Raw genomic sequence first — 288,358 nt, 5'->3', positions numbered from 1 at the left:
TGTCACACTTACCTCCTACCCCAGGGAGAGGGAATGTAACAGAAACTCATTTCCATCTTAGAACTGAAAAGTACTTATGTACACACCTGACCACTTTCTCTCTTTCCTCCCTTCTGCTGTGTCTTTCGCTGCTTGTGAGCCCAGAGAAGTGCTCACCTAACCTCCAGCTGGTCATACCTCCAGTTTAGCAGGAGGTAGAAGGAGAGTGGAAGTCAGTGGGACGGTCAATGAGGTGCAAACAAATGTTCATATGCTATTTTCATACATGTATGCATTTTTACACATGCGTTGCCATAGTATACTCATTTTTTGTAAAGGGTAAAAAGGAGATATGCATTATTTGGCTGGAGAACTGTGTCGCAGAATTCAGAGAAGTGCGAATTTCAAAGGATAGTTAAATTTCAGTTCGTGTGTTGTTTTGGAAAGTTGCCTTTCAGTGCAAACTGAACCCACTTTCTCCCTTCATCCTTCCTCACACAGTATGTAGCCTCTTTGAAATATGGCCTCACATAAGTTTCCTAATGGCGCTGGGGGGACTGAAGATTCCTTAAATTTATGGACGAAGCAATCGAAAACACACAGGGGGACTTCCGCCAAACCCGCTTCACACCTCCAACGACAGTGTGAGGGGGCAGTGGGAATGCTGCCTGACTGGCATTAATGCAGGGACAATAAACATTTTCCAGCCTGAGGGCCACATTCCCTTCTGGGCAATTTTCTGAGGGCCACATGCCAGTGGTAGGCGGGGCCAGACGCAAAAGCAGGTCGTGGAAGAAATAGAATTTTCTCCTTTGCACAGGAGGCAAGTTTCTACACATGTTCACAGACACCTCTCCAGCCTTCCACCAGACAGGCAAGAGGGACAACGACACCTTCTAGCCAAGCAAAAGCGCTCTGGGTCTGAAGCGGCTGCAGTGAGGGGTGTGGCCTGATGTGACTTCCAAGAGCACAGAGGCCTGGAGGGCCACATCCAGTCCCCGGCCCTGAAGTTGCCTACCCCTGCATTAGTGACCAAAGGGCCTTCTGGGCATAGGGCCCCTTTTTCTCTAACACCAAATGTGCAGCCACTAGGAGTCATGAGTGGTGTGGGAGGGTCAAGGCTGGCAGGTGAGTTCTTGCCACCCCTTCATATGTTGCAATGAGGTGGAGGGGTTGTTTAAACACCACCATCCCATCTACTGTGAGCACAGAACCTGATACTACAAATGTATTTTTTATTAAGGGCACAGATTTGAAATAAAGTTTCTGTTGGCATTGCTGCTTTTCCAAGAAGTGAGGAATGAGAAATTCTTGTTTGCTCTTCAGCATTTCTTAATTGATGCAAATTTAGGCTAGATAAACTAGCCATCTCTCATACTGACAGAGCTCACAAGGCAAGCTTGGGGGTGGTGTAGGAAAGGCTCCTTCGTAACTGACCAGGTGCCTGCTCTAGTTATCAATTAATTAATTAGCTTTCACATTTGATCATAGCTGCCAAGTTATCCCTTTTTTACAGGGATTTTCCCTTATGCTGAATAGGCTTCCTCGCGAGAAAAGGGAAAACTTGGCAGCTATGCATTTGATTAGTTAACCTCCAAATGCTATATGAATTTGTTCCCAGGTACATCGCGGTATGCGCCATGAGCTTCCGTTTTCGAAACACTTTAAAAAACCCATCCATTCTGAAACGATCCGTGCAGCCTCAGTGCTTTTTAACTTCTCACATTTGTCAGTCATCAGCACCTGGGTGGCATAGCGAGGTAGTTACAAAGTTTGAAGCAAAACTCTTAGGCAAGGTGATTATTCATCTCAGGGTCTGTAGTTTTGCCATGGGTTTCTCCTGTGGAATTCCTCACAGGGGAGCCTGCCTATGTAAGATGATTAGGAAAAGTTAGATCTCAGGAGCGAATGGTCTTTATGGCTAAGGAAACTTGGCAGGCATCTGAGGGCAAGTATTGCTAGAGCTGAAGGGGAAGGTGGATTTCCCTTTGTTGGTATAGGCTCTATTTGCTGCCTCAGGGGCAGCAGAAGACAAGGGAAGCCAGGCCATGCACAGTCTTTCTCAACCTGGTGCCTCCAGATGTTGCCAGACTACACTTCTCACCAGTCCTGACCATGCTGGCTGGGGCTGATGGGAGTTGTGAATCATACAACATTTGGAGGATTTGGGGGAAGCAAATTTGAGGGACCCAGGTGGCGCTGTGAGTTAAACCACAGAGTCTAGGGCTTGCTGATCAGAAGGTCGGTGGTTCGAATCCCTGCAATGGGGTGAGCTCCCGTTGCTCGGTCCCAGCTCCTGCCCACCTAGCAGTTTGAAAGCACGTCAAAGTGCAAGTAGAAGGTAAACAGCGTTTCCGTGCGCTGCTCTGGTTTGCCAGAAGCAGCTTTGTCATGCTGGCCACATGACCCGGAAGCTGTCTGCGGACAAACGCTGGCTCCCTCGGCCTATAGAGCAAGATGAGCGCCACAACCCCAGAGTCGGACACGACTGGACCTGTTGGTCAGGGGCCCCTTTACCCTTTTAGTTTTGTGCTTGGAGGGCCAAACTAAATGTGATGCCGGTGATCTGTGAATCAGATTTTCTGTAGCTTTTTTAAATTTAAAAATCAGCCAGGCCCGACACAGCTTGTTGCCTGAGGTGGAGCAACAACTCACTCACTCACTCATTCACTAACACACACACACACACACACAAGGTAAGTACCCCAAAACAGTGAAGTTACTTTGACACCTGAGATAGAAAATCCCATAGCACTTCTCTCCCATTGTGGGCAGTAAAACTACAGCAATAACAAGTTAAATGATGAACAATTTGCTGCCCATTCATAACACCTAAAATCAGCTGTCTGAGACAGTCACCTCATATAGGGACCATGGTGCTAGAGGAGAGACTCTTCTTTCCACATGCATGCACACAAGGGTGTACATGCACATTGCATTCCTGATTGAAATTGCCTCCCTCAGAAGCTGCTGACATGTGAGCATACATGTCAGGCTCCCATCCCCCAAACACAACACCACAGCTCTTACACGAGGCTAAGAAAGAAACCTTTCTTCAGGCTATTAGTGGTACAAGCTCAGCAGTAAACACAAGGTCCAGAAGTCGAGGTTCCAAGGTACATGAGCAAGGCAAGCGGTTCATAACCCAACCAAAGCTATGAAGTTGTCCCAACAGTTGACATGCCCCTCTCACCAAGCTTTTAAATATGAGGTGGGACGAGCTCATTCATGAGACTCTTTCGCCAGGCGCACACATGCACACTCCATCTGGATGGATGTGTCTGATCCCACCTACATGGGTGGTGCCCGGTTCTCAGGAATAAGATTCATCGGCTCCAGTGAACATGGCAAATGGTCAGGGATGGTGGGAGTTGAATTCCAACATTTGGAAGGTTGCAGGTTTCCTATCGATGGCTTAAAGTGGTTCTGACATTCCCTTGTGTTGGTAGATTATAGTTTAAGCATAAACCACAAAAAACGCAACCTGCTGAGAAAATTACATACAATGTCTAACTTATCTCCACATAGGGGTAAACAACGTAGTAAATGTAAGTCCAAATAAAGTATTACAACAAATGTTCAAAAAGGACCCAATATATGTGGATCCTATGAAGTGCGAAGTCCATAAGTAGATTATAGTTTGTCATATGAGAACATCCTTTTAAAAGGATTGTTTTTAAAGAATGGTACCGTATGTGTGTGTGACAAACCAAGTTGTTCATGTGCCCTTCTTCTTCTTCTTTTAAACTCAGCTTGCCTAGCTGTGAATTCTGAATGCTTTTTTCCAGAACATCATCTGCAATTAGAAACAGTTCCACTGGGAGAGAGGGGCAGGCTGCATTCAGAGATACTCCTCTCTGCTGTTGAAAATAAACAGAGGCTTTGAGAATATTTCCCCTGCCAAAACAATTTAAGCATTTCACTGTCACACAGCAGGTGATCGGGGGGGGGGAGGGAGAGAATACATTGAAAGGGGTAGCCCAGAGGGACCCCAGAGTCTCCCCCCCTTCCGCCCCCTGCCAGTGCGCCAGGCAATTAATTCATTTCCTTTTGTGGTGGTATAAAATGTAGTTCAAGGTATTACATTTTCATAAGTGCGATTTTTATTTATTATAAATGAGCTTATCCCTTTGCAGCTATGTAGTAATTAGATTGCCTGTGGTGCTGATGAACGGCCAAGATAGATTCACTGGAGGTGTGCAAAAGCAAAGGACGTGGCATATACAGGGCTGTGTGCTACAATCCAAAGAGGGGAGGCTTTTCCTGCTTACGGTATAAAAGCAAGGAGGGAGTAAAGCTCTATCATCTGGGGAGCAGTAATTGAAAGCAGGAAGAGCCTCACATGTAATGCTGCAGCTGGTTACCAAACCCAGCACAGCTAATTGATTTAAAAACAAAGGGAGCCTGCCCAGGTCTATGGCCAATTACTAGCTTGACACCCTTAAGAGGCAAGGGTTCCACTGGCTACATTGTGAAAGATAGGGAATTGTCCTGCAAGCTCAAACACCAAAAACGAATTTCAAATACAGTATTCCAGTTCAAACTGTGTTGAAGGACTCATCTGTTTCAGCACAGGTTTGTGCTAGTATTAGCAGTGACTTGGAACACTTTCATCATGCTGGACCTAACCCACCATAACTTCTATGGGAGCGCAAGTCACATTTGGACAGGACTCTGTAAAGAAGCTGTCACTTTATAGTCATTAGGGGTTGGCCTGGGACTAGGGACACCCAGGTTCAGCCCCCCCCCCCCCGCCATGGAGCTGACTGGGGCACCTTGGGCAAGTCACTAGCTCTCAGTCTGATCTACCTCACAGGGCTGTTGTGAGGATAACAGTAGGTGCAGGGAGAGCAATGGATGCTGCCTTGGTGTTATTGGAGGAGAGCTGGGATGAAAATGCAGTAAAGCAATCAATGGCTACAAACTGGTACACACTAAGCTAGGACTAAGTCTCAGCAAACTTGTTAGGGCAAACTTCTGAATTGGCACAAACCGTAGTGACTGGCAGGGCCCCCCCATCTGCTGAGCTCTCCACTGCCTTGCCCCACCCCTCCCACCAGGGGGGCCCCACAATTTTTGACGGGTGCAAATGCAGGTGCCCCCACTGCAGCCCAGCATAGTGGTCCTCTCCACCTGCCAAGGGCCATGTCGGCTAGCTGGACTCACTCTTGTGTGGGCAGGCAGGCAGCTCACCACGGCCCTGCTTTGCTCCAGTGGAAGTGAGGTCACTCCAGTGGCATCAGTGGCGAGGGCCGAAATGGTGCCCTGCCACCCAGTGTACACGCATGCCCCGGACACCGGCAACCAATGCTACGCTGCTGCCTCCTACTCCTGGCAATTGGCAGTGATGTGCTGAACTCCCACAGGCAGTCCCTCCCTCTTTTGATAAGCAGCAGTTGGGAATGCACATGGCACAGAGCAACACACAGCCCTAGCTAGGCTGTCCTGCCAGTCGCTACGGGCCATGTGTACTACTGCAGCCTAAAGAGAAAGAGAAATCAGCTGATACAACCTAGCACTTGCATAACCTAAAGCAATATCCTTTGAATCTTGAAGGAAAGATCATGACCAACTTTCAGACAGGATTAAGGAAATGCTGCAGCTCGCATGTTTTAAAATGTGGGAGGAGGGGGGCACTTTGTATGCCAAAACTGAATTGGGCGAGTCTTTGTCAGCACCCTCGTGCACAGGCACATGCAGGCACCAGCTCAATGCCCACTGCTTATCACCGCCAAGCAACTACTGTAGCTTTCAACACTCCCGTATGTGGAAAAGCACATTGCAAAACAGGCAAGGCCTCAGAGGCAGCTGGAGCTTTGTGCTGCCAGCCCGATTAGCATTTTCTATTGCAGCTTCCTCCCCGCTCCGCCCTCCCAGCACAGCAGGCCCTGGAAGCAGAAGAAAGGAAGATTAAAAGGATGACTCGGCAACCTGGCTCCATGCTGCTTCCCGCTGCAGGAGAAGGCATTGTGTTTGAGTCAGCACGGAGAGGGCCGCAGTATGCTGGGGACTTAAGGACGTCTCTGTTTTTATTCCACGTTGCCTGTGTTTTTGCAAGAGAGAAGGGAAAGGGGAGGGCAGGCTAGATCCTTTAGAATTATTTGCTGGCATAATCCCCAGAGAATGCAACTCGGTTCATTCCACGAAGGCAATCTAGGCACTCGTTGGTGCGGAGATGTTTAATTTCAGCACATATCTTAAATAAGCAAGTTTGAAAGAACAAAACAGCTTGGGAAGCAGAGGCTGGGGATGAAGGAGAACTCTCTGACGATGGCTGCTCCAGAGCAGCTGGAGAGGGAAAGGGAAACGGTTTAGGGCTGCCTCTGGAGCAAGGCTCATTTGGCAGCTGATATGCTATAGCTTTGTACATCAATGTAGGAATCGCTTGTGCCAAACTGGATTGCTGCTTTTATTTCCCCCCAATGTTGAATAAGAATGCTGTAATTGGGCACGGGCTTGGGTTTGGGGTTCATCTGCTCTTGGAAAAAGAAAAGTACTAATTGTTTGGGGCAGTTTTTCAAAGAGAGCTTTTAAAATATAGTGGGGGTGGGGGTGAGGAATGACATTCCCGGGGTCTAAATAAGATGCACGGCACACAAAGAAGGACCTCAGATGATGATCGCAGAGTCCTGAACAGTTTATATGTGGAGAGGGGAGTCCTTGAGGTGTTGCAGTCCTGAGTCGTTGCAGGCATGGCCAAACTTGGCCCTCCAGCTGTTTTGGGACTACAATTCCCATCATCCCTGACCACTGGTCCTGTTAGCTAGGGATGATGGGAGTTGTAGTCCCAAAACAGCTGGAGGGCCAAGTTTGGCCATGCCTGGCTAAAGCTTTATATAAAACCAGTACTTTGAATTGGACCCGGAAACTAATCAGCAGCCAGTGCAGGAAAAGATCAGTGTATTATAATCAAACGTCTTGCCCCGGTGAGCAACCTGGACACCAAATTCTGCACCAGCTGAAGTTTCTGAACCGTCTTCGGAGGCAGCCCTACATATAACGTGCTGCAGTAGACAATAGGAGTTAGGCTATCCCTACCAAGATAGGGCTTGTAGCTGGACCACCAGCCAAAGCTGATGGCAGGCATTCCGCACCACCGAGGCCACTCTTGGTGATTTGTCTCTTTTTCGACAGCTGGTGAACTCAGGAGCCAGCAAAGTTTAGCCATGGGGTCTCTAGTTGTCGATCCCTATTGTGTTTTGGGGTGCAGTCCTAACCACCCTTGACTGAGAGGGATTCACTGGGACTTACTTCTGAGTAGACATGGTTAGGCTTGCAGCTGTTGTTGTATTTGTTAGTTGTCTCATATCATAGTTTTCTAGGAGTCACACGGTACTAATTTTAAGCAAAATTAAAACACAAGATTTAAACACTGACACAACAAATAAAACAAACGCTAACTACAGAAAGTTATTCAGCCACATGACAGAAGCTAAAACAACCTCATAAAGCTAAAACCAACCACCCATAAAGACCCATATAGTCAATCCTTAATATTCAAGATAAGATGTTAAATCATATTAACTATAATTAACACTTGAATGGTTATTTTTTTTCTCAGCAGCCACTTCTGTATACAGTGGTACCTCTGGTTAAGAACTTCATTCGTTCTGGAGGTCCGTTCTTAACCTGAAACTGTTCTTAACCTGAAGCACCACTTTAGCTAATGGGGCCTCCTGCTGCCGCCCATAGCTGTCAAGTTCTCCCTTTTTTAAAGAGAAATTCCCTTATGCTGAATAGGCTTCCTCGCGAGAAAAGGGAAAACTCGAAAGCTATGCTGCCGCCGCGCCGCAAAAACAAGGTTTCTGTTCTCATCCTGAAGCAAAGTTCCTAACCTGAGGTACTATTTCTGGATTAGCGGAGTTTGTAACCTGAAGCGTTTGTAACCCGAGGTATCACTGTACTTGAACTTCTGTGAACACCTTCACATGGTGCTCTTGCAGCATATCTGTTATTCTGCATGTTCTCTCATTTCTAAACTGCATTCAGAAAAACATGGTAAAGTATTTGCTTGTTTGATTCCTTATTTATTTGCAGGTGTGGGGTGTGTTACTTCACGAAGTCATGAAGTAATGTACCCCACACCTGCAAATAAGCATGGAATCAAACAAGTGAAGACTTCGCCATGTTTTTTTGAATGCAGTTTTGAATTGTGTTCTGTAGTGAATATTGCATTTACCCCCTTTTTGTTCAGGCCTACACTGCACTCTGGGAAGGTCATTCCTCAACTGGGGGCAACCACTGAAAAGGCCCGTTCCGGTGTTGCATCCTCTGGACCTCCTATGGACAGGACACACAATGAAGGGCCTCAGATTATGGCCACAGAGCCCGGGTCAGTTCATGTGGTGAGAGGTGGTCCTTGAGTCCTGAGCTGCATATGGTTTAATAGGTCAAAACCAGCAGTTTTAGATGATGTATCAAAGCAAGTGTTATCCCACACTTCAAGTGCATTTTCCTATCACTCCTTATCACAAACATTCTGATCTTTTGGGGAAGCAGGTTTGTTGCACGAGACATCTAAATTAACTATATTTGCACAGCCTGAATATGATCAAATCCCAGCTGAAAATAGCAATTGTCTGGCAGTACCCAAAATCCAAAACCACGGTGGAGGTATATAGTCTTTGGAGAAGGTTTTGGGTAATAGATGATGGGACTTTGACTGTCAGGTCCCCTATCAATAATGGCAATTTGTTTTTATTGTACTGTCACAAGAAATGGCATCCTCTTGTGCAAGGCCTGTTTTAGGAAAACCACCCCTTCTCTCAAAACATTTATGATTTAAGTAGGAAATCAGAGTTATATCAGACAAGGCTAGGCAAAACAGCACAAGGAAATGAGGAGGCCTGGGTGAGCGGATGATGTAAGGCATTAATATTTCCGAATCAGCATTGGCCAATTCTGCACACCTGCTTAAGTTGCCAGATCCATTTCTTTGCGTTTCTCTCAGCGCCTTGTTTCTGTAAGCATTGTGTGTGTGAGTGTAAACTGAGGTGCGGTGCATGTCCACTTCAGAGCAAACATGCCAGTCCTTGAGTGCACAACCAGGGCCGGCTCTAGGGGTAGTGTGGGTGGTGCAGGGAGCGGCCCGGGAGAGGGGCGCCGCGCGGCACGTCGCGTCTGCCCACCAGCCGCGGCAAGAAACGGAGTGGGCCGGGGGCACCGGAGTGATCTCTGCGCCAGGGCGCCCGACGTGCATGAGACGGCCCTGTGCACAACATTGGGATGGGTGGGTGGGTGTATGTGCAATCAGTACAAGTGTGGTTGTGATCATTATCATGATGAAAACAATGAGATAGATATGCCTGCAGACCTTGCCTTAGCGTGCTCTACTTTGCAACCTCCTGACACTGAACAACACAGGGAAACACCCACATGCAGACAAGGCAGGAGCCAGCAAGTGTGGAGAGGAGTGAAAACGAGGAGGAGGAGTAGCGAGGAGGAGTAACAAGGAGGAGGGAAAGGGCAGGTATGTCTGTGGACCATGAAAACAGGAGAATTGATCTTCCTCCTTATCCAGCCCACGCCTTCCCATATGTTAGCTACAATTTGGTGTAAATGAAGATATGGGACCTGTCTTTAGATAGTTAAGATCCAATGACATGACAAGGAGCTTTATTGGTTTGTTTGTTTGAAAAAATTATAGCCTGTCCCATCATCATAAATCAACTGAGGGTGGGGTACAATTAAATTCCATTTAACAACACAGCAATTCAATAAGCATAATTGAGAGAACAGCTAACTATTGCTTCAGTCCAGTCTTGAATTATAGAGGCAACCTATTCAACCTGAGGAAACAACCCTGCATTAACTGGGTACTAAAGCAAAAACCAAGTCAGAGCCAACTGGTCCTTAGAGCGGAGGGCACTTCACAATGGGGCACCATTATGGATGAATTTTATTTTTGTTACAGCGGTACTTTTTGCAGTCCCAATAGAGAGGGCCTTTTCTGTGGTAGCGCCCTGAGTTTAGAATGGCCTCTCCATAGAGACATTTCTGACACAGATGCTACAATTCTTTCAGTGTCAAATTAAGACACACACCCCTATTCGTCCAGGCATTTTTGATTATTTTAAATCAGAACTGCCTTCTTTGCTTTTAAGTTTTTTATTTGTAGTTGGAAAGAACTATAGCTCAGTGCTAGAGCATCTGCTTTGCCTCTACAGGTAGCACTGGGAATGTCCCTTACACCCTGAGACAGTTGGTATGGATACCAGTTGGCTTAGGGAGCGGGGTATGTTTAGCCTGGAGAAGAGAAGGTTAAGGGGTGAGATGATAGCCATGTTCAAATATATAAAAGGATGTCATATAGAGGAAGGAGAAAGGTTGTTTTTGTGCTGCTCCAGAGAAGTGGACACGAAGCAATGGATTCAAACTACAAGAAAGAAGATTCCACCTAAACATTAGGAAGAACTTCCTGACAGTAAGAGCTGTTCAGCAGTGAAATTTGCTGCCAAGGAGTGTGGTGGAGTCTCCTTCTTTGGAGGACTTTAAGCAGAGGCTTGACAGCCATATGTCAAGAATGCTTTGATGGTGTTTCCTGCTTGGCAGGGGGTTGGACTGGATGGCCCTTGTGGTCTCTTCCAACTCTATGATTCTACCATCCTGGATTCCCCTAATGAAAGGCAACTGATTACTATTTTGAATGAATGAATGAATGAATGAATGAATGAATGAATGAATATTACGCTGCATAACTTGTTAGCCATTTGTCAGAGGTGACAGTGAAAAGCACTGTGTTTTTTTTGCATAGGAGTGAGTTACACTGAAATGAATGAAATATGCACCAGCATAATAGAGTTAAGGTGTTTTTTGGGGGGGAGGGGGTTGCTCTTAACTTGCAGCATCTACTTATTGCATTGCCCCAGTGCAAATGGCACAATGCATACTTTTATGGAGCCCCCCCTTCCTTAATCGGATCGCTTCAAGGTGACGGAAGGACTCCTCAAGGATGCAAATTTCTCCAGGCTGCTTGGTTGCTGATGACACTCAAGTGCTATTTCAGACTCATTGAGGGTGGGGGACTTAGGGGAAGAGGCTCTTCTGTCAGGCTGCCAAGGCTGACAGATTGCAGGCTGTGTGTGGTTGTGTTTTTTTTTATCACCCTGAAATGAAAAGAACAGGGCAATAAAACTTTGGACTAGAGCTGCCAGGTAAGAATGGATGATGAAATTTAATTGGCATGCATATTAGTAACCAAATCTTACTGCTGAGATTGCTTGTTTGCATGTGCTTCAAGATGCCGCCTCCAGGATTTGTCTGACAAGCAGCGCTGCATGACTGCTCCAACCCGATAAGGGAAGTGTTCACGCAGCTTCCTTCCTGACCAGTCTGTCAATCTCGTCCCATTATTTCAGTCCCTGGGCTGGCTTTCTCACTTAATTCTGTATCAAAGTGCAAGGTTCCACTTGTCAGTTTTAAAACCACAGCTCCATAAGGTTGTCAGGAAGGGAGCCGGCATAATGAGACAGCTGCCTGCTGTGATGCTCCCCAGTTGGTTGGCAAATGACAGAGTTTCCAACCCCAAGAGGTTAAACGTCAAACGAAAAACTAAAGGAGGCTCATGGAGCCAAACCCGGAAGTCTTTTAAATGGGAGTGAAATTTGCGCATCACCCATAAGTGAACGAGAATAAAGCAATAAGCGTGTGGTGGCAAAAGTAATTTCACCCTTTGGCATTCTCTGGGTCAGGCCTAGATTAACAGGCTAAGTAGCCCATAGTGCAGAAGATGCCGGCCTATTAGGGGTGCATTTTGTAGAATATTTATTTAAAAGCACCTCATTATGGAGAGCTGGCCCAGCCTATTTCCTGTGGCATACTCCATTTTATTCCTCCATAGCTTAGAAAGTGATGCCCATTTCTGTACGGTTTCCGGAGGATTCTCTCTGCGATCCCAGCAAGTGCTGTGTAATGATAACGGTTGCAGGCTGCTCCATCCCATGTTTTGTATTGGTCTAAAAGACAGTGATCGTTCAGGTAAGGAGAGCACAATCTGTTTGGACTTGACTTGAAACCTAGCATTCTTTCCACTCCGGTTCAGCTTTCATAATATGTAGCCACAGCCTCTCTTTTGCCCATCAGACCCCCAGTACACACAACAATGGAGTTGTGCTTTTGTTCCTAGATGTGGAGAAGCAGCAGGATGATTATGTATCCTATACCCGAGTGTGGGGTGGGGTGGGTGAAATACGACAGGATACAGATAAACAACACTACTCAGTAGCTTTGTGGCAGCCAGGTAGATGTGGGTGGAGTGCAATGGTGGCTGGTCCCCATTGAGGCTGGTAGCATGGTAGGCAGAGAGGCCAATAGAATCATGGGCGTAGCCAGGGGGGGCAGGGGGCAGCTCCCCTCCCAAATCAAGTTAAACAATAGAAATAATTAACTGACCAATCCCGTCGGTCCTGCCCTCCCTAACAAACTCCTGCCCCTCCCCCACAAAAATCCTGGCTATGCCCATGAATAGTAGGCCAAATGACAGTCAGAGCCAACTAATTCTATTCTAATCCTAAGGCTCTTCTAACTCTTCTATCAACAGAAGTATAATGTCCAAATCAAGGGAAGTAATAGTACCACTCTGTTCTGCCTTGGTCAGACCACACCTGGAATACTGTGTCCAGTTCTGGGCACCACAATTTAAGAAGGATGTTGACAAGCTGGAACATGTGCAGAGGAGGGTGAGCAAGATGATCAGGGATCTGGAAACTAAGCCTTATGAGGTTTAGTTGAAGGAGCTGTGCATGTCTGACCTGGATAAAAGGAGATGGAGAGGAGATATGATAGCTATCTTCAAATATCTCAAGGGCTGTCACATGGAAGATGGAACAAGCTTGCTATCTCATGCTCTGGAGGGTAGGACCCGAACCAGTGGATTCAAGTTGCAAGAAAGGAGATTTGAACTAAATATCAGGAAGAACTTTCTGATGGCAAAAGCTGCCTGGCAGTGGAATATACTCTCTTGAAAGGTGGTGGACTCTCCTTCCTTGGATGTTTTTTAAGCAGAGGTTGGATGGCCATCTGTCATGGATGCTTTAGTTGAGATTCCTGCATTGTAGGGGGTTGGACTAGATGACCCTTGGGGTACCTTCCAACTCTACAATTCTATAATATTATGATTCTGTGAGTCGATATCACCTCCATCCTCCTCCCTACTGAGTTACTGAGTTCTATAATGGCAATATTGAAGAGGTAGAAGCTAATAGGCAATGCCACCTCTTGGCTGGTTGTACATAAGAAGGCAAGCAGGTGGGAGGGGGCTGGCTAAGGGTAGTCTGAGATTGGGGGCAGTGCCCCATTCATCCTGTTCAACCACCCTTCACTGGGCTTTGAGTATGAAATTTGAGGTGGGAGGTCCTCAATTCAAATAATGACCAACCATGCCAAGGTAATGTCAACCACATAAATGAATGGATGAATGAATGTAAAATTTGAAGGTTGGTTGTGTTGTAGTTTTGGAAAGTGAAAATTGGATAAATTCAGCTTTTAAATGTGAACTCAACCAAATCTTCCCTCCATCCCTAATCCTGAGAGTCAACTCGAGAGCCCTGGGGGGCCACATTTGTTCCCTGGGCCTTAAGTTCTCTGCATCTGCAAGATGCAGGTACTTAACTGAATACCATTATTTTCTGCGACCATTGCTCCTTTTGTCTCCTGAGGATGTATGTCCTATTATAGAATTTAGACATAGACAGATATGGATATGTGTAAGGCCTTAAGGGCTTAGAGAAAAGGGTACCCTTCGCAGAGCATTGCCCTGCCCATAAGGGCATCAATCAGGCATGACGCATTCATGGCAACTAACAAGGTTTGTAAATAGACCACATCTAGGAAGTCACTGGTGGCAGATGCTTCTTTCTCCATCACTGCACACAAATCCTGCCAGCAACAATCGCCTTTCAGCAGAGCTAAAGAACAATGTTTTTTTAAAAAAGAAAAAAAAGATGCAGCCTCATAAAGCATGGAATCTTGAATGCAGCTGGCTCCTTTTTGGAAACAGAATACTAGCCTATGAACGAAAAACATCCAAAATTGCCTCGTTGCTTTTGATGATACAAATGAGAAGCTCCCAGTAAGTTGTTCAAAATGGAAATGCATCTGGATTAGAATCTATTTTTAAAGTCTGGTTTATTTCCCGGAATCTTAAAGGAGAATTGCTACTCTTGCAGATAGTTAGAAAAGAGGAAATGCAGCACAAAAAGAGGACAAAAAAGGACATAGATTTGCATAAAAATTGCATATGCTAATGCATATGTATGGATGCAGATTTAATTTCTATCGTTTAAGCAGAGAATATATCCCACCATAATGGGGAAGACTCAGTCTGCTGTCCAAGTGCTGACAGTTGATGGACAACTTCAAGACTCCCCTGCTCTCCCTTCTTAGGATTCCATATCTTTAAACTGGACTTGGATCAGACAGTCCTTCAAAGAGAGGTTACCTGCAAATACCATCCTCTGTAAAGCAGCACCTGGCCGCCCTATCTTAAAGGCATGCAATAGATATATTTGCTTTAAAGAATGCAGTAAGGTTCTTGTTTGGTTTATTAGAAATCACTGTTTTCAAAGGTAGGCAACAGATAAATGAAAGTTGCAGGTTACTTCCGTATCATATAGATTCTATGGCAGTAATATTCAGGTGACTGTATGCATGATAACATCTTTTCTGTAAACAAAACTATTCATCAGCTGCAATCTGAAGTGTTTGGCTAGTCTAAAGGACTGTCTTTCCATGTGGTCATTGAGAAATGGTCTGTGACTCTTGCAACACTTTGATGTGCAGTGTTTCATGGGTTCTTCTCTAACCACAGTAAAATGAATCATATCTGGCAGAGGTAACCAAGAAGGTGCCTACCAGATGTTGCCTGACACCCACTTCCATCAGCCAATGATCAGAGATGATGTGAGTAATCCATCAACATAAGCACCTCCTCCCATGTGAATCTGTCCATGTTCTTTTTTATATCTTAATATTTTATAGAAAGTGTTATGGAGGGAAGGGAAGGGGAGAAGTGGGGGGGGGGACAAATACTGTATGTGTATAAGAATATACTCCCATACATTCTTATATAAATTGATATGATGTTATTATCCTAATACATATGTAAATATTAATAGTCTACTGCCTTATGTATAAACTTCTTCCAAATGTTGTCATATTTATCCAAAGTCTACACCCGTAAGCAGTCCGTTCATAAGTTGCGAGTGTTGCCATACTGTCGATCCATTGATTAAAGGGTATCATATCTTTATTCTTCCAATCCATCAGTATCAGTCTCTTGGCCACAATTAGGGCACGTGGAGCATTTCTCTGCCCATGTTCTATCTGAGAGGGGCTTCTGCCACATCCACCACCATCAGAAGTGAGGCAGGTGACAAACAGAGACAGTTTCCTTTCTGTTGGTGCTCCAGCTTTTAAACTCTCTCCCCAGAGAGGTGTGTCAGAGATCAGGTTCACTGCCTTTTGGATGCCAGGTTTACCTAAGGCTTTTCGTTCTTTGTTTTAAACTTGGATTTTATCTGGTTAAGCCGGTAGCAGACAGTGCTCAGGGGCAGTGCTGCTCACCTGATATCCAATTATTCATGTCGCTACTGCTTACTGGGAGGTAAGAGGGAGAGGCAGCAGAAAGGTTGACACTATGCAAACACACCGGCAGGAGTGCCAGATTGGCACTGCCAGTGTGCACTGCGCCGACCTTTCTGCTGCCTTGCCCTTCCCCCTCTGCCTTTCAGTAAGAAGCAGCAATGCAATTGACGGGAGATCAAGTGAGTGTCACCAGCCAATAGCACCATCTGCTATTGGGTTAGGCCAGGCATCCCCAAACTTCGGGCCTCCAGATGTTTTGGACTACAATTCCCATCTTCCCCGACCACTGGTCCTCTTAGCTAGGGATCATGGGAGTTGTAGGCCAAAACATCTGGAGGGCCACAGTTTGGGGATGCCTGGGTTAGGCTATTCTTGTTTTGCTATAGTTTTTGTTATTTTTCTCTAGGGGACTTGTGTTGAAGAGCAGAGTATTAGATGCTTTAATAAATATACAAAATGGGGGGGGGGAATAAAACTGAAAGAAGCCAATTCAAGGCCCCATGCTCAAGCTACTGAACACTTATGCATCTGGGTATATCCAGCCAATGCTCAACTGAGGTAATCTCATTTGGAACCCAACAGCCCAACCAGAATAAAGTTTACCACTGATGGGGCTTCACATGGTCTACTTCAAATAGTTCAGGGGGAAAAAACCCACATTCCAGACATTTCATAATTTAAATTAAAGTTATCATGGGCTGAGACACTCTAGCTCTTGTTCAGGTCATATATCACAAATTTAGCAATAGGATTCATCAGAAGCTCTTTTCGCATTAATCCTGCTTCTCTACTTCAAACTGAAGTGCTGTTGATCTTCTCTGTGTCTGTCCATAATAATTACCTACAGGTACTTTTGCTCTTTCTTCTACCTTGTCAAAATGCATGCGGGAAACTAGTCTTTTAGCTTACAGTTTGTCAAGCCCTTTCTCAAGATCCACAGAACTCTCTTACTGCATTATAATCTGATGCACAAAGCATCAAGTGTCAACTCACAATTGCACAGAAAGGCTCTGAAATCACTCGAGCGATCCACAAAAACAAGGCATGTCCCAGGAGTCCAAGCACTGATGGCAAATTATAACTGAAGAAAAACCAAACTTAGGAATTATCATGCTAGTGTCTGTTGTTGTTGTTGTTGTTTAGTCATTTAGTCGTGTCCGACTCTTCGTGACCCCATGGACCATAGCACGCCAGGCACTCCTGTCTTCCACTGCCTCCCGCAGTTTGGTCAGACTCATGTTGGTAGCTTTGAGAACACTGTCCAACCATCTTGTCCTCTGACGTCCCCTTCTCCTAGTGCCCTCAATCTTTCCCAACATCAGGGTCTTTTCCAAGGATTCTTCTCTTCTCATGAGGTGGCCAAAGTATTGGAGCCTCAGCTTCACGATCTGTCCTTCCAGTGAGCACTCAGGGCTGATTTCCTTAAGAATGGATAGGTTTGATCTTCTTGCAGTCCATGGGACTCTCAAGAGTCTCCTCCAGCACCATAATTCAAAAGCATCAATTCTTCGGCGATATACTAATACTAATGTATACTAATTAACTGTTTGGTTCAAGGCTACTTAGGCCCTACTGTGACATCAGAGCACTGAAGCCAACCCAAAGGCCAGAATCTATTTGCACAAAACTATACTGGGATGTTAAGGCTGTTCAAAAACAATAGCATCAAGAGAGAGAGGGCAAGACAGGAAAAAGATAATGAGGACAAGCTTGCAAGAGTAAAGAGCTTGCAATGTGATTAGAAGGAAATTTTATGAAAGCACAAACTAGACCCATTATTATCCAGGTTTATTTGTTTGTTTCAGCAATAAGGCGTAACAAGGTTACACAAAACACTTGATACATATACAATTAAAAGGTAAAACAGCCACAACAAATTCCTCATCAGGGATCAACAACTATATATATATATATATATATATATTCAGTAATAAGCAGCATGTAAACATTGTGAACAGAATGAGAGTATAGTATGGGTTATCTCTGCATTTTCTAAAGTTGCTTATACCACTCAGTGTGAGAGAGTGAACCAATTCAGAATAAGGGAGAGATGGGGGCAGGTGGTTATTCTGCTGTTTGTAATTGTGTATTGTTCTAAATAGAGATGGGTGAGTGACCCAGCAATCCCGGTGATTAAGCCATAACCACATACTTTATAGTGTTTTATGTGCTTCCTTTCAGGACAGAAGTCATTAAATGTTAGGAAATCTCTTTTGCTAATTGTGGGTTTCTGGCACTGGCCATTACCCAACAAGAATCACATTTCCCCACATGTACTTTTTTCTTGTCTATTTGCACACTTATAATTCTACCACTGCCCACTCACCATCCCACTACTAAAAAGTAGGGCATTTGTAATGTCCTTCTTACGGGGCATATGCAATGCTTAATCTTTGGGTGGTTCTGGAAGATAAGGTTTACTGTTCAACACCTCCATGTGACCGCAAGAAGTGTTTGCATTGCTTCAGGTACGTAGATCTGACAGTCTGACAGGCTACAGGGCAAGCTCACATAACCAAGTTGCCACTCTGAGAATATAAGCTGAATGAATAAGTGCATGGAATTCAGTTAGAAACAAAAGTTGGCATGTGATTGATTCACCACTTCACCCAGGTCAGCCAACGTTTACCTCACAAAAGTGCTCAACTCACTTCTGTTCACTTTCTGGTGGAATGGTAAATGTGAGTAAATGCAGTGTGAGCCAGTAGTATGAACCCAAGAAACCTTGAAATAACATTTTAAAATATATATCTGTAGATGGAAATAAATAACCAGCGGCTATTCTCAACAACAGCTTTCTGTTCAGAGATTCTTACAAGTGACCATAGTTCATACGTTATCATACTCCTGGTCACTGAGCAATAGCAGCCCTTTTTGTGAGTCCCTTGCTCATTATATTTATGACAATAATAGAACAGACTTCATAGACTGAATATAATGTATAAGGAGAGGTGACCTCCCCATTTGTGTGTGTGTGTGTGTCCGTCCTGCTCCTTTTCAACCTTTCATTGTTTTCTTCCTACTCCTTTTGTTGTTCTTTTCAAAAGATGTACCACATATACAGAGACCTTTTCAAATTTGCACAAGTCACTGAAGACTACATTCCAATAGATTGCAGCACGGAAGCTGCTCTGCTGGACACGGCACCCTGGTCCAGAATTATTTACTGGTAGCTCCAGGTTGGCTACAAAACAGTGTGCCCTTTGGAGAAGCCAAGCACCTCACTCTTTAAGTCAGGTTGATTGGATTGTTTGCTTTGCCATACTCCCAGCAACTGATATCCTGACACAGGGCCAGATTTAGGTTTGATGAGACCCTAGCTACTGAAGGTAATGGGGCCCTTTATATGTCCAGCTGTCCTTTGTCAACAACAAATTGTTGCTGTTTTTTGTGTTGAATATGTGCTATTTTGTGTTGAATATGTGCAGTTTGAAAGCACGTCAAAGTGCAAGTAGATAAATAGGTACCGCTCTGGCGGGAAGGTAAACGGCATTTCCGTGTGCTGCTCTGGTTCGCCAGAAGCGGCTTAGTCATGCTGGCCTCAGGACCTGGAAGCTATACGCCGGCTCCCTCGGCCAATAAAGTGAGATGAGCGCCGCAACCCCAGTGTCGTCCGCAACTGGACCTAATGTGCTATATATAATTTATGGACCTAATAGGTATCAAAAGCTATTTGCACATGTTGCCATGCAACCATTCCATGCAGAATGTAGGCACCCTATCTATAGAAATGAGCAATATTTTAGGGAGCAGGCTAGCAGGTGGGGCCCATTACTTACATCAAAGGAGCCTACACAACACAAAACATGGTTGCTGTATGTAGGTTTTATTTTATTTGTTTTTTATCTTATACAGTATTTTGGAAATGTACATCCAGGTTTTATTCCTTTAATTTTTTGGGGTGCCCCCAAAACAGTGGGGCCCTAAGCTATAGCTTGTTTAGCTTATACGTAAATCCAGCACTGTCCTGAAATCATGACTAGTAGCCACTTCTAGTTTTACAGAGCAGCAGGATTTAAGCTTTCCTGATGGTGCATTCTGCCCATTTAGTTTCTCCCAAAAGATTAGCTCGTTTTAAATTGACATGCTTTAGATTTACTACTGTGCTGCCCCACACCACATCAAAAAGGACAACTGCACCAATGTCCTCAGAGGGAAAAACATACTAGCAACGCATCATTGCAATTAAGGAGGGGAATATGGCATTCAGAGGTGAGGTGTGGGCTTGAAGCTATGCTTCCATGGTGATTCAGCTCTTACCTTCCATGCTGATGCAAATATATTGTTGTTTGTATGCACCCATAAGGGTTGTTTTGTGAATGCTCTCAGGTTCCAAGAGCTTGCAGTTTGGGTTCCCATGATTAACACTCAAACAAAATCTTGTGTTTCTACATCTTAATTCCAGCTGTCAGCACAGGAGTCTCACAGGAAATTGTATTTTGGTCCCTCTCTATAATGCCTCTAGTTAGGATTGAACAGTGAAACTGCTGGATGATGTACTTGGAGAATAGACCTATTTTCAGTTATAGAGCATTAGCTGTATAGCATCTTGAGGTCTGTCCAGAGTTCATACCCTGGTTGTTTACTTCCTATGGCACTTGGACGGCTGCTGTTGGAAAGAGAATGCTGGATGAGATAAATGTTGGTTTGTTCCCACCAGCCAAATCTAATTTCTTACACTCCGTGTCTTTCAGCACACACATGAAAAGTTTCAGAAGTAGATGCATTCACTTTCACACAGAGAAAATTGCTCTAATAAATCATACCTATCTGGTATCACTCATTGTCTAGGACCTACATGACCACAGTATTACAAGTGGCTTGTCATTTCTGCTGGGAGTGGCAAATGGGCTGGCTAAATGAATGAGATGTAACAAATGCACTTTGGAATTGTACTCCTGCTTTTTGAAATACTGCTCACCACATTTCTAGCTTTGCACCAAAAGAGAAACATGAGAAGTTCGCTTGGACATCTGAAGGCAGTCTTGTCTAGGGAAGTTTTTAATCTCTTATGTTCCACTGTGTTTTTATATTCTCTTTGAAGCTACCCAGAGTGACTGGGGCAAGCCAGTCAGATGGGTGGGGTGGTGATGACGATGATGATGACGACGACAACAACAACAACAACAACAGCAACAACAACAACATTCTTCCAGTAGCACCTTAGAGACCAATTAAGTTTGTTATTAGTATGAGCTTTCGTGTGCATGCACACTTCTTCAGATACACCTGTAACAACAATAATGAATTTCCCACATTCAAGAGACTGGGGCGGGTTAGCCACTTGATGCTGCACTCATTTGCAAATGATCAAAATGATTTTTGAATCAGCATACAAAGAATGCTTGTTCTTGCATGTTGCAGTTACTGCACATTATCTGTGAGCCACGGCACTCTGACGCTCATAGGAATATCAAGTAGTTCTTGTGAATTCACCGGTTGTTAAAAGCTGCCCACACTATTTAACTGTTCCACTAACAATGGGGTGGGATGTAGAAGGGAAAGCCATTCATGTTGCTCAGTTTTTAATACATGGATCATGGGTTGTGCTATGCACCCTGATGCCTAAACCTTTTCCCACTGTGGATGATGGTGAAACAATTAAAGACACAGTGAATCCTTGAATACAAAATGCCTTTGTGAGCATGAACAGATTGCCCTGACATTTTCTGAGCATTCCCGTCAGCAGAACGTTCACTAAGGCAATGAAGTGCAGATTTAAAAGTGACAAGTTAAACAGCAGGTTGAAATTAGAACATTAGACCTGCAACCATCATGTCACCTAAGATGATGCACTTAAAGTTCTTTAATAGCATTACAGTCTTTAGGACTAAAATAGCTTAAGCACAAATAGGCCAATGGGTTCTGAATCACAGCAGTTAGGAAAGCACAGTGTTAACGCAGTTGGAAATCAATGGCACTGTCTTCACCGAATGTTACAGGGTGAGTTTTATACTTTTAGCCACTAATATCCAATAAATTCTTCTAACCCTATAGGCTCATTCCAGCAAAGGAACAAAGTCCTAAGAATTAATGAATTGCCAGATTGACTCATTACTTTGCTGTTTCACATTAATATGAAAGCTATGAAGAACACAACCATCTGAATGCTTGTTGTTATCCTAAAGGATATCGAAAATACATATGATGAGCTCCTGACACAATGTATTTTAATGACCCTTGGAGAAATAAATAAATAAATAAATTCTAATTAATTTCTAACTGATTAAGATCCCTTAAGGCCCACCAGTTTAAGTTCATTAAATTATGGCCCTGGTAAAGCAGCTGATAGGTCAGCCATGAAGCAAAAGAACTTTGCAGTTCACTTTTTGTTGGGTATTTTTTATTTTCCATGCAGAAACCAGGTAATATACTCAACCTCTGATACCTGGATGGTGGACACTAGCTATATATAGCAATAAACCTGTCCACCAGTTTTTCCATTGGTACTGCCAGCAGTTAGGCTAACTTCTTTATTTATCTATCACATTTGTTTCTCACCCATCTCCCGTGGATCTCAGTGTGTCTTCAATCTATTCTCAAAATGACCCCAACGTGGTAAGCTAGTCTGCAAGAAGATTGTTAGCCCAAGGTTCATCAATAAGCTTCATAGTCAAGTGGTGCTTTTGATCATTCCCACATCTAAACCTAATGTTCTAGCCACCATACCATTATCAAAACATATTTCAAATAGGCCAGGTAGGATTAGAAGCCAATCATCTCAAATCACTTAATAAATGAGAATTGATCTGTTCTGGCAAAAAAAGAGGTCTGTACCTTTTTAAATTCAAATTGCCTTGATAAAAATGCCATGTATATTTTAACCCTTTGTGATTTTGTATCAAGGCTTTCCCCCTTTTTGATAGCGGATCTTTTCATTTAGTATAAACAGTTATGATAGGTTTGGAGAAGGCTCATAATTCACTAAAGCAAATGGGGCAGTGTAAAGGTTTGTCATAATTTGCAGATCTCACACCCCAGAAGTTCAAATCCAGCCTCCTTTTACTGGCAAAAATATACTCTATGAGGAATCTACCTCCCTGAAGCTCAGCACTGGCACCCCACAGGGATGTGTGCCAAGTCCCTACCTTACTCGTTGTATACATATGACTGTATTTCATCTGATCCATCCAATGTAATTATTAAGTTTGCAGATGATACTACCATAATGGGTCTAATTACACGTGGAGATGAATTAGCATAAAGGGGGGAGGTTCCAAAAGTATCAACATGGTGCTTAGAGAATAGCTTGCACCTGGGACCCAGGTGGCGCTGTGGTTAAACCACTGAGCCTAGGGCTTGCTGATCAGAAGGTTGGTGGTTCGAATCCCTGTGACGGGGTGAGCTCCCGTTGCTTGGTCCCAGCTCCTGCCAACCTAGCAGTTCGAAAGCACGTCAAAATGCAAGTAGATAAATAGGAACCGCTACAGCGGGAAGGTAAACGGCGTTTCCATGTGCTGCTCTGGTTTGCCAGAAGCGGCTTTGTCATGCTGGCCACATGACCTGGAAGCTATACGCCGGCTCCCTCGGCCAATAATGCGAGATGTGCGCGCAACCCCAGAGTCGGTCACGACTGGACCTAATGGTCAGGGGTCCCTTTACCTTTACCTTAAATATTAGCAAAACAAAGAAGATGGTGTTGGACTTTAGGAGGAAGAGAGGGGAATTAGCCCCGTTGTATATTGGTGTGTGTGTGTGTGTGTGTGTGTGTGTGTGTGTGTAGAGAGAGAGAGAGAGAGAGAGTCTCTGCCTTTAAATTTTGGGGAGTTAACCTTAGTGAAGACCTTACTTTGAAAAACAATATAACTCAGGTGGTTAGGAAGGCCCAACAGAGACTCCATTTTCTCAGGGTCTTGTGAAAGAACAATGTTAAACAACAATTGATAACCTCCTTCTACCGGTCCACAATATAAAGTGTCCTCTCATATTGTATCACAGTGTGGTACATTGGCTTGATAGCCAAGGACAGAAATATTTTACAGAGGGTGGTGAACACATCACATGATATCATGGGCTGTCCCCTGAGCCCGCTAAATGACATCGCAAGGGATCGTTGCCTTAGGAGAGCGAGAAAAATTCTCAGGGACGATTCACACCCCGACCAGCACCTCTTTAATCTTCTACCCTCGGGCAGGAGATATAGAAGTATAATCAGTCATACCAACAGGCTAAAAACAGTTTCTATCTGTGGGCTGTTAGGCTGCTGAACAGAAAATAATATAGTGCAACTGACTTCCGGGGTTGGTGTGTTGTGCAACAAACACACAGAGAGCAATGAAATTGAAATTGAGTGTTTGTGGGGGGGGAGGCTCGGTTAATTTCATTGTACACAGGTTGTATGTTGACAATAAAGCCATGATGATGATGATGATGATGATGATGATGATGATGATGATGATGTCTGATGATGACAAAAGGCTTTGGCATCCAAAACCTTAACTTGGTGTTTTTTGCAACAGTGGGTAGACACCGAAGGTGATTTTCCCTCTACAGAAGATACCTTCCACTCACACAGGGTTAGCATGCCACATGAGAAAAATGGAACCAAATCCAGTGATGTTCTTCCGCTTCTGCAAGAGCAGAAGGAGAGAACTTATATACGGTAGATCCCAACTACTTCAGCAGGTCATGAACTCTGAGCATTGGAAGCTGCTTTACACTGAGCCAGACCACTGGTCCATCAGTCTTGTTTACACTGACTGGAAATGCTAGGGATTGAACCTAGGGCCTTGTGCATACAAAGCAGATGTTCTAACCACTAAGCTACAACCCTTCAACACCAGCAGCTATTCCCCTCCCCACAGTTCTTTGGATCTAAGACCAGGTACTGCATACTGTATGTTCTTAATTGAGTGATTCACATGCCAGTCATTTCTTATGTATGTGGTCAGTAGCCAATGCTCCTGTTCTGCCAGCAGAACAGATCTCCCCACCCACCCCCATCCCTCTCTTCATTTCCTTGCATACCTTCAGAATCAGCTGTTGAAAATTGGGGGACCCTCCAGATATTTTGGGGGCACACAGCAGCAGGAGCAGAGGAATCAGAAGGGTCACTCTGCTGCTTTGGATTCAACCTTGCATACTTTATTTGCTTGTTCACTGTGGATGGTTACAAAGGAATTCGCTTTTAAGGAGCGCTACGCTATACTTCCATGTGTACACATGAACATCACAAGCCACCAGCACTCCATGGCTCCTGTCATTCCACTTATTTCAGTAAAGTCTACTGCCCTGAGCACACTGATTACGACAGAAACCATCCCCACACTGGTTGCTGGCAGCCTTGCATGGCCTTGCTGCCTCTCTCCCTTCTTAGGGTGACTGTAGAAACTGGCTATATTTAATCCCAGCAGACTTCCTGTCACTTGATATTCCTGTGTTGCTGGAACAAATTCCTGAACTTGACCTGAGTTACTGGGCCATTTGGGGGTGGGCCCAGTGACATGTTGATTTAGTATCACAATAACCTTACATGCAGCAGCTTCCAGTTCCCTACAGGTCTGGAATGCGGCTGAAATCTATTTCCAGGACCCTGGGGAAGCCAAGTTCCAAAGACCGTCTTGAGGAGGTCAAATTTAAGCCTTGCTTATAAGTGTGTTGGAAGCAAAACTTGTCTATATATCTCTTCTTCTCCCATATGACCCCGTTGTGAACCAAGTGTTTATATTTAATTCATACGGAGCATTGGACAACTCATTTAGCACAAGATGAATGTCACCCAATCATCTACATTCCATGGGCTCTCACTTGCTAATAACATTCCCTGGGTGTGATAAGTACTCATATCTTAAAGTTTAGCACATCAACAATTTAACCATGTTTTCAGGAAAGGATTGTCATAGGTCCTGAGACAGCTCGGGGAAATCCACATGCTTAGTTCACTCAGAGATGCCATGTGGTGATTCATTTCATTCACAAGCAGGACTAGGGGAACAGAACCAACTTCTCATGTTAATTTAAGCCTTACCTACCATTCATGGAACCCACCCACCCACCAAGACACATTAGAGATGCTTTGAACATTCAGAATGGTAAAGGCTTTAATTTTAAAACGACCCATTTAAACGTACTTTTACCGTAATATAAGTAAGGTTGATTTATGAAGCAGACTATCAACTTCAGCTTGTTGGGAAGAAAACATAAAAGTTAATTCTACCCAATGAACATGTTGAACGCTGTTGTCAATACCATAAACTTAACTTTAAAAAGTCAGCACAGAATTGCATGCATGAAAGCATTTCTCTGTCTTTTGGGTGACAAAAGCAATAAACAGAACAGAAACTTGGTCAATAAACATGGGGAAATGATTTTCTGTCCTTGTTAAAAAAAATATTATTTACCAGTTTTCACTTGCAAGGATTTACATCAACATGGGTGATAGTTGTATTACATTTTAATGATGTAATATTTATACCCATTAGTGGATTTTCTCAAAGTGTTATATAACTCAGTCCAAACATTCAGTGTAAGAAGCAGTAAGCTCCTACATAAATAAAGCACTCCTTCGAAGCAACCAATTCTTTTGTCGGTTTCTTGGTCAAAACCATCAAAATTCTAGGCTACATTGTCACTTTGTCGTCACTTGCTACAAACAAACCTAAAAACACTGTCTGTTACATTTGTACTTTGCTGCAGTTGTGACCCTTCAGCATTCAAGTGCCACAGAGTTCTTGAAATCTCCGCCAGTTTACTGATCCAAACCTGACATAGGTAGATGCTAATCAGATTGGCCCATGAACTTGCATTGGAGCTTGCTCAGCAGAGAGCATTTATTTCAGACTCTTGCTGCTTATCTCTCTTGCATTGCACAACTGGTGAGTGACATGCTGTATTGCATTTACTGCAATACCTGTATTTCCTTCCCTCTTATATCCAAAAGAGGGAAGTAATAAGAAGTGCAAAGCTATAATCTCTCTGTAACTCAACAGAGCAATATTTATTTCGCAACAGATCTGCTGAAAGACAACCTTCTCAAACAGGTGGAGCAGAAGCCATCGGAGAAGGTGAGCAAATGATAGGGCTGAGAGAAGTTCCACTTTATCCCAGTATCCAGAGAACCAGTATCCTTTTCTAAACATTTGGAAACTGTCTCAAAAATTATGCATGGTGGGGAGAAAGTGCAGAAAGAACAGCTTTTCTACCTCTCTCATAATACTAAACCAGGAGACATCCAATGAAACTGAAAGCTGGAGGATGCAGGTCCAGCAAAACGAAGTACTGTAGTTCTTCACACATAGTTAAAACTATGGAATTTGCTCCCAGAAGAGGCAGTGGTAACCCCCAACATGGGTGGCTTTGAAAAAAGATTTGACAAGTTCATGGAGGATCAGACTATCAGTGGCTTATAGACAAGATGTCTATGTTCAACCTTCAGTGCTAAGCTGTGTACTCAAACATTAGCACCTGGTTGGGCACCATGAGAACACAAGGCTGGACCAGATGGGCCTTTCGCCTGATCCAGCTCAGCTCTTCTTGTGTCCTCACAAGGTGTAATAAATTATAGCCTTCATTAATTATTTGCCAAACAGCAAAGGAACAGGGATTCTTGAAATGCAAGCCTTAAGGAAATATGACGTTTGACTCATTCAGCAGGGGTAACTCATCTCAGTAAGACATATATTTGCACCGGAGTATTAAAAAGGACTGTCTTTTACTGTTATGAATATTTAAAGCTTTTGTGTATACCATGAGGTTCCTTACTCAGGGAACTAATGAGGTGCCCTAAAGCACACAACTTTCCGGTACAAGGCTGTCTTTGCCCAGGGTGCATGGGGTGCTGGGCACCCAGACACTGATTTCTAGGGGGCGCCAAATGTATACCTACTGTATACTGGTCCCTCTCAATCGGTGGCAGTTGAAAGCAATGGAGCGAAAGTCCCCCCCCCACTCTGTTACTCCGTAGCGTCAAATATTCCCAATGAGAGCCATTGTTGTTACAGGTTGGCGATTTCCCCTCCCCCCAAAAATCTCAACAACTTTGAGTTTGCCTCCCCCCAAAAGGTCAAAAACTTTGGCTTCCCCCCTCCCAAAAAAGCTCAATTAAAGTTAATTTGGGGGGGCTAAACTAAATTTGGGGGTGCTGGGTGGATCTTTGCACCCCGGCGGCACATATGCTAAAGACAGTCCTCTTACTGTAACAACCTATTGAGAAAATAAAGCACACCTTGCTTATCTGAGAAGTAACTACACATAATGTAGTACTCACATTGTGTGTATTCAAAAAATTAAACCCTCCTCAAGACAAGGGAGTCCCGAGTGCTCCCAAGATCGCAGCATGCAGGGAGGAGAGGGTTATGCTTTCGGCAGCAATTTCCATGAAATTTGCCTCCCACAACTGCCTCAGCATTAGTTTTTTTTGGGGGGGGGGAATCCCATTGGCACCAATGGGAACTTTCCCCCCTAATGCCAACTGCTGTACAAGGGGCCAGATTTCATGAAGATTTCTGCTGGGGTCATCTTATGTCTCTCCATGTAGTGCAATCTTGATAACAAACTCCCACCCATGCTTATTATTTAAAAACGCAATACATAATTGCTAATGATGCTGTGAACATCATGTGTAGTTAGCTACACCCTCAGTGTTATAACCCTGAACAATAGTTGTGGGCGGGGAGGGGGAGCGGAGAGGGATCGGACCCAGCAGCTTACTCCTCAAGACAAGGTGGCTCAAATTGGTTGGTTAGTTCAATAGTTTCATTGGTGGAGCATGGCATTATCAAGAATCAATTCCAGTGTCACTGAGGTAACTGCTATGGCTTGCTAAGGAAGAACCATCTAAATTTCCAGCTAATAAAATCATGCCTTCCACAACAAAAACCCTCTCTTGTTTTTTGTTCTCCCCCCCCCCCTTTTGTTTTGTTTTCTTCCTCAGTATCCCCATTTGTTGCCGGTGCTGTGTTCAGAGACATGGTATTCTTAGGAATAAAAACCTGAACTCAGATTCTGCTTACTTGATAACTGGTTTATTTTGCTGCTCCTTCCTTGCTTAAAGCTACAGGCAGACTCAAGCTCTTCCTTTCCAGAATTCCCTTTCCCCCTGTCGGCCTCCTGTAAATCCTGGGATGGATTCATCTATGCTTAGCCATGAGCATTCTGGAATCTAGGTCAGGATCAAGGAATGGATCTGCCATACACATTAGACAGATGCTGAACAATTCTATCACACCATATATTGCAATTGACATCTGTTATTCATGTTTAAATGGACTAATAAAAACAAATCATCTGCTTTTATGGGACATTATTTAATATATTGGTGAAATGGCCATTTTTAAAATTTGCAGACCAAATACTCATTTTCAAGGATGAATCCTTGAATTTTGATTACAATCATGTGACGTGTATTTCAATCATCAGTCGGTGGAACTGAAGTGCATTATATAGGCGTGATCCACTCTGTGTTATAATCAGTAAGACTGCCTTTTTATGCAGATTTCTCCTAATATATGCATTTTTCCATACATGTTTAAATTTGGAAACTGCACTGGAAAAAGTGTGGATTTCAAAGGAGAGATGCATTTCTGTTCCTGTTTCAGGAAGTGCAAATTATGTAAGTTTACATAAAATGAAAACCGAATTGAATTTCTCCTCCATCCCTAGTAGAACATTAGATAAATACGCATGCAGCCATAAGGAGTCGTAAAAATACAGTAGCAGCCACTTGCATGTGCCGTCTTGAACCAAAGAGCCAGTGGCGAGGCTGCATGCTCCGGCACCAGGGATGGAGTGCAGGCAGGGGTGTGGCTGGCTCATGTCCCGGGGGCATGGCACTTCGCCCGCGGGAGCATGGGGTGCGTCTGGGGTGTGTGGCTCACCACCCGTGGGGGTATGGCACCTGGCGCAGTGAAGGTGTGCGAAGTGCGTGTCAGAGGGCAGCCGCAATGGTACCCCCCCCCCGATGGTGTTGGGGGCGATGCGCTCCCCCCACCCCCGTTCCTCCACCAGTGCAAAGAGCCTGCAGACCAGGATGCTGCATTTAATACCATGTTATAGATGCTGCTGGACTAGATGAATCCCAAGCCGGAATTAAGATTGCCGGAAGAAATATCAACAACCTCAGATATGCAGATGACACAACCTTGATGGCAGAAAGTGAGGAGGAATTAAAGAACCTTTTAATGAGGGTGAAAGAGGAGAGCGCAAAATATGGTCTGAAGCTCAACATCAAAAAAACCAAGATCATGGCCACTGGTCCCATCACCTCCTGGCAAATAGAAGGGGAAGAAATGGAGGCAGTGAGAGATTTTACTTTCTTGGGCTCCTTGATCACTGCAGATGGTGACAGCAGTCACGAAATTAAAAGACGCCTGCTTCTTGGGAGAAAAGCAATGACAAACCTAGACAGCATCTTAAAAAGCAGAGACACCACCTTGCCTACAAAGGTCCGTATAGTTAAAGCTATGGTTTTCCCAGTAGTGATGTATGGAAGTGAGAGCTGGACCATAAAGAAGGCTGATCGCCGAAGAATTGATGCTTTTGAATTATGGTGCTGGAGGAGACTCTTGAGAGTCCCATGGACTGCAAGAAGATCAAACCTATCCATTCTTAAGGAAATCAGCCCTGAGTGCTCCCTGGAAGGACAGATCGTGAAGCTGAGGCTCCAATACTTTGGCCACCTCATGAGAAGAGAAGAATCCTTGGAAAAGACCCTGATGTTGGGAAAGATTGAGGGCACTAGGAGAAGGGGACGACAGAGGACAAGATGGTTGGACAGTGTTCTCGAAGCTACGAACATGAGTTTGACCAAACTGCGGGAGGCAGTGGAAGACAGGAGTGCCTGGTGTGCTCTGGTCCATGGGGTCACGAAGAGTCGGACACGACTAAACGACTAAACAACAACAATAGATGCTGCATTTTTTAAAAAAAAGAATTAAAAAGCCATTTTTAGTTTTCACACTAGCTCTGAGTAGTTCTTTAATTTGAAAAATCTGGAGAATCCATGTTACCATATGAACCAGTATGTTCTCAGTACTGCACATTCTGTCTCCTATTGCTATCTTTGGGCACTTCTAGATGACTTGTATATTGAGCATTCATCCAGATTTGTTTGCAGAGAGATTAGGCAACCCTGGCTAGTTAATGAGCATTCATTAAGATTTGTTTGTGTGGAGGTTACATGACATTACATCAAACCAATGCATTTTCCCCTTCACTTTCCTTACTGCAAAAGTCTAGTCTTTGGGAAAGTGAGATTGTTGTGCAAGACCTCCCAATCGACTATAATTGTACAGCCGGAATTTGCCAGTACATAATCAAATCCAGCACCAAAATGGTACCCTTTATCAGAGAGAAACAAGATATCCCTGGGTTGGGCAGTTTTTTTACTCTTTCTTGTACATGCTCCATGATAAGCCTAAAATCTTACCTGTACAGTACTTAAAACTGTGGCAGCATAACTTACATGAGTAATAGTATGCCCATCTATTAAAAAATAAATCCCATTGAGTTCATGGAGTTTACTCCTAAGTAAGCATACATAGGATGCAGCATCAATCACCACAGCCACTCTTCATTTATAGCTCATTCTTCTCCAGTGGCTAGCAAAAGTGTGCTGGAAAATAGCATTTGAACATTTTGCCTGAGGTTGTCATCTTTGTTATATACTATATGAGCCTGGTACTCACTTTTAGGCGGGCTTAATATGACTCGTGAATTCTTTGCCCAGAAAGTAACAGGGGTTCATATGCAATAAAGAGTTCTCATCTTTATTAAAACAAAAAACAAAAACCAACAGCATTTTAATAAGTCCTGAAATCAAGAGACATCCAGATCAGACAAGGGAACTTTGCCTCCTCTGGCAAAGTAGGAGTGTGTGAACTTTGAAGGACCCAGTCTGATAAGTGGTGCATGAGGGCAAAATTGCAGCCTCACAGCCCATCTTGCACAATCTCATGTTACCTGTAGACAGGGCAGGGAGGCGAGCGATGGCTCTTATTTTGTGCAGGTAGGTGGGGTCAACAGGTCAGACACAGTCTGACTGGAATCGCAAAGCCATAAATAAGGTTGAGTAACACATTACGGAGCTTATCTCAGACAAATGGAAACTGCAAATAGACACATAAGAGATGTTGTACGGCCTTGCAGATATGATTGCTATTCAGTCAAAGAAGAAAGTTGCAAGTCTTTCCCATTCCTTTTTCTCTCCTTGGTTCTATCGCAAATTTCTTTTGCACCCTAAATTATTCATGGCCCCTTTTCACATTGATCATTACCTGCTCCGTTTATTCCCATATATCTTTTGTTTGCTTACTTGCTTGTCCATTTTTCAATCTCCCCCTTTCTTGCTTTTGCTCTTTCACTGTCATTTTGTCCTCTGTCTTTCTCATGACCTTCCCTTAAACGCAGTCTAGCAGTTAAGAGCATGAGCCGCAGATCACATCTCCACTCAGTTATGAACTCCATTGCTGGTGTAAGGAGAGCTTCAGGCTGGTTAGTGTTGATAAAGCTAAGCTAGAGGGGCCAGTGACCTGAATTGGTATAAAGTATTTTTTAAAAAATAATTGCATATTGTTGTAGCCCACCCTGGGACTTTATGGTGAGGGGCAGGTAAGAAATTTGATAAACATATGAAATAAACGTGTTAGTGCGTTCTTGAAGTAACTGCAGGTTTGGGAATGGGGGGGTGTTGGGTTCAGATTCCCCCTTTCCACCTCTTCATAGTCTTGTTTATTCATCTCTTCACCTTACATTTCTCCTTTCTCTTCTGATCCTGCGTAATCTTCAGCCTTTGTTTCTGTCAAATCTTAGAAGCAGTTCACACATGCAAACTAGTTCCCTTTTCCCCTGTGTGTGACCAGTCCTGTAAAAAACAAAAGTCCTCCTCAGCATGAATCAAACCATAGCTGGGGAAAGAGAGGCAATAGCCACTTTGCACAAATGCAGCAAAAAACAAACAAACCAAATATTGATTTATCATTTCCGAGAGCTATGAGAAAGACAGGACAGTGAAGTGGTTAGAATGTCAGAAGAAGATTGGAGGGACTGTTCAGTCATGATCTCTCAGCCTAACCTACCTCGCAAGGGTGTTGTAAGGCTACAAGAGAGGGGAGAATAACCATGAGGCCAGCCTTAGCTCCTTGGGGGAAAGGTGCATTGAAATGTAATAACACACGAATAATTACAGCGATGGCAGGTGGCCATTGGGACTGTAGAGTGGAAGGCAGGAAGACCAACAGAAGATGAAGCTAGAGCCAGTGACCGGCAGAGCTAAGTCCTTCTAGTTTTGTTCCCCAATAAGCAACTATTTTACTTTTAGAAGACAACTGAAGGCGGCCCTGTTTAGGGAAGGTTTTTAATGTTTGATGCTGTACTGTTTTTAATATTTGGTTGGAAGCAGCCCAGAGTGGCTGGGGATGGGCGGGGTATAAATAATAAATTATTATTATTATTATTATTATTAATTATTATTATTATTATTATAATACACAAGAGCAACACTGAGATGGAGAAGGAGGAAGCTGACAGGCAATGTCAGCCTATGGATTGGCTGTAAGTAAGCCCCACTGAATCAACTTCTAAGAAGAGGGGAGCCTATGTCTTTAATTTATTAAACCACACCCAGTTATCTCATGTCACACTCACTCTGTTCTGTAGGTCAGACTCAGACTGGCTCATTTGCTCAGGTCTAGCCAGTGAATGTGATGGTGTCTGAGCCTTGGCTTAGAACAGCCAAACCCAACGTCCTTGCCACTGCTCCGCAGAGACTAAACATTGCCCAGGATTCCGCCCTGAAAAGTTACATCATTCCCCTCCCAGAATTAGAGTGTAGCTGTGCATTCTAATGTGAAGAATGTGAAGCCCTCCTCTTTTGGTATCAGGCAATTCATCATCAGTGCAGAAAAGGCTTTTGTGTCTAAAGCACCACGGTCATCTTTTTTCCCCTGGCAGAGCCGTCCCTTCCAAAGAGAGCAGCTGAAGTTCAGCCAAACATCTGCACACAGAGAGCTCTTGAGAGGTCAGGAGGGGCAGCCACCCCAGCAACAAGGAATGCTTGAATGGCCTCTAATACGGTAGTCATTATTATGATTTTGCACCAAGTATAATTACATTTTCATTTCAATATGTGTTAATTCATACCTGAGGCGTGCTTTTCATTGTTGACCCTTTAGAAGCACCTAAGCAAGTTTCTCCATCTAAGATTTTTGATGGGGAAAGAAAAAATATTTGAAATTTTGTTGATTTACTATATGGTGGGGGGGGGAGAAACTAATTTATATTTGTAAATCCTGAGCACATCCATCACTTCTGGAGCTTCACCAAGACCAATACACTTTGAAAATTTATTAACTGAAACAAATATTCAAAAGTGGTTCTCAAATCACAGCTTCCTATCTAGCTGGGGGCATTGTAGCAAATATCTTGCCAGATTTGAGTGGATTAACATTTTTAGTAACAGGAAGCTGGGTATGCAGTAGATGTCAAAGAACTAAAGGGCTTAGAATTACACCTCTATTTTCATTATTTACAGGACAAAAATACTGAGCAAATTGTCATTTCCATTGCCTTTAGAACATATGTGTTACCAGCACATTTTCTACACATCATCCCATATAGTGCCAGTAGGATAGTTTTATTAACCTGGCTAGTGTTTATGTGTAAAATAACAAACAACAAGCTCAAAGTGGTTTACAAAAGCTTTGCTATTTTGGTTTGCCCTAATTCACATATCAGAAATCACAGAACCCTAGAATTGTAGAGTTGGAAGGGACCCCAGAGGCTTGTTCCCCATCCAATGTGAAACCAAACCAGATCCTGCTTAGCTTTGCAAATGTGCTAGCAGTTTTAGTGCATGAAAGTGGACCAGTGGTAACCCAGCTGGTGTTCTCTGAATGTTATGGGTTGACAGTTGGCTGGCTGGGGTCCAACAACAACTGGAGGGCACCACGTTGGATACCCCTGAAGGTGACAATCACGTTGCTGTAATTCCGCCTTCTCATTTAATACTGCTCATAGCTACCAACCTCAATCTGAGCATGAATTCCAAAGACTCCCACAAAGTCGGGCTTCCTGAATGCTGCTTCCTTTACCATTTCAAACAGAATTCTCAACCCAGGGCCACTAAGCCTGTAGAATTTCCCATGTAATGACCATTGAATTGAGATCCACGAGCTGTTTTCCTTACCATACCACTGCAGATATGAACTCCCTTTTTGTATAAGTTGCCTTTATTCTCTGGCATGCTTTCTTTGGTGGCAGGCAAGTGCTGTACCACACAAAAAGAAAGAAACCAGTTGTGTTACTGAATGAGGGCTGGGGCTTGGATCTGTGACATGGAAACCCTGATTTTAGCAAAGCGTTCTCAGTCGCAGAGCAGCATTCCTTATTTATTTGCCAAGTCCATCCTCTCTGGGCATCATGCTGGCCTCTGCTTCTTGTTAACTCTTTGGCAACATGCCAGGCCCCAGCTGGCAACTGTTAATTGCAATCAGCAGGTGAGAAACCAGCACCACAGAAAAGGAATTACCTTCAACTCTGAAAGACAATTCTGGGGGAAGTCGAGATTCTGGGAGGAGGTATTTAAAGTTAAACGTGTATGGAAAGAATCAAAGGAGCAGGTTAAATACATTTTTTTTAAAGCCACATGACCAAGCATAGTCTTTCAAGTGTAATCACAAGGAAGAAATTAAATATTTTCCCAAGGAGTGGATGCATCTGAGTGGGTGCTCATTCATGGCTGCAGACCTCTCCCTCGCCTTTGGAAGGTGACACCCTCAGTTAGGAGGAAGAGCTGGGAAATGGTGGCAGTGTACTTTCCAATGAAAACTGGGAATTTAAACCACGTGGGGTTGAATACAAAGTGGCTGAATACTGAAGCATGACTGCTAGCGTTGCCTTAATATCTTCAATTGTTGGCTTTTTCAGTGTAAATAAATAGCAGCAGAGCAGGTGGCGGTGGGGAGCTTGATCCAGAATGGGATCCTAGCAGGAAAAGTAGGGGGTGTTACACTTTTGGCCCTGGCTGCAGTCCTAATTCAGAGCTCGCTGGCTCGCTTTCTCTCTCTCATCCCCCCCCCCCCCCGTCCTGCAATTTGCATTGGAAAGAAGGCAGTTTTCCCCACTTGCAAATACCAGGCATGGTGGGTGAAAACTGGTCCACAGCAGTTAGCAAAGGGTGAAAACTCCCTTACCTCTTCTGCCAGGGTATCAATCTGGATTGTACCCCTCTCCCCACAATTTATTTTTAAAAGGTCAATTGTGTGAATGACGTTGTCTCTGGTTCTAAGATGGTTTACGATCCCTGGTGGGCAATTGGACATGTTAGGAGTATATCAGTGACCCGAATAGAGAGTCTTTCCTCTGAGTTAAAATGCAACTCTCATCTGTGTTTTCTGACAGCTATCTAATTGTCTAGTAAGTTAAGCATCTTAGGCCATTTCCTAGCCAATAGGTTTCCTGACATTAGCAAGGAATCTGTGGATGGATGGGAAAGGGTTGTATCAGTTACCAAAGACCTTACAGGTGAAGGCTGAACCAGGTAAACTCATGAAGCCTGCAGAGCCACAACTCAAGATAAGGTGGGTGTGTTGATTAATTTGAGGAGGTTTTCAAAGGTCCAAACATTACATCTTATGTCAGATGCTTAGCCATCAAATTAATAAGCATGGGTGTAAAACAACAACAACAACACCTGGCAGATAGAGATTATGGACACAGAATGATAGTTCACCAAAAATTACAGTGAATCTTGAGCTTCAGTTTTGATGGAGGAGCCATTGTGACAATTAAGTAATTGACACTTGTTTCTTAGGGCTCAGTCCCAAAAAAAACCAGTGCAATATAATGAATTTAAATGTGTTTAGAGATGCTAAATAAATTGCAACATTCTATCACTTCTGTGAAGGCATCACCATGAAATCCACAAGCAGGTCATCCTATATAACAGTTGTGCTTATGGATTTTTCATGTCAAGTACACTTGGGTGGCACTGTCGTTAAACCCTGAGCCTAGGGCTTGCTGATCAGAAGGTCGGCAGTTCGAATCCCTGTGACAGGGTGAGCTCCCGTTGCTTGGTCCCAGCTCCTGCCAACCTAGCAGTTCGAAAGCACGTCAAAATGCAAGTAGATAAATAGGAACCGCTACAGCGGGAAGGTAAACGGCGTTTCCATGTGCTGCTCTGGTTTGCCAGAAGCAGCTTTGTCATGCTGGCCACATGACCTGGAAGCTATACGCCGGCTCCCTCGGCCAATAATGCGATATGAGCGCGCAACCCCAGAGTCGGTCACGACTGGACCTAATGGTCAGGGGTCCCTTTACCTTTACAGTAAGTCAAGGTACAGTGCAGTGAAAATCAACATGGGGGGGCTGGTGAGGCATGGCCCCATAGCCCCCTTCTGTGTGAATTTATTCACTTTCACATGATGCACAAGTGAAGGGAACTGAGATCGGACGTAGGACCAGCATAGCTGCCCACCAGCAGGAACAGCATCAGCATGTGGTGGTGCTCATATGGCATGCAATGAATGGGGTGGTCCTTTTTTACCTGGAGATGGAATCCGATACCTGGATAGATATAGACTTAGTTCTACCAAAATTAATGAGCACCACCAAGTCTCAAGGTTACTATGGTTCGAACTAGATTGGCTGGTTTCATTTCATTGTTGGAGAAGAGAGATTGTAAGACATTACAATATATCTGAACTCCACAGTGGCCGAATCTCGCTGAGAAGTTCACGTGGAAGAAAGGAAAGTGGAGCCTGAAAATGAACGGCTGCATCCTCAGGAATAATAGAACCATGAGACATTGAGTTACATAATGGCCTATTAGCCAAGGCTCTTTTATTCCTTAGCCAGCAACCTTTTTCCTGACTGTCACCTAGACAACCACATTTCTATGAACACTTATTGGAAACAAGGACTGAGGATGTCCTTATAGGAGACAGGCTGCCAAATATGTCAGCTTCTCTAATACAGGGAACAATCTCTTGCTTCTTGGTGGTGGGGCCGATGATATAATGCATTTGTCTGTTGTCTATTCATCTTTCCCATCTATCATTGCCACATGTAACCTTGAAATCCTACCCTGCCTTTCCCTAACTTGCAATTGGCTCCTCATCCTCTCCTAAAGGCAGATATCAAATGGCTGTAATGTGGTGAAGTGGGGAGGAGGAGGAGGAGGAAGAGGAAGTACCAATCCATTTTCCAGAAAGAACCGGGAGGGAAATGAGCTTTCCAATTTGTAGGCACTGACACAATTTTCTGAGGCAGCCGAATAGATTCCTTTGCTCCCAGCCTTATCACGTACTCCGTTGGAGACAGGTTTTAATAGCAGTGATGAATGTCGATGAGGTGAAAGCCACCTGGCCAGGTTCAAAATCTCAGTTTATCCCTAAACTCACTAGGAACCCTGAACAGAGCCCCAGTCTCTTTGCCTCAGCCACCCTCTGCATTATGGAACCAGTCTGGCCTGCCTAATAGGTCTGTTGTGAGGGGTACTGAGATAATGTACGTGAAGTGCTTTGAGGACTTTGGGCAGTATAGCTCAATCCCAAATAAGCAGGAATGGGACTGTACTCCAAGTATTATCAGTAAATGATGTTTATAATACTACTGAAGGACATCAGATGTATGAGAATAAGGTCATAGGAATCAATTCTACGCAAACACTCTTAGTTCTATTTCTCTCTGTACACCTTGGCCATTATGACTGTAATTTTTACTCCTGAAGAGGGAAATATTGCAATATGTTTATGTCTCAAGAGAACATAATAAAGAGAAATCTACCACTCTTCAAGTTGAAAGAAACTGCTGAATTAACTCTAGTGAGTGGCAGTGCCATTATAATTTATTCTATAGTTTGGTCTTTGCCTTTCACTTTCACTTTTCACGTGCCATAAATAGTCTTGTATTATCTGGAACCAATTAGGATGTTATATTTAATGAGCCCATGCAGTACTTGAAAGCTTTTTTAAAAAAATTATTGTCACAGGTATAGATTCTTTAAATGCTTTGGAATCCAAACAATTTTCTCCTCCACTCAGGTAGTTTCAAAACAGTAAAGGACTGCACTGCTTGGATACACACCCAAATCAGCTGTCAGCATTTTGCTTTGTTACAGAGGGGTCATCATCCTGTGATCCTCCTACAGCAGGTTTCACTATAAGGTTTACACTTCTGATCAAAGGAATGAACACATCACAAAAGAACTGGAACTCCTACATTATTGCCTACAGGAACTACAAAGTCATTTCCTACTTTAAAATGCAATAGCAGTAAAGCAGATGTGTCTTATGCCTAACCCATAGAGCTGGCCCTACTGTTAGGCAGAGTGAGGTGGCTGCCTCAGGCAGCAAGTGCAGGAGGGCAGAGAGTGGCAGTGAGGTTTCAGACAGCAGAGCTGGGTGCCTTATGGCTTGCCTTGCAACCCCCAGAGCCTGTGTTCTTCAACTTTGGGCCTCCAGAGGTTGTTGGACTACAACTCCCATCACCCCCAGTCAGTTTAGCCAACAGTCAGGAATGATGGGAGCTGTAATCCAACAACATTTAGGTACTTAAGATTGAAGAACACTGCAAAGCTAACCTGCTGTCCTCAGGATCAGTAGAAGACATTAAAGTAAGATTCATCTTCTAGTTGGGTTACTTCCTATATGTGGAGATAGGAGTGGGAAATGGCATATTTTCCTTTTGCTTCAGGCAGCAAAATGACTTAGGCCAGCTCTGAGCCTGTGTTCGTAGTCATAGGCTCATATGGCTATATGGAAAGGCATGGTGCAAAAGGACCATTGGCTCATTCCAGATAAACCTTTGTATTTTTTGTCCTATTGACTTCAAATAGGAGCCTAAGCACCCATTTGTAAGGATGTGTTCATATGTCTAAACAATTTTAAGCAAAGGAAGAACAGTTGAGCTATAATGGGCCATAACTGGATTCATCTCCTACTCCTGCTCTTTGTTTCTTCCCATATTCTAGGATGGCTTTTTACAGCTTGGCATTCCTTAGTGACAAATGTAGTGACATATTTGTACTGACATTTGACAAGGATTCTTGCAGCAAGCACTGGACTCCCTGCCTCTAAAGGATTTTTCCACAGTAGCTCCAGGGCATGATAGGGATACTTCTTGTAGTAATCTCCACCGCCATCCGCAGTAAAGATGGGTATCTGAAATACACCCAAGTATAGAACTCTCTGTTTTAATTAGCAATTTACACCCATATTTAATTGACAGGTATGCACCATAAACATCATTCGCTCTGCATGAACAAACATCGTTTATAAGGAATGAGAGCAGGCGTATGACTGTGAGGACAGGCACGGCTTTGCAATTTAGTTATGGAAGTTTGCTTTAGGAAATGGATACAAATATTCAAGCACAATCCCTCATTATATAGTCTTCTACCATGTCAAAAGAATCATCAACTTTCCTTACAAGGAAATCTAAAAGCCCTTTGAAGCCTGGTGTACAGGGGCGTAGCTAGCTGCTCCGGCACCCGGAGCAGCAAGGCAGGGCGACCCGCCCAGTGGGGCAGCATGGCGAGCTGCCCACGGAGTCCGCCTGGCAGACGCAAGCCCCCCACTGTTTTGGGCAGCGGGGGGCCCAAGCCACTGTGTCACTCCCAGGAAAGACACATGGCTCGGGCATGCTGCCCCCCCCCCGGCGGTGTGGCATTTTGTCACCCCCTCAGAGATGACACCCGGGGCGGGCCGCAACCCCCACCCCTTCCTATGCCCCTGCTGGTGTTAATCTTAATGGAAACCAAAGTCACACTGAGTAGTAGAATGGCCAAGTGCCGAACTTGCAGTTTAGATGAGTGGAGCCAAATGCCATCATGTTCAAGGTTACTCCAGGTACTATGAACAAGGCAACATATGCCAAGAAGTGGTTCTAGCTGAGCAGCACCAAAGAAGATTATGTGAAGCCCCAAGGTGTTTTGTCCAGCTTGAAAATCTTGATGCCCATAAGGCAGAGAAGGGCAACCTGTTGGCCTCATTTAATGTGGTCCGATATGCCTCCTGTAGCTGCTTCATTTCCCCATCCCATCAAAGTTCCTTCTTCCCTCCTTCCTTCTAAGATGAGTGAGTTGGATCACTCATTACAGGTAGGTAGCCGTGTTGGTCTGACGTAGTGGAAACAAACAATTCCCAGTTATAGCATGTCAACAGCAAACCATGGCAAGCTCTTTCAGGAAATTTCAAAGATGATGTTCACATTTTTGCTCTGAATCAAGATCCTCCAGCTGCTAAACTTCTCTGACATATTTCTCCATGGACTGGAATCTTATTCATAGAACTGGAAGAGACAGGGTGAGTTTTTAATTGAATTTTTATTGTTTATACCAGCTTAGATATATTGTAAAGCTATTTTGTAAAGGCTTCTTGCCTCGAAAAGCGAGGTATAAGTATCTTGCTTATTTTTATAGACATTCCTTAATCTGAATGAAACTGTGACTAAAGCAATTGTTTCTTTAAGTGGCATCCCAGGAAATTATATATATATATATATATATATATATATATATATATATATATATATATATATATATATATATGGAATTAGCACATAAGGCAGAGGTGGGCAACCTGTTGGCCACCAACACTTTAGCCACTTTAGCCACACATGCTACAATTAGGTGTGACTCTGTTGCACCAATTAAGTAATAAATAGCTCAGGGGCATTTCCTGTTTATGTGGCAGAGCCTCTGACTAGCAGGAGAAGATTTGGGGAAACCAATTAGTCAAGAGTATAGACTTTCTATTACTTATAGGGGACATCATCTCTGTTTATGGTAAGAGCTAGAAAAGGGCAACCAAAATGATCAAGGGAGTGGAGGAATTCCCTTGTGAGGAAAATTTACATTTGGTGTTGTTGGTTTTTAGTTTAGAGAAAAAGAGAGTAAAAGGATACATGACAGAGGCGCATAAAATATTGCATGGTGTAGAAAAAGAGGAAAATCTCATGACACTAGAACTCAGGGACAGTCAATGATGTTGAAAGTTTATGGGGAAACAAAAGCAAGCAGTTCTCCACACAGCACATTCTTGAATGATGTAATTTGCTCCTGGAAGAAGTAGTGATAGCCACCAACTTAGATGGCTTTAAAAAAGCATTAGACAAATTCATGGAGGTTGAGTCTATCAGTGGCTACTGCTAATCTTGATAGCAATAGCAATACCTCCACTGTTGAAAGCAGAACATGTCTGAATTTCAGTTGCTGGGAATCACAAGCAGGGATAATGCTGTTATGGCTCATGTCCTGCTTTTGGGCTTCCCATAGGCGTCTGATTGGCCACTGTGAGAACAAGATGGGCCATTGCCCTATCCAGCGGGCTCTTCTTATGCTCTTATGAATATCTGATATACTTTTAAATATACTTTTCCTATCATTGACACATGAGGAGTAATAAAAGGAAGGGAACATATGCCAGGAAAGGTAGTGTTTAAAAAAGAACAAGTTGCCTCACACTTATTGTTAGGAGCCCACTCTGAAAACCAACCTCAAAGTATCATGATCAGTGTCAGTGGTTAGGAATTTGTTCCACTGAACAAACTTGGATGAAGAGGCAAAGGCCACAAAGCCTTTTCTGTGTTTGAAGAGTAAAGTATACAGTCTCTGCAGGATAAGCTCTTGAAAAGTACCCATGCTTTTGGATCAAATGATGACACTTCATGTACAGTGGTACCTCGCAAGATGAAATTAATTCGTTCTACGAGTCATTTCGTGTTGCAATAATTTCGTCTTGCGAAGCGCGGTTTCCCATAGGAATGCATTGAAATTTAATTACAGTGGTACCTCTACTTACGAATAACTCTACTTACGAATGTTTCTACTTACGAACGGAGCTCCGTCCGCCGTCTTGGATGCTGTTTAGATAGGATTTTTTCTACTTACGAATTTTTAGATAGGGTGGCTTCGACTTACGAATTTTTTCTCCCAATGCATTCCTATGGGATTCGACTTACAATTTTTTCCGACTTACGAATGTGCGTTCGGAACGCATTAAATTAGTAAGTAGAGGTACCACTGTAATGCGTTCCTATGGGCAAAAAAAGGCACTGACTCACCCGCCATGGCCGCTCTGGAAGTTTTTAAGGAGGCTCCCTTCCTCCTTCCCCAGCAGCTGGACCCTCACGCCCAACCAGACAGACAGCCCGTTCACGTGCAGGCAGGCTGGCTGTCTGGTTGGCCTCTCCCGTTCGCGCTCTCCCATTCTCGTTCTCCCGTTTGCGCGCAGCTCTCCCCCGCCAATCGCCATGTCCCTGCGGAAGCTGGGTGATGGCGGAGGAAGTGCGAGGCGGGCGGGCTCCCCGGAGTAGGCTCGGTCTCCTTGATGGGCCATCCCTGGACTTTCTCCTCCTCGCGGCGCCCCTGCCCTGCTTTGTCTTGCAAAGATTTCTATGGCACGGCCATAGAAATCTTCGTCTTTCTTGCAAGTCTGCAAAAAAAATAGCAAAACGTTTTTTGTTGCGTGAGGCGTTCATCTAGCGAGGTACTGCTGTACTTGTTAAAGTTGACCATAGTCCACAAAAGCTTATGCCATAACAAATGTGCTAGTCTTCATAGCTGCCAAGTTATCCCTTTTTTAAAGGGATTTTCCCTTATGCTGAATAGGCTTCCTCGCGAGAAAAGGGAAAACTTGGCAGCTATGCTAGTCTTTAAGGAGCTGCAAGACCCTTTCTTCTTTTTCTGCTAAAGACTATCACATTTCCCCTTCTGAGAATAATATTGTGACACCTTAAAAATTAACCGCATCCCACAAAGGATTATGCCACTGTAAATGTGTTAGTTTTTAAACTAACAAGACAGATTTTTTTTTTTTGCAGATTAAGAGAACTAATCATAAGGCCAGTGATGTGTTTATGGGAGGGCAAACAGGGCAGTTGCTCAGGATGGCAAATTTGAAGAGATGTTGCATCACAGTTGGGGAGACAGGAGAGACCTTGGGTTGGGGGCAGCCTTTACATGTCCTCGCCCCATCCCCAACAGCTGCAACACCATTGACACCCCACCAGCCTTCTGCAGGAAAAGAAAAGAAGGAGGGCATAAGAGCCTCCCTCCTCCCTTAGAGACTAGCTGCAGAACAGCTCATTCTGCTTGAAAGGTGCCAGAAGTAGCTGGAGATGACAGTGAGGGCATTGTGCAGAGGGCAACACTTGCAGGGTGAGCGAGGTCCTCTCCTCAGAGGGAGGTGAGAAGAAGGGCAGAAGAGCCTCCACCCATCTAGAGATACCAGCTGTGTGCTGCCCCTAAGGTGGCTCTTACTCTTGCAAGGAAGCCCACTGCTGCACTGAGAGGGGCTCTGTCATCTTGGGCACACAAAAAATCTTTTCTGCCCAGGGCAGCAAACACAATAAATACATCACTACATAAGACCAGTATGAACTCTATCCATCATACTAATAACTACAATGCATATGCTTATATCTAACACAAATAACATACACACACCCAAATGCCAGTCTGAGACTGGGCTCATATCTCATGTGCAAAGCCATAAAAATGAAGGATGCAAACTGCCCATGTCTGCATGCTCATTCATTGTAGTGACAGGGGATATGACTCAGTTGTGATGCTAGGGATTGATAAACTTGACCACAGTGGATGACAATTCAGAAAGTGGTGGCTCTGGGAGAAGACGTGCAAATTATGCACCTCAGCTACACTAGCAATGTTTGAGAAATTGCCTAATACTTCCAAATGATGAGAGCAGTTGTATTGTGATGTAATCATTGTTCTCTGTTTTTCATTCATTCCTGCCCAATAAGTAGAAGAAAGAAAGGCAGGTTAGATTCTGTTTGGAGATCTAGAATGCACAAGAAATGAATGAAATGTGCATGTATTGTCAAAATGCAACACACTGAATTGGTGGACACAGCAGAATTTGGCTGCAAATGCCAGTCAACATGTAGGTGTTGAGCCATAGTAATTGTGCCACAGGAGAGGCAAACTACAGGAAGTTGCTGAAATGCTGCACTGGATTCAGTTGAGAGCCAATGAAAATGCTTTGTTCACACCGCCAGAATTTATCTTCAGGGTACTATACTGTTCATGAGACTCATCATGTGATGGAAAAGTCTGGGGTGTCAATTGAAACTTTGGGGGGATTTTCAGCCAAATGACATTCAGATCATGGCCCAACGTGATAAATTATCGATAAACTCGATTAACTCTTTGCCAAGTATTGCTTTGAGACTATAACAATATTCAATTCTGCAAGTGTTGCTCCACATCCTGAGCACATCTCCATTGCTCACAGAATATAGACAACAAACTCTCTCCACCTAAACTCAATATGTAGATTGTCACATAAAGTAACTGCCCATATCTTGGAAACTATGACATATGGATTCTTTAACTCTTACCTGCTTTGCAGTTTTACTTTCCGGTTCTTGTTTTGAGTCTCAGTTCAGTATAATGAAGCTTACCAGGCCAAAGAAATTTTGCTGCCTGAGGTAAAGGACAAGATGGTGCTCCCTCTCATTCCATGTACAGAAGCTGACTGGCCTGGCCGTTGAAATGAATTTTGATATGGGTGATGGGACACCATCCTCCACTTAAGTGGGTGTAGGGCTATGTGGCATGCAGAGATCTGTCCTCCAACGCCTCACTCCTATTTCCTGCCCACTGTGACGGATTGGGCTGGCTTGAGTAGAACTCCAGGGTGTTAAATGTTAAACCCAGCCTCTTAGTTGATTGACGGCATTCCATTCCATGAGGAAGGTTCTTAGTCATAAAGAATGAAGAACACACGAAAAAATATGCAACCAAGCCGAACCAGCCCTGACTGACTCCAGCCATGGGTTTAAAGAGGATGGGTAGCCGTTAAATCAGGAGAGAGGGTTTGGGGAGCGGGAGCGTGTGGGAGGTAGTGGAGTAGGTTACTAGAGCAGGTGTAGATGAGGAATTGGTTAGGTTTGTAATTATATAATTAATAAGAACAGTTCCATTGAAACCACATGCTTGTACACATGAAACTTGAACGCAACCGTTAAGATTTTAAGACAATAAATGTTAAGTTAAAGTGCCATTTAAAATACCGTCGGTGTGATCTTTCCAGCAGAGGTATCTATTGCTCATCTGGTGGGGATACTCATTAAAAGGACAAAACCCCTATCTAAGGCAGAAAGGATAGATTGTTGTCCCTTGAGTGCACCGAGAGGGGGAGGAAGAGGGAGACTGGTTTAAGGGTGACACAAAGTTTCCTCAGGAGGGAGGAAAGCTTCACAGTGGGGAAAGCTCAAGTGAGGAGAATCCCTTACTGGTGTGTACACTAAGAATAGTCTCATATTCACCCCAGAGCTTAAGAAGATACCGGGCCACGTTTGGGCTGGAAAAGTACTCTCATTTTATTTGTAAAACCCACAAGGGATAGGGGGATTACAATAAGGCTATAGGGAAGAGTGGAGAGGTTTAGTGTTGCCTCAGAAATCCCTATTAGTGCTTTTATAATTTGAGAGGTTTGGAAACAAAAGGCGTAAGGTGGGGACCTCTTACGTCGCACCCACCCTGGCATCTCTCAGCTAAAGCAGCCACCTCAATAATGGGAGGGCCGGCCCTCAAGCAAGCCATGACTATTGGGCTCCTGTGAATTACTTGAAGGTGACATTCATTATAGAAACTGCAGCCAATCAGGGCTTCCTTTCTTGCCACACAGAGTTTATGGTTTTACAAAGTGGATGCATTTCCCATGCAGGAGCAATGTAGTATGTAAAACAGGTCAGACATGGTATTGTATCAGCGGCATAGCATCCATTTAGTCTTTTTGTTTTCTACCACTTCTATATTTTATTTGTGTGAGCAGTGATTTCACATTATCATGTCTGAGGTAAAAATCCTTCAGATTTAAACCTTTAAAAGAGGTTCACACTGCTGTCAACGGGCTTTGAGTTCTCTTGTTAATGCATGTGTGGCAATAGCATATCAGCAAATCAAACACTGGAATCTCTGGAAACACCGGAATCAAACCCAATGGTTTTCAAGGCAACTCCTCTCCCTTTGTCGTTCATGGAATGAAAACCCCCCACAGCTGGTTGGGACTGAAATACAAGGAAGCTGTGTTGCTCTCACACAATGTTACAGTAGTACCTCGGGTTAAGAACTTAATTCGTTCCGGAGGTCCGTTCTTAACCTGCAACTGTTCTTAACCTGAAGCACCACTTTAGCTAATGGGGCCTCCCGCTGCCGCCCCGCTGCCGCCACACGATTTCTGTTCTTATTCTGAAGCAAAGTTCTTAACCCAAGGTACTATTTCTGGGTTAGCGGAGTCTGTAACCTGAAGCGTCTGTAACCTGAAGCGTCTGTAACCCGGGGTACCACTGTATTAGCAGCAGGAGGAAGAGGTGGCTGTGATGGTGAGGGGGGAAAGCAAGCAAACAGGGAGAGAAAGCAGCCATCTGCCTGGTGACCTATTCCTCGAAACGTTCACCAGCCTCCTTACTTCTGATTAAGAATGGGTGGATCTGTCAAATTCGGTTTCTTTCAGTTCCTCATTTTTTCAATCTCAAGTTCAGTTCTCCACATTTCAACATCAGCTTGTGAATTCTTCTTTAAAATGTCATCATGAAAGTGACCAGCATTTTAGTGTGAATTTCTCCTGATACGCTCATTTTTACAAAGTGTATTTCCCTCAATAGCTCTCCTAATATAATACATTTTATACACAGTTTTGGGTTAATATGTGCATTTTTGTACACATTACTGGGCCTGAGAACTGCATGGCAAAAATCAAGGAAGTGCAAATTTCAAAGGATGGCTGTGTTTCGGGCTCACATAGTGTTTGGAAAGGGCCGATTAGGAAGATTCGCCTTTATATTTGAACTGAATCAAATTCCTCCTCCATCCCTGTTTCTGATGCTGCTTCCTCTTTCTGTTATTGCCACTTTGTGGGGTGTGGGGGTGGGGTGTGTGGAGGTCAGCCTTATAATTAAGTGCCTCAAATGGAAGCAGCCCATCTCTCACAATTGGCTGCAGAGCTTGTTGTTCACCAACAGGAGCAAAGAGAAGTGTAGGTGGCAGCAATAGGGCTGTCAGTCTGTGCCTTTAGCATGTGCCGCCGGGTTCTGATTTACTGCTTAGCTACAACCACAGATGCATTCAAAAGAAAGTTCAAAGTGCATTCGCAGGTTTCTGAGGTTCTTATTAATATTCATCTTGGCTGTGAGCCCTGGAAGACCAGCTCCCTGCCTTGCAGGCTTTTCCCACTTGGCCTGGAAGGGCAGAGCCCTGACTGACTCCAGCTAGCAAAGCAGAGGCTGCTGAACAGACTCTGGGACCAGGGCATAGCTGCTGTTGGGTTTTTTGGTTTTTTTTTTTTTTTTTTTGGTATCTTTATTTTAGATCTTGTTGCGATTTACGTGGGAATTGTTTGGCTTGGTTGCATATTTTTTCGTGTGTTCTTCATTCTTTATGACTACTTTTGTTATGTTGTTGTTACGTATTTTATCATGTTGTGAGCCACCTTGAGCAACAAAATGTTTTGTAGCATTTTTATAGTGTTTTCAAGTGTTCACAGCTCTTCACGTGCATTATCTAATTGTAATCCTTATGACAACCCAGTAAAGCACATGGGCAAGATGTGGCTTGCAGGGACTCTCCATCCATTCTGCATCCTACTCTCTTACTGTTATTTATTATTATTATTTATTAAATTTGTATACCACTCTATACCTATAGATCTTGTTTCACCCCACCCCCACCCATCCAATTTGTCTTGGAACCAGCCTCCCATTGGAGCCAACTGAAAATGTGCATTTTTTGCGAGGCCTTTAATGGACAAAAAGCCTGGTCCACAAATTGCATCTATTAGGCTTGGGGAGTGGGGAACCTGAAATGCTTTCCCCAATAAACCTAATTGCTGTGTGTATGCATGTGTGAAAAAGGCAGGGAGGATTAGGTGTATGGGGGAGTGGGGGTGTTATGTGTGTGTATATGTCACAATGTGTGTGCATGGAGATGGACGTGTATTTGAGAGACAACCACTTTTCCCCTTGGCCCCGTAGACTGCTGTCACATGGGTCAAAGGAGGTTAGCCAGAAGGAATGTAGCTCGGGCTAAAATTGGTTCCCTACCGCAGAGGTAAAAGGTAAAGGACCCCTGACAGTTAAGTCCAGTTGCGAATGACTCTGGGGTTGTGGCGCTCATCTCCCTTTACAGGCCGAGGGAGCTGGCGTTTGTCTGCAGACAGTTTTTTCGGGTCATGTGGCCAGCATGACTAAGCCGCTTCTGGCGAAACCAGAGCAGCACACAGAAACGCCGTTTACCTTCCCACTGTAGCGGTACCTATTTATCTACTTGCACTTTGACGTGCTTTCGAACTGCTAGGTTGGCAGGAGCAGGAACCGAGCAACGGGAGCTCACCCTGTCGTGGGGATTCGAACCGCCGACCTTCTGATTGGCAAGCCCTAGGCTCTGTGGTTTAGACCACAGCGCCACCTGCATCCCACTGCAGAGATAGTATCCCCATATTGCAGATGGTAGCATTGAGGATATGATACCATGACTTACCTGAGGTCACCTGGAGAGTTCGTGTCAGAGGTGAAGGCTCCATGATTATTAGTTCACTCTGTTACACGGTTCGGTCTTATGCATGTCTACTCACACGTAAACCATGTTGAGTTCCGTGGGCTTACTTCCAGGAAAGCAGACTATTGCACCATTAGCCACTGAACTACTCAGCATCAGCTCTTTTATGTGCATCCATCTCTCTGTCTTTATTTCTGTCTCTCTCATGCACACATGCCAATCAACAGTGTTGTTGATGATTACTATTAGTATATTTTTATTTCTTTTATGAATTGCTTCCTAGGAAAACTCTGCAAGTAAAGCTACGTAAAGCAATTGCATATACAAAAACAGTTTGCTTATTCTTTTTTTTTTAAGTACATATATAAAAAACAATTAAAACATGCATTTTAAAAAAAATTCATATCCAATCCAGATATTGTCTGGAATAATAATAATTCAAAAATCTCCAGTTAGGAGGCTTGTTGAAAAAAGGAAAGATCATAAACCGCAACTGGAATTTACTTTCAGTGCCTTAAAAATAGGCTGCATATTAAATTATAAATTGCTACTAATGATTATTTATGATGAGCCTCCAGAGCATCCTCACAGCAGTTCAGAGCAATTAAGTTTGCGCTCTGAGGAATTTGCTGTCTTCAGGCTTGTTCCCACTAGAACATACTCCAGTGGAATGACTGGGGAGGGTGGGAGCTCGATTTTTATCCCCCTCCCCCTTTTTTTAAACTCAAGTGAGTTCTGATGAGGATTCTGAATAATTCTGAAGAAAACAAGCTGAAGTCAACCACAATTACTATGCATTAAACTAGAACCAGTTTCTGTTCCTCATCTGCATGGCTTATTTCTCTTTAACAAATAACTGGTGTAGGGAGATGGTGGGGCTGAGCAGGATCAAGACCACAGTGTTACCACACACAACCCACTGCCACAGTCCTAATCAGAATCAGCTCCTTGAATTTTAATTGGATTTACATTTCCTGGGGAAACCCATTTTTTTAAAAAAGTTGTCAACAACCCATTCAAGATATCCTAGTCTAAAAACACTCTAAATGTGGCCTCATATAACTAACATGCTTAAGTCTACTTAATGCATGAAGGAGTTAAGACCATAGAGTAAACTGTCCCACCAGGCTTAGTGAGGTCACTTCCCCTTACCTTCGGAGGAAATGGGTAGTCCTCTAGTCTACCTGAGATTCTCTCTGTGTAAATAGTTTTCAGCTGGTTGCTCCAGCTGAGACTGCACAGCTCACAAGCCATGCTTGAGTTCCTCTAGCACAGGCATGTCAAACATGCGGCCCTCCAGATGTTTTGGACTACAATTCCCATCTCCCCCAACCACTGGTCCTGCTAGCTAGGGATCATGGGAGTTGTAGGCCAAAACATCTGGAGGGCCGCAGGTTTGACATGCCTGCAGTCTAGCAATAATTTAAGAACTTTCACCAATTTGTAACTAAGCCAAGTTTTACTGCCTGTGCAACTTTTTTCCAACTGATGCATGGAAAAGCACATTAACCTGACCTTTGAAGATTTGGTAAGTAAACCATTTTTTAAAAAAATTGCCACATGTGTAGTCTTTTCCTATGTTGGGGAAAGAGGGAAGTTTTGGAACTCACAGGGGCATATTTTAAAGGTCTAACAACCCATATTTCCACACTTTACTTTGCTGCTGAGGTTCTCTCTCCAAAGAGTACTTACCCCAAACTTGGATCTTGGCATCCAGGGAATTACCCTTTCTATATATATTTCCTCTCCTACACCAACACTAAACATCAGTTGTCATGTAATGGTTTATCCCGTGCATGACTTTGTTGGTCAAATGTTTGCAATACAACCCTTCCCTTTCGGGAAGTTTTGAGAACTAAGCCTCATGAACAAAGCTCCATATAGACCCAGCTGTTTATTTTAAGCCTTGCAACAGAGGTCAAATTTTAAGATGTCTGGACTAAAAGTATTTGATCTGTAATCTCTGCTTAGCCTTTGCACTTGGGTGATTACGTGGGCATGATCTTACAGAGTGAGATGCAAAGCACAATTTTAGAAACAAACCCATTCCACTGACTCTCTGGCCTTCATAAAGCTTAATGCACAGCTGAGCCTCTCAAAGAAAACCCAGAGAAGACTTTTGCTGGCAATACTTATTTTTTCACTGAGTAGACCAAAATTATTATTTTTTTCTTTAGTAGAGCTTAATAGGTCAGTAAAATTCACAAGTAGGATCCTCAAATCATTGCTTATGCTATAATCTCATTATTGGGTGATATCCAACTAGATTATAGAATAGACACTGATTTTAATGGGTCTACTCTGAGTATGACTAACACTGGATATTACCTGTTGTTGTTATTTAACAGCATCAGCCTACATAATGCTTTATAGAACAACAAAGCAAAATATAAGTCCCGTCCCTAAAGAGATGATAATTGAACTACAGTGGTGCCTCGACTTACGAATTTAATTAGTTCCGAAGGCACCTTCGTAGGTCGAAAAATTCGTAAGTCGAAAAGCGCCATTGAAAACGCGATTTCCCATAGGAATGCATTGGAAATGGAAAAATTTGTAAGTCGAAGCAACCCCATCTAAAAATTCGTAAGTCGAAAAAACCCTATCTAAAACTGCCACGGTTTCCGTTCGGATGTCGGGAAATTCGTAAGCGTGCGGCCATTTGCCCCATTCATAAGTCAAAAAATTAGGTTGTCGAGTCGTTCGTAAGTCGAGGTACCACTGTATGTGGAGGGAGTTAAGAAAGAGAGGTAGATGGAAGGGGAGGAAAAAGGCAAGGCTAACAAGGGATGGATGAAAGCAAACACTTTTACAGTGACACTATACAGGAAACATTCTCTTTGAATCAGCCTTAAATGCCATAGCCTGCAGTTATCTCCAGACATAATTAGGGGAAAGGCTGTGGTTTTGCGTAAACCCACAAAGAATCCCTGATATCTCCAGGTTGGGCAGGAAAATATCCCTGCCTGAGACAGTGGAGAGCTGCTGCAAGTCAGTGTACACGGGGGTAGCCAACCTGTGTCCCTCCATATGTTGCTGAACTATAACTCCCATCAGCCCAGACCATTTCCCATGCAGGCAATTCTGGAAGTAAAGCACTGGCTGCACAGGTGGCGTCATCAGGAAAGGTTTGGTTTCTTGGACTGTGGTCTCAGCTTCCTTCAGGAGGGATTTCTGGCATCCTGGGGAGAAAGTGACAAGTGGTATGCCACAGGGTTTTGTCCTGGGCCTGTTGTTAACAAACGTCTTTGTAAATGGTTTGGATGAAGGAATTGAAGGGATGCTCATTACATTTTCAGATGACACCGAACTGGTGTCAGAAGACAGAATCGGGAGGAGGGCGACCAAGATGATCAAGGGTTATGAGGAATTGGCTGAGGGAGCTAGGAGACTGAGAGCAGATATGATAACCACCTTCAAATATCTGAAGGGCATGGAAGATGGAGCAAGCGTGTTTTCTGCTGCTCTGGAGGGTAGGACCTCAACCAATGGCTTCAAGTTACAAGAAAGCAGATTCCAGCTCAACATCAGGAAGAACTTTCTGACAGGAAGAGTTGTCTGACAGTGGAATCATAGAATCATAGAGTTGGAAGAGACCACAAGGGCCATCCAGTCCAACCCCCTGCCAAGCAGGAAACACCATCAAAGCATTCTTGACATATGCCTGTCAAGCCTCTGCTTAAAGACCTCCAGAGAAGGAGACTCCACCACACTCCTTGGTAGCAAATTCCACTGCTGAACAGCTCTTACTGTCAGGAAGTTCTTCCTAATGTTTAGGTGGAATCTTCTTTCTTGAATTTTGAATCCATTGCTCCGTGTCCGCTTCTCTGGAGCAGCAGAAAACAGTCTTTCTCCCTCCTCCATATGACATCCTTTCATATATTTGAACATGGCTATCATATCACCCCTTAACCTTCTCTTCTCCAGGCTAAACATACCCAGCTCCCTAAGCCGTTCCTCATAAGGCATCGTTTCCAGGCCTTTGACCATTTTAGTTGCCCTCTTCTGGACATGGTCCAGCTTGTCAGTATCCTTCTTGAACTGTGGTGCCCAGAACTGGACACAATACTCCAGGTGAGGTCTGACCAGAGCCGAATACAGTGGTACTATTACTTCCCTAGATCTAGATGCTATACTCCTATTGATGCAGCCCAGAATTGCATTGGCTTTTTTAGCTGCTGCATCACACTGCTGACTCATGTCAAGTTTGTGGTCTACCAAGACTCCTAGATCCTTTTCACACGTACTGCTCTCAAGCCAGGAACAGACTCCTTCAGAAGATAGCGGACTCTCCTTGATTGGAGGTTGTGAAGCAAAGGTTGGATGGTCATATGTCATATATGCTTTATTTGAGGTCCTTGCATTGCAGGGGGTTGTACTAGATGACCCTCAGGCTCCCTTCCAAATTGACAATTCTATGATTCTATGATTTTGTGAACCACGTGTGCCAATGGTCTGACTTGGTACCGGTATAAGGCACCTTCCTATTTACATGGAATAAAACAGTGGGGCATACAATTGTTTAAGATAGAGCACTTTCCATCTGTTTTCCCACTGGAATCAGTATGTCTTCTTTGAAAGAAAGAAAGAAAGAAAGAAAGAAAGAAAGAAAGAAAGAAAGAAAGAAAGAAAGAAAGAAAGAAAGCTCAGCAGAAAAGGGGAAAAGAGCACAAGAGGGGATGTGAGACCCACTGCCCAGGTACTGGCATTTCCTAGAACTCATAAAGTGACACTCCAAAGAGAACAACAAAGAAATGTGAAAACCAAACATTTTCTTTGCACTTGGCCACAATGCTCAAGCTGTGTTCAGAGTACACAATGAATGTTTGGCCTCAGATATCTGCATGAGTGCAGAGTAACGATGCAAGTGGCTTTGGAAAACCCTTTTATTGTGTGCTGAGGGCACTCTCATCTCAAATAAGTGTTTCATTCAAAGGGCTTGATGTCGTTTGCTTAAGCAGTCGCCTAAAGATTACCCTGGGGGAAGAGAATGGCTTCCTGAAGCTATCTGAAACAAAATAGATGTTATACAAAGGATTATTAAAATGGGTATTCCCCTTTGCAGAGATGGGTCAACGATGATATCAGCTTACTGTTGAAAATTGAATTTATGATGAGAATGAGAATAGCCAGTACAGTAGAACAATATTGCCCACTATATCAACAAAATGCTCTCCACATCACAATTACCATAGTTTTCCATGTATAAGACGATATTTTATTATTATAAATTAATGATAAAAATTGAGGGTCATCTTATACACGGATAGTGCAGGGGGGAACAGGCGATTGGTTGCAGCCATGAGCAGGAGATTGTCAGTGGCGATTAGTTGGGTGATTGGTGGCTGTGGCAATGCCTGTTGTTGATTGGTTGCTGCTGTAGCAATTGGGCGGGCATTTGGCGGCTGCTGGCAGTGAGCGGGCAGCATCGGTCAGGTGGGTGACCGATTTTCAACAATCTGGGCAATCCCCCCCCCAAAAAAGCTCAGTGATTCTGGGCAATCCCCCCCTACTTTCTTAATTTGGAGTCCCCAAAAATGGTCGTCTTATACACGGGAACATGTTATACACAGAAAATTACAGTAAATACTGATCACACAAAGTAGCATTTGGAATTTTGAGACTTGCTACAACCAACTGCACTTCAGCAATCATCACCCGGGGGAATTCGCTTGGGAGGAATACTTTGCACATCACCTGTACGCTTGACTAGGGATGTCGGAGAATTCCAACAGAAATAGAAAAAGGAGTGAGAATTGCCAGAGTTTGCTTTTTTCATCCCATGTCCAGAAGAGTTGATATATTCTGCTGTTGTTGCTTTCAGTCCACAAATGATATATGATTTATTACAACACCCACCCAAACACCCACCCACACCCAGTTGCATTGTGTTTCATTTGCACTGAGACGAGCAGAATAAAATAACATAATGACAACATAATTTGTATAATTAATTATGTCTGTTACACAGGTGATCTAATTCTACCACAGCAGACGGTGAGACAAATAACAGAAAGAGTGCTGCATGCAATTCAGAATAAAAAAAGGACGCCTATGCTTTGTCCTTTGTGGCTGCTCGCATCAAGCATGCAGAGATGGGTTAGCTAGGTCAGGAAAGTGGCATTAAATAGTAAGTAAATATTTTTTTGTGAGAGGAGGCCAATTCTAGCCACCCTAAAGGGCACAGTTGTGTGGCAGCTCCTTGTCCAGCACTTAACTGGACATGGAAATCAGTTTAAAACAAACAAACAAACAAACCAAAACTTTAAAAGTCCCACCCATTGAGGGGGCAACATCTGACTGACACCACCAGATAGTTTTCTCTCCTCTAAGTTCTGCTTTGGACCAGAGATTCAGCAGCAGAATGGCAGCTGAAGTATCTGAGACCTAGAGTGGGGCAATTTGTAAACACTGTTGTCCCTCCCTAGTATTGTATTGCATTTCAAACATATCACATGCTGCTTCAGTTTATTGGTGGGATAAAAATTCTCCAGACAAACAGCTTCCTGGCGTAGGTGCTCCAGCGAGTTGATGTTCACCAGTACAAGATGGTGCTGAGATTCACCTTCAAAACCCTAGATGGCTTAAGACCAGGATACCTGAAATACAATCTGCCTGTATATTATCCTGCGTGTACTTTGCCGTTTCTGACTGGCCAGTAGCAGCTTGGGCAGATATAGAACACAGACATCAGCAACCAAAGCAAGGTGTGGCTAGACCAGTCTTTCGTAACCTGATGCTCTCCAGATGTTTTGAACTACAACTCCCATCAGCCCCAGCAAACACAGTTGTGGTGACTGGTGCTGATGGGAGTTATAGTCCAAAACTGGATTGGGGAAGGCTATGCTAGATGGTCAAAAAACAAGCACTGATCCAGATGTTCCACTTCCTCATAAGGTCTCTTCAGTCCCTGGTTTTGTGGAATAGACTCTTCCTGGCTTCTTTGCACTCGACAGCCACCAATTATTACCTCTTTTCTAACTTCTCTTAGCCAAGCTGAGATCATTTTTGCTTGCTCACTTCACGATCCATTATTTACCTTTCTCACTAGTTTCTCTGGCACTGGGCCAGCAGAAGGGAGTGCTGATTAAGAACCACAATCGTAGACTCATATTAAATGGGTCTTCAAACCTGAAGAGGCCTCAGCCACAGGCTTCACCTTGTCTTGGGCTTGTGCCAGCCATGTGCCCTGTGATGAAAGACCACATGTGCTCTCCTCTTCCTAGAGTGGTAGGGCAAGCTGAGAGACAGCTGCCTCCAACACGTTAGACACTCCAGCTATGGCCACATGGAAACCCAGATGTGCGATATTTGGTGGGAGAAGGGACAGATCTTAGCAAGATCCCTTAAACTTAGCTTAGACCGAAAGCAGTAAAGAACATGGGCAGGGCTGGCTCGCCCATTGGCTCTAGTGGCGTGGGGCACCACGGCGCCTGGGTGCTCAGGGGGTGCTGAGGGGTGCCCCAGCAAGTGGGGGAGCTGCGCGGTGGACTCCCTTTTCCCCTCTGCCAGCCGCGCCGCTCAGGGGAGAGCAGGGAGGTAAGCGAGTGGAGCAGGGGCTCTAGGACCCTGTTCCGCTCTGCAGCACCAGGGTAATCCCTCACCCCGGCGCTGCGTTTCATTGGTAGAGGCGATGCCACATGGCAGCAGCTCTACCAATGAAACGCTGCACCAGGCGGGAAGGCTGTCAAACTTCCGAGGCCAGGAGCCGCGCGGCCTCTGAGGCACCTCGGCTGCTCCTTCCCTCAGTGCCGCCTCATCCTGCAAAGAAGGCCACTTCCTCGCTCCGGGCTGATCCTGGCGCCCCCTCGCCCCTGCCGATCGCGGAGGGGGAGGAGGGAGTCGGAGCAGCCCGATTTCGGGCTGATCCTGGCGCCCCCTTGCCCCTGCCGATCGCGAAGGGGGAGGAGGGAGTCGGAGCAGCCCGATTTCGGGCTGATCCTGGCGCCCCCTTGCCCCTGCCGATCGCGAAGGGGGAGGAGGGAGTCGGAGCAGCCCGATTTCGGGCTGATCCTGGCGCCCCCTCGCCCCTGCCGATCGCGAAGGGGGAGGAGGGAGTCGGAGCAGCCCGATTTCGGGCTGATCCTGGCGCCCCCTCGCACTTGCCGTTCGAGGAGGGGGAGGAGGGGGTCGGAGCAGCCCAAAATCGAGCTGCTCCGATCCCCTCCTCCCCCTCCGCGATCGCCAGGGCGGGTGGAGGGAAAGCTGGCAAGGGAGAAGGGAGCTTTCCTTGCCCCGCTGTGGCCCCTCCTCCCGCCCCTTGGTCCCGCCCCTTGCCCCCCCTAATTTTCATCCTGGCTACGCCCCTGCCACAGCTTTGCCTTCCATGGATTAGCTCGAGCATATATACATCATGCTTTCCTTGCTTCTCTGTCATGAAGAAGAGATCCTTTTAGGAGAGAGATGGGCATTATCAAAAGGACCAGAGAACTGGAGCTCAGATGTTTATCATAGGTTCAAACAATAATTTTTTTAAAAAGATCCATGCAAGGTCTAGACCTAGATATTCGTGGACATAAAGGAAGGTACCCTATGCAATTAGTTACCACAGAGTGATTGCCATAAGTGTAAAGAAAAAGAAAAAAGAAGCCAATTGTTTCTATATTATCACATGTGTTCCTAGGTTCCTACTATCACCAGGGTTCCTAGGGCTGCTCATGTGGGCAATTAGAAAATGTGATGAACTAGCCTGATGAACAACAGCTTTCTTATTGCCGGTATTATATTGGTACTCCATTTTTCTTCAAGTTTCTGTCTCATTGCCCCATTATACCAATTAACCTCTTGCCAGACTGGCAACACTACTAATTAGAGTCCTCCTTAACCGCTATCTTTTACCTGAAGATCTCAGGCTACATTGTCATTTTCCATTTCAGTCAACAGAATTGCAACACAAATTGAGTCAAGTTATGCATTCCCACCCCGGGAGACGAACCACTTACTCTGAACCCTTTTTTCACAGTGGAGGCACATGAGACTTCACGTTTCAGTCTTCTGGATTCAAAGCAGTGAGTAAGCACTTACTATGGTGTGAGTTTCCATGACTGTCCCACGTCACAAGGCTGATTCAGTAGCAGAACCAGACACAGGATACAGAGCCCCTTCTCACCTTTTGCAATCTCATACCTCATTTGTTATTATGATTAGCAGGATTATCTGCAACTGATGTCCTGGGGCCTTCACTCATTTTAGCAATCAGTTATTGACTCCTAGTTACTTCACTGAATAAGAATTTTTGCAATGTGATTCTGAAAGGGCTGCTGTCCTTCCCTAAGTGCCATCATTGGATTTAAGTTTTAGGTGCCTTACGTCTGATTTGGTGTCCACTGCTCAGCTCTCATTTCTCAAACACACAGTTCTGACTTCAAACTAATGTATGCAAATGACATAAGTGAAAATTGCATCTGTTTGTAGCTGTACATTTTCAGAACACTATTGTATTTTAATATTTTGTTGGAAGCCACACAGAGCGGCTGGGGAAACCCAGCCAGATGGGCGGGGTATAAATATATTATTATTATTATTATTATTATTATTATTATTATTATTATTATTATTATTATTGAAGGCCTGCTAATCAAGTGATTCGTGTGGTCCTGGCTTCCTGTTCTCAAAATGTGCAACTTCACAGCAGCTTCCAATATTCTCTCACCAGCAACACAGCAATGGTTGGGGAAGAAGAAAGATGTTTATGTTTTTAAAATAAAGCTGCCCAAAGTTCACTTGTAAAAGTAAGTATTCACATCAGGTTTCTTGTCATTTTAGCCTCTAATTAGAAAATGTTTAGATTATTATCAACTTAATTATATGATGAACTATAGGAGATGATTAAATGTGCCTGCACCAGCGTAATGTGGCTACTCAGTCAAAACCTTGCTAAGGAAGCCCCAGTTTTGCATCTTAGACAGGATCTGAGGATGCATCTGCAACATCAAATGCTCTTCTACAGTAGGCTACAGGGGTCAGCAAACTTTTTTCAGCAGGGAGGTGGTCCACTGTCCCTCAGACCTTGTGGGGGGCCGGACTATATTTTGAAGGGGGGGGGAGGAAATGAAGGAATTCCTATGCCCCACAAATAACCCAGAGATGCATTTTAAATAAAAGGGCACATTCTACTCATGTAAAAACATGCTGATTCCCGGATCATCCATCCGGGGGCCAGATTTAGAAGGTGATTGGGCCGCATCCGGCCCCCGGGCCTTAGTTTGGGAACCCCTGTTCTACACACTCATGCATCCCTCTTTATCTTTCACCCAGGCAAGTAAAATGAGTTGGCGGTGCTAAGGCATACATTCCAGACAGGAGAACACCTCTTGAGTTTTACGCAGGGGCAGTATGGGGTGAGACATGGAGAGAGGGCGCATTGCCTTGGGCAGAATTCTGCTGGTCTGGTCATAAAGAGAGGCCTGAAAGCCACATTTGCCACCCCCCAGGCCCAAGGTTCCCCACCCCTGAAGTTGTGTAATGTTGACAATGTCCAAAATTGAGCAGGATGGCACCATTAGTTGTAAGGAGATGCTATGGATTCTAGGAAGGATTGACCCCAGTTCCCCCACTGAACGTTTTCTTTTATTCTTTTCTTTTTTAAAATCATTTTGCTATGGACATGCTTACTGATGATACTGATACAATGCAATCAAAAAGAACTGGTGCGTGTTAATATAATAACATGAAGCCAGCAGCGGTAGTAAAAGACAAAACACAGGTCTATGCAGACTTTGCAAAGTGTAGTGCTTCTCTTCTAGAAAAAATGGTGCCAGTACTGCGTACCCTTGGAAAAAGCACTGGGCGTTAGACCTTTAGATGTCCCAGTCTTAAGCACTTGCAGTTCTCCCCGCCTCTACTCCTCTTGGAGTGAATAGACCACAAACCTTAGAAAGTTTAAATGCCTGACTTACAGTAATTACAGGTCTCACTCATGCCTCATTCAATGCTACAGCAGAAAGAACACTGGCAAGGTATTCTTGGTTGCAAAATACAAAACTTAGCCTCTGACACACAGTCGGAGTCTGAAGCACTAGCCGCAGACATGTTTAGCTTACATGGTTTGAAAACAGAGAGAGAGAAAGGAACAGGAAGCAACCCTTATTCCTTCCCTTGCATTATGTTTGGTTCCATAAACCTCCCACAGTTTTATGCTCCAAGTTCACAGATATGCAGCCTGGATGGAGAGGATCCTGGCCAATCAGCATCCCCCCATCCATGGAGAAACACTGTGCTTGTATATGAGCCTACATGGCCCCACATCCCTCCCCAGGCATTCCTTGAATGCATTGGGAGGCCACCTAAACCCTGCCTCATGTCCTTGTTAGGAGCCTCTTTCACTTAAGGTGCAACTCTGAGGACACTTACTTGGGAGCCAGTCCCTTTCAACTCAAGAGGAGTGAACCAATGCACCACTGAGGCATAGGATCAGGTTGTGAGACCTTGCAAAGTAAATGTACCAACAGAAAGTCTTGTTCCAAAATTACATTCACACAAACTGTTCAAGAAAAACAAAGCGGTCCATAGGGCACCATCTCAAGCTTCCAGCAGCAGACTTGACACAATTATGCTAATTTCATCTGGAGCATGAAAGCCACCCCTTGACCTGCTTTTCATTCCTCAGGTGGCCTTCAAAAAACAATATTGATATTTTATGTCATTTTCTGATCATAAAACCGCAGGGGCACACCAACTCCAAATCTCTGCATCCTCCTGAGATAAGGATGCTGAAAAACCAAACAGAACCTGACCTGGATTATTTCAATGTCACCGAGCTCTTTCTTTCAGTCAAGTATTATACCATACCCACGGTCATGAGATTGTAGAATGGTGTAGGGAGGGAAATGGAATCTTGTTGTTTTAAAAGACTCCAGACATTCCCCACCACCACCACCACCTTAACCAGAGAGCCAATGCAGAGTAATGGCTATAGTGCTGGACTACAACCTGGGAGAGCAGGTTCAAATCCCCACACAGCCATGATGCCCACTGGGTCAGTTTGGGCTACTCTCTCTCGGCCTAACCTACCTTGCAGAGTTGTTGTGAGGATAAAATGGAGAGGAGAATTGTGTGTGCCACCTTGAGCTAATGGAATAAAAGGTGGGAAATGAATGCAACAACAACAACAACCTTCCCAAAAGATACAATCTGAGGCTTGTCAATGCAGGGCAACCGACTGCCAAAGCGAATAAAATCCATGTACCCTTTTAAATAACATAAATAGCAGTTGGGAGGGAATTTCCATTGGGACAGTGGCAGAAAGCGAAAGGGGTAATCGTACCACCAGCAGCAGCTGTTTCACTACAAAGCACTTGTGCAAGAACCGCATGCATACAATTAACTCATCTTGTCTTTGGACTGATGTAATGACTATCCCTGGAACTGAGTCTGGAGAGATCCACAGCAGGTCTTGATCTAGTCACAAATAAGAAGCAGTTTTGTACTGCATGAGACAATTGGTCTCTCTAGCTCAGTACTGACACCACTGACTGGCAGCAGCTCTCCAGAGTTTCAGAGAGGAACCTTTCCCAGCCCTGCCTGGGATGCCAAGCATCACACTTCAGACCTTCTGCCTGCAAGGTAAATGCTGTCCCATGGAGCTACAGCCCTTCTGGTGTGTATGCAGAAGGCTGTTTATAATAATAATTAATATTATTGTTATTATTATTATTATTTGTGCCCTGCCCATCTGACTGGGTTGCCCCAGCCACTCTGGGCAGCTTCCAGTATATACAAAACTGGGGTAAGGAAACTTGGGTGGGGTTAGGGTGAAGGGTGAAAGGCAGTGAGAGAACCATCTTCTTTGCTTTCTTATTCCTCTTCTTCACCCTTCATCATCCTCGCTTAAATTTAAAATCCAAAATATTTGCTTTTTCAATTCATGGCTGAAGAATAAGAGGTAACATTAAAAGTTAGGAGCAAAATACAAAAATAATCAATTTTTGATTTACATTCCCCAAGAAATCCTTTTTATGGGCCAAGAAAGCTTTGTCTTTGGAGCTTAAAGTGAGGTGGGGAAAGATGGCAAATGCTGACAGTCTAATAACACTGATTTGAGCTTAATGCTAACTAAGCCTGACAAACTGGCACCCCCCAGTTATTGGTTCCCACTCATTCTTAAACTGAGGTTATTGCCAATCTGTATCAAGCCATCCTGTCACATGACACTTATCTAAACTTATCTCAGCCATCCATCCATTGGTGGCCCAGCTCCATTTATCCGAGTAATCTTGCTATACCTGTCATTCAGGCAATATCTTGTCTTCCTGGATTTCTTGAAGCCTTCTTTTTGAAGCACAGGATTAGTATATAAAAATGACAGATCCAAATATGTATATTTTTTTGCATTGCCTCGCATGCCAAGGCAGTCTACCAAGCTGACAAAATGGGGAAGGAAAGGAAGCAGATGTACATGGTGCTGCTGTGAATTTGAGCAAAGGAGTGGTGATCTCTGCCAATTTCTCATGTCACACCTTGAAAATGGGCCTGCAAGATTGTCCCATTCTTAGCAAAAATCACACTGTTGCTTTTGTAAGTCTGCATGTTAATGCCCATGATGGGCCTTCCATTGGATGGGTGTACACATCTTCTCTGTCTTGATAACCTGTAACAACCCTGGAAACTTTAGCATTAGTGAAAATGTTTTGGAACTGGACTATCACATCTAAGTGAGCTGAAAAGATCTCACTGCACACCAAAATCCTGCTTCTGAATGGCTTCAGGGAGCCAAAACCCAAGTAGTCTGATTGTTGTATCTTTGTTTTAATGGTTGCTGTTTTTAATATTGCAGTTTTGAATTTTGTTAAAAATAAATAACTATGGCTCCAAGCTATAACAAAAGCATGCCGCATAGGGTTCCCCACCATGTTGAGAAAAACTCCTGTGCATACAGTTGCATGTGCAAGGCCTTTCCCTCTGATGGATGCAGGCTAAGGCACCTTCATTGCCGATGGGGAAGTCTAGAAATTGAGGATAAATACATAGGCAGATCAGTAAATAAAGATAGCATGTCCTCTTCCATTCTTCACAGCTCTGCCCTGTATTCCATCATCTAACCCTGAAATCTTGCCATTCATTGAGCAATCCCGCATTCTCGTCACATTTCCTTTCCTCTAATTTCTCTCATATTTCTCCTACCACCACCTCCTCCTCCTCCTGATCCAACTGCGTGATCTGAAATTCCCATCTGCTCCTCCAGCCTATTTTGCAAGCACTAAAGGCAAATAATGAATTGCACTTTTAACGATGGCCAAGTCTTAAATCAATCGATTACCCTTGCCATTTCAGGGAAGTCTTACTAGCTCCTTTCCTGGCCTCTGGTTCCATGCATATTTGAAGCATCTCCAATCTTAATAACCTTATGAGCCATATATCTTCCCCCTTTTTTTATCTCTTCCTGATTATTCTTAGCTTTCTTTGGCACCGTCGCACAATCTCCCTCTGTCGTTCCTACACCTGACATTTTACACTTTTCATATGCCTCTTTCTTATCCTTGATCACGTTCTGCAGTTCCACATTCATCTTATTTCCTTCCATTTTTTTTTTAAAAAGGCCTTGTGTATTTATTGCTGGGTGGCGCATATAACTCTCAATGAGACAGCAATTTGCATATCAGCATTTTCTATCCTCTCTCAACTTACTTGATGCCCTTTTCTCCCTCTTTCCTTATAGTGTTTCCTGTTCTGTTCTTCTAATACATAGTATTCAATATGCAGACTGCAGTCCACATTTTAATTTTACTTTATTTATCTGTACTAGCTGCCCTAGCCAAGAGCATTGGCTTATATTATTTCCATATTGTTATTTTTCACCAGTCACGAGCATTTGAAATTATTATTACAGTGGTACCTCGGGTTATAGATGCTTCAGGTTACAAACTCCGCTAACCAGGAAGTGGTTGCCCCAGGATAAGAATGGAAATCGTGCACCAGCGGCAGCAGGAGGCCCCATTAGCAAAAGGTTAAGAACCATTTCAGGTTAAGAACGGACCTCTGGAACGAGGTCCTTAACCTGAGGTACCACTGTATTAACATTTGTTTACATAGCACCATCAATGTACAGTGGTGCCTTGCTAGACGAATTTAATTCGTTCCACGGGTCTTTTCTTATAACAAAAAATTCATCTAGCGAATCCCATAGGAACGCATTGAATTTTTTTGATTTTTTTTTTTTTTTGCCCATAGGAACGCATTAATTGAATTTCAATGCATTCCTATGGGAAACCGCGATTGGCTAGACAATTTTTTCATAAAACGAATTTGTCTAGCAAGGCAACCTCTGCTCGAAAAATCCTTTCGTTAAGCGGAAATTTCGTTAAGCAGGGCATTCGTTAAGCGAGGCACCACTGTACATGGTTCAGTACACGATTTTTTTAAAATGCCCCAAAGAGCATACAATTAAAAAATTTAGACTGTATACAGCTGTCTTCATAATCCATCTCAGTAATCATTACAATAGCCCTGCAAGATAGACCAGGTGGGGACTGGACCACTGGAGCCACACGACACTTGGCTCCACGCTTCACCTCTGCACTTTTTGGATGTTGGGGGGGTCCAGCCACCACCCCAAAAATATTTGGAGCTCCAAAAGGGATCGGCCCCCAGGAGCTGGCACTCCTGGTACTTAGTATTCTTTGGGAGAAGTCATGGTTGTTTAAAGTGGAGTGGCATTTCTTTAAATGCCTGGTGCAGAGGTGGGGCCCTAGTACCTCTAGAAGGGGGGCTTCTCTCTGAACAACTTGATCTGCGCCCCCCCCTAGGCAGATGAAAGGCTTTTCTCCCTATTCCCTTGAGTGCATGATCTTGAGATCTCCAACTTTTCTATTTTTTATAGGCTTCCCTTCTTGGTTTTAGAAGTATTTTGCCCTCAGCTGCTTCGTGCCTCTGTCCTCAGAGGCTTAATGAGGGTCTGTCATGTGCTCCTGCGGTCTCATCAGCTTCCGTCCTGTGTAATTCCTCTGGCTTCAGTAGAATCACACAGGCTTAAACCTGGGATTTCGGAGTGAAGAATCAAAACCTTTGCCTAATTGCCACATGCAGCTGCCGCCGATATCAAGTGATGCTGCAAAGTAGGCTCATGCACCGAATATAAAAGCAGGATCCACCACCAGCGTCTGAGGGCCAGGCCCTGCTGCTAATTTGAATCATCAGGATTCAAGCCCACATGTAATTCTTTTGAAGTCTCTTATCTCAATTACTATCTAAACGTTCAGATGCCTCCTGCACAAAATGGCAATTACTCTTCTTCCTCCTGTCTGATCTCTTCTGAAGAGCCTCTGTCCCACGGCGTTCGCTAAATTGGTTTGTGCTTCCTAGGACTTAAGAGTGTTACTGTGCTTTTAAATATTGGATGAATTACAAATATTTATATTGCAACTTATATCTGATCCAAGTGTATCTTCTACTGGCTGACTGCGCACTTGCCTCATAAAGACACTTTTAAGATATCTTCATTAAAATAAAAAGTGGCTTAGCCCAAGAATTGTGGATTGTATTGAATTGCTATAGATTTGTTCATTTAAAAAACAAACAAACCTAAACACAGAATATTATTGTTCTCTCTCCTTTAAGACGCTGAGGGTGATTTGTTTTAGTTTTATATTTTTAACAAGCAGTCTTCATACCCCAGAGGACAGGATCACACTTCAAAATGACCTTAACAGATTAGACAACTGGGCCAAATCAAACAAGATGAATTTTAACAAGGAGAAATGTAAGGTACTACACTTGGGCAAAAAAAATGAAAGGCACAAATACAGGATGGGTGACACCTGGCTTGAGAGCAGTACATGTGAAAAGGCTCTAGGAGTCTTGGTAGACCACAAACTTGACATGAGTCAGCAGTGTGATGCAGCAGCTAAAAAAGCCAATGCAATTCTGGGCTGCATCAATAGGAGTATAGCATCTAGATCAAGGGAAGTAATAGTACCACTGTATTCTGCTCTGGTCAGACCTCACCTGGAGTACTGTGTCCAGTTCTGGGCACCGCAGTTCAAGAAGGATACTGACAAGCTGGAACGTGTCCAGAAGAGGGCAACCAAAATGGTCAAAGGCCTGGAAACGATGCCTTATGAGGAACGGCTTAGGGAGCTGGGTATGTTTAGCCTGGAGAAGAGAAGGTTAAGGGGTGATATGATAGCCATGTTCAAATATATGAAAGGATGTCATATGGAGGAGGGAGAAAGATTGTTTTCTGCTGCTCCAGAGAAGCGGACACGGAGCAATGGATTCAAATTTCAAGGAAGAAGATTCTACCTAAACATTAGGAAGAACTTCCTGACAGTAAGAGCTGTTCGGCAGTGGAATTTGCTACCAAGGAGTGTGGTGGAGTCTCCTTCTCTGGAGGTCTTTAAGCAGAGGCTTGACAGGCATATGTCAAGAATGCTTTGATGGTGTTTCCTGCTTGGCTGGGGGTTGGACTGGATGGCCCTTATGGTCTCTTCCAACTCTATGATCCTATGATTCAATGCTGTCCCTGTTTTGCAGGCTCACCAATAGATTCATGCTCCTTATTCACAGCAGCAGGCTGTTATTTTTGCATAGTATTCAACACAGTGTTACAGCTAAGGTTCCATCAGTGCAAGGATTTCATCTTGTGAAATATAATGCTCTCCCTCTCTCCCACACCTCCGTGCTCCCTAAATCTGTTCTGGGTGTTCCCCCAACCCTCCAGAGATTTTTTTTGGGGGGTGGAGGGGCTGTGCAGGAGGTGTGAGGAGAAATATCAACTATTTCACTGAATTGTTGTGTAAGAAATAAGGGAGGGAGACGAAAGAGTCTTGGTATGTTCACCAACCCAATGGGACTATGGCAAGCTGCCTTACACCAAGGCAAAACATGGATTCAGGCTGCTTCGCATTGGCTATGTTGACTGGCAGCACCTTTCCAAGGTTTGCAGACAGAGGTCATTGCCAGTCCTACATGGATATGTCAAGGCCTGAAATGGGATCTTGTGCGTGCAAATAATGTGTTCTGCCACTGAGCTGTATCCTCCACCCGACTCAAAGGTCTGTTTTTGAGCCTTCAGAAGTAAAGCGCTACTGGAAATAACCCATACTGCTTAATAAATGCAGGCGTATTCGTTACTGGGGTCTGTACTCAGGGACTGCTATATTCTGTAGTTCTGAGATCATCTCACATAGATTAAGGGGGGGAATGTACTAGACATAGAATTCAACATTCTGAAAATCTCGGCAAAAAAGGGGTATGTTTTTAGCCCCTAAGCCCTAAACAAAATGGGCCACCTGGTGTCAATGATGTCAGATGATTCACAGGTGGAGCCCCAGGTGGGCTACCTTTCAAAATCTCCAGTACCAATAACAGATAATACAGGCTTTACCACAGAGTGAGAATTATACACACAGAGTGCATAATCAAGAATATATGAGATGTGTGCTGTTCTCTATGCATGCATTCATCACATTCTCTAAAGAGAAGCGATATTCAGTTCTTGTCAAAGGGTGCATGTCAAAATGTATTGCTCAGCCCAAGAGTACCATTCTATTTGTTTTGAAAGAAATTATTAAGGACTGGATAGCATGGGGATTTGGTAATGGAAGATGAAACCTTTCATCTCTGGGTCAAGCATTCAGTTGTGACCCAGATTATTAGGCACTGAAAGTCATTATCATATGATGGCTATTTGGTGTACTGCCTTTGGTAAAATAAGACGCAGACTCCCATATTCTCTGTGCATTTTTCCTCCTTCCTCTTTCCTTTGCTCTTTCTCTCTCTCTCTTCAGGTGCAGAGAGGTAACCGTAGGGGAAAAAACTCTACAGATTTCACACTACTAGAAATCTTGGCAACGATTGCATCCCAGGCCTTTCTGTATTTGATATGAGTTTTTCACTGCCATCTTGCTTCAGTTAGGCAGATCAAAATGGGCTGTGGTGGCTTTCCTGAATAATGCACTCATACCTTACAAACAGCACGGGTGGCGCTGTGGGTTAAACACTGACAATTGTAATTATGATTATAATTATGCTGCACTATCCCTGGAAGAGGGACGCAAGTGGCGCTGTGGGTTAAACCACAGAGCCTAGGGCTTGCCAATCAGAAGGTCGGCGGTTCGAATCCCGTTGCTCGGTCCCTGCTCCTGCCAACCTAGCAGTTCGAAAGCACGTCAAAGTGCAAGTAGATAAATAGGTACCGCTACAGCGGGAAGGTAAACGGCGTTTCCGTGTGCTGCTCTGGTTCGCCAGAAGCGGCTTTGTCATGCTGGCCACATGACCCGGAAGCTGTACGCCGGCTCCCTCAGCCAATAAAGCGAGATGAGCGCTGCAACCCCAGAGTCGGTCATGACTGGACCTAATGGCCAGGGGTCCCTTTACCTTTACCTTACCTTACAAACAATCTGGTGGAGAAAATAGATATTTATACAACTCACACCTCCTCCCCCCCCCCCAGCCCATCCTGTTTCCTCAAAGGAGCTCAGTATGACATATATGGAATTCCCCCATTTTGTTCATACAACAACTTTGCAAAGGGGGATAAAGTCAAGGGGAAAAGGAAGTGCGCCCTCTTTGAACTCTGTAGTTTTACATATGAAGACATTCCTTTGCAGGTCTTAAAATTATGTAAATACAACCACAGATGAACAACAACACATGACATATTACACAGCACCATGGTTTATTTAACAGAAATAAAGCCAAAATGGAAAAGCCATGTGTGAAAAACTAAGTACCCTTATGATTCAATAGCTTAAAGAAGCACCTTTAGCAGCAATAACATGAAGTAATTGTTTTCTGTAGGATTTTATCCATCTCTTACAACGTTGTGGAGGAATTTTGGCCCATTCTTCTTTACGTTGCTTCAGTTCATTGAAGTTTGCTGGCATTTGTTTATGCACAGCTCTCTTAAGGTCCCACACAGCATTTCAGTTGGGTTGAGGTCTGGGTTTTGACTGGGCCATTGACTCAGTTCTTTTTCAGTCATTCTGTTGTAGATTTACTGGTGTGTTTGGGATCCTTGTCCTGTTGCATGACCCAAGCTTCAGCTGTTGGGCAGATGGCCACACATTTGACTGTTCAATACTGATGAATATTGATGTGTCCAGAGTCAAGCTGTGAACTTAATGCCAGACGAGAAATTTGAACTCAGGTTTCTCCAAGGCCAAGTATAATATTTTGTCTGCTATAATAAAATCTCTTTGAGCAAATACATTTATTCAAATAAACCACGCCATTCATAATTTTTGGAGGGGTTTTTCTGCATTCATGTGCTCATCCTTGTAAGTAACTTACCAGATGAGAAGATTGTGCTGTACCAAAGTTAGCTTTCTTTAGCGCACAGATTTACTCTGGGCCAAAAGCTTCACATGCCAAGAATCCCAATACAATCATGTTCCAGAATGAACGATGTTGAAGTAAATTGCTGATGCTTTGACTTTTGCTCCCAAGGCAGCTGTGATGAATTCTGACATTACAGCATAGTTTAGCATCTCAGCACAGGAGAAAGAATGATGTACTTCCATTCAGTGTGTTTGTGAATGATGACATAGCAAAGGCCATGCAATATACATCTTCCCCCTGGTACACTACTACCATGACATAAGAAGCAGGCCTGAAAGGCCATTAATTGCATGGTGAAGATATATTTGTCACTCATCTCTTGCCATGAGTTCTCAAGCTATGAGAACAAACAATGATGTCATATACAGAATCACAACACAAACATGTCTCAAACACCGCAAGGAAGAGAAACAGCTTAGGGGAGGGGGGTTAAGCACACAAACACACACTCTGCTTCTGAGTTTGATTCCTGCCTTCCAAAGCTGATTTTCACCCACAGAAGCAGCCATCGGGATTTCAATACATTCATTTCTATGTATCATGTAATTTAGCCCTTAGCTGGTGGTTGGTTGTTGTCATGAGACATACATTATAAATCTTACCCTAAAAGATCTTAATTTTTCCAACATGTCCACCACATGTGGAACATATTGCCATTAGTCCTTCCACATCTCCAGCATACATTCGCCACCTCTTTAAACATTTTCGATATTCTGGAGGGGGTTAAATACCACCGATGTACCATTTTAAGTATATTCTCTCTAATATTATAATTTGCTGTAAATTTCAGTGTTATCTTCCACAAATTTTCCCATTCTACCATCATGATAGGATGTCCAATATCTTGTGCCCATCTTATCATAGAGGCCTTTACTTCTTCATCCATTACCTCATAATCTAAAAGAAGTCTATACATACTCGATATAATTTTTGTTTTCATATTTAATGACTCTTTCTCCAATTTCGATGTATCATTATCAAATCTGCTTTGTTTATCTTATTTATACGTTTCAAACAGTTGATGATAATCTAACCATCCAGAATGATGCTTTTTATATCTTTTTTATATTTTTATATTTTTTGTATTTTTTTAAGTTTTAATTGACTATTTTCTTCTATTAATAAATCTTTATATGTTACCCATTTCGTTGTCATATTTTTCTTTTTAATTGCGAGTGCCTCTAATGGTGATACCCATTTTGGGGGGTTTGGCTCTAGATATTTTTTGTATTTGTCCCACACTTCATAGAGAGCATTTCTTATGATATGATTGGGAAAGGTCCTATGCACCTTGGTTTTACCATAATTAAGATAAGCATGCCACCCGAACCTTGCGTTGTATCCTTCCAGATCCAAGACCTCTGAGTTTTTCAACAAACACCAGTCCTTCAACCATAGCAGGCATGTGGCCTCATAATACAGTTTCAAATCTGGGAGACCATATCCCCCTCTTTCTGTAGTATCTATCAAACTCTTATGTTTTACTCTTGGCCATTTACCCATCCATATAAACTTTGAGATTTCTTTCTGCCACTTTTCTATACATCAGGGTTTACCTATAATTGGCATGGTTTGAAATAAAAAGAGTATCTTGGACAATACTTTCATTTTGATAACCGATATATGGCCTAAAAAGGATAATTTCAATCTACTCCATATCTCCAATTGTCTTTTAATTTCTTCCCAACATTTTACATAATTGTTTTCGTTTAAATCTATATTTTTTGTCATTAGCCATATCCCTAAATATTTAATTTTATGATGTACTGTATATATCGTCTCTCTCAGTCTGTTGTATATTTTTAATTAATAATTTTGTCTTATTAAGATTTAGTTTTAATCCTGAAGGATTGCCAAATTCCTGTATTATTTCCAGTGCCTTACAAAGACTTTATTTCAGTTGTTCTGTAGTTATGATTAGGTCATCGGCAAATGCTCCCAGTTTGTAACTTCTACTTCCCAATCTTATCCCATTTATACCTTCCTCTTCCTACATAAGATTTCCAGTATCAGGATAAATATTAGTGGGGAGAGAGGGCATCCCTGCCTGACCCCTTTGTTAATTTCACAGCCAGGTGTTGTTTTTCCATTTATTATTATTTTAGCTTTTTGTTTCATCTATCCCTTTCCTATAATGTTCTCCAAAATCTATTTTTATTAGAAGACTCTTCATACATTTCCATGATACCCTATCAAAGGCCTTTTCAGCATCTATCACCATCAAGGCAGCCGGCTTGTCTATTCTTAGATCTAAATACTCTAATATATTTATAATATTCCTTGTATTACTTTGGATATGCCTTCCAGGTAAAAAACCTGCTTGCTCACTAAGAATGATTTTCTGTAGTATTTTTAAAAATCTTTCTGCCATTATATACGCATACAGTTTGTAATCACTGTTTAGAAGTGATATAGGCCTATAATTAGTTATTAACTGATGGTCCACTCCTTGTTTGGGTAGTAACATAATTAAACAGTCTTTCCACGAATCTGGCATATGGCCTTCATTCAAGATATTATTCATGATGTTCTTAAGTGGTTTGGACAGAATGTTTTCAAATTGTTTATAATATATAGCTGGGAGGCCATCTGGCCCTGGGGTTTTTCCTATCATCGCATTCTTAATAGCCCTTTGTATTTCATAGGTCGTTATAGGACCATTCAGCACCTCTTTTTGATCTTTAGTAAGTTTTAGGAGGTTGTTTCATTCTAAATGCTCTTGAACCTCTTCTGTTGTTTCTTTTCCTTCCTAAAAAGGTCACTAAAAAATTCCACAAATCCTTTTTCTATTTCTTCAGGATTATTTATAATCTTTCCCCCAATTTTAATTCTATTAATCGTCCTCTCCACCACGCTCTTTTTAAATTGCCAACTAATAGCCTTCCTGGTTTATTAGAGTGTTTGAAGGATTTTTGTTTCATTAATTTCATTTTCCATTCAATTTCTACATTTGTCAACATTGAGTATTGGGATTGTTGAAGAGCAACCAGACATAATTGTATCCAATATGTATCCAAAAGAAGGGAAATTTCTTGTACTTCAAAGTTGCTAAATAGTCTCCATTAGCTGCTACTACTGTGCTCTGCTCCCATTCACAAAAAGCCCCCTTGCAGAGCCTGTCCATAGAAAAAGGAAGCTGACTTCATTTTTCGCTTCCGTTTTGCCAAATCAATTAATTTAAGACTAATTTCTTCTTTAAAAACTTTATTTGGTCTTTACCTCTGATTGGAAAGTCCACTGCTTATGGTGACAACATGTGGCTTCGGCTGTAGGCTGCGATGGAGCCGTGAGCAGACTCTTCCCTTTCCCCCCTCGCAAAAATGGCAGCAGGGAGATTGGGGTTCCGGTGAGTTCTCTGATGCTCTGCTGGACCCCTGGGGTCCCCAATAGTCCAAGGGGTTTGGGGGTACACCTAGCCCTGGGGCTCGCCCTGGAGCCCTATCAGCCAGAACCGTGTCGTCCTTTTCTCGGACGACATGGAGTGTGCCGCCATTCCCTCTGCAGCAGACCAGAAGTCCCTTTTTTAAAAAACCTTTAACCAATGTTATGAAAGATAAATTTAAGAATTTGCATTCTACTGTCTGTGTTTTGATGTCTTCTTCATCCTCTTAGATATATTGTATAAGCACAACACAGAAGTTTGTAACAGGAGGAATTACTGGAGACCATTTGGACAAACTTGAAGAGAACCATTACCTTTTTACCTTAAAATGGGACAAACATGAACTGGAATTATTTGTTTCTTTTTTGACATCTTGAATTTGAACTAGTTCATTTTTAATAAATGAATGTTCCAAGGTCTCAGAACATGTCACCTAGAGAAGAGCCATAGTTTGGTGGTTGAGCAGGTGCTTTGCATTTTGAGGAGCCTAGGTTAAATTCCAGTTAAAAGGATCAGGTAGCAGGTGGAGGTGAAATAGGTCTACTTGAGACCCCGGGAAACCAATGCAAATGAGGGAAACAGTTCTGAGGCAGGTGAACAAATATTCTGACCCATTGTAAGGCAGCTTCCTCTGTTCCTGCCATGTGAACTAGTCCCAAGGGCTCAATACTGCTGGATAAGAAACTATGAGGCGTCGTTGCTTATTTTTACAAAGAGATAAATAGATAACTCTGTGGCGTTGCAACACTGGCTACTTCTGCAGCACAGGCTACAGGGCTACTTGTAAAATGTTTCATATAACAGACGCCCTCAGTGCCTGACAGCTTTAGCCTTGACACAATACAGTGACTATGTCCTTAATGACATTTCAACACGTTGGGTCTTGCTCAACATTTGGTAAACCCAAGGGCGGGGTCTTTCCTCTAGAGAAAGAGATTTCTACTATAATTTACCAACTTATTGTGTTCAATGGTTGCTACATTAATCAGAACACTGAAAAGAATAAAAGGGGTTCTCAGCCACCAGGTAAAAGATATGTGCACCCACTGATTATCAGCACCAGTTGCCATGGTTCACCAATTATCACAGTGTATTCATTGGTTGTACTCACCAGCTTCCTGATTATATGAGATGGTTGCATCATGCTTTGATATGAAGGTGTAGGGGCTTAGGATATGTTCTTGTGACACAATAATTAGGAGGCATTCATTTGTGCCTATTTCTGAAACACCCATTAAGACATTTGAGCAGTGATACAGTTTCCTCGATGCATGATGCCGTTTCCTTTAGCCAATTAAAACAATGACATCAAGGCCAAGCCTTTTAGTAAACAATGAACAATGCAGAATAGGACTTGGATATGGTAGCCTTCTAGTTGTTACATTTAAGCAGCATTGATCATGGCTGAGCCAAGAGAACAAAAGAAAAGCAGACGTGGAATCCACTGTCTTGCGATTCTGGATGTAGTGAGCAAATGGATGACCTTGATGAAACATTTTAACTGTGTTCATATACCATTTGCTCCAGCTCTGGTGCACTCCCATCGCTGGTGTTTGAAACCAAGCACATGTGATGTTCACCAACATCCATATGTATCCTGTGGTTTCTGGAGAAATACTACTGTTTGGTGCATTTTGCCTCAGACCAGCTTTCATCTGATTTGAAAATGTAAACTGTGGTTAGGCTGAGGTGCATTCATTTCAGACAGCCATTGTGCCAGTGCAAATGACAGGAGTTTGAGAGGTTGCAGGTATGGGGAAACAAAGCACATGATAAGCATTAGGTGAAGACATCCCCACCTACTCTCTGGTGTGCACAGCAACCACAAAAATGTGGCTTGAAACACAGCAAGGGAAAACAACCTCACTGTGTTTTAAGCCACTAATGTGTACACAGCCTAAGAAAGAACACCAGACCAAAAGATAATGCCAGTCTTTAACTGGATTCACAGGAAGAAAGGAACGCAGCATTAGCTATTTCTGCATGATTAATACAATGCACATACCCTAATTCAGTACTGTTTATAACCTTTTTCAGTCTTGTTATTTATTTAGGCATTCATACACTGGAAAAGACCCTGATGTTGGGAAAGATTGAGGGCACAAGGAGAAGGGGACAACAGAGGACGAGGTGGTTGGACAGTGTTTTCGAAGCTACGAACATGAGTTTGACCAAACTGCGGGAGGCAGTGCAAGACAGGAGTGCCTGGCGTGCTCTGGTCCATGGGGTCACGAAGAGTCGGACATGACTAAATGACTAAACAAAACAACAACAACAACAACAACAACAACAACACTTCCTTTCAAGGGAAAATATCTCCCCAAGGCAACTTACAATGTAGCTAAGCTAAGTATGAATTTTAGCTAAGCAATGTAGCTAAGTACAAAATTTAAACAATTTTTAAAAATCAGTCAAAACAAACAATGCCCTTTGTCTCTTACAGTTCTATGTCACAGATTCCTGTATTATGTCGTTTCTGTACTAGAATCTGTATCATATCAGCAAAAACCCCTGTGAGGTAGGGGTTGAGAGACATTGACAGACCCAGGTCATCCACTGTGCTTCATGATTAAGTGGGGATTTGAATCCTTGTCTCCTGGGTCCTTGTACAACAACTACATCCAATGTGAGACTCAGTTGACCGCAGCCTCCCCCAACCTGATGCACTCCGGATGTTTAAGCCTATAGGCTATGGCCTACAGGGCTTTTTCAGCAGGAACTCACTGGAACTCAGTTCCAGCACCTCTCAGGAGGGCGGCATTGCTATTACAAGAGAAAAATAGCACAGGCTACCTACAAACCCTAACCATTGTCATACCCCTCACCTGTTCTAGTAAAACTGAGACATTGTGAGCTCCGGAGAAAATATAAAATTACAGTCTGACTTAATATAATTCTAATAGTAACCACAAGATGTAACTGTTTGGAGCAGGAGAGAAAATGTTCATTGTTAAATGTCATCCCTGAGGAATGAAACAACAGTAAAATACAAAGTATAGTTTCCTAAATGCCATTATGCAAGATGACCTCTTTCATTTCCAAAGGGAAGGAGCAGGAACCACAATGTACATTGTTACTGTGATTGTACTTTCGCTAAAATCATCCTGACTACAATTTTGTGGAGTTTTCTAGCTGCTTCATATCTTGCTACCCTGTCATTTAACATATCTTAAGGTGGTAGAACCAAAAAGTTGAATATCTCTCTCTCTCTCTCTCTCTCTCTCTCTCTCTCTCTCTCTCTCTCTCTCTCTCTCTCTCTCTCTCAGAAGTGGTCAGTGGTGGAAAGTTGGAAAGTGCCCATTGGGACTGGTGGGGCAGAAAGCGGGGAGCCCAATAGGAGGCGGAGCCAGAGTCAACAACAGGAGGAGCCTTCTAATTGAAGTTTCATCCCCATCCTCCTCTCAGTTGACTTCTACAAGAGCAACACTGAGATTAAGAAGGAGGAAGCTGGCAGGCAGTGTCTCGCCCCCTGGACTGGTTGCAAGTAAGAAGGGAGGCAGGTGAGGGCTGGCTGAGGGGCAGATTGTGTTTGCCCAAATAGGCCAGCCTCTGCTAGATGTGATGCAGGTAAAAGACTTCCTGCTGGTGCTGTGTGGTAGCTACTGGCTAGTCCTAACAATGCCAGCCAAAATGTACCCTGGAAGTACAAACCTCACCTGAACCACACAATGATGACCATCTTTTGGCAAGCCACTATCAACCTCTCATTAGTAACATAGAGATAGTAATACTCATCCTTTTGTCAAGATTGCTCATATTATGCTTATCTGCCTTTGCTAAACTGGTGCCCTCTAGAAGTTTTTGGTTACAACTCACATTGGTCTCAACCAGCATAGGCTGATGGGAGTTGTAGTCCAAAACTTCTGGAGGGCATCAGCTTAGCAAAGGCAGAGGCACATGAAATAATTTTAAATCTTAAAATGTGCTGCATTTGTGCTGTTTCTGCACCTTCCTCTTAGTGTTAGTAATGGTACCTGTAATCATCTCTTTCCTAAGAAGCTTTAAGCTCTCCCATGGGATCTGTTAGCCTAAAACATAAATACAAAGTGATACAGTACATGGATAAGGAATGTGGCAAGCCAGGAATGAAGCCAGTGCAGAACTGGGCAGATTATGAGCACTGTGTGGCAGACTCTGTGCAAAGCCAGAACCTGTGGAGTTTATTGGCTTTTCAGACCCAAAACTGATCACCTGACAAAATACATTAGTCTTTGGCAGTATGCTATTTGTGTGATACTCCTACACATCTCTACTCAAAGGCAATAGGGTAATATTATTAACATCAAATAGAAAATGCAGAGGAGGAAGAATAGCCATTGCACAGAAGTGGCCACACTGTCTTTCTTTTAAAAGAAACATTCCAAGCCCCATGTGCAGTCCACTACTAACAGAGGGTGCACGCAATCTCCTAAGAGTATTAAAAAATGGTACCTGCAGCAAAAGTTGCAGGATACTCCATTCCATTACCCGTCCCACCTGGTTTTCTGTTTGTTTATACTCCAAATTGTTGGTGTGATTTACCTACCCATAGGCAAGTATTTAAATCCTGGACTCATGCAGTTTTGCAAATTCCACTCATAGTGAATTCGGTGTGGCCAGTGCAAACAACCCCATCATTAACTTTTACAACCAGACACATATTATTGAACTAGCTCTGCATGATACATTATAAGCCCCTGGCAAAGTCTTTTGTCTGCCTCTTCTTATACACATCAGCTCCCTCGTCACATATGGCGCTAAACCTGTTTTGTCTGCTGTGCCTAGTGGTATGAGGAAGAAATCACCTAGTACCCAGATGTTCCTTTTTAAATATCTAATTGTCCCTCTTTTAAAGACAAAGAAAATCTTCAAAGAGCGTGTTACAGGTAGGTAGCCGTGTTGGTGTGACGTAGTCGAAACAAGAAATAAAAAAAATTCCTTCCAGTAGCACCTTAGAGAGTGCTTGCCTTCTCCACTCAATCATGAGCTAAGCACTTTCAGTGGCACAGGTTATAAACCTGGGCCACAAAACAAGATTTGCCCATGCATCCACAACACTGGATGTAACCTTAGTTAAGATTTTTATGCTCCCCCTTGGAATCAGTTGCTTGCTTTTAAAGGGGCAATGTGGAGTTGCATGGTCCAAACAAGACTGTCATTGGAACAAGGCAGCACCTAAATAAATAATAAATATAAATATAAATATAAAAATGCAAACATGTATATTACATCCTGTTAGAAAGCAGCAAAAATAGATACTTCCCCTAGCATAAGGGACGTCCCTGTAAAAAGAGACACTTGGAAATGTTACAGTTGGTACTATTGCTGACCTTAACTAGGCCTGTACTTTCTCATATTACAAGACCAATTGACTTGACTATCTGCACACGCGACAGTACCACAATCAGGGTCTTTGTATGAAGGTATGAACATGGAGCACTAACATTTGCACATCATTCAGCCAAGTCATTGGACTGAAATGCAAATGGGTGGCAAAAGGGAAATGTTATATCAACATTGCTTATCTGTTAAAGAAGACTGCTTTTGTGCAATCATATTTGCTTTTGCTTTGGAGTCAGTGATGGCTTTAGGGCACTGCCTTCTCGATGTTTTCTTCCCCTGGGCACTTCCCCCCATTCCATTGCCTTTAATGAACCAGGGTTCCCTGTAATCCTTCAGGCAATAAAGACCTTGTGGCCAGTGCCAGCTACACTTTAGGACAGCTTAACTGTGAGTACGCTGCCTATGAGAGTGCATGATTAATCCTCACCCAGGACTAAGTACATTTCCGGTTCTGATGCCAGGTCTACCATAAGGCGGTCTACTCACCAAGAGATTGGATCTAGCAGGGCAGTAAGCACTCTCTCCTCTGCAGTGCTCCAGCTCTCTGGTGATGCGCTCCAAGACCAAATCAATTCTGGGCAAAGCTTGCCATGCACTAATGACCTGCCAGAACAGTCAAAGATGCAGCCATAGTTCAGCTCTCTCAATGTACACTGAAATCCTTTACTTAAACTGACAACTGCTGAGACTTCTTGTTCACTCCAGCTGGGATTTAGTTATTAACACAAATATCATAAGCAGATGCTAATGTTCAGCAGTGCAATTTCAATGCCTTGGACACACAGTTGAAAGACAAGATACGAAGGGTTCATGATGTTGAATCAGGACCTCCTACACCCATCTGACAGGCATGCTAGCTGGGGATTCCACTGCAGAAACAACCCTCTTTCTTGGTCCTCCCTCACACTTCAAAGGAGCTGCCTGCTCTTTTTGCATATAGATTTATTCAATTAAATGCACATTCACAGACACAGAAACCTTTTCAGTGCAGCATCAGTTTCATCGCATGGTGAAGCATTACAAATCATAAAATGCAGCAGAAAAACACATGCAATTAAAAGTAATACAATTATTGCCTGCCCTTGACCTTACAGCATTAAAACAATAATGAAGACAATTTAAAAATTGCAACCCCCCAAAATCAGTAAATAACAACCAGGTGGTCAAAAACTATTTAAAGTTCTGCAGTGACAGACATCAATAGCCAGGAAAAGCGAAAGAGAACTGAAATGCTTCTAGCATGCGCTGGAATGCTGGCACATGCCAATGCTGAAACTCCTCTTCAGGGAGGAAGGAGGGAAAGTACTCTTTCTGGCCAATCGGCCCATTCTAGATGTCGGTGATTAGTTAATATATGCTGTGGCATTAGTTGATGGGTAGAACACAGCCAAAGAATCAAGGAACTATGGATGCGAAGGGCAGGATTCAATTCACCTACCGGTACCTAATTCACACTTTCTGAAACCGTGCACAAGCTGAAAATTTTGTGTCTCTTTTGTGGGAAATGTATCATTTTTGTGCATTCTGCAATTTCCACCCTACAAAATTTGCACTCTTCCAGATTTTTCAAGGCCGTTCTCCAGCCAAGTAACATGTACAAAAATGTATGCACTGGAGTGAAGCGTGCACGCATACAAAAATCATGTATTAGTGAAAATAGCATACAAAAAATGCATTGTAGTAGGGGAAACTGCTCTGCAAAAAAGTATATCTTAGGCAAGAGTATATACAAACATATGAAAAATTGCTGAGGAATTTTCACGAGGACTTAAAAAAAAATAACAAACTGATGTGGATATGTGGAGAACTGAACTTCAGACTGGAAAAATGAGAAACTGGGAGAAACTGAAATTGACAGATTTTCCCATCCCTCTCTGGAAGCAAGCCCAGTCTCTGCAACATTCTGTCAGCAGGATTGTCTCAGGATAGACCTGGAAAAGGTGTATTTACATTTGTTTACTTTTTCTACAGCAGATTGACACAGCTTTTGCCAGTATGGCTCAGGTAGTAATACTGCCTTTGAAACAGTTTCCTGCCAGTTGTAATGGGATGCGATCAGAAGGGAAGTCTGGCATAGCTGGGGAGGCTCTGGCATGAGATAAGCAGAGGCAGATGGAAGACGGGTCATATGCCAGATGAATGGGGCACATTAGCTGTGAGACCCACGCTCAGCCTAGTCGCTCTTCCAAGTTCTTTCGCTTTGCAAATTGGTTGGGACTGTAGAGATGCAGAGAAGATATTTCAATAATAATGATTATGGTGATCAGCATCATTTTAAAGCACCAACGGCAGGGATCAGCAAACTTTTCCAGCAGGGGGCCAGTCCACTGTCCCTCAGACCTTGTGGGGGGCCGGATTATATTTTGAAAAAAAATAATGAACGAATTCCTATGCCCCACAAATAACCCAGAGATGCATTTTAAATAAAAGGACACATTCTATTCATGTAAAAACACCAGGCAGGCCCCACAAATAACCCAGAGATGCATTTTAAATAAAAGGACACATTCTATTAATGTAAAAACATGCTGATTCCTGGACTGTCCGCGGGCCGGATTTAGAAGGTGATTGGGCCGCATCCGGCCCCCGGGCTTTAGTTTGGAGACCCCTGACCTACGGTAACATTGTCCTTGCCACTAGCTTACAGTTTAACAAAACAAAACACAAAAGGGGTAATGAACCAGGAAGAAAGGATTAATCAGACAATAATAATTAATTGTCTAAAGATTTGGCCCACTAGGAAACTTGAAATGTGTGGGTCCCTTTACTAGACTAGAACATCCATGATTAGCCTGCTCTCGTTGCATCTTAAGTGCACACAATTGCAGGATGATCACAAACTATCTCATTCAATGTCATTGATTTGTATAGATATCCTAAGTATGATAATGTTTGCTCTGCACTTATAAGAAATTGTGATTCATATCCTTTAAGTTTTTTCTAGTCTTTTTTAAAAAAAATAAACAACAACAACAATGAGTCTTCTTAACTAGAAGGTGTTTTGTTTACAAGGCCCACATTCTTGTTAATGTGTATTTAAAAGCCCTTCCCACATTTCTGATGCCCAAGGTAGCTTACAACCTCCACTAACAGCTCACGGTCAAATCCAAAATACTGATAGTTTGGAGGCAACCTGCATATTGATATATGTCACCTTGAGAGGGTGACATATATTAACCTAGAAGCTGGCATGTACATTTTTGAAAGAAATAAGAGAAATACCGGTATATAAGAAACTCAATAAAACTGGAAAGACATTGAAAAGTCAGATGTGCTTGAAACCCAAAGTCAAGGGATCTTAAAGAAGAAGCTAAGGACTCTCCACAGTTATAAATGAAAGTCAAAACAAGGGCTTGCAAACCTGTCACATTGATCCCAAACATTTTTGCTACAAGCTCCACTGCAACAACTTTGACGTTCTGACTCCAGTTCATATTTGATGATACTTCACTAGGCTTTTATCATGAGCCAACAAGTTTCATGTCTAGGATTAACATCAGTAAATGATTATTCTTCTGAGAATGTGTTCTTTTAAAAAAAACCTTTGTTAGAAATTGCCATGATTTTCATTAGTAAACCTTAAAAGTGTTGGAGGAAAAGCTTAAGTGCTGCAATAGGATGCTAGGCAAATAAAGAGCCTGGGCTGTTTTTCCAATTAACTTTTTTTGGAGGCAGTGGGAGAAAAAATTGGGAGGGTGACGCTGATGCAACCTCTTGTCAAACACCAAAACTAGAAGCACAGGCATACATGATTGCACTTGTTCACTTCACAAAAAGCATCAACCTTTCACCCACACCTAACAAAACATGACCCCAAAAGAGACAAGCCAGGGCAAACTATTCTCTATCTGAGAAATGCACACAGTTTTTATTTGACAACAGGTGCAATGACCAGACCTCAAATATTTTTGCAGTGCTGCTGTTCAAGGCTGGTTATATTATTAGAAGCAGTGACACTCTGACCTTACTCATAAAAACAAGGAAAGCTTATTCGGCTGACTTTGTTCTTCTTCTTCTCCTCTTTGTTTGGTTATGACTTTGTTAATTTATATTCTATCCCTGAGTTATGGCCATTTGTATCCCTCATACTGACGGAATGGAGAACGGGGAGAGAGGCTGCTTTCTTAGATTCTCCCTTTCCGCACATCACCCCGCCTCCCATTCCAAAGCCCCTCTGCCCCCAACCCTCTGGAGCAAAACCCAGAAACCTTTCCTGGACTTTCTTCTGAGAAACTCTGTAAGATCTCATGTGCTCTGCAAGATTGCACACAGTTTTGGAAGCGGTTTCAGCCTCTTCGGTGCCAATGGTGGAGGCGGCAGGGCAGGCAGGGTACCTATGGCATGACTGCCTTGCAGACAGTGGCGGAGCTTCATGCTCCTCCCCCGGGGGCGGAGAGCAGGCGCTCAGCCCCCAGGTGCGCAGGGGCAGGGGGCGCGTTTTGGGGGTGGGGCATGCTGTCTGTGGGGGCGGGGCACCCTGCGCAGGCGGAGGCAGCCGTGATGGCGCCCCTGGGATCGCACTGCCCGGGACAGCGTGCCCTCACCGCCATCTTCCTACGCTACTGCTTGCAGACCCTCCAAGTGTCCCTATTTTACAGGGATGCCCCTGATTTAGAGAAGCCATCCCAGTTTCTGATTTGATCCTGGAATGTCCCTATTTTCATTGGAGAAATGTTGGAGAGTATGGAATTATCTGTCCCCCACAGCCAGCTGAAGGCAATCCTGTAGAAGGGAAGTTTTTTAAAATGTTTAATGTTGTATTATGTTTTTATATAAATTGGAAACCGCCCAGAGTGGCTGTGACACCCCTATTTTCATTGGAGAAATGTTGGAGGGTATGGGCCTTGGGGGTTTCAGGCACCTCAGTCCACCTAATAGCCGAGCCGGTTCTGATGCCTAAGGTTCTTCTGCAAGTTTGTTGACGTTAATTGTTAAACAGAGTAAACAAATGATTTGAATACATGAGAGTACTACAGTAGGGTGGTACAGCCATGACTCAGACTATTTTAATACCTGTTGCCACATTAATAAATGGCAACATACTATGTTTGCAATGGAAATATTATTCAAGGCTTTGTCATCCACAGCTAATGCCTATTTTAACTAAATGTCTTCCATTATATCCGGTCAGCTAAACAATTGTCTAAATGTTCTGGCCTTGAAGGCCAATTCAATTTACTTGTTTATTTGTTTATTTAGAGAGAGAGAGAGAGAGAGAGAGAGAGAGAGAGAGAGAGAGAGAGAGAGAGAGAGAGAGAGAACTTTTCCCATTGATTCCATTGTGTGGAGTTACTTAGGAAATCAATTTTTATTTTTTTTAATATTCAGGCTTTTAGTAGGAATAAAATGGTTTAAAGTGCAGCTGCCCCCTGGCTTGAGCAATCGCGCAGATGGGGCCTGAATGTTGGAAGATTTTGAGGACAGACAAAAAGAAGCACTTCTTCACACAGTGCACAGTTTAACTATGGAATTTGCTAGCAAAATATGTGGTGGTAACCTCCAACTTGGGACAGCCTTAAAAGGAGATTAGTCAAATTCATGGAGGTTAATGGCTAACACTGGCTACGGGGAATGATGGCAGCATGCAACCTCCAAGATCAGAGACACCATGCCTCTGAATGCCAGTCTCTGGGGAGCATCAGTGGGAGAAGGCTGTAGTACTCATGCCCTACTTGTGGGCTACCCACTGGCTTCTGTTTGGCAGCAGGAAACAATAAGCTGTACTTGATAGGCCTTAGGTCTGCCCCAGTGAGGTCTGGCTTCTGTTTGGCAGCAGGAAACAATAAGCTGTACTTGATAGGCCTTAGGTCTGCCCCAGTGAGGTCTCTTATTATGTTATTAGCTGGGGGTGGGGAATACCCCCTACTGGCAGCTGCTGCCTTTCCCAGAATGCAACAGAATGAAGCAATGCCCAGGGCGTTCTGGGAAAATAGTATGGCTGCCAAGAGAATTTCAAGCCCCTAAGCCTGAATGAGTGTTGAATTCAATGGGCAGACCTGGGTTAATCAATTTGTACTCATTTGTTTCTTATGACACTTGTCCCTAAATTAACATGCACTTCTCCCTTAAATGTTTATTGCTCTGAAGTACCTGATCAGTAGATTGATCCCAGCATCTCAAGTGCAGAAAGCATGTCTAAGTTATGCAGACTACATTCCAGATATAGAAGTTTATAACTGTCAGCGTTCTGGATAAAAAAGGACTAAATTGGATTGTGATTCATTAAAAGCGTTGCAATGAGGTCAATATTTAGCACCCTGAGACTCTCAAAGGGTGACCATTTTCCCAATAAAGGTTAGCCATCTGTTCTGAAGGACTGAGAGGACAGTTCTCTCTTCGAAGGTGCCCTCCATTTGAGGAACTGTAACAAGGGAGAGCCTTGAAGCTCCCCATCAATACCTAGCAACATCTGGTCAGCAGACTGAGAAGGCGCACGTCTACTGATACCTTCCCCCTCCATGGTGAGAAGTGTTATATTTCTATTTAAATTATAATAATTATTTCCAAATTAGCATCTATACATTTGAAGTAGCATGTGCCAATTTTATGCCAATTGTCTGCGACATAATGTTTTGGAGCGGCATAATATTTTGGAGCGACATAATGCAAATCCTCTCTTCTAGTGATGCATAACTGGTCACCCTAGACCAGGCATCCCCAAACTGCGGCCCTCCAGATGTTTTGGCCTACAACTCCCATGATCCCTAGCTAACAGGACCAGTGGTTGGGGAAGATGGGAATTGTAGTCCAAAACATCTGGAAGGCCGAAGTTTGGGGATGCCTGCCCTAGACTCTCAGCTTCAATTTTTTTTAAAAATCAAATAGCTGAAGAAACCTTGATTGTATTTATAGTATCTATTTAAAATTCCACAGTGATGTAGAAAAGTGTAAATTAAAAACTATTTCACAACAATATATACACCTGAAAGGGCATGGGCATGGGTGAAAGCTGGTACAATATTCCACCAGAACCTTCAGCTGCAGAAGGAGGTGTGGCAGAAATGTACCACACAACCCAGAATAGTTGACCCCCCCAGTTATCCCCTTTCAGTCCCCTATGCTGTAACAGAGGCGGCCAGTGTAGTGCCCTTCAGACACAAGCTCCCACCTTCCCTGATTACTGAACATGGTCCCTGGGAGCTGGAGTCAATCACATTGGCTACCCCAGACAGATCGTGAAGCTGAGGCTCCAATACTTTGGCCACCTCATGAGAAGAGAAGAATCCTTGGAAAAGACCTTGATGTTGGGAAAGATGGAGGGCACTAGGAGAAGGGGACGACAGAGGATGAGATGGTTGGACAGTGTTCTCGAAGCTACGAACATGAGTTTGACCAAACTGCGGGAGGCAGTGGAAGACAGGAGTGCCTGGCGTGCTATGGTCCATGGGGTCACGAAGAGTCGGACACGACTAAACGACTAAACAACAACAACCCCTGTCATACAACTTAACTAGCAGCAAAATGTGCCATCTTCACCATGATTATTCCTCCTCCAAACTCTCCTGCTGTAAATATTGCTGCTAGTATGGGGAGCTGAGACTCTCCAATCTTTTGGTTAATGTAATACCCACAGTCAGAGCTCAATGATGAATCCCAAGAGTTTGATCTTCACACTGGCATTGTGTTTAAAAATACTCTCCAAAGAATGAATTCTTTTCATGACTTTATTCAGGTAAATACAGAAACTTGCAAGTAACATGCTAAGCACACAAACTACAATTCAGTGTGTCAGCTCCCACAGCTCCCAGGGTGCTTCCAAAGAGGGGGTTAATGTCACAAATGGGTCCTGCAGATATTACAGCTGACCACAGGTGGGTTTTCTTTTTAACTTAATGGATTTTCAGAAAGTTTAAATCCAGATTAAAGTGGAGAGGATACAGAACTGGTATTTTGATGCTGATGATGTCGTGTTGTCAGGGACCATGCTGAGGAGGGCTACAATGAGGAGGCATGGTGGGAGCCTCCTCCTCCCCCTGACCCTGAATCTCCCCAGCAGCAGGAAGAAAGTGTAGATTTAGAACAGTGGTTTGCAGAGCAGTATAGTTCAGAAGGGAAAGGCTGGGAAGAAGAAGACTCCTTTCACTTTGCTCTGCTTTTCTACTGCCAAGGAGGGAGGAAGACATTTCCCTGAAGCCTGACATGTGTTGATATCGCAGAAAACTTGCAGGGATGAGCAATGCTGATGTGGAAACACTTTTAAGATGGAATGAATGATGCCACACTGAGTCACAGCTGGTGCTTGCAATGAACCAACTGGTTTCATATGCAATGCCAGGCATGGGGGCAGGTAGGGACACGACTGCCAAGACACAATCAAGAGCCTGTGCTTCCAACTGTGGATTTGCAAGGGGAAGCAGGCTTTGAGCCTCTTTCCCATCAGTCGATGGGCAAGAGAGCCAAGGCTGGCTCTCTGCTGCTTTTCACAGGGGTTCTGAAGTGCCTGACACCCACCTGACTGTGGGTGAGAACTGCTGTGCCAAGCGCTGCACCAAGCTTCCTAAGAGAGCATAGGGCTGGCAAAACCTTTTATGCTGGGGTTCCCAAGCGTCTGACAGTCAGTTGTCTGTCAGATGCTTGGGAAGTGCTCAGAATATTTTGACAGGCAGGCAAGACAACCCACACACCAGTCATCTGGCACCATCATAATGCCATGTGATTGACAGATAGGTTGTTCCACCGATTTTCAAGGTTGGTGCTAAGGATCTGACCTGCAGAGCTCAAATGGTTTCCCTCACATCTGATGTAAATAAAAATAAAAAAAGATTAGGAAGAAGGAGGTAAAAAGCAAATATTGTATATTGGTAACATTTAACGAGCAAGCAAACAAGTACTTCTACTTGAATTCACTAGTCACATTCAGTTCAACTGGGCTTGTCTCCAAGTTCAGTGTGCTTAAGGCGATAACTCTTTATAGAAAATGAAGGCTTTATGATAGGTTTACCCCAGCAAGATTTAATCACACAAGCAAACACTGAACTGTCCTTTACTCTTGCACTGCAGGCAGGGAAGTTCCATAGGAAATGCTCTGGCTCACAGAGGATACAGTTGCACACAGCCTCAATCTCTGAGCGGTGCAAGATTCCAGGGGGTCCAGGCACTTACCCAGAGTTCAGTTTCCTTGGAATGAGGAACAGTGGAGACTGTGATGGTGATGTCTATAGTATACAGTATATGGTTAATTTACAGATATAGACAACCTGAGCTTGTGATGGAGGGGCTTACAGCATTAACATTCAATAAAGTTTTGCTTCTCTCACAGCCTTAGATTCAAGCAGAATTCAAGCATGTCTCTCCCTCTTGGGCTTCTGCCTGCAGCCTGCTTCTAGCCTAGCTCTCACACACCTCTGGCCCTTGTCCTTCTCACCGACAGCCAGGAGAGGGAGGGGGACCCACTTCTTTACCCTCTGGCACAAAGTCACTTCCTATATTACCCTAATAACCCATACTTAGGGGGGGGCATTAGCTCACCAAGACACTGGCTTGGCTATTCCAACAACTGAATCCTCCATTAGATTTTAACTCTTGCTGGATCCAGGAAATAGAAGGGGCTCAGGCATACAGCCTAATCCCACACCAAACTCACAGCATTGCATTTCAGTGTTCCTGATTTGTCTTTTGGGAACTGTGGTACTTTCAAGATGTCCTTACTGTTCAACCTCTATTCCTTGATTTCATTTCCACTGGGGTTCTAAATGAGTTCAGATCAATTTTGTCTTATACACAAGCCAGATAGTTTGGGTCATACAAAATATAGTTGCCTGTATGATCAATATGGATCACAATAGTTTTGCAAAATCCAACACAGTTTTGCTGTGTTGGTACTCCACAAAAATCTAATTAAAGCAATCCAACAGATCCAAGCAGAACTGACTGAGCAGGGAGAAAACAGGGGCGAGTCCTCGGCTGTGGGCAGTTTAAATAGCCCATGCAACACCCCCGGACCGTCCGGATTGGGCGGCCTAAGGTTGACGTGACCGAGGACCATCCAATGGCGCAGGGGCTATCCTGCCCCGTGCACATGGGGAGGGCTTGCTCCCAGCCCGCAACGTCATCTCCCTGGAAATGGGAAATGGCTTAAGCAGGAGATCTGATTTGTGCACAGAGCATCCATGGGAGCCACCCCTCTTTAATCTCTCTTAAGTACTCGTCTTCAGTTCCAGGAATTTTCAGAGTGACATACGCAATAATGAAGATAATCACAACAATACCAAAAAAGAAATGAAACTGTACAAGAAACAAAATAACAAGTCAGAGTTGAAACGTTAAATTTAAAAGGCCTGGAGAAATAAAAGTGGCGTTCCAAGGGCTGAAAAGATGTTGATGCCACACAAATCTCCTTGGAAAAGAAATTGCAAAACCAGGGTGCCACCACTAAAAGGGCCCTATCTTTAGTCACCTCCTGTTTGGGGTGTGTGTCAAGGAAGGGCCTTCAAGGCTGATTGTAGTGCACAACTCTCCTACAAATTAAGAGTTGTTGTGCACGTAGCTATGGATTAGTCCCTAATTGGAGAACTGAAGCTGCTATGTGAAACTGGGTAATAAATTCATTCCCAAATCAAATACAGCAGACATACATGAGATGCCTGTTTCAGGAGATGCTGGTTATAATTAGAAGCTGCAGTGCATGCTAGAATGTATCACGAGTTTTGTTTTTATTCTGCTTATATATGTTGCTTTCTTTAGATTGCACTGATTTGCTGCTCATGACATATAAAGTAAAAAATAACCCCAAGAAAACCATTCTTAATTCAGCACTTAATGTACTAATAAGGCCCAGTATAATATTAAGCCATTACACTTAGGGAAGGAAATGTCTTGTGGAAAATTCTCCAGGTACTGTTTTCTTCCATGCCACAAAATTCAAAATTGAATGGCAATCTTGTTTCGTGGAGTCTTCATTCCACAAAGTGCATACTTAGGATGCAAATTTCAGTATTTTCCACGGAAATTTAGAGTAGTTTAGTTGATTCCGCATAGCCACATTGTCATACAGCTTATAGATTTTGTGACCAAAATCTCAAATCGGTTAATGATTAGCCTTGCTGGGGAGGAAAGAGGTAATAATATAAAGAACAGAGTGTCACTAATAAAATCTGGTCTAGCAGGTCTGCCCAACCCCAGAGTTAATTTAAGTAAGTCCCTAGAGATTTTGTTAAATAGATAAACTAAAAATAAAACTTTAATTCCCTCCCTCATTTCTTCTAGTTTATTTAAGTTCCCCCCCCCATGTATAATGTATGGATTATTTAAATTTTCTTTAAACCTCTTATCACACCAGGATTTGTATAATTAACTGCTTTTGTGAGAAGTGGAGGGCAGGAAAGAAAGAAAGGAGGGATTGACAAAGTATGGGGAATTGTATGGTGGTAACAAATAGAAATCTGAAAATCTAAAATAAACTATTAATAAGAAAACAGGAAAAAAATAAAGGGAAACTAGTTAAATAAATAACACTAGAAAGAAATGGTGAGTCAGGATATGAACATAAGAAAAGCCCTTTGGATCTGGCCGATGGACCACTAGTTGAGCATCCTGTTTTCACAGCGGCCACCCAGATGCCCATAGGGAACCCACAAGCAGAACCTGAGCACAATAATTCTTTTCCCTCCTTTGGTTTCCAGCAACTATTATTCAGAAGTATTGCTGTCTCCAGCTGTGGAGCCAGAGCATAGCCATCATGGCTACTAGCCATTGATAGCTTTATCCTCCGTGCATTTGTTCCATCTTCTTTTAAAGCCATCCAAGGATCTGCTAGTAGGCACTCGTGCCTCAATTTCTTTCTCAGTTGTCTCTGCTATGACAAATTTTCAGTTGTACGCCTCTTGGACAGGGAGCTTTCCTCTTGTATTTTATAGGGGAAAACAACAACAGCTCATTGTCTGGAAACAATGGGTCACAATGGTCTGCATCTTCTGATGGCCAGGTGGCGGGACCAACAGAAAAATCATCAACAAAGACAGCCATTATACTTGTCGATTCCTTAGCAAAGAGTCAGAAGAACACCAGCTGGGAAAACTCTCGTGTGAAGAGGCAAAGTCTTTACAGGGTATTCCATTTTAATATCTAATTTCCTTACTTTACAGAGTTTTGTTGGATTTTAACAAACGTCACTAGAAATACATTAGAAGCGGCTACCTCTCTCAAATGAGGATTTAATTTAGGCACAATCAGATAAGAATGATATTTTCATTAATCCTCAGAACCTTAAAGGCATTGCCCAGTATGCTAGGAGTGAAGGTACAGATACCTTTGATGAAACCATTAAGTTCAAAATGATAGTTAGGATATGCTTAATGAGTTTTAGCTGGCTCACACAACAGACAGATTATAAGTGATGTAGATAATTCATAAAACTTAATTTAAAATGAGAGAGCATTTTTTTAAAGGAAACATTCAATCATCTTTTTTAAAAGAAGGAGGGAATCTATCAGTAATGCAATAAAGGAACAAAGGTAAGAAGATTCAGAAAATGCCTTGATGTCCTCTTCTACAATCCATTATTGATGTGTGTGTTGGTGTGTGTAATGTGCAATTCACATTGCAACTCAGAGCATGGAAAGCTTTTTTTAAAAAAACCAACCACCTTGGGTATCACCACATTTAGAGCAGGGGCTGGAAAGAAAGAAACAAATCATTGGAATAATTTGCCAGGAACACAAACCACAATGATGCACATCTTCCAAATGGGTGTATTCAGAATATCCATTATGGAGAAAACCGAGCTCTATTCTGTATATCAATCTGTATGTGTCTCTTGGCTCAAGTGTCTTCTGTTTTGGTCAATTGGAACAACAACAACAACAACAACAACAACAACTCGGGAGTCAATGGAGGAGTGTGCCTTTGGGGTTGAAGTCAAGCTAATGGAAGGTCGCAGCGCCAGTTGTGGCTGTAGAGACCGATGCAGGGGAGACATGTTTGTTGCAGTAGGGGCAGATGAAGGCTTCCAGTTGTGCTGCTGCAGATGCACCATGGCGTTTCTTCTCTCTGCGCTCCTCCCAGAGGTCGTTTCTCCTCTGGTCACTGCTGTGGATACACGACTTGATAACAACACTCACCATTGTAATTATGATTATAATTATACTGCACTATCCCTGGTAGAGGGACACAGGTGGCGCTGTGGGTTAAGCCACAGAGCCTAGGGCTTGCCGATCAGAAGGTCGGCGGTTTGAATCCCCACGACAGGGTGAGCTCCCATTGCTTGGTCCCAGCTCCTGCCCACCTAGCAGTTCGAAAGCACATCAAAGTGCAAGTCGATAAATAGGTACCGCTTCAGCGGGAAGGTAAACGGCATTTCCGTGTGCTGCTCTGGTTCACCAGAAGCGGCTTTGTCATGCTGGCCACATGACCTGGAAGCTATACGCCGGCTCCCTTGGCCAATAAAGCGAGATGAGCACCGCAACCCCAGAGTCAATCACGACTGGACCTAATGGTCAGGGGTCCCTTTACCTTATCCCTGGAAGAATGAAAGGACAGATTCCTGCCTCTGTAGGAGTTTCTGCAATACATTTAGCAGGATGTGGGCTTGTTTGATTTTGAGATTTTGCAAGGAATGGTTGGTTAGCTGATCTTTTCCAGGATGCTTTAGGGGAACTTGTAGCCTCTTGGATCTCCCTGCACATTGGCCAGTTCCCCACCCTAGCTTCATGGCCATTGCCTATAGTTACTTATTTTCTGAATCTGGCGCACTTGTGCCCAGGATTACAGGAAGAAACATCATTGTTATCTACAGAGACATCCCACAACAGCCACCAGCCACTTCCACATTCAGAGCAACTCTACTGCCCCCACCCAAAGCTGCTGTGCTAACGAAAAACTGATTAGTCATGGAATCTCTTCCAACAATAGATTTCTATCATTCTAACATTCTTTGTCAAAACATATTTTGCCTTTCACTGTTTTTTGTTTCTTTTATATATATAAAATAAAAGTTCGTAACAATGTAAGTATTAAAGGAAAATGTCATGCCTCTCAATAACTTCCATTGTTGCAACTGTGGGAATGTAGATGGCTATGATATCATCACTGGGAACAATTTTTTAATTCCCATGGGGGGGGGAGAGTCTATCCTGAACAGAACCATCTCTGTTCCATGGGCCCAACAGAATTTAAATTGGGAACTCAACCTCCGCAAGACCTCCTCCCTGCCAAAAGTGATGGAATTTGCAAGGTACAAAGAGGAATATCCCTTAGCTTCTGGGTAAACAAATTGCCATATATCCAAAATGTTGACTCATAAGAAAAATATTCAGGGTTGCACTTCCCTGAAATAGAGGTTTTTATGCTGACAAATAGTTAAAAGGTCTGCTCACTCATGCATCTTTCTCTAAGTACCCCCATCTTTTCTTTTCCTTTAACTTTGGCCCCATTTTCAGGTAGCATTAAGAATAAAATTAACGAGGGAATAACATGCACAAGTGCTTTGCTTCTCCCCACCTTCTGATGGTTGTAAAAGATGGGGAACACAAACAGAAACAAGCCACATAAAGCACAAGCAGTAAGGACAGAATTTGGCATCTTTCCCTCCATACAGCACAGTCATGGGCTGGAGAGAAGCAAAGACTTGTGTACATAAACACATCCAAGCAAGCAAGAGGCAAAGGCACTTGATGAGGGCAGAGAACAGGTGGAGTGAGTGGGCTGGTCTTGGGAGAGTCTTGAGGGCCATATAGAAAGTCCTGGATTGACACATTGGGCCCCCAGGCCTGAGGTTTCTTATCCCTATCGCCTGTCCTGCGATTACAATTATAGTGAATGGCAAAAGAGAGGGAGATACTTGGCATCCACTTATTTTGTGATTCTGGCACCAGGAAAAAACTTTTTTTATTTTCCAAGGCATTTAAAGTTGTGTTTTATATTCAGTTTTTTAACTATTATATCTACCATATGTTATTTTATATTTAATAAGTCTTTTCTATTTCTTCTTAATATTATTGTTTACATTATTGGTTTTTTACTGTATTTTGCAGATGCCATCCTGGGAAACCCTTCCTTGTTTTTGTCTTGAAAATAAGTCAAGTCCCATTGTGGCATTAGTTGCAGCTGTCTTTTGCCAAACGTGTGTGTGTGTGTGTCCACTTTTTTATGCACATGATTTTTTCATTTGCATGAGCAAAGTAATATGTGAGTTGATAGATGAATAAGTCTCAGCCATGCCATTTTTCATGATTTCCATATAGTATCCAAAATCACAGACTTTACTGTGTCTGAAACTCATGAGCTGTGAGCTCTTACTTCACAACTCACAAGAATGGAGAGCTCTCGCAAATTAAAAGGTGACACCCCACTGAGTTGAACACATGAACCAGTCCTTTGCGAGAAGAGCCAGAAAATCTAGGAGAGATGCAGCGAGTTACAGCATCTGGGCTCTGGACTGTTTGTTCCTTATTTAAACAGGAACTTCTGTAAGTAGAAAGTTCAACGGAAGGAGCAATAAAGTGAGCAGATATAATCCAGATTATGTATTATGAGTAAATATGGCAGTGAAACACAATATCTTAGCTTCGTTAATGAGCACAAGTGCACTTGACTAAAGGTAAGATATGACTGGTGGGCATTTGCCCAGGCTTTGAACTTTTCTGCAGTCAAAGGATGTGCCTACCATTTTTGTGAGGACATGGTACTGTCACTACAGCGGAAAGCTTCTTCAGCGAAAAGCTTCTTCAGCGAGAAAGCTGGCGATGATCAGTGCATCTACGTGAAATGTCCTTTTTATTCTGCATTTGTGATGATTTATGCACATGATGTTATCAGGTTGGTGGTATATATGTGACCTTGATTTCAACACTGTTCATGCAAAGGTTTGGGGGCAAACATAGTGCTAAGTTCTAATCAGTGCATGTCGTGTGGTTTGTGTGTGTGTGTGTGTGTGTCCCACTTTTGTTGCACTATAGTCCAAGAGTGCCTCTCCAGCGGACGATAATGCAGTATTGTTAGAGAAGCAGCACAGAACAAAGCAGAATGATGTATGGACAGGTCACACCCCTACTGCAGACATTTTGTGATTGATGAAAAATATGAAATATGCCCACAGGTTCAAAAATGTTGTTGTTTAGTCGTGTCCGACTCTTCGTGACCCCATGGACCATCCCATGGATGGCAACTCCTAATTAGAGTGCCAGACAAGACCTGGGGAGATCCATTCTCAAATATACACTCATTCATAAAATTCACCAGTCCCCAACCTTAACTCTAACCTACAGGGGATAACTATGTATGCTGCCTTGAGCTTGTTGGAGGAAAAGCAGGACATAAATAAAGCATATAAGTAAACAATAAATAACAGACCTGGAACTTAGGAGTCTCAGGGTATTACATTAATTTTTCCATCATTCATCTTCCACCTTCCCACAATTTCTTGTAAGCCCCCAAATGGTAATGATTTTCCTTTAAAAAAAAATATATTGTGAGCTTCTTCACCTTAGTGATGTGATACCAAACAGAGGACGATCTAAAGGTCTGGGTTGTAATAATAGATTCTGTTTCCATAAGCTGGGTTTTTGAGCAGGTTTTCTCAAAACTTCCTCACCTTCAGCTCACAATGAAGATGTGAAAGCAAGTAAAATTCACCTCTTACTAAAATCAACAGGAAACCCTCATGCTTCTGGGAACAGAGGATGTGGTATATTATTCACGCTCAAGTAGAACTCTGCATGCTACCTGATTGCTTCTTTCATATGAAATATCAGCCATAAAGTACTTGTGGAGAGCAAGGCATTCTTCCGAAAGAATTTTTCCATGGGGTTCTGGAGAAAAAGGGAGAGGAAGGAATTCGCCCCTGCCTTCACCTCTGCTCTGGAATGCTGCTGGTCCTGGGGAGATTCCAGAAATTGTCAGAAGTCATAATTATTGACTGAGAAGCCACATGTGCAATCAACTCCCTGCTAAACAACCAGTTCCTTCAGGCTTAAATTAGCCTTAAAGGCAAGGTAATTTGTTCCTGTGGTCAGACTTCACTTAACACAAGCCTCGTATGCTATTGAATATACATGGAATAAGCAGAGAGCTAGAGCACAAACACCTGGCAGAGATGGCCCAAGGCATTTCTGTGCCCGTGGCATATTATTTAAATGGCACCCCTCCTAGTGGTAAAAATAATGGACAGAACAACGCTCCAGAGCCATGTCAGTCATGCGCTGGCCAGGACAGGAGGTGGGAGGGGATTGCCTCTTGACACACCCTGCTTACACTCATTTTATCTCCTTACAACCACTGGAGCACTTGTCTCTGTGGAAAGGGAGGACCCCCCCCCCAATATCCTATGCCTCCCGGGTCACCTTCCAAGGACCAATGTTTGCACCCTAAACTGTACTAGTTACATTATTTCTTTTTTGACCTTTAAATAACACCTTGTAATCTGCATCTGAGTTGGACCACAGCTGTGAGAATGGACATTATTTCTTCAGACATTATTTATTTGATTTATATCATCCCCCCCACCCCCCAAGGAGTTCAAGATGGCATGCATATCTGTTTTCCCCCTCCCCGTTTTATTCTCACAACAACACTGAGTGTTAGGTTAGGCTAAGAGACAGTGACTGGCTCAAGGTGACACAGTGACCTTCATGGCTGTATGGGGATTTAAACCCTGGTCTCACAGCCCAACATTAGCCACTACACCACACAGACTCAAATCATAGCACTGAGTAATATACAAAGAGGAGCCACACTCCCACTCGGCTTGGGAGCTGCAAGATTCAGTGTAGCGGTGGTTAGTGCTGCAATATTAGGCCAGTTTTATTTGGTGTATTATCCAAGATTCCAGGGTGCTGCACATATGGAATTCAACTATGGCACAGAATTTATTTGACAAGGTAGGAGTAAATACCGCAGCCTTTCTTACCACCTTTCACATCTGACAGACCACCTGCTTTTATGCTCTGGGAAATTGCATGGGATATTTTGACAGCTGAAAGTGATTTTTGTGTCTGACACAGTCGTTCAGGTTCTAAAATATTAACAAGCAATCTCGTGCTCTCGTTGCTTCTCTCAGGGTTTAGATTACAGAATTTTGCAAAGTGCAGTGAAAAGGATACGTTCTTGTTCCTCTTTTTCAGGGATGAGCAACCTCAGTCCTGGGGCCTGCGTGTAGCCCCTCAGGTCTCTCTGCCAGACTCCTCCTCACACACGCCTCTCCCCAGGTCACACCCTCCCATGCCCTTCTCAAATGCTTCTTCCTGGTGGAAATGGGTCCGCAAAGCAATAGTGTCTTCTGCTTACCTAGATGCAGTGTGGAGAGTGCAGTGTATTGGCTCTCCTGGCCTGCTGTACGAGGAGCTGCCTGAGTTAACTCTCAGGCACGGTGTTTTTAGTTTCTGTTCTGCTTGCGCAGCCTGCTGTGTGGTTTTTAAGTTGATCTTGTCTATGCTTCCTCAGTGCAGCTTCAGAGGGTTGTGTTTGTGAGTGTGGGTGAAGAAAATATGGGTTTTCCATGGCTGAATGTTGCCTACTACACCAAAGTTGGAGCAACATCCATTGCTCCTCCCCCATTTGCCTCCGGCCATATCCTAGCTGCCTCTGGTCCTATTCACCACCGCTAGAATGTGGCCCCTGGGAAGTTGCCCATGAGGGAATGTGGCCTTCAGGCTGGGGGGGGGAGCTCCCCACACCTGCTCTATGCCTATACAGTGGCACCTTGGTTTTCAAACTTAATCCGTTCCGGGAGTCTGTACAACTTCCGAAACCATTCAAAAACCAAGGCGTGGCTTCCGATTGGCTGCAGGAGTTTACTGCACTCAATCGGAAGCCACAGAAGCCACACCGGACATTCGGCTTCCAAAAAACGTTTGCAAACCGGAACACTTATGTCAGAGGGTCGTCGTGGCTACTCTAGAGTAACTCCGCCTGAGTCCAGTTTGTCTTCAAAGAAGTTTATTGTGCTATCTATTTACAGTGTAGAGAGCTTAAAACATGACCTCTCATCCCGAATCAGAATCCGGCAATGGCGTATGTCTGTTCCTACGCCAGCAATGTAGTCTGGGCACCCCAAAATACCACCCCCTTGACCTGCGTTGCGGTGCTCTCCTCATTTCTGGCGCCCGGAAGGAGCGATGCCCTTTCAGTTTCCTCCCTCAGCAGTCAGTTCCCTGGCTCTGCAGTATCCCCAAGCATCTGCCTGCATCCCTCCACCTCCGAGCTTTTCCATTGTTCCTCACTCTGTTTTCTCTCCCCCTCCGAGTCTCTTCCTCCCCCTCTGGCTGCTTCAGAACCACTGGTGCTCTCTGTACTTGATGAGGTGGACGTTAGGATAATGGGGGCTGGCTCCCTGTAGGGAGTCCCCCTTACATCCTACTTCTGGGTTTGCAGCATTCGGGAGCCAATTTGTTTGACAACTAAGCTGTTCAGGAACCAAGGTACCACTGTAGTTATATTTTTCTGATTTCCCATTTTACCCCATGCTTAGGTTATTTTGGAAAGCGTAACAGCACCCTCCAGAAGTGAGCTGCCACAATGTGAGGAACAGAAGTTCGAATGCATTGGGAGAAGGGGGAGCAGGTACAACTTATTGGGCTGCTGGGAAGGGGAAGGGGGGTCAAGCCAGGCTGCAGGTTCAGTGGAGCTAGATCCTGCATCAGGATACTTATGCAATTTGACCTTCCACAAGAGTTCCTCAAAAGCATTTCCGGTGACATTAATATTTACCAACAACCTTGACCTAAATCTAGGAAACACTCGCAGGACTAGCACACAGAAAGGAGGGATATAAAATAATTTCATCATTGTTTTTCCTGCTTGGTCTCTTAAAAGAGTAAGAAGATAAACGAGACCTGCAGGAACTTATAAGGCAAACATGGTGACTTGTGGAAAGAACTGCCCTGTACAGATAAGAACAGAATTAAAGTCTTTTGATATACAACTGCACTTGATTTATTTTAAGACATAAGGTTCATTTGGAAACAAAACATGAGTATTTTAAAATCCCAGCAGTATTTGTGAACCTCTTCTTTATTTATCTTTATTCATTTTTATACTTAAAATCTGTGTTTCTGGGTGTGGGAGAATTCAGTATTGGGTTCCTTTCCCATAACAGCTGTGTGTACTAGGAGGATATACTTACAATCCCCTCACCGTCTCCATAACACAAGAGCCAGTTTCCCTCATGGAAACTAACTTCCCAGAAACAGAGGGTACAACTGATACAGGCCCTCTCATCCTGGAAAGAAGAGATATCCCAGTGTTTTGTTGTAGTTAATAACTGCAAGGTGTTTTGCGTGTATTGCAAATATAAAAGAAAAAAAGATGAAGAGTGGGGTGTGTGGAATAAATTTGGCTAGCATCTAAGCAAGGCTTATAGATTACAAAAATAATTTATTTGGCTACATAGAAACTGAGCAGATAAAGAATCAAGCGGTAGAAGAAGCACATACTTAGAAAGGCTGGGGAAAGGACACAGGAACTAGATAAAGAGTGAGTCAGCATGAAGCTATGCTCAAGAAATGAAAAATGAACACTTGGGAAATGAGACCAGTGGAAATTTGGTTAGGTCCGTAGGCATGAATCAGCAAAGAGATACTGAAATACTATCCATGCACCATGCTCCCATCCATGAGAATGGATCAGGAGCTTCCTATCAAAAATTAAGGGCCATTGACCTTTTATATTTGTATACATACAAAATACACACGAATAGTATGCTGGACATTAAGACCTTGAACACACAGGAGTGGCAATATCTTGCCTCTTGTGTGTATTTTAAAGTGAAATGTGATCTCTAAACATGCACTTCAATATTTCACAAGTCACATGAGCATTTTGTATTAGGGATCTGTGGCAATTTTTTTAAAAAAACAAAATGTCAAGAAGCAGACATAATGGATCTATAGGTGATCGGCAGAGTTTATGAGGCAGAGGGCCTGTCTGGGTGGTGTTTGCGGCATGTAGTTTAACAGGAAAGGCTGGGCCCGTGGAAGTCCAGCTATGCCAACCTATGCCAAGGATGTTTACATCTGGTGTCACAGACTCATTTCAGTGCAGATTAACATTTGGCATGCAGTATGAATGATCATGTGTGGCAGTGGAGTATCAAGAGCTGACCCAGGCTAAATTCTGCACATGGGTTCAGTTTTTCATAGCCACCCACCATGCACAGTAGCGATAATGAGAACAGGGCAAATGCGGAATGCCTGTACTATCTGCTGTTGCACCATCATATTATAGAAAGCACTTGAGAAGATCCAGGAGACACTTCCCTTTTATCAGAGGGTTGCATTTTATTTACCTACAATTTTATTTTATTTTTATTTTCTTACCTGTGTTTACAGCATTTCACAGCCTGCAAGTCATAGCACCCTATCTTTATGTGGTGAAATTTTGTATCACACAGAAAACAAAATGTTCTGCAGATGTAGTCATTTAGGCCTTACATCAATTTCATTGCGAAACTGGGACGCTGCAGATTAACTCCTTGTTCTAGAAAAGAATTTCCTTTGGTTTCCGCATCTAATCATTTCTGCGCGGTCAGTTCGAAAACAAGATTTCAGCTAGGACAGGCAAGGCTATGCCTTGGTTCACTGTGCTCCTCTTTCTAATCCTGTTGTAAGTGACTAATGAAGTTAAAGACCTGTATGGACGATCCAATTTTTTCTGGGCTATGGGGGTGGCTTTTCTCTTAATGCCACAGTGACATTAATCCTACAACAGAGTACTCCTTGTGCTAACACAGTAGAGGAGGGAAAGGAGCCGAAAATGGGGGGTGGGGGGAACGTATCCTTTCGTTGTTACTCGTCGTTACACCATGGAGATGTGTATGCCAGTTCAGGAAAGTAAGTGTGCAAATTGTTCCAAGAAAATGCCGGTTTTTAAAATATTGAAATAACTGGATTCTTTTCCAGAATAATTTTTCCTTTTAAAAAGTATACATTTGAATTAATTAAAAGATTATAAAATCCATTTTCCCCCTCAGAGAACTGAGATCCCCTCCTCAGTGAATCTCCTTCATTATTCTACACTGGAAAGCTTAGGCCAGAGTAAATTTGGTTTTTTAAGTGCAAATACGGTTATTTATTTAAAACATCTGGGAACCACACTATTGAGGAATATGAGTTTGGTACTGTGCAGAAAAGCCCTGCTCTCTTACCCCTCCATTTTGCTCAAGTGAGGCAAACGCATACTCCAACCAGCTCCTGAATCCAGAGCCCAGACTAGGTGCAGTGGGCTTCCATTTCCACCAGAGCTAAACATTATTTGCCTGCCCGCAGGGGACTATCTACATCTTCCCATCTCCCAGCAAGGTGTCACATGAGTTATCCGCCAAGCGTGGCCTGTGGTCTGATTGGCCGTAAAATGCCAACTGTCAATTCAGTCCAGGATGGGGGAGAGAGCCCTTAAAATGGGCTGCGGTATGCAGCCAGGGTCCACCAGTCCCTCACCTCAGGACCCGTCACCCATCATCAGAAAACCCTGCAAGAGACCACCTACACTTTTACTTATCAGGAGACCAAAAGCCTGTTAGTAACTAGGTCAGCATCGGTCGATTTGGGCTAAAGAGTTTTTATTTTCCAGTCTATTTTGTCCCTCTCCAAAGACTCCTGGAACCGTACAGTAGATTGTTTGGGGTGCTGGGAATTGTAGTTCTCAGAGTAGTTCTTCTGGGAACTACTGTTCCCAGAATTATTGTGGGGTGGGGGAGAATGTGCTTTAAACATTTGGTGCGTATGCAGTTACAGTTTCCCTCACTATGTTTTTGTCTTGCTCTCTGCTATTTGTCTCCTGACTATCTCATCCTCACAATGCCCATCCTGCGTATGTCCCTTACACCGATTCATCATATTTCTGTCTGACTCCATTCAGGAAAGCAAAAGTGTAGCCAATCCTAGAGCGAGTTTTTGAGTGTCATGAAAGGCTAGCGACAACTTGAACATTTATTTATTTTATTCTTGTTGTATTTTTACTCCCAGGAAGAGGCATGTGTGGGATTTTCTGTCTTAAGGTGCCAAAAGGTGCCAGCTTTAGGTACGCTCCACCTTGACTTAGGGAGGGGCGCCATTGCTGTGCCTCCTCAGGCAGCACAAGCCACAGTGCAGGGCGGGGAGCTAGCGGGGACACACTAGAAAAGCAGATGAATTAGGATAACAATGAATTAATGAATTAAGACTAAGTGGGAAACAAGTTCCAAGATTTAAAGAAAACTGTTAGGAAAACAGTGATGAAATTGGAGGGTGCCGAACAGTGGGAAAGATGCAGTGTCTGAATGAAGTGTTTGAAAATGTTGCGAGTTCAAGAAAGGCAATCAATGGACAGAATGGGGAGCAGGCAGAATTGGTGTGTTCACCCTAGCGGGCAAATAAGTAGAGGTAGAGCTTGAAGTTTGGAAGCACTCCCAGGTTCAGTAAGAAACGCCCATGTATCACTGGTGAAACCAGTTGACACATTTTCAAGCACTAAAACTGATTTCTAAGAAAGGTCATGCAAGTACACAGAAAGGTACATCTATGTTGAGGAAGAAAGATACGCATTCACTCTGCACATATCTGTGTATGTGTCTGCACAGCCTTCCTGGTCTCCCACCTATCTTTCCTCGGCACTTGTAGTTTTTCTTGGTCTGCCTCTTTCCTTTTGGCCTGCCTGCATCTCTCTCAGCTGCTAATCTATTTGTATGTCACATGTAGCTAAAACAGTCTTGACTTAAGTGTTTTTATGTCCTGGCCTAGACAGAAGGTAGCTTAGGGAGATGTTTTAGGTTTTAAAATGTGAATTCCTAAGTTCACAAGTCAAACACCTAATTCATAGCTGTATGCCATGAGCTTCTAATGAACCTTTCCGGACACAGACCAGTTGATAAGCAGTACAGTACTGCAGTGTTTCTCAACCTTTTTTGGGCCACGGCACACTTGTTCCGTGAAAAAAATCACGAGGCACACCACCATTAAAAAGGTTAAAAAAATTAACTCTGTGCCGCCCTATATTATAATTATGACTGTAAGAAACACTTGCCAAATATTGCTTTCCGGCGGGTTAGCGTTGTGTATTGGCGGCTGCCAGGCTCGTTTGCACTGAGCTTTGGGAAAGAGGAGGAGAAATATTGCTTTCCGGCGGGTTGGTGGTGTTTATTGGCGGCCGCCAGGCACGTGACAATGCAAATCGCCCTTCTCGTCGCCGCACGTCGCGGCACACCAGCCAGCGTCTCGCGGCACACTAGTGTGCCACGGAACAGCGGTTGAGAAACGCTGCAGTACTGTATAGCTTTTCCCTGAAAAGGAACAGAAGACACTTGCCTCTTCTAGGATGTGAACTTGGCATTTACAGAAACAAATCCACTATCAGATCCACTATTGTGTATATTGTCAGGCTTAATTTGAACATCACAAAACAAAACTGATGTTAAAATCAGGTGCAAAAATACCTTTTAAATTATTTGGGGGGGGGGGTGTCTTTAAAAATAATAATTACTGCCACTTTAAATAGCTGCAGAAGGAAAAGGAACTGACTCAGGCACCACCCCTGAAGTTCTACAGCTAGCCAAGTATTTGCAGTGTTCTCTCAGTCACTAAATAAATATACAATCGGTTAGTCACAAAACAAAATAGAGGCGTGTTATGCAGAAGCAGGGTTTTCTTAAGCTCCTTTTTCCGGCCTTAGCTAGATGTTACAGTTACACGTGAATGTAAGTTAAGAAAATCTGGATTGTCTTTTACTTGTTTTTAAGAGAAAAGTCTGTTTTGAGTGAAGGGATTTGAAGCCACAGGGAGTGCTCACCCCTTTTTTCAACTGTTGTCCCAAAGTAGCTTTTCCCTCTGCAAAATGCATGCTTTCCGTCAGAGGTGGGGGTAGGGAGTGGAAGAATTCCTGTGAATTATGGTACTGTACTACCAGCTTGACTCAGAAGCCTAGATAGAAACTTGGCAAGCAGTCTTACTGTATCATGACCATATAAAGAAAATGTCAGTCCCGGCCTAGAGGATTACGGATATCAGGCTTTAGTTTTGAAGGCCTCTGACTTTCCATTTCTTTCTCAACCTTTTTCTCTTAAACTTGTTAAACAGGGCTGACTACGTCACTGAGACCAGCATTATTGGAAGCAGTTTTTCTTGCCAAGAGTTTGTTGAACAAGAAGAGAGAGCTCAGGGCTTTGGCAACCGTGCAGAGATTGTGTCAGCTGATGCATACGTATGGAGGACGGGCAGGAGGAACGAGACGGTTCCTAGGATATCCTTGGCCTGAACAGAGTTTTGTCATCACTTTCTGCACAGTAATTTTTCTTCAGAACCTGAAGCAAAAAAATGAGCATTGTGACATACCCAGGGGTCCTTATGAAAGAGTCCTTGCCCTTCTCTGTACGTCTAGGGTCAGAAGGAAGTCCAATGCAGCTGGGCATCTAAGGGCAATAGTTAAGGAAACAGTAGCACAATGACTTTCAGCTGTGCAGTGTAAATTGCTTGCCCTTTCCTCCCCACCCCCCCACCCCGTACCCTCCAATCTGGTCTGGGTTTCCCCCTGCCCCCAACCCTCCAAAACAAGTTAAGGAACTTGTGGGGAAAGGGGAGGGCAGGGAAGTTGCACTGCACAGCTAAAAGTCATTGTGGTGGTGTAGCTGTCCGCTGTGATTCACCTTTGTCACAGGAATTAAATCCACAAACGATAGGCATATGATGGAATAGCTTGGCAGATAACAACAAATGACTGGTGCAACCCTTAGCCACTAAAACTGGTGAAAGAGTTGTGAGCTAGTGTAGGCTGAAAGACTGTGCAGAGAACCTTATTCCTGGTTCAAAGCATATCTCTGCCCTGACCTCACTAGACAGCTTTAGGTAAGACATTATTTCTCAGCCTCAGCTCCCCATCTGCAATATGTAGACAAAACTTTTGGCCTGCCCTTTACAGGGATGTTTTGTAAAACAAATTGCTGCAATAATGTGCATGAAGTGTTTTGAACACTCTGAGAAACAACATATATGACAAATAACAAATGAGAACTCAAGCAAGTGGTATAATCAACAGCCACTAAAATTGTCAATTATCACTGGATAAAGAGAAGTTGCTGAATTGCAACTCATTACCAAGCTTAAAACCATGGAGACACCTGATATGAACAGAAACATAGGATTCTTATCTCATTATACATGATCAAGCTTTCTTTAGCACCTCAGCCCTTGCTTTTTCCCCTTTCAGAATATGGTACTTAAGATACTCACAAATGTATGAAAATGTAACCTGCAAATAGCTAAACAAAACATGTTTAATTCCCCACTTTTTAAAAGGTTACCAAATATGTGTTGGGGGAGTTCAATAAACACTCACGTGGCATTTTGCAATATAATTTCCCACATATCCTCCAGACTCTTCCTGCTATGCATCATGAGATTTTTGATTTGCAGATATCTAAGTGGCTCAAAATGTTGAAAGGATTTAATCACAAGTTTGTTCACATGACAGTCACAGTTTGTTCACATGCTAAGCAACACTGAGGACTCAACATCCCAGTTCCTAGGTAATCCATCCAACATTATCATTTTAGCTATGGGAATAACTTGCAGGTATCCTCCCTGGAATACATTATACAGTATATTGTAATAATTTCTAGCTGAAATCTGCCCCCCCCCTTTACGATTCCAGTCTGGCTTCAAGGCTGGTCTTGGCTGCCCTGATTTCCCTTGTTGAAGACATTTGGGAGAGAGATGGTGGTAATGTGACACTGCTTTTAACACTGTTGACTCCGTGTCCTTCTGGAGCATCTCAGAGAGGTTGGGGTTGCGGGCACTGTGCTTCTGTGGTTCTGCTCTTACCTCCAGGGCTGTTTCCAGAAAGCAGTCATGGGAGTTGTCCTGTAGTGTCCCACAGGGTTCTATCTTGTCCTCCATGCTATTTAACATCTATGTGAAGCCACTGAGAGCAGTCAACAGGAGATCTGGAGTGAAGTGCCATCAGTATGCAGATGACATCCAGCTCTATCTCCCTATTCCATGTCAACTGGGAGACGCTTGAGGTGTTAGACCTGTGCTTGAGGGATAGAGGGATGGATGTGGGGGGGGGCAGTAAACTGAAGCTGAATCATGAAAAGAAAGAGGTGTTGTTATGTCTCCCAAGCTCTCACGTTTGGAAAGTGAGAAGAAGGCCTGCCCTGGATGGGATTGCACTCCCCTGGAAGGAACAGGTCCACGGCTGTTCAGCACTGTCACTGGAGGCTCAGGTGGCCTTCAGGGCTAGGAGTGCCTGTTTCCAGCTGTGGCTGGTTCACTGGCTTACTACTGCTTTTGGACAGAAATGACTTGGCCACTGTACTCAATGCTTTGCTAACTTCCAGATTGGATTATTGCAATGTACTCTACATGGGGCTGTCCTTGAAGACAACTCAGAAACTTCAACTGGTCCAAAATGCAGCGGCCAGATTACTGGCTGGAGCATACCTGCCAAGTTGCTGTCAAAGAAATAAGGGACCGGGCCAGAAATAGCAGACTGGAAGTAGCGCTGCCGCCATTTTGGAACTGGGCGGAGCATGCTCAGAAGTGACTTTTGATGCTGCTTTGCCCAGTTCCAAAATGGCCACCACGCCAGAAGTCGCACTGCAGCCATTTTGGAACTGGGCAGAGCAGCATCAAGTCGCTTCTGAGCATGCTCCGCCCAGTTCCAAAATGGCCGCCGTGACAGAATAAACCGGGGGGGAACAAAAAAATCCATTTTTTTCAGCTAGGAACAGCTGGAAAAACGAGGATTTCCCGGGGGAAACGGGAGACTTGGCAGCTATGGGCTGGAGATCCATTAAAATCTCACATTAAAATCCCTGCTTAAGGTGCTCATGTTACTGTTCAAAGACCTAAACAACTCAGACCCCAAATGATTGAGAGACTGCCTCCTTCCCCACAGATCCCCTCAGATGGTAAGATCAGCAGATGGGGCCCTATTGATTGTTCCACTGCCCTCAGAAGCTCAGGGGCGTGGGGGTGGCAAAAGGACATTTTCTGGGGCAGCTCCTAAGTTGTAGAACTCTCTGCCCACACTCTACCGAAGTACGTCTGGCATCTTCATTGTACAGCTTTTGGTGAATGCTGAAGACATACCATTTTACCCTGGCTTTTGACTCTGCTAAAACTCCCATTCAGCCACAAGGCATAACCCTACATCAGAATTGTTGTGAAGATGCCGCCCAGAGCTCTTTCAAGGAAAGATGTGTTAATGTAATAAATAAACACATATCTATATACCTATTCTGTCATTTCAGCTCTCTGAATTATCAGTGCACGCTGGAAATTCTTCTACTCATCCTGCGGCTCATTCTTCACTCAAAGCTATAATCCTCTCCTTGTGATATGATAATCTTTTCAATGACACTATTATATTGCCACAACTAAGGATGAGGATTTGAAGGACAAGCAAACCTGTTGCTCAAGGTTGCTTTCATATCTTGCTAACACTTCAAAAGCCACTAGAACTGTGGTTCCCAAAATGTTTCTCCCATGGACCACTTGAAAATTGCTGCTGGTCTTGGCAGACCACTTAATGATTCTTTTACAGCAATTGTTATGTTTTGTGGTAGATACTGTATGTTTTTAATGGTATTTTATTGCCTGCTTTATTTTATTGTATTCCATAGAATTGTAGTGATAATATAATAAAATACATACAAGGAATTAAAAAAATCAATTAAAAGTAAATATGAATATTGAAATCGGACAGACCATCTGAATGGACCACAGCTTGAGGACCTTTGCACTGGAATGCACTTTTGCCAGAAGGTTCATAATCATCTTCTACACATTGACAAATTGTTATTATTATGCATCTACATCATAAATAGGGTAATAGTGAACTCAGCTGCCTTAAGGTCTGCAGCAACAGGCTTGAGGGAAACCAAAGGTTTACAGAATTACAAAAACCCTAAGAAAAAATCCAAACAGGAGGAATGCAAAAAAAGGCACCTTCGCTGTTCTATTTTCAGTTCCTGCTTGAATTTTTTGTTTAATCAAGCCTATTAAGCTATGTAGCTGTTGTTTTAATCTTTTTTACTGTTAGTTTTAATTATTTTAAAATGTTTCTAATTATTTTAAACATTTTTTATTGATGATTTGAATATTTCTTGTAAACTACTGTAACAGTGAAGGCTCGCAAATGCAAATATCTTTAATTGGGAACTAGGCTTTAAGAGTGCACATCACCAGATCCTCAAATCACTGGGCAATGCATTTGAATTTGAAATGATTTCTGAATTTTAAAAAATTACCCTACCTAATCAAATGTGTGATTTATTGCAGCTGCATTGACCTTCTCAGTTGCAATGGTATGATGAGGCCCAAATGCAACTAGAGCCAGATAAATGTTTTGCAACCTATTTGTTTTCACTTGACTTGCAGCGTATTTGTCATTTGCCACATTGTCTCTGAAGACCTTAAAACAGAGCTTTCCAAACTTTTCAAGTTGTTGACACACTTTTTGGACATAGGAATTCAGTTTTGTATCATTTTTGCGACACAGTAATTCATTTTTGCCAGCAAACTAGTGGTTAAAACTGACCCTTTCCAGCCCCAGGAGCAGCACGGGGAGTGTTTGTGCAACACACCTGCACACTGCAGTTGACACACTAATGTGTTGTGACACACAGTTTGGAAAGCTCTGCCTTAAAGAAACTTGAGCCTCCAGCAATTTCTCTGGGCAAGGCCTAACCATGTATAATCAGTTTGCATTCCCCTACTACAAGAGCAGCTAGCCACCAATTTGAACATGCACCAAAATCCCTTTTAATGTCCTCAACACAGGTGTGTAAATAACACGGGGAACCGCATGCGTATCATTCAGTTGGCATTGTGTTCTCCCATGTAATGAGCAAATCAAATCAGGAAGGTCACGTGAGCAGCTACAAGTAGCTGGTGACAGTGTCCTTTGTTGTCATTCTCAGTTTCAGAAAGCGTAAGTCATCTACAGTACATAATGCCATTTTCCTCACAAGTCAAGCATTTTGAAGAACACACAAACTCACTATGGGAAAATGCACCTGGAAGAGCAGGTTTTATAAAAGGATACTATGCTGGTGAATCATTAATCTGCAATAGTAAGCTGATACCTCGGCTCAGTTATCCATTGGCTCTGGATGCTGGAAGTCTAACAGACTGGGGAAGGAGGGAACTTAGGAAGAAGATGTAACAAGATAGCTTGCACCTATGATACCTCTCTACAATACCAGAAACCTGGCTGAGCTTCATAGGGTGTCAAAGATGTGACTGACATCATCCAGATTGCTAGACTGGCTAACCTTGCCTATCCAGCTCCTATTAACACAGCCCATATTTATGGTGTGGAAAATAAGGATAGAATTTTTTTCTCCCGCTTTCATAATACTAGGACCCGAGGCCATCTAGCCGAGTGTTGTAAGATTCAAGGCAGACAAAATTTATTACTCCTTCATGCAGCTCTTGGATAAACTAAGGAACTCGCTCCTACAGGAGCCACTGGTCACAAACATGGATGGCTCTAAAAGAGGATCAGACACATCCACACCATATATTTAAAGCACTTGGCTTCCCCCAAAGACTCTTGGGAAATTTAGTTCACTCCTACACAAAACTACAACTCCCAGCCCCCTTAGCAAGCTACAGTTCCCAGGATTCTTTCAGGGAAGCTATGTGCTTTAAGTGCATGGTGCAGATGTGACATTTCATAGAGGATAAGGGTATCAATGTCTACCCAACATAATGGCTTTGTGCTGTCACAGGCAGTATGCCTCTGAATACCACTTGGTGGGAATCACAAGTGGCCAGTGCCATCACACTTGGGTCTTGCTATCTTGCTTGTGTGTTTCCTATAACCATCTGGCTGGCCACTCTGAGGTGTTGGGACTAGATGGGGCTTTTGTTTGATCCGGCAGAGCTTACATTTTTTATACTCCATTTCAAATAGCCAAGTTTACAGACTGGCTAACCCTACTTGGGAAGCGTGTAGAGTTCATTTTCCAGTCACATACTTGGGAAGATCAAGATGTGGAATGTCTGTCTGTCTGCCTTCGTATTTCCCTTCACGCATGCTAGACATTTGTGGCCTGGAAGACCAACATTGTCCTGCATCAATTGGCTCTTTAAAAAAAAACAACCCACATTTTAACATCCCTTTTGAAGTCTTGTCAGCATTCATTGTTCCAACTTGGCTGAGATATGGATGCCTTTTGCCAATAGTTACTGACTTCCTCTATAAAATGGAAGTGTGAAAACTCTCCCAGAAAGTTCCATTCACTCTTTCACTAGTCAGATCTGCTTCCTGATGCCTGGATGAAGCATGTGGTTTGTCTGAAGCTGCCCAGTTTCATTGAGTCTTTGCAATAGGTTGAAACAAAAAGAACACTATGGGTCTGTGGGACCCTGCCTGTTATTTCATCTTCTCCAGGCAACGTAGCAAAGCATTTGGCAACATATTGCAGTTATATCTTTTTTTAATGCTATTCCTAATTGCATCTTCTCTATAGCAAACCTCTCATTTAATCCGAAGCTTGATTAAATGGGTTATTTGTTTATACCCATATTCTTATGAATCGAACTTACCAAGAGCATTTGCTTAGGAACTTTCTTTAAAAAGGGTAACCAACACACCAGGTATTTTTCCCTAACAGAACAAGCCTAACTATGTCTATTCAGAAGTATTTGCTGTTGACTTCAATTGGACTTTTTCCCAAGTAATGGATTAGGATTGCAACTATACAATGTAGTAACATGTTCCATCAGTGCAATGATTTCTGCTTGCACAATGGAGATTTCCCTCTCTCCTTCATCCCCTAAATCTGTTATTGGGTTTCCTACAGAGCAGATTTGGGGAGGTCCAAAACATATGTGAATGGGGGAGGGGGTTCCATTGCACAAGCAGAAATCCTTGCACTGACAGAATGCGTTAGTTGGAAACTGCCCTAAGTGTATTAAATTCTGGCTTTTGAAGCATAAGACTACAGTGGCAGCAAATGTTGATCATTATTGCCAGTAGTCTAAACCACTGGGCAAGATAAGGTAGGTTTTTACTCTCAAGTACAGGCAACAGGAAATTAAAAAGCAAATAACTAAATCATCAGAAGGCCGGGGGGGGGGGGATTGATTTGATTTGCACAGGGTGTAGCAAGCAGCAAGCTGAGTAGCCAGCAGGGAGGCCTGTTACGACTGAAGGCAGCTTAGCAAAATGTAAATGTGGAAACTCCTGATCAAGTATCTCCTGTTTCATCACTAGCCAGTGTTGGAATGTTTCATGAGCTCTAACTTCAGTGAGAAACATCTACTATGCTATTAGTGATGCAATTACTAGTTGAACTCATTAATAATACTGTTTAGCAGAAAAGTATCTTAATGAACTAACAGCACTTTCTTTGACTTCTTAAAATGATTCAGGTAGAAAATAATGCAATGGCATCATGGCTGACATTGTGCAGTTGCCTCAAACTACACAGCTCATATATCTAGCTTAGGGAGAGGGTCAACAGCTTGGTGGTAAACATGGTCTACATACAGGAGGTATCCCAGCGAATGGGAAAGACCTCTGCTTTTGACCCAGGAGAGCATTGCCTGTCAGAGTAGACAATGCTGAACAAAATGGAGAAAGTCTAGCCTGACAAGAAGCAGCTCCCCCTGTTCCTATGATATTTTCCTCACGATGCATTCCCATCCATGTCTACTCCCAGGTAAATCTAATTGAGTTCAGAGGACTTACTGCTTGAAAACTGTAGAAAGTTGAAGACTAAGAATTCCCAGGAACTGAACTAACTCCAGATTTGGGGGTGCTCTCAACAAAGTGCCCTCTGAGGCCAGTGTTACTTGAGACCAGTGGCGGATGACTACAACCTACCATTTCTAATTTCCCACAATGCCCTGGAACTTCTAAAGTAACTGTGTCAGGGCATTGTGGGAAATATAAATAGGTTGTCCTTAAAACTTCCCACAGTGCTCTAATGCATGGTGGGAAATTTTAAATAGCCTGCTGACCACCCTAACTGCCCAAGGTTGCCGAGGGTAGTGTAGTAAAAAACAACAACCAAGAACAAGTCTGCATTGTTGCTGACAGGATTATTAGATTTAAAGTACATGTTGACTTTAAAAAAGCAAAGTTGAAGACATATTAAAATAAAAATGAATTCCATAAAAACTGTTAAAATCTTGGTTTGACTACAATATTAATTAAAAACTTTTTTAAAACATATGAATTTTAAAAAGAGGAAGGCCATCCATTCCACCTCTGGTGGCTGCCATCAGATCTAAAAGGTTTAATAGTGACATTTTTTCCAGTTATAAAGTCATTTTTAAAAAGAAACAAATTCTGTACTTGTCTACTCAGAATTAAGCACCATTGATTGTATTGGGATAAATTCTGGACGAGGAGACCTTAAAATAAGATTTCAGTTTAAGCCATTTTATTATAAAAGAGACACAATTTTTTAAAAAACCATTTTAAGAGCAATTATATCATCATTTTTACTCATGTAAGAGTGCTTAGCTTCAGCACGATTAGGTACCTTTTATATTTCCCACTTCCCTCAAAGTTATAGCTCAGAATAGCCAGAAATGCTTTTGTATTAGCATATATTTTCAAAAAGTTGAAACAAAGCACAAAGGAATTTTCAGATCTGAATCTATAAAATGCACCTGCATCTTTAAAGGGTTTACACCATTATATGGCATCTTTTGTTTTAAAAACTTTAAATGGTATTGCTGAAATGACCAAACAACTACTCGGTTGTTAAAAGTAGGTTTAAAAGGACTCCAGATTAGGCTGGGTGCATATTAATATACGGTAACCACAATGCACTGTATGTATATGTTCTGAAAAAATAAGAAAACATTGGTTCAGACTCCAAGAGAGCATACCTGGATTTAAACTAGAAAATACCACGGAATGAAGCTGTTGATTCCAAGAACAGCCTAGAAGCATCCATGTCACAACAGAAATGACTTGCACAGTTAAGTAACTTAAATCTGATTAGTAGTTACCAAGTCTTAAGGTACATAAATAACTAGGTTTAAAAGATTGACCTGCATCCATGTAAATATTCTGCACTCACTGTAGGTGTTGAATTGTAAAGGCACCTTGAAGAAGAGCTAAAGGAACATGGTCTCCACTTGTTGAGGTTCTTTTAAATTAAGTATATGTTGCTTTGAAAGGCAGCTCCCTGAGATGGATAGTGCAATCTACCTCTCCCTGAAGTCCATGAGAAAACTGTCACTGGTTTAAAAAGGGCTCAATTCAATATACAGTGGGCACAGTGCCCATGCATAGCAGGGCATAATGGAGCTCTGAGTTCATACCTCTTGAGTGAGGGGATGGCCTGGAAGCAAAGCAGGTCTGGATGTGGTTACTGAATGGATGGTAGAGATCCTAAGAACACCCTTATGACATTTGTGTTCCAGGATATAAATGTACAAAGTATGGGCCTGTCCCTGTGCACCACAGGGAGAGTGGGGAATACAGCCTGTCATCCCTGTAATGAACTAGATCAAGCCTACCACCACCCCTCCAAAAAGATGTCAATAATCGCTTCATATACAGTTTGTGTGTTGCAAAATAGATGTTAGCATTAAATTCTAGTAGAGGCACAACATAAAAACCAGTTAAGTCCATCTTAGTCAATATATTTGCTTATTTATTTTAGAATATACTCTACATCTGAATAAAAAAAGTTTTAAATAAATCTTCAATGCATGTACAACAATGAGACCCTTTTATCTTTCCATTGAAATAGGGGTGCACATTAGTTAACTGGTTCCATCCTCTGCAACTGAGTATAAATAGTTCTTAAGTAGCACAATTGCAGCCTCATATAGACCAGTTCAATGTAATATGGAAAGGTAAGTAACTTTACTTAAAGGAGAACAATAACTGTTCACCTTGCTTGTAAAAAAAAAAAGTTTAATTAATAGTAATGAATGTACATCCTTGTGCGTTGGTAAAAAATAAGACGCCTGCAGATCTAGGAGCATGCAAAGAGAATTCTTAAGACTTTATATACATATATATTAACGTTACAAAAGTAGTGCAAAACATGAAAGAAGTGATGCAATCGCCACTACTATTGCCGCCACCACACATGTGCGTGCACACACAGTTTCCCAGTGATTACAAACACACTCTTTCAGTAACTGGCCTGGGCCACTGTACATCATTCAGAGTCCTCAGAATCTGGAAATATTATACTCAACTACCTGGTTATGCCTGCTACACCAGGCAGAGATTCATCACCCCGCCTCCACGGATGTTCAGCGTTGCCAACAGTAAAACCCCACTAGGACATGCCTAGCAAGAAAGCCAGTCCCTTCCGCCCTCACATTCTTCTCTCCTAGACACATACATTTTACATCTGCTGTTATGCTCGCCACTGGCCCCGAGATGCTCCTTCTCTGCTTCAATTACAAAGCCACATAAGAGCATTTGCTTCTCTCACACTCCACACACACACACGCACGTTCTTCCCTAGCCCTTTACATACTCAAACGTCCTCTGACTTTCTCACCCAGGCAGGCAGGCTGGCTGGCCGCGTCCTCCCCCTCCCTGGCTCAGTGTCCCCAGTTATTGACTCCGATCTCCTGCTTGTACCGGTTGGTGAGCACGTTGGCCTTGCGAGTCAGTTTGGAAAGCACCGTGTGCAGTCCGCTCAAGTGGTAGTGAAACTGCTTCTCCAGGTCCTCCTCCACCTCCTCGTCCTCGGGGATCCCTCGGCTAATGTCCACGGCGCCGGGGGCCCCGTTCAGTTTGTCCTTCTTCCGGCTCGCGGCCTCCTCGCTCGCCTGCTGCAGAACCCCCCACTCGATGTCGTTGCGGATGGACTTGAGCAGCACGTAGTGGCTGTACATGTCTCTGCAGGAGCAGTAGGCGCCGCCGTTGGGGTTCAGCGAGGCCTCCCGCTCCCCGCAGCCGCCGCCGCCGCCCGCGTCCAGCTCCTCCAGCAAGAGAGGCACGTCCCGCAGCAGGCTGGGCACCATCACCGTCTGGTCCATGTTGTTGACGGCCCCGATGAAGCGGTTCATGGCGTTGAAGAGAGAGTGCTTTTGGCTGTACGACTCGCAGATCTGCATCATCCTGGCGGCTGGCGGGGGCGCGGCAGAACAAGGCGGGCGGGCTGCTGGGCTGCTGCTGTCGCAGGAGGAAGAGGGCTCCGAGCAAGGCTTCGGGGAGCAGGAGCAGCTGCTCTGATGGGATCAATGCGAGGCCCGAACTAAAAAAAGGCGCCAAGCTGATGAAAAGTTGCTGCTTTCCTTTCCCGCCTTTGGTTTCCTTTCTCAGAGAAGAAAGAAAGCGAGCGTGCCGGCTCTTTCTCCCCCTGGAGCAAGGTATCTCTTTCCCAAGGACTAAGCCGTCTTTCAGCACAGCTTCCCTTGTCCAGTAAGTAGTTGCCGGCTGTAAGCAAGAAAGCCTCTGCTGCAAGGAGTGGCTGCGAAAGAGAACAAAAGATGGCGATTAGGACCAGCCCCGTGCCTTGCCCCAAACCATCTCAGCAGCAGCAAGCCTCCCCCCGCTTCCCGCCCAGCTCCAAGCCTTTCTTTATGCCTCAGCCTCTTCTGACCCCAAGCTTTCTTTGTGTTCCGTCCCTCACCTTCTTAACGTTTAGAGCTGCGTTAAAACCCAGATCTTATTCCATCCAGGAGAGAAAATGGGATGTGGGCGAGGAAACCACTTGAATAAGCGTCTCCCTGCCCCCACCCACCCGCCAGATCCCATCAGTGCAATTACTTCCGCGGCTCTAGATCGCCATTCTGAAAACCTGAGCTAATGGAAAGTGCTTTTGAGCAGAAGCAAAGCGCCTGAAAAACTGCCACCTGCCCTTGGTAGAGTTGGCAATAGGCTCCCATCCACAGAAGCTGGAAACTCGGCATCCCCTTCCCTCATTTGTTTCCGTTGCAGACCCCTTTCCCGCCAGACCCACCCCAGCCGCTTGCATACCGATACAGGCGAGCCTGCTTGGCTGCGCCCAAAGCAAGAGGAAGCCGACCTCCGCTCCTTTCGGGTTTCCTCCCGACGAAAGGGAACTGCCTTCCAGTCCCCCCCGGCACTCAGTGAAAAGAAAAAAGACTTGAGCTGGATTGAGGAAGCTCTGCTCGTCAGCCGTGACCGAGCCCCCTTCCCCGCCCCGTCGACCTGACCCAGCCCCAGAAACAAGGCACCCAACAAGGCACAGCTGTTCGCCTGCAAGCCGGCGAATGAATAAAGCCTAGCCGAGCTGCGTAGAGCAGCGCGCCGCCGCCTTCCCCACTCACTCACCGTGCTCGGAGCGGCGACTCACACTGGCTGCGTCTGGCCGGATCTGTGAGCGTCTTGGTGTCTTGCTTCTAGCTCTGCTCCCATGCTCTGATCGAGTCGTATTTATAGCGTGTATGTTAAAACAAGGTGTTTCCAAGGGCCACCCCCTTGCAGTGAAGCGGGGCGAAGGAGGCGTCTCAGTCCGAGTGACCACATGTAACACCGGGGACGAGGCGGCGGCGGCTCCGCCTCTCTCCAGGCACCCAAGGAGGGAGGGAGCAGGGAGGGCGCTGCGCGTACACGGCGACTGCAGCCTGGGGATGGGAAATGGTCGAGCATAGCCCCACACCCCACGAGGAGACCAAAGGAAAAGAAGGCAGCTCCTAGAGGCCCAGCTCTTATTTGTGGGGAAGGGGGCTCCTCCGCCAGTAGTGGAGAAGCGGTGCTAGGCATCGGCGCCGATTTGGGGCGAGATCATGCACGAAGTCAGCGACAGATCTCAGCCGAAATGGGCGCCGATGCCAGCACCACTTCTCCAATGCTGATGGATGCTACATAGGAGTGCCAACTTGAATAAAATATGGGGGGAAGTAAGCCCCACCCCATATTTGGGGGGCAAAGGGACCTCAGGCCCTAGGAATTGGCTCCTATGATGCAGCAGATCATACTGTGCAGGTGGTGGCAGGAGTGGCAGGGTGGTACTTCTTTTGCCTCAAGTGGTGAAACAGGAAGTGCCCCGCCACATATCCACCCCTGGCAGAGAAACATGCCACCAACTCTATGGGGGGCATATGTGAGGACAGGGCTGAGTGCCCCCCATCTTGAGGGGTCAGGCCGTGGCAGCAGCGAGTCTCATTGGGCTTCCCTGTGGTGGCAGAGGGGAGAAGTTTGTTGGCAAAACAAAACAGAGGTGGCTTCTACGGGTTTGACCATGTCCTCTTCAGTCTCTGCTTCCTCTTAAGGCAGTATGGCTGGTGCTGGCATGAAAGCAAAGGGTAGCTGGTGGGTAAGGAAATTCATGTCAGTGCTGGATTAAACCCTGTGGAGGCCCCTAGGCAGTCAAAATCTCAGGGGGCCCTCATGCATGAATTCTAGTAGGATAAAATTGAACTAAGAAAGCTTGATTGTAATTTTATTTCAAGATCAAATCAATATTATTTAGATCCATTGTCATGGGGCGTGGGGCTCATAGGCCGGTGCCTACTCTGCCCATTCGGTAATCCGGCACTGATTCATATACAAACTCTCAACCCAGCCAGCTATTGACTCAGGTGGCAAATGTCCCCAATATGCACATGATTTTGAGTGAGAACTCACCTCAAATGAGTGCTGGTGGCAGTGCTGCTTCTCTGCCATGAGTGGGTATGTGGCAGGGCGTACTGTGTGGGTGGCAGTGGCAGCAGCAGGTATGGTGGCACTGGTGGTGGTGGCAACCGCAGCAGCAGCAGGGTGGCACTCATAGCTGGGTCTGCCCTGGTGGAGCATGCCATTAAGCCCAGCAGAGTGAAGATGACTTTGGAGTAGTGAGAGGCAGTTACTGTACCAGAATGAGCCCCAAACACCTCTCATTTTAGAAGTAAAGATGTCCTTTAATTCCAGACGAAAGGCTGGAATTGTGTTCCTCCACAATTTCCTATCGCAGAAAAGGAGTCTCCAGAAACAGAATTTAGTTTATTTTTCTTTCCTAGGGTCAATCCAGATAAGAGGGGGGGGGGGATGCTGAGCAGTCTGTGGGCGGTTTTGTTTGTTTTGTTTCATTCTTGATGGAAATGTGGAGACAGCGCTTGGGAGCCACTTAACCGTTTCTAGGCCGGAGCAATGCGGGGAGGGGGGCAGCTGGCTGGGGCCCTCGCTAGAGACCAGCTGCTTTTTTGTTTGAGTTTCTAAATTTAGTCTAACAAGACTCTCTCTCTCCCCCACCCCGGCCTCAGGCAAGCTCTGACCCTTTCCCATTGAGCCATTTGCTGGATCAAAACAATCCCCAGCTGCTTCTATCTCCCAGAGGAAAGATTTGGGGTGACAGAGTGCAAAATGCACCAACACTGACTTTTCATCCTCACCTTATCCCAGACAAGAAAATATGAAAGAAGTGTGTGGTTGCTTCCAGGCAGGGCTTTCTTTTATCTTTTACCTGTTCTTCAGCATAAGGTCACAGGGTGGCTTACAATAGAAAAACAAAAACAAATTAAATGCAAATTCCACCATATTCTTATAGTCCAGGGATGGGGAATGGGAGCCCCCACTCTTGTTTTTGGAGTTAGCTTAACTAATAGCCTGGGATGATGGGAGTTGTAGTCCAGCAGCATCTGAACGGCCACAACTTCCCCATCCCAGTTTTGTTCCTTGCAGGTCCAGCAACTTTAAATTCCCCCATCAACCCTGATATAGACTTATGCAGATTGTAGGGAGAAGAGAATTTTTATTAAACGCAGACTATGCAGGTTTTCCATGGCAAGAAATATCGGTTGCAGTCAGTTAGCAGACAGTAGGGGTGTGGAGAGAGATGTACATTTTCTCATATATCCATATTTACTTGGAAGCAAGCCCCACTTAACTCAGTGGGACTTACTGCTCTTTGGGAAACGTACATGAGTGCAAAGTTACTTCTGGAGCCCAGATGGAAGAAACGGTACAATACAAACACCCCGGGGTGTTTTTTGTTTTTTTGTTTTGGTCGTCATTTTTCTCCCTATAAAAGGAAGGTTGTTTGTAACGTCCCCGCCCCAATTTGAAAAAAAAGGCGAGCAAATTTTGTCCGATCCCTTTCTCACCCACGGCTGGGGGTTGAAATTGTGCTTTTAGTTTCTATTTGTATCTTACTGGCAGCCTATCTTGGCTTCTTATTTCACATTTGGCAGGGCTGCAAGTACATCTGCCTCGACTTTCTACGAAGGGAAGATCCCAGCAAGCCTGAATCATGTACAACTGGGCGTGCACTCGGTGGTTTTCCACGCCTCGGCTGCGTGAACACCACCCTCGGCCAAACTGGACACGCCGGTACCGCGTGCTCCCCAGCGCAGCAGCAAAGACAAGGTGCACACACGCGGGCGCGCCGTCTGGAAGCCCCGTCGGAAGGACAAAAAAGGAGACGGCAGCAGTACGAAGCTGACACGGATCGGCGCGCGACGCCGCGAGGGGTAAAGGAGGACACTCGAGCACGAGCGCGCGCCCCCGCGCCCTATAGCCGCGCGCGCGGCCTACCGGAGCCGACTCCCGCTCAAGTCCGAGAGCTAGCGGCCTGCCGGGATCACCCCACAGCCTCACCTCCAGCCTCAGCCAATCGGCTCTCGTCCTGCCTGTCATACTCCGTCCTCATATGCTAATAAGCAAGGCTCGCCGAGGCCCAATCAGAAACAACGCTCGCATTCTCTTTCTGCTCCAGCGCCCGTGGCAACAAAGGAGTGGCAGCTGAAAGAGCAGCATGAGGGTCTCGTGGCGGGGAGGGGAAGGGAATGGTAGCTGAGTGTGTTGCCCTGGCAACCTATAAACCACAATAAGCCAAGGCACCGGGACATAATGGGCCCTTATTTCCCGCACACTCTTACCGCGCTGCCTCTGTAAGAAAGGAACGGGAATAAACCTCTTGTATTACTTACAGCCTTGTATTACTTACAGCCTCCTAGACTCATTTCATCATTATACACCCTCACATAAATCAATACCACAAAAATACAACTGGCATAAATGCTGGCTTACGTTATCTAAAGCAGAGCCAATGCATCTGCAAATGTAAACGGTTATGGTGGGAACAGTTGCAGTAGTTCTCCTGCGCAAGCCCCATTGAAATAAATGGGAACTGCTCATATGTTCGTGCATTGTATTATAAGTCCCTTCCAGGGCTGATTTTATTAGTTCATTCATAGGCATTTATAACTTGGCCTTCACCATGGTGTCCCAGGGTGGGTTACACACAGCTCAATACAATTAAACCATGTAATGCATATATATTAAATGGCATTATTACTGCTATTATTTCATTATAACAGGGCTTGAGTAAAGAAACTTCCCAATGCAGTATGCCCTTTTATTTGTGCCCATTTTGTTCCAGGAGGGGGGTATTGTAGATTTTGTGTAGTAAGTCTAATAGAAAAAATAATAAACTGGAAAAGGCAGGGAAAGAATTCAATGGTAAATCACAAGTAATTCAGTTGGTAGTATGAATACTCCTGGAATTGTGCAATGACACACAGTTGAGAGTAAACAATACATCTTTAGCAGCAAATTGCCAGAAGTTGTAGGAAATCTTTCAACACATGAAAAATGTTAGGTCATACTACCGGCACAGAAGAGGGAACATCATATTCTGGCTGTGTTTTCTTCTATGTAATGACTGTTTAAGAATTACTATACGTGTGTGTGTGTGTGTGTGTGTGTGTGTGTTTATCGTCCTAGCTGCCTACTAGACACCCACCCACACATACTCATGGAGTTTTCTTAACCCAATATATATATATATCTACATATATATATATATATATATATATATATATATATATATATATATATACATACATATATATATATATACATACATATACATATATATATATATCTTTTTATTTATAGTTTGCATCAAATGTAGAAAAATAGGTACAGGTGTAATATATAGCTTTGTTATATGTATGCGATGGTTTGTGAAAATCAACATAGAGGCTTAGAGAGGGAAACAGTCAGGACTTTATTTTGTCTAATTCCTTATATTCTGTTTATTCCCCCCCCTAAGCAGCACATAGCTTAAATCTGCACATCATCATCAAAAGGGACTTGAATTTGGTTAGTTTCCTAATTCTAAAAAAGAACAAAAGTTGCAAACATGTTTCTGATTTGAAAATCAGTGCGTACAAAGATTTTGTGGAGGCTCTGATGCCTGCTTGCTCCCTTCCTATAGTTGTGCAAAGAATAATCTGTGTCCCAGTGTCAACATTCTTTACCATTCATTTATCTTTTAACAGCAGTTCTTTGGGGAAAGCAGTGAGGAAGTTCACGTATTCATTGCCAGATGAAGCGTGGCATTCCCCAGAGATTGTTTTTAGAGGGAATACTTTGAAGTGTGATGTTTTGTTAATGACTAAAGGGGAGGTACGGTACTGAAGGATATACTGAAGGCCTGTCTGCAAAGGAACTTCCTGCACAAACACCCCATGGGATATATAGGGTACCTAAGAAACTAGTAGAGTTATCCAAGTGTTAACCCATATGTCAAAAAGAAGAGTGCCCTTTACGGCTCAGGGCACACTCTCTTCTGCAGTCAGCTGACAACACCTGTTTGCAATATCCTAAAAGGAACTAGCCCACACAGCTTCATTGTGTAGGTTCCTCTTCAGAGGTACTAAAGGATTGCAGCCAACCCATAGTATTGCACAAGGGGATGGAGGCAATTCCCTGTAAGGATCTAAACAGCTCTCAGAGAGTGTTGTGGCTTCATATGCCTAGAACAGGGGTCCCCAAACTAAGGCCCAGAGGCCAGATGCGGCCCAATCGCCTTCTCAATCCGGCCCGCGGATGGTCCAGGAATCAGCATGTTTTTACATGAGTAGAATGTGTCCTTTTATTTAAAATGCATCTCTGGGCTATTTGTGGGGCATAGGAATTCGTTCATATTTTTTCCCCAAAATATAGTCTGGCCCTCCACAAGGTCTGAGGGACAGGGGACCGGCCCCCTGCTGAAAAAGTTTGCTGACCCCTGGCCTAGAATGTTCCACTGGAATGAGTACCTCAGGAACCTCCCTGAGGTAACAAACCCACGAGTCTTAAAATGTGTGAGTTAGACTTGTGGCCCAGCTACTGTGGGTCCCCACAGCAGCCAGCTACCATATAAACCTTTGGTAAAATGTTAAGAAACGTCCACAAAGGCATGTATGGGCTACAGGTGGGTCTCGGACCTAAAAAAAACCCCCTGAATATAGTGCTAAGAAACAGTGCTGTATTAGGGGCTGTGATCTGAAGGGATCAGTAGCTTCTCTGCTTTTCAGGTTCACGGCCGCTGACTCTATAATGCTGTTCACACAAGTATTCTGTTATTGTTGAATCAGATGGGGGGAAATAGATTCAGGGTGGATTAATAAAGAAATAATTTGTAATAAATGAGGAACTGAAATAGTCAGAATAGTGTAGGCACAGTCTATTAAGCAATGGTCAGGTATCAACCTATTAGCCTTTGACAGCAAATAGACACTTTATAAAAGGCAGGTTATATTATAATTTGCCTATGGGGTCTATGGGGTCACGAAGAGTCGGACACGACTAAACAACAAAACAGCAACAACAAGCTAGAACCTACCGGTATGTCTTTCCTCATTCTAAACATAATTTGTTAGGAAGAAGCTACCTATTTTGTCAATTGCCGCCCTGCACTCCCTTTCTTTTCCTGACACCCTTTATTCTTGCTCCTTATCACTACCACCGCCCAAAAAACTGGGAGAGGAATGTGTACATTTCAGCAAAGCTTTATCATCAAAAGCTTAGATAGCAATGCCTGCCAGTGCCACTTTGAAATTAAAGGTAGTTATAGAGATATTTTTTTCTTTCCTTTTAAAAAGCTTTCCCTCACATACTATGGCAGTGACACCTGCAAGGAAAAAAATGAGCCCTCAAGTAAAGAAAACACAGTTTTTTTTCTGGAAATGTGACACAAGGCCCAAAGAAGCCTGAAAAGAAGGCCAAGAAACCCAGATTGATTTTTCCGAACGGTGCCGTCTTCCCTGTTGAGAAGCAGTGGTCATTAAGTGTAACTTTCTTCACTTATCTATATTTTACGGACTTGTAAATCTGCAGAGTGTGAGAAGAACAGAAACTAAATGTGAACCTCCTTCTTTTCTCTCAGACTTCTATTTCTGTTATCTATGTAGGAGCCTCCAAAAGTAGCCTTTTGTTTAGTTCACTCCCTTCCCTTTTTTAAGGTTTGCAATGTACTCTTATCCCTTCCTCTTTTTGCAAACCACTCACCACTGTTAGCATTATCCTCACTTGACGTTCTTGACTTTTTCTGTTCTCTAAAAGCAGATTGCTATACATGTCTACTCAGAAGTAAGTCTTGTTGAGTTCAGCTGGACCTATACCCAGGGAAGTGTATATAGGTTTGCAGCCTAAAACTGTGCATTATAGAATCTTTTTCTTCCACCTTTGGCACCAGGTGTTGTAGGACTACAACTTCCATCATCCCTTACCATTGGCAGTGCTGGCTGGGGCTAATGGGAGTTGTAGTCTAACAACATCTTGAGGACTTTATGTTGGATACCCCGGCACTAGTACCTTTAAGCTTGCCATATGGTTGCCCATGTTAGGGGTTGCTGATTGTGTTTCCTGGTGACTGTTAACAACACGTATCTGCATTGCAGACTTCAACTGGTTTAATAGTCACTGTGTCCATGTGCGTAGCCAGGATTTTTGTTGGGGGGGGACAGGCCTTTTGTTGGGGGGGGCAGAACGTCAGTTTGCTATGTATTTTTATTGATTTAGAGGGGACAGCTGCCCCTCCATGCCCCCCCTTTGGCTATGCCCATGACTGTGTCTCTTCGCAGAACCCTGAGCACTATAGCCTAGTCTTGTGAGGGTGCTGAAACAGAATGTTCAGCCTCTTGAGCAAGCTACACTTCCAAGCATTCTTTTAGACTTCGAGGATGTCTTGCAAGTTAAACTTGATTAAATTGATACAAGTCATTTTGGGAAGCTCACAATGAATCAGACGAGGCATCAAAGGTCCTTGGAGTGAAATAGGATGCCCCTGAAACAACTTGTCCCTTCCTCCCACTCAGGAACCTTGTGGAAACAGAGACTGGCTTTGTTTCTTTCATGTAATTGGTGGGATGGCATCAGCGCCACTGCAGGGGTGTGTTAAGTTTGTAAAACTGATAAGGCAGTGGGAGGGCCTGGGGAAGGGAATGTGTTAACTCCCCAGCTGCTGGACTTGTTGTTTCTCAGGAGAAAGGTTCCTTCTGCTTTCCGAGCCTGTGGTGTTCAAGTTCCTTGTAATACCATTGACCAAGTCAGCTCTTTGTCCTTTGTCACACAGCCCTTACACTCTCCACTTAGAGGAACAAATTTATGCATTTAAGTTTGAGGTGTTGTAGTCTACGCTGTGATTCCACCACCTCACTTTCATGGAAGAATGCTTTTGTCTAAAGTTGTTTTTGTTTAGTCGTTTAGTTGTGTTTGACTCTTCGTGACCCCATGGACCATAGCACGCCAGGCACTCCTGTCTTCCACTGCCTTCTGCAGCTTGGTCAAACTCATGTTCGTAGCTTCGAGAACACTGTCCAACCATCTCGTCCTCTGTCGTCCCCTTCTCCCTTTTTGTCTAAAGTAGTCCCTGTAATAAAATCCCTGGTATTGTTATGATCATAGCTGTCAAGTTCTCCCTTTTCTTAAGGGAAATTCCCTTATGCTGAATAGGCTTCCTTGCAAGAAAAGGGAAAACTTGACAGCTATGGTTATGATATAGGAACTGCCTCAAAAATACTGTTTTCCCTGATGGTGTTGCTATTTTGTATAAGTGCCTTATCACATGAAAATAAAGATGGAAATGTTCATATGCTGGATTTGCCACCTCCCAAGAAAATGTGCCTGTGTCTTTAATTTATTTTTCTTTTGCAAGCCTCAGTGCTAGTCAGGTATATATGCAGGCCACATCTAAGGTGGTTTCATTTTGCCCAGAGATGCAGATTTTCTGGGAAACGTATAATCCAACAAGTGACCATGCAGGCCAGCCCTACAAGGGCAATCTATATGCAGAAGCCGCATTCAAGATACAGATCGCCTTGATGGATGCACACACAAAAAAAGAGATGTGTGGTACTGGGTAGAAAATAAATCCTGCACCCATTACACAGAATTGCACACACGGTATCTTCAGAGCAATGTCAACAAACTGCTTGGGAGACAGAGGCATTCAATCCAGTCTTCCTTACTATCCCCAAGAGCTGCCATATGTTTAGTGGTAAGCAATGGTGTAAGCATTTGTGGATTGAAGCTATGGGGATTAAAACAAATAAGTGGGAAACGTGTATAAATCATTTTTGCTCAGTTAATACACAGATACTAAGCAGTTTTAGACAGAGCAGTTTTAGACTGCAATCCTACACCCACTTACCTGAGAGTAAGCACCATTCAATTCAATGGGATTTACTTATGAGTACAATATGTTAGATTAAACTGTTTTTGAACAGATTAAATTTTCTTTTGCCCTTTCACAATAAAACAACCAGCTGTCTGGTGTGTGGAAGGCAGCCTCTCAGAAACAGCAGGCATTTGGGAAGGTTGCAGAATGCAGATCTCTGGAGAGATGACTTCAAGAATGAAATAAAGGCACTCACAAAACCATTTAGCCACCCCAAAGCTAAAGTACTTATAGCAATAGCCACCCTAACCCAATGAGAATTTCACTGACTGACACTTTCTCCTCCTTTAATCACTTTCTAATGCAGTTTAGGTTAAGGTCCTTTACCTTACATTTTACCTTTTAATGCAGTTTCTTCTCTCATTAACAGGGAAAAAAACCAACACAGAAGAATTTTTTGCACAGCACTATAGTGAGTAAAATTATGCTACTTTTGTTTTTGGCTTTTGATTTCTGGTTTGGAACCTTTATGAATTCTGAGTTAGTAGGAGGGGATTTGTGTAAATATTTTAAAGGAAGAGGTTTCCTCTGTCTCTTCCTATTGGATAACTTGTGAATTGGTAAAGGAGCTGGTGGTAGAGGACTAAATGATCCTGAGTAATTTGTCTAGGTTAGAAATAACGATTCACTACCTCTAATACCATGTCATCCTGAGTGCTAGCATGATCTTCACATTCTTGCCTTCTATTTCCTGATTATGACTGAGTGCCTTAGTCCAGGAGGAGAATTGCCTCATGCAGCGTGTAGCAAGAGAGCCTCCTCCTGGGCAAATATGGAGAAACATTTAGCACTGTAGTTTTATTATGCCAATCCAGTGTGATTTAGTTTCTGCTCTTTAACAGTACTTATTGAAACTGGAAAGTGTTCCATCTTATACCACCATAATTTGTAAGCCTCTTTGTGGATGTGGCATTGCCACATTCTAAAGTGTATTGATTTGAACAGAAGCAAATTTCTCTCTCTGCCTTAGTAGTTCATAGAAATCACGCAAACATATGGTAGAGCAACTCTTTGTCCCTTCTCTTGGCCTGGCTTATTGGTGTTGTGTTTATTTGGTTGCTTACACTTTGCAGGATTGTATAACCCTGAGAATTTTATACATGAAGCTCAATAGTCTCTACACATGTTGTTGAGTAATCATTTGTTTAAGTACAGATGAGATTGTGATATGCAATTCCACAATGCTTAGAAGATTAAAGAAAACCAAGCAGACTCACATCTCTTTAGATAAAAACCTACTGCACTTGCAACACCTTAAAACATAGCGCTCTGTTAATATGGGAGCACCAGAAATAGCAGATTATCATACGCAATGCACAGCTACACCAGACTAGACAAAAAGCAAGGGAATGATGGAATGGCACACTGCCTCTTTCTCCAGGCTTTCTGCAGGATGAGGTTTAAAGGTGATTGGAATAACTTGCTTTATTTGTTCACCTGCTGCCATGTAGAGTCTTATTGATGTTTTAGCCCCTCCCTGGGGGAGGGGACCCGAGACTCTCCAGAGGTTGGACTCCAACTCCCGGCAGACCCAGCAGCTCAGGATGAGGATGATGGGAGTTGTAGTCCAACAACACCTGGGTTCCCCATTCCTGTTACTTAGCCTTTAGAAAAAATATTAATGGTTGTTTTGAAGTTCTTGCCCTGGAATCATTTGAAAAAGGATCAGTTATAGACATGCTAAATCAATAAACCAGCCCCAGGTTTGTAAATAAATGGAAATAAATATCATTTGGAAGCTTCAGGCCTCGCTTTGTCATTGTACTTCATTGTAGTGGAGCAACTGTCCACCTACAGAACATACCGTAGTTTGTTTCAAAGTGGCCACACACAAAAAGTCTATTTGAGGGCTTTAGCCTTTACATTTTTCCAAGAGGCAGACTATGGGCCATCTGATGACACCTTCTTCAGGTCAGCTCCTGGATTGGTTCTTTCAAAACAATTATCAACTTTTGATAAAGAGCATTTTCTAGTGTGTCCCTGCAGTACATGCCTTTGCTGGATGCTGCCGAATGTAAACAGTAAGGTTCATTAGATGCAGGCAGCATTCAGTTAATCTTGCCATTATGACACATGCTCATCTGGATTTTTAACAGAAGACATGTTTTAACTCAGAGAAAAGATGTACTTTTAAGGTGATAAGAGACTTTATTGTCATAACAAAATAATCCTCAATAAACCTGGGTATTTTCATATCTCTCTTTAATATGCAGAGATCCATACTCCTGGCATGATGATGCAAATTACTGAAAGATGATATAGTAAATTCTGATGTATACATTAAAATGCAATACCTGTGACTCCAGAAGAGCCTTTAAGCTCTTTCCAGTCTCTAGTATGCATTCTAAAATACTTTATAAATCCACATTAAACTGACAAGCCAAAGAGATTTTACATTGATGTGTGTTTTTTTCTTTATTGGAATTATTCAAGCTACTGTGTTTTGAAAATAGGAGTAGCTTGATACATGTCAATAAATGGGACAATTTATTGTTCCTCACCTCCCAATGCTAAACAGAGGGACCACAATGAAGGATTGACTTGAATCTTGAATCAGAATATTTTATGCCTGTCATTTCCCCCCAAACTTACACCTACAGTGTTGAGCTTTGTGGGGCTGGGGCTTGTACCCTTCATTATGTCAGATAAGGTAATAATCTGAGCATTATCTAAATATAGGGGTTTGTCTTTAATCATCTCACCAGCTCAACTGTTTTATCTGAATCTCCCTTCTGAACAGATAAATCTAAATTGCACATTTTCTAAACCGCTTAGCTTAAGGGCAAATCTTGCAGGTATCCTCAAATGACTGTCTTGAATCTTTTGCACCTGTCTAGCACCATCTACTGTAACTTATTATATTGTCTTCAGTTTCTGTGGCAGCATGCTTATGATTGTTTCAAGATGCCACATAGTGTTGCTAACACTTCGTAAAAAGTGTGAAGTTTGTATTTGCTCACACAAGGGTAAAAGAAAAGCTAAATGGCAAGTGTGTTCATCTTTTAGAAAAGGCAGTATGCATTCTGTATACTGTGGGCTGCTGTAGATTTGAGGCACCTTAATCTTCAGCGTTGCCTCATCTGCAGACCTCTGGAAATCTGTAGGCTATATACCATTGTCCGTATAAGAATTTATTTCCCTCTTCGTCTTCAACCCAATTCACATGCTTAGTCCTCACATGGGACATTATTACTGCAGATTTTCTGAAATGTGACATTTGAAATTAGCTGACACATGAACATTGCTGAAGACACCATGGGCCAAGAGACTTTCACATAGGGGCAGTATCAGACATAGCTTTCTGTGAGCACTGACAAGCAGCTGATTCTGTAGAGAGCTGTGCAGGGCACTTTGAGGCCCCAACAGTCACCTGGCAATTGGTGCTTGCAGAGAGCTGTAGGAAGAGCTTTGAAGCCCCAGCAATCAGCTGATTGTAGGGGCTTCCAAGTGCCACATACAACACAGGGCTTTGCAAGTGTTGTCAACCAGCCAATAGGCAGTGCCTGCAACTCCCTTTTTGGGACAACCATATATTTACCTGCCCCACACCTGACATCATATATGGCATCAGGTGGAGGGCATGTGGCTTGGCCAAAACAGCCTTATGGGCCAAATGGGGGTGCCTGGTGGGCCTAATCAGATTTAAGTTGTATTGAATTGAAAGGGGCTTGCTTCCAGGTAAATAGGGTTAGGATTGGAGCCTTATTTGGTTACTACCGGTAAATCACAGATAAGTACGGTAGCTGGTTTGTCCATTAACATGGAAGCAGGAAAGCCGACCAAGATGCTTCATTAGGTCATAATGCAAACTTCAAGGACCCTAATGAAGGAGTAAATATTATTTTCAAAAGGATCAAATGGATTCATGGAAGATAGCTATTAGCCATGATCTGTTGCCTTCATGCTCCGACATATGTCTAGCCATTGTTGTGTATAGAATGCTGAACTAGATGGTGCAGTCCAGCAAAAGCACACTAATGTTCTTTTTGACTTTTTCATTGCCCATTCTGCTATAGCAAAACATATGCAAGGCTGATCAGCATGCAGTGAGAGAGTGGGAGGTTGTGATTTTGAAATGTAATATTGTATATTTGGGCAGGTTCATATCCTCTACTTTCTATCATCTTCTGGCTAGGTAGGTTCCTCTTCTCTTGGAGAGATGCAGGATGAATTTGCTTAGATTATATCAGGACAAGCTACTAGTTTTGATGTGATGCTTTTAATCCAGAGGCACGATTTCAAAAAGTATAGAGGAAGAAATAAGCATTTGCACTTCTCACTATGACTGACATAGATACAGATCTCATTTGATACACATGCCTAAAAATGCTCTAGGAAATGAACAAGTAGCAGTGTGCATTTTCTTTTGGAAAAAGCTTTAAGAAGCTTTTGGAAGGATGGATGAGAAATTGATGGATGAGAAACTGATGCATATGTCCATTCTGGCTTCTTGCTGTTTCTTATTTTTCCATTTTCAAGTTCTTCACTTTTGTGCACCAGTTTGCAAATTTCCAGTCAGCATTGTATTACAAATATCTCCTAACATACACATTTTGAAGCAGTTTTCTGTAATATATGCATTTTTGTGCACATTATTTGCTTGGGAACTGCATCACAAAAATTGGAGAAGTGTGAATTTCAAAGGATAGCTGTGCTTTGGTTCACATACCATTTCAGAAAGTGTGAAATGGGCAGGTTCATACTGAGATCCAGATCAAACCAGATATCTCTTCCGTGGTAAAATGTTACATTATATGCACGCTAGCCATAAATGTATTATAATATGGATGAAGAGGACTTTTTGAAGATATCATCACTTACAGAGGCCTGTTTGATGGCCATGCATGATGGTGGAATATACTGCTTTCAGCGCTATGGTTGGTCCCACTCCCTACTTTCTCTGCTTTTACCAAAGATGTGATGGCACATCTTTTTAATTTTGCCTTTTGCATTTTTCCTAGTATTGCTGCTTGTAATGTACTTCATGATGCTCTGTTGCTTTAACAGTGTTTATAATGCTGTTGTCTTGATTGTATTTATTTGCAGTACACTACTTTGGTTGGTTTCCAGAAGGGTGGCAAAACTTGTTGTTCTATCCTCACTACTCCCTAAAGATGCTGTTCAGAATCAGAACCCTCTTGAACTAGACAATTTAGAGAACACAGCTTGCTTACTTTGGCAAACTCTGGTATTGTATTACCTAAATAGGAACACATCTTTCAGTGGCAGATTAGCCTTGCTACGACTACTCAACCAGTCTTACATAATAGGCTCACCTGTCTTTGCCCAGATTTGTTGGTTGGATGAGAGCCCCTTTTTCTAAGGCATAGGCTATGCATTTTTCATTATGATCCCACAAGTAAGCCTTATGCTTCTCTACTTGCCCATTCAGCCATGGTAATTAATTTGCTTCACAGTATATAGAGTATTATTAGCTCTTGTGATCACATGGTGGGCAAATAGGTTCATCTAGCAAATAACCATGATTTTCAAAGACGCCCAAGGAAGCATCTTACTATGGTCCCAGTGGTGCTTCTGGGTGTCCCAGAAAGAGCTACAGTATGCACATGCTACAACCAAATATATGCAGGTTTTCTGCCACTGCAGTGTTTTATAGCTGTCAGTGGATTTATCCTACAGTCCCAGCATTCAGTAAAAGATGTCTGGAGGAGATTGAAGACCACTCTTCCCAGGATTACCTTGCATTTGCTAGTTTAAAAATTATTGCAGCGGCATTTTTCATTTGTATGCATGGAGAGAACCTGGATTTGCTGTAAATTTGTATTTCAAAGCTGATTTCTTTGTCCAACATCATTGGCAGTTTACATTCCTTGTCCCATACCCACCCCAGACATGGGAGATGCTGAGGAAATTGAAATAAACATGGAATAAAAACATAATTTTGTTCAGGTGGGTAATAAATCAGATGGAGAAATGGTTTTGCATGGGAAATGGAAAACATATGTTGTAATCCTTGAGCTTCATCCTTTTTAGTTTGCTGCTTATATGGTGAATTTGATGAAGTAAAACAAGAATATATATCACAAAGAAAATAATGCAAGCACAGGTGCTCTGTCCTGTTCTAAACCTTTCAAATGGGCAGGAAAAAGAGGTGTGTGGGTGTGACATTGAAAAATAGCGTATGAAACTTTTATAGCCATCTTAGCTGTAAAAATAGCCATCCTGAAATGGCAACTGCCTAGGGTCAAATGCTCAGGCTCTTTTTGTTCCTGGAATGTATATTGAAACAATTCTTGCCTATTCTCTGCTTTCTCTTTGAACTAAATCTACCTATCCTGCCAAAATCTGAATCAATGTCACAGCAGCAGAGGCTAACTTTATTTACCTGTGCTTCACCAGTCAATTTCCATTCCTTATACACACACACCAGTCTTTGAAGGGCTAAACTTGATATGACAGAGTTCAGGATCTTTTTTCCTCAGACCTCAGTGTTTGTTTAATTTAAAGCAGTCTTGGAAGGCTGTGATTGGGGAGTTAAAGACCAGTGGAAAGAGGTTGCTTAGGCTTTGCCCTGTTTGCATTTGTCTGCTAACAGTTCCCCTCCCCAAGCAACTTAAGTACCGGTAATTGTCTTGCAAGGGTCACTGCTGGCAAAAAGGATCCACCCCATTGTAAGGGAAGAACTTCTGAAAGTAAGTCAGAAATGAGTAAAGCATAAATGTTGGCATGTCTACAGCCAGGGAATGTATGCCCAGCAACATGTTTAATACTAAGGAAGCCATTATGAGTTAGATGAGGGCTAGCAAATGGAGACAATAAAGCAGTCAATACAAAGGTTCTCCTGGTCAGCAGGTAGATAGAATAGGGATGAGTTCTTTCTGATATGGGATAATACTTCTCCCTCCTGCCCTTCAGCACTAAAGACTTTTCCACTGGTACTTAAAAAAAAATATCCAGGGCATGTGGCACCCACAAGAGGATCTCGCAGGGGTCAGCAAACTTTTTCAGCAGGGGGCCGGTCCACTGTCCCTCAGACCTTGTGGGGGGCCGGACTATATTTTGAAAAAAAATATGAATGAATTCCTATGCCCCACAAATAACCCAGAGATGCATTTTAAATAAAAGGACACATTCTACTCATGTAAAAACACCAGGCAGGCCCCACAAATAACCCAGAGATACATTTTAAATAAAAGAACACATTCTACTCATGTAAAAACATGCTGATTCCCGGACCGTCCGCAGGCCGGATTTAGAAGGCAATTGGGCTGCATCCGGCCCCTGGACCTTAGTTTGGGGACCCCTGACCTAAAGGCTTGAACATGATGATTTTGGAAAAGGAGGTGTCACAGGGAAGCAGATCCCAAGCTGTTCAGGGTTTTACACTTCAACAGCAAAACCTTAAATTAATCAGAAAGCACATTTTAAAACATTAATTAAGACAAGTACTTACAAAAACTGCAGATGGCAGGTGCTTCCTTAGAAAAGGCATTTTCTCTCTCCCATAGGAGCAAATGCTTCTTTTGAGATGGTGACTGTGGTGACACATGCATGCATCATCTGAAAACAATGAAAGTCTGCCTTTTTCTTAATACCTATTGCTTTAAGTCATATGCAAATTAATATCCATTTGATTAATTAATCACTTTAAATTCAATTGATTAATTGACTAAGATTTCTTATTTGGGTGATGGCCCTGCTTGTGATGGTGTGAAATATAGATAGACAGACAGACAGACAGACAGACAGATAGTAGGAAGCTTTGCATGTGAGCAGTCTTCAAATTACTATTTTTCCAAGCCTGTGAAAATATTGTTCTTCAACGTGTGGATAATGAAAATGCTGTGGGGAAATGGCTTTTGACAACTCACCGTGGTAAAAACACAGCACCAATTCATGTGCTTGAGGCCAGTTGTAATGCTCTGGTCAGGATGATTACACCACAGGAACTTCTTCCTGACTTAGAGGAGGGCAGGCCAAACACAGAGGAGGACTGGTAAACCATTTTAAAGAGAAGGGCAGTTGTGACTGTTGGAGATGGCCGAGGGAAGAAAAAGGCAGCAGAAAGAAGCTTACGGAAGCAAAAGCAGCAGAGAGAAAAGCACTGCGGCATCAGGCCAAAGGCCCATTGAGTACAGTATCCTCTTTCCCACAGTGACCGTCGCCATTTAGATGCAAGTGAAAAGCCCACAAGCAGGGCATGTTCCCCAGTAAGGGGTGTTTAGAAACATAGGCTGCTTAAACTGGAAGGTACATGCAGCCATCCTGATTACTTGCTGAGCTGATAGACCGACCGTGTATTTGTCCAATTCTCTCTCAAAGCTGTCAAAGGTAGAGGCAGTAACCACACCTTGTGGCAACAAATTCCACAAATTATCCTGAAAAGTCAAGGGGCAAGATAGAGAAGAAAAGGAAGGCAATGACTAAAAATGAAAGGCTGAGCAGCAGCCAGCCCAACACCAACAACAGCCAAGGTATCCAGAGGCGGAGAGAGTATGTAGGAGGGAGACTGGGTCTAAGAACATAGGCAGATCCCTGAGGAATAAAGCTCAGCATCAGAGTGGCCAATCAGATGGCTATGGGAAGCCCACAAGCAGAACATGAGCTTTAAAAAAAAGCAGCCTTCTCCCCACTTGTGATTCCCAACAACTGGCATTCAGAGACATACTACCACCAACAGTGGAGGTGGAGCATAGCCATTGTGCCTTGTAGCTATTAATAGCCTTACCCGCCATGAATTTGTCTAATCCTCTTTTAAAGCTATCGCTGCTGGTGGCCATCACAAAATCATGTGGGAGCAAATTCCATTGCAAAGCTACTCACAATCTTGGCTCTAGTTATAAAGCATTTGTGTGTAGGGAAGATATTTGGTTTTTTACTGTAAACCTATCCTTGCTTTGATGTTGTTAACTAAGGAAATATTATAGACATTATTATTAGTTTGGCTTACTTTCATAACAGCCCAGGGAAGGACTTTTCATGAATGTCAAACCCTTTTTGGTATAAGTATCCCCCCTCTCAAAGTATTTTTTTTACAATAGGCTGCTCCCAGATGGGATGAACCTCCTGCCATAGCCTAAACTGCCTTATTGACCAGAACTTCTCTTCTCAGCCCAGTCCTAAGAAAAATGTAAACAAAGAGAGAAGCTTTGGGTGTTACTCTCCCAAAGCTCAGAAGATAGAGTGTAGTAAAATCTTGGGAAATATCCTTATAACTCAGGGATAGCTTTTACATCCATGCAGTTCTAAGAACATGGGGAAGCTTCTAGTGATAAATTGCAGAAAATTACCTTCTAAAATTTAGAAAGCCAAATGCCAAAATATGAAGATTTTTATAGAGTGGGAAGGGGAAAGACAAGAATTACATGCACAGATGACATGAGTAAATGTAATTCCGCTAGTTACATGTTACTTGCTTGAACAGAGTTTTGAGTTTGGAGCATGTGCAGAAAGTGGCCTTTATCTATCGGGTGGAGAAAAAGAAAAATCTTTAACATATTCCAAGAAAAATGTCACCTGCTGAATTTTGGCTCAGCTCTAATAAATACACAGTATGCTATTCACCACAATTATTCTCCCACCATAATATCCATTCTTGTGTGGTTTATAGAGGGTTTGTCCTGGCTTAAGAAGGCTATGGCCCATGTCCAGTTTTCTCCTAGAAAGACTCATCATACTTAGGGGGTTTAAGCCCATTCATTGGCCAATAATAACATTCAGTTGAATATTATAGGCACAGCATACTCTTGATGCTTGGAACTCCCCTGTGACCCACCAGCTAAACTGGTTTGCAGAGTTACTCACCTCAGTGAACATTTGCTCTGAACTGCTGAGATTTTCCCATGCAGCTGAATAAATATAATTGGTAAGTGCACTTCTCTAGAGTACATTGCATTCTGTTCCTCTTTTCTGACGTCTTGCTCTCTGAAGCATGGGGTGGGGCTCCACAGTGAAGGACTTTCACAAAATAAAATAAATGACAGTAATGCAGGCCACAGAGAGGCTCCAAGTGAGAGAAAGACCTCAATGCTCTTTGAAATGAAGGGAGATTTCTGCATTTAGTTGAATGAAAGAATGTGTATGCTTTACCACTAAAAAATGTGAAATTTTGAAGTATGGTAGTCTAGGAAGCTGTGTTTTTTACCCATGTAGTTTTAAATAAAAAATGAGCATCCATTCTAGCAACTGGAGAAGCCCTATGGTTCAGTACTTCCATGATGCTGAGCAGCATTAACCCAGGACCATAAAATCACTCAGGAAGGCACTGAATAAAAATGAATGCCTAGCAGAAAAGAACCAAGATTAGAAAATTAATGGTAAGGAGGCAACTGAGTTTGCACTCAGTCCTGCTGGAGTTCATAAAAGGACCAGAGTATGTTTTTTTTGTTGGTTTTTTTTTTTAAAAAAATCAAAGCTAGATTTTTTTTAAACAGATCAGTTTCATTTATTGAGACATCAGGAGGGAAAGGGGGGAAAGAGGTAGATGGGGGAAAGGTGGGTGGGGGTCGGTTTGGGTGATGATGTTTCTATTTTACTTACTATATGTGGGGGTTTTGTCAGCGTCGCTTGTGCAGGTTCTCTGTTGTTTGCTTGTGTTCCATTGGTGATGAGAGATGGGCTTGGCCTAGGCATAGGCTATGATTGTTCATTTGTGGTTGGCTGTGGTGGTTTTTGTTTCATTATTATGTATGTATTATACAGCAGTGTACAGCAGGGTTGGTATCCTGCAGTAGCAAAACATGAGTGTGGCAACTGACTTCTACTGTGCCACTGACTTCCCTTGTGGGTTTAGCTAAGTCACTTTAAATTAATTTCCAAAATAGGCAGTCACAGAGATTTCCAGTGATTCATGTTTTTGTTTCAGAGTTCCTTTGGCTCACACTGCAACTTGTACTATCACAAGCTGGGGAGTTCAGTATGCCCGGCAGTGTATGTGGAAAGAAGTTTTTGAGATGGAAAAACAATTATGCTGACTCTCATAACCCTCTATAGATTTGTTTAGATCTTTCTGCCATGTGTTGAAGTGTTAATGTAAGAAACTATCTCTCAGTCTGTGAAAAAGGAAGCATCTAGAGACAGAGTGGAGGCAGGACATGTGTTGACTGAGAAGTCCTGATACTTAAACTGATTTAACTTTATTTGGAAAGCAGTGAAGATGCAGGTGAATACCTAGCAAAGTAGAATGCTATGGTTAAAGACACAGGAGCCAACTCCTAGGGACCGAGCCCCCACAAAATTGATGAGCATTCCCATTCAAATGGTGTGGGTGCACCGTGTCTTGTGATCAATTATGTGGGGCAGGGCTTACCTTGCCCCACCCCCAATATTTTATTCAAGTTGGCACCTCTGGTTAAAGGTCACAGGGTAAAGCACAAGCTGTGGTATGAGCTAACATTACTCTTCTTTTCCTGTCCATCTGGGCTGATGCGTAGCCACAGAAGAGAGATTAAACATCTATACACATCCATTCCTAGCAGAGAAACTATAATAACTCACCCAAAGCTATGGGTCCTACTCATAATACAAGTGATAAAAATTGATTATCCATTCCTACTTGTTTCATGGGCCATGGCTGTTTTTTCACTGGGATCATAAGTTGGTTTATACAGAGGGAGCTATAATTATTTAAGCAGCAGAGTTGAAGCAGAGTATATGCTGCCCATAATGATGATCTCAGGCAATTGCAAGGAGGAACTCTTGATCTATGGAAGCAGTCCTGATCAAGGCTCATTTGATTTTAAAGAGGGAGTTGCAAAGCTTTTCCTGTGTGAGCTGATACAGTTGCAGCGGGGGTTGTTTTTTTTTGGCCATCTTTCAGTGGTGATGCTGTTAGAACAGGACTTTGGGCCGGAAGTCCAGGGCCACACTTCTTTAAGCAGAAAATATGTACCATATCAGGACCTTTCCAAAAGATGCAGAGGGATTTGTATAGGAAGAGGCCTAGACTACTTACAGTCTCCAAAATCAAGACCAGAACTTTAATGACGCCTAGAAGCTAGTACAGTTTATATACATAGAACTAATGTTATAAAGTTCTAATATCTCAATTTTAGTACAAGGTGGACTGACATATTCTGCACCAGCTGCAGCATTAGAGTAGCTGGGGCAGGGCTAGCCACTGGAGATGTGTGATTTGGAGACATGGAAAGGGCTAAGCAGAATAACCCATGCCCTCCACCCCCCTGCTGCTTACAAAAGCTGCTTTTTTCCATTCTAAATGGGCCATGGGGAATAATGGTATATTACTACCATGGTATGTAGGAAGTTTTAAGAAGTTGGGTTTGAATGCCTCTATCTCCATTCTTCCTGTGTACTGACTGTGGCACAGAAAGAATGGCGCTTACTGTGTGAGAGTAATTAGTGACTGCCGTTATTCAAACCAGCTTAATTATCTGCACGAATTAAGAACTAAATACTGAACTATGTAGAATATAGAAACACTCCTAAATAAATGTTTTTTTGTCAGTGGTGGGGACAAGCAATGAAAGGTGCCTATCCATAATCCCATGTGCATATGACATCCAAAAATACACAGCAGAGCCCTGGATAGAGTTGCCTACTCCACACACAGGTCACCCTTGTAGCTGTGTCTTCAACTTGATGTGCCAGAATTATCAGATAACACTTGGGGCATTAGAGGTAAGTATTACCCGATTCTTGCAGATCACACCACTGTGAAAGGGACCACTACAGGGGCCAGTTGTATAATTCGTAGCCCTAGCCTTAAACATTTCAAAACAGTGTTTCTGAAATCACACTTATTTGTGTCTGGTCCCCCAATGGGTTATGCAACATCAGGCAGGATACAAAAGGGGGGGACCCATCATATTGATATTAAAATTATAATGAACCAAAGAGCCAGATTTCTCAGGGTTTTTAGCTTGCTGAGAGTTAGAAATGAGGTAATGAGGAGGGCAGGTAGGGACCTGGAGGATGCAATAAGAGTCAGATGCAATGGGGGAGGGGAGTGGTTCCAGGGGAATAGATGCTCAGCAGGTATTTATGGGCACAGATGATCTACATTTAGAATGAATTCAATTCATGAAGTCTGATATGTTGTCTAAAGCAAAATTATAATTATTTTCCTCCAATGGGTAGTAGGGGGGGAAGGGGGTGGGGAATAGGTATGATAAATTGGTGGAACTGTTTTTTCCAAGTATTGAGAAGACCATAATATCAAAAGCCAATTAAGGTTTTACCCTTGGATTTCAGCCTAAGAACTTGGACCAAGTCCTTTTCAAAGCATTTCAAGTACTAAATGGTGTCCATTAATGTTTGATGGAACAATCATATTTCTGATATATATTTAAGAAGGTGAAGTGATGGGCATTACAAAGTCTAAAAGGAGCACATGATAGAAAGAGGGCTTTAAAAAACACACACACCATAATTAAAACTTTGTAATAATGCCATTCATGTGCCCATGAATAAGAAATCTGAATTGTGTACAAACAGAAATTCCAAAATGTAGCACAGAAAAAAGAAGTGAAAAATGGCACCATTTTGCCATCTAGTGTAGAAGGCTGATACTACAAGTTAGTATTAAATGCTGTGTGCAATTAATTCCCACACAGTATCTTGAAAGCTTTAATTCCCTACTGCTACCTGGTATTCATTTTATTGATGAAGATTTTAATGGGAAGCAGAGAGTTTCATTGTATAGCGGAAATTACAGGAAGTGCAATTTCCCCCTCCCCACCGCTTACATCCATGTGCAAATAAGGAAGCCACGATAAATATTTGATGGCTAATGGCTGTACAACCTCCATCTTATAAACCTTATCTTACTTGCAAGTGGTTCCACATTTTAGTGGTGAGGGAGGAAGAAGTCATCTGTGCAGCTTTGTGACTCATTTGAAAACCCTCTATTTAGCTCATCAGACACTTCCTAAAAGAGGCTGTTAATAGCCATATTTAGTCTTACTCACATGTCAGACCATCGCTGAGGAGCCATTCCCATCTTGCGCTGTTCACACCTGGCACTTGTATGTTCACCATGAATACCTGCAGGAAAGGAGCCTCTGTAGGTACATCTGTACTTGCAAAGGCTTTCGTGCAATCTGGTTCCCTGCTTTACATGCAAAGAGTCTGCCTCTGCAAGTGTTCACGACGCCTGCACAGATGCCAGGTTGGGGCTACTGATTATGTGCAATGTTACTCAGTTCAGCTTGCCTGACACACTCTTCTAACACATACAGTAAGTGAAACTTCTGAATAGGGCTATTGTCACTTGCCAACATATTTTGGTACAGAGCCGAAACTGATTGAACGCCCTCCTTGAGATGAAGCTGAAACTGCATTCCAGTTCCTCATTTAAAAGTTTGAAACAAATGCACGAGGTGCCTAAATAAGGAATGGAAATCTGTATGCTCTTGCACCCTAAAGTAAGCTTGGGCCACCTCATCTCATGCAATTTGATAATCTGGAGACACTTCTGTTCAAGAAGACCAAGTGTTTTCCCCAGTGAAAAGCACTGTTTTTGTGCAAAACACTTGAATGCATGATGACCAAAAGCCACACTTACAAAGGTTCATGCTGAGGGGATGAGTGTTTAATTTGCTTATTTGCAGGGGTACCCAGAATAATATGGATCTGGATGGTTCAAAGATACAACATTCTGGTTAAAGGAACCCAAATTTGATGTGTATGATAAATCATTATATGAACACTAAGTCCCCTTTTGGATCCATTTTACATTTAAAGCACATGGCTTCTCCCCAATAATTCTGGGATCTGTAGTTCCTGCCTCACAGTACTACAGTTTCCAGCTCCCTTAACAAATTGCATTTCCGCGGAGTACTCAACCTGAAGCGTACTTCACCCGAAGCATGGGTGTAATTGGTTCCGGAAGTGTGTTCATAAACTGAAGCGTTCATAAACTGAAGCGAACTTTCCCATTGAAAGTAATGGAAAGTGAATTAATCTGTTCCAGATGGGTCCGCGGCGTTCATTAACCGAAAATTTGTAAACCGAGGTGTTCGTAAACCGAGGTTCCACTGTATATATGAAGAAATTGTTTCATTGTTTTTAGCATTTGTAAAGGTGGTTTTCTTGTTTTCAGAGTTTGCTGAAATGGTTATATTGTTTCTGGAACTTGTGTATATTTTATTCTGTTTTTAACTTGTACAGGTATGCTGCTTTGATGGCTTTATACTATGAAGCAATCTATAAATTTGTTAAATAAATAAAGTAACTTCACAATAGCCATGTGAGGGAGGGAGGCTAAGAGTTGGTGCTGATCCAAGTTGGGAAGTGAGCAAAAATAATGAGAAATGAGTTTAAAATATGAAATTACACATGCTCAGAGTAATTTCTTTTGAAGGTTGCCAAAATAGTTTTGTTTGTGTTTTGCTAAGAGTTGTGAAACTGCATGTGCTCAAAGTATTTTTGTGTGTGTGGTTCATGAAAGTTTATCTTAGTATATAATAAAATTGTAAGACTTTGGGCATGTTGTAGTTGGTGTGGCTGCCAATAAGTGGCACACAAACTGCAGCATGATGACAGAACAGCATGTGGGCAGCCCATACAGGCAGGTCAGATGAATGAGTGCATGGGCAACCCAGGTGAGCTGCAGAGGAACAGACAAGGCAGAACAAGGCAGCAACCATCCTGCTGCACATCTCACACAATGCTGCCATTTCAGCCTTAGCAGCATTGGAGGCTGAGGAAGAGAAAAGCAGCAGCAGAGCAGGATGATTTGGCTTTGGCCAAGCAAGCAGGCAGATGGCTGAGGCCAGCAAGGGGGTAAGGAGGAGATAACTGGGAATAGTTGGCGCCAAACAGGTGGGCTGGAAAGAGGAATGTTGGATCAGTGTATGGTGGGCTTTGCAACCCTTTCTGTGTTTCCCCTGTTGTCTCTGCCACTGGCGGGGGTAAGGGTAATGAAAGGGAGAAAGTTTTTAACCTGTAAGGGGTGTTGTGTTTGGCAGGGGTGTCAAACAGGATGGGTTGGCAAGCAATACAAGCAAGTGTGCAGCCCTTATTGTAATACCCTTGTTAGTCTTGGGGTATCTTAGAGGTGTTTTCTGGTACCTTATTTCACACAGTCCTTTTGGGGAGAAGGGAGCCTCCTATTCTTGGAACTGTTCTAAAATCCCAACCAGTTTAATCTGGCCTTGTAGCCACTGAACCACCTGATTGGAAGGAAATACCTGTAGCAATCTAGAAAATGTAAGGACTTGAAAACATACCTTATTGTTTCCTTTTTATATATGAAAAATTCAGATTAGGAATGTGACAAAGGGATAAACCTGTGACAAAAGGGTACAGGATTCATTTCTACAATATTAGTAATCTAATCTATAGAGTATTCTACCCACATTTCTCCCCAGAAACAATAAAACCATCATGGGAATGATGCAGGAGCACATTGATTTAATAAAAGATAGTAAACAAACTGCTGATTTGGACTGGACTTTGGCTTCTAGTCCAAAATTGCTATCAGTGTAGACCGGTAGTTTTCAACCAGTGTGCCATGGCACCCTGTGGTGCTTTGAATGATGGTCAGGGGTGCTGTGGGCAACACTGGCCTCTGTCCCTCTTTTCTCCCCTCCCTCCTCTGATGTTGTCTCTTGCATCTCTGTCTCCCAAAGGTTTGCACAGCTGTTTGTTGCAACAGCCCTGGCTACAAGCTCTGCATGAGAATGGTGCCTCTGGCGATGGTCAGGGGGTGCTGGTTGGCAGGAGCTGAGGTGGCCTCGGAGCAAGCAAGCAAGTGGGTGAGGGAGGCCAGCCAGCCAGTCCACCAGCCCTTGGTGTTGGGAATGGACAGACAAGTCCCAGGCCTCTGTGGGGCAGTGTGAGGAGGCACCTCTCATTGAGGGCAGGCAGGGGGGTGCAGCTCAGAGACTAGGGGCAGCAGCAGCGGGTGCCGAATGAGAGGGGAGATGAGAGGAGGATGAGAGGAGGCTGAGGGAACACTCCACCAGGGAATATGTTCGAAAAAGGGTGAGAGGCTGCCAGCTCTGCAGGCAAGGGGTCACATAATTGGGCTCCTGAGCCCCACAGGGGTGCCGCAGAAAGAATGCAGTTGGTCAAGGGCATTGTGGACTCAAAAAGGTTGAAAACCTCTGGTAGACCCTTGTGGATAATTAATGTTTCAACCAGAAGAATCATCAAAATGTCTTTAAAGTATGAAGCTGTACTACCATTGCAGGATGTAAGCATGTCTTTGATTTTTAGATCATGGTCAGTTATTTTTTAAATGCACATGTACAGACACCTTATTTCACAGCCATTGTGTTCTAGGGCTGAATATGCATGTTCAGAGGACAGAGAAAGACAGAGGAGGAGGGAGAACACGCCATTGCCTTTTTGTTTTATATTTTATCATTACAGATTCTGAATGTGTTGGGTCATTATCCATTGAAAGCAGGTCGAGTCTCCATTCATTAGTCATCTGCCACCAGCACATAAGCCTGAGTGTTCCCTTGGCTGGTAAACAAGCATAAAGAGCACTGTAACACTTACTAATTAGTTTCCCTATACAGTATTTCATCAGCATGCTTTTCATGATTACTATTATCCTCACAGTGAGAATCACTAAATACTTTGGGTTTGCAAAAATGTGAATTGGAAGGAAAGAGGTTTCCATGCTCTTTCTCCCTCCAAATGCCAGGCATCTTCCTTTATAGATGTATTTATTGCAAAGATACAAATGCAAGAGCAACCTGCCCATAGCTTGCTGTTCAAAACATACACAGGAAATGGTCTGGGGCTAATTAATCACCTCCTTTTCCAAACCTCAAAACAGACTTTGTTCTGGTAACCCTTCACTGCCCAAGGCAGTGGAATTTGTATGCTTCCTTTCACACAGAGGCCACAGATTATATGGCCTTGCCTAGTTTTGAACAATTAACACTTCGGTACAAGCTGCAGAGCCTTAAAATGTATTGATGTGTCTTTGTGTGGTAGTCAACTAACGGTAAGTTTTACTCAGAGTGGATCTACTGAAAGTAATTTACCGGTACTCATGTTCATTCATTTTAGTGGGTCTACTTTGAGTAAAACTTAGTTGAATATCCCCAATCTGCCGCCATTGCAAACTGACTTTAGGATAACCTTGTGGTATATAGCCATATTATTTTATCCTTTTCCTCTGCCAAAGAGTTTGGGATACTGTAACTGTATATCTCCCTTTTGACCTCACAACAACCTTGTGGGGTAGGTTAGGCTTATGGGAGAGGGACTGGGGAGGGCAACCCAATGAGCAAGAAGGGAACTGAACTTGGGTCTCCTTATTCTAAGTCTAGCACTCACAACTGCTACACCACACTTGCTTTCAGTATCTGTTTTGATGGCATAGTAGTATTGGTTCAACTTTTGAATATTTAATCTCTCCTTCCTAACCAAGCACCTGTGTGTTTTGCATAAGGCATGAGACAGATCTGGGTAAGAGACTGGCTTTATGTTTTCAAAAACAAGGATCAACTATTGCTTCGTCATCTCAGAATCCTAGATGTAACTGGATACCTGTAAGCATCTAGGAGAGACTAATTAAGTCTACAGGGGGTCCAGACTCTGAGCTTTCTTCTTTAAAAAGCTACATTTATAGCCCTTCTAAATAGGAAGTTATAAAGGCAATGTTCTAAATGATTTCTGCGAGATGAGTCAGCCTAGCTGCTCTTGCCTTTCATTGATTGTTTTAGCCAATGAATGAAATCACAGCTGTAATAGAGGACTGAGTTTTTTGGACACCAGAAAATAGGAATCTATGGAGTCCTAAAGAGCTGCTTCTCCCCCACCTTTTAGATTTCCTGTCACCGACAGCTGTCCTTCTTTTTGTCCTAAAAACTAGATTTCATCTTTCCTGTGGTGGGCCCATCTGAAACCAGGTACTCCCTAGAAGTTATTTGCAAACACTACTATGCTATATATGTGGGAAGATGCTAAAGATCCCATCCCATGTGGCAAAGACAAAATGTAAAAACTTTGCAAAGAGGTTTGGGCATATCTCACAGTAAGCACCTGTCTGGAAACACTCAAAGTATTTTGGTAACAATCTGTTTATGCAGTGGCATTTCCTCCACCTTTGTCTGAAGGATACAGTCTCCTCATCCACCTCAGGATGCTATTACAGTCACCTGCTCTGCTTTTTGTGTAGACTAGGCCTCAGCTTCCAGCCACAGGGAACATTCTTTTTCATATACACAGGTAAAATGTTGATGAGCATAAAATGGCTACAGAAGAGAATGTGCCCACAAAGCCTGCTGTTTGACACAGCTTGTTTTCTGTCACCGAATTTGGCAGGCCACCCAGTGGGAGCCAATTTATCACCCGTTTCAGGCAATCATCCCTCATTCATCAATTTCAGTGCTGAGTTGGAGACAGAGTGATTAGGCATGCCAATCATCACCTCAGAACGTCAGGGCACATCCAGTTGCCTGAGCTGCCGACATATCACAAAAGAGGAAGAACAAGTTTGATAAACTTGGGGAGGGGGGTGAGGCATGAGTGCAGCTGTGAAGCCTGAAAGAGAATACCAGACAGCACAGTACCTGCTATTACTTGTCACTTTGCATAGGCACACACACATTCACACACCAAAACCAGCAACAACATTATCAGATTAGCAACACCTGCATCCAGCAAAAACATAGCCTAATGGGTAAGAGAGCTGTCAACTGTCATTGACACTATCCAGAATGGCACAATACATTATGCAGGCGAAAGAGGCAGTGTTTTAATGGGTGTGATTATAATGGTCTTGAAAGAAACAGAGTTATTAGGCCTGAAGTTTGATGCCTCTGTTTTGCCAGTGAACATACATTGTGATGCACAGCCACATTACCCCTTAGCTTATACATGGAGTGGGAAGCAGGGGAGGAACATAGAAGGAAAATGGAGTGCTTGGAGGTGCATTCTAAAGAGGCAAAGTCTTCTTGCAGAATCATGCTGTAATTGCAGACAGGACCTTCTGACAATTCTTTGCATATAGGAATGTGAGGAAGGGGTGAAAGTGCTCCTTAAGTATGTTTATGCCAGTCACCTCTACTCCATCCCTGTATACTTGCCCCATAACTCTGCCTAATGGCACTGAGTTAGCACTTCTCAATCACCCCAAATCCACTTCTCCAATCCAAGCCACTCCCCCACCCATCAGAGGCAGATTTCACGGAGCTTGACCAGTATGGTTGCACTGGGCGCGGAGCTTTGGGGGCACCGCCAGGGAAGCCACAACTGTGGTTTAGAATGCAGCACGAGAGACATAGGGGTGCTGGATTTTGGTGTCATACAGGAGACTGCTGAAATTTGAGACCCCAAGATCCACCACTGCCCCCACAGACAACGCTGTTTCACTATCAGATCTGCTTGAGAGAGAAACTAGCTATCAAAGAAGCATTACAATAAGGGATAAAGCTAGGAAGAAGAAAGGGTAGCTTATGGAACACTGTCTTCCTTTGGAAAAATGAGGAAATCCATTCTGTGATACCATTCATGTTGCATCAATACTTTTTGGAACCAAGTCATAAATTCCAGAAACTGAGCATGAACATAACCCACAACCATTAATATCCATGGGAGGGATGCTATTTACCGCAAGAGGAAGTGGGTTGAAATTACAGTTATTTTTCTTGATAATTTCAATATAGCATACGCAGTGCATTGTATTTATATCACACATGTCTATTACAGACAACTGCTTATATCAGAAAAGGAATTTCATAATGACTGTAGTTACCTGAAGTCAAATAAAATACATGGCTTTCAGATAGTCACCACTCCCAACTACCTCTCTGGTAGGGTTGCCATACGTCCAGGGAAACCTAGACATGTCCTCTTTTGGGTGGCCAACATGCCCACCCAGGCAGATTTTTACATTTTAAGGAAATAACTGGTTTTTTTGGGGGGGGTGGGAGGTGGTGTTTTTTTTAAGGGGGACACATGCTCAGGAGGACACTGTGTCCCGGAAGCAGAACCACCACAGCAGAGCGATGCCGTCGCAGCAAAGATCAGGTAGGAGCTGGAGTCCAGCCTCCACTTGGGCTGGCAACGCTCGGGCTGTTCTACACATCGTGGCTGCTGCCAGCCCAAGCTGGGGAAAGAGGTGCACAAGCATGGTGGCCCTATGAGACCAGGTCTAGCCACTTTATCACTGAGCAGAAAGCTTTGTACTGAGGTGACACTAAGAGGTGGAGGCCTTTTCTGTTGTGGCACTCATGTCTATCCCAAGGGGTTTATTTGCCTCCCCTTCCCAGTCCTCTATTGACTGAAGGCACTGCCTTCTTTTGATACAACCACTGCTTGAATGTCTGTTTCTCCTATCTCCTTGTTGTTTGCTTTATACACTGCTTCTTGGTTGTTGAATAGTTTTGTTGTTTGCTGCTTAGATTTAAAAAACAATTTTATCTATTTACTTCCTAACACTTATATCCCACCTTTTTCCCATCATGGAACCAAAGGCAGCCAACATGTGGTTCCCAAGGAGTCACCTGTCCAGGAAAGGAAGAGACTGGGGATCCACCTGTGCTTTCCATTTCCCATAGTAGTTTAACAATCAAATCCTTTCCTCAGGGATCTCTGGGAATTGTAGTTCTGTGAGAGACTAGCGATCTCCTAGCACAGGCATCCCCAAACTGCGGCCCTCCAGATGTTTTGGCCTACAACTCCCATGATCCCTCGCTAACAGGACCAGTGGTCAGGGATGATGGGAATTGTAGTCCAAAGCATCTGGAGGGCCAAAGTTTGGGGATGCTTGTCCTAGCAAGTCTCAGCACCCTTAACAGACTACATCTCCCAGAATTCCTTGAGGGAAGCCATGACACTTTAAAGCACTATGATACTGTGTTATATATATAGTGCAGAAATGGAACCTGGCTTCAGCAAGGTGGTGGCATCATATGCCTTCAGATGAATGCTCTGGGACCTTATTGAGACAAGCTGTCTTGGGTAGTTCCTTGGAATCAAACGGTAGAATAGAGATAATAAATAAATAAATGCTTTCTCCCAGAAGGCTTTTCACAGTTCTTGGCAACATAATAATAAAAAATTTTTTGCCTTGCATATGCATGTTATGGGACCTCAACTGTTCATCTAAATCCAGTGTTCGCTGTCACCTTAATTAATATCTTCAGCATCAGCTCAGAATTTCAAGCATCCTGGATTAATTTGTTTTAAACCATAGGAACTGAGACAAGGGAATGTGAGGAGAAATTGGATTGTTTGATCTTTTCATTGCTTTTGAGCATCTTGCTGACATACATACCTATGCTTCTCAGGCTGTCACTCTTCTGATCAGGGACAGCTTCTGCCTTGGCCTCGTGCTTTAAAGAGTCCCAAGTGAAGAAATTGGTTTGATTGAGCTAGAACTTGCCAGAGGGTAAAAGAGATATTTTACATTCAAACATATAATGCAATAGTCCATAACAGATTTTATTCTTGAATGTGTGTGTATGCGTGCATGCATGTGCATATGCACACATAAATCATGCTAATTTTGTTGATGAGTACAGAATTGTTTCTGATATATGAACTTACCTCTGGTTGTTTTTTAAAAAAATAATTCCAATTTGTGTCAACTGCATTGGCTCCTCCTGTTTGACCAACTCATGTTCCTGGTTGTTGTTGTTGTTTAGTCGTTTAGTCATGTTTGACTCTTTGTGACCCCATGGACCAGAGCACGCCAGGCACTCTTGTCTTTTCTGGTATAAGCCTTTAAAGCCCTCGATGATCTGTGACCTCAATACTGACTTAAGGGTCACTCACCTATATGAGGTGACTTGTTATGTTAGTTTGTCTGCTGAGGCTCTCCTCTGTATCCTCTTACCTCCATAGGTTAGGCAGGTGGGTTGAAAGGACAAGGTTTTCTTAGCCACGACAACTAGGCTCTGGAGCTCCTTTCCTTAGGAAGTTGTTTTCTGGCCTGTTGGTAGACTGCAAGTCCCCCTTATTTTGTTTTAGAAGATATTTGGAGGCAAGGCCTAGGTCTATTGTGATGACTTTTAAACAACTGTTGCTGCTATCTCATTCATTATGCTCTTGTGGTTTGCATTTATGACCATTTTTTATTCTTAGCAGTTTTGGTGTTCTATTCATAGCTGCCAAGTCTCCCGCTGAAAAATGTGGGATCAGCAGCGGCGCGGCACCAGAAGTCGCTTCTACGCACATCTGGACATGCGTAGAAGCAACTTCCGGTGCCCAGACACGGGCAGAGCGGCACCGGAAGTCGCTTCTACACATGTCCAGACATGCGTAGAAGCAGCTTCCGGTGCCACTCTGCCCGATTTCCGGTGCCCAGACATGGGCAGAGCAGCACCCGAAATGGAGCCTCCCTGGCAGGTAGGAAATCCGGGGGATTTCCGGGATTTTTTTCTATTCGGGATAACATCAGGAAACGGATTAAAACCCGGGGTTTCCGGTGAAAAACGGGAGACTTGGCAGCTATGGTTCTATTCCTTTAAACCAGGCATGGCCAAACTTGCCCTCCAGCTGTTTGGGGATTACAATTCCCATCATCCCTGACCACTGGTCCTGTTAGGGATGGTGGGAGTTGTAGTTCCAAAACAGTTGGTGGGCCAATTTTGGCCAGGCCTGCTTTAAACAGATAAGCATTACTGAGTCTGGCTGTGCAGGCAGAGCATTGCCACTGATAGCCTTATCCTCCATGACTTTATCTAATCCTCTTTTAAAACCATCCAAGCTGGTGGTCACTATTGCCTTTTGTAAGAACAAATTCCATACTGGCAAAACCCAGAAGTAACCATTCATCTGTCTGCGTAGGACTGTAGTGTATAATGTATATCTGGGGTATATGAAGCAGAGTCAAGTGTGAAATGGTGGCTGAAACAAGCTGAGGGAAGAGGTATTTGTGTGTCACAGAGAGAAACAGTGAAAGAGACAGATTATTCAAAATCACATGGTATAATTTTCCAGAACCATACAACTTCAAAATAACTGATGGGGTAGATCTAATTGCTCTTACAGTGTGGTGAAATATAAATCTAGCCACATGAGGGTGCAATTACAAGAAGGCTTAACTAATGGAGAATGACTGGAGGAACTCGGTTTCTAATAATTATATATAACTCAAGATTTCTCTTAGATAATCCTGTAATAGACCAGCTCAACAAGACCAGCTCAAAAGCAGCACCTAATATGGTGTGAAGTTCTAATAAAATCTAAGGTACATTTTGCTTCATAGCATCATTGGTGGCTGAGATGAGCAAGAAATCAGTAGAAACCAATTTTCTTTCTCAAGATTTTCTCTAGCGAGGCATTTGGCCTTATTTGTTTGTTTGCATCATGTTTACCCATGTTGAATATGCATAACAGAAAAAGAAACTGGTTCATTTTTTAATTGCCCTTAGCCCATCCAGCATTATTAATGACCCATCTTTACGTAAGCATTTCTTCCCATGTTCATCTTTGTAAGTTTGCCCACCTGCATTCATTTTGCAGCCTGCATTTTCAGACCTTGTAGTTTTTAGAGTCACATTAATCTGCAGTGGATTGTTATTGGGCCGACTATCCCTTAGGGAGTGTAATGAAACACATTCATTAATTCTTGGGGCAAGAGGGCTAATTACTTTTTTAAAAAACCTCTGCTAATTGCCAATAACACAGACTCTCTTTCTCCCTCCCCTTTTCACTTTCTGGTCTTGTAGGGCTAGTTTGATTTACATTCCACAATGTACCTTCTAAAAACTAGAAGGGAAAACACTGCATGTTGTTCAGCAAGAACTGGAAATGATAAGCAGTGTCGTATAGTGGTTAGAGTATTGGACTAAGACCTGGGAGACCAGGGTTCAAATCCCCACTTGGCCATGAACCTTGGGGCAGTCACTGCCTCTCAGCCTAACCGACCTCATATCATTTTTGTGGGGATTAAATGAGGAGGGGGAAGAACCACGTACGCCACCTTGAGCTCCTCAGAGAAAAGAGAGCATATAGATGTAATCAATCAAAATAAATATACCTACCTACCTAACAAATAGGTTAAAGTAGCTTCTTGGCAAAGGACTTGGCTTACTATAATGCAGGGCCAGTTATGACTTTCAAAATAGCAGCCTTTGCTACTGCTATTGGGATACCATTAATTCAGACATGTAAATAGCCACTTAGGGTAAGTAAGAACAGCCACCAGTAGCCAGGCAGAGAAGCATTACAAATGTTGTTCTTGCCCATTTTGGCCCAAAAATCCTGATATAGGTCTGCATAAACAAGCAGGCTGGTGAACACGTTTTTAGGCAGGGAGTACTGACAACTGTGAACCCAGACTTGAGTTGGCTAAGTTTGAAGCAAGAGGAAGAACAAGTAAAGGAATAGGTCCTCAGTGTGGAGAAGATGGAGAATGCTATTGGGTGACAGAGAGAAGACAGAACTGCTCATCACCTACTTTGCTTTTGTCTTCACCCAAAAGGAAAGTAGTGTTCAACCTGGTGATAAAAGACTAAATAATGCAAGGAGGGAACTGCAGCTCAGGATAGGAAAAGAGGTGGAAGGGAACACTTAGCTACCTTAAATGAATTCAGGTTTCCAAGGCCTGATAAGCTGCCCAAAGGTAGCCAAAGGTACTAAGAGAGCTTGCGGGTGTAATCTCAGAGCCTCTGTTTATAATTTTTTAGCATTCTTGGAGAACAGGTGAGGTCCCTGTTGCTCTGAGGAATCAAGGAAGGCCTGGCTTGGCTCTCTCTCTCCTTGCTGCCTTGCCATTTTACAGTACATGCATTTGTATCTCTTGTATTATTCCCACTGCTCATGCAGCTCCACATTGATCAGCATCAGCCAGGAAGCCAAGTGAGCAGCCACCCGAAGAGAGCAAGGCCTTCTCTGAACTGCCTGCAGCTCTTGTATTGTTTCTTGTCAAAGGCTGTCTCTGGCCATTCTGGCTTTGGCAAGCTGACACCTCCTTCAAATGCCAACCCAGCCTGCTGCTTCTAGGCTGTACCATGCAGGACAATGTTCATCTTCTAAATTAATGCAGCGGGTGCCAACTCTCTATCTGTATCAATGCTGGGCAGATTGCATACAGCCCCACTAGGAATTTTGTTTTGAGGCTCAGTAAACAATGTTTGCAAGCTCTTTCCACCCTTGCTCTGCTTTGCTTGATCAGATTAAGTTTCCCAGCCAGCTGAGAAGTGGCAGGTTGTGCGCCAGGCTTTCTTTGCAAACTGTTTTCCTGCAGGGATGGCCTCCTTATTATGCTATAAAGCAGAATAGGTGCTGTTCTTCAGTGCAGTGCAGGATCTGACCCTGTGGGGGAAAGCCCAAGAGCAGCTCTCTTGCTGGTTCCCCCAAGTACCGGTACTCAATCAGGATTACTGCTGCACAAGGGCCAAGGGAAGAGAGGGATGTTCTGGGGTCCTGAGCATGATGGAAACTCTTTGCTCAAGGGGATAATGGAAGGAAGTGAATTAACGTCAATCTAGAGGAAGAAATCTTTTGTCCAAGATAATTTGGAGATGTGCTTGCATGCAAGGCATAAAGGTTTTAAACCCTTGGCTAGGCTTGATCTTTGCTAAGGGCAGGGTTCTTCCAGATGGGTGCTCATTGCAGGGTGGATGTTCCCCATGCAACGAGGTTGTTGGCATCAAAATGCCAGCCAGTTTCTCTCTCTCTCATTTAATCCAGATTTATCCTTCCTAGGGAAAATCTTTTTTTAAAAAAAAAACCCAACTACAGTTAGCAGTGATATTTGAACAACCTATTTACAATATTAAGCCCTAATCTGTAAGCACCCAGAAATATCACAGTTCTAGCACACACCTCAGCCATGGGACAAGCTCCACTTAGTAACTGAAATGGCAGGCATTCATTCCAGCAAATCAAATACCAGCTCAGCTACCTGTTTTGCTCTTTCTCCAATCTTTTAAGCAAGTTGTCTGCCTTAAAAAAAAGTTTTTTGAAAGTATAACATGAACATTCATGTCTTTATCTGTCTTTAAAAAAGAAGGAAATATTTAAATGCACAACAACCAAAGAATTGGGGGGCGGGTAGAGTCTTGGTGACATTACAGGGGCGAGCTAATCACCACTGTGCATTTAGATTGTATGCAGTGAGGACACTTCTAGGTTGGCCCCGTGTTGTATGTGTTATTAAAGCTGCTACTCCAAAAGGCAGAAATGGAGACCCAGTGGTATTTGAGATGTTTAGGCTCCAATCCCCATCACCAGCATGGCCAATGGTCAAGGACTATGGGAGTCCCAATACTTCCCCCCCCTTCAAGAGTTATAATCCTACATTACCAGCAGCACGTTTGACCAGAGGGCCACAGGTTTCCCATCTCTACCCCCAGATAATATGGGTTTTGCTGCACTGAAAACTGCCTGGAGTGCTGAACTGGCATTACTTGAAGAACTTGAGGAACATAAATGTGTGCAATGAACGCCCAATGATTTGTTACTTCATTGCAAAACAGCATTGTGAGGAGGGTATTGGTGCAAGAAGAGGGAGTTCTTTGTCCTTCACCCCCCATACACATTGCTTTCCCTTGTTGTGACTGTAAAAGCATTCCCTTCCAGCTGTACTCCAAATTGTCCACCCCCTTAGACTGCTTTGCAGCAAAAAAGGAGGGCCATTGGAAGGTTCACCACATGCATTCACACACAGTTAGACCTTTGCACTGTTTGCCAAGCAGGCACAGCCAAGCTTTATCACCCCCTTTCCAGCTTTAATTATAGCCTGACACCAAAATTGATCAGGGGAAGACACAAAATGCCAGGAAGTTTTGTCTGCTTGTTAGGCTGCTGTTAAGGCTTTGGAGCAGGGCAGGTTAAAAAGGCGGCACCCTACTTCTGATTCACAAAGGGTACTCGTGGTTTAAAAATCACCACAGTGGAACATCTGTGCTGCACCTCCACATGCCTCTCTTTCTGCATCACCATTGAGCAGAAATCAGGAAGAGGGCCCAGTATGTGCTGTGAAAGCATACCTTTAATTAGAGTTGCCATTCTTGCCCCCCTTGCCCGCTCTCCTCCTGCTCATTTAACAGCAGCTGCACACAGAGAAATTAGGCAGGCTTTTTCTAGCAGAGAGATAAAGCAATGAGGAAGAAAGCTCCACCTGCTTAATTTCTTCCTGTTAGTCTGCTGCGAAAGGCACAGGAGCAAAGCCAGGAAAATGTAGCTGCCCTGAAAGCATGGTCCCACAGTTAACAGGGTTTCCCCTCTCTGCTACGGTAGTTTTTATCAGCTAAGAGGTGCAAGGGTCCAGAGCGCAAGTGGTTGCCCTAACCCAGGGGTGTCAAACTCAAATTCATCGGGGGCCGCATCAGCAGTTTGGTCACCCTCAAAGGGCCGGTTGTGTCTGTAGGACTATGTGTCCACTCTTTATTATCATAAATTATTGTCACTGCATTCAATTATTACTGTTTTTTGTAATAATGTAAGCTCATTGCCGCCCCCACGCGGATCACATTCCTGCGTCGTGGCGCGTGTGTGGGAGGGGATGTAAACGAGGAAAATATGAACAAAAGGTGGGGATCGGCGGCTTCTGGGGGGGGGGACTCAACTAAACCTTCGGCAGGAAGGAGAAAGCCACTGCTGGGATTAAAAACCTGCAGATGGAAAGAGGGCTTCCCTCTCCCGCCCTGCGCACACCCAAACCCCGCTAGGCAGGATGCCACACGCTGCAACCCACCCCATGCTTTGGAGAGGGGCAGGAACATGCGGTGCAGTGCCAACTCCCTGCTTTGCTTTTGCATCCTCCCTCCTCAGCGCCAGAGTCCCTTCCCCTCGCGCTGAGGGAGGGCAGCGGATTTCCCGAGGAGGAAGGCGGCGGCAGCCCCAGTGGACGTGCATCTTCGCCTCAGAGCTGCTCTTCCCCCCACCCGCGCTGTTGTCGTCTTCGCCGCCGCCTCTCCCTACTGGGACTGCAGGCAGAGGAGGCTTGAACCCCCCCCCAAAAAAATTCCCCTCCCACCTACCGTACTCAAACCGCGAGGCGACTCCATCTGGAGCCCTACATCACGAGGGGCTGAGAGGAGGCGGCGGCAGAGCGGGAAGAGCAGGAACCCGTGCCGTCGCCGCCGCCTCCCTCCCGGCCGCCCCCCCGGGGAGCAGCTCCATCCGGAACTGAGAAGCCAAAGGGCGGCTCGGGGGTGGGGGGCAGAGCAAAAGCCAGGCACCCTCCCGAGTGTCTATGAGGAGAAAACGGGGGAAGAGGGAAGAGAAACCCGGCTCCATCAAGAGAGCGACTGTTGCGCTTCGCCTACTTCCCCCTCAGGCTCACTCCGCGTCCCTTTCGCCCGCTCGCTCGCCCACCTCCCGGATGCAGCCGAGGAGAGGAAGGGAAGCGGCGGGCGGCGGCTCCCCAGTGCCGCCTCACTCGCTCTCGGAGACAACAGCAAAGCCCGCCAAAAAAAATCCAGCGCTGCTCCGTCCCGGCACCAACTTTGCCGGCGGTGCCTGTAGGGCTTTCCTACCTCCTCGGCGGGCTTCCTCCTCCTCCTCCTGCATCTCACTTCCCCGTCTAGCCGCTGTGCCACCGCCTCCCTCAGCCTCATTCGAAATTGAAATTCCCTGGCCAAGGCCGTCAGCGCGGCTCCAGCGCCCCGTCCTCCGCCTGCAGCCCCGCCCCCGGTTTTGACCCTCGGCCAATCGCAGGCTCCAGAGCTACTGTCAGCGGTTATTGTTGGCGGCGGCTATGCGGGCCACATGACGAGGTCTGGCGGGCCGGATTAGGCCCCCGGGCCTTGTGTTTGACACCCGTGCCCTAACCAATCCAAGCACTTTGTCCACATCCTCAAGCCTTACTGAAACTCACCCAACACAACAGGACTGGACAGTGCTTTGAACACCCCTTGATTAATCTGCTGTAATAGCAGGCACTGTATCCCAGTGGATGCAAGCAATTTTATCCTCAAAATGCTTTGCAAACAAGTCACAATGAGCTATCATCATTACTACCATGTCCTTGGGCCGGACCCTATATTACCTGAAAAAGCTCTGCTGGACCGCACAATAAGGATCCCCCCAGTAGCTGTGGCAGCAGCAGTACCTTCACCCAAATGTTCCACTGCAGCACTAAGAGCTAACTGATGCTTCCATTTCCTTATGAGCTGGTTGCAAATTTCCAGCTCCTTTCCCTCACAACCTAGTTAAATCTGGTTGAGAAAGAAGGGCTTATCCCCCTGAGCATCAGAGTATTGCCCGCTTGGCAGATCATGCTGCTATGCAACAGTGTTGCTACTGCCAGAGCTCAGGAGCACCATGCAGGGCCCAGCATCCTTGTATCTCCCCTGACTGGGTGACTGGGATTCTGAGTCAGAACCTCAAGGCAGATATCCTGCCAGGCAGGGAAATGAGGCTGCAAAATTGCCCCAGAGACCTCTCAAGACCTGACCTAAATTGTTTTACTCAAACATAATTAGGGATTCTGGTGCTGCCGCACTAGGGGACAGTAGGAGCCAAGAAGCAGGGTCCTCTTCTCCAGTGAACCTTGGTGAAACGTTTATCAAAGCACCAGTGCTTTCAGGAGGTTGCACAGTCATGAATGTCTCTTTCAGCTGAGATGTGTCCAGATGCTCCTTTATCATCACTCAAATTAACAGCTTGCTATTGCATTTTGTATTTGTGTCACTTTCATGCATACTTTTAATGTTCAGGTAGTGAACATATTACACAGTGAAATTGGTAGTAACTGGTATTTGCATGCCATCTAAAGAATCAATTTAATTATGAATACTAGGCCAATGTATTATATATGAGAAATAGAAAACAATTATGTCATACATACGCACTTTGGATCACACCTGCAGTTGTAAGATTTTCAGACATATGTGGGGTAGCAACCCAATATTGAATATACATATAGCTAGCCTTGTACTATCGCTTCACAATATGGAGAAACCAGACCATGTTGTTGTCAAATTGCTGTAGGGCAGTGTATTTTATGTTGTTGCAATTTTTCATACCTGATTTGTGCCCTCCGCCCTAAACTGGATGATAACTGAAGTGCTACCCTATCCAGTGTGAACATAAAGTTCACATGAACACTTCCAAGCCCTGAAAAAAACCATGTTCAGATGATGCTCCACCAGAGTGATGGTGGCGGGGGGGGGGATGAAATGAGGTAGGAAGGAATGTTTTGCAGATATAGGCTTTCATAACATTGCCATTGAAAAAAGAAGTCTGTGTAATTGCTGAAAAATAAAATGGAGGCCAGTAGAAATCCGTAATGGTTCCATTTATTAATATGTATATCACAAATACTCACAATATCAATGCATTCTTGTTGGCATGCTAGACAGAGGCCTTATTTAAAAATTCCTATTCTTTTTTAAAAAGGTCTTAAACTTTTGCTCCCCAACCCCAGAAAATATTCCACACACACTTCCCTGCCCCCCCATAAGTTTGATTGATTTGACAATGTATTTGGTGGCAACTTCAATGCAAAAGGAGAGTAAAAGAAATAAAGGGGGGGAGTAGTGTTACAGCACAGTTTGATTAGTTCATAATTATCTATTTTTTTTTAAAAAAAGCAGAAATTACTGGTTTCACAGTAAGCAAACAAACACAACTATTACACAGGTTCAGATTCAGAGGCAGAATGCACTAGACAAAGGCCTACTGGCAACCCACTAGGTGTACAACATTAAGAATCAAAGGTGCAGCAGAACATCAAAAGAACAATTTCTCTCAAGCAGATTTTGGACTTTTTTCAAGTATCTTCATGAGTCATGTAACTGATTTCTTCTTGGGGCAGTTGTGGGGGAGGGGAGGGAGTGGGTACACTGAAAAACTTTAGTAAAGCAGTAAACAAAAATCAAGAAATTAAAAATCTGAAAAACCAAATAATATATATATATTTATATTTATATATTTGTATACAAGTTTAATATGGATGTGTGCAACATTTATTAACCATAGTGAAAGGCTAATCTCGCCCTCCAGTCACTACATGCACAGCCCAATCATTGCTGTTAATGAATTACCTCTGTTAACTTTTACAATGCAACTACAGTCTGACCAAGAACATACATATAGTGCCATCATATGCAGAGCCTTCAGGATGGAGTGTACAGTACTGGATGCTGAATGGTTCAGGCTACTTTTGCGGCACAACAGTACTTCACGGAATGGTACACTACGCATGGTACAGAGTTTAGAAGGTGGTGGCTTTATGTGTGTGTATATGTGCAGTTGTGTATGTGCTCTAACATTCTTTAGAAGTCTTCCAAGAATTATCCAGTTCCTGACTGAAAACAGGCATTGTATATGACACCCCTGGAAAACACAGAAAGGGGTGGGTGGGAGAGAGAACAAGGGATTGTTTTAGTTACCGTCAACCATAAAAATCCTCTTTTGAAAGTAAGGATGCTTTGGGTTAGATCAAAGGGAAGAACCTTCCTCCCATTTGGATTGAACCCTGTATTGCGAAAACATTAACAAATAGAAGCACAATATCTAGTTCCATTATAATTAGAATCACAGAATTGTAGAGGTGAAAGGGACCACGAGTGTCATCTAGTCCAAACCCCTGCAATGCAGGAATATGTAGCTGTCCCATACAGGGATTGAACTGGCAACCTTGGCATTATCAGCACCACACTCTAACCAGCTGAGCTATCCAGGTCCATCCTTTCAATAAATGGGTATATAGTTGGTGCTCCAGCTATGCAAAGGAAAAGTGCTCTGGACTGCAGCAGCCATCTGGAAAATCAGGAACATGGTCAGCATCATGAAACTGCAAACCTGGTTTTCCAAGGGGAGACCAGCATGCTGAACCCCTATTGCCAGATCAGCAGTCCTACTGACTGGGAGCACTTCTACTTTGTCCAAACTATGTTATAGGTTCTTCACCCACATCCAGTCCATCATTGGTTTAGAACCTTCACAAACTCTCTCGGGGCCAAAATAGAAAGGAAAGAAAGTGTCATCAGCTAACTCCAAATCTCCTAATAATCTGCCCCCATGGTTTTCATGTAGCTTAGCTGCCTTGCTTCTAACTGGTTAATGAATTAATTGAAATAAACCACAGAATAGCAATGTAAGTGATATTTTGCTTCAGAAGACTGAAATCCCATAAACTCTTTCCTGGGAGTAAACCCCACTGAATTCTGTGACACTTCCATCTGCAGATATTGTTAAGGCTTTTTTTTAAAGGTTACAAAAACATATCCAGTATATTGCCTGAATCAAGAAATCTAGTTAGGATTTTTAATTTTTTTTATTAAAAAAAATAATGCCACCCTGATTAACTCTGATTGTGCTATTTTCATCCCAGCTGCAAAAACTGTGTACTTAGTACAAAACAGCTGACTATACTTAATACAAGCAGCTACGGTATGTAATGGCTTTCATAAGCAGAAAAGCAAGGCATCAGAGTCACTTTGGGAAGGGCATCCTGCATACAGCAATAAACAGACCCACCTTGTTACACCATCTCGTACTGATTGGCAGTAATAAATCGGGACAGGCAACATGCCAACAGCATTCCAATCAACTGTTGGAGAGAGAAAAAGAGAAAATATCATACATGTAGTCCAGTGTCACTGTGAAATCCACGGACTCTTCAGAGGAATAGTTATTTATTTATTTAATCCCTTAAAATATGTAAATACACAAATATTATATATTTAAGCCAATAGGCACAATAGAAGCACAGAATCAATGCAATTGCGAAGCATCAGCTCCTGTGAAGTATCTCCCACCCAGGCAACTTCACTTTTGTTATATTTGTTTCTAAGAAATCAAAGTCTTTTTGACTTGCTTATACAATATATATATATGTGTGTGTTATTTCTATCAACTTCCTGACATATGCATCCCTCCCCAATTGTTACAGTTCACCTTCAATATTTACACATTGAAAAAAGGCTGTATCTGCAAAACAATCTGTTGTTATTTGGCTTCTCGTCTCTCAGGCATCTTAGGATATGCTCATGAAGGTAGAATCATAGAATTGTAGAGTTGGAAGGGACCCCGAGGAACATCTAGTCCAACCCCATACAATGCAGAAATATGCAGCTGCCCCATATGGGGATTGAACCTGCAACCTTGGTGTTATCAGCACCATGCTCTAACCAACTGAGCTATACAAGATCTCTGAGATCAGTTAAACACTAGTTATGTGTCAGCAAAGAATCCATGAAAATATTACTGTAATCATAGAATCATAGAGTTGGAAGAGACCACAAGGGCCATCCAGTCCAACCCCCTGCCAAGCAGGAAACCCCATCAAAGCATTCTTGACATATGGCTGTCAAGCCTCTGCTTAAAGACCTCCAAAGGGTTACTGTTTTCCTGCTATGCATTGACACACAGCCTCCAGACCAGTGTGGTCTCTGACATCTGCACAATGAGCTCTAGGTCTTCCTGCTTTACACAGTACAGTACTTAGTTAAGCCATAGCAATGTGCCTCAAAGGTTCTTTCTACTCCCTGCCATGTTGGCGTGTCAAAAGCAGTGGGTCAGACACAAAGTGACTTCAGATGATACAGACATTCCCAGACACCTGTGCAATCACTATGGCATTTATATTGAAGCACATGGATGTTGTACAGGCTGTAAGTGTGATTACAGTCTGCACTACTTTCTTATGCGAGCTCCTTTTATTACGGTAGACATTCTAATAAATTGCCACCAGCAGAAGAGGCTGGCAGCACTCAGTTCATTCTATGTTATTGCTCAGAGAATATATACTCTTGCTTTGGTTTTAACATTCAGAGCTGTTCATGGAGTTGTGCTGCTGCCTTTTCACTTCATTCAAGACATCTCATATTAAGAGATCATGAGTCGTGGCACTTTTCTGCATCTTGGCCGTAGAGTATAGTAGAACGCAAAAGTGTTCAAGAAAGTAGACCAAAAGGTATTAGTAATTAAAGTGTTCCTGTTTGCACTTAACCCCAGTACTCTAGAGCCAGTTACTCTCAATCAGATTAATCTTCCAAAGTGGTTCAGTGTTACATTTCATCCTACACTCCATCTGTCCAACCTGGCACTTACAGTTTGGAGGACTCTTGGCTGCCATGACACATTGCCTTTTCCAGTTCCCACTGTGGGGTGCATTCCTCCAGTCTAGCACACCCAAAATCCCTTAGACTGCTCCTTTCTGCATTTCTGTGATCCACATAAGTGAGTGGGTTGCCCACTGGTTGTCTTCATTCTAGATGGCCCCCTCCAAACAACTTTCCAATCATTTCCTTATGGCATTCTCTGAATGTTGTCTGCATAACCAGAACAATGTTTTAAATGTTCTCTGCTAGAAACCTACATTTCACAAGTGCAGAGTTTACCAATGACGGACAACTGACAATACTAAAGTAAAATACAGCTGCTCTTTTAGTTCAATTTTTTAAATGAATTCTACGCTGTGTATATAACTAAAAACAGAAGACATCAGTTGTCATCCACAAAGTAAGATTGGCGTGAGATCCACCACAGTCATTTGCTTTCTATGCATGTCACAAGCATCTACTAGAATGCCAGGTGATATATTTGGCTATCCAGTTCATAGCACAGTCAATGCTCACCTATAACCCCTGTACATTTCTTGACAGCTCAGGTTAACCATTTAATATGCTATACATTTAATCAAATAAGCTATTCTGGGGAGATGTATTTTTTCAACAACAACAAGCTTTAATTGAGTATACATTTCACTATTTTCTTTCACACAAACATTACGATTGAGGAGACTGTTACCTTATCAAAATGCTTATGTATTAAATTGCCTCTGGAATGATTAAATCAATTTGCCATTTTGCAAAAAGCCTTATAACAACAATAATAAATTTATTATCCAGCAGGCCCCAGGGTGGGTTACAAAAATATAACAGAAATACTTGACAGCCTTGTTTTGCTGGTAAGGAGTACTGTATGCTTAATTTAAGGAAGATTATAATGTCTTTGACTGGGCAGAGTCCGTGTGTTTTGTTTTTTAAACCAAAACAGTGGGTGGTAAGCTCTAGTCCAGGCATCCCCAAACTTCGGCCCTCCAGATGTTTTGGACTACAATTCCCATCATCCCTGACCACTGGTCCTGTTAACTAGGGATCATGGGAGTTGTAGGCCAAAACATCTGGAGGGCCGCAGTTTGGGGATGCCTGCTGTAGTCAGTCACAAAGATTGCAGACATATTAATATTTAGATAACCTTCTCATGCCCAAAACTAAACCTGTATTCAGGCTGCAATTAATTCTCAGCAACCAATTTTATATTCCACTGTTGTCTCCAATGAACTATGGGTTGGATCTAGACTTAGGCATACTTTGAGTAGACACACTGAATCATTAAAACGTACATTATGACTGGAGTAGTCGATGGGGTAGCACAGTGAAGGCAGCATTGCCACCGAAAATTGCTGCTGATTCCTGAAAATGGGAGGGGCAAAGCACGGGGGAGGGGGCAACTCCGCATAGTGCAGGTACTGTAGCAGAAGCATTGGACTGGCTCTGCTGCTACATCTGTGCTGTGCTCCCTGCACATTGCCCCTCTCATGAACTACCAGCAGCAATTCTCAGAGTTGGGAAGGCAGGTGAGCAACACTACCTTGCCTGCACTGCCCTGCCAACTGCTACTGCAAAATGACTAACTTAATGCCCACTGATTTCAGTGGACCTCCTCACAGGGCTGTCTCAAGGAGGTCGGGTGCCCTGGCGCCGTGGTGCGGAGATCGCTCCGGCGCCCCCGCCCCGGTGGGTGGACGCCGCACGCCGCGGACCACCCCCCTGCTCGCCCCGCGCCACCCAGCCTACCCCTAGAGCCGGCCCTGCCATAGCTGCCAAGTTATCCCCTTTTTAAAGGGATTTTCCCTTATGCTGAATAGGCTTCCTCGCGAGAAAAGGGAAAACTTGGCAGCTATGGGCCCTGCCTCCTCAGTTTCAATATGACTAACAGTGCAATCTTAACCATGACTTCTCAGAAGTAAGTCCTATTAAATTCAATGGGGCTTACTCCCAGGTAAGTGGGGTTAGAACTGCAGTCTTAATTGGGATCCAGTTATTGAATCCCCAGATCTGAACAATTCTATTTGTTGATTAACTGTATCTCACTCAGTCAATGTACAAATACTTAAATTTACTTTGACAATTAAATTACTAATAAAAAAATACAAAGCAATAACATGATGCATGTGAAATACACCAGGCCTCCACTATTTGAAAATGAATGGTTATTATACATTGTAAAATTGATTTCCAATATATTTACCAATAAGTGCCTGGGCTCTGTATTCCCCATTAAAAGCAGGTCAACATTGCTGTAAAGCTGTACCGTACTATAATTTGTCCCCATTTAATGAGTAACCTGGTTGCAATTCCATCTTACAAAGGGCATACCAGTGACCTTTTAAACCACTAGCTACACTCTGTACAATTCTCTTTCCTAAATGTACAAGAACAACTTGGGGACCAACAGGAAAATGTCCACTCGCATTATATGTTGTAGGTTGCTGTCACTTTTCTGAAACATACACAATGTTTGACAATTTAGACTTTACCATGCGCAGCTTTGTTTGGTGCTTCATTTTCTATGAAGAATCAATTTCTAATTAAAAGTTATTCCAACTGAAAGGACCGATACAATTTTAAAACAAAACAAAACAATCTCGTAAGGGTTTACAGGTGTCTCTTCTACAGAAGAGTGTGCAAATGTGAATTATGCAGACACTTTTAGGCCCAAGGCACAGCCCATCCCACCCCCCAAATATGTGCTTAAAGAAAGGACACTTTTATTGTGGTCACTTTCATGACTTCTTCTTTTTCTAGTTTCAAAAGCTTCATTTTTCACAAGCTGAACCATCTCCAGTCTAGCTAATTAAGCAAAGAGAAGTGGAAAACACTCCATTGTGCAGAAGCAAAAAACAACAACTGGAGTGGTTTCTTCATAGCAGATTAACTCCCTCCAAAGTTAAAGGCACAGTGCTGTTTGATGTGTCCTTGTGCTATTGATTACTAAGAAAATGCTGTCATTTTTACTTAAGAGTAAGGAAACAGATTAAATAATGAAAGAGTGTGGTATACAGTTACATTTTATTGTCTGACATAGAGGGGGAGGTAAGCAGAGGTAAGGAATCTCTTTCCATGTGTAGAACAAGCCCAAAGGGATGTCTTCATGAGGTGCCACTTTAAAGTATGCTTGTGTAATGTTCCATTGGAAATGAAGCTCCGCCAAAGCTGGCTTGAGAACAGATTGCTATGGACAATAGACCTTTGCCAAAAGCAATGCAGAAAGATCATGGCTCGGAAATGAAAGACAGTGGTGTGATCTCATGACATGGGATACGGCCACATCGCTGAAGCTAAGCAGGTTTGGGTCTGTTCAGTGCCTGGGTGGGAGGTCACTTGGGAATCCTATGTTCACTGCCTTGAGTGGGATATAAAAGTGGGGTATAAAGTACTAAGTTATCTCTTGCATCCTGTCATACATAATCAATCTTCCCCAGAATCACCAGCAATTCTCTTGCAAAAGTACAGTGTATCTTTGCTCCTCTTTTCAGCACTATCAGGAGGAAGGGTAAGATAGGAACATAAGAACAACTCTGTTGGATCAGAACAAAAGGTCTGAAAACTGAAATAAATTTATTTGTTGATGGCCCTTAATATGAACCTTTGAATGTGACTACCTTGGCATCTGCTTTCATTTCATAAAAGATGGTTCTCTGAATCTGATATTTCCTTTACTCAAAAGACTGCTCTGGGCTGGGGGGAAACCTATGTAAGTCATGGATCAACTGCTTGGCATGTGAGTTGTTTACGCTCCATTTAAGCCATTGGTTTATTAGGTTAACCTTTATTTGACCCAATGGAAGGGCCCCCCCCACCTCCTTGAGGCAGTCATTAGTTGGGCTGTAACCGATATTCCCAAGGAGAAACTCCATTTAAGTTGGAAAAAGAAAAATCAATGAGCAGATGACACTAAGAACTAACGAACAGTTTGAGAGGCATATCCCTTATTCTAATCCTTCCCAGAGCTGAAGAAATAAGCAAACACACCTTGCCTTCAAAGCACTAATAATATACCTGTGAGAATGCAATTCCAAAAGCCACTCCAGCTATGATCCCCATATTTGTCTCCATAAAACTGGTCATCAGATCGTAACAGCCCTGGAAAAAAAAGCAGCCAATTACTCTTGATAGGGATATCCACTTGCCTCTGTTTTAGTGCTCAACGAAGGATTAGACAGTTTGACATGCACTTCAGCACCACTAAGTATACTAATGAGTAACCCAAGATTGTGGGAAGATTGAGTGAATCTGATAAACTGCATACAACTTTTCAAACTTTACATTTTAGGGTATGGTTACCATAATGTATCTTTCTTTAAAGCAGTATTTCCCCAACCTGGTGCCCTCCAGATGATTTGGATTACAACTCCCATAAGCCCCAGCCAGCATCAGAAGAATACATTTTGTCTGGGGAAAATGAGCTAAAGATTTAGCAAACTAGGACAAAATGTGTTTGAAAAATTCCTGCTGAAAACCTTTGTTGAAATGGACAAGGGAGTGTCCACAACTTCCACACACTGGCTTCACTGAGAGTACTAGTCAGTGGATTTCACCAGATCAGGGCTGATCTCTTAACAACTTCATGTCCTGGCTTGGTGACTCACTAACTTAAATGGGACCATGAGGCTGAAGCATCAAAATACCCCAGCATAAGGGGCCTGAAGGTTGAAAACAAAACAAAAAAAAGTATGCTATACAAATGCTCTCAACTTTGGTGAACATTTCTGAAACTCATCAGAATTCAGTATTGCTTGCTATCTATTTCATAACTCTTTTTAATTCATCTGCCCACACTGTGTATTCTTAAAAAAACTGTTGCAACATTCACAACAAATTACCTGACAAAATATGTCTCTCCTGAGAACATTTTATAATTAAAGAACAAACTCCTTATTTTCACCCTAATATTACTAATCTCTTATTAATATTTTAGGGGGAAATGGACTCATCAGTAGTTATGAATAACTACTCTAAAGATGAGATTAATATCAGTTAAACTTCTTGGCATTATTCTGTGAATAAAGCATATGTCTAAATCTATAACAGGAGGTGATGGACAGCAAAAACAAAAAACAAAAATACATCTGTTTGGGCAATCCACAAACCACTTCAAACCATCTGATCTACATTAAATCCAGCTTCATTCCTGTAGTAGGTCAGCTTCTCTCTACTAGATCAGAGCTCTTGTGTGCCTTTGCTCTAGCTTTGGGAGCTGGGATAGGAAATCAATTGTTTGCAAATATAATCTTAGGCCTTGTTTGATGAGCCAGGTGTTAATAATTAAGCATGCAGGAACCTCATAGGAGTTAGGAAAAAGAGAGAACAAAAAGATTCAACAGCCGATCTTCTCTGAGAAAGCTCTAACCCTGTGTTATACAGATTGATTGCCTATGTGGGCTAAATCTAGGAATATGGGATAACACAAACTGGCCTGCTATTCACCTTGACCACAGCATTGGAATTGCCTGTGATGACTCATATCTCTCTAGTATTTTTTCTCATATTGTAAAGAGGGCTTCAGCACAAAAAGACCCTGGATTAGTTCATGTTAGAAATGTGAAAATAAGTATAAAGGTATTGGGCACTGATCTAATGTTATATTTAACGATGATTATACACAGATGGGCTCCATCTCCCCCCCCCTGAATTCCACATTGGGCTTTCAAGATGCTGCTGCTCACCTGGCTAGGCAATCTCTTATATTTGGAAGAGAAACATGCCCTAATGAGAAGAACAACCTTGCATAGCTGTTGAGAACCAAACCCTGAAAAATGTTGGTCTTAAAACGACACTGGGCAGGACAAAAGGAGTATAAGGGAGCTACAACTCCACTTCTTTCCCTTCCCATTGCAAAATGGGAATCACTTCAGGGTGCCTTGTGGACTTGCCAGCCCATTCGCTGAGCCCAAATGAAAGATGCTAGCTGGGTTGCCCTGGTACAGCTTCCCATTTCCTGTGCACCTGCCAGCATGGGAAACAAAGGTCTTCTAGGCTTTTTAGCCTGGGCAACCAGATTCTCCCAGGCTGTATGATAAAATCATAACCAAGGAGCCCCCACCTTAAGCAAGGGAAAATCTCCCCCACCCCAGCAAAACTGCAAAAGATGGCCACCCTCAGTTTTTCCATAAGGAGAGAAAAATAGCTGTATCTCAAAGGAAGAATTATAGTTATTATCACTTTTTATCATAACAGCTTTTCACTTGTGACTGCATTTATATACCTACTAAGAAAGGTCACCTTTAAATAAAAAATAACCCCCCCCCCTATATTTTTCCACATTGTAACAATATTTCATTGTGTAACTGTTAAACTGGAATAAGTAAATAAAATGACAGGGAATGGATACAGTAAATCAACATTAATGCTGTTATATGAGAGTCAGGCTGAACAGGAAAAAGTTCTGTTCCAGTACTAAAGAGGTATTTATTCATTTTTTTATACATCACAGAAATCGTGAGTTGCATAAACCCGTATTTTCTACATGTTTCTTCATCTCATTTGTTCTCACTCGTGCTCACTAAAATGCTGTGCTTTTTGCAATCCCTTTTGGCTTTCGGGTCAAATGTTGCTGTGTTCTGCCTCCAGCTCTACGACTCCAACAGCATTTATAACAGGGGCAGTAAACATGCCTAAAGAATCATGGATCTTATGTCAATCATCTCTATTTTCTCAGTTCAAGCAGGCTGTTAGCATCCAGTACATGGCACGTCTTTCAGAAAACTACTTGCAAGATGTTGAAAAAAAGCAACAGGTGAGGACAGAAGCGATGACTGGCATAACTATCAAGGTTATCTGAATCTACTTGCTGCATTCTCCAGCCGTGTCAGCTCTGCCTCTGTGGAGGAAGTTTTCTGTCAGAATGAGAATCAGGGGCATGGGAAGTTAGCTCAGGGATCACTGGGAAATGGGAGAAGCATATCTTCTCTGTCGGAATATGAGAAACACCAGCTCTAGAATGCAGCCAAGCAGTCGGATGAACCGGTAAGACTGCAGCTAATTCCCCAGGTGCCCCCTTTTCAGCACATTTTGCCTTTTGTTGTGGAGAAACCTGAAAAATATGCAACTAAGCAAAGTGGTCCATACCTTCTGGTTTATTTTAGTAGCAGCAATGGTAATGTTGGCCAGGTCTGAGGGATTGCAGTCAGTGGCATTCATGCAGCAGCTTGGGGGGATGCCATGTTCATAAAAATAGTGACTAGTACTCCAGTTGGTGTAGTTCTGGACACCACAGCAACTCAGCTAAAAATAATCAGAAAGGATAGTAGTTAGACCACAGTTAGAAAAAGCAGGAAATACTTCATGTTCTTACTTCAAACTATACCAACTATTACAAAATGACTGCTCCCCACATCAAATGGGGGGCGCCTTTTGCGCAGTCGCATCCAGCCGCCCCCCAATCCCATACGGCTCCCGGCAGTAAGCCTGGATAGCCCCGCCCCCAGGCTGGACACCTGGAGGTAGCTGCCTACCTTTGCCAGGTACCAAATCCCAGCTGGGGAAGCATTGCCAGGAGAGAGTTGGCCAGGTAAGGGGAGGGATCTTCTTCACAGGTACGCAGGTGCTGCTATGTTATGGTGGCTGTTGAAGGACCGGAAATGAATTTTCCTGCATTGGCAGGTTTTGCCTTCCCCGTAGCAAAACGTCACAACTTTGGCGGTTTCAGGCCTTGGGCGGAATCCTTTAGTCTATCTTCCCTAAATTGGGGGGGTGTCGTGAAGCAGTGAGTCACGCCCCCCCTGCGGAGACAATCCCAGGGTTCCCTGTTAAAGGGGTTGTTTTGAGGGACGGCATTGGCCATACGCCGTTAGGTTGTCATTGCTCTCCCCTGCAACAGTGGCAAAATGGGGGGGGGGCTCTCTGCTTGAACAGACATTCTCCAGAGCCAGCCCAATTCCCAAATATTCTGGATAACCCTGATGTTCCCCAGATACCCGGCCGGGGACTGGGAGGGATAAATGCCCAATGCCTAAGCCAAGGTCTCCCTACATCTGAAGTTTTAATAAAGTTGTGGCCAAATTTTAATCCCGTAACATGTTGTCTTGAGTCATTATTCCATGTGGGTGTTGCCCAGGGTCGGGGAGTCTCCGCCTGTCCGCACAAAAGCAGCAGTGGCCATTGTAAGGGGGGGGCAGATCCATACAGCCGCCTTTTTGACACTGGTGTTGCTACGCTTTACCTGGGCAGGATATGATGGTAGTGGTGGGGATGGGGAACTTGTGGCCTTCCAGGAATTGCTGGATCACAATTCTCACCATCCCTGACTATTGGCTTTACTGCCTAAGGTTGATGGAATTGGACTCCAGCAATGTCCAGAAGGCCACATATTCCTCATCCCTGGCCAACACTGACTGGTTGAGGGGTCCTTCCAGCCCTACTAGGAGATGCCAAAGACTGAATCTGGGATCTTCTGCCTGCCAAGCATATACTACAGGCCTTCTACAAAGAGCACCACATGCTCACAAGCACCATCAGACTTCTGGGGTTCTCGAACAGAATAAACATTGTCAAACATTCCAAGTGTGCTTCAGCAAATGCTTCTCAAGTGAGCTGGGGAATAACCAGTGAGTCATGTGTGCAGGCACTGATCAAAAGATAGTAAGGTTATCAAATGCTGGCAATAAATGGTTAGCCTTTCGCATTAACACCAGGAATAACTGGTCATTAACAGATCACAAATGGATAAATGCGTATTTAAAAGCACCATTTCCCTTCCCAGCATCCAATGACAGCTGATTGTCCCAGCCAAAAATCTGCAACAGCTTCCAGTGGTTACTGCAGTCTATATGTAGGTTCCTATATGTCTGAGATTTGTCAGTGTAAGGCAAAAAGAGGTGAAAGAAACTAGAAAGATGAAAATGACTGCTCAAGTGTTGCAACCGATTGATTATGTTCAATCCACAGACAACATTTCGAGCAACTGACAATTCTTATGTCGCAACCGGAGAAGAGTATTGGCTTTAGTCTTACATAGTTGCAACCTTGAACTTACACTCTGTTGTACGTCATCCACTGCATGGCTCTTCTCATCGTTTCCATTGTAATTCTGGATGGCTTCAGTGTATGTCCTAAGAAATGTGTCCTTGATCTAAAAGGGAAATTTAGACATTATGGTAAGCTGTATTGGACCCACATGCAGAATAGATTTTCCAGTGCTCAAGTTCTCAGCCTGAATGAGCGACCAGGGAAATGATACTTTTTTTAAAAGAAATGAATGATTTTAGACACAGGAGGAAAAGAAGAAACTGCCATTCCTCCTGAAGTGTACATTCAGCAATGACAAAAGTTATCTTAGAACAGTCAGTAGTCCTTTGTGTTGGCATTTACTACCAAGGGCTGTAAGTTAAATCTTCCATTCATTACGTAGAGGGAAATGTCAAGGAGTCAGAGGCATCAGGTGAAAAACAGAAGGGAAATATGGTAATAGAAGAAAGAGACAAAGCTTCCTGGCAGCAGCTTCATTTCCCTGAATTAACTCACTTTGCCAAGAAATGCATCACTACCAAGGATGCATCTCACAGTATCAAACTAACTTAATACAGAAGTTGAAACTGGACCAAAGGCCTGTTGAGTGTGTCAGGCTTTTTTGGTTTTTTGTCCTTCTATGACTGCGAAGATAAGTTTGTAAGTGAGCAATGTCTACTGAAATTCTGAAAAGCTAGAGATAAAAGGGAATAATATTTTCAATGTCCTGCACAATCCCTTACCTATTGATGAGCAGAAGAAGAATACATTTTTGAAAAGAAGGGAACATGGGGAAATTAGCTTAATTTGGGGAAATTAGCTTAATTTGCATCACTTTTTCTGATGCAACTGTTAACATTTATTTTTGGTGAATAAATTTGATGTGATTTTTTTAAAAGTACAAAGCATGTACAATAAATCCTAAATTGAAGCCCTTACTTTCCTAAACCAATATACATGTTTGAAAGGAAGAAGAAATCCCCTTCATATTTGCTTCCTAGTGACTGGAATATTAAGATGGAGGGGAGAAAAGGGAAATACCAGTCCACAGAAGAAGCACTGATTTATTGCAGTACAGGGTACTTGTGGGCAGGAATGCCCTCAGGATCAAAAAATGCCAACACTTCAGAGTGTGCAAAAGAGGTGGTAGAGGGCATGAACAGAGCTTAACTGACTTTTTTTTTTTTGCCTTCTGATCCAAAACAGCAAATGCACAAGAACAGCTTGGATAGACCACGTCTCAGACCAAAAGGGACCAAAATTTACCCACTAATCATAATGGTTGTAATCCTTATGCAACCCAATTGTGGGATAGCAATGTATGAGACAACTGACATTTCCAAGATGCATATAGTCTGCCCAATTTTAGCATTTGGGTACTAACCTATAGGGTCCTAACAGCCAAGCTTTCTGACAGAACACCTGAAGTCAAGTGATTGGAGAGAATACCTTCTCTGTCATGAAAAGGAGTTGCTGGGCTCAGGGGTGGGGTGGCAGGCTGAGATGGATGAAGAGGGGAAACAGGAAGATGACATGGGAGGGGGCTGAGACCAGGGAACATAGGCTGGAGGAAGTGTGTGCTTCCCCCTCCTATGATATGGTTGCCCCAGCTGGGGAAGCAGGACTCCCATCTTCCCCCTCCCCTCATGGGGAGCAACAGGATCACTGCACCACTAGGTGCAGAGGAGGCAGAGGCAGAAAGGGAGGACACAGCCTGGTCTCCCAAGACCTAGAAGTGCTCCTGTTGCTAGGCAACAGTTTCAGCCTCCTTGGTGCAGTGGATGGCAATCACTGATGCAGGTTGCAGCGGAGGAAGGGGGTGCGGTGGGTGCGGTCTGCCCCGGGTGTCACCACTGAGGGGTGTGTGTGTGTGACAAAATGCCTGGTGGCACTCACCGCAGGATCTGCAGTACACGTCTCTCCTGGGAGAGATGCAGTGGCTTGGGTGCACGCAGGCTCCACGCTGCCCAAATGGTCTGCCTGCCGCCTCCCACCCCCACCCCCCCAGCTGTAGGGTGGCTGAGTGGGAGGAGGCAGGCAGACTCTGGAGGTCCTGTGGTGGGCCCTGGGTGCGCCGCTCTAGGTGCCCGAGTGGCTTCCTCTGCCACTGCGTGGTTGTCAATCTCAAACTGTTCATTTTGGGTATGAGTGTTTTGTTTTGTTTTGAGTAACGTTTTGGATGAACACTTTTTGTTTATTGTGCTGTGGTAACAGATGATTTCTTGCATTTTTATCTTTTCATAAGTCACTTCAGGATTTCCACTTGTTGTAAGAATCAATGAACAAATTTAATAAACTTAAGTACTTAGGTTTTTAAGCACTCTTAAGAGAAAAACAACAAATCACAGTATGCATGAAGTGGGCTGAGAGACATTTGCATTATAGACCCTAATTGTATTCTTATTTCATTGTAGGCTTATCCATACTTACCTTTCCTCTGCTCTTTATGGGCACAGTCCGCAGTGTTAAGCTCTGTATCTGAGCCCCCTTTATTTTTGCTCTGGAGTTTCGCCCACAAAAACCCGCTCATTAATGCTCAATCAGGGTGAATGTCAATCAGCACAAAACCCGAACTGACATTTGCTCCAATTCAGCTTTATAGAGCTGGCTTTTGTGGTGAAAGTTTGGAGTAATAAAACAAAACAAAACAAAACACTATGCTTAGACATGGAAAGAGCAGAGCAAAAGGTAAGTGTCCATCCATAAGCCCTGTGTCTCACTAACCCACTTTTATCCTTTTCTTTCCCTTTCCTCACTCTAGCTCTGCTGCTGCTTTTTAGCACAGGAAATACACAAGATTTACAAGGCAGCAAAACAAACTAGGTTAGTTTGGCTTTGCATTCTTGGAAATCCGCTCAGCATTATACAATCAAAAGCCTGTTTGGCTGAAGTAGCAGCATTTATGTAAAGAATTTAAGGTATTTTGCTCTCTTCAGCATATATGACAGGGTAAAGAAGATCTTGCATGATGAGCATATAAATAAATGTACAGTAACTCAAAAATAAACACTGAACAGCAAAAGCCTAAAGCTTTAGGCTAAATCCTTTCATTTGGAATGATAACAGGTTTTGTGTTTGTGGGTACATATAGCTGCCAAGTAAACTGTTGGACTCTGCAGCCTTGGGTAATCATACCCAGTATCCTAAGAGGCTGCAGCAAAATCTGCTCAGAGCCCTGCTGCCACCACCTTTACCAACATGTAATTTATACTCACCTCATGGCGAAACACAAACCCTGAAATGCCAGCCACAAGCTCAGCCAGGAAGACCAGAGACAAGAACATAGCATACTGAAATACAAGAGGAAATGGGGAATGGAACAGATTACTCACACTGCAGGGAGTTTTCCTCCTACGTATTTGGATGCATTTTTTAAAAGCAACAATTCAGGGAATTCAATAAATACTGTATCTACACAAAGTGCAATTTTACAAACAGTTTTAGGAGAATGTCAAGAATGTTGCTCAGCAAAAAAACTGGGTGCCAAATTATCCCACTGTTTCCCTTTTCCTCAAAATTGCAATTACTAATTGCAAAACAGGTGGGGGGGAAAGAGAAGATGAATCTTCAATGGAGGCTGGGAAAACCGATTATTGTGGTAAACCCAATTTGTTTCAGATATGAAACCTGTCTAGACAGCTTGGTTACATACTTTCCTGAAAAGGGCTAAATGCCAAAATTAACAAAGGGGGTGTACAATCTGGGCTTGGGTAGGCAGGCAAGCTCCAGGGTTTAAAGCAGTTCTTCCCCATAGCATGTATTTATTTTGGTAATCAGAGTTCACCCTAAGAAAGCTAATGTCAGTCACTAAATCTGAGCTCATGTCAATAAATTAAAATGCTATACAGGCTTGGATTGAAAATATAATCTTATCTGTGTCTACTAAGAAGTAGTAGGGTAAGTGTGCACAACAGTATTTCCCAACCTGATGCCCTCCAGATGTTTTGGACTAAACTCCCATCACCCTGGAGGGCACCAGATTGAAGGCTGGAATATAGAATTGCAGCCTGCAGCTTTCTTTCTTTTATTCAAAACCAGTACAAAAAGGGTAGATAACACAGGTTCCAGCCCTAGCTATAAAAACTGGCAGTGGGGATATTAATGCTTATCTTATGAGGTGTTGTAAACATGAAAAAAAAAGAAAGAAAAAAACGAACTCTTGTCACTTCCCCTGAGTCTTGGAGAGATTGCTGCCTTGAAATTGTCCTGCCTTGTTATTTTTACGGTCTTTATTGTTTCATGGTGTGTTCTGCTGTTTTACTGATTTAATTGATTTGGGACTTTTAATTGGATGTTAAATTATGGGTTTTTGGGGAGAGGGCAGGGACAAAGCTGTTTTTCTCTGAAATTATAAGGCAGGATGACAATAGTTTAAAACAGAAAAGTGTAGAGGGATGTAAGGTAAAGGGACCCCTGACCATTAGGTCCAGTCGTGACCGACTCTGGGGTTGTGGCGCTCATCTCGCATTATTGGCCGAGGGAGCCGGCATACAGCTTCCAGGTCATGTGGCTAGCAGGACAAAGCCGCTTCTGGCGAACCAGAGCAGCACACAGAAATGCCGTTTACCTTCCCGCTGTAGCGGTACCTATTTATCTACTTTCACTTTGACGTGCTTTTGAACTGCTAGGTTGGCAGGAGCTGGGACCGAGCAACAGGAGCTCACTCCGTCGCTGGGATTCGAACCGCCGACCTTCCGATCGGCAAGCCCTAGGTTCTGTGGTTTAACCCACAGTGCCACCCGCGTCCCTGTAGAGGGATGTAGCAGGTTCTAAATCAAAGGAACTGGGATGATTTCATGCCTAAATGGATCTTGCTGAAATATCTATCCTATGTGAACTCAGTGCTACTCAGGAACTGCACTAGCACAGTTAGGATCTACACGTGCCTCATTTCAGGAAGCTCTTGAGAAGGGCATGATTCAGCTTAGGTATCACTCAAAATCATTGCGTAGGTGGGATGCAATTTTTGAAAGTCCTCATGAAACATTTAAGTACACATTTATCCTAATGCACATATTTTTTGCAAGCAACTTTTCCTAGTATCATGCTTTTGTATGTAAATTTTATTAACGTATGCATTTTTGTTCCCACTGCCCCTCTAACATACATATCTTTGTACACACTTTTTTGGTTTGAGAAAAGCAAAATTTGACACACATTCTGAAGGGTCACTGTGTTCTGGTCCCCACAGGAGGTATGGATTAGGTAGGAGGGGGAGTCACATGCATGAAAATGCAGACAAACTGAATTTCTCTGCTGTCTCTAATTCAATGGCATTCAAAACACAAGGTAGGTCTTTAGAAAGGACTAAAAAAACACACAATTAAACCAGGAGCTCAAGAACAGAAACAAATTCCACTAGGATCAATGGGGCTTGCTTTGACATGATGGCAGCAATCTCCTGGGCCCCACAGAAACCCGATGTGTGCATGCTCAGGGCTTTCTGCTGAGAGCTTCCCCTGGCAGCAGCTGGCAGCTGGCTCACGGGTAGTTTGATTCTCTGCTTGCTCAAGCAAGCTAGCTGGGAGCGGCTGCCAGGGAAAGCTCTGCAAAAACCCACCAGGATGTGCCTATTGATCCTTTCCATGTGGACTTCCGGACTGCAGCCAAAATGCTTATGAATTAGCATAAACCCAAGTTAACCCAAGGACACACATTTGAGTGTGCTTGTCATTTTTCCCTCATCATAGCTATCATTGTCATTTGCACACATGGCAATAAAACTCACACCCACCCCGTTTTCCCTAGTCTATACTTGAATATCTAGGTAAAATGAAATATTCTAATAATAAAAAAACCTTCTGCTTTCTTCTAGTTCACATTAACTTCATTGATATATGCATGGAAATATTGTGGGGTTCAAGGCACTTTTGGCATTGTTTAAAAGGCTGGTGGTCTTTTAAAACTATGTGCTTGTTCAACACAGTTGCTTATTTCAACTGTACTCATGGCTCATTTAAAACTCAGATTTGGAAAACTTTGGAATGGTATTCATCCACAATTGTTAACATCATTATTTGGGGAGGGGGCAGACATTATGTTGGGAGGGGCAGAACTGAGATATCTGTGATGCAATTGGTTAGTTAAGTATTTCTATTTATTTACTTGATTTAGGGGGGTGGCAGCTGCCCCACCCCATCCCTGGCTATGCCCATGTGGCTGACATAATCACACCTTAACCCTTAGAGTTCTCTGAAACTAGATCCTGTTCCTATTTCTAGAAAATAAGGAATAACAGGAAGGTACGGTATATCCAGCCTGCATATTACTAATTCACACAGTTTAAGGATAAGGAAAACTGCAGTTTTACTAAGGGCTGCTTCCTAAACCTGCAATCCTAACCCCATTCACCAGAAGTAAGCCCCACTGAATTCAACAGCCCTTATTTCAGAGTACACATAGTTAGAATTATGCTGTAAACTATGTTTTAAGAGTCAGTATACAGTATACTAAGGAATAAAAAAAAAACATGTGCAGAATGAAAATGAGGATTACATATTTCAGTGCCCATAACATTAAAATATCTCCCTGCAAAGAAACCAGCCAGTCAGGAACATGACTAGGTTTAGAGCCCTTTTTCTAATACTATGCCTTTCCAGAGGCAAATGTATTTCTTGCATTGCAGAGAATATAAACACGAAACCTCACTTTAAATTCTGAAGTTCCAAAGGACTGTGGCACATGGTGCTGTTGTTTTGAATGTGTGGCTCAACTCTCAATTTTGGGATTATTCCTATACGTCACTGCCAGGACGTTATACCAGGAGCGACAGATTTCCCATATGCATCTCTTTTTAGTAATTGTACTCCCTTGCTCTGTGTGTGCCCGTGTGTGACTGAAACCTGCTTGGCATCTGTTTACACGTAACAGAGAAAATGGCCACTTTAACAATTTCCAGCCCTCCAGCAGCACCAAGTTATTTGGCTGGATACTCACCAGCTTCAGCATCCATGGGCTGCCACGACATGTGGCAAAGCAGCCAAACAAGCCAAAGACGATAATCGTGGTACCCGTCCCAATGAGGACATAAGGGGCATTAGTGGAGTTTTCAGCAATGAGAGATATATATGTGCTTAAAGTCAGCTTCCCCCAGACACCAACAGCGAGAAGGATAACACCAGTTATCTGGAAAGTAAGAAGCAGAAAGTCAAGGTCAGAGTTTATAAGGATCAAAATATGGTAATACTGAACACACAGACATTTTTAAGTGTAGCAAAACTGCTGTTGTAGCAACAATTTTTTTAAAAAAAGTAGGTTTTTATTAGTTCCACAGAAGCTTAGAATACAAAATATTCCTTCTCTGTTTTGAAGCCTGTGTGGCAAGCAGAACCAAAAGTTCCATAGCAAATAACCAGCAACCCACTCATGTCATTTTAGGAAACAAAGCATCCAGTGTACTTAACGGGTCCTTGCACCAAATTCTTTCGACCTATCCTTTCTTATGCTTTCTCTGCCATGTAGAAATGCTGCTGATGTGAGATACAATTCAGAAGAAAGCTCAAAAGATGCATTTAATCCAAAATGAGTTTTACATTCACAATGGGGGCTGATATTAAACAATGCCTGTTTAAATTTCAAGTGTCTTGATCTCCTAACCTACAAGATCAGAAGCTCAGTCTTTGGGCCTTTCTTTAGAAGTGTGGGAAAGAAGCTGTAGGGCTCTCAAAATCTAGGAAGATTTGTTTCTATGCCACATATTATCCATATAGCCTGAGCACAACGCCATTGTTCATGCCAACCGTTACAGCATTGACACTGAAATACTGCGTGCTTTGTATTCCTGCTGGTGCAGAGATGGATGCTGTAATCCAGAGGCACATATGTGTTCTTTGCTGACATCTAGTGGACACAGTAAGATGGGCCATTTGTGCATGTGAATACAGCCACTTCTCTCAGGTGTTATGTCTGAAATCTGCAAAAACGTCTTTTCCCCCCTCTGCATTAACATGTTTGGAATCCAAGTTGCACAGGCAAAATAGATATTTGCATGGTTTTGGGGTGCAGAACTTAAGGTTGGCAAGTCCAGTTAAGTGTATATTTTTAAGAACAGACTAAAGTAAATAAATAAAGTGGTAACATGTAAAACAAGCATTCATCAAGTACTTTTAAAACATGCTGAGGAAACAGCTTCCCACACTCCTTTTTCTCAGCAGCCACTTATTACTACCCATTTAAAAATGCTCAGTCTCACTGCATCCTTGGTTTGGATAAATAAAGGCACTGTAGAATAAATTATTTTAAGGAAATAAACACCACATAACAGATGACAACCAGCAATATACTGATTCTAAAGAGCTTGTTTATTAGTTCTTAAAAAGCCTTTACTTACTTAAATTTAAAACAGACATTTCATAATTATGAGGGAAAACGAAGAACTAATGTTGCCACCAGAGGAAGAAGCAAATAATACCAGTTCTTTAGTCCAAGACAATAAAAATGTTTCAAGCTGTTCAGTGACTATTTAATTCAGCATAAAAGAAGTGTTGCAGTCTTCTTCCCATTTATACTCAAATAACAATTCTGTAATCACATTCTTAAGGGCTCCTCTCTCCATCTTGTTCCACCTTTTTCCCAAATCCACCGAGTTTATTTTTACGAGGGGGAGATGTAGTGGTCAGGGAGAGCACAGGAGACAGGATATTTCTGATCATATCAGCAGACCTTGATTCTGGCAGGGTCAATGACTGAGCTTTCCCCTCAACCTTCTTCATCTCTATTCCCCCATCAACAGATGCTCGGAAAGAGGCCCTCCTGACATAGGAGACTTTGACCTGATTACTTTAGCTTGATCTCAATCATGGTGTCAAGTCTAATTTTGCTTCCAGACTGAGCCATGTGCCATGCTCAACAGAACAAAGCAGACTGGTGCATATACGTCTCTACACCATGTGATGGAAAACAGATATCCAAGTAGAAATCGTTTTAACTTGAATCTCGTCTTTTCATTATCCTGTAAACCCTTCTTGGTTCAACTTTTTTTTTTAAAAAAAAAAAGATACAGTGCCTATTTTTCTCCTACTGTATATGACTAAGATGCTGCTGAATACTGAGGGTAAAGCCAATACTGGTTCTTACTTGCCCAAAATGTAATTATTTGGATGGTACAATAATGTGTGAGTTGCTTAGTAACCAAACCTTTTAACGTTCCAAAACATGTATAATTTGAACATGACATGTTGCATGAAAATTAAGACTGTGGAAAATGTTTGTTTTAAAACTATTGTTTTAAAACCATTTCCGCTGTGTAAATTGTTTCTTTTAAATATTTATGTTATGAAATGCATCTTTATTTAGGAAGAATGGAAACAATCTGACCACTAGGGGCTTCCATGCCTTTCATTGGACATTACTGTACGGCTGCATCTTGGGTGGGGCTTACGTTCCGGGGGTGGCAACGTGTATATACAAACATGGATATACTGTATTCATTCAAGCCACCACCTTGGAAGGTCCCCACGTGAGCATCCTTACATTTCCAGAGCTGTGTGATGAGCGGGCCTTGCCCCCCCAAGCAAGGCAGAGAGATTTTGTACTTTCAACGTGTGTTGAAATCACACGTCTAAGTTGCAATCATACTGTACAATTCTGGGTAACTACTAGCATGGCAAGATCACAGACATGCTGTTCAGGGTTTTCTTCTTTAGATCCATCCACTGAACTAGTGGCTTAGGCTGATTTCCCCATACCAGAAGACTGAATAACGGTAAGCCATATGAACCAAGGTTGTAGGTTTGATCTCCGTATGGGACAGCTGCATATTCCTGCATTGCAGGAGGTTGGACTAGATGATCCTTAGGGTCCCTTCTAACTCTACAGTTCTATGATTCTATGAATTGGGGTTAAGTGGTTTGGTTTGGTTTTTGCAAATAAATAAAAGGTTCTGTTTTATGCTACCATTAAATTACACCATATATAAGATTATTTAAAATTTTATAATGTAACATTCACCCTTTCTCTCCACATTATATTGTATCAACAGTATACTGAGTGCAGTTTTCAAAAGTAAAAAAGAGGGGTTTCATACAGAATTTCTCCTTGGTACAAAATAAAAAAATTCCTTCAGTAGCACCTTAAAGACCAACTAAGTTTATATTTTGGTATGAGCTTTCGTGTGCATGCACACTTCTTCAGATACATCTGAAGAAGTGTGCATGCACACGAAAGCTCATACCAAAATATAAACTTAGTTGGTCTTTAAGGTGCTACTGAAGGAATTTTTTTATTTTGCTTCGACTCAGACCAACACGGCTACCTACCTGTAACTGTCTCCTTGGTACAATTACTTCTCTTGAGATACATTCAGTTCATACTATGCCTCGGGCAGCACTTATGATTATACAGGAAAACACAAGCGCAAGACTCTGACAGCTCAGTATGGTCTGGAAGGATATCTCTCCAGTGATACACATCATTGGAGAGGGCCGAAAGATAGGAATTGCCAATGAGAGCATTATATACTAATGGTGAACTCAATTCTCCAATTGCTGGTCCTCATGTAGCCAAAATGTCACCATCAGCTCTCAAGAGGGAAGTATAGGACATCTTCAGGGGGTGGGTAAGGTTTTTATACGAAAAAAGCTGGGGGGGGAATCCTCCTAAAAATAGTGTGGGGGAGAGAGAAACAGCCCAGTGAGCATTCAATATGGTAAGTGGGAATGGAATAGAGTATCCTGGAAGACAGCATAGCTTGGTGGCTGGGAGGATTCCATTGCAGGTCCCACTTGTCTCGGCTGCTTATGATCTGAAGTTCAGAAAGGTAGCATAGAAATAAATCTCTCTTCCACCCAAATGAAACATGGAAGGTATACATCTGTGGCATATCCAGGTGCCGTGTTTTGGAATCCGGCTCTCTGGACAGGGGCACTGATTACTGCAATCCAAACGGGGATCATGCTGATCCAATGCTACTGAAAGACTAGTGGAATCAGCATAGAACAGCCAGCATATTTTCTCAGGACTGCACTCAGCATGTGCTGGAGGGAGACATCTATCACCTTCCTGTTAAACAACAGCATCACTGGTAATGACTTCACAAGTACCAATAAAGACTTTCCACTTATTCAGGCAGAGACCATGTGTTTCAAATGAAATTTTATGCAGTGGGCATATGCTTTAATGGTGTTTCAGTGGGCCGAAAGGAATTTTAATGAAGCCTTGTATACTTGCAGCTTGAGGTTTTGTGCACATTCCTTGCACCTGACAAAGGGAAGGCCAGAGCTGAGAACTCAGGCAACATAATGAACAAATGATCTCAGACCAGGGAGTGTGGGATAAGAGCAACAAGCAGATGAGCAAAGTTTCACTGGCCTGGGGCAGTGTCATGCTGGCTGCAGAAAGGGGCAGCCGTGGGCTAACAATAGCCCAGTATCTCAATCAGGATGTGCAAGATAGCTATAAATCAAAAAGAGGTTATGATGACTACTCTAGTGTTAAACTAAGGCTGAGTGGCTGATTGCCATGGGGCAGCCACCCAATAAATCTGGCTCAGCTTCATTTCAATGCACTTCTTTTGGCATCTATTTGTCATATTCACTGCATTTGCTCTTCTAACAAGGCTCATCTTCTTTGCTCCATTTTAATCAGCATTTCTTCTGCAACACACAAAGGTAATGGCTTATAATATAAAGCACAGGGCTGCAAGCATTTCTGCTCACTCTCTGATCCTGCAGGTTGATAAGGACATGTGTCAGGACAGTACACGTTTGCCAATTTATTTCTACTTTGGACAAGGCATTTTGCCATGAAAATGTAGGTTTAAATTCTAAAATCTCCTTGATGGGGTGAGTCAAGGGCAATTTGCAGTAATTAAAAATTAATCATAACATGCATGTAATTGGGCACTGGAGTAATTAGTTGGTTCATTCGTAGACTTCAAAAACTGAGTTTCGAAATGTTTCATTTTGGCATGAAAAGCAGGTATTACAGTACATGTCACTGTTTATGTAACAATAAGTTTCTAAAAACATAATTGGGAGCCATTTTACCTTGTGATTTTTAATTTTTATTTCAATGTCATTCTCTGTTTTATTTACCCTGCCTTGTGCAAAACTTACAACACTTGATCATTTTGTATTGATCAAATACAAATACAAATACGGCTCTGGACCCGTCAGCTGCTACCCAGGTATGTCTCGCCTTCTGCTGTGTGCACTGGATGGTTACCTCCTCCTACGTGGCCAATCCCCCCCTGGCAACACCTCCCCCAGCTGGATTGGACGGCTGGCTGTGTGGGCGGAGACCACAGGTGTCCAGCCCGGGAAGGTGGTGCCAGCCTCCGAACTGCTAAGGGCTGTCCAGGGGTTCCCAAGGGCTGCGCGCGGCCGCGCAAAATGCACACCCCCTTTTTATATGGGGAACGGTCATTGTTGCAAACTCCTCTGGGTATGAAATCAACATCAGGTGATCCACCTCCCACTACCTAAGCACATTGCTTGGAAGTAAGGACTCTGAAATCAATGAAATTTAAATACATTTTAAAAATATATCTTGGATCACATCTAACAGTGCAGTCCTGCCATATACATGCTTATTTCAAAGTAAGTCCCACTGTGTTCAATGTCACATTCTCAGTTGTGTCTAAATAGGACTACACTTGGGAAGGCAGGCGAACTAATATCAGTGTACTGGATGAAGCAAAGATCACCAGTGTTGAAGCAATGATTCTTCAACATCAACTTTGTTGGACTGGTCATGTTGTGCGGATGCCTGATTATTGTCTTCCAAAGCAACTACTCTATTCCAAACTTAAAAATGGAAAGTGTAATGCTGGTGGTCAACAAAAGAGGTTTAAAGACTGTCTCAAGGAAAATAAAAAATGTAGTATAAACTGTGAATCACTGGTCTGATAGTGTTCCAGTTGGAGAACAGCCTTTACCAAAGGTGTCATGTCTGACTGGAACTCAGAATGCAAGGGAGAAATGTGCTAAGAGGAAGGCATGCTTGGCAAATCCACACCATGATCAACTCCCACCCGGGAACCAATGTCCCCACTGTGGAAGGACATGTGGGTCCAGAATTGCCCTCCACAGTCACATAGGGACTCATTGTTAAAACCATGTTTATGGAAGACAAGCTTACTCAGCTACAAGTGATCACCAAAGAAGAAGAAGACAGTGTTACATATCTAACACCTCATTCCAGTGTAAAATATTCTATTCAGGAGTATTATATAGATTTGTAATGACACTAGTGATTTTGGCATCTTCATTCAGTGTTTACCTTCAAAAGCACGTCAAAATGCAAGTAGATAAATAGGAACCGCTAAAAGCGGGAAGGTAAACGGCGTTTTCATGTGCTGCTCTGGTTTGCCAGAAGCGGCTTTGTCACGCTGGCCACATGACCTGGAAGCTATACGCCGGCTCCCTCGGCCAATATTGCGAGATGAGCACGCAACCCCAGAGTCGGTCACGACTGGACCTAATGGTCAGGGGTCCCTTTACCTTTACCTTATAATTATTAAGAATATATAAGAGCTCTCATAAGTGAAATGGTAACATAAGGATCTGACTTGGTGGCACCCCCTTGGTTGGAGAACTGCATTGCCAAATTCTCAGAGTTGTACATTTCAATGGATGACTGTGTTTTGGTTTGCATATTGTTTCAGGAAGTGTGAATTAGGTAAATTTACCTTCAGATTCTAACTGAACCAAATTTCTCCCCCCCCCCAATCCCTACTAAAGAGACTGTTGGGGTATGAACAAGATCTCAACTTTCTTTCTCTGATTTATCACAAGGTACCTTATCAAATCGCTTTATGCTGCATTTCAGGGGCAAAACCAGACAGATAAGATATTCACCACACCCACACTGCATCATTTCAGTAGTACGAGTGATTCAGCAGCACATTGCAGTAGGTTAGGCTGAGAGATGGCCATTCAGCAAAACTCACCATCTGACCTTGGACAAGCAGGGATGTGAACCTGAGTGGCCTCAATCCACTACTCTCCCATACTAGCTCTGATTTTAAAAGGGCATATAGCAGCAAAAGCAAGTAGTTTAAGCTATCTCTAAATATCTTTGATGCTGTCAATGTACAACACTAAAATGAATCCAGATAAAACTATGGCACTCTGTGTGTGCTTTCCCAAACCCCTAGTTGTGGCTCCCTAGTTGTGGAATGCTCACCAGAGTTTGGTTACCAGACGTCCCCGTTTCCTGGGGACAGTCCCCGGATTTACAAATCAGTCCCCATACAAAATCAATTCAAGTTGAAAAGTGCCCCCGGATTCATTGAAAAAATCTGGTAACCTTACACCAGAGAGGCTTGCCAGGCACCGTCATTACATATTTTTAGGCAAAAATGTTTCTGTATAGCTAGGCCTTTGGCTGATTAACATTCAATTTCCTTTTAAATGATTTTGTGGGAAGGTTGTTATTGGTTTGCTTTCATTATTGTTTTTTTTTGTTATGTATTTTGTGTTTTTATTTTGCATTTAAATGTTGTGAACCATCCTGTGATTTTCAGATGACAGATGGTTTACAAACAAGCAAGCAAGCAAGCAAGCAGGAGGACAACAATATATAACTAGAGCCGGTAGTAGTGTATTTGGTAGTGGTGGGCCTGAGCCAGTGCCATCCTCCCAGCAGCAGTGCTCTTCTCGTCAACTAAATATTCTACTAAACTATTAAATATTCTGAAGATAAAAAGGATTTGTTTAAAATAATTATTGCATGCATGAAGGTATTTTATGGAAGACAGGTTACTTTTTATGGGAGAATTGACTAGACATTTCCCTTCATCTATATACTCACATAAAAGCAACCTGCCTTCCATGAATTGCTTCCATACATAATTTCAAACATACACACCTCATGTTTAGCAGCTTACCCAAACAGTAGCAAGCAAGTTTCAGATACCAATTCTCTGCTATATGTCCAATGGTTCAAAGGACTGATTCCCCACATGCCCTGCTTTTTCTGCCTGCTTCATTCTTGCACAGGAGTGAACATGTTCAATGAATTAACTGAAATCCATTTCCTGTGGCTAACTTATATGATCTGAGTTGGGCATTAAATGTTCCATTGAGAGAGAAAAACCTCTAATTACCCTGTTTCTTATGTGCTGGAGTTAACATAAGGAAACATCTGAAATCATAGTGCCAGTGATAAGTCATGGTACACTAGATTTTTTTTTAAAAAAAATCAAATATTTTAAGCCTTATCAATGAACATAGTAATACTTTTTATATAAGTGGAGCAAGGACAGAAAACTCTTCTTCCCCAGAGTACCACTGAGAAAAGAATGTGCTTGATTTTCTTGGGTGCTCCACTGAATCATTTGGTGCCAGCCTTCACATAAAGTAGCATTATGCATTAGCTGAACTACAAAGCCCATTCAGATTCTGCCCTCTCGTGGCAGGTTCTCAAGTATGATGCAGAATTAACTGCAATGTTTAAAATACTAAGATATGCAACTTTAAATATTGCTGGTGGTAAGAATCAACAGGTTATACCTACAAAAATGAATTGACTTATTTTGCTGTAAATGAAGGCCATACTTTCTAAGACTGTGTCAGAAAACTATGACTATACAATTCCTTGATTTCCTCCTCCTTTGTTCACCTCCTACTCTTCACAAGCAGCTTTAAAAGGTAGCCACTTGATAGAATGTTGGGGGGAAACCGTTTCCAGTTGCTCAAATGCGATACAACCTATGCGTAAAACATTAAAAAGCAAGAGAGAGAGAGAGAGAGAGAGAGAGAGAGAGAGAGAGAGAGAGAGAGAGAGAGAATGGCATTTGGCAACTGTGGAAAGAAAGGCCTCTGCTACGCCTTCCAATTTTTCATAGCTGCATTTCTTTCCTTTCATTAGTTCCATAGATATTGGTTGTCAGTATTACTGGGAACACCCCTTTCCCTCAGTCTGCAGCACAGCACAAAAATGCTGGCAATAGGCCACATCTGCAAACAAATAGCTGATGCCTTTATTTGATCAGGAAGCAATAGTGCCAGCAGGCATCTAATCACAGGTTAAACGCTCCAGGTCAAGGGAGTAGGAAAGGAAAGTAATGAGAAGCCAGTTGGCTATATTAAGAGGGGGGACTACTGTCCCCTTAACACATAACATTTGACCTGAAACTACAATAGAATCGGGAAAGCACCTCTATAAAATGAATGCAAACCACATTTTAAGAATATTGTGCCTGAAACTAAATGCTATATCAGGCACCCCCAAACTTCAGCCCTCCAGATGTTTTGGACTACAATTCCAATCATCCCTGACCACTGGTCCTATTAGCTAGGGATCATGGTAGTTTTAGACCAAAACATCTGGAGGGCCGCAGTTTGGGGGTGCCTGTGCTATATCATCAATAAAGTATGTGGCTCCAACTCTGTGTTTCCAGAAATAATGGAAATGTGAGTTGAGCAGATTAGAGGAAAGTTAAGGGTAGCATGATGGATAGTTCAGTTGGTAAAGCATAACTCTTAATCTCAGGGTCATGGGTTTGAGCCTCGTATTGGGGGGAAATATTCCTGCATTGCAGTGGGTTGGACTGGATAATCCTCGTGGTCCCTTCCAACTCTACAATTCTATGATTCTATGAACTCATTTCAGGCTTCAGTGCCTACTTGGGAGGGGGGACCTATTTAAAACTGTCCAGCAGGAAAGCATGTACAAGGAGAAAGTGGCAGTGGGGAAAGGGTTTTAAGCACCCCTTCCATCTACCAGTGTAAGTTGTGCCCACATAAACATAACAACTGCAGAACATGTTTCTTGTGGCCTCCATGCCATCCTGGTAATGTGCAATGTAGTTTTCAAGTTGGTGTGCTTCAAAGGTAGATAAATTAGCGGCTTTTAATCTGAAAGGATGGAAGTTCCAATATTATATGCAAATATTAGCAGTAGTTATATGTGCACTGAAAGTTATTAAGCAGAAAGTATCTCCAACATTTACAAAACATCAGAGAGATCAAATTGCTTTGAACACCTCTGTCCCATATTTACAACTTGGCTTCCTAGGTAATGGTCCTCTGAAAGCCATCAGGGAAGCCTTATTAAAAGGCTTGCTTCAGAAAGGGAATTCATAAGTAGAGTGTATGGCGGCAGCAACAGCAGCCTGTGTGGCTGCTTTTATTCTCCCACAGGTGCTGTCCAAAATGTTTTTGTGCTTTTAAAATTATACAAAATCACTGTGCAAAATTATGCAAAGCAGAGATGATACACTTCTGAAATAGAACCGCTTCCCCCATACAGCTGTACTTATTTAGCATATCAGCAGGAGCCTCAAACACTGGACAGATAGTCGTTGCTTGCATTCGATGCACGGTTGAAATCTAAAGGTATTCAAAGGGAAGGTGTCCTGCAGCTTCTGCCAATTAAGACAATGCCTAACTGACTTCCAAGCTGATACTAATGAGAGTTGCCCCACTCCTTTTTATTGAATGCCTTCATTTGATCTTCTACGTTGCTGAAAAATAGTAATCTGTCAGAGCTATCACAGGGGTTGAGGGGCAGAAATTAAATGGGATCTATTTAATGGGCCTTTGACCCTGCTCACACAGTTCAACTGAAGTCAAACAGACAAATTCTCAACTCAGCAGAAAACGATACTTTTTATTGGCCTGCCAAGTCACACACAATGGCCAGGGCCCTGAAGCATTTTCAATTATTTCAAGTGTTGGCCTTGGTACCCATTTTTCTACAGTTGTCATGTGAGGAGGCAATAGCTCAGTGGCGGAGCATGGCAGAAAGCACTAGGTTCCATTCCCGGCAACCCCAGTCAAAAAAGTTCTTAAGTAACAGGAGTGAGAAAGACTTAGGCCTGCAACCACAAACACACAGCCATCAATTTGATTCCTTCTTCCTTCTTTCTCTCTCTCCCTTTCTCCTTTTGTTTCTCACCTTCTCTCCCCACACCACTGCCCCAAATTCTCTCTTTCTTCCCTCCTCCTATCTGCAAAGCAATAAGCCTGACACTGATACAACCTGCATTTCAAGGTTAACTGCTGCACAGGGGCTGTGACTGGGGAGGTTGGAGGGTTACAGACCCTTCAAGTGTTCCTATTTTCCAGGGACAGTCCTGGATTTACAGAAGCCATCCTGATTTCTGATTTAATCCCAGAATGTCCTGCTTCCCTTAGGATATCCCTGTTTTCATTGGCGAATGTCAGAGGGTGTGGCAGACCCTCCAAGTGTCCCTATTTCCCAGGGACAGTTCTGGATTTAAAGAAGCCATCCTGGTTTCTGATTTGATCCTGGAATGTCCTGGTTTTGCTTAGGATGCCCCTATTTTCATCAGAGAAATGTTGGAGGGTATGGGGTTAATCTTTCCCTCCCCAGCTAAAATGCCCCCCTCCCCCAAATCACTCTATTGCACAGTAACACAGTAACCATGCATTTAAAAGGCTTCCATTGGCACAAAATGGAAGCTGTGCAGGAAGGGGCATGATGGTAGAAGCGGAAGGCCATATGGGAGGGCATCATGGGCTGGCAGTTCCCTATCCCCTGCAGAACAAGATGTAAACAGACTCCTTTATGACAGCACTTTTTTGTGTGTGGAAAACATTTTCCAAGCACTCAACATGTACACCTTTGTACCTAGCAGAATGCTGTACTTTCTTCAGAGAGCATGTTAATGGAATGTGTGGTTGCTGTATGGAATGTACTTGTAATAGAGTCAATGGAACACCAGTTCCCAATAAGAACAAACAACAGTGGGCTGACAACAACAGAAAACCTTCACTGGGTGTTGTTGTTTTTTTTTAGGATGGTGAGGGTATTGGAACAAGGAGTATTAAAGGTAAACTGTGGACAAGGACCTGATAAAGAATCAAGTGCTCCAGGCAAATAAAGGGAGCAGGAGAGGGCTAGAAGGAAGAGCCTCGGAGGGAAAGGGAGACTGACATTCACATGCTGATTTGAAGCAACCAGACAAATATTTGGTTGCAGGCCTCTAGTATTAATACTACCGGTACTAGTACGGTACTATAACTATTCAACCCCAGATTTAACAACCAATCAGATTTGGGTAAATGAAGACATTATCAACATTAAGCACACTACTATGCTTGCCCAACTTGCGCAGGAAGCATGCCAGCCATATCCAGGCCAGGCATCTGGTCATTTAATACTCTTCATTCTTTGAGCAAGCAGGCAGAGTAGGGATGGGCAATATCTGGTTTTCAATATTGTGATATATCACCAGCTAAACATCACGATATGCTGATATCCCACAGTGACTGAAATGAGAATGGAGCTACGTAGAGGCATTGGCTGGCTTCACGGTTTTTCCTGCATCCTGATTTTTGCCGCATCTGCTCTTAGGATTCACTGCCCCCAGTTTGAGGCAGGGGAGAATTGAGCCAGCAGAGTTAACGGGGGCTTCAGGAATCGAGAGAAGCATTAGCAGGCTTCACGGTTTTTCCCACATTGTGATTTTTGCATAGCAAGCACACACAAAATACAAACACACACACACACACACACACACACACACACACGTCACAATACATTGGCAGGTCAAAAATTATGACACCAATCATGATATGGACTTCAAACCAGTTTTGGATGATATATCACCTAGCCCTAAGGGAGGGGTGGGCTGGAGACAGAGCTTCATTAGGTTTCAGTCCACCCGCAGCCTCTGTTAGAGCAGGTTGGTCACTGGGAGCTGTCCATGGTTCTGCATTGTACAGTACCTCCCTTTCAGAACCCCTGTGCAGAACAACCAAAGCCAGAAAGATTCACAAGCTTGAGATACAGCAAACAAAATTAACAACTAAATCCAGAATCTCAATAAACTACCAAGGGAACTGTACCGAGTTAAAAGAATAAAAACTGGACTGCAGGGGTCACTCTTTGGTATTGAATGGGAAGGGAATCAGGTATAGCAGCATGGCTCTGCTGAGACGCTGAAAATAAAAAGCAGAATCATATTGGAATATCACCTTCATAATGTTTATGGTGATGATCACAATCTGTTCTCAGCATTAACTATTCAGACGCTTGTCTTCTGAGGTACATAATAGAAAAATACAAGAAACAAAAATGTATAGCTGAAGACTAGGAGTTGCTGCATTAATGCACAGGGTCAAAGAAGCCCAGGGTGGGCGGGGGAAGGACAAATACCCACAAAGAATGACAGATCATAGAATCTCAGAGTTGGAATGACAGAGTTGGAATCTCAACTAAAACAACCCTGACAGATGCCCATCCAACCTCTGCTTAGAAACCTCCAAAGAAGGAGAGTCCACCACCTCTCAAGAGAATCCGCTTCACTGTCGAACAGCACTTACAGTGGACGCTTGGGTTGCGAACATGATCCATGCGGGAGGCACACTCGCAACCCGCAGTGTTTGCAACCCGGGTCTGCACGTCTGCACACACGCGGGTCACAGTTTGGTGCTTCTGCACATGCGCAAAGCATGATTTAGTGTTTCTGCACATGCGTGCATGCTGAAACCCGGAAGTAACCCATTCTAGTACTTCTGGGTTCGGCGCGGAGCGCAACCCGAAAAGACGCAACCTGAAGCAGCTGTAACCCGAGGTATGACTATATTGTCAGAAAGTTCCTCCTGATGTTTAGCTGGAATCTCCTTTCCTGTAACTTACCCTCAAGAGGAGAAAATGGGCTTTCTTCATCTTCCATATGGCAGCCCTTTGGATATTTGAAAATGGCTGTCATATCTCCTCTTCTCCAGGCTAAACATACCCTATTCCCTCAAATGCTCCTCACACGCCTTAGTTTCCAGACCCTTAATCATCTTGGTTGCCCTCCTTTGGACATTTTTCCAGCTTGTCAACATCCTTCTTAAATTGTGGTCACAGTATTGACACAGTATTCCAGATGTGGTCTGACCAAAGCAGAATAGAGTGGTACTATTACTTCCCTTGATCTGGACACTATACTTCTGTTGATGCTGCCTAGAATAGCATTAGCTTTTTTTGCTGCTGCATCACACTGTTGACTCATGTTAAGCTTGTGGTCCACCAAGACCCCTAGAGCCTTTTCACATGTACTGCTAGTAAGCCAGATGTACATGGGTTTGGTCAGTCAACCAGCTACAAATCCACCTAACAGTTACCTCATTCAACCCACATTTTACTAGCTTCCTTGCAAGAATATCATAGGGAACTTTATCAAAAGCCTTACTAAAGACAAGATACACAATGTTCATAGCATTGCCCTGATCCAACAAGTTTGTAATCCAATCAAAAAATGAAATGAGATTTGTCTGACGTATTTTTGAAAAACCCATGCTGGGTCTTAGTAATTACAGCATCCTTTGCTAAGTGCTCACAGACCGACTGTTGAATTATCTGCTCTAGGACATTTCAGTGTCAAGCTCACCGGTCAGTAGTTATCTGGGCCTTCTTCCCCCACCCCTTTTTGTAGATAAGGACAACATTTGCCAGCCTCCAGTCTGCAGGGAACTTACCTGTTCTCCAACAATTCTCAAAGATTATAGACGGATAGTACATTTTTTCTCATTAAGGGATTACTGAGGCAAGAGGCCACAGTGTTTTATTTTCACAAAAAAGTCCACAGTAGCCTTCCCCCACATCCAAATTTGCAATCCAAAGCACCCATTCAGGTATTAATGAAACAGGAACTTGGCTATTCATTGACAAACTGCTTCCATAACACTGTACACATTCAGATTGCTGCAGCTATGAACAAGTACCACCAGATGGCAGTTTTTTTAAAAAGAACTGCATCCATGTTAGAAATGCTAACATTTTCCCTTTCACATACGTTCTTTGCACTGTTTCAGCTGTTGTTCTTTTAATGATGCAGGCAAACTAAAGTGCCATAAGTCTCTTCTTGTGGTTGATGTTTTAAAGAATTATATCACCTTAGGAATAATCTGTTCAAAACTTTGAGTATATTTTTGACACATGTGGACTGAGAACTCAGGAGAATGTTGGCATGACTTTTTACAAACAAACCCAAGTTCAGAATAAATAATACATGTTTTTACCCTATCACATGACCGAACCTATCAGTGTTTGTAATAGTAACTGTTGTATCTGCAAACCTGAACTTTGTTTTTAAAGGATCACAAAATAATTATAAATAAAATATATTTATATCCATACTGTGAGCAACTTGAACTGAAGGATTATGTATCATTAATTAATGTATGCCTATCTATATAAATTTTTTTGAAAACAATTCCATTTTCCATATTTACAAGAATTTATCAAGTATAAAGTCATGCAGATTTACAGGCATGCACATATAACTCTTATTTTGTTATATTCTATTTATCACTTTCATCTTTCCTGCTGTATTTTTAAATCCTTCTTTTAGTCACTATATAGTTTTATTACTCACCCATAATTCAATGTGATCAGTTTAAGTTCCACTAGAGAGGGGCAGATCCCCTGTATGAATGGAAAACTCAAAGCAGTCCAACTACTACCGGTATATGGTATTTGTGAGCAATGCAGTTAATCTTAAAGAAAAAGTAAAACTTCAGAAAATTATGCTTTATATTAATGAGATCAGACATTTCTCTTCACAACAGCCTGCAATAGGATTTAATCTCTCTTGCCTATAGTTCCTTACAACACTGATCCTGCTATATGGTTTCTATAAATTCCTCAGTTAGTCTTTTGCTTGGTTGATTTTAACTGCTCTAGTTAATTGTGATTAAACACAATGCCAATGACCATGTTTAACACTGCAATGTACTTTGGAAGAACATAACATTTATGTGTTGTTTGAATACAATTCATGATTTATAGCATTATCCTTTACTTGTTTACTATGGCAATAAAATAGGGAAGCTACGTATCCACTGATAAAAACTTTAGAGTGCATCCAACATTTAGGAAATAGGCTTATCCTTAACAAAAAGTAAGCTGAAGTCTACATACATGATCACTACATATGCTCCAAAAGTATTTAATATGTATTTTTTCACTGACTGTGTTGACACATACAGCAGAATCATGGCTTAGCATTAGGAGGAACAGCCACTTGAGCTTCCATCAAAGACTAACAGCAGCTTGTTTTGACTCTGAACCTGGCCAAAGTACATAAGTCTTAACTATGGTGAGTGGAAACAAACCAACTTCAAACCACAGTTTACAAGGCTTGCTTGCTTCCCTAACCATACTTAAGATTACTACAGTTAGTAATTTGGCTAAACTGCAACAGTTTCTCATTTCTTCTGTGTGGATGCAGCAGCCCATCCTTGTAATGCTAAACCATGCATTAGATTTATTTATGAAGTAGACCACTATGTGTACTGGAATAGCAGTGATGCACGGAATCAGTACCTAATAATAAACCATATCTTCCAAGCAGTTTTCTGAGACAGGACTGTTTTGCTAGCAAATGCTGAGTTCCAAAATTCTAAGGGATATAATTTGGTAGTAGGGTTTTTTTTTTATGACACACTGAAAATAATGTAAAGAGTTGTTTGTAATAAAAGGTAAAAAGCATGTTTTACATTTGATATAAATCTCCAGATTTTTCAGTGAATATACCAGCCACAGAACTCCATGATAGCTCTTGCTCAAAACACTTTTGGCATTACTTTGTGCTTAATTAAAATATTTTTTCTGTTCTCATCAGGTAGCCTTGGGCAGGATAGATACCAAAAAAAAGATGAATAGCATCTTTTCCATTCCTCATTTCAGTAACACACCAGAACCCTATAAATAACATTCCTTCCAGTAGTACCTTAGAGAGACCAACTAAGTTTGTTATTGGTATGAGCTTTTGTGTTCATGCACACTTCTTCAGATACCTGATGGACTTCCATTTCATGCGGCTCAATGTGGTGCCTTCCATAGTTCTAGTTACAGGTAGGTACCCGTGTTGGTCTGCCGTAGTCGAAATAATAAAAAAAATCATTCCAGTAGCACCTTAGAGACCAACTAAGTTTGTTATACCAACAACAAACTTAGTTGGTCTCTGAGGTGCTTCTGGAAGGAATTTTTTAATTTTGTTTCAACTACGGCAGACTAACACGAACACCAGAACCCTAAAAGCCTAAACACACACAATTAGCCCACAAATCAAAATTAGCCCCTACTATTTAATCAGTTAAAATTAGTTGATTATTGCTGAATCTTTCAATTCATTTGCTCTTTTGATAAAATTAATTAAAGCTTGGAGCTCTGGTATGGTCCAATCCTCAGTTGGTAGACAGAGAGAGAGAGAGAGAGAGAGAGAGTACAGTGCTTCTGAGTGTGGTGCTGAAATCAATCCAGTGTTCTGTATTACAAGGAAGACACTTGACTATTGTTTGCAGTCTCTGCGGGTGCCCTGAAATGACATGGTGAATAATGCCACATTTGCACTGAGTGGGTGTTCATCTTACACTCATACATATCATGTCTCCAAGTAAACTCTCGTGCTATACTAGTCAGTAGCTTCTATAGCCTGACTGTTGACTTGGACCCCACCTCACTGGGATCTTAGACAAAGAGCTGGTAACAGACTTGTATCTAAGACTCTCATACAAAGCAGAAAGAGCTGTATTAAAGAGAAGCAGCTGCTGGATTTAAAAGGGAGGGGAGATGCCAGCCATAAGCCTTCATCCATATGGAGAGCAGAATGTTCATCAGGCTAGAATTCAGATCCTATGGTACTTGGGACTCATCACCATGGCAACAGAAGCAACAGCAAGGATGGTCAAGCTTGCTGCTCCCTCTTCTCTGAATTCTAGAAACTTCCTACCCATCTCCATCAGTGTAGATGTCACTCTTGCCATGAGGATGCAGCTGAAAACATGCTCATGGTAAGGTCCATCCTTCCCTGCAGTAACATGATGTAGGCCTTTGCTTTGCACCCGCATCTGTCACTATTGGATAGCCAAGGAAGCAGTCTGATGATTGGAGGTTGGTAGACTACTATGGGCAGTTACAACTATTGCTTTTGCCACCTTATCAGAATCTTAACAGTGTGCAAGTCACTTTAGGCCACTGCATAATCCCCCCCCCCTTGAAGGCTACAGAGGAAGGTGGCTCTGGGGGAAAGAATCAAGCAATTATAAAATAGCTCCAGGTGTAGCTGGAAGCAAAGCGAACTGCAAGGCAGTGTTCTAAGTAGGGCTTTAAGCCTTAGTAGCAAATGAAAGGTACCTGGTGGCAGACCTCTGGAAAAAAGGGACCAGTTCCTTACAGTAAAGTTGCAGAAAGCGTATCAGCACATCTTGAAACGATACACAAATGTATAGTCAAGTCCGACGAAGTTTGGTGCACTCCCTAGTGATGGGCAAGATCTACTCAGCCTGATTCATAGTTTCAGTCTGTCCAAGCATTCTTGGAGAAAACTTGGGGCCCCTCCAAGCTTGTTGAAAGTGAATTTCACTGATAGCAAAACCAACATGCAACCCCAAAAATAAAAAAATAAATCCCCAAACAACCAGAACATTGAAAAGTTAAGGGATTTCAGCAGGAAATTACAGAAGAGTAAATAAATATCCTGATTAGAAATGACTACCCCAAACATTTGCAGATGTAAATAGTACTGAAAGTAAGTTTGGATATGACCGCCTCTGATAGAAAGAGCAAAAATAATCGATGTGCAATAAAGACAATAAAGTAGCCCTTGGTACTCCTCATCCCCTCAAAAAACCTATTCTAAGATTAGAAGTGAAACACCAGAATAGCTCCTCTGCCATTGCCCTAACCCTAACCCTCCCTGCTCACCATACTTATCACTCTGGGGCAGAGGAGGGAGTCCCACAGTAGAGAAGAACAGCAAATGTGAATTTGCTCCTACTTGCAATGAAGGCTTGTTCCCATTAGCAATAAAGGCTCCAAACATGTCTGGAAACCATTTGTTGTAGTCATGGGTATGGGGAGTAAGAGAAGCCCTCAGCCTTTGGCCATTCTTCTCTCCTCATACCTTAAGTTTGGGGAAGTGGATGACTGGGCACAGAAGGAGAAAAATTAGCAGAAGAGGAAACTGGCATTGATAAAGGACTGATGCTGAGCTTTTAGAAATCAAGCTACAATTCAGAGAGGTGGAAGGGTCAGCTCAAAATGGCTCAGAGATTTCCAAACTGGCGAAGTTCATATTCTAACATACACACACTTCTGCAATTTGCCAACAGTTAATTGTTAGTACTCATAAGCTCTGCTTTGGGTTAAATCATGGGTAGGCAAACTAAGGCCCGGGGACCGGATCTGGCCCAATTGCCTTCTAAATCCGGCCCACGGACGGTCCGGGAATCAGCGTGTTTTTACATGAGTAGAATGTGTCCTTTAATTTAAAATGCTTCTCTGGGTTATTTGTGGGGCATAGGAATTCGTTCATTCCCCCCCTTCAAAATATAGTCTGGCCCTCCACAAGGCCTGAAGGACAGGTGACCGGCCCCCTGCTGAAAAGGTTTGCTGACCCCTGGGTTAAATAATAGTTCTGATTTCGGTTTGCACTTTAACTGACTTTATGAGCCTTATTTAAGCATCAGCCCCCTCCCCCCTTTAGCTTTTTGTAGACAAGCAACAGATCATGAGGGCTTTGAAATCAGTGCATACTCCAAGCTAAAACCATGAATAGAACCATGAATAACATGTCCCATCCACACCAATGGGATACTGCTGTTTTGGTTTTTTTGTATGCTTTCTATACATGACATGGCAAGCCAAAAACAACTGGGAATCCAAGTGTCTCAGGACTATAACCCTGTGATCAGGGAACCACCACCTTGGCACAATTTAAATGTGGCATGCACTGGTACCCGTGCACTCAACTTCACATTTAAGCTGGGGCTCTCAGCTGCTGTGCCAGCATGCCAGAGCAGAAGCTAACCAGGCCACAGATACCTGGTGTGCGAACAATTACCTGGAAAGTCAAAGAGGTGGGGGCTCATGGGTGCCCCACCCACCCCAGCACTGGTGTAAAAGCAGCACTGGCAGAGGCACTGGTTTCCAGTGAGATCTCACAAAATTTCAGCGAGATCTCACCACAAACAGGTGGGGCTTTTGCCACCCAAGGCGGCTGCTTCACCTCACCTCATGGGCAGCCTTGGCCCTGGCCAGCCCCATTAACTCAGCCTTATTTGGGGGCTGCTTCCATCAGCCAACACAACTGCCAACCACAGCTGGTCACTACATGAACTCACACTGCAGGAGAAAAAGGAAAAGCTCAGTGAACTTACAGCTCCTCATTTCCAAACTCTATTCAATATCATCCACTCGCTTAATATACAGTCAGCCACTCACCAGCTTTCTCATACCCACACTACCAGAAGTAAGCATAACTACTTGAGCACAGTTCTGCCAGCCATGGTTACATCACAGAGTCACATCATCATGGATAATGCTTTCAAACAGACTCCAACAAATCTGCTCACAAGGGTAATTATGGCCAAGGGCCCTCACTGCCCTGGTGAATGAATGGGGTGCTAATGAGGCTTTCACATTTTACTACTGTTTGCAATTATAAGTTCAAAAACCTGTAGGGTCAGAGGAACCCTACAGTATGCTATCCTCATGAATGGAACAAATAGGGCTTCCAGCTTAAAAACAAGGCTCAAATTACAAGCTCAAACTGCAAGGGTCTAAATATCAATCAATAATAAATAGAAATGATGAAAAGAGTGATAAAAAGAACCAAGTGGACACATCTCTCATTTCTTTTATGCATGTCCAACTTCAGATTACATAGCAGCTGAAAAAGTAAAACTTGCTTTAAGACTGTTTGCATGAAGAAGGGGATTTATTAAGTGAATACTCATTGTGTTTTGTAAGTTGAATCTGTGCATGTTTACTCAGAAGAAAGCATCCCTGAGTTCAGTTAAGCCTACTTCCAAGAAAGCATACAGAGGGTTGAAGATTTAGAATCAAATTACATAGCTGGGATCAGCTGAACATTTGTTGTTGTTTAGTCGTTTAGTTGTGTCCGACTCTTCGTGACCCCATGGACCATAGCACGCCAGGCACTCCTGTCTTGCACTGCCTCCCGCAGTTTGGTCAAACTCATGTTTGTAGCTTCGAGAACACTGTCCAACCATCTCGTCCTCTGTCGTCCCCTTCTCCTAGTGCCTAGCTGAACATTAGGTAGTGTTTTACAATTAGAATGCAGAAGACTTCTCTCATTCGTTCCCATTTTGAACAGAGGTGTTTACTCAATTTTTTTTAACTAAAACTTTTGAGGATTGTGGAAGGGCTTATCAAAATTTGAAAATCAATCTGAATTGGTTCTGATTCCTGAAAAGTGTGGCATGTGACCGGATTGGATCAGATTGTTGATCATGGAAGCTGTTGAAGGAGAAAACAATTCATCATTCTGAGAATGACCAGGGCCGGCTCTAAGGCAAGGCTGGGGGGCGCAGGGCCACCAGGGGGGCGCCGTGCGGCTGTGCCCGCCAGATAGCCGCAGTGGGAAATGGGGCGGGGGGGCGCCAGAGCGATCTTCGCACCACGGTGCCAAGGCACCCGACATGCTTAAGACGGCCCTGAGAATGACAAACCAAGGAGCTTGCATTCCCTAAAATGCAGTTCCATTGTGAATTCTGATTACAAATAAACAAAGCTCAGTTATGATGTTCCAAATCCCATGGGGAGAATTCTAATGATTTGGTTTAGAAAAGGCTGCATCTGAAAAGCAGACTCTAACATGTGAAAACGCATGCCATTTTTAGCCTTTAAGGTGTCAGAAGACATCTTCCTGAAAAACTGCTCATTATTTTTAGACTTCTTAGACAGCCATTTAAAATAAGCATCTTACTGGCCAAATTCTACACTTGGCAAACATTTTGTTGGTGTATCAGAAAAGAGAAATAGTTTAATATTTGAACTTACATTATTAAACAACCATATTGAATTAAAACCCTGCCAAAAGATGTGGAATGAATTACAGACTAAAAGTGTAGATTGCCAGTCAGTGTAAAGCTAGACAGACCAAGGGCCTGATGCAGCAGAAGGAATCTTACTATATTAAAACAAAATAAAATTCAATTAACGGTGTTTCCATTGCTGAACAGCTTTCTCTGTTTTCACCAATAGCATTGTTTGGGTTACAGTACTTTGTAATTCAGTTCATCTTCAACAGGCAGGATCTAAATATGAAATTATTGGCCATCAGGAATAGTTGGAGCATTAGCATGGGAAGCTGTTATTTCATAGCAAGTGGTAAAAGGGCAAGCTATCCCTTGAGAATGCCATCTTCTCCACAGCATAAGGCAATGCCAGAGAGTGATGAGTTATGTTCAGTAGTCATGGCCCCTTTCCAGATTACTATTGCAAATCTTAGAGACATATCAGGTCTCTTTATGAATGCTTTCCTGCTGCAGATTGACTCCAGGCACCAAAAAGAGGAAGTCAAAAGTGCCCTTGGGCCTCCGTATGAACAACTGAGTCTCGTTTTAGTAGGAAGCCATGAGCATGTCCTGATAAAGCTGATCTTGTGGCACTTCACTCCCTTGATAAGGGTGCATCTATAGTTTGTCTGACTATATGCTACCTACTGTGGGGCTTGAGTGCACAGCAAACCCCATCTTCCTTGTTAGCCTTCAGCCACGCAGTTTATGCCCACAGCACTAGATGTGCCTCTGCAAGATTCCAGCAGTGCAAAGAGTCAGGTAGCCAGCAAAGGGTTAAAGCTCCCAATTTTTTTTTATTTCCTACATTTATACACTACCTTTCTGCCAATGCCCTCAAGGTAGTTAACAATTTAAAATAAAAGTGTACAAAGTAGGACTTCAAAAAGCTGTGATGCAGATGCTTCCTGAGCTACACACAGTGTGTGGAATAAACTCCTAAAAATAGGCAGGGGACTGTTGTCTCTTCTACACTGATCTGCTCAGTGGTAATTAAATATGCTAGATAAAAGGGGTGGGAGATATTTTCAGTCCAAAGCCCACATTCCCATCTGGGCAACCCTTCTGTGGGCTAAATCCCAGCAGTAGGCAGAGCTATTAATATATTTTTTAGCCTTTTCTCTATTCTAAGCAAATAAGACACCCTTGGAATAAATTACCTCATTGTGTCTCACTGCCAGAGTGACCCCATTTATTCCTCGCTGCTGTTCTACCTCTGTTTAAGGGTCCCAAACCCCACAACTGTTCAGAGGGTAGAGGGCAAGGCAAATAGAGGCTCTTCCTCTTTTTGTTGTTCCCATTGTTTTTGTTGCTCCCATTGCTGATTAAAGGGGGCATTTGAACTGAACAAGCAACAACAAGGCAGAAGAGTAAGGCCAGGGGCTCCAGGGGTTGGAGGCGGGACCCCTGCAGGGGTATGGGTCTTGGCAGGCGCCCACTGCTGATACCAGTCCTGCACTATGTTAAGAAGCAGGGTAGCCTTGATCCCAACAGAAAGGATTGTGTGAGGAGGGAAATAAAACAAGAAAAAGTCAGCAATAGTAACAACTAAATACAGTACTGTATATGGGAAAAGGTAATGCTAGCACTATGGGATATTATATCACAAAGGGCTGAAGCACATGAGGTTTTTTTTTTTAAAGTGATGGTAGTAACAGAAATAACCTCATAAGCACACATGCAAAAGTGGGTTCACATATACACATTCAATGCTATATGACCTCCCTGCATGAAACAGCAGTCACACACATATTTTATACAATAAACCCAGATGCCAACTTTGCTGCCACATATACCCGGACAACACCATCACTGGCCCCAACAACATCAAACATACCATCTCAGGACTATTTAATTGCTCATCTTCTAACATTGTGTATGCCATCAAATGCCAACAGTGCCCTTTAGCTCTCTATATTGGACAAACAGGCCAAACCCTACGCCAAAGGATAAATGGACATAAATCTGACATCAGGAATCACAAGACAGAGAAACCAGTAGGAGAACACTTCAATCTCCCAGGACATTCTATACAAGATCTCAAAGCAGCTGTTTTATTACAGAAAAAATTCAGAAACAGACTGGAAAGAGAAGTTGCTGAATTGCAACTCATTACCAAGCTTAAAACCATGGAGACACCTGGTATGAACAGAGACATGGGATTCTTATCTCATTATACATGATCAAGCTTTCTTTAGCAGCTCAGCCCTTGCTTTTTCCTGCAAGACCAATTGCAGTCATTAACAGTCGTTAACAGTCATCAACAGGTTTACCACTCCTATCAGCCCATCACCCATTCCCATCACCCCCACCCCCCACCCTCTGACTATACATAAGGGTCTGGTGACATCTGTTTCAGTGTATATGAAGAAGTGTGCATGCACACGAAAGCTCATACCTATGACAAACTTAGTTGGTCTCTAAGGTGCTACTGGAAGAATTTTTTTTTTATTTTGACTGCGTCAGACCAACACAGCTACCTACCTGTAACATATTTTATACGTCACTTTTCATCACTTTAGATTCAGTGCTTTTCAGTGCAGAAAGTTCCCACATTCAGCTGCAAGTCACTGAAAGATGAGGTGTTGTGTGGTGTATATGGATGTGTGAATGACCTCTAAGCCAGCAGCTGTTTTCACTGAGTGACTCACTAATCAGCAATGCAACAATCACTTGACTGAACCTCCATTTTACCACTGGAGGCAAGACAAGTGCAACATATTTATTAGTACAGCACAGGGGCACTCTTTAACACTTAAAAATTTGCAGAGTACTGTCAAGTGCCCAATGTACTTCAAATGCATCACACCCAGGAATGGACAAATCAATCAATTTTGATACCTCTTTTTCCAATCTTAAGTTCAGTTCTCCACATTTCCACATCTGTTTGCAGTGTATTTTTTTATTTAAAAAAATCTTCAAGATAGTTTGTCAACATTTTAGTGTGAATTTCTTCTAAATACACATTACTGTATGCATATTTTTTAAAAGTTTTTTAAAGCAATTTTCCTTAATACAGTATATACATTTTAAAAATATATCACCCTGGTATGGTCAGTTTTGGTACACAGGACATGGTGGGAGAATTACACTACAAAATTCAGAGAAGTGTGAATTTTGAAGGACATCTGGGCTTGCTTGGGTTTGCTTAATGTCCTGAAAGTGCAAAACAGGTTGGTTCAAATGTGAACTGACTTGATTCCCCGCCCCCATCCCAATTCACACAATTCACCCATAGACGGGGGCGGGGCTATTTAAAATGTTGTTTTCACAAAGGTTTTGTTTGCTTTGGCAGTTTGGGGAACATAAGAGCCAAGGTTCCTCAGAAGGTGGTGAACCAGAATAGGCAATGGATTTCCTATACTGTAACTATATCAAGTTAACAACCACTGAATGAAACAGAGCCTGCTTTCCTGTCTGACTGAATATGCCAGGCTGGTGGAAAGATCCCACTTTGGCCTTTAATGGGCCTTGCCTTTTAGTAGCCTGGCAGCTATCTGTTTCTGTTTTCACTCACACAGGACAAAGCCCACACATTGGTAGAAAGCAGAGCTACTAAGACGTACTGAATATTAATGGGACTTTATTCATAGCTTGCTGCTGCAACCACACAAAATGTCAGCCCCCTCGAGCTAGAGCTGCAGTCTCTGCTTGCGCGGCTGCAGCTGCAATGAGAGCAGGTGCTTTCAGGGACCTTTTTATGTGTTCTGCTCCCATTCTTGGTTTATTCAGCCAGGGGCAAGGCAGGCAGTAAAGGGGTGAGGGAAGAATGAGAGGCATTTGTTGATATCAAAAGCAGATAATTCCTTTAAAGAAAGAAAGCTGTCAGCTCTTCCATATTTTCCAGCTTCACTGTAAACTGTAATGCCATTTTCACTTCTGCTGACATGCAAACTTCTACCATTTTAATTGAGGGGGGGGGAAGGAAGTCTCCACTTTTAAGCAATGCCCACTCTATTTCCAAGTTAGTTAACTCTTTCCAAGAGTGTTAACATGTTTATTGACAGCCTCATACTCATCTTATGCTGAGGCATCATTTACAAAATATTGCTCAAAGCATTCTTAATTTAAAAGAAAATGCACAACACAGAAACATAAACACAAAAACTAATGTTTAAAAGATAAAGATATAAACAAAAGCGCTATCTGTAGTAGCTTCTTATTGGAAAGAAAGGAACCCTTAAAGGCTCTGAGAATAAGCATGGTTGTAGCTAAATAGCAATGACTGTTCTATTCAACATGCAGGGTTGAATGAGAACCAAAATCAGGAGAAAGAGGGAAACTCTCCTTGCCTCCCTGTGGCCTATCTATTAAGATATGGGAGGAGGGCAAGCATTGGGGCAATATGAGGAAAGGTTAAAACATTTGGGGCTTTTTAGCCTACAAGAATTTGAGTAAGGAGGGATTTTTATTTATGTATTTATTAATTAAATTTCTATATCGCCCTTCATCTGAGGACCACAAAAATATGTAACAAAATAGCAAACAAAAGCAATACCCCCCAAAACAGTTTAAAAGGCCATAAACTGTTGAATTAGCCAAAGGCTTAGGAAAAAAGGATGTGAGGGAAGTATATAAAACTATGGACTCAGCGACATTCATAAAGATAAAGTGCTTTATATGTGTTATAACATTGTGACACTAGATGGCGCTGTGGAGTCGCATCTTTCGCCAATGGGATTTCCCTCTACAAAGTTTACAACACATTTAACTGAATCCCTTTTTTGATCTGTCTAGATTCAGCCTATGCAAGGTGTAAAGAAAGTGGATGGGGAGAAGTTTTCCCTTCTCATAATAACAGGGTCTTTCAGCGAAGCCGAATACAGTGGTACCTCGGTTTGCAAACGCAATCCGTTCTATGGAGGTGTTCGCTCGCCGAGGTGTTCGCTTGCCAAAGGCATGCTTCTGCGTGTGCGCAAAGCGCCGATAGAGCGCTTCTGCGCATCCGAGCGCCACGGAACCCGGATGTAAACACTTCCAGGTCCGTGGTGTTCGTAAACGGAGGTGTTTGTAAATGGAGGTAGGCGTAAACTGAGGTTCCACTGTAATGGGAGATTCAGGATAAGCAAAAGTAAGTACTTCTTCGCAGAGCACATAGTTAAATTGTGGCATATGCTACCAAAAGATATAGTGATGGCTGCTAACTGAGCTTTTAAAAGGGGATTAGACAATATTCGTGGAGGTTATGGTTATCATTGGCTGCTAGTCATAATGCCTGTATCTAATGCCTCCACTATGAGAGACAGCACACCTCTGAATACAATTGCTGGGTAACAATAGTGGAAGAGGAGTAATTCACCCATGTTCTGCTCTTGAGCTTCCCATAGGCTTTTGGTTGGCCCCTGTAAGAAATGGTAGCTGGACCAAATAGGTCCTTAGACTGATCCAGCAGGTTCTTTAAACCCTTAAATCCCACTAGTACAACTAGTACATAAGAACGAATCTTACAGCTATTGTATAATCCAACTTTCCCCAACTTGACACTCTTCAAATGTTGTTGGACTACATCTCCCATCATCCCTGACTACTGGTCATGCTGGCTATTGCTGATGGCAGTTGTAGTCCAATAACATCTGGATGGCAGCAGGTTGGGCAAGGCTGCTTTAATGCAGGGGGCTCCTTCAGGTATTCCATCTCACAGGCAGAAGAAACAATTCTATCAAGCTCCATCCAGTTAATTATAGAAAGAGTTTCATTACCAAGAACCTGCAAAGAGGCTGCTGAAGGTTCCATGTGAAGTCAGTCAGACAGCTGAACAACACATTCACCAATAGGCTTCCAAAACCAAATGGCTTTTATCTACTTCTATTTCACAATTGCCACTTAATTACCAAGTGCTGCAGAGCAAATAAATCAAAGAGACAACCTATCTCCTTTCAGGTACACAACACACAACTCTAAAGTGGCAGCAAATGCTTCTGTGTCTGTAGATAGTGAACAGTACATCTCCACATTCTTCCCCAAAGAGCAAAGTTGTTACAGTGCAATGTTTACCCTTGAAATGTGCCTGTTTGAAATGTCCCGCCAGAAGATACTAGTGCTGATTGGATACCTCAATGACTACAATATTTGTAATACACAACAAGTTTAGTTAAACCTTTTCATCACCTTGGTTTTCTTGGGAAGACGGGAGGGGCTGAGTTTTCCACTGTGCTGTGATCTTTATAAGCAGTATACTCCTAATGAGTAGGAGAATGTTTAATACTCAAGAGAGCAATGTGGAAGTCTCACCCAACTATTCTATCATGACCTGAAGGGAAAACGGACTTCCTGAATTCATCAGCAGAGTGACAAGAACAACAAAAGACTGGAGAAACTATTCCAGTGTCCATCCTATAATAACTGTTTCAATTACTGTATTTACATTCCTCCCATCCCAAAGTGGCAGACTTTCTTTAATCCCTTCTTAACAAATGAATGAATAAGGGCACATTTAATAGTATTGGGTGGTGGGGCAGGGAGAAATCTTGGAAGTTACCTGGCTCTCTGGATACAATATATAAGTACCGTACCTCCCACCTGTGGCAGTTTTGCGACTGAATGAACTGGTTTGCCAAGCAGCTATTCAGAAATTATTTACCCTCCAGGATTATCTAGAAGGGGATATCAAGTGGGCCTTGGGTTCATATATCTGCTCCTCCAATCTCACCCTCCCCGACACCCTTTTGTTCCTCCATTGCTTCCTTTGTTGAACATGGGTTTTCCCTTGCCCCTGAGAAATACAGATCGCTAGATTGCATGTCAAAAGGAACAATTAATTTCTGCCATAGGATTCATGTTCTTGTTGATGTAAGATAAGCACTACGACACCAAAAGCTTTGTTTATGGACACCAATCTTAGGTGGGTGGGGGACAAGTAGATGGAAGACTAGTTCAATTGAACACCCAGATGTATCATGGATTATCGTTTCTAACAGTATTCTGATGGTTGTATATTTTTGTCGGAGCCATTCCATTTCTCAAGGGTCCATATGATTACTTTGGCTTCTCATCTGTCATGAATAATCATATACATATCCCCAGGGACATTCATAAGAAGCTTTTTCAATTTACTGCATACATTGTAGTTTCCTGCCATTGTCTTATCAGAGGGTATAGCAACAAGTACCAGGAAATTTTATCACATATTGGAAGGCAGCTGGCTATTCGCCGAAGGATGGTTAGTGCTACAAACCAGTCCTAAATTGAAGGCCCACATTGCAAGACCTGTATTCCCTTAAGCTCCACCCCTTATAGTTGTTTTAATTGTGTGTATTTTAGTACTTATTTGTTTTAATTATCAGTTCTTATACTGATAATTAAAGTTCTTATTTGCTCTAACAATTACCTGTTCAAACTCTAGTTGCTATTTTATTCATATGTTTATCTCGTCTGTGACTGTAATAAAGTTTATTCATTCAAGGTGTGGGCAAAATCTAAGAACTTTAGGGTGGAACAAAGTTTACCTTAAAGATGAGATGGTCAAGGATATTCTGTGTGTGTTTTTACAACAACAATGTAAATCTGTGCCCCCAATTTAAGCAGCAACTTGGCTGCCCTCAGCAGCCCAGCAGCAAACCATTTGTAGTCACACAAGCACATACACACAAAACCCAAACCCAAGCACATACACACAAAACCCAAGAATGCTATTGGGAATGATGCTATGTCATTATGTACTGCCATTCACATGAAGCATTCCATCCCACATTATAAAAAGAAACACCTCTGGGCTGATAAGGAAAGCCAAGCAGTGGTAGGGAAGCTTTTAATTCTGTAAAAAAATAAACACCATCACCCCCCAGCCACCCCATGTTTAAGCTAAGTCCACCCTCCACCCAAAATGTATTCAATTTTGCCTACCCCCAGAATTCACCATGAATACCCCACCACTTTTGTAGCAAACGAATGGCCTCACAAAAGGGGAAGGCAGATATCTAGGCCAGCATCCGCTTTATGCTGATTTTATCTGCTGCTCTTTTGATTTTCATCTTCCTTGTAGGCATTTTAGGATTTTAACTTATTAACTGCCCTGGAGATATTTATACTGAAGGATAGCCTGCAAATTCTTAAAATAAACAAACACATCTGTGAACAGAGACAATAATAGCATGTGTGCAAATACTTCATGGGCAACAATTCCTCTACCATACAAATCACCACTTCAAGAGGCACTGAAGATTTATATGTGAACTGCTCTTGAAATGAACCCGGACTCCTTTGAAAACTGGTGCTTGCAATCCTGTGTGTGTGCGCGCAGAGCTGTAACAGTGCGCTAGAGATAGCTTTGGATCACAAAACATAAAGGGGGAGGGGCCAGTACATCAGACACCTTCCTGGTACAGTATTTAGTCTTCAAAGCAGGCATACATACCCCACCCTTTGCCCCACAGAGAAGTGGATGAGCTGTACCAGTTTCTGAAAATTCTGTTTAAATTATTTCCCAATAGATCTTTAAAAAAGTGAAATGTGGGACAATGTCAAAATAAGAATTTTTGAGTTTCTGTACATGTACACAATGAGAACTGTTAGCGTGTAAAAAGACACTTTACTCTTTTGTTCCTTTCTCCCCACATGGCAAGTAGAGGGCATACTAATAATAGCAGCACAGTTCCTACCGAAACAGATCTTATGTAAGATTATTGCCAGCACTTAGATTTTGCTAAAAAGGGACAAAGGAAAGGGTTATACTGTCCCCAGATTTAGAATAGGAAGTAAATAGACTTGCCAAATAAAAAAAATATTTTTTAAAAAAATCACACTTCAGAATTGTTGTGATCCTTCTTGAATTATGAACAAGCAGGGTTCTGAAATGTATTTATTGCATTTATACATTTACTTCTCTTCCATCAAAGCATTATACCGGTATGTAAGATTCCCATCCAGACACTGACCAAATGTTATGCACCATCAGACCACACCCCGGAGCATGACACCCTTTTGTTTCTGTGTAGTCTGAATAAAGTAAAAACACGGTTGCTCTAAAATAAAAAGATTGTTGCTTTATGGCAGACATATGGTCCCCCAGATCTTGTTGAATTCTCATCAACATGGCTAATGGACAATGGGAATTGCAGTCTAACAACATCCATAGCTGTCAAGTTCTCCCTTTTTAAAAGGGAAATTTCCTTATGCTGAATAGGCTTCCTGGTGAGAAAAGGGAAAACTTGACAGCTATGAGCATCTGGAGGTCCACTGGTTGACCGTCCCTCCTCTAAGGGGAAAGAAATATGAAAAAGTCTAAGTAACATGTATTTTTTAAAAACCCAGACTTGCCACTAATAATACAAAATATATGGACCTCAAATAACTTCAGTCATGACTCCCTCTGAAACAATGTTACTGAATTAGTCATCATGGACTTCTATTGATTTCAGCCTGAAATACAGTGCAGTCATAGGCATGTTATATCCTCCTGAATTCAATGGGACATACACTAAGCATGCTTAGAACTGAAGCCCTAATCATGATTCCTGTCTTACCTGGGTTGGGACCATATTCCATTGTGTATTACCCCCAAAAAGGGGCTCGTGTAAATTCAGCCATGTTCATGTAATATGCCAAAATATGCTTTATGATATACGACATGATGCCCGTCACCTTTCCCCAAAATGCCATAAAAATATTTGATTTTTGTATAGAAGTCTGTCTGTCACAGCTTCTGCAACTACTAAAGTATATGATTTAATTTCAGCCTTGTAAGTTGTAAGATTAAGTGTTCTACCGTGTTAAGTTTAGAGTACTCAGTGCCTGTTATGTCAAGCTCTTGTGCTACAGATATCCATTCCAAGGTTGTGACCTTCTGCTGAAGTATTTACACTTGATATTTTATCCTTCTGCTTCCTTCCTTCTATCCCTCCTCTCTCTTTCTCTTTTTTTGGGATGGTAGTGGTCACCATTTTCAGAAGGAGTAATAATATTTAAAGGTCATATGTATGCACAATTTAAAAGAAATGTTGCATCATTAGTACAGTAGTAATACAACATGCATTGCAGCTTGTACCATTCTAGGAGAGGAACATTACTGTATTGCCCAAAGAGGAAAATGACACAACTTCCCTAAGGGATAAGGCAATACATACTGGTCTGTGTACCAAGGGCCAATAGGAGAGAAGCTGAGCCACAAACCATTGATGCAGCAAAAAAAAATACATGGTAGCACATTTGCAAAGCTAAGCAGGGTCAGGTATAGTATCAAGTTAGATGAGAGATGCTTCCTCTTGAGATTTCTGCACTGGAGGGGTTGGACAAGATGACGATATGGCCCCCAGGATCCCTTCCAACTCTACAATTCTGTGATTCTTTGAAGGAAGCAGATGTGCCAGCAGCTGGGTCAGTGAGGATGCAGGATGCAGTAATTCCAGCCCCTGGACTGAACATGGGAGAAACTGGCAGTTTTCTATTAGCAGACCTTTCAGTGGATACCACATCTGAGACTTTTAGCACCCACTCTCATAACAATGACAAACGGTGGGAATCCCTATTTCATCAAGTGAACTTGGTTAACTTCCAGCAAAAGGCACAGGAACAGAATTTATGCTTCTTTCTCAACCACATAAGACCTTTTTGAAGGATCCACATAGCATCATATATAAGGCTGATAATCCAGTAAATCAATAAAGCTCCAGGAAGTCAATGAAGGCAAAAGATGCAAATATTTTGAAAAAGAAATATGCATTTAATATTAAACAAATACTAAAACTCCTCAGTTGCCTCACTGACAATTTCATTTCCCAGAAGGTGGAACAAACAACATCTGTCTTGGACCTGGTCCTCACCAGCATGAAATAACTGATTGCCCAAGTGGAAGTAATGGAAGTAATCCTGGGAAGAAGTGATCATGTCTTATTGGGCTTCATTATACAGTGGCAAAGGAAAGATGAGTGTAGTTGGACATGCACTCTAGACTTTAAAAAGCTGATTTCAAAAAGCTTAAGTTTTTTTTAAAAAATATATTTTTATTAATTTTCCAATTAAAACCAATTATATCACATTCGTTATTTCAAATTATACACATATATATCAATCAAACCGAATATTATGCCAAATCATCTAAAAAAATTTTTTGGGTTCCCATGCTTCAAGAAATTGGGGATTCCTCGCAACCGTCCACTGCCGTCTTTTTTCTAAAGTTCAAATCGTCTCTCCAAGTTCATAATAATCCGAATCTTTCCCTTATAGTCACATAGATGTTTTCCACTTTCAACCGATTGTTTCCCAGCTGCTGAGATAAATATCAAACAAGGTTTCACAAATGTTCTTTCTCCTGTGTGGGTTAATCAGTCCAGCCTCCCCATAAATCTTCTTGGTCTGGAGCTCCCTGTTGCGTCAACACGAGGCAGCGCCATCTTAAAAAAACTCAAAACACTTTCGTTTTCTCTCATAACCGGGTAGATTAACGATCTTTATAAAATTTACAGCTTTTCCAGGCAGAAGACCCAAACATCAAACCATAGACTCTTGGTAAATTAATGGATCTCCTTGCCCTATAGCTGAACTTAGCTTCAGGTCGCTGCTCCAATTCAAAGTGCGTCACAGCTCATAAATCCTCCAAACGCGTCCAGGACTCCTTCCGTCCAACTAGAGGGGGGCTTTTCTCGTCGGCAACTCCACATCTTTAAAAAATATGCTCAGTAACAACAGTTTATAAAGTTCAACTCACACAGTCTTTTGCTTCTCTTTCACTCCAAACAAACCAGGACATCGCGTCTGGGAAGGTACGAAGTAACTCATATGAAGAAAAATAAAAAAGGACTCACTTCCCTTATCGCTCCGTCCCCATCAATCCTTCTTTCAGATGAAATACAGCCTTTGACTCCTCTCCCTCAGCAGCATAAATTTCTCAGCAGTAAACAGCGCTTCTTCCCCTCCTTCTGAAGTATGTCCATAGATTTAAGCCTAATTATCTTCTTTAACCATGGAAATCCCCGCCATGCAGATTAGCGTCCGGGAGTCCTGGCCCTCGTAAGTGCTCAGCCCAAGCTCCCCCCACTCCAAAAACAGTCGGAGTGGGTCTGGGGGCATCGCGGGCCAGCGGCCCCTCTCCGTAACCCCCGGAGAGGGTAGGGGGTTGCCATTTACTCCCCTAGCAACCGCCAAATTCCTTACGAAGGTCAGAGAGATGGAAAACAGGTCCGCCATTCCTGCCGGCGGAAACCGGAACCCCCGAATTTTCAAAAAAAAAAAAGCTTAAGTAAGGGACTACTGGATGAAGTCCCATAGTCAGAAATACTCAAAGAGAATGAAGTCCTTCACTGGAAGTTTTTAAGCAGGTGTTGGATGGCCACCTGTCATGGATGCTTTAGTTCAGATTCTTGTATTGCAGGGGGTTGGACTAGAGGACACTCAGGGTCCTGTCCAATCCTACAATTATATGATTCTATTAGTAGGTCAAAAAGCTAAGAGAGGTGCTTAACAGCAGTCAGAAGAGAAAAGTAAGCAGAGGACTTTACTCCTAAAAGGAGTGGTGTATGCACACCACTTGACATTGTTTCTAAGTTCTAAAAGTTTTCAAGATTTTGCTCTGCATAGGCAGTGATCTCAGAGACTATGAAGAACAGTGCTTTAATTGATCATGGCTGAATATGCTTGTATCTGTTAATAACTGAACACTATAGTTTTCTAATGGTTCAAAAAAGTAACCTAAGCCTCCTTTGCCCTGTGCCTCACTTAGAATTTGCAAGTAGCTGTATCATTTTCACATCTTGTACTTTGCAGAGACTGTGCCACAATTCTATCTAATTTTGTTTCCTATTTTCCATTATCGTGTGCAATGCAGTAGACTAGATTTTAACCTCTGCCCAATCCACTGACTTCAAATACCTGCTCAAAGCTTCAAAAAGACATACTTCACATTCTTTCTCTTACAAGACAAAGTGCTAAAGTATTTCCTTAGCATCCTACCCATCACATTAGCATCAGTTCAAGAATCCCCATATCAACTTCAAAGGGAGAAATATTACCATATCAGCAGTGCTCAGTAAGTGCTCATTAATGCAGATCTGTCTGTCATGCAAGACAAACTGTGCATTAGCATGACTTGTGTTTAAAGCACATGGTAGAGTCATTCCCATAGTCTTCAGCCTTTAATTTCCTGTGCAAAAGCCTTTAACAAGAACGGTAATCATCATTTTATGATGTGTGTGTGTGTGTGTGTGTGTGTGTGTGTGTGTGTGTGTGTGTGTACACCTACCTAATTCTATATCTAAATTCTTAACTATGCAAAGAAGTGGACTGTGGTCGTGCTGGTTGACTCTAGCTTCTCTCCTCTGCTCACCCAACACTCATGTGTTGAACAGCATGTGTGCATGGCAATCTACATACATATACACTAATTAATTGTGTGATTTGTACACCCAATATTTTGCAGTATACTGATCACATGATTGGAGACTACATGCTTTGGGATCTATGCATGTAGGTCGCTGTGCACACTTATTATCAGCAACTGGCATGCAGTAGCAGATAGCATGGTGGGGTTGTGCTGCTTAATTGACCTCTGGTTGGTCACCTTGCTGCTGCTTACTGGGAGGTAGAGGGGGAGTGGGGATGTGGAAGCAAGGCCAGCATGGTGAAAATGCACTGGCAGAACCAATGTGGTTCTCCTGCCTGTCAACTTGCACTGCACCAACCTCACCCCTTCCCCTCTATCTCAGGTAAGCAGCAGCAGTATGACCAACGAAAGGTCAGGTGAGCAATGACGCCCCAGTACACCATCTGTACTGCTGCCATGATTACAATCTCCCAAGAGTCCCCCCCCTCTCTCCTCCCAATTCTCAAAGCCCAACACAGCTGTCCTAATGGTGGACTGATGATAGCAATGCCATTGACAAGTCTCTCCAGTACTGCTGCTGCTGGACAGATAAATTGATAAAATAGGAAGTGGGATACTTCAGAGAAGAAAATATTCTTTAGAGGCAAAGGCATAATAGGATGAGGTTACAAGTTCAAAAATGCTCAATAAATATGTTATAGTAAGCAATTATGTCACAAATAAGACAATCTGTTGCCCTCTAAAGCAGACTAGTCACACCAAAGAGGAGGGGAGTCTTTTTTACAATCATGGTCTCACACCAGCTTTTCCACAGAAACTTTACTACCTGTTTCGCATACAAATGTGGGTTCCAGTTTTCAATCCAGCTCAATGTATCAGTCTGTTCATTTTCCCTTTCATTATAGCCCAGTCTGCTGGCAGCATACAGACAGCACATTCATTGTTAGAAAGAATGGAACACACAGCCTAGAAATTCAATGAGTAGACGGCCCAATGAAAGACTGCCATGTTCTAACTATATTATGGGGAAATTCAACACTAGAATTTTAGCAGAGAGAATCTCAGCAGCTGATTCCTATCTTGCTGTGTGTTTATCAAATAATAACAGTAGGAAATGGGCCACCCAGCAGCAATCCCATCTCGGGCAAGGCTGCAAATTTTATACAAACAGCGTATCTGTAGCCCAAGGCCCTTTTGGGAGAGGCAATCAGGAAGAGAGAAGTGGTGGGCAAGGAGGAGGTGCTTACCATAATTTTTTGCTCCATAGGCTGCACCTGACCATAGGACGCACCTAGTTTTTTTAGAGGAAAACAAGAAAAAAATAATTTGCTTTCTTGAATTGTCCTAGGCATAGCAGCCAACTCCTAGAGGCCTAGGTGCCTTTGCCCCCCCCCCATTAAATATTTGAGGAAGCTTCTTTTGCAAAGGGGGAAAGCTCCATTTTTTTGAGGATCAGCTCAAAGTTGTGCAGCTTTTTTGCAAATGGGAAAAGCCCCGTTTTTTGGGGGGGGGGTTCAGCTCACAGTTGTGCATCTTTTTTGCAAAGGGGGGAAGCTCCATTTTTAAGGATCAGCTCAAAGTTGTTGAGTTTCCTCACAAAGGGGAAAAATCCTGTTTTCATGGGGTTCGACTCACAGTTCTGCAGCTTCTCTAGGAAAGGAAAGGGACCCATTTCTACAGTTTCCAGACAGATGATCTAATCAGCCAGTCACATGTCCTTGGGAAACAAACAGCCTCCCTCTGCAGACAACAATTGAGGCCTGAGCAAGGGGCCTGGGCGGGGCGGGAGATAGCTCCCTGATCTCCTTCCCCGATCTCTTGCAATCAGCTGCTGAGTGGGTTCCTTTCAACATGCTCCCTCTTGTTAGCCTTTAGCTCTTTCATTAAAAAAAAGGGGGGAAGCATTATCTGCCTTTTGCCCCTGGGCAATTCGGTTCCAGGGACCACGCATTCACTCCATAAGACACAAATACATTTCCTCTTACTTTTTAGGAGGAAAAAGGTGTGTCTTATGCAGCAAAAAGTACGGTAGTATGTTTAGGGCTTGGTGTCTGAACCTAAAGTAGCTCACCTAACCTAGGATATTGTTTGCTTAAAAAAGGTAAAGGTAATGGTAAAAAAGGTAAAGGTAAAAAAAGTTAAGTCCAGTCGTGGACGACTCTGGGGTGGCGACGCTCATCTCGCTTTACTGGCCGAGGGAGCCGATGTTTGTCTGCAGACAGTTTTTCCGGGTCATGTGGCCAACATGACTAAGCCACATCTGGTGAAACCAGAGCAGCACATGGAAACACCATTTACCTTCCTGCCGGAGCAGTACCTATTTATCTACTTGCACTATGACGTGCTTTCGAACTGTTGGTGTGGCAGGAGCTGGGACCGAATAATGGGAGCTTACCCCCTCGCGGGGATTCGAACCACCGACCTTCCAATCGGTTTACACCACAGCGCCACCCACATCTTACTTTTTAAGAGGAAAAAAATGTGTCTTATGGAGCGCAAAATACGGTAACATTTTCTAGTTTCAGCACTCCATATCATCTCTCCCAGTGGTTCTCCTCATGCAATAAAAAAGGGAATGAAGTTACCTCCATTTGCCACTGCCAGTATACTCCCAAACTGAGAGATCTGTGTATACCAAGATGCATATCTGCACAAATGGAGGGCCATGTTAATTTCAGCAGTGGCCACAGGCACAAAGGAATGCAGTATGGATCGGCTTCCTCCATTGTAATAAGTAGGAAAGCTGTAGAAACACAGGAAGGGAGGAGACCTGGGTATCTACCAGAGCTCCTGCACTCAGAAAACATCAATCGATCAAATATGTGTCTTCCTTTCACTTTCTTCAATGTGTCAGCCCCGCCAACAAAATAATGCAATTTACTTCTGGTGGCTAGGACTGAACAGATATTCCTTTCTTTTACCCTGTTCTATTATTGCACAATCACAGTTAAAATACCATCCTGTGTAAATTATACTTTACTCTAAAGCTGCGCAGTTTCTAGCCATAATTTCAAATGCAGTTTAACACCACACAACCTAGAGAAATGGAGAAAACACATGCACAAAGTGTTTTTTAGTCAGGCCAAGGTTGTAATTTTAGAAATTACCTCTGTGAAAGAGATCTGTGTAGCAGCTCTCTCCTGATGCAAGTCAGGGGAGCAGAAGTGGTCAAAATGATTATATGTTGGGTAGAAAAGTTTCCTTTGGAGGTAGTTAAGGAAACACTATTCATCTTGTAAGATGTGTTCATGCTCTTGTGCTCGCTCTCATAGAAAAGCATAACTGAACAGTTTACTGGGTCACATCTCCCCTGGACCTCCTCCAGCACTCCTGTCATTTGCCAATGTCAGGTGTGCATAATATAAGCCTCTTGCTGCCCTTAATCCTAATTTTGGCAGATGCTTGTGAGCCTTGAAAACTAAACCATGAACTGTAAAATAATTCAGACCTGTCATGGAGATTTCAGCATGCCAAATAGTAACATTGCCTGCCCTACTCTCATTTCTTCACTGGCTGTAAACAAGAAAACAAAGATTCTTTCCCTCTGTTTTCGTTTTAAGCCTTGCCATACACAGTTTCTTTTAGATCAAAAAACACAGATTGCTCCGCAGAATTAGGAGATGGGGAAGGAGAGCAGAGGTTAGAAAAAGTGCCCAGTGAATGAGGTATTCAAGAAATTCTAATTTTTCATAAAACCAACTGAATTAATATTCAATTTATATATTTGTTTAAGCATTGATAAACTAGGCATTTGGCAAAAAAATAATAATGCTGGGAAGGATGAATCATGAGGAACAAGTCTCTAGCTATTTTTACTACTCTTAGCTCATCTGGGCACCCAGTGAACCTCTCTAGGAGGAGCATTCCACAGCTGGGGAGCCAACACCAAGAAGCCACCACTTCACTCCAGATGCCAATGGCAACTAGAAAAACTACATCTCTTGTGGTTTCCTATGCCCAGAATGCCACACTGTTAGTCAGTGTGAAGAAGAGAGGAGTGAAGGAGGAAAAAACTTCCCTTCGCTATCTTCCTGCATGCCTTTGCTGCTACTCCACCAACAAGTTAGGGGAAGAGAGATACAGGTAGCTTAAGGGGAACAAGAAAAGTAGCAAAGATGGCTGGAAAAGGCCAGTTCTTCTCCCGCAGATCAGAACAAATTCCAAGCTGAATGAAAATTTGGGAGCTTATAAAGTTAGCTCACCTCAATTTTGTGATGGGCTTTAATAAGCCCCGGGCTTAGTTTCTGAGCCCCTTGTGGGATAAGCAGTATTCCTAATTCTTTTGAAATCTATATGTAAATATGCTCAGATTAAGCAATAAATGTATATTTACCCAATCCACTTAGAAAAAAGCCACAACCTAATGAACAAGCTGCAACCCAATAAATAAGATGCTGTTTACCTGTAGCCTTGTTACCTGTAGCCACATCCCAGCATGCCTTTAAAATATCTACTGTACTATCTAATATTGTGAAAGTAAGCAAGATTTGTTTCTGCAATTCTTCCTTTAGATGCAAGTTCTTAGTTGAATATGTGACTCTCTGAAGTCTGTGAATGTATAATAAAGAATTATATTGCACTGACCGTCCGCATTCATGTGGTTGGTAAATTGTCACAGAATCTGGACTCCAAGAGATGGTACTGAATGAATTTTACACCAAAAGTATGGGACTTGCATGTCTGACAGCTGCAAAATAAGTGGTTGACTGAAGACTGGCAACTGTTACAAGATAATGGACAGGCTGGCATTAAGAACCAGCTGAAAGAACATCTAATTAAGCTCCAAACTTTACAAGCTGTCAAGAAGGCTCTAAGATTTCCCAAACAATTGGCAGTGTTTGATTTTTGTCCTTCAAGTGCTATACAGCAACATCTCTTGGTTTTGCACAGAACAGTACAGGCCTTGAAGTGCTACTCCACAGAGTTTTTCTCTTACTTCCAAGGCCAATCTTTTGCTCAGGCACAACGATCAGTTGGCTGCTTGCCTCTCCCTTGGGTGTAAAAATGCTCCCTTAACTGCATTATGGAAGCAACAACTGCACTTCCTATTAGGAGAAAAACCAGTGGCACAATATATAAGGGTATTATTTTTCCCTCTTGAGGAAAGCATGGGGAAACTGGAGCCACAGAAAATGTAGTGCAGCTACAGATAAATGCAACACCATGATTGCACTGGAGTTTGTCACCTAAAAATTTGACCAGAGATGCATACTCCCAAATGCTATGGAGACATGCACAGGAGGACTTCAAATGGGCATGGTTCCTTGGCACATGTCCATGGAATGTTTGACATCTCCTCTTCACCCTTTACGTGTCTAACTGCAGCAAGCATTAGTGCACTCAATGCAACATAGTATAAAGCAGCTCTCAATGGAAACTTTAATATTCTCATCCAGATCTAGCATTCCAAAAGATCTTTAGTCAAAGCCGTTATTTTGTAGATAAACTTACAAGCGAGCTCTTCCAGTTCTGTAAACAATAAACAGTTCCCTTTCCTCTCACAATTAGTTGTTTCTGTAGTTCTAAGCATACTTTCTCCTTGCGACCAGTGGAATGCATGGAAGGGGCTTCAGTTGTCAAAGTTCAATCAGTGCCTCCTTGCAAGGAGCAGCAATGCCAGTTAAGTTGATAGAAGCAGTAGTCTGTCTTTGCTGGGAAAGGAGGCTTCCTTTTGATGCCACCTACTTGAATAACTATTGGTCGCTTTCCAACATATGATTCTGAGGGAATGTTTTGGAGCATGAAGTACCATCTTGGCTCACTGGATTCCTGAATCCTGTTCATTCTGGTTTCTGATTTGGCTTTGGAGCCTTTGGAGGAGAAATGACAGGCCTAGTTGCAAACTATCCAGGCAGGAATAGATGTTCGTAGTTTTGGAACCGCAACTAGATCCAGCTTTGGCAACCAAACTACAAGTGCTTATCACAGCTTCAGCAGGTATTCCACTTTGTATGCCTTTGTTACTTGCAGGTTACATTGCTGTAGCATGCTCTGTGTGAGGCTGCCTTTGAAAACTGTCAAGAAAATTCAGATGGTGCAAATGCAGCAACTACCCTGTTGACTGGGGCCTGTTTTTGTGACCATGGAACACACAAATTGTACCAACTTCATAAGCTCTCATTTGTTTCTGTGTTGGGGCTGATCTAAGGTTTTGTGTTTTTTTGCTGCTTCAGGTGAAGGACACAATGGTGCCCCAACCCAGTTCCACATACCAGACATAGCTGTGAGAAGACATAGCATTTGACTGTGCCTGTTCTCAGCAGCTCAGATTACGGTGCACAAAGCAGGCTGCAACACCTTCTCACTGATCTGCACACTCTGGCATCTACCACCAGAGGCAGCTACCTCACTTTGCCTTATGTGAGAGCCAGTCCTGCTTCCACATTCAAACTGTTGGGTTTTAGTCTTTAAAGCCCTAACCTGTTAGGGATCTGGATTCCTGAAGGTATCACATGCCAACTTGCCTGCACACTTGAGTTCATAGGAAGCCCTGCTACATGTCCCATCTCTATAGTTGGCACTATAGTTCTCTATAACAGCTCTTGTCAGGAGCAACTAGTAGCATGGTGACAACCTTCCAACAGCAGCGTCACTGCCACTTACCAGGTTGGGTTGAGGGAAAGGGCATACCAGTGGGAGATCCAGCAGTGTGTGGCCACAATACCTATCTCACAGCCACCCTACACCCATACCATTCCGATGGCGACACTGCTGCCTGAAGGCTAGCTGCATGGCAATGCCCTATCAGCCACTTCTAGCTCAAGTCATGGGACATCTTGTCTCAAGAAATACAAGTAGCCACCTTTCTGGTTATTGATAGCTGCTTTCTTATTTTAAAGTTGTTATTGGTGATTAACTCACACAGGAGAAAGAACATCTGTGAAACTTCGTTTGACATTTATCTCAGCAGCTGGAACAATCGGATGAAAGTGGAAAACATCTAGGTGACTGTAAGGGGAAGATTTGGAATATTATGAGCTTGGAGGACGATTTGAACTTTAGAAATAAGACGGCAGTGGACAGTTGCGAGGAATTCCCAATTTCTTGAAGCATGGGAACCCAAAAATAAATTATTTAGATGATTTGGCATAACATTCGGTTTGATTGATATATATATGTGTATAATTTGAAATATTGAATGTGATATAATTGGTTTTAATTGGAAAATTAATAAAAATATTTTTTAAAAAAAAAAAATAAAGTTGTTATTGGTGCTGTTCATTGCTTTGGCTTTCATCTTTGTTTTAGTCAGCTTGGGTGCTCCATTGTTTAGCCAAAACGTAAGATATTAATGTTTGAATAATTAAATGAAGCAAAAACAGAATATTTGGGAGAAACAATAAGGACCAAGACATAGTAAATAAAATGCTTCAGACAAAACATTCCACTATTAAATATTTAAAACAAACTGGAAAACCGCAGAAGCAGTGAAAAGAAAATCTCATTATTTGTCTGGAATTTCATCTCATGAGAGCTTAACATCCAAAAAGCATGGCAAGAATTAAAATTTCAGATGAAAAGCCACAGACATCTCCTCCCTCTCCTCCTGCTTCTTCTTCTGGTAAGAATGCAAACCACCAATGTAACTAAAAACCACTCATTTCAAAATTCAAATTAAACCTTGGTTCTGTGTGTATTATAAACTTATATAAACAGCACTTCCAATTATATATAATACAGCAGGTTGCAATGCATCCAACTTTTCTCTGTACTGGTACTGTTCTGTTTGGAGGAGGAGCCCATGCATTTTCCACTCTTACTGCACTAGTTCTGTTTAGTCTCTATTGGCTTATTAATTAATTCCCTTTAGATCCCTTTCTCTTTGGTGTCTCTTTTACCACTGTTCCAATTTGCCGAATGGAAACTGCACTGCAGCAGTCAATCACTCCAGCAGCTATGTCACTGTGGTGTTTTGTTTTGTTTTGTACCTATTAACTCATATCTCTCATTTTCCTAGCTAGCAAAAGCCAGGGGAAGCAAAATAAAAAAATTCCTTCAGTAGCACCTTAAAGACCAATTAAGTTTTTTATATTTGTATGAGCTTTCGTGTGCATGCACACTTCTTCAGATACACTTGAAACAGAAGAGTCAGACCCTTATGTATATACAGAGGGTGGCGGGGGTGGGTGGGAATGGGTGATGGGCTGATGGGAGTGGTAAACCTGTAGATGGCTGTTAACGACTGCTGATGACTGCAATTGGTCCTGTGGGGGAAAAGCAAGGGCTGAGGCGTTAAAGAAAGCTTGATCATGCATAATGAGATAAGAATCCTATGTCTTTGTTCATCCCAGGTGGCTCCATGGTTTTAAGCTTGGTAATGAGTTCCAATTCAGCAACTTCTCTTTCCAGTCTGTTCCTGAAATTTATCTGTAATAAAACAGCTGCTTTGAGATCTTGTATAGAATGTCCTGGGAGATTGAAGTGTTCTCCTACTGGTTTCTCCGTCTTGTGGTTCCTGATGTCAGATTTATGTCCATTTATCCTTTGGCGTAGGGTTTGGCCTGTTTGTCCAAAAGCCAGGGGGTTACCCTTAGGAATTGCCAGACAACCTGCAATGGGAGGAGGCTTCCAGAATAGCAGGCTGGGATCCTGAACCTCTATGTTTAATGTAGAAATTGGTGTGGGGCAGGGAGGTAACAGCAGCCTGTCTAGTACCAGGATGATGGGTACCCTGTGCATCACGACACAGCAGTGAGCATGAGAGGAGCCATTCACACATTCTTTCTCTTTCTCTCATACACACACTTGTGGTGGTAAGGAAGAAGCACAGAGTGTGCTCTTACAAGAATAGGAACTCTACCCACACACCTTCCATCCCATCACCACTTCACTCCCCACAGCCTGCCAAATGGCAGCCCGGGGAGTGGAGTGCTGTTTCCTTTGGAAGAAATCTATATGTATCACTATATATCTATATCTATTCATTGCACTATAAGTGACCTACACACTTAATGTTTGCAGTGGTTGTTGTTTTTTAAGATAAGTAGTTTGGACGATCTCTACTTGGAAGTGAAAATTATTGTCTCAGCTTCTTTGAAAAGCGGCAATTTCATTATCATTCTGAGGAGACTGCTTGTTCTGTAAAGAGCATCACATTTGACATGAATTTTGCCATGAAAGAGCCAAATTAATGATTCTGATTTGAATCTGAGATGAATGCACAGCTAGCATTTGTGAATAAGCAAGTGAATAACACAATGGTTTGAGTAATCAGTTCAGGAACTGGTCAAACAAAATATTTCCAAACGAAAGTCCAGCTGTACTGAGACTGGTTCCTTCATGAAGTCTGAATCACAAAGCCAAACCTTTAAAAAAGGCTGCCTAATCACTACAGTTAGAAGCCAGGCTTACAAGACCTCTTTCTGGCATCAATCTCAAGGTCAGGATATAGTTGAACAATCAGTTCATTTAGAAAGTGATGAGTTTGCTCTTTCAGGAGTTAACAGAGTCCAAATATATTTGTTTCACACAGAAATACAGGAGTATCGAGTGATGAAAGGGAAGGAGTTCCTTTTTGGTGAGAATCACAGCATCCTCTGAAATATTAATGAAGCCCTTTTATATGCCAGAGTCTAAAAAGGACTTTGAATAATACATTGGAAGGCAACAGCAGCAGTTCAGCCATTGACTTCTCTTCGCTCTTCACAGACGCAGCTAACACATTTTTTAAAAGTGGAAATAATGTCTAGGCCAGCCTAGTCTAAAACATCTGGAGGGCACCAGGTTGGGGAAGGCTAGTCTTGGTTTACAGGGAAGATTAGAGTTCTTTTTTTTTAAAAAAAAATCAAATTTATTGAGTTTTTAACATAAAATACAATAAAAGCCAAACTAAGCTAAAGAAGGGAAATAAAAGAGAAACAAGAATAAGCAAGAGAAGAGAATAAATAAGGAGAAAATGAAAAGAAAAAAATATAAACAAATAAATAATCAAACAAACACAAGGTCCTCTATAATAATTGTATCTTAATCCTTATTCCACCCACAGAATGGTGAACCCTCCCAGCTCTCACCTGGTAACTTCCCCCTCTTCCCCCAGCCTCCCACCTGGGTAGATTCTCTCTACCTTGCCCCTCATGCAGGGCCCTTCATCAGGAAGATGAGAATTCAAGCTAAGGAGAAACTGTCCAACAGTCCTCCTCTACACGGGGGATGAAAGAGATGAATCTGAGATGGTTTGGGAATAAATGGATAGAACACAGAGGCAGAGGGAAACTACGAAGGTATGAATGGGGCATAGAGGCAAACTCAAGACTAAAACCCCAAGCTATGAAGCCTGAAACACTCTTGTAAAACTGGAGGGTTTAGGTCCACTGGTTTGGGTATGACATAAAAATATCCACTCCTTTCAGCACTTGCTGAAAGACTTGCTTTAGAAGCAGAGTATTAAGCAGCGGCCCACATTACATGCTAGTAAACAGCCTGGTATGTTTGGGGCTTTCGATGTTTATATAAACAGCAAAATAAATAAAAAATCCTTCCAGTAGCACCTGAGAGACCAACTAAGTTTGTCATTGGTATGAGCTTTCGTGTGCATGCACACTTCAGTGTGACCTGCTTTCCCTCTAACTGACAAGTGAAGATGTTGCTATAATTGGCTTTGGAACGAGTCATCCAGAAGGCAATGTAACCAGCACTGTTTTTCTATATCTAACTGACACAATAATTTCCAAGTGCAATAAACTGTTACATATTAAGCCAGGGCCTAAAGACACCGACTGGACTTTGATTCTCCATCATCTTACCGGTATATAAGAACCACACAGTCCCTGTCCAGAAGTGTTTACAACCAAAAGAGGGGGATGGGAACAATGGAAAACAGAAGTGCAACAATGAGCTTAATTAAAGAGGAATAAGCAATTATTGGGGTGTGGGCAAATGTTTAATGGCTGAATATAACAGACTGATTGTGACAATGAAGGAAAAGGGCAGGGACAAGGGAAGGTGAAAATGCAGTTAAGAAAGAAGCCGATGATAAGCAAAAATGACCAGTATCCTCCCCCAACTCCATTTTGAAGCATTCTACTGAGATACCAGCATTTTGATGCACAGAAAATGGCTCAGGTTGGCTTGCTATTGCTGTGAATTGTGATCCTGAAGCTTTTATTGGGCATTCATATACTGCTCTTCCAATATAAGAAATAGCAGGAATTTTTTTGTTTATTTAAAATATTTTTATCCTGCCCTTAATCAAACTGGATAGAGCGGGCTACAATCAGTTGCCAATAAAATACATAGCATATGTAGTTAGTAATTCTAAGAAGACAAATAGGTCTGAAAACCTGTCTACCCATTCAGGACTGATATAAACCATAGCTGCCAAGTTCTCCCTTTTTTAAAGGGATTTTCCCTTATGCTGAATAGGCTTCCTCGCGAGAAAAGGGAAAACTTGGCAGCTATGATATAAACTAGAGTAGAAGTAGCCAACGTTGCATCTTCCACATATCATTGGAGTCCCAACCCACATCAGCCCGATCAAGAATGGCCAACAGTCAGAGATGATGGAAGTCCAACAACATCTGAGGGCCACAAGTTGCCAAGACCTGAAATAAACATATGGAGCTTCAGCCAAAAGTGATGCATACAATTCCAATAGTCCACTGGGAACAAGATAAAGGCCTAGACAGAAGCCCAGAAAAGACCACAGAGTACGAGGCAACACAATCTAAATGCTAAATTTGCCTTTGCATTTAACTTGTGTTTTTAAAAATGTAACTTATAATAATTTTAATAATAATAATAATAATAATAATAATTTTATTATTTATACCCCGCCTATCTGGCTGAATAGTGTCAGCTGGGGGAGAAGCAGGTTGTTGCCTCAACTTTGCTCTGGGATATTTTTAAGCCTTCCCTCTCCTACTTCAGTCCTGAGGAAAATCCCTTCTCTGGAGCCAGCCTTTTCACTGGGAGGAACGCCCCCATTGGTTGATAATATTGCATGCATATACTGTGTGTATACATACATACATACACACACACACACACACACACACACACACACACACTGCAAATTAAAGACAAAGAAATGTTTATTGACACATCTAGTATAATTCTAACTCTTCAACTACTGCTTAGTCTGTTTGGAAAAATGTGGTTCATTTTTTTTTATGGTAGATTCACATTTCCCCATTCAGTCTTTCCATTTGTTGTAGCTTCTTAAGGTTATTTTGTGGTATTGGAAGAAGGAATTGGCTGATCTGTTCCATGCAATGAGTGTCACAAACATTATTATGATTACAGGATAAAGCAAGCGGGATAAGAAGCTGCACATTCAGCCATTTTTACTGAAGGGACTATAATTTTAACATTATTCAGCCCAATATAAACCGCACATACAATCAGTATCATCTTACTGGATAATATTATGCTGGGAGTCAGAATGTTAACAATGTATCTAAGCATTTCTTAATAATAACCCAGAGCTCTAATGCTAGCCATTTCTGACTTTTCAAAAAAGCATTCATATTGACCTTGATATCATCAAGACCAAAACTACTGCTTAGATAAAATATGTTTCTACCCTCAGGATTTGTTGTTCCTTGACAGGAATACAATAAAGCACTAAAATGCAAGCATGAATATATTGGCCATAGTTAAACAAAAATAAAAACAGAAAAGGAAAGAATTTCTGTTTAAATTAGTTTATTTTTTTATTCTAATGCATTATGAAACATCTTAATAAAATCTTATTTTTAAAAAAGAATATATTGGCCCTAGCAAGGAATAACAATACACTGTCTTTGGTATAACAACAGCAGTATTCTGTCTCTGCTGAACACCAATTGCTGGAAATCACAAGTGTGGAGAGTGAAGTTAGGTCTTCCTTGTGGGCTTCCCTTAAGCATCTGACAGCCCACTGTGAGAACAAGATGCTGAACCAGATGAGCCTTTGGCCTGATCCAGCTGGGTTCTTATGTCTTTAAAATGACTTGCTGGCCATTTGGGGACAAAAGAATTCTTCACTAGGAGGAAGAGGAGGAGGAGGAGGAGGAGGAGGAGGAGGAGGAGGAGGAGGAGGAGGAGGAGGAAGAAGAAGAAGAAGAAGAAGAAGAAGAAGAAGAAGAAGAAGAAGAAGAAGAAGAAGAAGAGGAGTAGTAGTTTGGATTTGATACCCTGCTTTATGACTACCCACAGGAGTCTCAAAGCAGCTAACAATCTCCTTTTCCCTTCCTCCCCCACAACAAACAATCTGTAAGATGAGTGGGGCTGAGAGACTTCAAAGAAGTGTGACTAGCCCAAGGTCACCCAGCAGCTGCATGTGGAGGAGCAGAGACACGAACCCGGTTCCCCAGTTACGAGCCTGCTGCTCTTAACCACTACACCACACTAGCAAGAAAAATTGGGTCATTCTGGCAATTATCTTTCGTTAACACTCTTCAAAATCAGCTACCATCACACTTGCCACATCCATTCCCAGTAATTAAGGCACCTCTATAAACAACATTAGGGACACGGGTGGTGCTGTGGTCTAAACCTTGGGCTTGCCAATTGGAAGGTCGGCAGTTCGAATCCCCGTGACGGAGTGAGCTCCCATTGCTGGGTCCCTGCTCCTGCCAACCTAGCAGTTCGAAAGCCCAAAGTGCAAGTAGATAAATAGGTACCGCTTCGGCGGGAAGGTAAACGGCGCTTCCATGCACTGCTCTGGTTCGCCAGAAGCGGCTTACTTATGCTGGCCACATGACCCGGAAGCTGTCTGTGGAAAAATGCTGGCTCCCTCGGCCTATAGAGCGAGATGAGAGCCGCAACCCCAGAGTCGTTCACAACTGGACCTAATGGTCAGGGGTCCCTTTACCTTTATAAACAACATTGCAGTACTTAAGAATTTAACTCGATCTAAAATAAGAACTCAAAGCAAACCAAACACCTAAACTTTTATAAAGGTGATATTACTTTGGCCTGTAGTGAAGTTTGCAAAGGAACTGATTTTGTATGCTTAACCAAGTCTGGCCAGAATTTACAGCCAGCTCAGACTGCAATGTGAGGCAGGCACCAGGAACCTTTCCCAGGCATAAGTAGCATAGCTAAATGAGGAGACTAGACAATATTTGGGGCAGTATCAGACCTATAAGCCTCAGAGTGGAACAGCAAGCAAGATAGTACTGTATTCAGAACTGACACCACCAGCCCAGGAAAGAGGAATGTAGGGAAATGACAGCACCTTTCCAGAGTCAATCAGCACTTCTCCTTGATAGTTGGGTCTAGGCGAGTCTATCTAGGAAGGTGATCCAATTTTTCTCATAGTCATATGAAACTTTTGAGTTTTGACAGCTGCCACACTACTGAGATAATAGCTGCATTGGGCACAAGTCCACTATACTCAAAACAAAGGAGGTGAACAGCAAGCCACAATGAATACAATACAGACAGATTTTGTGCAGAGAAACAGCAGGCGAGGGGGAAGAAGGACTCTGATTACTAACGTGCAGCAGCAAGTGAAAATACTCACAGTTAGAGAATAAGGCATTTGTCCATCTCTAGTTCGATTCAGGTCTCACAAAACTTTCATAATTCTTCTCAGGAATAGAGTATTTAATATTAGCAAAGTTGAAGATTCATCAGGTAAACAGACCAATTAGAGGCTCACAGAATCACAAACTTGGAAGGTAATGACTCAAAGGTCATGTAGCCCAATCTCCTGCTAAAGTAGGAAATCCATTACTACAGCTCAATTTTTTTAAAAAAATATTGCTTAAGCCTTGAAAAATATTTTGTTATATACAGAAATTATGAAAAAGTCAAGTATGTGTGACTGATTAAATTACTGATTAAAGGTACAGCAGAGGAACAACCAAACTAGTTTGATTTTGTGTGATTTGCTTAGTTTCCTTGTTTAATGAAGTTGAACAGTTACTTTGCCTAGTTCATTTGGAATAAATTCAATAAAGTAATCAAAGTTAAATCTCCACTTCATTAAGCAGCTAAATTATGCAAATAAGAAAAAGTGAAAATTCGTGTTACTTGCAATGTAAAAAACATGAAATTAAGCAAATGCACACATTTTGGTTACATTTTTGACAGCCCTATTCTTTTTGAAGGATCATAGCTCTTGTGCAAAGACATGACCTAAAGCTTCAGTGCTGCAAGATCTGCAGGAAACAAACAAGAATGTGATCAATAATAACCACATCTGGAAAGGATAATCCAAGTTATATCAATTACACAAGATCAAAACTGATAGTTTGGGATCCACTAACAGGCCATGGCTTGATCTAAGATGGATCACAACTGTAGCACAACCACTATACAAATATATGGTGTAAACTTAAGAAATGGGTCTCTAAAAGCATGTTTTGAGTAAAGGTGAGACCTGGGTCTGGAAAAGTTGAAGACTATTGATCTAGACTATTCAAAAGCAGGAACTGCAGAGCACAATAGAATTTTGCAAAAAAAGTATTACTTTACAGGTTGAAGTTTAACCTTTTCTTCTCAGTAGAAAGTTTATTTTTTGAGTGAACCTAGAAATGAGGAAATGCCATTGTACATCTCACTTCTTCCCCAAACCATTTTGGAGTTTTAAACACAATCCCCCAAATGGCACCAAAATGATTGCCTTCAATACGCCACATGTGAATGAGCTGATGAATGGAGGGTGGGAGCAGTTGTTTTTGTACACCTCTTAAACTTTTATGTGGTTTGAGTGGAGGAATCATTGGAATTTGGTTGTAGAGTGTACTGCAGTACTACTGTGTTTAGGGTACTCTGCTGGGACATGGACATAAGTAGTGAGCCTGGTCACACCCAGCTCAAGCCTAAAGCTGCATCATCTTGAGCACAGTTAGATAAGAAAGCACTTGTGCCATTTAACAATCTGAATGAAGGCAGTTTGAAATTATGTTGAGCCACTAATGAAGTCAATGTTGTCGAACTTTCCGGATACCCACATATTTCAAGGAGTGGGAGTGCCTAATCACAAGTAAATTTACTAGCAAATATATAGCAGGGCTGTCTTTAGCAGTTATGGACAACATGATGGGGCTGCAATGCTCACCTGACCTCTGGTTGAGTTGCTGCTGCATTCCAGGAGGTGTGGAGGAGGCAATGAGGTCAGTGTGGAGCAAATGCACCAGCAGAGCCAATCTGGCACTCCTGCTGGTGTGTTTGCACCTTGCCAACCTCATACCACCTTACCCCTTCTCTCTCTCTCCCAATATGCAGCAACAATTCAGCTGGAGGGGGATCTGGTAAGCAGCACAGCCCCGTCACACCATGTGCTACTGCTGTTTGGCTTGTTCCTCATAGCCTCTTACCACTCTTGTGCATACACACAAAGGGTAGCACAAGCACAATGAATGATGGTGGGGTACAAAACACAAACCATGTAAAAGCAAGCATAAGTAGAAAAACCCCCAAATTAAAGCAACTATTATTGCTACTAAACAATTTCTTAGTTCAAATTAGGTGTTAGCTTCTGTACACAAGTGACATACCTCCTGCCATGGTGTCAAAAGTAAAGTGCAGCATCTCTCTGTCTGATTCAGCCAGAGAAGGCTTGGTCTAAAGACATGGATTCATTTCTCATGCTAAGCCTTTCCAGGGTTATCTTTCATATTGTCAATTTGTTCACCAGTATTTTCTGAACATATGTTATAGAGCAAAGCAATTGTACTTTCAAAATGCAAAGATCAATGTTCAAAGTTGGGAGCACATTCATCTTGTGATAAAAAAACGATCAATACTGTAATAAGAAAATCTGCTTTCCCATACCTTATTTCCTTGTCCGCTAGGCATACAACCCCCCCCCCCCAAATTAGAAAGGAACTTTGTAAATGCTTTTTACTTTTCAAATTCATTCATCTTGGACATTTCAGTAACAGTAACAACAAAAATCTTTTTGTCACATAGCATGAAAGGTTTGAGGCATGTTGGTCATGTAAATCATCTGAAAGTTTCATTTCTAGAATTCACTATTCTGATTGTGCTCATTTTTGTTATTCTTTATTAGAATCTACTTTAGTCATACCAGAATCACAGGTAAACTTCTTTTTAAAAAAATAGATAGATACTCAGAACAGAAACACAGGAATCCAGCATAACCACTTTATGTCAATAGCACTGATACATCCAATTCAGCTCTTCACATAGTTTCTGGCAAGATGTCCCACTCCTGCCTAATAAAACAATAAAGCTAGTCAGGAGAGAGGGAACAGCAGACACAAATGCTTGTTTTAATGTATAATTTCTGACACAATAGATGGAAGTAGTTACTCCAAAACACAGAAAGCTCATGCAGGCATTCTGCAGCTATACTAATAGCACAATTCCATATGGCGTTTACTCAGAAATAAGTCCCACTCTGTTCAAGGAGATTGTATTTAGGACTGTAGCCTAAGAAGATGTCTGATAATAAACTCCATATTAATGATCTTAGAATCATAGAATCATAGAGTTGGAAGAGACCACAAGGGCCATCCAGTCCAACCCACTGCCAAGCATTCAAAGCATTCTTGACATATGGCTGTCAAGCCTACGCTTAAAGACCTCCAAAGAAGGAGACTCCACCACACTTCTTGGCAGCAAATTCCACTGTCGAACAGCTCTTACTGTCAGGAAGTTCTTCCTAATGTTTAGGTGGAAGCTTCTTTCTTGTAGTTTAAATCCATTGCTCCGTGTCCGCTTCTCTGGAGCAGCAGAAAACAACCTTTCTCCCTCCTCTATATGACATCCTTTTATATATTTGAACATGGCTATCATATCACCCCTTAACCTTCTCTTCTCCAGGCTAAACATACCCAGCTCCCTAAGCCGTTCCTCATAAGGCATTGTTTCCAAGCCTTTGACCATTTTGGTTGCCCTCTTCTGGACACGTTCCAGCTCGTCAGTATCCTTCTTGAACTGTGGTGCCCAGAACTGCAGACAGTACTCCAGGTGAGGTCTGACTAGAGCAGAATACAGTGGTACTATTACTTTCCTTGATCTAGACGCTATACTCCTATTGATGCAGCCCAGAATTGCATTGGCTTTTTTAGCTGCTGCATCACACAGTTGACTCATGTCAAGTTTGTGGTCTACCAGGACTCCTAGATCCTTTTCACATGCACTACTCTCAAGCCAGGTGTCTCCCATCCTGTATTTGTGCCTTTCATTATTATTTTTGCCCAAGTGTAGTACTTTACATTTCTCCTTGTTAAAATTCATCTTGTTTGCTTTGGCCCAGTTGTCTAATCTGTTAAGGTCATTTTGAAGTGTGATTCTGTCCTCTGGGGTATTAGCCACCCCTCCCAATTTGGTGTCATCTGCAAACTTGCTCAGGATCCCCTCAAGCCCATCATCCAAGTCATTGATGAAGATGTTGAATAAGACTGGGCCCAAGACAGAACCCTGTGGCACCCCACTAGTCACTACTCTCCAGGATGAAGAGGAGCCATTGATGAGCACCCTTTGGGTTCGGTCAGTCAGCCAGTTACAAATCCACTGTTACAAATTTTCAGGGGTTAATGCATGGGATTTGGAGTGGAGAGGGAACTGCTCTCAGAGCCAGCTCTACATGTGCATAACCAACCAAAAGCACTTGTACAAGAGGAGACCATTGAGCCATTACCTCAGAAGTCCTAGTGGAATCGCCAGCTCCCTATTAAAGAGTTAGCAACTCAGATAAAGCGGCAGCTCCTATTTGAGGCCAATTCTCAAGCTCATTGCTACAGAAGCAACATCTGGACTCTTACAAAGTCTCCAGCCTGGGCCTTGCATGGAACTGTCCAGGGTACCACAGACATATGACTTTGTACATATGTATTGCTAAGGCCATTGCTCAAAACAAAACAGCTAATTCTGCTAGTGCAGCAAATGCAGGTGTGATTTGTACAAACACTGGTTAAAAAGTGTGGTATGAGGGTCATTGAAAAGCAGATTACTGCCTATATAATATAGACTACTGCAGTTGTTGGACCTTTTTTTACTTTTTACTCATGTTTTTCAAGACTTTCTAACACCAGAATCTTCACACACACACACACACACACACACACACTTGTTGTTCAGTAATCAGTATTTTAAAGTACAGTACTTAAGATTGTATTTTAACACTGTGATTTAAACATTCACATCGCACTTCCATACTTTTTCTTTCTTAGTGTAGGAAATAACCAGCTCATGTCCTTAAAATAGATAAAGGTTTTAAAACACTGGACTACTGATTTCAATTTTAGCAGTCATTTGTGCAGGACCCAGAAAACCAACTCATTACTTTCCGCATCGTGACTACTCTTGGAAATGGCAGAAAATGGCAGAAAATGTTCAACCCAAAAAGAACCTACGTTAAGAAGGGAAGGGAAGCAGCACTGTTAGCCGATCTTCTAAAACCAATTTGCTGAGATGTATAAATGCAAAGTTGAATCAGTGAGCAATAAAACAGAAGCAGTCCAAGGGAAATATGGGGTAGGGGGAGTGTTGATTCCACTATCCCAATTAGACATTCATTGCAGGAATGATTAATGCTACCAATAATTCAAAGGCACAGACTATTATAAGAGCAGGGTAAATTTGGCATTCTAATATACAGTTTGTGCTTCTGTGAATGAGGCTGGATCAGCAATTCCATTACAAGGAATTTTATTCCTTCTAGGGGAATAAAATTATCATAGCTATCTTTTGTCTATGCATTGTTTTGCAAGAGTTTTATATTTAAGTCCTACAGAAAGGTATTTGCCAGTCTTCCTCTGAGATTCATAATAGTATGGCACCATGTTTGCAAATAAGAGCAATTTGCAACTACAAAATGGGCACATGACTGAAATTGCAATAGCAAAACACAAGTATAATGAAAGAAGCAAAGAGTCCATATACTCCATCCCCTACCAAAATCAGAATGCAGAGAATTTAACCCACCCAAATATGCTGCCTACATTTCCTCCCACCTCATTCTCCTTATTCACACTCCCATCCATAGAAAAGGTATATTAAAAGCTCATGCTTTAGACTGAAGAGAATGCAGCATTTCCACACAGCCCTGAGGGATAGGCACTAATAAACCTGGAGTAACCACCATATTGTGAATGAGCTGAATTCCAGTAAACAACAATGGTACTTAAGCAGTCAAAGGGTGCTTTCTGTGTAAATGCAACACATTAGACCAGGAGTCCTGTGATTGATCTTCCAAATTTTTCCCAAATAAAAGCACCCACATTTCTTGGGGGGCAGTGAAGTGGCAAACAACTTTCTTCCCACACCGTCCCCCTGCTCCTTAAGTTACTATTTCCTTTGTAGGGGGAAGATCCAAGCTAGAAAAAGCTATCTGTATTTTTCATCACAGTGCAAATAGAAGTTGCATGAGGGTAATTTAGATTGGGAAAATGGCATTGGTAGGGGGAACGTTAAATAACCCTGCAGCCAGCAGCTTCCCCAATCAAAGTTCCCGCAGACACGTGCCTTCATCTAGTTCTATCAAAAAAGCAGATCAATCAATCATGGATCTCCTGAAGCAGCATGTCTGGCCCTGACTTATCACTGATTGGAACTAAGGCCCTGTTCCCACACACCATTAGTGAGTGCAAGCCACTTCCTTAGGGCAAAATCTCGCAGCAGTGCAGTAAGTGCAAGAATGCCAGTGTCCCATAGGTAGGACAAATCATGTGTGTCTTCTCAACTGGGCATCAGTTGACTGGAAAAACTCAAGTGACTTGGCACCAGGTTCTAGTATTCATGCATATGCCAAGGTCACGTGGGAATCCCATTGCAGGAAACCTCCCACAGCAGTGACAGCATCAGTGTTATGTGTCAGAAAGAGCCTAACTAAAGCAGAAAAAGGTAGAAGAATGCTGTTGTTCATGGTGTGCAACAAAAGCAGTTCATTGTATAAGGAACTATGCAAATACTCAAGGGATTCATAGTACTCTCACAAAATTAGAATTCTAAAGGTTCTCCAAGAATCCCATTCTTACTGCTTCAAACAGGTTTGAAACCTATTTGGGGTTGCAATGAAGATGTAACCTTAATGTCTAATTCATAATTAAAGGGAAGAACAAACGTTTGTTTTTTTTCTTTTAAAGCCTTTTTATTCCTCTGCTCAGAGAGAGAATATATTTTCTGTCACCATGACAGGCCTGGAAAGCACCACTTCCTTTAAAAAAAAATGCCTATTTGTTTTGGTCCTATAAGGGGGCCACAGTGTGTGCACATTTTTTATTATCCTGGGATTATTGCTCATGGAAAGAACTAGTTAGACAGACTTCAAGGCACAAATCCTCTCTTTAGCCAGAGAACAAGATTCTCTAATCATCTGCAGGAAGCCAACATTTGCACAGATAACATGAAGCGATTTCCTAACCATATTGAAGGAATAACAGTGAGCATTTGTTTTAATTTATTTTCCTTGTTTCCAAATGCAGCATGGCAAAGTCTCTGGATTCTTATACCTCAGCCTTGCACAAGAGGAATCACTAGTAGGCATAAGGGGATAACAGTGTATTCCTTCCTCTTAAAGCTGTATTGTTTTTTTCTTTTGGAGACAGCATAAACCTTGCTTAAACAGTACCAGCAATGAAGGGGTAAGGAGAGAGCTGTGAAAAGAGCTGGCTGTGTGCATCCACTGGAGAAGTACCAGCCGCCCAGTGCTATGCATCTTTACTCAGAAGTATGTCCGCTCAATCCAGACGGTCTTACTCCAAGCAAGTCTACATAAGAAAGCAGCCCTACAAAATAAAGTGCTTTGAAAACGAAACAAATATAAGTTTAAAAAAGCAGTGTGTGTGCACTGGGAGCTGTCCTCCAGGTTAAATGATAATGCTGGTACTGGAAAAATGATTTGCTTAACAGAGCTTAGGCGGAAGGATGTTTTACATCTCGTCACCGCATTTCACATGACAGAGCTATTAAAATGGTAATGCGCAATCAGCTTTCCTCAGTATGAAGTGACTAGCTTGTTTTAGTATATTGCATGGTACACAAGCAGATTAAGGCCAGCGGGCCATTATATTGTATTGTCACTATATACCACTGAAGAGTTTTTAATCAGCAAATCATTGTCACAACATGATATGCTGTTTATGTCTGTCATCTTCTGAACAACATACCAGGTTACTAAGAAAATGCCATTCCCCAGAGGCTGTTTGAAAATTCAGGGCTTGTGTTACCCAATGACTCTTTAATGTATCTGGGTCACAGATCATACTAATAAAGCAGTAATATTATTACACTAGCAATGAGCAGTGGAGGATATTCTCTCCCCCACCCAACCCCCGCACTCCCTCAAAGCAGTTGCAAGCAATGCCTGACGTCAGCTTGAAGGGAAAAATTAGAACTAGAATCACCAGCCGTGAAAATAGTAAAATATACATCATACACTGTTTATCTATTTATTTAAAGTATTTCTAGACTGCACTTCATTCAAAACAATCCCATAATGAGGTACAAAGTATAAAAAACAAATTACAATAAAAATAAACAAATACAGAAAAACCTTATATAACGTTAAGTCTATAATCAAGTATAATAAATGAACAAGTCTGATGAGGATAGGCTATTCCAATCCACAACCAATTTAACCGAACACCTAAGTGAACAAGCATGTTTTTAACTGGTGCCTAAAACCTTTCAGAATCAGCACCAGTTGAATTTTTGAGGGAGGGCACTCCACGATTTGAATGTTGCTGTAGAGGACACCTCCCATACAAAACTATGCCCAGCTAACACAGTACACGGTATGGATAATCAGCAGGAAAGTCTCTTGAAACCAATAGTGAGTAACACTATACAACCTTATACAGTACTCCCATCAACAAAACCGAAGCAAGCCTTACATGTTACATTCTTTTAGCCCCTTGATTCCAAACACATTTACATGCAAGTAATCCCCACTGACTTCAGTGGAGTTTGCTTCCACATGTGTGCTGTCAAGCACAGCTGACTAGATCCTTAAGCTTCCTTTGTCGAGCATGTGCTAGCTGCATTTCAGTACTGTGAACCCCAACATCTATTTTTATTACTGTGATTTAAGAACATTAAAATGTGTATTTCAATGCTTTATTACTGTGGGTAGCTGTGTTGTTCCAGTGGAAGGAGACGAAAGGACAAATCAGGGGGAAATATCACACTTTCAAGCAAAAGGTTCTAGCATGGAAACTCACTTTTTAAAACATATGATGCTGATTCTCTATTTGGCATATGCTGTATGTGCCAACAGCTACATTGACAACCACTTCTGTGAATGAGCAGCACAACAATAAAAGTTGATCTCACTAAATGCAGGTGGCATTTCTCCAAATATAATATTGGGAGTGGGCAGTGCTGAATAGTTAGGAGAGCTGCCTGCAGTATATACAAAGGCAAAGCCATGGAGACAACAACCTTTTTTCTTCTTTTTTTTTGGAAAGGCTGCAATTTATTTTAATGCAGGAGATGATATAGATATAGATATATAAATATACAGTATGTTTTTTTTACTCTTACAATAGCTTCATCAGTGAGCTGTCAATCATACTTCCCACACATAAAGGCTTGTAGAGAATTCATATATAATATACGGTAATCTAAAACAGGGTTGTGTTTTAAGCTACTGACTTCTTTGTGTGTTCATGGATGATGCACCAATTGCCTCATTCATAAACACCACAGCTCTCTTTATTCTTACTACCAGATGCATCCATCTAGGAGGCAGGTTGCAATTTAAAAGTCATTTTGAGTGGTCCAAACGCCCAAAAATGTATCTAGCTTCCTGCAATAAATGTCCTTCTGTCCTGCGCATAGCATATGCATGTGCGCATATACCGGTATATATATAGAGAGAGAGAGAGAGAGAGAGAGAGAGAGAGAGAGAGAGAGAGAGAGAGAGAGAGAGAGAGAGAGATGAGAGAATGAAAGAAATATCACTGTGAGGTGGTTAAGACGCAAAACGCTCCCAAAAAAAATCCAGGCAGAGGTACATCCATATAACGATTCTCTACTGCAACGACATGACCATGTCGGACAGCCCTCTGTCAGGACAGCAGATTGATTACGAATGGCTATATTACAACCTTTCAAGGCGGAGGTTGTATTGCAAGACCAACAGAAAAGAGCGGGGGATGTGTTATTACAGTGGAATAACTGGATGGGTTATTACAGTGGAATAATATCGTATCACAGAAAGAGAAATAAAATGCAATGCGTGAAGCTCGCCGAAGCCGGCAACTTTCTTCCTGAAGCTGCTTCTTTTATGTTTGAAAGGGGTGGTGGTGGTGCAAATCAGGCACAATCCTCAAATCCCTTCCTCCATTAGAAAGCCAGTCAATGATAAACCAGGAGCCGAGCATGGAGGATCAGCGCGACTCGCGCTGCAAAATTTCCCCAGGCAAGGCGCCGTTTGCGCAGCAACATGAGCCGCTGCAGTTCGCCTTGCAACGCGCCGTTATCTTCCCCCGTTTACCAAAGAGGAAACACACACACCCTCCCGGGGCGCAAGGCGAGGGGATTAATTGTCGCCCCCGGCGCCCCCCCCCAACCCTCCTCCCAGCCTCCCGGGGCTGCTTCTAGTGTGGGGCTTTGTTTCCATGGCGGGGGACACTCACCCAGAAAACGAAGGAGTAGATGATGAGGAGGGTTTTCAGACACGTTATGACGGGTTTGGTCTCCATTCTCCTCGATGCCATAATACTGAGATCCCGGCTGCTGGCTCTGGGCAGGGGAGGGGGGAGGAGGAGGAGTAGCCGCGGTGGCGGAGGGAGGAGGGGCTCCGGGCTCGCTTCGCGCCTCCACCGAGCGGCGCTGCTTCCCGCCGCCTGCCTCTGCTCTGCTCCCGATACTACAGCTTGCTGCAAGGGCTGACAGGCCGAGCTGCTCGCACGCGCTTCTGGACCGCTGCCGCCCTGCTGCGCCCCGCCGCTTCCCGCAGCTGCCTCCCCGAAACGCCACAGCTTGGCATTGTGCGGTCACAACGGTGGAGAAGGCGGCGGGGCAGGTTCGCACGACCATACGCGACGCGCCTCGCCATCTGCTGCGCCGAGGGACGCAGCGGGCGGAGAGCGTGTTCCCCTTCACAACCCACCCACAGCCACCTTTTTCTTTTATCGACGTGTAGGGATTCGGGAAAGAAGGGTGCTGAGGGGCAAGAGCAAGGGGAACCCTGGGGTGGCCGCGGCGCTGGCGTCGTGCCTGTTTTAATGCAAAAGATATACGCAAGCCGTGGCGCAGAAAGAAGAAATGCGTCTCTTACTGAGGGGAGATTAGAATAAAGGGGAGGGAGGCGAATGTAGGACGCGCCTGCGAGGGGGAGAGAGAGAGGGAATGTGCCGGTGACAATATGGCACGGGGGGGGGGGGGGCTTGTATTTTCTGTTCCATTAATTGAAAAAGAAGGAGAGAGAGATTTGTTCATTTTTATTTTAATCCAGACCCCCCCCCACACACACGCGCGCGCACACACTGATCAATAATAACAGGGGCTTTGCTCCCAGGCTTACAAAACATGGGGTACAAAAGGGGAAAGGGGGGGCTGGGAAGGGGAAGGGGACAATAAACACAGGCACAAGCTGTAATTGTGGCACCTTAAAGGCTAACCAATGTGGTGTGAGCCTTTGATGGATGATGCATGAAGTCTACTCCTGATTTGCAGGTCCATAAATACGTGATGGGGAGGGGGTGGAGATTGTACGTAGACAGGCAGAGATCTCTGCCCTTGGCATGCTGGTTGGAGCTGATGGGAATTGTAATCCCTTTCTGCTGATGAGCACCTTTAGGATCCTCGGAAGCTGAAATGTCTTTTTCTGATGTCAGTTTTTTATCCATTCATACTTTTGCATAGATATTGGCCACAGATAGAATGACGTTGCTGGCAGATGCTGATATATTGGAAGATGAGCAGGTGAATAAGCTCCTGGTGTTGTGGAAAGCATTTTAGGTCCTCCTGTAATAGGGCTTCCAGAGTAGATGTGGCATGCGGGGCACATGTGGTTTTCCCCATGCTATTATATTTTTCCTGAGAAGGAAGGGAGACAGTCTCCCAGTGGCCCCTGGTACCCTGGCTGAGGACAGAGACTAGAATGTGCTGCCCTTCAGCTCTGCAGTCCCAGCACAACAGGCAGTTAGAAAAGACTGTCCTTTCTCATAGGGAAGGTGGAAGAAAACTTCCTGTCACATCCACACTATACATTTGAAGCACATTTAACACGCAGCTAAAGCACATGGTGCATAGCTGCCAAGTTTTCCCTTTTCTCGCGAGGAAGCCTATTCAGCATAAGGGAATTTCCCTTAAAAAAAGGGAGAACTTGGCAGCTATGACATGGTGTCCCCCAAAGAATACTGTTAACTGTAATTTGTTAAGGGTGCTGTAGCTCTCTCAGAAGTATGTACGGTATGGATGTGACCTACTCTGGTCAATGGATGAGGCCAGGTTGGTCTCTCTCTGAACAGAAAAGTTGGACTGACATGCCACCTTCATCTACATCTGCCACACACAGGCTTCCACTTCAGCAAATGTCCCTGAGAACATTTGAACCCTACATGCACATATAGACAGCATGCCCAGTTGGCTTCAGGCTGGGCAGTTGGCACATCCTTTTCCCCAAATGCCATACCCTGAAGTGGCTACCAGTATGTGAAAGGTCCCTTGCAAGGAAAGGCAAAACCATACCTTCTAAAATGTGCCCCTCCCACCAAATGGAGAATGATGTGTTTATTTAGAGACGAGGGGGAAATAGCATTCTTCATACAGAAGAAAGTCATATTTGCCATTGGTAGTAAGAAAAAAAAGGATTGTGTGACACAGAAAGGATGCATGTGATCTAGTGATCGGGGGTGGGATGAGTACTTGCTATCACCAAATATAGGCCATCATAGACATAGGCCACATAAACTCATGTGTTTTAACAAAACTAGCACAAGCCAAGCAGTTGTAATGTGCTGTTAACATATTGCAACTTTTGAGCCACAATCCTGAAGCTACTTACTTCAGTAGTAATACTCCAGAATAAGGAGACTGACTGAGAATTACTACAAATTGTTCAGGGTCAGTTAAAACCAAGTTAAAATCAACATTATTGAGCTGCAGTTAATGAACTAGTTGATCTCCACACAGATCAAGTAATTATTTCAGTCATTGCTGTCATTGCGGTACAACACAAATGTCAATCAAAACTAGAGCTGGAGTCCAAGTCATTTCACTTTAACTCATAGTAAATGAGAATCAGACATTATTCCAAGTAGAACTTTGAGTTGGCATTTATTATCAATGTGTTTGGTAACAGCCAACCCAATTCTTGGAGTGCTAGTTCTTATTTATTAATTTATATAACACTTAATGTTAAGACTTTGAAGTGATTTACAAAATATAAAAAAACTATTTTACAACACCATTAAAATAGCCTACACAGTAACTGAAGTGCACAATAATAACAACACACAACAAAAAGTCCCATTAAAACATTAGCATATAAACATTCATATTTAAAATGTACAATAAACTATGGTTAGCACAACAGGAAATGGAAATACAACAGGAAATGGAAATTGATTATACTGATACGGGTGTGAAGTAAAGGATATATAACAAGAAAAGAATGATGGAATATAATTTCAATATGTGATCACAGTGGAGAGACTATAACGTGGATGTGGATGGATGAATGTACTATTACTCAAAATGAAGACATGTTTGTGGGAATTACTGGAGGCAAAGTTGATATAAAAGGGGAAAAAACAGTTGACATTTGCTACTAATAATAACTATTTGTAAACTCCTCTTGGATACTTGGATTTAAAAGAAATATTGTTTAAGAGAAAGTGGATATTGTTTAACAGAAATATTGTTTAACAGAAAGTGGAGAAGATGAATGTTATGGAGTGTAATGTCTTAAATAATATTTTTAATTATGTAACTGGCAGAAGTCTTTTTTATTTTTATTGTTTCTTTTGTATTTTCTTTCTTTTCCTTTCTTCTTTCTTCTTCTTTCTCTCCCCTCCCCCTTTTTTCTTTTTATTTTATTTCTTCTTTGTATTTTATTTCTTCTCTGCTCTGGGCCTTTATTAGGGTGCAAGGATTGTGCACTCATGGGGGTAGTAGAGGGTTGATAGAGGGACCTAGGGTGGGAGGCAGGGAAATGTTGGTCTCTGGGGATGAGAGGCTGGGAGGAGAAAGAAAAGATCCCGGGTGATAGCTTTTTAAAAAAAGGTAGCTTGAAAGTAGAACAATCGCAGTGAAATTAAGATTACGTTTTTTTGTTTCTTTCCTGCACTTAAGGCTGTCACTATTCCCCCATCACTGGAAACATTTTACTTAATCTATATAAAAAAAACCTATATGCATAACCATAAAACATTATATATTGGAGTTGTAGTAAAGTTTAGCTGCTCTCAGGCTATTAAGCTATCCTTTTTCACTCATTAAACCACAACACACTTCCTCATGCATTATTTAGCATAAAAGAGTGTAACCTCTATTGTTCTTACCTAGGTAAATCATGTTTGTATTCCAATCACTTTTCCTTGAGTTTAGAATTTTCTTCATCTCCATTTTACCCAAGGACAGCAGGATTGCACCTCTTTCCCATTTGCTCAAAAAAGCTACATTCTTCTGATAACAATAAGTTAGTGTTTTTGCTTACCGTTCCAACTCCCTGTTTTCTTTGCAACCAGCTCTCTATCAACTCCTTTTTTTCTCACCTTGTGTTCCATAGTGTGCTCTCTTCCTTCTGTACCACCACAAGCTTCTCTGAACCCTGTTCTGATACCCACTCTGCTTTTCTCTATTCACTTCACACCAAAGCTCTATGCTTGTGTTACATGACTAGTTCAAGTAATCAGCGGGGGGGGGGCACACATTGAGGATGAACATACCAGCTCTTCCTGCTGGTCCCCCAATTGCCAATTCAGTTGTCTTCTACAAGCTGGAAAGCAACAGTTTCAGGCAGGGAGCCTTTTGTATCTATGGAGATTCTCCATGCATTTAAGAACCCCGAAATATCCAGATTATATGATGCCAGCATTCTTGCTTCCTTATCCCTTTTGATAAGAAGCGATCCTTAGCCCATGCACCCAACCCTCTCCTTACATTATGCTGGTAGTGTGGTATCTGCTGCAGTGCAAAATATCATTTGAGAAGTCCAGGCATGTCCTCCTCCTGCTGCTGCTAACTTCTTCAGCATTGCCTTTCCTGGAAACTGAGCCACACGTTTTCAATGAATTCCAAAGTCCCACATGAAATCGCAAACTATTTTTACCTATGTAGAACCTCTTGACACAGGCTAGCAAATGTAATAATAATGTAGTGTCCCCCAGGGGTAGCCCTGCTACCATCTCTTGCCAATAGAAGCAACAAAAAGCGGCTTGTGGCATCTTAAAGACTAGCAAATGTATTATGGAACAAGCTTGGGGGAGTACAGTGGTACCTCGGTTTATGAACACAATTGGTTCCGGAAGTCTGTTCATAAACTGAAGCGTTCATAAACTGAAGCGAACTTTCCCGTTGAAAGTAATGGAAAGTGGATTAATCCGTTCCAGACGGTCCGCGGAGTAACCGTTCATAAACTGAAGCAAACTTTTCCATTGAAAGTAATGGAAAGTGGATTAATCCGTTCCAGATGGGTCCGCGAAGTACTTAAACTGAAGCGTTCATAAACTGAAACATGGGTGTAATTGGTTCCGGAAGTCTGTTCATAAACTGAAGCGTTCATAAACTGAAGCGAACTTTCCCATTAAAAGTAATGGAAAGTGAATTAATCCGTTCCAGATGGGTCTGCGGCGTTCATAAACTGAAAATTCATAAACCGAGGTGTTCATAAACCGAGGTTCCACTGTATAGTTGTTATGTACTAAGCTTGGATCCTAGAACAATAGGCAAGTAGGATCCTAGAATGCAACAACTGATTGGCTTGCAGGAGAAGACCAATCAGGCTCCAGGAAGAAGTTAATCAGCCTATTAGGCTGGTAGGATCGTAGAACGCAACAACTGATTGGCCTGCAGGAAAAGACCAATCAGGCCCCAGGAGGGAAGCAGAATCAGCCAATCAGATGGGACTCATTGTGTAAATAATGTATATAAAAGCCTGAGGTTTTTGGCGGGGTGGCATTTCATTCACTGTTTTACAAGCTGCAATAAAGAGCATGAAGTCACTACAGGACTCAGAGTATATTTCAATAGTCTACTTCAGACAGATGACATATTATCCTGAGTTACAGGTGTGTATGTATGTGGGATCCAACAATGTAGTTCCACTAGGGGAAAAACTTTCGGCTGTGCAACAGAACTTCCTCTCCTCTACAAACAAATTTCTATAGGTCAGGCAATTGTTAAAAGCCTAGTTTTCAACCTTAACTTCACAGTGTTTTCTGTCTGAGAGACTGGGGATGTACCGTGGAAACAATGTTGTGTGCAGGCTGAGGAGGATGAATCTCAGAGGGGTGGGAAGACCTGTAACAAGGGCTTAATTTGTGTGAAAGCTAACCAAGGCCTGGAGCCTAGGGATTATAACATTTTGTTAGAAGCAGTATTTATCTGCACACGTTGTACATGATTGCCAAGGATAACATTTGAGAATACGCCTTTAACTGCTATTGAATGAACCAACAGTTCCACCTGTGAGGAACTAGTGTAAGAAGTTTTGAGCTAAGGAAAGTACCGTGTTTCCCCCTTTTTAAGACGTAGTCATAATATAAGACGTAGCAGGGTTTTCAAGCATTTGAGAAATATAAGCCACACCCCGAAAATAAGCCATACCTAAGACGGCCCTGGATAGAGCTCCTGAGGGTGGCCAGCCTTGCTATCGCCACCTCCGCTACTGCTGCCACCCCGCACGCTCTTCGTCCCCCTGTTGTTGTTTTAGTTAGTTTCTCCCCGCTGCAGCGTCTCCCGGGTCCCGCATGCTGAAGCGCGGGCTGATAAAGGTTCGCTCCGCATAGGATCGGCCTGCCGCGGCTGCAGAGCGGAGCACCGAGCCAGCGGCCTAGCCTCTTTCTCTTTTTTTGCCCAGCTGAGGAGGCCTGCAGCCCCGCCGCCGGAATCGGTGGCTGCAGGGCGGAGTGCTCCGCAGCGCTGAGCGCTCGGAGAGCCTTGCAGCGGGCGGAGCGCCGAGCCAACAGCCTGGCTTCTTCCTGCCCCAGCCGAGGTGGTCTGCCGCCCCGCCGCCGGAATCGGCGGCTGCAGAGCGGAGCGCTCTGCAGCGCCGAGTGCTCGGAGCGCCCTGCAGCGGGCGGAGCGCCGAGCCAGCGGCCTGGCCTCTTCCTGGCCCGGCCAAGGAGACCTGCCGCCCCGCCGCTGGAATCGGCGGCTGCAGGGCGGAGCGCTCCGCAGCGCTGAGCGCCCGGCAGCGTTGGGCAGAGCAAAGAGCCAGCGACCTGTCACCTCGGTGCCTGGAACCTGCTGCTGCTGCGCAGAGCGCCCAGCAGCACCATGCAGAGCACCCAGCAGCACCCCGAGCCCTCGGCCCGGCCCGGCCAAGGAGGCCTTAAGGTACCATAAAAACATAATTAAAAAATTAAGACATCCCCTGAAAATAAGACACCGTGTGTTTTTTTGATGAAAAAATGTTATAAGATGGTGTCTTAAAAAAGGGGAAACACGGTAGTACTGGTAAACGAAAGCTTGTACAAATGATGTGAAGCTGCTATCAAAACATCTCATTGAAAGCTACACTTAAGACATAACTAAATTACAGACTTACCTGGTTTAAAAGCCCTTGTCTCTTGCCAAGGAGCTCTAGGAACAGTGATTCTGTGAGAACAGGCAGGGACCTAACAAAATTTTCAGCAACCCTTTGGGGGCATCTATGACAGATGAAGTAGTACAAAACCAATGAATGTTTGTGGTGCAGATATACCCTTTCTGAAAGAAATATTTTGCAGTTGTGCCTTCATAACAATTATCTTTTCGCATGATAATAGCTAAAACAATCTGTTCTTCATATGGAAAACATGGAGCGTGGAGGTGATGGTAAAGAGACAACAGAGGATGAGTATTGATTTCATTTCTATATACTGGAAAGATGGGATCCAGATCTCTTACCAGTTCCTTCTTAGGCTCTGCCAAAAAGGAAATCGGTGCCAGCTTCACCACACACGCTGCCCTTTCCACTGGCAAATCATGCATTCAGAAAGAGTAGTGTGGGAGAATATATGTGAATCAGCTCAGAGGCACCTGGAGATACTTTACTGTGATGTGCATAGCTCAGAAATCAAAGTGTTTGAAAGGTAAGGAATTCAACGCCTCAAGACGGCTGTGTACAATTGCTGTTATGAGTGAAATTATCTAAGGTGGCTAGGAATGATGACAGTATGCCATCAGCTTCTGAGAAACTCATGATTCATCTTACCAAAATGTATAAAGGTGCCCAAATATTAGCAAAAGGTGGAACAACCTTTGGAACATCTTCAGGGATATTCAGACAAGACAGAGAAATTATGTACAAAAATAAAGACCAGGTGCTACAAGCATCTGAAGTTCTGCTGCTGTAGAAAAGTAACTGCATCCCATCACTTCTGTCCTAAAAACACCAATGTATTACATTTTTCTGTCACAACTCCTTTTTATGGAATGTACAAAATTTATTGGTGTGAGCAAAGTGTCTCTTTGTTCAGTCAACTTTCAACATACCGGTAATCCATCCGCTCTGGGGGATAGCAGAAGAAGCAAGAAAATGAAAATACGTTTTCCTTCCATAGGGATGGATGAAAAGGCAAAGTCAGATTTCAGGATGTGGCAATGTATCCATTTGGTCCTTACTGCAAGATACGGCACCTACCTAATAGCCACAATCCCCAGCAGAATCCTCTGCACACAATATGGCGTGTTTTTTACTGTCAGGACTCAGAATGGAAGGAATAGCCAGAGGTAAGAAGATGACAACAAGGAATGTGTTGATGTTGCAACAAAATGCATTCCACACCTGGTGCTCGTGCTGTTGCTTTTTAGGCCGATGTAGTGAACACCTTTTTGTTCTCCAAAGCCTCATAATTTTAATTATAGTGGTAGATCACTTTTAGTGCTTTTAGAACTTTGCACTACCGGTAAGTTGTTCCCCTTCCTGGGTTTATGTTGGTTTTAAATTGTTTTTAGCTGTTGTGCTTGCATTGGTTTTAGCTTATTTGATTTATTCATAATTTGTTTCATTTGATTTTATCATTTGAATTCTGCATTGTATTTTGCATTTTTAATGGTCTGCAAACTTCCCAGAGAACTCGGTTATTGGGATGGTATCTAACTGTAACAAATAAATAAATCCTAAATTGCTTCAGTCCTGTATACCTGAAGGAGCATCTCTATCCCCAGACACTGAGATCCAGTGCCAAGGGCCTTTTGGTAGTTCCTTCATTGCGAGGTTACAGGGAACCAGGCAGAGGGGCTTCTCAGTAGTGGTGCCCACCCTCCCGTCAGATGTCAAGGAAATAAACAACTATGTTTAGAAGACATCTGAAGGCAGCCCTGTCTAGAGAAGTTTATAATGTTTGATGCTTTACTGTGCTTGATGTTTTAATTTATTGGAAGCTGCCCAGAGTGGCTGCCACACTCAGTCAGGTGGGCAGCTTATAAATGATATATTATTTTTGTTATATTAGTGAGAGTCATAGTTAAGAACAGTTGTGAAATAGAACACAATGTTCAAAAGAAATTGAATTTTATTCTCTGAGCATCTGGGTTGGTCTAGATAAAGAGCCCTAGCAAGCATGGGCAATAGCCAGGAATGATGGGAGCTATAGTTCAAGAATGAAAGGGACCCAGGTGGCACTGTGGGTTAAACCACAGAGTCTAGGGCTTGCTGATCAGAAGGTTGGCGGTTCAAATCCCTGCAATGGGGTGAGCTCCCATTGCTCGGTCCCAGCTCCTGCCAACCTAGCAGTTCGAAAGCACATCAAAGTGCAAATAGATAAATAGGGACCGCTCCGGCAGGAAGGTAAACGGCGTTTCCACGCGCTGCTCTGGTTCGCCAGAAGCAGCTTTGTCATGCTGGCCAAATGACCCGGAAGCTGTCTGCGGACAAACACCGGCACCCTCGGCCTTTAGAGCAAGATGAGCACCGCAACCCCAGAGTCGGACACGACTGGACCTGATGGTCAGGGGCCCCTTTACCTTTACCTATAGTTCAAGAACATCTGGAGGGCCAAAGATTCCTCACATTTGGCCTAGATCTAGAAAATGTCTCAACTCTCACGCCTTTCTATATAATTCTTCTGATTATTTTCTTTCCCTTTCTCTCTCTCTGGTTAGACAGTCACCAGAGAAATTCTCATGAAAAGGCCTTGCAGAACCACTGTTTCACTTGGAAAGGACAACACCACACTGTAGATCTGAATAATTTCATTCACAGCCATAAGGAGTCACAAGAAGTGTATCCCATTCAATTATGGCCAGTTTATTGCCCCCTCAATCAAATGGTGCAATTCCTAAAGTAAGTCCTTTCACTTGTGACATTCTTACAAATGGCATTTTGGTGGGGCTGTCAGATGAAACTTATTATGCCATTCACGAGGCATGCTAGCTCAGCGGGGAGCAGCCACCAGTTAACTGGTATCTTTAAGAAATAAGGAAGTGACTCTCCCTCTATTGCAGAGCTTTCCACTATAAATTCATCAGCATTTTAATGTGTGTGTCTCCAACTGTACAATTCTGTGTGCAATATTGCCTAACATACCTATTTTATAAGCTACTTCCTTTAATATAATGCCTTTCTGTATTTTAATTTCAGCAACATATGCATTAGTATTAATATTCCCCTTAATATATGCATTTTATATACTTATTTTGGGTTGGAAAACTGCATTACAAAGTTCAGAGAAATGTGAATTTTTAAGATAGCTGCATTTCAGTTCATATATTGTTTCATTAATTGGGTTCATATTATGTAGACTGACTGAATTTCTCCTCTGGCCACCACCACCACTTACAACTTGAAAGTATTGAATGCCCTGGCAGTGTCCTTTCAGTCCCTAAAAGGGAAGTGTTTTATTTGTAATTTAGATCACTGCATAAGTGCAATCATCTTCTACTTTCAGAACACTTCTAAGTGTACCTAGAGGAAACCTAAACCCTTACATAGATCCTATCCCAAGGGAAGATTTTACAGATAGATACTGTGACCTGTATCCTGCATCCTGGGCTCCAATTCTTCCAGGAAGGGTCAAATATGTGCAGCATACGCAGATCTTCATGTTTGTTCTCACATCTACCGTTCTCTCAGTCAAGACACATATGTGATTCTGGGGATTTACCAAAACAGACAGGACTATCTCTGGGATAAATACATCAGGTAAAAGAAACACATTAGCACATTTCAGTTAGTGCTGGGTTGTGACTAGGGCTTTTGTCTCTTGCGCAATGACTATTGATTCCAAAGGAAAATGCATGCTTATTGTTATAAGATGCAGATTCTGCTGAATGGAAATCTCATCCAAGTCTCATTGAAATGAATGGAAGTTGCTAAGCCACAGTTTCTGGAGAACCATATTGTACATGACTAGAATGAAAACTGTGTCTTTTGGAAGGAAAACTTTTCTAAATATTGATGGGGAACTATGATCAAACTAGTGTCTTCAGCCCGTTAAATAAACGGGCGCTAGAATGCATGCCGGCTCCTCGATCCGGTGCTCCGCGCAGCGCTGATCAGCGCCGACCCGGCAGGCCGCCAGATCAAGGAAGCGGCCTGCCGGGTCGGCACCCAGCAGCGCTGCACAAAGCACCGGGGGACTGGCGGCGGGGAAGGCAGGCAGGCGCTTGCTCTATTGCCTGCCTGCATTCCCCACTGCCTGTCACACGAAGATCGGGAAGTCAAACAGCGAAAAGCCCCCACTGCGCCGCACTTCGGCTTGGGGACTGGCTTGGCGGCGGTGGGAAAAAGAGGAGGAATTCCTCCTCTTCTTCCCGCCGCCGCCAAGCCAAAGCCGGCTTCCCTCGGCGCCCGCTGCCGCTTCGGCCGAGGAAGCGCAGTCCCATGCCGGAGGTGCGCGGCAAGGCTGCCGGGGGGAGCGCTTCTTTCCCCCGCCGCCTCGCCGCGCACCTCCAGCATGAGACTGGGCTTCGGAACGGCGGTTGGCGGAGCGGCGGTTGGCCGTTGTCCCTCCGTCCAATCCCTGTGTCTCTGGGGTACATGCGCAGTACCCCAGGGACACACGGGACAACTGGACGCAGGGACAACTTGGACATTATTATATAGGATGAGGTGTGTGGACCCAGTTCTATCTGACTGAGACCAGAAGACTGAAATATCAAATTGCTAGAGCTCAATGAGGAGGACTTTCCTTTTTATGCTGTCCTGTGTTCCATGATTAATCACAAAGGATTGGTGCTGCCGGTGCCACCAACAGAAGCAAAACAAATGAGGAATTTCCAGGCAATGAACAGAAGCATTTAAGCCTCCAACTTGGATGCTTTAATTGTTTGACTGTATATCACTGAGAGGCTTCTTCATGAGGCAACTGACAAATATGATTTTTAAAAAAACCCTTCTGATTAAGAATTCTTTGAAACTTAAAAACTTGCCCACTTTAGATCAATATAATATATTGTAATGACTCTGCCTCTAGATTTCATTGAATGTTAGAACTGGACATCCACTCGCCCTTCCATTCTAAACAGAGGAGAGTTGCAAACGGTTTATTAGCAAGCTTGGTGATGACTGATGTGCCTTCTTTGTTTTCATTGATGGGAGGCTGATTGGGAGGCAGCCTACACCATTTTGTGATTTTGGCTGTTTTTCTGCTCTTTTAGATGTGGTAGCTATTTTGTGTCATGTCATGCCTTCCCCACACGGCAGCCATTTTGTGTTTTGCCACACTCCCATGGCAACCATATTGTGATTGGCAGCCAAAGCACTTTCTCAAATTCCAAATGCACCAACTGGTTGAAACAGGTTGGCAACCCCAGTTGCATAGAAGGGCCTTAAGAGCCAAACGTATTTCCACAAGTGACTCATCTAATAAACTTTTTCTGTCTTAATTTGCTCGTTCCATCAGAAGCAATTAATGTCTCGGGGACACAGAGCAGAATGGAAGAACAGCTTGGAAACACACCTTTTTCATGGCATCTCCTAACTTCCAGAAGGATTTTTACTCCTAGCTCTTGGAGTTCCACCTTGTGATCATAGGCAAAGACATCTATTTTGCCTCTACTGCAGACTATGCATATGAATTTTCTCCACCCTCGAAAAGTGGACTGCATTACATATTCCTTGCAAGTATTGGAGGGAAATTCTGACAAAGAAAATCCATCTTATTGAGAACCCCCACCCTGTTTTGATTCCTGTGCTGATCGTTCAAAGAACATATATGTGATATTTAATAACTCCCAGTCCTACCTACACCTCCTGATGCAGTATAAAAACTTTTGTGACTCTGTTCAATTGATAAAATAATTGGTTTGACACAAGTTAAAACCAATTAAAACCTGATTAAAATTGTGTGATCTGCAGAGCTCCGGAGCCAACTTTCTGACCTGACGCCATCTTAACTAGAAGCCTTTGACCCTGTTCAATTAAAAGCAGCATAAGGAAGAGTTCCTTAATAGCAAAAAACTGCAAGAGTGGGCTTAATTTATTTAAAATATTTTCAACTGCTTGTCTCACAGACTCAAAGCAGGTAAAGTAACAATAATAAGCAATATTAGATTGCATGACCCTTCAGATAGAAGACAGATGATTCAAGTACTTTCAGGTATTGCTTTGTATCAGTTTGTAGTATAACAGAGCTATTCCTCCTGCTTTCCACTGGGAAGAGCCTATTAAGGGACAGACTGTCTGCTTAATTAGATTTTTTATGTGATCTAGGAAGTGGGTGCAGCTCTATATTGGTGACTAAACTCTATAAACTAGTTTGGTCCTTTGAAAAGTGAGACAGTAGGCCCACCCATACTCCACTTCATCTGCATTTTGCTGCCTTTACACTTCGCTGAGCTCATCTCTTCACCCCTCTACCTCCCATTAAGAAACAGCAGCATGACAGAGCAGAGTTGAGATGAACATTGTCGCCGCACCATACCATCTGCTATTGTAAGTATCTAAACATCCTAACTTGTTATACAGACTGCTGTCCGATAACCCATTTAAGGATAAATGTCTGGATAAAACTCTGACCTTCGTTTTACTAAAGTTAAGAGCCAGCAAGTTATCTGTACGATAGCCCATAAAAGCACACAGTCATAATTGCAGAACTGCTTTAGTTAGAGATAGAAGACCTGTGTTGTCTGCACATTACATTGAAGGACGTCTAGACTTGGACAATTTGAGTGAGTAAAAATCAGGTGACTAGCAAGCTGCAATCAAATCATTTTGGTATAGATTAAATAATTTAGAAACAAGTATAGAGCCCTGGTGAACACCCTAAATAACAGGAATGGGTCTGGTTCAATTACTCTCCAACCCGCATCTCACCAGGCTCATAGTTTTCTCATACAGGTATATAATAAGATAAAGCAACCTTTTATCAGTAGAATAAATGTATAATGTAGCCTATAATCTATCCCTTGGGACTGAATCAAAGGCAAATCTCAAATCTATACCGGCAGCAGCATATAATCCATTACCAAAAAAGTACATTTATTTCTCAGCTATATTGATATAATTCTGTCACTGAGGAAGGAAAGCATAATAAAACGGACTGTTTGACTTTGTAATTTCTGACTGTTCTTGAGTCCCATGGAACTGCAGGCTATCCACCACCATACAGTGAGGAGGGATGAAATAAACATCCCTTTCCCCTTCCCTGAAGTAAAATTCAGAGGGTTCAGAAGTCTACCACAGGGAATTCTATCAACTACTGTACTTTAGAGACAAAAAGCAATATGCAAATTAAATTTATCCATCATAATCTTTATTATGTAACAACACTGTGTATCCTCGAGAAGACCTGCACCCCAAAATGGTGTGTCCCCCGCATGTACCTCCCCAGTTTCTTTGCTTTTAGAACATTCCCAAAGGCCTCCTGCATCAGACTCCTTTTGACAGCGGCCAGCAAGGTGCTTCCAAGAAATCTACAAATCCCCCCCCCTCTACCATTTTTGTTCTCTAGCCAACAGCATTTGAAGGCCATACTTGTCTGTCAACACGGAGATTCTATTCAGCCATCATACTTAATAGCCATGATAGACCTGCTCCCATGAACTTATCTTAAACAGCCTTAAACCTCCCAAAGCTAGTGGCCAGCCCCACATCTTCTTTGTGGATTATATTCTGTGGAATGTTTTTATCTCCTCTGAATCCACTATCAGTTTTGTTCTGTGTCTTCAAGTCCTAGTTGTTCAATAAGTTTTGCAGCCTCTTTGCATAATCAGAGACATCTGAAGACAACTGAAGGTGGCCCTGTTTAGGGAAGTTTTTAATGTTTGATGCTGTATTGTTTTTAATATTCGGTTGGAAGCCACCCAGAGTGGCTGGGGAAACCCAGCCAGATGGGTGGGCTATAAATATTATTATTATTATTATTATTATTATTTATCTGAGAGAGGAGTTTCTACGCCTTAATCTTTATGTGACATGTTTATTGTAGTGCAGAATAATATAGTACATATCATTCGTTACAACACTTTTAAGGGAGGATCCTAAAGCAATCCCAAAAGGGGATGGGACTTCCAGTGAAAGCGGGTGGGGAACCTGATATTTGGAATGTACTATACTCTGGGTGAAATACCTTTAAAAACCAGTTTCTATGCAAGGTTGCAAAACTACAGAGAAAAGTCATATAACTCATCCTGAGAAGGTTAAGTACATGTTCACACAACACCCATTGCACACTACATGACATGTCTATATGTACCCATCACAACTCTCATTCTCTATATGAAGCTGTGGGTGCTTGTGAGGTGAGGTTGTACATTGTCAAGTTTCGTTTATCAGTCTAGAGAGGTAATAAAGGAATTAGAATCCTGAGCCAAAACTGCCCCAGAAATTACTGATAGTCAGTTGCTCCTTTACTTTCAAAAGAGCAAATGAACTGTCTGCTATGCATTTTTCAGCATGTGGCAAGAAGCAAGTTAAACTTCACATACAGATTGCTGCAGGCTGCGAGAAAATTAAACCTGCCAAGGGAATCTGCCTCACAGGCCACATTTCAAAAGCAAAATACAATGCCACAATAAAGTCAGTGTTTCCACTGGAATGATATCTTTGCATCCTCTCGGAGTTTTTGTTACTGTGGTTTTGGCTGTAGGCATTTTGAGAATATATGGGCTGTATGAAAGTATAAGGAGACAGAGACTATCCCTGAGCTATTCATGAGATGAAGCATAAAAATAAAAATAAAAAAAATCTGCCAAAACAGCCAATTCATACTCTTGTGACAGTGCAGCAGATTAAACTGCTTATAATTATAATACCAGTAGCAAGTTACACTTGGTAGCCTTTAAAGCACCCAAAAGCCATTTATGTAGTGCCTCTGTGGAAAGAGGAATGGAACTGCTGCAGTGATCACTTTAGGCTTTATTTTTGGTCACCTCCATTGCTGAAATCCTCTAACTGGCCAGATGCACCACACACATGCAGCAGCATTGGGCTTTGTGGACATCTGCCCCACGGACCTTCAACAGCAAGTTGCTTCCATCCTCATGAGCCTTTAGTGATGAATTTACTTCAGCCTCCCTGCCTTAGAAGCTTGATGGCTGAGTCGCATTCAGAATGCTGTCAACAGGATGCAAATGAAAAACAAGGAACAACGGAAAACACTCTTTAGTGCACAAACATTTGTTCCTAACCTAGAGTGATAAAGTACAAAAGAGGATAGGGCTCCTCTGGTCATGCACCTGCTTAAATTCCCTGCTCTAAACAACTATTAAAGGGGCTAGTGCCTTATCCTTGTCTGCATATCTCCACTGACATTTTTACCTAACTTTCTTCTCTGCAGTCTGTTTATTTCCCACAAGTGCCAGCTGCCTCCCAATGAGCATCCATGTTCGGAAAAGTGACATACTGGGAGTTGCTGAATAGCTGTTGGGTTTGGCCATGGTAAGCAGTCTGGAATGAAGTGGGAACCAGAAGCCCAGAATGCTGAGCAGTCAAGATCAGAGGACAAAATGAGAAAGCAAGACCAGAGAACCATCCAGGAGTCAGGTTCAAACAGCAGTCGGAATCAGAGGGTAAACTAAAGGCAGGTCCAGAGAACATGCCAGGAGTTGAGATTGAAGAGTAATCAGTAGCAGAGGAAAACAGCATAAGCAGCATTGCAAAAGAAAAAGAAAAAAGCAAAAGCGAAGAATCAGGACTAAACCCCAGTGGCATACCAAAATGCAGTAAGACTTTTCACTGGTGCAATGATCCAGTGAGACAGGAAGGAGCTAAATGGTCCATCTGGATGGATGGAGTTACAATTATCTTTCCTGAGAGGCTTCCATTGCATAGAGGGCAAAATTCTTCACACCATCATTACACCTTGGAATTACTGACAAAATGAATGTGAAGTGCTTTCAGCATTCAGGAAAATAAGTTTTGCTATTATAATTAAAAATACTCAACAAAGGATCATCACATATATACTGAAAGAAACATAAGGGAAATAATGAGGGGTATTGTTAAAAGTTTCACATCCACCATACTTTTATTTTTATTTCTCTGAGCACTAACCTCTGGGAATTATTTTTCTATCAAAAATACTATTTTTATCTTATTGCTTCTTCATTGCTCATCTGTATTCATCTTTGGTTTATTCTGTGTAATGAATTCATGACAAGCCTCCAAGGCACAATAATACTGTGCACATCTCCCACAGCTTCCATTCAGGGCACACCAATTGCTTTGCTAACTTCAAATTAGGCTCACTAAGGTGAGGACAAAAAGAATTATCTCAATTTTTTATCTATGGGGAAGCGGCTTTGACTTGAGTAAGTGACTGACTTGGCAGTGAGCAGATACCATAAGTAAGTAAGTAAGTAAGGCCATTGGTTAAGTTGAGGTACTCCACTAGAACAGCAAGGATGATTTTAACCTGCAAAGCTTAAGTTAACTGTGCTTATTTCTCAAGCTCTGGGAGGAAGACCTTTCATTGCCTATAGACAGCCACCCAATCTTAAACAACTCCTCACCCACAATAATACAACCACCAGACTTAACATGGACACTGGTACCAGAGCCTGCAATAAACCCAGATGCCAACTTTGCTGCCACATACACCCGGACAACATCATTACTGGCCCCAACAACATCCAACATACCATCTCAGGACTATTTAATTGCTCATCTTCTAACATTGTGTATGCCATCAAATGCCAACAGTGCCCTTCAGCTCTCTATATTGGACAAACAGGCCAAACCCTACGCCAAAGGATAAATGGACATAAATCTGACATCAGGAACCAGAAGACAGAAAAACCAGTAGGAGAACACTTCAATCTCCCAGGACATTCTATACAAGATCTCAAAGTAGCTGTCTTACTACAAAAGAATTTCAGAAATAGACTGGAAAGAGAAGTTGCTGAATTACAACTTATCACCAAGCTCAAAACCATGGAGGGACCTGGTTTGAACAGAGATATCGGATTCTTATCTCATTATACATGATAAGCGATCTTCAGCCATCTCAACCCTTGCTTTTTCATGCAAAACCATTTGCAGTCGTTTTCGGTCATCAACAGCTATCAGTCAGTCAATCACCCACTTCCACCACCCTTCTGAGTGATCCCCCCTCCCCTCCCCATCCCCACCCCTTCTCTACATAAGTGCCTGGGGACTTCTATTTCACTGTATCTGAAGAAGTGTGCATGCACACGAAAGCTCATACCAAAATAAAAACTTAGTTGGTCTTTAAGGTGCTACTGAAGGAATTTTTTTATTGTGCTTATTTGCTACTGATTTTATGGACTTGGAAATCCCATTCTCCACTTGATGTTGATGATTGATTAATAAAACTTCTAGAACTGGCATCCCGACAGCAAGTGACATATGTCACAAATTTAATGGCAGGTGGGATACCTTTCTGGAGAGCTTTTCTTACAACAGTAGTCTCCAAACAGCAGCTGTGATTTAGTACTCTGGTTCCTTGCTCAATTGACATAGGAAAAAAAAAGACCTTCCACTACCTTCTTCTTGCTTCCCTTTCATCTTCTGTCTTGTTCTTTATCTTTCTACTTATCCACTTGAGAACAGCAAACTTTCTTTTGAGTAATTCCACAGAGCCATAAGGACTGTAGCAAGAAGGACATTATTTATTATTTGAAGCTTCTGTACTTTCTGAAAGCTTTGTATCACCCAACAAGAAGATAGATTTGCTTTGAAACTTTTGGATTAACTTAGTTATTCCTTTTCTATTTCATTTTTATTATCATTTATTGTTTCATATCATAAAAAAGTCTTAATAAATCTAGATACATTAATAAAGTAATGAGACAGAACCTTGCTAATAAGGAGGCAGTTCAGGATGTCAGCAAAGAACATTCTTTCTGATTACATGTTAGGAAAGCAAAACTATAGAAAACTGTATAAAATAAATATATGTCTATGAACACACTTGTGGCGACGGGTCCCCGGACGTTTGACGGTCTATTGACCCAATACCTCCCTCGCCTATTTCTTCCCCTTGCTGCCACCAACCAGTAAATCTGTGTACTGGTACACAATTGATTTGAACCCAGTCAGATGAACAGTGAACAAAACAATTAAGTTTATTTAATGTGAAGATCTTACAAGCATATCAATTCTTATTGGTTTCTCAAATATGTTTACTTTAAACTTAACCTTTAGTCTTAGTTCCCCCCTCGTCCTCCCTGACTGAAGTTCTCTTCTTAACTCTTATAGATTCTGCACCACCGCTCACCTCACTAGCTTCTCTAACCCTCTATTTCAAAATCCTCTCCACCTCTCTCATCAAATCCCCTCAACTCCTTTTTCTCCCCCTCCTGTCTGCCTGCTTCTCCTTATATACCCCTGCTTCTGCCTGGAGAACTCCCATTGGCCGTTTACCTCCCTGGCAACTTAACTCTAGACCTTCTAGAGGTGAAACGCCACAACACTAAATAAAAGTCTGCAGCCTTAATATCAGAATCTAAAAGGTATATTTCAGTTGTGTCATTCAGTCCCCACCCTCCACCCCAGATCAGCAAGCAAATATGACAGCTTTCGAGAAAACTGCAGCAGTTTTCACAGTACACAGCTCCAGCACACATTTATGAGATCAATTCTACTATTGCCTGCCTTTCTGACTCATCCATTTGTTAAACTGTAACCATTTTGGGGGGCTAATCAATATGTAGGATGGGGAAGAAAAAAGCTGCTAGATAATGAAATGCAGCTGCAGTGTTTAAGAGATAGAACAGATGCAGAATGAAAGTATGATTGAAACTTCCATTTCTGTTAATTAATTATCATTGCTTTGATCTTGTTTTTTTTTTTTAGAGAGAAAGAGAGACTTCATGGACCAGAATGGTGCATGCTGGTAAGGAATCTTTTCTCTTGGCAGAAATCCAAGGATCAAAATGTAGGCTTCAGCAGCTGTGGTGAGTAATCTGTCAGCAGGGACACCATGACAGCCTAGAAGAGAGAATTAATAAATATATGAAATAACCAGCCACATTGAGAAATGGTGCTGCATACAATAATGTTAATTTACAACAGTGCAGGGAAATGCAAAGTTTTAATAAAAAAGGGCACATTGATCTTGCTGTTTATTAATTTATACTATGGGTGGTGAACCTCAGGCCAGGACCCTGAATGCAGTTCCATGCGCCTTTGGGACGCTCGCTAGGCTCAACAGCTGAGGGAGTTGATTAATGCTTAGCCAGCGGAAGCCTAAGGAGTGATATGATAGCTATCTTCAAATATCTGGCCTGTCACATGGATGATGGGGCAAACTTGTTTTCTACTGCTCCAGAGGGTAGGACTCAAACCGATGGATTCAAATTGCAAGAAAGGATATTCCCACTAAACATCAGGAAGAACTTTCTGGCAGTAAAGAGCTGTTCAACAGTGGAACAGACTCCCTCGTAAGGTGGAACACTCTCTTTGTTTGGAGTTTTTTAAACAGAGGTTGCATCTGTCAAGGATTCTTTAGCTGTGATTCCCGCATTGTAGGGCGATGAGATCCCTTACAACTCTACACTGTGATATCCGTCTCCAAACCACCACCCCTTGGTGACTCTGCCCTGCACCCTCCCTGAGTTTTTTGGCCTGGCTGGAATGAAATTTGGCAATACCTCTTGTGTGCCTTGATGAAGGATGGAAACATACATGCATCTGTACATGTGGGTCGGTGTGTCTAGAAACCTCTGACTTCTGTGTAGCTGGAATGTAGCCTATGTTCCAAACCTAAGAGTTGCACCCATTACTCTTCACACATTTGCCTCTGGCCTCACCCACCACTTGGCAAGCAGTCACTGGAAGGTTCCCCACTCCTGGTTTACACCACGGGTGTAGATCAAAATAAAATGGTTTTTGGTGGTGTTCCTCTAACACAGGCATCCCCAAACTTCGGCCCTCCAGATGTTTTGGACTACAATTCCCATCATCCTTGACCACTGGTCCTGTTTGCTAGGGATCATGGGAGTTGTAGGCCAAAACATCTGGAGGGCCGCAGTTTGGGGATGCCTGCTCAAACAGGCACAAAGGCCGTTGAGATCAACAGTGGGCCCCTCAACAGTCTCTAGTCTAGACCTTGCCATGTGCCTGACCCACCCGCTACTAGAATTGGCAAATTAAACATATGAGTGAGAATTGTGCTTGCCTTTTAGGATGGCCCAGTCCTTTGAACTGCTGTGCTAGCAAGCACTTAACGCCATAGGACGGAGTGCAAGAACTGCAGTGCAATGTCACAGTCTGCCATTATTATACCAGCATGTTGATGAGACTACTGTTGCAACAGCCACCACTGCCCAATGCAGCCCAGTCAGTGAAAGACTAGCAAGCCTTTAAGTGGCTCAGATATGAGTGGAGTAACTGGGATGGTAACTAGCAGGACTAGGGAGATCTTATATACCACCCTGAGAAGCCTTTTTGAGTCAGCTAAATCAGCACAGACCTAGAATTTCATATATATAGGAAAGCGGACATCAGGGCAGTTGTAAATGTCAGGTGGATAACAGATTGGGGTTGTTTCCCCTGCAGCCTTCTTTATGCCATTAGATCTTTGACGCCTATCGGATCAGAGTGCCCATATACCATAACTGTCCACTTCCTGTTTTCAGCCTCTTGGAAAACCAGCGACTGTGGAGAATAAAACACTTCATCATCAACTTCTTCTGGCTTTCTGGGTAAGCAGTGTAAAAATGTCCAATCAGCAGCAGCCACTTTTGCAGTCTAAAGATGGAGAGAGAGAGAGATTTGAAACGGAATGCCAAAACATGCTAACAGATGACCACACACAAAGTTGAAAAGTTGAAATGATGCATGTATCCCTTAAAATTACTCTTTTTCAAAAGCCCTGATTTTGGCAACATTGTGTGGGTCATGCTAGGGTCTAACAAGCTGAAAGAATTGTGTGAGTATTCTACTTCTGGTTTCTTTGTCCTCTCTACGGTTTATGGTAATTGCTCTCTTGCTCACTGCTGTGTCAGCCATGAACCGCCTCTTTTTAAGCTGTGTGCTTTCCTCTTTGCAGTCTGATTAGGTGCCAAGGAGTATTTATCCCCTTTGCTTTCTCTGTGTACTCACTTTTCATTTTCTTTCTTTAAATGCCAAAAAATTACACAAAACATTAAAAATAAAAGAAGCACTGAGTATACATAAACCTTCTTATGCAATTTCTGCACACTATGATGTACATCATTAGTGGTGGGCTAGGAAAACAGCCAGATATATTTATGTAATTCTTTTTTCCTAGGCCCAATAGATATATTACTGTGGCAACACACTATTAAAAAATAACCAAACAAAACGTGTTTCAGCTTTATACAGTGGTACCTCGGGTTAAGAACTTAATTTGTTCTGGAGGTCCGTTCTTAACCTGAAACTGTTCTTAACCTGAGGTACCACTTTAGCTAATGGGGCCTCCCGCTGCCACCACACGATTTCTGTTCTCATCCTGAAGCAAAGTTCCTAACCCGAGGTACTATTTCTGGGTTAGCAGAGTCTGTAACTTGAAGCGTCTGTAACCTGAAGCGTCTGTAACCCGAGGTACCACTGTACTATCTTATAAATGTATCGGATCACAGAGCATCACATCATTACTTCCCATGCGTGCCCCCCCCCCCCATCCATCAGGCATTGGAAGGAATTGTGTGAGGAAAATATGAATCCCTGTGACCCATGTGTCTGGGGTGAATAATAACAGAATCAGCTGGATGTACAGATTTAAAATGTGGGGCTAAACCAGGCATCTAAACTCACTCTCCAGTAGGAGAGAGCCCTCAGTAGCAGATTTTAAATTCATAACAGTCAAGCAGCTGCATAGCATTAGAAATATAGGTTATTAGACCTTTTTATCCTGTTTAGTCTGCTTGCAAATAGTGATTCTTTCTTTCTACCCATTTTGCAATGAACAGACCACACACTGTTGAGTAAAGTTAAAATACTTTACTTATAAAGTGTCGCAAAGGTCAGATTCATGCATTTATCCAAGCAGCAGCAAGGAAAATACAGTATAGGCAGAACACACTTGGGTAGAAAATACAGAAAGATAGCGTCAAATACATGCTCTAAGCTTGGAGTTTGCTTAGGCACGTATTCCTTGGTCAGTGTGGAGAGAGAGGGAATAGGAAAAGAAGACTTCACTTCCTCCTTCATCAGAGAAGAGAAGGTGTGACCTAAACGAGTCTAGGGCACAGCTCTATGATCACAACCCATTTATGCACTAACTAGCACTAATTTTTCACAGGAATTACATGACTAGGGCAGTCCCACATGGTCTAGCCATCCACATCTGAAGAAGTGTGCATGCACACGAAAGCTCATACCAAGAACAAACTTAGTTGGTCTCTAAGGTGCTACTGGAAGGAATTTTTTTATTTTGTTTCAACTACAGCAGACCAACACGGCTACCTACCTGTAACTAGCCACCCATTACTTAGCCAATATTAAGGCAATACAGTATACTGAAGCATGTTTTATGGCACATGCCATGCTTCTACAGCAAGTTATTAAATTTTCTGTGAGCATTTAGAGCTGATATTATTATATTTGAATACTACCCTAAATACTGGATCATCACTTTGCAGCCTGAACAAATGTTTCATTTTCTAGTAACTTGGTAATTGACAGAGCACATCATTCTTCTCTTAATCCTTTATACAACAAGCATTTTCATATGCAATGTGTTGCATTTTCCATTTCATTAAGAATTAAGGTACTTAGAAATACGTGCAAAACCAGGACTTCTGTACCACACTTACTAAAGGTGCTGCAGCAGCCACAACAGCAGGAGTAACAACAACTGAAGAGTAGCAAAGCAAGCATTGCATTTGCTGTGTGCACTGCCACACTGCAAATTCATGTCAAGCCATAATTTATTTTTAGCTACGGTTTAACATTACATACAGACCTGCTTAATGTATTGGGGACACGGACATCATAACATACATGCATTTGCTTGGGTAAAAGTCCATGGGTTTTACTACCTGGCATGCTCCCTGTACCCTACACATGTACCTGTGTACACGCAGAGCAATTAGGAAAATCACATGAGTGAAAAGCATGCAAAGTTACTGAGGTCCTTTACCAGCAATTGAAACCCACTTCATACATCTTGCCACAATAAATACTATTTTTTCCAATCTACATCGAGTTACATAATGCATTTTGTTCTACTCTCTGCCATCCACATTGTGCATTTTCAAATAAATTGTGGCAGGCATTGAAAACAAAATATGCTGCTTGAAAAGGCAACCTACGTCAAGAGCATATTCTGTTTCCAACAGTCCAGTGCTGTTGCGTAAAACTCATGGATAACCTACGAAATGGTAAATCAGCCTTTGATTTAAACACAAAATGTCATAATAATGTGGCTCTCTTCAGCAGTGCTGCCAGAGTGGTCCTGATTCTGGTGCCCTTAATGTGCATCTAGCATTCCATTCATAGCTGTCAACTTTCCCCCTTTTTTAAAAGGGAAATTCCCTTATTCTGAATAGGATTCCTCGTGAGAAAAGGGAAAAGTTGACAGCTATGATTCCATTCCCCTCACTTCCTTTCTGCTGCCTATTCTTCTCTCTGCCACTTCTCAGTTGAGCAACTGGTTGATCAGCACTTCCCTTAAGAGCTAGCAGCTGGGACCTATAACTCATTCAATCAATGGTAGTCTTGTCAGTTGGAGTTGCTCAAAATATATTGCAGTGTAACCAAGAGGTTCATCATTGGCTTCAGAAAAAAAATTATGGTGGATCACTGGTACATTCTGCACTGCTGCTATGCATGCTGCTATAATGTTTTTGTAAGGGTAATAATGGCCTATTAAATCATGCCTTTAAAAAAACCACAATCTAAAGCATGCCTTAAAAGTCCAAAATGTATTCCTTTATGTCAATAACTCATTATATATTAATCTAATATCTGAACAAAGCTTCATAGCACTGTGAGCAATTTTGAACACTACCATTCTGGGAAATAGGGTTGAAATATGGCAGTTTAATGTACAGTACAGATCTTAATAAAGAGAATGGCTTTTCATGTAACCATTTTAAATATTTTATTAGATTCCATTTTCTATTTTTAAGTTGCTATAAGAAATATTTCAGCCACATACCTTTTTGTATTTCACATTTTTTATATACAGAAATGTGACCCCCCCCCCCCCATAATAATAATATAAGAATAATTTATTATTTATACCCCGCCCATCTGGCTGGGTTTCCCCAGTCACTCTGGGCGGCTTCCAACCGAATATTAAAAACAGTACAGCATCAAACATTAAAAACTTCCCTAAAAAAAGACCTGCTCCTGTCCACCACATAGCTCAGTCAGAGAATTATTTTAAAGATTTTATCTCTTATTAAAGATGCTTAAGTAACAATGTGATTTTAGAGAGAAACAGTGTCATTGCAGATCACCAAATATAACAAATCTTACCTCAATACAAAGAACCCCAAACATGTACTAAAAAGCCAGTAAATTGGGAGGGACTACACACATCAAAAGTAGAATGGGATGAGGTAAGAGATAAGTAATATTGACTTCATATTATTATTATTATTATTATTATTATTATTATTATTATTATTATTATTATTGTTACATGGCCCCCACCTCTATTCAAAATGCTGGATTTTCTTCACCATATTCCTTTTGCCCCTTTCATAGTATAAGCTCATACCTCCCTCTGGATGATTCCATCCATTATTCATCCATTTATTTATTGCTCTCTGATAAAAGAGATGGAGAAATTCCCCTGATAGGGACTTATTCCTGAAAAGTGTGTATTTCCCTGAACAGCAGAATCAAACAGTTCTTAATATAGAGGCTATCAGAAGAAGAGAAATTCAGTGGGCTCAAGAAGGAAACATCCTTCTGGAGCAATGATGCTGCTTGCTGGGTAATTAAAGCAATGAGACCAAAGCCACATAAAAATAATTTCACATCCTAATTTATATGTATGAAATAAAGCACACACCCAGGCCCCTCCCTAACAACGTCCCAGCTCCTCAGAAGCTGAACTGTGCACATTGTAATCAATGTAGCACTGAACTAATGGTGTGTGCAATAGATAGGTAAAGTAAAGGGACCCCTGACCATAAGGTCCAGTCGTGACCGACTCTGGGGTTGCACGCTCATCTCGCATTATTGGCCGAGGGAGCCGGCGTATAGCTTCCAGGTCATGTGGCCAGCATGACAAAGCCACTTCTGGCAAACCAGAGCAGCACATGGAAACGCCGTTTACCTTCCCGCTGTAGCGGCATTTTGACGTGCTTTCGAACTGCTAGGTTGGCAGGAGCTGGGACCAAGCAACGGGAGCTCACCCCGTCACAGGGATTCGAACTGCCGACCTTCTGATCAGCAAGCCCTAGGTTCAGTGGTTTAACCCACAGCGCCACCTGGGTCCCTGCAATAGATAGCTCACAATAAATATGGAGTACCAATTGCTTATGGAGTACTGCTTAAGTATGTGAGTGCATTGATCCTTAAGAAATATATCCATTCTGTTCCCTGACTGTTGCTCATCCACTGTTATCTTCAGTGAGCAATTTATGTGCATTCATCCATGCAGGCACTATAGCATCCAGATACAGAGATGTGACTTCTACATTTACTGGGGCCTAACTACACATTAGTATTACTTGAACCTAAAACAATGTTTATTTTATTTTATTTAAATTAAAACCAAGCGCAGAGAGGGTGTGTGATTTGGGGAGGGGAGACTTCACCCTTGTATTTCATGCTACAACCCTGAAAAAGTTGAACCCTCTTGCAGTAAGAACCAACAGTAGAAGAAAAACTATGGGCTAAGTGGAGGGTGCTTTTTTGCTTTTTGTAATGTAGACTCTTGTATTTGCCTCACAGGGTTGTGTGATTTATTTTTTCAGGGTCATAGTAGAGAGCAGAAAAGTCAAAAGCCCCGTTCCCCGCATGCTGTGGTCTTAACTAACATCAAGACCTCCTGTTTTTGGTTCTAATATTTATATATAAATATATATACACACACAAAGACACTGGAACTCTAATGTTGCTTTAAGCAACATGAAGTTATGTTCACTTCAACTTTCAGGTCACTATTTCAAGAAGGTAAGGAAGTTTCTTATGCAATGTTCAGCCTGATAATCTTGTGGCACTCCATTAAAGTTAACAGTTGCTTCAGAGTAGCTGTAGCCATTGTTATAATAGCCGAAAATATGTAGATACTTCAATAAACAAGTACCACAAATCTCCAGTGTTAGGTAATGCAAACATATATGAGGCCTAAAATGTTTTTAAAGTTTTCTTCTGGAATCTACAAAACCATAGAAATCTGGTGGGAAATCTTTGCATTTTACCTTCATTGTGATCTGATAACCCTGGAAAGCCCTCAGTCTCTCTTCTTTTTCTGCCTCTTGCCCCATGCTTATCCATGTGTCTGTGATCAAAACATTGGCTCCTTTGGCAGCTTCATTAGGGACACTGGTGAGAAACAACTTGGTGCGGTGCTAACATGAATAAATCAGAGGAAATGCACTAAGTTCACGTGGAGCACAGGAGGAAAAAAAACATTTTACAGTCACATCCTCGTACCTTTATGGACTCCTGTTCCGCTATTTTGGTGACCATGGGATCCGGCTCAAAACCCTGTCAAAATAGATTGCAGTGTTACACTGTATTCCATTCTTCCTACAAATAGAGAACCTTAAAGACATTCCCAGATTTTATAAAAAATGGACGGTAGCCTGGGTACTCTTAACTATATCATTCACAATACCTGAACTGGCAGCGTGCCTAGAGTTAGTTGGAGAGTTCCTGGATTAGATTTCCAAGCTATGGAAAACTGGCTCCTGGACTTTAAAAAGCATCTACAGACATAGATGGTAACTGCATAAATAGAACCACGTTGGAGCCAAAAGGAGATATGATACCAGCAAATGTGTGTGGGGTAAATGGGTCAATGCCAATTCCCTATAAAGCAGCAACACCACATATGGTAGGGTGGAGCTGCCCTTCTGACACCAGCATTACTGCTCTTTACCTGGATGGAATGGGGGCAAGATGGATGGGAGGGTGCACTGTCAGGAGAACTGAATTGCAGCCAAGGTCCCACCAGTGTCACTACCTGCTCCCAACCAAAGTCAATTTGGCCTTTGCACTCTTGTATATAGATTTTGTGAGGCTAAACCCTCTAATAAAATCACAAATGCTTTTCTTTTTCAAAGCTGACAACCAACTTTATTGGCCCTGTTCAGAGCCACATGCTACCCTGAAACCATGCTGCTTTAAACAAAATGTGAAAACTACGGAAAAAACAGTATTTCAGCTTTAGAGCAGCGATAGCTAAACTTGGAGGGTCACAGATGTTGTTGGACTCCAATTCCCACCAGCCCCAACCAGCAAGGCCAATGGTCAGGGATGATGGGAGGTGCAGTCCATGTTCTCTGCCTTAGAACATTTTACTTCCTCTCTCCCCAACTAAGATTTTCTTACCTTTGGAGTAGCAATATGCAGATTCATCCCAAATTTAGCAGCACTAAGCATAATGGAGTTTAGGACATTATTTCCATCACCTATCCAACTTAGGGTCAATCCATTCAAAGATCCATAGTGTTCCTACCAAAAACAAAACAAAACAAAGCCACAGTTATTTACAGTGATTGTCAGTTTTGAAGTGCAACTTCTATCATACCATATAGTCTGGGATCTGACAACAAGGATGTTGCCTTTGAACAAATTGCCATTGCCTATATCCTTTCCTTGTCATAAGCATTACAGGATGTTAACATTGTTTTGTCAATCAATACACTATTATTATCATCCCAGCCAAGGTTAAGCAAATTGCTTAAGTGCCTATAGAGTAATGGACAATGTCCTGCCTTCTTTTCTATGAGCTAGAGCCATTCATTATACTTGTTCCGTACAAGAGCATATGCTTCTCTAGCACATAAATATGAATGACAGGGGAATATATAGCTATCTGTGTATTTCACTGCATGAAGAATTTGCCACAATGTGAGTAACTTTCATTCATTATTTTAGAAAGCATGCATCCTGCAATCTTCTTATAAACATGTAGATAATTTGAAAATGAGTGACCACCAGTGATACCTTAATAATAATAATAATAATAATAATAATAATAATAATAATAATAATAATAAATAGAAGCCTGAGCAAACTTCCAACAATCAAGGGATGGTCTTCCATGTTGTTAAGAATTCTTTGTCCCTGTTTATGACTATTAGACGCAGGAAAGACTATGCAAAATAAATCAATTCATGAATATTTGTTTTAATTTGCATAATATGACTTCTTGGCACAGATTTGAATGTCATTGTTACTTATGATGATGAAACATGGGGTAGAAAGCCCTAACCAAAGCCAATAATAACTTGCTATGCAAACAATCAAATATTTATTCTTTATTAATATCTCTAATCTCTGTGGAAATAGCAGGCATAGTTCATCAGATGACAAGAGTCAAGTATCAGAACCATCTGTCATGCTCAATGTCCTGAACCACAAAGAGAAAAATATGGATAACACTGTTCTCTCTAAACAGGTAGCCTAGAAGGGAACTGGCAGGATATTAACAGCTAGTACAGCTAGCAGTCAGTGAACTATTACATAAGAACCATGAGTCACTTGCAATTACTGAAAAGCTGTCAATTCTTGGTGATGAAATGCCTTCCAAAAGTTATCAGACAAGATGAACAGCTGGAAATGCTTTATTCACCCTGCATTCTAATGCAGCCAACATTTCTCTATTTGTTAGGACCTGATCTGAGGTGCTGCAACTTTCTACAGCAGCTCACAAAGCCTGGCTGGACGCCACCTTCATGGAGTATCCAGAGGCCCTGCTCTTCTATAATTGGGTAATTCTTCCCACCTTGAATGATACTTTTAATAGAAACAAGCCATCACCAAATGTGAATTTATGGAAAGAGACATTTTTGCACCCAGCATGGTTCCCACAGCATTTTAAGCCTCCTGCATGAATACTTTTCCATTTCCTCCATGCGCAATCGAAGAACACCCACTCAGAGCTTAACTTGTGTGATTCATCTAGGCAAAGGAAGAGATGCCACACTTTCTACAGCTAATCTTTTTGCCATGAGTATGCTGGTGTTTCCCATAGCAAACTTGTGAAAAGTGAAAGACAGGTTGTGTACCCAGGTGCATGTACATGAATGAATCTTTGAAACGAGAGCAGCCAACATACTACACCCTTCAGATGTTTTTGGATTTCAAATCCCATCAACCTCAGCCAGCATGGCCCTGCTCAGGGTTGATGGGAACTGCAGTCCAATAACATGAGGAGGACAGTGTGTTGCCCACACCAGGCTTAATGGAAAGATGCATGTGTGTCATTTGCACTTTACACATTTGTACATAAAACACCAAAGTGGGGGAGGTACCAATATCTAACACAAATTGCCACATAAGATGCGGAGTTGTTCACAGTCAAAAAAGTTGAATTGATGAGGTTAAAATGCTTTTGAGCCACTCAGTCACTATTTATGTGAACATTTCATTATTAGTGTGAAGGAAAGATGCCCTGGGAATCTGAGCACATTTAGTTAGGTGCTTTACAGAATGACTGCAGTTTAGAAGTTCAGGCCCATGTAAACCACGACGGGGGGAACCTGTAGCCTTCCAGATGTTGTCGGACTCCAACTCCCATCAGCCCCAGACAGCATGGCCATTTGCCTGGGGTTATGGGAGTTGTGGTCCAATAACCTCTGGAGGGTCGGAGCTATCCCCCACCCCTGATGTATCACTTCAGAGAGAATTTTCAAAGACCACTGTCATAAAAGATTTAATAGCTAGCTCCCCCAAACTGGATCTGAACCGTATCATGGATGACTGTTTGTGTTGCTCCCCTGGAATTGCACCAATCCAGGAACACTGATGCAGGAATTTCATGAAGTGCAAAAACTTGGGCCAAATGACAGATGGCTTGAAGATGTAATGGAAGTTGCTACCTGAACTGGTTTTACCACCGAACCCCTTGGCATTTCCTTAACCCTTGCCGCCTTGACACACAGACAATATTAGAGGTAGAGGGACATTGGATAGGGACCAGGATGCCTGGTTTCTAAACAGCTGGATGAGTGGACAGACACTAACAAGGTCCTAAGGAAAATAATTTAATATACTTAGCATTTATGCAGAGCATTTAAATGCAGGGGAAATATTCCTCACCACAGTCATGTAAGGTGGCTCAGTATTAATAACCCCATATTACAGTTGGAGGTGACTGAGCCTGGAAACAGCAGCCTGCCCAAGTCCATCCAATGAAGAAAGAATTGAACAGCTCACAACTCATACTCACAGTGCCAGACCTTTATATTTTTTGCAGCCTTCCACATCTCAACTATTTAGGATTTAGGTCTGAACTTTTAGAGTAGCTGAGTTGGCTAAAAGCTTTGCAGTTAAGCAGGGAACAGGAGAGTATTACCTGGAGTGTAAGGTAATCAGCTAAAATCTGGAGGGGATGGTCAGAATCAGACAGTCCATTTATCACTGGGATTGTGGCCTGTTGTGCCAGCACCTCCAGATCAACGTGTTTATACACTCGTGCCAGGATCGCATCTGTCATGGTTGACAATACCCTTCAGAAAACAAAATAAATGTAAAGCCCACTCAATTTTTCATTGAAAATTAGTACTTTCATAATGGTTCATCTGCCTGAATACTTTTAAGCGTTTGCACAACATGGTTAAATACAGATGGTTTAAAATGTAGACTGCTAACCATTTAAAATGTTTTTTTTAAAAAAAATTAAGGCAGTGAAAAGAGAGTGAGAGACAGAATTAGAAGGCAGAAATATCAATGAACTGTTTAATGTAAATAAAGTTTGTGGTTTTCTTGTTTCTAGCCAAGCAATACTTGGGCACGGGCAGTTTATGCTATAAACAACAGAACTAGTTTTTCTCCTGCTTTCATTCTGAGGGAATCTTCTGAGAAGATTCTGTGTACAAACAAAACACGGTGAGTACTTTCACCATAGTCTCACAACCCAAATTGTGTTTACCAGGATTGTCTGCTCTGAGGGTGAGGGGGCCCAATAAGCCTGCATGCCACATTACGAATGACAAGAAAACGGCAAATTCCAGCTAGCCTGGCAAGGCCAAGACCCCCATCCTGCAACTTCAACAACTTATACCTTTTTCTAGGAAGGTTAGACCACTAAAGCCTGTTTTTTAATTGCAAGGATTCTGTTTCCATCTGAACTGGCCATTATAAGAATCTTGCAACATCAATAATTTGGTGCCCAAGTTTGCCTGTTTTTGTCTCCCTCTTCCTTCTTTTTAGACCTAAACCCGAGGGCAAAGGTTGTGTTGCTTTTATTGATCTAAAAGCCATTCTGGGAACCTCTCTGGCTGAAGAGCAGGGTGTAAATACATAGGAATGCATAGTAAAATCTTTTTGCATCCAAAGTTTTGAAAGTTGCTGAATTCAAGCAATTTTAGGCAGAATTGACATCCAGGGGGAATTTCTGAAAGGTGACGCTTTGTCCTGGATCAAGCCAATCATGCTTTTTTGGTTAAATAATTTTTGGGTTTTCAAAAAAAAAAAAAGGTCAGCAATTTTGGACATTCCTAAAAAAAAGAAGAAAAGAAATATGGCAACCCTAGCTTTCACCATCTAAATATAGAAAGGAAATAACAGTCACACAAGGAGTCGTACAAACCGAGCTGTGTCAGTAATGCTTTCATTAATGCCCAGGTGAATATCTTGTGTTGTGAGGAAACAGGGATGGCCACCAAGGACAGCAAATCCTAAAATAAATACAGTGATTAAGACTTTTAGCTGTGTCATTTCAAAGTATTATGGCAAGTCATGCTACATGTCTTCTCCCTTAGAATTGCAGTCATGGGGATTGTTTGACTTGATGTCTTTCCCCACTGCCATAAAGCTGCAAGAGCCCTCCCCTATCCCAATGGCAAATCTGTGTGTGAACCAAATACAGGAGAAAATAGCATTCAGAATTTCATTAGTACCAAAGTATATTTCAGGTTTTTTTTAAAGAGAAGTTTATATAATGTTTATAAGTCTTTAAAAATGCTATCATGTTTTCAAAGACCTGAATGCCATGTTCTTAACATGGATGCATTTGAATAATCTTAGCTCTGAACTATCAGCTTTTAGCAGGCCTGGCTAAAAGACTAGCTACCATTTGCCTGCTCCACTGTTTCCAATCAAAGTGGTTGTAACAAAAGCAATTATATAACTTTAAGAATTAGTACCCAAGTTTGTTTTCCTCCCTCTGCTCCCTCTGTTTTTCCTTTTCTGTCAGATCTTATAGAGACTGTAAACTTGTGGGCAAGGACTGCCTCTTTCTATAACCTCTGTAGATGCCAGAACAATGTATAAGTTACATGTGTTGAAGATCTCACAGAGAGATATGCACAATCTTTTCTCTATTGATGCTGTTTGTAATGACCAAACCTGTTATTATTTTTTACTGATCGTCTTCTACACAAGCATCTCAAGGCAATGTATAATCAAAACATCAGTTAAAAACACAAAAAGCAGATATATTTTGAAAACCAAAATTATATTTTAAAAAATCTTACAACACCACACAACTGTCAACATATCTTCTGGGAACATGCTCATAATATTTTTTGGGACGAAGCATTATTTTTAGTGATAAGAAAGGTACAAAAGTATAACCTTGCCAGCTTTTAAACCTGTCTTTGGGTCGTATACTAGGAAAGTTTGAATCCTTACCAGCAGATGGCACCACAACCATTGTCCTAAGCCAGTGGTGTCCAAAGTTTTTTCAAAGAGGGCCAGATTTGATGAAGTGAACATGCGTGAGGGCCAGCCAAAGTTGTTGAGCTTTTTTTTTAGAGATTGTTGCGTTTAACTTACATTTACACTTAGGTGTTGAGAAGACAGAAGAGAACAGTGACTGTGGTCAAAGTTCAAATAAACAAGGTCTCCATTATTATTTGCATCTTCTTTCCTGGGCTGCTTCAACTCCTGAGACTGTACAGCAGCCTTTGTCAACCTCTTGCCCCAGATGATGGAGACTACAACATGCAGCAGGAGCAGCAGCTACAGATAGCATGAGAGCTGAGGCATGATTTGATGAAGTGAACATGCGCGAGGCCCGTCCATTTTGCCTGACATTCTTAGAATCATTAAAATTAAATGCAAATTTTATGCAGCGATTGTAAAGTACATTACACAGTAATAAAGGTTGTCTGTCAACTTTTAAGTTCACAACATATGAACAGGAACATAACACCAGGTATACTTGTTGTGTCCAAATATATTTATACCCGATTTAGACCAACTGACATTAACTGAGATTTTACAATGTACTGTATTCATCTCAATTGAAAAAAAACAAAACATGCCTGAACTAATGTGAAGGGAGAAACAGATCTTCTGGACTGCAGCTGAGGGATCACCGCCCTCAGTAGGAGTAAGTAGGAGTTGGGACAGGGGCATAGGAAGAGGGGGGCGATGGGAGCGCGCTGCCCCCAGCAGTGCGATCCCGATCATCCAGGTGGGGTGCCATCGTGGCTGCCCCCCACCCGCGCTGGGCATCCCACCCCCACAGGCAGCCGTCCCCACCCCCAGAATGCGTGTCATGCCCCTGCGGGCAGTGCGCCACACCCCCAGAATGCACGCCACGCCCACTTGGGCGGTGCACCCCGCCCCCAGGACGCACGCCAACCCCGCCCCCACCTGCTCTCCGCACTGAGCTGGGATCAAGGCTGCTCCGATAGGCAGTGTGAACTCTCCCTTCCCGCCTTCAAACTTCAATTTCATTTTTTTTGGTTCTGTCTTCTTACTTTGAATAATGCTATTTCATCATGTGCAGGTAAATAATATACAGTTAATACAGAAGGCTGTATTTAGGCTACTGTCAAATTCTTGGCTTGTTTTCACCTGTCTCTGTAGATAATCTAGTCCTTGTACTTCTTTTCTCAAAAATCATAGCCAATGATTTTCCTTGCAGCAAAGGCAAATACTGAAAAACAGAAAGGAAAAGAACTTGTGACACACTGGTAAGAACAATAAATATTTTGAACTTTCTGCTTTACACTTGAAAGTAATTTCAAACACTATACCACTTGCAGATGGGTGTGAGGTCCTTTTAGTATATACAGGATGGAATTAGGCTCCATCTCAGTTGTTTGCTTTGCCTACAGTCCTAACCTTATTTACCTGAGAGTAAGTCCAGTTTAATTCAGTAGGGCTTCTGAATAGAGTTACACTTTAGGTCTTGGGAACGGCTTCTTCCTAATGGTTAACGTGGCTTAGAGTGGCTTAATTACAACACAGTTGGAGGAGCTGGCCAAATCCTAGAAGTTATTGCCAAGTTGAAATAAAAACATATGTAACTATTCAAAATCTGGTAAAAGCTAAGAATGCAGGTTTGAATTATATTTCACTTTTGTATCTTACTTTAAGGGCTCCATTAGAAAAATGAAATCTCAATACTTGTTTCAGTCTAAGGCAATTATCCTGTCAATTTGTCACATTCAGGATTTATGCCTTGGAGGTGACCTAGTTACTAGATTCTTTACTCCCTCTAGAGCTGCTCTGCATATAGAATTCCACTGATGCTTTACACGCCCTGTCCCCGCCAATATGCTGAGAGCTGACCTGGCATGTAAACTGCATATGTGCATTCACACACACACACACACACAGAGAGTAGAGAGAGAGAGAGAGAGAGAGAGAGAGAGAGAGAGAGAGAGAGAGAGAGAGAGAGAGAGAGAGAGAGAGACTCAATTGCCCCTCCCCCAACTGGGAATGCTGGTCTCTCTCTCTCTGTGTGTGTGTGTGTGTGTGACAGAGAGAGAGAGAGGGAGGATATAAATGTGATTTTGTCATCATACATTTCGGTTCTGGTTAGATTCATATTTCTAGAATATGGTAAGCTCTCTTTTTCTTCATTTTTAACATTGAAAGCCCAAACAATTTCTCAAACACAACCCTTCTAAACCCTGCGGGTGGAGGGTGGGAATCTTCCTTTCACTTTCAAGATCACATTGCCTACTTTTCCCATGGGTAGGCGAACTAAGGCCTGGGGGCCTGATCCGGCCCAATCGCCTGCAGGCGGTCCGGGAATCAGCATATTCTTACATGAGTAGAATGTGTCCTTTTATTTAAAATGCATCTCTGGGTTATTTGTGGAGCCTGCCTGGTATTTTTACATTAATAGAATATGTGCTTTTATTTAAAATGCATCTCTGGGTTATTTGTGGGGCATAGGAATTCTCCCCCCCCCCCGGCCCCCAACAAGGTCTGAGGGACAGTGGACCGGCCGGCCCCATGCCAAAAAAGTTTGCTGACCCCTGACTTTTCCTGTCCTCTCCTTCCTACCAGCAAGGATTCAAGTCCCAAACTAGGCAGCACTCACATTTATGTTTTAAATCACAGCTAGGTGGTTCTTTTTTTAAATCTGGATTGAAGCTGAATTCAGGGAAAACACATAAAAACACAGTATTTCCTAAGAAACAAGAGGGCAGATACAGGATAGCTATGGATTGTGGCTAAGGTCATGTGTACAACTAAAAAGACATGAGGGCCAAAGAATTAATACTGCAAATATTACATACCTCTCCTTTACATTTGATTCTTTCCTTCAGATCTGCTGCCACCCACAACAAATATTTGATGTCTTCAGCTGAATAATTTTGCAGTGTCAGAAGGTCCCGGCCTTTCAACTGGGTGGGAGTTTTAGTAGGTTGTTGCCCATGCCTGTATCTCCAAGGGAAATGACAAAAGAAGTTCAACTACCTCATAATTCAGGATTTTGTATTCTGAAATAACCAATGTCGAGTTGTGGTCCCAGGTTATTGGCTCAAAGGCACAATGCTCTACAAATGCATGGCACCAGGATACAAGTGAACAGTTGAGTAAATAATCAAGAAAAATAAAAGAATTTGTTGTTCTTCAGTATTACATAAATGGATATTGCTACTATGGAAAAGTGTGAAGAATTCCACTTGGGGAAACCATTGCTGATGTGTGCATGGGGTAGGGGGAGATTCTGCCTCTGTTTGCACTATGTGGCACTGTCACTACCTTTACCATCACGATCCCTACACCCCCACTCCCCTTATCACAACAAATGGTGTTGTGTTTATATATTAATAATGGGACTGTAAGTCATTTGAAAATTATTGTTCCAATTGGAAGGTTGGAAGGTTGGCGGTTTAAATCCCTGCAACGGGGTGAGCTCTCATTGCTTGGTCCCAGCTCTTGCCAACCTAGCAGTTCGAAAGCACGTCAAAGTGCAAGTGCTACAGCGGGAAGGTAAACGGCTTTTCCATGCACTGCTCTGGTTTCGGTGTTCTGTTGCACCCGAAGCAGCCTAGTCATGCTGGCCACATGACCCAGAAAGCTGTCTGCGGACAAACAGCGGCTCCCTCAGCCTGTAAAGCGAGATGACGCCTGCAACCCCAGAGTCGTTCGCGACTTAACTGTCAGGGGTCCTTTACCTTTTTCATTTATATACTTTCATTAAAATTACCAAAATAATAATAATAATTGCCCAGTGTTCTACAATGCACATTCCAATAATAAACAAAAAAAGATCAGTATGCTCACAACATTTGCTTTCATACACCCACATCCACACACCCCAGTAGTCACACAATATCCATTGGTTTTTCCATATCTGTGCAATAGCTAGGGATTTGAACAATGCCATTCAGATACTGTGGTCATATCAGGAGCTTTCCTAGTTAACATTTTTGCTGCTGCAAACAAGTATTCTATCAGTATTTAACAAAACAAGTGAAAACAACAAAAGACATTTAACAAAATAATGAATGATTCCAGTTTATTCTTTATAAGGTTATGGTGCCATCAGGGCAGGACTTTGAAACAGAAGTCCAGAGCCCCACGCAGCAGGATGTGCAACAGATATTTCTAAGGGTGCTCACTCCCACCCCGCCAAAAAGAGGCCTTCACATGATCACAACTATTCCAGAGACAGTTGGAGCTATTGATAAATAATAGAATACAATTCTATTGGGTTTGAATTGAAATAAGCATGCACATTTATTTCAAGTGTATGAAATTGTCAGACAACATCTGCAAACAAAAAAAACAGTGATGGTAATTGCTCTGACATATCCATTTCCCCATATAATTTCTTTGCTTTAGTTTCTTGGTTTATGAATGACTGTTGTTAAGCAACAGAGACAGATATGATTTGCCCATTTCAGCAATCTTGTAGCTGCTAAAAACTGGAGGATGTTCCACCAGCTCTGTTGTGAGGCATATTTTTTAAAATATTAAAATAATCTTTATTGAGATTTTTTAAAAAAAACAACATGTAGAAAAATAAAATGTAGAAAGCAAGCAAAGCAAAACAAGACAAAGAAAAACCGAACAAACAAACAAACAGAGCAAACAATAATACCAACAAAAGAATTCGCCTCTTCCAATTAGATTGAAAAATAATGCCTAACTTAGTATAACGTAACGTAACATAACATAACAAAACATAACATAATATAACAAACACAATTTCGGCAACTGAATTCAACTTCTAATTGGCAAATTAATAATAAAAGGGAAAAAAGGGGATGGAAAGGAAAAAAAGAAAAAAACACATATTTGAAACAATGTTTTGAATTGCACAATGTTAAAATCTGTTGTCCCACACACACACACACACCCCATATCGTGGCTTCCAACCTCTCTTGTATTCTGATTTAAATTTCTCTGATATTCTGCATACACCTATCTGATTTGATTTTTTCTTTAATTTTGGTAATGTTTGTACCCCTGATAACTCCGCTATCAGTTTCGCCTTTTCCACTTGTTTTTGTAAGTATAACTTGAGTGGTTTCCAATCTTCTGTTGTGAGGCATTTAAACACTTACCGAATACATTGCACCAGATGCTTGCTGATCTTGCTTGCATTCCCAACATTGAACAGGGACCGAACATTAAACAGCATATTTACCAAATGCTAAGATATAGTCACCTTATTAAACTTAGATGAAATAGTGAATGTATTCAGTGAAAGAGCAAAGGTAAAACTATCACGAGACAGTGCTACCTCTAGCAGTTGTGAGATCTGCTCAGAGATTCATGGTATGTAATCTTATGCAAACACTATGGATAAGTGTCATTAGTTAGGAGAGTTGCAAAACCCATGGGTTTTGTCCTTAAACAAACAGCAAAATCTATAGCCCAGTCCAGGCATTTCCTAGGCTGCCAAAGGTCTTCTCATGGTGTAGCAGGGCCACTCCCTCTTCTCCACCACAGAGAGACCTACACGTGATGCCAGGTACTGGATGCAGAAACCAAATCTTACAGGTGTGATGGACTTGCTCCACACAGGCTCATAGGCTTACAGAAACCCAATTCATGCAGTCTTCTTTCCTCTCTCCTATTTATGGGGGATAACTATTATATGAATTAGGCATTTATTTATTTTTTAATTTTTATTTATATGGAAAAATATACATCAAAAAGAAAGCAAATTGCTATTCCATGTTTTTAAAAGGCTGACATTCAATAGGTGCAGCTTCTTTCATAGCTAAAGACAGATATATTTAGCCTGGGGGTAGGACTAGAGGACACTCTGGATCCCTTCCATCTCTATGAATCTGTGAGTCTTCGATTTCCAACAGTTGGCCAAAGAAAGCCAATGTTACACAGTGCTTCGGACTAAGAAGACTTTGCTCAATTCCTGTTAACCCTTGAAACTCGCCGGGTGACCCTGGGCCATTCACTCCTGGGAGTTCCTGCACCTCTTTTTCTGGGGGGAGGAAAGCTCTGGTTTTGAGGATAACATTGGCACAGCGAACACTGATCTAACGGGAGGTATAAATGTGTAATAAATGAAATGCCCTTGGAAAGTTTCCTAGTGGGAACGTCCCCTGTTCTCGGTGCCCACCATTTTGCAATGCTCATGGAGGAGTCTTGCTGATTGCTATTGAACTATTCAGGCGGTAACTTTCGTAAAAGCAATATGTTGAGGAGGGTTTTTTCTGTGTTTCTTTGTTTTTTAAGAAGAAAACCTCTATGGTACTTGGAGATGACGCTCTACCCCGGCTTGCAGGCGACTCTCTATGGTCGCTGCTCTAGCGGTCTCCGTTGCTAGTGGCAGGCGGTTTGTTTACTTCCGGGATCCAGGCTGCTCGCGCTTCCTTCTGTCTCCTAGGCGCCTCCCCCTCGAGCCTGTCATGGGGGAGGCCGAGGAGCAGGTGCCCGGTGAGTCCCAGTCCCGTCCCCCCCTCGTCTCGGGAACCTAGTTGGTTGGTGCCGGCGCCCCTCGCCTGCTTCTGTCGTCATCTGCGGGCCCAGCGAGACGAGCGCGCGGCAGGTTCCCCGCTGCCTCCTGTTGTTTTCCTCTCCTCTCCCCCCACTTTGCCCTTAATTTCCTCCGTATTGCATGGTAGAGGCAGGGAGAACCGGGCAATTTGCTTCAGACTCAGGAGAGTTTGAACCCATTCCTAGCCCGTGCTTGCTCAGAAGTAAGTCCCATTTACTTCTTGGGGGACTTATTTCCAAGTAAGTAAAACGCCCTCAATGTTTTCAGCCCCATTATGCACAGTGGCACATTGTATTGCAGGGCGTTATTTTTAGGCCACATGTTCCATTCCAGATGAGTGAGGAAAATGGCTAAAAGGTCAGATATAGGGCCTGTCACACACTTCTTCATGCAGCACATACTCAAACTCGGAACTCGCTCCCACAGCAGGCAGTGTGACTGGGAAGGCTTTAAAAAAGAAAGAAAGAATTAGACACATTCAAGGAGGATAAGTTTATTCATGACTACTAGCCAGAATGATTAGGCTCTGTTTCCATGGTTGGAGGCAATATGCTTCTGAATACCAGTTACTGGAAACTGCAGGAAGGGAGAGTGCTTTTCTGCCTGGGTCCTGCCTGCCAACTTCCCACAGGTTGGCCACAGTGAGAACAGGACGCTGGACTAGATGGGCCATTGGCCTGATTGATAAAGCTCTTAAAATGTTCTTATTTGGCAAGACTCATTGAATTAAAGTGTTAAAAGTAACTGGTAACCACTTTTTCAAATTTTGGCCTCACCTCCCAGGAAAAGTTTTTAACAGAGCGATACTATTAATGTGTACCCAGAAGCAAATCTCATAAAAGTTCAGTAGGGTTTGCTCTGAGGTAACTGTTTAGGATTGCAGCCTTTGTTTGTTTCCTTGCTACTTGTGTTTTCAATTTGAAATCCGGAATCCCACCTGTATCTAACAGCACTGCTTGTCATATGACACTATCTGATAAAGTATTTGGACAATTTAATAAAATATTTGTCTCTATATTAGCAGAACTTCGGACACAAAGGGCAGAAAAATACCCCCAAGGATTTTGGAATCTTAAAATACCTGAAGGGCTGTTATATAGTTGTGTGTTTTCCCCTGTTCCAGCTTGATAGGTTGCAACCAATTGGTTCAAATTACAAGAACATTTTAGATTAAACATAAGAAGAACTTCCTAACAGCATGAGCTGTTCAGTAGTGGAGCAGACTGCTTCTAAAGGTGATACACTCCTTTTTTAGATATTTGTAAGCAGAAGGTGAGTATGCCGTAAAAGTGAATTTCCTGCAGCAGGACAAAGCTGAACTAGATTACTTTTGAGGTCTCTTCCAGATGCCATTCTCCCACAAAGAATGCTGTTAGGAGTAATGTATGAAATAGAATTTACAGTAATATTTACGCTATTTTATTCTTTTTTAGAATCAGGTGCTGTATTCACTTTTGGAAAAAGCAAATTTGCTGATAACGTGCCTAGCAAGTTTTGGTTTAAAAATGACAAGCCTTTTCACATATCATGTGGAGATGAACATACTTCTGTTGTAACAGGTTAGTGTGTAAGGTTTTCTTTTAATTGCTTTCTATAGCAGCATTTCAGGAAAAACAAGTTAGCATTGTAGTAGTATTGTCACAAATTCAAAATATTTTATTGTGAAGGTTCCTGTCCTGATCACACTGTGGTAGCAGTCTGAACCCACTTACTTGAGAGTAAGCCCTATTGTATCCAGTAGGATATACTTCGAAGAAAGCATGCATTGAATTGCACAATGAAGGCCCAGTCCCGAGGCAAACTTGGATGTTATATGGAAGTAATGATGGTTGCAAGATGGTAACATGACCTTCTTGTGTTTGTGAAATGGAAGTCTTTATTTATTTATATTTTATTGATGCAATTTCAATTAAAAGAAATAAACTAATACAGAAAAAAGAAGGGAAAGTGAGGGGGAGAAAAAGAACAAACACAGAGACAGAAAAAACTCAATATAAGATACTCCCATACATTCTTATTTAAATGGACATAGTGTTATCCTAATACTTATGTAAATGTGAAATGGAAATTCAGGTATCTTTTCATGTTGGGAAACGTGCCATGAGCTTTGTATGCATCTCCCTGATCTAAAAACTTTAAAATGTATCATAAAAACAAGCAATTACAATAAAAATTTTTTGCAAGAGGCTGTTTCTTGATTAATTCAAAATTCAGTCTCTTGGTGATTTACTTTATACACATTTATCCAATATTTTCTATCATCAAGAGAAGGGAGGCTTCTGAGAGCAGCTTGCAATCTCAAAAAAACAATAAGCAATAAAGCAATAATTGTTACTCCTAAAGTAAATTTCACAAGATCCTTGAAATTGTATTCTTGGTGATAATACCAAAATTCAGCAGCAACTGAAGCCATGCAGTTTACAAGTCATCATTAACTCAGGACTAGAACTGGCTGAAATATGATGATCAAAGACTTAAAAACAAGTGCTGATGTTCAAAGATCATCTGAAAAATCTCTTTGGGAGACTGGTATCAATTTTGAAAAATACAGTACAATCCTAATCCTGGATCCACTGGCTGTTAGAGTGGGTTGACTTTATAATCATTGTCAGCCTGGATACCTCAGTTGGTTAGAGCATGGTGCTGATAATGCCAAGGTTGCAAGTTGGATCTCCATATGGGACAGCTGCATATTCCTGCATTGCTGGGGTTTGGCCCAGATGATATTGAGGGTCCCTTCCAACCATTGGAGCCATCTCCATGGGGCCATGGGTGCTTGGGCATCCACAAAAATATAATTGTGGGGGCTGGGCACCCAAAAAGTCAATGAGAAAAGCCGGCAGGTGGCAGTGGCACTGCCTCCGGGAGAAAAGCAGTTCAGCTACAGTACAATTTATGAAATACAGAAAAAAAGCTAAAAAAGAAGAAGATACATGTGAGGTTTTATTTAGCAACAAAGCAAACTCATTGGTGATCACCTTTTTTATATTCTGTAGAAAATGGTAAACTTTACATGTTTGGAAGCAACAACTGGGGACAACTAGGATTTGGAACAAGGAATACTGTCAACAAGCCAACTTGTGTGAAAGGTTAGTCTCGCATAATGTGGTTTTATAATAGATGCCGTAATTGAAAATGAGCTGAAGAATGAACTTACTGTGATTCCTAACACCACTACTGGAATAGCTCTCACTACATTTGGGACATAGGCACAGCTTTCATATGAGAACTCTTAACAGCTATTGCTCCACTTTATTTAAGAGAGAGAGAGAGAGAGAGAGAGAGAGAGAGAGAGAGAGAGAGAGAGAGAGGAAAACAAAAGGCATTTGAGAATTGAAATAGAAAAGTTAGAAAATAACCACAGACAAAGCCTTTCAACTACAGTACAATTTATGAAATACAGAAAAAAAGCTAAAAAAGAAGAAGATACATGTGAGGTTTTATTTAGCAACAAATAAACTTTTCAAAGCAAAGGGGGGTTGTTTCTTTTGTAGAAGGGCAATGGCACTGATAAATTATTTTCATATACATTTTTTATTTAAGGCAAAGAAGAAACTCTAATATAACTCTAACTCTTGACAAAATGCATAGTATTTTTTGTTCTCCCATCATTTTAAGATTTAAGGTATTTGACAATCCAATGTTTTCTCCTGAAGTATTGAAAATATACCTTCTTTTATAATACAAGCCCATCCTAAATAACAGGACATGTGCTGTGTCCTGTGGTTTAAACTAATAGGATGAGGAGTGAAAAAATCAATGTTTTGGTTCGTTTCTGGCCAGGAACACTTAAGCAAAGAGTATCAGCCTTGATTTACTCCCAGGTTAAGTGAGTGTAGGACTGCAGCCTTAATGATCCATTATTATTATAAAGATGTCATTGAATTAGAACAGGTTCTGTGGGCAAATTTGCAAAATGGAAAAACCGCAGCCAATAATACATTCCAAACTATTATGTTGGTTGCTCTAGAATGGATGTTTCAAACCTAATTTCAGTGGCTAATGTGCACCTGTGGGTTCCATGCTGGTAACTTCTAGAGTATGGAAGGTCTAGCTTTTTGCCATTTCCCCACTTGCCACTGATAATATGGTTAGTAGACAGTATGTAAAGTTGGAGCTTAATACATTTAACAGTATTTTTTTAAAATGGTAACCACTGTCTATTTAATCCTCAGCTTTAAAACCAGAAAAAGTAAAACTAGCTGCTTGCGGGAGAAACCACACCTTGATTTATACAGGTTTGTCATCTATATTTGCACATCAAATATCTTATGGCTGCTTTTTGCGCATATTCTAAGAAATGGTCAGAACCTTAAACAAACAAACACCCCATTATGTACACCTTTTAAGCTGTTTTATATTGAACAAGTCATTTGGTCCATCTGCTGTAAAATGGCCAGATTTGACTGGCTGCACCTTTCCTAAGGCCCGAGACATCTGAAATTCATTAACTAGAAAGGCTGCGACTGAATGTCATCCGTATGCATGCATAGTATGTGATCTACATCTAAGTTGTGACCCTCACTAGTCCTCACTGAATAATTTTCAACTATCCTTAAGAGAGCTGATTTTTTTTTGAAAAACAATATATTGGATAAGATTTTGCTTAGCAGTAGCTAACCTGTTCAGTGTGTTTAACCCAAATAAACCTCTGGTTACATAGATCTTTCTGTGGAGATGGTAATAGTAAGGAAGTCATTTGTTTTCTTATTGTGAATTCAGGTACTAAATCTGATGCTGCCATCCTACTGAGATGGAAACATGCAAGGTTGCTCCTGTTGATAAATTCCTGGAAGGCATTTAACATTTATAGGAAAAGTCTATTTTCCTTGTCACGGTGGAATTTAAAGTCTTCAGTAATGTTGTGAAATGAATAATTTTGAAAATATTTATATCCGATTGCCATTCTTATGTCTGTATTCCCTTGTAAATTATGTACATTTGTCATGTACATGAATGCTTTTTAATCAGGACCAAAGGTGTCAGGTTAAACATGAGAAAGGCACATGTTGTGGTTAATTAATTTAATGCCCATCATTAACATTTGTAGTTTGTATGTTCGAGCAAGATTGCATTTAATTAACTTTGGCCTGAGTACACATGCTAATTGATTCTCATTGCTAGCTGAGCCTTTACCTGCAATCTTCTGATCTTGTTGAACTACAGCTTCCTCAGCCCCATTGCAAATTGTCTATGTCTGAGGTACTTTTCCTTCTGTTTAGAAGGGAAGGAATAAAACAAGTCATTCGTATTTGTAAATATTGATTTCCAGCCATGAGCAGAAACTACTTTTCCTATGTTATGCATATTCCACTAATATATATTTTTAGAAGGTAGAATCCTGCTGCAGAGCAATGATTCTTAAGAATGTAAATAGGAATTTCTATAGGCAGACTTTGAGCATTTGAGGGCACCAGGGATCGACCTTTTGTACATGGGTGAAAATAAACTTGAGCTGGTCTGATTTTTTTAGGTTTTGCTGTTGCTTCAGATGAGAGTGTGCTTATTCTACATGTGCTTTTCTGTGTGCAGAACAAGGAAATGTATATGCTGCTGGAGGTAACAGTGAAGGGCAGTTGGGATTAGGTGACACAGAGGAAAGAAGCACATTTCATCTAATTAGTTTTTTTAGTAACCAGCACAAGATCAAACAGCTGGCAGCTGGATCCTACACGTCAGCAGCATTAACTGGTAAGCCCAACAGCTAACACAAATGTTATGTTAATGTGTGTGTGTGTTATTTGAGGCCTTATATATTTTCCAGTTGACATTTGTGGAAGCCTGATAAAAAAGATCACTTTGCATCTATCCAAGGACAAATGTATTGTTGCAAATACTAGGTGAAAATGTCGGCGATTTTGACAGCTTGATACAGGTTTCCAGAAACATCCTTACTTGGCTCCTAGTTCTTGACTGAGAGGTACATCGTTGAACAGCAAATGCTTTGCTTAACTCTTTGGAAAGTATCCTGCCCTACAGTTATTTATCAGGTTCTCCTATAATTTTAGGGGAAATTTTTGTGAGTATCCAAATTATTATGAACCTATTTAGGTGTATAATAGCATATATTTATATTCAAGGGTGTCTTCCTAGGCCCTTTGTAGCTTGACAGTTTGACTACCACAGTCTCCTAGCTTTCAGATTGAACCGCTCCTAAATGTAGCCATTTTCTATGTAATTTACTCCAATTTCATTGCTGTCTTGATTTAAGAGAGAAATAAGTTTAGATAGGAGGGCATAACATTTAGCAATCTGTTTCCAGATACAACATGCTGTTTCTTATGCATGCCGGGGTGGTGGTGGTGGTGGTTATGGATCCAGTGAAGTTTTTACTGTGATTTTTGAAATGCAGCTCTCTATCATTTCAAGATGCTTTTAAAATTCCCCTCCACCAAACTCCTCGGGTTTAAAATGCCCTATGTTGTATTGCAAGAACTGCATTTCAGGAATCACAATATTGAGGTGTTGCTGTAAATTGGAAATACCATGTATGGGGTATGCTACCTCCACGAACTCATTCCAGTTGCCCTGCACAATTTCAGTGGTTAGTGTCTCATGGAGATTTCTGCATGATGTAGAATGCTGGAAATCAGGATTCTAAACTGCATGGGGAGCCCACATGGGTAGAAGTTGGCTCTCTGCTTCTTACAGTTGCCCTCAAACTTGTGGAGGGAAAGGGGTTTTACAAAGCACAACAGCCATGATATAGTGGCCACGTAAGCCGTGAATAGTACTTACATGGTCACTAGATCATGGATCCTAGGTTTTGTAATGCCAACTTATTTAAATAAGTAAATAATACACTTACAAAACTCTCTTTTCTTTTAAGAGGATGGACAGCTTTTTATGTGGGGGGACAATTCCGAAGGACAAATTGGTTTGGCTGACGAAGCTAATGCATATGTTCCTCATCAAGTGGATGTTGGTAAACCCATTTCCTGGATCTCTTGTGGATACTACCACTCCGCCTTAATAACACGTAAGTGTGGAAATCTGGAGAGATGCAGAGGTGTGGTGTACTTTCAATCATTAAATCCGATTAAGCCCCTTATAGTAGTTTGGGATTAGATTGCCTGTCATTACTTGGTTAAGAGTTTGGATTCTGTTTTTGCTTGGATATACTGTATGCTACTAATTTGGTGATGGTCAGACTCTTATAAAGTATTGATCATGAACCTATTAATCTCTGCAAAGATGGTTTGGGCTTATTATTTGGGGAAAGCATAATCCTTAACATACAGATAGCTGAGATAAATAAACTGACAGATTCTGCACACAGAAGGTACGGGTTTTGAGCATTAACTACTGTAGTGGGGAAATGGTAATGGAATTTATTGACTGTTGAAATAAGATCAGTAGTCATATAAAGCTGGTAAGGAATTTATTTCTGTAATCTGATCTTTCTGCAATTTGTGCAGAGTTGTTGCAATATAGTTTAATGATGATGATGATTAATAATAATCTAATCTAGTGATGGGCCTGTAGTCTAAAAATAAAGTGGTGGTGTGTTTAAGTTTAAATACAGTCCTGTTTTATAAGATAACATTTGTCATAAAGGAGACATGCAAAAAAAACCCTCTTTTGTCCTAGCCTTTGTCTCAGTCTTGCTGCTTTGTTGTTTTCTTACAGGAGATGGAGAACTTTATACTTTTGGGGAGCCTGAGAATGGAAAACTAGGTCTTTCAAAAGAGCAACTGAAAAACTACAAGGTGCCACAACTTGTTTCTGGAATTTCTGGTAGGGCCAATAAGGTTGCCTGTGGAGGAGGACACACAGTAGTGCTTGCAGGTATACCAGCTTCTTCTCAAATTGTGGGCTCATGTTTTAATCCCCACAGTCCTAAACTGCTGAATCCACACATTTAAATGGGTCCACCTACATACCACTTAGCATATTGGATGCTGTATGTCAAAGATGGTGGAGACGATTATGAAATAGCTGCTTAGTTTCTTTTGAAATAATTTAGCAAAATTAATTTGCAAGGTGTCAGTGGCAAATGGATGTAGTGATGGAAATTGTAGAGCAAAACCAAATAAATAAAAGTTATTTAAAAGTGATGGAAGAAGGGGAAGAATTGGCTAAGAAAGGGGACAGTGTGAAGCATCTGTCTAGAGGCAGGTCCACACCATACATTTAATGCACTTTCAACACATATTTAAAACACATGAGTTTCCCCCAAAGGTTCTTGGGAACTGTGGTTTTTCCCACACAGAAGTTCCCAGCATCTTTAACGAAGTATAGTTCCCAGGATTCTTTGGGGGAAGTCATGTGCATTAAATATACCTATTATGTGATTTAAATGTATGGTGTGGATCTGCTCATGTTCAGTGGTCCTCTTATATGATGTAGAGTTTTAGTGCGGGGTTTACACCATTTGCACATATGCACAGTACTAGAACTAGTAGCTAAATTAGCTGTTAGTCTGGTGGTGATTTTACATTACCAAAGCAGAGACAGTGAAAAGCCAACAACATTCAGGCCTGTGGCATGCTACTACTCAGGCTGAATCCTATGTGTTCTGGTTGATTCTTATTACTGACTTGACTAGGCTGAGATGTTAGTGAGACTAGACCCTGCATAAGGGAATAGGGGTAAAGGTGTTTACTATTCTAAATAACATCTAACCCTCTTACTGAGGCTTTTAAACAGGTGTAGATTTTTGTTTTGTTTTGTTTTGTTTCCTTGTTTTGTTTTGTTTTGTTTTTGCTTCTGTATCTTCCAGCAGAGGGAGCTTTAATATTTTATTTAGTATAATTATTCTTACAGTGATATTATGGTTTTAAATATATTGGTTATTCTCATTTTTAAAAATCTGTCTCTCATTATCTTTAGTTTTAATTACAAGGCCTGGTGTACGCATCACATTGAACCATAGGCTAAAACAAAATGTGGTTTAGTGTGAACATGCTGCTCAATTCCAGTGGTGCTTCTCCTTCACTCCTGCTGATGTGCAGTAGACATATGAAGTGTTGTTTCCTCCAAACCACAAGCAGAAAATCAAGAACAATTCTTGGTTACTACTCAACTACTCATTGATGGTTGGAAGAGACATACCTGTGTTCAGATGACATGACAAGTCACATTCTGTAGCATGCCAGGAATTGGGGAGGAACAGCATGGGAACTTTTGAGCAGTGTGCACTAGGAAACTCGGAGGATGGAAAACTATGGATAGAATATTAATCTCATGTATGTTTTTCAGAGGGGAAGGTCTACACATTTGGCCTTGGCCAATATGGGCAGCTTGGACATGGTACATTCATTTTTGAAATTTCTGAACCAAAGATAGTGGATTATTTGAGAAAGCATAAAATCTGTAACATTGCCAGTGGGGAAAACCATACAGCTGTAGTAACAGGTATGTATGTGGTTAGCTGTGAAATACATTTGCAATGCTATTGGTGTATTTTTGTACATAATACAAAATTTTCCTGTTTTTAAATCTGCCAGGTCACAGAGAGATGCGTAAAACTTTTCCTATGAAACATTTTAAATAAAATTTTCTCAAATTAAGACTCAGAACAGCTGAAAGGGACACTCTGGGGCTAAGGGCAAGTTATATAAACAGAAACTCGAGGGAGTACCATTGAAGAAAGCAATGCTTCTGTTGTTTGAATCAATTGTTCCTGCTGAAGGGGTCTTTCTGAGTTTGATGGAGCCTTAAGCAACAGAGGGACTTGGAATAATATGTGTTTGTATTTGTTTGCGGTTCAGGGAAGTAGGGTAAGAGTGTCCTTTTATAAGTTACCAAATATTAAATATGTATAAATGGAGGTGACAAGACCCTGGTGGCCTTAATCATATTTCATAGTAATTCTTATCTATATGTAGTTTATTAAACAAAACAAAAAACCACGCAACATGTACAGCACAGTCCTATACATGCCTCCTCAAAATGGATCTCAATAAATTCAATGGGGTATACTCTCTGGTGTGAATATTGCAGTGACATTTGCTTAGTTCATATTCAGTGGCCAAGCCATGGGCTGAGCATTGGGTCGTGCTTGAGGTTTGTGTGCTCTTTCCTCCACAATGTTTCCTTCACATGCTTTGACATACTCCCTGGTGCAGGCAAGCCATAATTGGTAATTAAGTCTGAACTGACAAACTGTGGTATGCCTACAAATTAGAATGGGAATCCATAGGTTCATGATGCATATGTGTGGTTTAACCCATTCTTATGATTTTAATGGAAATTGCAAACCAGGCAAGAATACCAGCGGCAGCTGCTGAAGTGTTTAGACAGGCTTAATGGGAAGCACTCTTTTCAGAAGAGTGCAAAACCTGGCGTGTAGTACTCAGTTACCAATCGTGAGTACACATCTTAATTTAATGAAGTCATCAAGATTGCTGAATAAATCTCCACACTGTGCAATAAATATATTCACCAGATGTGTTTTCCTGTTCATATGCTAATTTTATTTAAGCCTAATTAATGTAATTCAAAAGATACATGACCCTTCTGCTAATGATGCTAGCGGTTTTTCTGCTGCAAATCTATTTTCTGATCAGCTTGCCTTCTCTAGTTTCAACAGCTTGTATGTACTTCCTATAGATTTGGGTCAGTAGCTGTCCTTTTTTCATGGCCTTAATGGTCCTAGTGGTTGATGAAGATTTAGTATATCTACTCTTGATACTTGGAGCACTAACTCCTTATTTTTACTGATTCAATGGTTCCATTAGGAAGCAATTGACATCGAAAACTTGAGAATGTCAACATTCCATAATATTCAAATGTAATAATATTATGAACATCATTTTCATAGCTATATGTTTACATTACCCAGATTAACTTGTTTTTTTCCTTCCTCTAGTGAAAAAACTTATGTTTCAGGTAGAAATACTTATTTCAGAATTCTTGCTCTTGGAAAGAAAGTGATTCTCCTTTCTAAGTAGTTGTTGTGGCTTCACACACTGCTTTTTACACACTGCTGCATTACATGTTAGTAAACATGCTTCTTTCTCCACATTTAGAGAATGGCCTTATGTATACCTTTGGAGATGGACGGCATGGCAAATTAGGACTTGGGGAAGAAAATTACACCAATCAATTTTTTCCTACACTATGTTCCAATTTTTGGGGGTTTGCTATACAGTTGGTAAGGCTTCATTTTTTTCTTCATTCTCTGAAATACTAATTCAGTATATCTCATGTTGTACTTAAAGGTTCCATATTTAGAGGTCATCCATATATTTATACTGTGCTATATTTTTTAATTGTAGATGAGCACTGGAGACATTAGTATTTCTTGGTATGTCTTTTTTAAATAATTTGTTTACTTTTTCTGTTTAGATAGAAAAATAGATTTGTATAAGTTGTTTCTTTGTGATCAAAGCCAGTGCTGCACTGTGTGCACTGTAAACTGTTTGAAGGAATGCACATCTTTAAGCAAATTTATTAGATTCTACAACAGATTCTTAGATTTCCGTACAGCAGTTGGGATATAAACCTCCGCTACTTAATGGATTTTTTGACATCAAGGCTACGATCAAGGCTACACCCAGCATGTCGCTATTTTGCCAAAATAATCATATTAGGGTGAGGTATCAAAACAAGTTTGCCAAAAGGCACACTTTTTCTAGCCCTTCCACAATTGCTTCACGGACAGAGTGAGGGTGAGTTAAGTCTCCCTGAGACAATCACATAGAAAAAGAGCACCACCAAATGGTAATCTCACACCAATATCTCATTTCTTTCCATTTAGAGTCTCATATTTGTCACGATGACCTTGCTCAAAATACTATGATTTGGAAATGATGCATAACATGTGTTGAGTGACTGTAATGATGAAAGTTCTGAAGATTGTACCAAATCATTAGGAGTGTACTTTCTGCTTAGGTTTCTCCTTCCTATGTACCTGCAAAGTTTACAGCCTCCATTAATCCCTGCATTGACTTTGTACTGTAGGTTTCCTGTGGTGGTTGTCATATGCTAGTTTTTGCCACACCGAGGCCTAAAGAACTGGGTGAAACTCATGTGACAGACCAAAAGGAACACCACTTGTCTGCTGTGGTCTCTGAAGTGGGTGGAGATGCATTAGTAATAGACACCTTCCATCGGACGTTATCAGCACGCTTGCGGCGGAGAGCAAAGGTATATTTTAAACTGTCTCTACTGAGCTTCAAAAAAGTCAAAAGACATCATGATCACACCTAGTTGCCATGCAACAAATCACCTCCAGGGGCAGTGCAGGCTGTATACGCCAAAGGCCAAGAGATTCACTAGGAAACACTTGGAGGAGAACTGCTTGACTTTCAGTATTAAAATTTCCAGGCAGCTGTACAATAAAATACTGAGATCCAAGATGGTAAACCTCCCTAAGTTTTTTTTAATTGAAAAGTGCTATGAAAATATCTGTATTATAAGTAAATAAATAAATAGCATATCAAACTTCCATGCTACTATCTGTAGTTGACTGGTAATTTATTGTGATAATAATTCCTTTACAGTATTATGTCTTTCTTTAACTGAACAGTAGGTGCAGCCTCTACCTTGCATGATTGTAGTTTTACTGATACATGCAGTTTGAACTTACTATAGCCTTGGTATTTTCATCTGTCCTGAATCTGGCCAGGGAAGACCCAGCACACATTGTAGATGGTTTTCTGACTTCAAGCATTACTGCACTGTAGGCAGATTCACAGTGCTCATTCTAGGAAAATGAAAAGCAAACACTGCTCTCAATCTACCCTGCATTGTATCACTGTCCTTTATTGGTTACCTTGAAGTGTCTCAAAAGCTGCTATGCTTTCTTTTAACCCTTTCACAAGGACAAATCACCGGAACAGGTTAATCGGCTGGTACGAACACTTCCTCCATTAGGAGAAGGTCCTTCAAAGCTTGCATCCTGTGCCATCAGCAACACTATTCCCCTTGGTATACTCAGATCAAACCACCTTGACTCAGAGGCAGCTAATGGAAGTCAAGGCACCCAATCTGCTTTGGATGGTGAAACAGGTAAACTAATTTTTTATCATTAGTTTCTGTTATGCTCCTATAAATCATTTGTGGGGGTTTTTTTTAGCATCAGAGGTCCTTAAAACTGCAATGCAGTAATCACTTAGAGTCTCACTTGCTGAGATACTGAGCAACATAAATACAGGACAAGTGCAATACATCTACATTTGAAGTCACTTGGCAGGGTTATGTGATTGGATTTTTTCCCTTTCCACCATGGGCTCATTTGCCTGCCACTGAAAATTTAGCTCATAGTTTACTGTGAGCATGCCAACCTGAGTGTTCAGAAGAAACTACAATTCCAGGCTTAGCATGATGTCTGGACCAGAGACTGTAGTTTGCTTTGCTCCATACAAACCAAGATCTGTACTTAAGTTTTGCTTTTGACTTACGGATTGTGGTTTGTTTGAGCAAAACAAACTGCTATATCTGTTTCAGACATAACATAAAGTCATGGTCTGTGGTTTCTTTCTCCCAAGTGCTAGTAGGAAGGAGAAAATTGGCCCAGACTGCATGTTCATGGTAAACCATTAACTATTGTTTAACCAGACATGTGAACTGGGCCATGAGAGATCCATGCTTTTTTGCTTGCTTTTCTCAATTAAATAAGCCTCCCCGCCTCCATATTTGCTGCCATTTGACCCATAGGGCAAGCAAAATATGTAGGCATCATTATGGACAGAAAACACATTCTTCCTTTTATTTCATTTACAGAAACAAGGTTACTCCTCCTGCCAGTTGGGACTGCCAGGAACCCTTCTGTTTCATTTCTTTCTCGGTAAT

General features: G+C 42.5%; 4 protein-coding genes and 1 long non-coding RNA gene across 8 annotated transcripts in view; 1 reads left to right on the top strand and 4 right to left on the bottom strand.

Annotated features, from left to right (window-relative positions):
• Positions 1 to 92,516: 92,516 nt before the first annotated feature.
• On the bottom strand, positions 92,517 to 131,868 carry LOC132591990 (uncharacterized). Its single transcript, XR_009557465.1, has 2 exons — positions 131,642 to 131,868; positions 92,517 to 103,305 (listed from the first exon to the last, which is right to left on the bottom strand). It is a non-coding gene; the product is annotated as an uncharacterized LOC132591990 (long non-coding RNA).
• Positions 112,775 to 115,339, bottom strand: MID1IP1 (MID1 interacting protein 1). 2 transcript variants are annotated; one of them, XM_035115743.2, is made up of 2 exons: positions 115,134 to 115,339; positions 112,775 to 114,306 (listed from the first exon to the last, which is right to left on the bottom strand). In XM_035115743.2, the coding sequence occupies exon 2, from the start codon at positions 113,951 to 113,953 to the stop codon at positions 113,432 to 113,434; it is 522 nt and encodes a 173-aa protein (XP_034971634.1). In that variant the 5' UTR covers positions 113,954 to 114,306; positions 115,134 to 115,339; the 3' UTR covers positions 112,775 to 113,431. The 2 variants fall into 2 exon arrangements, with proteins under 2 accessions (XP_034971634.1, XP_034971635.1); XM_035115744.2 differs by lacking the exon at positions 115,134 to 115,339 and adding an exon at positions 114,816 to 115,016.
• A 23,424-nt stretch (positions 131,869 to 155,292) lies between the features above and the next one.
• On the bottom strand, positions 155,293 to 234,607 carry TSPAN7 (tetraspanin 7). The gene is made up of 8 exons (XM_035114688.2): positions 234,491 to 234,607; positions 174,972 to 175,160; positions 171,251 to 171,325; positions 168,064 to 168,159; positions 166,158 to 166,313; positions 163,089 to 163,172; positions 157,498 to 157,570; positions 155,293 to 156,351 (listed from the first exon to the last, which is right to left on the bottom strand). Exons 1-7 carry the CDS (start codon positions 234,569 to 234,571, stop codon positions 157,502 to 157,504), a joined length of 750 nt encoding a protein of 249 aa, XP_034970579.1. The 5' UTR covers positions 234,572 to 234,607; the 3' UTR covers positions 155,293 to 156,351; positions 157,498 to 157,501.
• A 19,614-nt stretch (positions 234,608 to 254,221) lies between these two features.
• On the bottom strand, positions 254,222 to 273,295 carry OTC (ornithine transcarbamylase). Its single transcript, XM_035114687.1, has 10 exons — positions 273,219 to 273,295; positions 270,939 to 271,086; positions 269,260 to 269,341; positions 267,044 to 267,131; positions 265,808 to 265,961; positions 262,837 to 262,959; positions 261,937 to 261,990; positions 261,702 to 261,851; positions 255,967 to 256,104; positions 254,222 to 254,343 (listed from the first exon to the last, which is right to left on the bottom strand). The coding sequence occupies exons 1-10, from the start codon at positions 273,293 to 273,295 to the stop codon at positions 254,284 to 254,286; spliced, it is 1,074 nt and encodes a 357-aa protein (XP_034970578.1). The 3' UTR covers positions 254,222 to 254,283.
• A 1,179-nt stretch (positions 273,296 to 274,474) lies between these two features.
• Positions 274,475 to 288,358, top strand: part of RPGR (retinitis pigmentosa GTPase regulator) — a 40,898-nt gene continuing 27,014 nt past the window's right edge. The window contains exons 1-11 of one of the 3 annotated variants that reach the window (XM_035114671.2): positions 274,475 to 274,557; positions 276,052 to 276,177; positions 277,615 to 277,707; positions 278,794 to 278,856; positions 280,151 to 280,309; positions 281,448 to 281,597; positions 282,248 to 282,406; positions 283,820 to 283,975; positions 285,592 to 285,716; positions 286,526 to 286,711; positions 287,389 to 287,575. In XM_035114671.2, coding sequence (XP_034970562.2) covers positions 274,530 to 274,557; positions 276,052 to 276,177; positions 277,615 to 277,707; positions 278,794 to 278,856; positions 280,151 to 280,309; positions 281,448 to 281,597; positions 282,248 to 282,406; positions 283,820 to 283,975; positions 285,592 to 285,716; positions 286,526 to 286,711; positions 287,389 to 287,575 — 1,432 coding nt within the window. In that variant the 5' untranslated portion in view covers positions 274,475 to 274,529. The other 2 variants (XM_035114669.2, XM_060273535.1) reach the window with 2 other exon arrangements.

The sequence above is a fragment of the Zootoca vivipara genome, chromosome 4 (assembly GCF_963506605.1).
Source record: "Zootoca vivipara chromosome 4, rZooViv1.1, whole genome shotgun sequence".
In the NCBI taxonomy this organism is placed as follows: domain Eukaryota; kingdom Metazoa; phylum Chordata; class Lepidosauria; order Squamata; family Lacertidae; genus Zootoca; species Zootoca vivipara.
The sequence above is the reverse complement of the archived record's forward strand: the minus strand, read 5'-3'. Positions and strand labels throughout refer to the sequence as shown.

What these genes read in the sequence shown, in the direction of transcription:
- MID1IP1 (XM_035115743.2), bottom strand. Translation starts at nt 113,953, where the DNA reads ATGATGCAGATCTGCGAGTCGTACAGCCAAAAGCACTCTCTCTTCAAC.
- TSPAN7 (XM_035114688.2), bottom strand. Translation starts at nt 234,571, where the DNA reads ATGGCATCGAGGAGAATGGAGACCAAACCCGTCATAACGTGTCTGAAA. An exon ending in GCCCATGGATGCTGAAGCTG is followed by an intron (nt 171,326 to 174,971) that starts GTGAGTATCCAG and finishes CTTGTATTTCAG; the next exon opens with TATGCTATGTTCTTGTCTCT. An exon ending in CTACTAAAATAAACCAGAAG is followed by an intron (nt 163,173 to 166,157) that starts GTATGGACCACT and finishes TTTTTTTTCCAG; the next exon opens with GGCTGTTACGATCTGATGAC.
- OTC (XM_035114687.1), bottom strand. Translation starts at nt 273,295, where the DNA reads ATGCTGTTTAATGTTCGGTCCCTGTTCAATGTTGGGAATGCAAGCAAG. An exon ending in GTTATCAGATCACAATGAAG is followed by an intron (nt 256,105 to 261,701) that starts GTAAAATGCAAA and finishes CTCCATCTTTAG; the next exon opens with ACTGCAAAAGTGGCTGCTGC. An exon ending in ACAGGAAGTGGACAGTTATG is followed by an intron (nt 254,344 to 255,966) that starts GTATATGGGCAC and finishes TCTCTCTTCTAG; the next exon opens with GCTGTCATGGTGTCCCTGCT.